Genomic DNA, 280,736 nt, shown 5'->3' with positions numbered 1-280,736 from the left:
ACAGTGTGTGTGTGTGTGTGCTAATCTGAGCTGTGTTTTGCAGTGTACGAAAAACCCAAAAGGACCAGTGCAGGAAATGAAATGCGGTAATCTATATGAATTGAAACATTTAATGGTTGGACGCTTTATGGTGCTCGCATGCTGTGACCTAGAGATTAACTGGAAATGAGTCCTGGACTGAACGAAATGCATCCAAGCCATGTCCTGTGAAACACGGCCCTTTTCAACGGGGAGGCTGTGGCTTGCAAATAACCAACACATTTCAATCTCCTGCCTTGCTCTACCCCACTCATTCCAAGTCTACTCAAATGCAACCTTCTCTCATTCCCTCTTTCATTAACTGCTTGTCCGTATCAGGGTCGCGACACTCGGGATTCCCTGGGCACAAGGTCAGCGGGGGGTATCCTGTGGATGGGACACCGGTCCGCCACAGAGTACACCCACACACGCAACTGGGCATCATCAATTCATCTGAAAGGCATCTTGGACTGTGGGAGGAAGCCCACGCAGACATTGCACTAGAGTCCATTCGAAGTGTGAAAAATAACCAACCAGCAGGACAATATTCAAAAGTCAGTAGGATTTTATCCTTGTGAGAATTGAGGTGAGCGCGGCGTCTGTCCGAGGCATCCGCGACGGTACACAGGCTCAGCACCGAAGCAAAACCAGCGAGCAGCAGGAAAGTAATCCTCAACCAAGTGTTGCCCACGTTGTTACCGATCCTCAAAATAAAACGAAGCCAGCCCTGCAAAAGACCCCCCCCGAATCTGAAATTTTCCTGTTCTTCCCAGCTGCCAACCCACATGCAAAGACCCTTCGATCAAGATACGTAATCTGTGTAAGCAGCTTTTTTTAACTGACGGACCTCTATTTGCACCAAGATTAATGTGCAAGTTAGAATAATAGGAGTAATAGGATACAAGCTCTTAGTAATTTTTCCACCATTTAACCCCATAGCAAGGCCTTTCCTTCGAGAATCGTTTTGAGGTTCACCGAGTCCGTTAATGAGTTTGGTATTTTGGTGGTTATTTTTAATTAGCACAGCGAGCAGTGAGCGGAACAGTAAACCAATTCCCCACGCGCTCCTGACGTGGTGAAAAATCTACTTAAAAAAGCTCCGTGAAGTTGGCCCCCCTACAGACAGCGCAAATGAAATAAACCTTATGATTCGTTAGCGTTACGTCCGTGCTGTAAAGATGAGAATTTGCGCCGTTGCGGTTTTGGAGATATTGACATTTGTTAATTTCGGAAGCGACGTCACTCCAGCCCCCCTACAATGCTGCGGGAACTCGGATTCGGGCTCGTTCGTTAGTGTTACGTTTGTGCCGATTTGTGCCGTTCGAACCGCGGTCCCGTCTCTTCTACTTTTTTAAATATAAAGGATAGTATTTCACGTGACGTCACCCAGAAAACCCTTTCAAGAGCCACTCAGAGGCTGAATTTTTGAAACACTACACACACACTCTGGCTGAAACCGCTTGTCCTGAGTGGGGTCGCGGTGAACCGGAGCCTAACCCGGCAACACCGGGCGCAGGGCCGGAGGGGGAGGGGACACACCCAGGATGGGACGCCAGTCCATTGCAAGGCACTCCAAGCAGGACTCGAACCCCAGACCCACCACAGAATCAGGCCCTGGCCAAACCCGCTGCATCACTGCACCCCCCAAACACTCCTTGTGTCGTTATAGACGGATGAGCAGATGTCCAGCTGCAGAGATGACATAATAAAGAGGGGTTGACTGAACGTTGTGCACGGAAATGCCTCTTTTAATTAATGCAATCACTTGTTGACGTTAACAAATCCTGACATGCAACAATCGCACAGCTCACAATGCATTTCAGGAGATGGGTGCCTAACGGCCGTGTCAGGAATTAAAAGCAGGGCTCTTGAATCCCGAATGACGGGCACCAGTCAGCACGAGGCCGGACGCAGCGTCTGGAAGTGGAGAGGGAAACGGCAGAGCTCCGGCACTTAACCTGATGGAAGGAGTCTGTCTGTGTTACAGCCATGGCGACCTCCACAAAAGGCCATTGGAACAGCAACCACGACTTAAGTATGAAGGGCTCAGTTATTATTGCATTTCACATATCATATAAAGAAACTATTGCAGTTCTAAAAAGCATGAAAAATCAAAATTACTGTGCAAAAGTAACTATCAATAGACAACACATGCAATCTCTGGTGATTTGGACAAATCATATGTAACCTACGATCATTTTTAAAATTTGATTTTAGTAGAATTTTAATAGCTTTAATTAAAAAAAAAATCTAAATTAAAAACTAAGAAACAAAGAAAAAAAAATTCTGGTACATCAGCAGAAACACTGCCAGTGACAACCTTCATCTTTTCCCGTTTTAAAAGTTAAATTTTTATTAAAATAAAGCTTTAAAGAATACAGCGAAGTTGGCAACAAAGTGAAAATGCATTTCTGAGATGTCAGCGGTTGTTACACCGCAAGTGGAACATTCACAGCATTGTTTTTGGCTTGAAATCACAAATAAAGCATCTCGATAGATGTGTACAATCTGTACGCGTGCAGGAGAACAAACCCTAAAGACGAAGCGAACGACCCCCGCCGTGGTTGCGGCTCTTCTCAGGTAGGTGGGCAACCGCGGCAGTTCAGCACATGCTTGTCTCACAGAAAGAGTTTAACAGTGACAAAGACTGCCGGTGTAGCGCACGATCATTCCCTTTTCAAACCAAGACTAAGCACATGTACATACACTCGCCGGCCACTTTATTAGGCACACCTGTTCAACTGCTCGTTAATGCAAATATCTAATCAGCGAATCGCATGGCAGCATCTCAATGCATTTAGGCATGTAAACATGGTCAAGACGATCTGCTGAAGTTCAAACTGAGCATCAGAATGGGGAAGAAAGCTGATTTAAGTGACTTTGAATGTGGCGTGGTTGTTGGTGCCAGACGGGCTGGGCTGAGTATTTCAGAAACTGCTGATCTACTGGGATTTTAAAGCACAACCATGTCTAGGGTTTACAGAGAATGGTCTATTGGAAACTATCCAGTGAGTGGCAGTTCTGTAGGTGAAAATGCCTTGTTGATGCCAGAGGTCAGAGGAGAATGGCCAGACTGGTTCGAGCTGATAGAAAGGCAACAGTAACTCAAATAACCACTCGTTACAACCGAGGTATGCAGAAGAGCACCTCTGAATGCACAACACATCGAACCTTGAAACAGATGGGCTACAGCAGCAGAAGACCACACTGGGTGCCACTCCTGTCAGCTAAGAACAGGAAACTGAGGCTACAATTCCCACGGACTCACCAAAATTGGGCAATAGAAGGTTGGAAAAACGTTGCCTGGTCTGATGAGTCTCAATTTCTGCTGCGACATTCAGATGGTATGGTCAGAATTTGGCGTAAACAACATGAAAGCATGGATCCATCCTGCCTTGTATCAATGGTTCAGGCTGGTGGTGGTAGTGTAATGGTGTGGGGAACATTTCCTTGGCACACTTTGGGCCCCTTAGTACCAATTGAGCATCATTTAAACACCACAGCCTATCTTAGTATTGTTTCTGACCATGTCCGTCCCTCTATGACCCCAGTGTACCCATCTTCTGATGGCTACTTCCAGCAGGATAACGCGCTATGTCACAAAGCTCAAATCATCTCAAACTGGTTTCTTGAACATGACAATGAGTTCACTATACTCAAATGGCCTCCACAGTCACCAGATCTCAATCCGATAGAGCACCTTTTGGATGTGGTGGAAGGGGAGATTCGCGTCACGGATGTGCAGCCGACAAATCTGCAGCAACTGCGTGATGCTATCATGTCAATATGGACCGAAATCTCTGAGGAATGTTTCCAGCACCTTGTTGAATCTATGCCACAAAGAATTAAGGCAGTTCTGAAGGCAAAAGGGGTTCCAACCGAGCATTAGCAAGGTGTACCCAATAAAGTGGCCGGTGAGTGTAGACACACACACGCACGCACACACACGTATGTATATTCAACCGTACAGCCGATACACCCAGCAATTCATAGTTTCTCGCCCGTTTCATAAACTGACATATGGATGAAATCTGTCCGCTTGGCGAAGTCTCCTCGGTACCTTTTGAGAGGAACGAGAGAATTGCTCCTTTGCCGGGCAAAGAGAAAAGAGCAGGAGGGGCATCCCGGTTGTTTACGCTTCCCTCGTCAGGCTGGATGTGAACTAGACACAGACAGGCTGCTCGTCCACACGGTTTAGCTGGGAGGGATGCGGCGGCCAGGACGCGTTCTCCACGGCATGCTGCTGCCACGGAGCTTCAGCCGGCCTGCGGTTGAGAAACTGCGCTTACATTCACGTCATGTATCAGTGCGGTGGGACATCCACTCTCATGTGTTCATGTCACTTTGCTGCTTTGTGATCTTATTCATTCTGGAATGCTGTAGCAAACACATCATTTCCCTCCTGATCTGGAGGAGTGAGCCACAGAGAAAGGCCTCTTATGACAAGTACCCCTGAGGCTGGTGTGTCTGACACAGTTCTAATTGGAAGGTCCTGGGTTTGAATCACTGCGCTTGTTGTAGTATCTTAGAATAAAGTACTTACTCTGAACTACTTCAGTAAAAATTTACATCCTTTACAATTATGTGAATAATTGGGGTGGCACAGCAAGTAGCACTACTGTATTACAGCGCAAAGTCTGTGAGTCACTCTGTGGCCCAAATGTTGTAGCGGCCATGCCTTCCAAGCCTCCTGGTTCCCTCGCTCTCAAATCTCAGCATCTCCATACCGCAGACTCTGCACTGATCACTTCCCACACTTTGCACTTGTAAGTAAACGTTAAGCTTGCGTCCATTAACACTGATGGCTGAGTGATCATAACAGATGCATTGACAAAAGCATCTCTCCATCAGTCACTTCTTCAGTTCTGCTGCCTGTGCTCCTTAACTCTCTGATAAGCATTAGCAAAGCTACTCATTGCAGCGTAAAGGATTTCAGAATTTGAACCGAAGCTTGCATTTTCAGCCATGCACGGAATTTTAAGTTCCCATTTCTCTGCAGCGTTTCGCTTCGCATCGTACCCCGAAGCCTCGGAACAAAACGCTGCATGCGATATACAACAGCATTTCTTAACCCCTGTGCGGAGTTCCATTTGCGCCATCTCACGAAGGCTAGGTCCACATGAGCTGACCGTGTGTGACGTCCCTATGGTAAGTGTGAAAATGCAGGGCCGAGCGGGGCGCCGAACGCTTGTTCACTGACTGGCTCCCGCAGTTCACTTCAACATATTCACACTCGATTTGCGTTGACAGACTCTTTGTAGCTTCTTTTGCTTTAGAAAAAACCCATATATCCCACGCACACACACACACACATTGTCTTAACCGCTTGTCCCATTCGGGGTCATAGGGAGCCAGAGCCTAACCCGGCAACACAGGAGATAGGGCTGGAGAGGGAGGGGACACACCCAGGACGGGACGCCACTCCATCACAAAGCACCCGAAGCGGGACTCAAACCCTAGACCCACCAGAGAGCAGGACCTGGTCCAACCCACTGCGCCCCTGACCTATATATCTGCATAGTTTAATTCCTAGGGAAAGAAAAAAACTGAGTACTGCAAAGATCACACTATCTATTAGAAAAAAGGTGATTTAGATTTCCTTTAGAGAAGTACGCAGATTACTTCCCTCATAGTGGATGCAACAACTATGTTCATACTTAACATACATTGCTGGTGGCCAATGTGTTTGTGTATGTGTATTATGACACAGATTTTTTGCATAACTTTAGGAGGTATCTGTAAAAGTATGAACTGAAACAACTGATATTGCTGGAAGAAAAAAAAACTGGGAAACACTGTGATGATGCTGTCATATTTCATATTCACTATTACACTAATACATACCTGATCTTCATCAATAATGGGCCAATGGGAGCCTGAAACGAAACGATGGACACACGCTTGGAATTCAGCACCATCATATTATTGCAATTATTTACAATGGGAAAATGTAATAAATCAATAAAATGAGCTCTATGTTACGGCATTGAGTATTTATCCCTGCCGAAGCAGTGTATCTAGGCAGAAATAGCACAGTTTTTACATTTGCATTTGCATTTATTTGTTTAGCCGACGCTTTTCTCCAAAGCTACGTACATCTCATAGAAAATACGAGATGTACCTGCAGATGTGTGACTCAAGTATTATTTTGTTTCCTTTACCATATGTGATGACGTTCATCACACAGTAGCTGCATAAAACCTTACCAAAATACCGCCGATTCCTAATCAATGTCCTGGTAGGTTTTTTTTTTTGAGATACATAGAAACATTTAGGTTACGTTGCAGGAGTGGCTCTATAAAGGATTGATTTGAGCATGATCATGAACATTTGTAACTTACAGAACTTAAGTGATCATGGGTGAAGTGAGTCTGGAAGAGATGAGTTTTAAGACCCCTTTTGAAGGTGGACAGAGATTCAGCAGTCCTGAGTGAGAGGGGGAGATCGTTCCACTGCAACGGAGCCAGAATCGATAGTCTCCATTCTTACCTTTTGTGTGTGGGACCACCAAGCGGACAGATGTGGAAGAGCGTAGGAGTCTGGTTGGCGTGAACCACCGTGGTTTACCTTTTGTGAAGTTTCGTCTTCTCAGTCAACATTTCACCCCAGTGACCAGTTGTGGCCTTCAGTGTCTGTTGTGTATGATGATTTTGCTTTATTTCAGCCCTCAATTCCTTTTTCTAAATAATAATTTGGATAGCAAGTGATCACACCCTAGTGTGCACGAAGCACAAATTCAAACAATGGCAGCAGGTCGTGTGGTAGACACACCACTTTACTCTATAAGAAACCTGACGAAACCCCACATCCTATTGCAGTACCCTTGAGCAAACTTCTTACGAAAAATTACCCAGCTGTATGTAACTGATCATTTTATAATTAAAAGAGAACTACTTGTGCATATATATATACAGTAAAGGTAATTTTTTAAAACAATTAATATGAAATGTCAAAATATTTCCTAATCCTCAAAATTAAGATTTGAAAGTAATTTTCTGCAGGAACATGAAACATACCGACTGGTGTTTCATAATATTGACCTTGATCCGAAAGTGTCGGTTATGAATGAAATAACCAGTCAAATACGTAATCCTCCGTATAGGAGGCCACTCGCCTCCTCTTAAGGGCAAAGCAAACTGAAGCTGCGAGGAGGATCGAGACCAGCAGGATGACGAGAACAATCCCAGAAACCGTTCCCGGGGCCAAGGACTGAGGATTCTCTGTCAACGCAGTAACAAAGGACGCAGCAAAGGTCTCGGTCCACAGAACGGCATGTGTTAACAGGTTCTCGTCTCCCACCGATCCTCTTAATTCATTCGGTCGACATTGAAAAAGTTCAAATGGTGAAAATTTTCAACAAAAATTAATTTAAGGAACAACTTTTTAGGTGTTACAAAACTTTTGCAGGTGTGTTTTGTGGTGTTAAAATATGTTCTCTGGTTATTTGACCATTTGATCAGAACAAATAAGTATTCAAGTGCAGCAGCAACTAACCTCAGTGGGTTAATCCAAATTATGCTTGTGCCATTCATCCATTAAATAACTTCATTAGGGTAACGTAATTGCAAGGTCAGTTTGAACAAGAAGGCAGCGTACACAGGGTCAACACAGTCGGGATCACGATTTCTTTCATCATTTTTTCTTCGTTCATTTGTAAAGTTCTCATATGCACAGATGCGTATGATGTCTTTGTTTTTGCTGGCATGTAAACTCTTGTTAGTGTATTTATTGAGAAGTTTCGAAATATTTTTGGGGATTTTAATAAAATTCAACATATTGATCTTCTATATTAATAGAAAAAATTTAGATTAATAATTTAATTAAAATGACGCATTAAATGCTAGATAATAAATTGTTAAATTAATAATTATTTAATTCTATAAGCAATATCATATATAATACTGTACCTCTTACCCTTTACAATGAGTGTGGTGGCGGTTTTCATGATGCCATTAGGGAAGGTGGTGTACCGACAGGTGAAGTTCCCCTTGTCCGTCAACTTCACTCCTGTTATGTTGATGGACACATGACCCAGGGACTGATTGGTATAGACGACTCTTCCTGAGAAAGTTGAATTAAAGTAATGTGTCCCAAGAGGTGTATTATATATGACAATGTCTTCCTTATTCTTCTCTGATGATTCCCATGTCCACTGAACCTGTGTGATTTTGACTGTAGATTTACTCTGCAATCTACAGTGTAGTGTCACATCACCACCCAGGTAGGCAGCGACCACTGGATCAGCAATGATCTGCTGGCTCTGAGCAGCTGAAAGACAAGGTCAGGAGAGAGGAAAGCAATTTATGTGAAATGTTACAGTCTTACTGCACTCATTCTAGGTCATTCACTGTTGTTATCCGCTTGTCCAAGTCAGGATCGTGATGATCAGAAGCAGAAGGCTGATTGGGGTACACCTTCGATGGGATACCAGTCCACTGCAGGGTGCGCTTATTACTTGTAAATGTAAGTAAGCAATGGCAGCACCATGGCACGGCCGGTAATGCTGCTGTCTCACAGCACCTGGGCTGTTAAGGTGTAGGTTTAAAGGAGTTTCCATGTTCTCCCCTGTTTGTGGGGGCTTTTGCTCGCGCATCATAGTTTCAGGTGGATTGGGGACCTCAGATTGCTTGCATCGCTGGGGTCCGACGTGTGGCCTGCCCTTTCATGTACTGCAGCTCACAAAAACATTTGTAAAAATGTCAGCTACACTAAAAGTTGTAGTTAGGCACAGTCCAAAACACAAAGTACTTCATAAAATATAATAAAACTAAACAATATTTTTTTTTTCATTTAGACATTTAAGATTCGTTATGTCACTTGGAAAGGGGTGCAGCGGTCCAGTGGGTTTGGGCAGCTTCTTCTTCTTTGGCGGTTCTGGGGTTCAAGTCCCACTTGGGGTGCCTTGCTATGGACTGGCATCCCATCCTGGGTGTGTCCCCTCCCCCTCCAGCTTTGTGCCCTGCGTTGCCGGGTTAGGCTTCGGTTTGCCGCGACCCCCCTTGGGATGAGCGGTTTCAGAAAGTGTGTGTGTGTCACTTGCTATTTTAATATATGCAGCCTTGGGACCTGTTCAAAATAACGACTGCAGCCCTTGGCAAAAATAGGTTTGAAACCCGTGCTGTAGCGTGTGTGAGTGAAAATGTACATGTGTGACCACTTTGTGATGGACTAGTGTCCTGCCCGGGGTGTGCCCTGATCAGCCTTGTGTCCTGTGCCTCTAAGATGGGTTCCGGAACACTGTGACCCAGTCTTGGACAACCAGTCGCTGCCAGTGATTGAGTGTAAAGAAACAGTAAATAAAATTACTGAGGGCATAGATTATCCTCCCGAACAGTATAACTCACTGTATCTCACCGCAGAACAATTATAACCTTGAAAACGTGCGCAGATACTGGCATGTTTGTGTGTGATTTCGTGTGAAAGGATGATCGGGAAGAAATTAGGATGACAATGACACAGTCTATCAATCTGAATCAATAGAAGGGTTATAAAAACGGTTATGAGTAGATATTAGATGGTTTGTATTTGTTTTTACTCAGAAGTAGGAAAAAATAAACTGTACCATTACTTTCATTTCTATTTATCAAAGACCTCCTTTTATAAGCAAATCAATAACGTTTTAGAAGGCTCGTTCTTCTAACCACCCATCCATCCATCCATTTTCAGTAACTGCTTATCCAACTAGGCTTGCAGTGATCTGGAAACAATCCCAGGGGCCTTAAGGCATCACACTGAGCAGAGTATTCGCACACATTGACAGTTACGTGCCGTTCAAACCAATGTTAGCGGAGGCGGCACGTAAGAAAAATTACAAACTTGATACTGTCACGTCCATGACCGCAACTCAACTGACAGCACCTGACTCCGCTCCAGCACCTGATTAACTGCTCACCCTTCAAAAGACCCTCCTCAGCTCCAAAACCTTTGCGGAATCTCGTCAGAGACAACCGCCGTTCTTCGAGTTGTCCAGTACACGCTCAACCTTTGCTCTCAGTTCTCGTCCTCCGGTTTTCACCCCTTCGCCTTGTTTCCCGACCACGTCCACGGATCTTCGTTTCAACGCCAACCGCCGATCGACCGACTCTTTGCTTCGTCTCCTGACCTCGCCCGTGGATCCCCGCTTGGACCCCGACCGCCGATCGACCAACCATTCGCCTGTCCCCGACACCGAGAACTTGCCTGATCCCCTGAATCCAAATGAACGACTCCGCACTTGGGTCTTGCCGTCCCGGTTCTCTCGGCCGCCCATGACAGATAGGGCCAACGCATGGGCCAGATTTCACCCACAAAACTACCTACAGACTCATGTTCCACCAGTGCGCATATTGAATGTAAATAATAAAATAATTTAAAAATATGTATCTGATAAACAGCAATAATAGTAGGCTCATTTATCATTATTTCTTTACTTAGCTTAAATTTTTTCCAAACTCACTTGCAGTTTTAACCAGGTGGAAAAGCAATCTTTTTTTTGTGTTATCTGGAACAGCTCAGAGTTTAAACCTGATTCAGTTGCAGTAGAGCTTAAACCAAGAACTTTAAGGTTTCAACTCCCAGTCCTCATCATTTGTGCATCATTATTTACAAACGCAATAAAAAAACCTTCTCGTCTAACTCTGTTGGAATGGAATAAGATGAGGAGACGGATTCGTACCTGTGAAAAGAGTCAAACAAGTCAGCATCAGTGGCTGGGAGAACAAATGTGACTCCATGGAGCAAGACTGCAGATGCTTTAAAAACAGATCAGATATTTTGAGGTCTTCTGCGTCATCAGCTCAGTTTCGGAAAACATGACTGCGGCGAGAAATATGTATGTGAGTAAAAGAGGAAATAATAAAGTGTGAGGAGATATTCTGCAAGCTCAAGTAGTTACTTTTACATTTTACTCATTTGCGTTAAACATACGAGTACAAAATATTGTCAGTTTCTGCTGACGTATAATTTAACATTATTTTAATTTTAATAGGAAAAATAATTTTACTAAACGTGAATGTTAAACACCCGTCCTGGGTGTGTCCCCTCCCCCTCCGGCCTTACGCCCTGTGTTGCCGGGTAGGCTCCGGTTCCCCGTGACCCCGCACGGGACAAGCGGTTCTGAAAATGTGTGTGTGTGTGTGTGTGAATGTTAAACGAGGGGGCACAATGGTGCAGTGGGTTGGACCGGGTCCTGCTCTCTAGTGGGTCTGGGGTTCGTGTCCCGCTTGGGGTGCCTTGCAGTGGACTGGCGTCCCGTCCTGGGTGTGTCCCTTCCCCCTCCGGCCTTACGCCCTGTGTTGCCGGGTTAGGCTCCGGTTCCCCGCGACCCCGTATGGGACAAGCAGTTCAGAAAATGTGTGTGTGAATGTTAAACACTGTGAAACAAATTGTTAAACACAAAATATTACCGGCAATAAATCGTCTGACGGAAGCTCTTCAGGATCTGGGTAGCGCTCTACATGACAAGGGAATAGTTACGTTGACCGAGCCCGCTCGGGACGACCATGCCCCTATGGCATCTGCCCCGCCGCCACCCCCTCCACTTCGGGAGCAAGATTCGCAGCTGGCAACTCCGGCAAAGTATGACGGCACCCCGTCTCGTTGAGTCGGTTTTCTCATGCAGCGTGAGCTCATCTTTGCCAGTCTGCCCCAGGTTTATAACTCCGACCTGAGCTAGATCTCTTACCTAATTTCTCTCCTGACAGGTCGACCACTGGATTGGGCCACAGCTGCATGGGAAAACTGTTCCAAGGGCTCCTACGAGGACTCTAAGAAACACTTTCAAGCAGTGTTTGGGCTCTCTTCCACAGACCTGGTCGCCAGCGAGCGCCCGATGGAGCTCAAACAAGGCGACCGCTGTGTTGCGGACTATGCCGTCGAATTCCGGACCCTAGCTGAGCAGAGCGGTTGGGACAAAACGGCTCTGTTGGCCCGTTTCCGCCAAGCCTTAAACCCCGTGTTATAAAAAAGAACTGACGTTTCAGGGCGAGCACCGGACGCTCGATCGCTTTATTGAGACGGCAGTGACTCTGGACAACCTTGCCCGGGATTGTCAGCCTTGTCCAAGGCAGGCCCTGGAAAGGTTCTCCACTCCCCGGGACGAACCAGAGCCTATGCAGGTTGGGCACGGCCGACTAACCCCAGAGGAACGACAGCGCCGACTCCGGGACCATTTTTGTCTTTATTGTGGCAAAATAAAGACAAATAAAGAGTTTATTGTTGACTCCGGACGTCTCCGAGTCAACTTTTAATGGATTAAAAATTCACTGTTAGACTTTTGCTTATTATTGTATTTTCATCATCCAATGCAGGGTTTCAGTATTTTTTTATCCTGGAAACACAGGTTGTGAGGCAGGGTACCCAACGGATGGAACGGTAGTCCATTGCAGAACTTTTATTTTATCTTTTATTAACTTGAAATAACTTTAAAGTGTATGGATTTTGCAGATGAATGCAATAAAAAATAAGTGATCTTCACACTTAATGTGCTGTTCTGCTTTATTATACATGCCAGACAGTGCCGTGTTCCTCCTGCAAATCAGGTGCCGTAGGTGAAAAACTGGAGCAGAGAACGGAGAGTAAGTTGGAGCGTAACGAAAGGGTACATATCCTTACATATAGGTCTCTGCTCTAATACCCTTAAATCAGATGTTTCACCTGATTTGCTCCAGAGAAACGTTCCGCTTTGCAAATATGGCAAAATTACTTATTTTATACAAAGGGCTTCCTACAAATTTGTAGTTATGGTTTATCAGTGATGTAATATGGAAACAATGTCATCCTCTCTGATAGTTTCATTCTTTCGTGAGTAATATTTCAGACAAGTTGCTTTCCATGTGCCCCATTCGGAGAGCGAGACGGCCCCAGGCTCGTCTCGTGAATTTCTACCGATGTACAGCGGAGAGCGTGTTGATGTACTGCATTACGGCACGGTGCGCCAGTTGCACAGGAGAAGAACAGAAGGCTCTGCAACGGGTCATCAGGACGGCTCAGAACATCATCGGCACACAGATACCGGCAGTCGAGGACATTTATCTGTCCAGATGTCAGAGCAGAGCCTCCGAAATGATGAGGGACTCCACTCACCCTGCTCACCACCTCTTTAAACTGCTCCCCCTCCGCAAAGTGATACAGAGCAATTCACTCACACACCACAAGAATGAAAAACAGCTTCTTCCGCAGAGCTGTGAAGCAGCTGAACACTGATTTTTATTGTATTATACTGTATTATCTATAACGGGGTGCGGTGGCGCAGTGGGTTGGACCACAGCCCTGCTCCCCGGTGGGTCTGAGGTTCGGGTCCTGCTTGGGGTGCCTTGCGATGGACTGGCGTCCCGTCCTGGGTGTGTTCCCTCCCCCTCCGGCCTTACGCCCTGTGTTGCCGGGTAGGCTCCGGTTCCCTGCGACCCCGTATGGGACAAGCGGTTCTGGAAATGTGTGTGTATTATCTATTTATTTACTGTATTGTCTGTTTAAACTTTAATTTTATATTTTTATACTTGTGTTTTATATAGTTGTCTAAAGAACTCGGGAAATACCACTATAATTTCGATGTATTGCACAGCAGTACAATGACAGTCTTCAATTCAGTTTGATTATGGGCTGGTCAAGCTGTTCTCTTTGGATCTGCAATAGCAGCTGTGTCCCTGTCTACGCCGAGAAAAGCAGTGTAGGTAAGATATGAATGTAAGACTCAATTCCGTCAACACCTATACTGAGAACTTCTGCAAATTGATTCACTTTTTCCCAATTTAGTTCTTTGCATGTGAGACAGTGTCCTCTACTAAAAATCTCCCAGCAAAGTGAGCAGCCGCCAACCACTGGCTTAGTTTTCAGTTCTTCGGCTGTGAGTTGCAGTGATTTCAGTCTGTCTGCAAGCACGTTGGAGGCATTCCACTCTGGTCTTCCTAATAGTTACATACTACCTGATGTCAAGCAACGGAATCCGGGCAGCAATGTATGCAGGAAGCAAGGTCGAGTGAGGCACAACACCCTTCTACTTGTCTGTCAAGGCTGAATTTCTTGACATCGCAGAAGCTTAGAGGTAATCCCGACTGGACAATTGGACGAATGTAAGACTATGAGCTGTTTATCACAGAGACAAATCACTGAAACTCACTCCACATGTATTTTGTCCCTATTAATCAGCAAAAACATGTAAAATGTTTATTGTAAGTGACCCTTTCAAAGTAGTAGTGCTGGTAGCAGGCAATTCAGTGAAATGCCAAGGATTATGCATGATTAATGGAGTGGGCAGGAGGAAGAAACACAATTATTTGTGTGAAGCTTTTCAGTGTCATTGCTACTCTGAATTGCAGTATAAGGAAAACAAAAAGGACCAGTCTTTTCTTTGCCAAGGAAATGTAATGTGCTAAACTCTGTGGAATTAAATATTTAGCAGTAGGACACCTTACGGTATCCATATGCCAACATCTAGGGATCAATTTGAGCCTGGGACCGAATGAAATGCACTTGGTCAAACCGACGTCTCCTTGAAAGCAACAAATCAATGAAGAAAATTCCCAACAACTGGCTTCTGGGAACATCTTGTGCTTTTAATCTTTAAAATGAGAGGGCAGCAACCTTGGCTCCTGTCGGTCTATGCAAAAAAATGTTAGGAATGATGGTTTATACATTTTAAAATTTTCTGTTGAAATTTAGGTTTTGTGCTTCCTCGGTAAAGCTATACAAAAATGGAATAAGCGCATCATTGTTAAGTTGAAGTGTGGCATTTGTACTAAGTCAACCACAGACATCCAAAAATAACATCCTGCTTGTCATTTTCTCAACCGGGAGGACAAGCTTTTAAAAGTAAATGGTGTTCTTTCTCGTGAGAAATGAAATTGTCTGACGCATCCACGGTGTAACGGGCAGCTCGGCGCCGAAGCAGAACGACTCGGAGGCAGAAAGTTAATCCTCAAAGAACCGATAACCATATTGTTACTCAGCCATAGAGATGCAGTATTTTAACTTATTTTAAAGGAGTGTGTAAACCAGCTTAAAATGGATTGAAACTAAGCCTGTAGATAAAATAAATCCATCTGATGCGGACATTCAGAATCATCACGAATTTCTTTCTTTTGCTTTCTGGTGTTCCCAGCCCCCAATTCACGCACACTTACGACCAAGGAAAATTGAGGTACTTCATCTGTGCTCCTGTTGCAATAAATTTTTTCCTTACTGACAGATGTCTAATTGCACCAAGATTAATGTGCAGGTTTGAGTAATAGGAGCACTGGTACAAGCTGTCAGAAGCCCAGCCGTGGTCCTTCTAACAGCAACCGAGGAGACTAGACTACCTGGCTTTGCAATAAAGTCGCTATTTTAAGAATCATAAAGTTGACTGTGGCATTTTTTTCCCCCCACCGTGGACCATCCCGAGGAGACCGTGCCAAGGAAAAGGAGCAGAACCCAATGACATTAATCCAAGGGCACTGAAGATGTGATAACAGCGGATAAGCAGTTTTCCAAGCATGAGTTCAACAGAAGCCTGAACCTGGAAGTGGTCCCAGTGATGTGGAAATCATCTTCGGTTCCACTACCCAATAAAGGCAACCGTGAGTTTTAAATGACTATCAGCCAAATGGTCAACCTTCACATATGAAGAAGGGCTTAGAAAGGATGTTGCTGTTATCTACCTGCCTAACAGAGCCTACTCCCAAATGGACAAGGATCACAGCATGGTGAAGATCATGGTTCTTGACTCCTCCACTGCATTCAATAACATACAGCCTGGTGTGCTGGGAAAAGACTTGAACAATGTTGGGAGATGGTGTGTGTGGCTGCAGGGTGTGTGTCAGAGCTGTAAGGAGCAAAGCATTCAAAGGACGGTTTTAGTCAGTCCCTCTTCTCTTTGTTCACCTACGATTTGAGGTGAAACAATCATGCCACCCTCATGTTCTGAGATGATGCAGCAGTACTTGGGTGTATCAAGGATGGACAAGAGGATGAGTACAAAGACTTTGTGAAAGGCTTTGCTGAGCGGTACAAACCAAACAAACTGCTGTTCAACTGACAAGAAAAAAAGGTGGTGATGGACTTTACTACAGGTGACGCAAGCAGATTGAACAAACTAATCGAGAAGTCAGTCCTGGGAGTTCAGCAGCACTCTGGAGGAAGCAGTACATTTATATTCACATTTATTAATTTAGCAGACACTTTTCTCCAGTGACTTACAACTCTGAGTAAACAAAAAATGCATGTCATCAACAGGCAGAGAGACTCAAATGCAGACAGGAGATCCTCAAATTTTAGTCAATTGGTCCAGTACCACCATTTTTGTTAGCTTACGGTACACAAGTAAATGCATACATAATTGATTTAACTTTATTTACACAGGTAATGTAGTTCTAGTTTATGGAGCAGACAGGAGATTGGGAAAAAAGTGATGTCTTCTGAGACTCTTTTTGCATGTTGAGAGAGATTCAGCAGTTCTGTGTGAAAGTGGGAAATCAATCCAACAAACTGGAGCAAGATCAGAGAACATTAAGGCTTTTGATTTTGGACCTCTTGCGCGTGGCACCACCCACCAGCAAGAGGTGGAGATACGTCTGGTTTGGACGTAGTGAGCGACCATCCGGTTCAAGTCCAGCATCAGGGAGCAGATCCATTGTTGGTCTTGAAGGCTGTGACCAGAGTTTTGAACTTTGACACGAGCAACTACAGGGAGCCAACAGAGAAAGGCAAGGAGGGGGGGATACATGGGAATGGTTTCAAAAGTTATGGCTTTGATGTGTTGGGAGAAGCAGAGACTGGAGACTTGTTACTCCCAGAATCTTAACTGATGAAACAGATTAATTTAGCACAGTGTCGTTTGAACGTTGCAGAGGAGGACATTATTCATTTTGGACAATAACTCACCCTCTGCACACCATCCTCGCTAAGATGCTCAGAGAAGCATCTCCAAACATCTGGTCTAGTTGTGCTTTTCCAAGGGACAATCCCTGGGGTCATTTCTGCCAATGGCCAGCAGGCTCTATAAGGAATCCTCTCACTTTCAGGGTGGCATGGAGCTGTCAGTACTCCTTTTTATTTGCGAGCATTTCCACTCATCCTTATGTGATATTTATCTCGGTGTGATTTTTACTCCCTCTACCTACCTACCGAATTAATTAGGCATTTTAACTTTGCGGACAGTAAGGGAAACTGTAAAGTGATACATTGAACACTCTTGGCACAGTCAAAACCACTTAAAAACCCTTGCAGCAGCCATCCAGCCTCCATCTGCTCTCCTCTATTTCCACGTCTGTCCTAAAGGCACTCAGGAGGCCACCTAGAGCACGTGATACACTCCTCAGTTAACACATGCGTGAGCGGAAGTGTAAATGCCAAACCGCAAAGGGAACAGAACAAAGGGGTCACCTGGCATTTGCTCACAAAAATACACCATTTCATTCATCCAGTCACTTGCTGCTGCTTCTGTTGTTCAAGTTAACGAATCCTGACGTGTAACAATCTCATAATTCACGATGCGTTTCGTCACAGAGGTGCCTAATGGCTGTGTCATTAATTAAAAGCAAGGTTCATGCATCCTGGGTGATGTGTCAGAAGGGTCGACGGGAGGTGGGGGGCAGATGGGGGGTGAAGGCGGCTGCGCGCAAGACCCGGAGGAGGACCGACAAACTTGCTATGGCAGAAGCATGTTTGTAATTGTCACGTTATTGCCTTGGGGAACGTCACAAAAAAAGAAAAGTTACTGGAAAATCATCTATTACTTAAGATCGGATGGATGAAATTTTATTGAAGTCAAAAAAAAAAAAAAAAAAAACTAAGAAAAAAGAATAAAAACTCTGGTACCTCAGCAGAACCAACAGTACAGTAACAAACTTAATTTCTTCCTGCATTAAAACCTGAAAAAAGAAATTAAAATAAAGCTACAAAGAATACAGCGAAGTTGGCAACAAAGTGACAATGCATTTCTGAGACGTCAGCGGGGGTTTACACTGCAAGTGGAACATTCACAGCATTGTTTTTGGCTTGAAATCACAAATAAAGCATCTCAATAGATGTGTGCAATCTGTACGCGTGCAGGAGAACAAACCCTAAAGACGAAGCGAACGACCCCCCGCCGTGGTTACGGCTCCTCTTCTCAGGTGGGTGGGCAACCGCGGCAGTTCAGCACATGATTGTCTCACAGAAAGAGTTTAACAGTGACAAAGAGCGCCAGTATAGCACATGATCATTCCTTTTTTAAACCAAGACTAAGCACATGTACATAGACACACACACGTATGTATATTCAACCGTACAGCCGATACACCCAGCAATTCATAGTTTCTCGCCCGTTTCATAAACTGACATATGGATGAAATCTGTCCGCTTGGCAAAGTCTCCTCGGTATCTTTTGAGAGGAACGAGAGAATTGCTCCTTTGCCGGGCAAAGAGAAAAGAGCAGGAGGGGCATCCCGGTTGTTTACGCTTCCCTCGTCAGGCTGGATGTGAACTAGACACAGACAGGCTGCTCGTCCACACGGTTTAGCTGGGAGGGATGCGGCGGCCAGGACGCGTTCTCCACGGCATGCTGCTGCCACGGAGCTTCAGCCGGCCTGCGGTTGAGAAACTGCGTCGCGGTCTCCAAAACGCCCTGGGACCGGTACGGGTGCCGCTCGGCCTTAACCACATTCTCATCATCCTCGCTGTTCCAGAGAAGCTGCGCTCACATTCACATCATGCACAGTGTGGTGGCACTTACACTCTCACGTATTCATGACAATTCGGCGTCTCGCGCTGCTTTAGAGTCTCCCAACCTTACAGAATCAGTACATCAATGACAGGATACCAATAACATCTGGAGATGCTTAGAACTTGTCTGTAAACACATCTGTTTACACACAGCGCATTAAGACCTTCAGAATACACAGGACTGTCAAACGCTTCCTGCTCAGTGCACTGCACACTTAATTACGGTATGTGGGTACCCCATGGGCTGCTCGTAAACTAACAAATGGGTTCTACAAATTATGGCAAATCTTTTCGCGGCACGTACCGCCACAGGTTGTGCAGAATACTTCTGTGTCGGCATTGCCGCTCTCAGGAAAACAGAATAGTTTGGCTAGTGTGCAAATCCACGCCACTCCACGCCCCTTATCCCGCCGCACCCACCTCTCATTTCTACATTTCTATACAATCATGGCAGGAGAGACGAAGCTGCCCCCCTGAGAGGGCTGGGACGGTGGCGCAGACTCCGCCGTAGAGTTGCGAAGAGAGGGGTTCCGATCGTTTTCACAGTCCTCGCTGTGCCCGTTCTTCCTGCCTTCGCATTCTGTGTCGTCCAGGTTCTGCTCACGAGAAGCACAAGGGAGATTCTGTAAGAAGCCTTAGTGGAGAAGGCGAATGCTCAGACGAGCACGGAAGCTGTTGTAGGAGGTTCCGCCGCTACACCCTCGAACACGGAGTAAACTGACGGTCGAAGAATGGAATAACAGTGGAGACGGAAATAATAAGAATGCCAATAATGAAGAAAGGCCCCACGTACCGTCACCGGCTCTGTGGCGCTGTAGTTATTCCGGTCCAGCGGTTGGGTCTCCGACTCCGCGGCTTGGCTGACGCTCTGCGAAACCACAGGAGGCGAGCGTTAGGAGTCAGCGGGACAGAGGAGAGAAACGAAGGGCTAAAATCTTCCAGCATCACAGCCCGCGTCTAATCTCAGCGCTCGAACGCCACTAACGAGATCCCGTTTGAGGCCGACGTGAACTTTGAGACGCGGAGAATCGCCGTGAGTCGCCGGGCAAGGAATTATATTTGAACTCGATCCCCCGTAGAAACAACTTTCATTCGAGATTTTGCTGCTCTTACATGTGCGTAGGGACCAGAGGATAGAGCGCTTGCAACCGACCGGGCGTTTCCAACGGTAAGTCACCGCATACTGGACCAGAGCGCAGGAGCGGCGTTGGACGGGAGATCCGGGAACCTCCGAGGCCAGCGGCCGCGTGACTTTTGCGCAGGGAACCGTTAGCGTCGCCACCACACTTCTGCTGTCTCTCGCAGCCAAGGCCGGGATCGCAAGCGGAGAGCGAGAGACGAAAGGGTCGGTTGGCAACAGGGGAGGCCCGCAGGGGTCAGGGGGCCACCGCACTACCGTAGAAGTGCAATTCCCGTGCGTTGCACTTTCGCTCGGAAATTCTACGCAGAGCTTCTGGGAGCCATTCCAAGTCATTGCATGCTCATCGTTATTTATTGCAACATTGGGTCACGGTGACATACAAAAACAAACAAAGGGAAGAGCGCAGAGCAATATTAGAAACAGCCGCGGTTATAAATCAAGGAGCGCAAATGACAGTGTTTCTCAGAAGTGATCGACTTTGTTGTTTATGGTGATAACACTGATATACAGATGTGCGCATAACAACTTGCGAGCACTTTAAAGCCCTCGGTGAATAAATCCAGTACCGTACTGCCTCTGCTGGAAAAACCATCGCGGAATAAATACCGTACGGATCGCGACCCAGCTCGGGACAATCGGTTTCGGTCAGCGTGTGTGCGTGTGTGTGTGCGCGTGTCATATGGTGTTAAAACATTTCCTGCAGTTCACACAGGAAGGGCACTGAACAAATGCCACAGATAGAAATCTTGAAGTTATCAGTACAAACAACCGCATAACTAACCAACGCCGTGCAAGAAATTTAATACGCCAATACCCACAGTCCCACCCAAGTGAGTTTCTCATTTCTGTGCTGCCGAGGGCAGGCACTGACATTAATAACTCACCCTTTCACTGCAGCACTGACACTATTATTACTATTATTATAATCATCATCATCATTATTATTAACACCTTGTTGACACCTTTGTCTAAGGTGATTTACAATGTCAGGTTTGTATACTTACAATTCTTCTATTTGCCCAGTTACAGAGCAGGGTTATTTATACTAGAGTACTTTAGGGTAAGTACCTTGCTCAAGGGGCACTACAGCAGATGCAGGGATTCGAACCCAGGTCTGTTGAGCGGAAGGCAAGTGCTGCAACCGCTATGGTACCCCAGTGTTAACTCACCCTGCCACTGGAGCCTGCTGTCTTCTTGGGAGGAGGGGGCTTGTATTTGGGGGGGCCACTGAAAGAAAGAGGGCAGAAATCATTTTGTTTTTCCTGATGAACACAGACACCGTCCAAGTGTCATCGAGAAAACAGCCCGGGGACGATGCGGGACGGGCCGTCGCCGGCCGTACGAGGGGGGCGCGTCCCACACTCACTCTGCATCCTCAGCGTTCAGCCGACGTTTCCGGACGGTCCACGCCACGAAGCCGATGAAGACCAGGACCAGGATGACGGCAATGATCCCTCCAATGATGCCACCGGTCACCGGACCAGGGCTCGGCACCGCCGTGTCTGGAGAAGACCGAAGGAAAAGAACACCCAAATAACCATTTGGCACAACAGTGACCAAACGATCGCCATTAACGAGCAGCTCCGCTGAGTTTTACGTATAGGACAAACCGCACAGACAGTAATCGGGGGAGGGCAATTATTGAAGCACGCGATAAATATGGGTTATTCAATAAAACATCAAAACGATCCAAAGAAAGTCCATGTCATTCAGCCTTTGCAAGAGAAGAGAATGGAATTAAAGAGTAATCTCGACTGGCATGCATATGCACGTCAAACTAATTCACTAAAATATAATCGCTAAATATTTTCAAGCTGTCACCCAGGCGATCGAGCCATGCGTCTTCTGCACGGACCGTTGTTATTACCGCAGCGTCACTCGGCGTCACTAAGGTTGCAGTTCGACCCACGGGCACAGGTGGCGCTCTGCACACCAGTCACACCGTCACTGTGCAACACTGAAACAACATAGTGCAATATTCATTTCGTCCACGCCGAGGCGCTCTGGTAACGCAACCCGGGAACGTGGCATACGGGATACTGACTGAAGAGCGAGACATCGGTATTCCCGGTACTAATGCGGTCGTGCGCCGGAGAGCCGACTTTGAGGTCTGCCACGGGCCGGCTGCACCGCGCCGCGGCGAGGAGCCTCCGGCAAACGAGCCGACGTGCTGTCCCACACCCAGCCCGGACCCCCTCGATAGCGAGGGGCCAACGTAGCGCTAAAGATTGAGACGGAGGGCTGGCAGAAACGTGTGGCGCGTCATTCCCTCGGACGCGCCGACTCGGAACTGCAACAAAAACACACGATGCCCTCAAACGGTAACACCCAGCCGGCAGTTGCGAGCGGTCATTAATACCCATCGGAGCCGCTCGCAGTGACCAGCGGTGCGTTCAGCTGTGCGCCGATTCGGCCCGCAGGAAGACAAGGGGCATTCCAGCGGATCGGAGCGGGAGAGGGAGGCGGGAGCGTTCCGCCGGGCCTTCCGCAGAGATCAATGGGGCTGCGGTGAGATGTGCACGCATGGGGCAGCCTCCGCTCTGCCTCCGCTTTGCCTCCGCTCTGCCCGCTCACCCGGAACGTCCAAACAGACAGCTCTGCCTTTTATCGGCGCACCAGCGACGGCCTCCGCCGAAGGGCGGGGGCTGCAAAGCGGGGCAGCAGCACCCACCGCCTTCAACATGGACGGTATGGGTGGCGCCGCCAACGGTCGAGCGAACGCCACGCCGGCTCGTCTCAGGAGGCCGCGGAGGGAGCGGGGGCTGCGGTTCACGTCAGGGCTGCGAAAGAAGCGGCAGGTAAAGGGGGAAGAACAGCGATGCACGGAGAGCTGGGCGACCGACAGGAGAGGGCCGCGACGGCCCGATGTAAACGGCCTCCCCCGTCGTAAAGGTCTTTTCTCTCCGGAAGGTACGACGGGGTGACGGCCAAGGCTAAATAAATAAATAAAGTTCCACCTTTGTTAGCATGACATTTCCCAGCATTCAGCTCGACCTCGCTCACTCACAGCCTGTCCGCAGCATCTGAACTGAGAAGGGGGAGGGACAAGAGGAAAGATGAAGAGGCAGAAAGGACGGGGGGGGGGGGGGAGTAGTGTGAAAAAACAGCTCCGAAGGATAATTAAGACGGGCACGATCGCGGCTGTAAAACGGGAAACCGTCTAACGCGGGTTCGGCGTTTCTCCTTCCGAGAGCTTAGTGTCCCAAAGAGGATTAGGCTCAACTTCAACAGCCATCTATACGTTCTGCTCGCCTCCCCCGCTGCCCTCCTGGTTCTTACGGACTTTGCTCAACCCCCCCTCCCCCCACGAACCCCCAACTAAGTCACTTTGATGGTTACGAGATGGTCGATCGGGCTTCGTCTTGAGATCGCACACCACTTAAAGAGAGCTTTGCGCGCACACAACTTCGCTGTCGGCAGACACAAAGGCTTGTGTTCACACACGCGGGCCGAGAAAAACCAAAAAAAGTGACATTTCTCATCGATCACACCAAGCAGCAGCAATTTGGAACCGAATGCATCTCCCCCCCGACATTTTGCGATAACGTATCTCCCAGCATCAGCCGGCAACAGCAGTGCTGACCGGATAGGAGCTACAAACTCGTCCGTTTGTTTCGGCTGCAGCCATACAGGACAAGGTTTTGGGCTATTGTGATTTTTTAAAACATCAAAGAGGATTGACCAAGATGAAAAACAAATCCCATCGAGAAAAGAGCGCAGGATCAGACGCGCTGTGCGGTCCAGTTTCCCCCGATGCTCCGGCGCATCTCGGTCGGCAGGCGCCGTGCGCGAAGCCCTCCTCCCTGGTGGCTCCGTATCCTGGTAACCGGGCGAACGAACGAAGCAGGCGGAGGAGCCGGAGGGCCGCGGGGCGGGAGGGAGAGGAGGCGAGAGCGCGCCGGCGGACCCGCTCGCGTTCCCGCGCTCCTCGGCTCGGCCGCGGTTCAGAAGGGAGCTTGACGACAGGGGGCGGCGAGAGCGGAGACCCGTTGGCGTTTCACGTCAAACCGGGGATGACGGAAGGCCACGGAGGCCCCGACGCCGGACCGGACGGACGTCGGCCCCGAGATGCCGAAGACCACGGAAGTAGCGGGGCTCGAAGGCGTTCGGGAGCGCAGCAAGGTCAAGGCCCGGCGGTCTCCGTCTTGGCCCTGGCCCATTCCCCCCATCCGTGCCTCCTGGTGGATCAGCCCAGACCCGCATTAATATGCTGTGACTCCAGCGCCGGCCCGGTGCATTTACACTGTCTGGGGATTAAGCTGCTGTCAGCGACGTTGTGCGCGGATGTGTGTCCGAGTGTGCGATGCCAGCCAACAGTGTGCTGGCTGCCACAGCACATTAGACGGCAGGGCACCGCGGCGTGAGGTAGCAGGGTCGAGGTCTCCTCCGGAGGGCTCCGCGTCCCCCCCCGCCCCTTTCAAACGAGAGCGTGCGTACGCGTGCGACGGCTGGTCTGAAATAACCGTAACCGCGCAACCGCAAAGCGCCCCAGGGCCGCGCGGCCGTCGGGGACACGGTCGTGTCCCGCAACCGTCTGACATTGTTTCTGTTCAACAGGGTGCTTTATTATAGCGCCGGAGAACACGGCGGAGTAGAAAGCGCTTACGTGCGAGACGGTCAGACAGAGACAGGAAAAAAAGGGGGGAAAAAAAAAAAACACTGTTTGCCGGTATTGTTTACGCAAAGCGGTCACAAACGCAGGGAGTGCTCCTTCACATCCCTTGAACCTAGAGGCCTTTGCTTGCTGCCAGACACTGATTCTGGATTATTTATTATCCTCTGTGGTGTTTCTTGCAGCTAGAGAGGCTCACGCTGAACTTTCCGTACCCGCCCCCTCCGACTTGAGCCATATCGTCCGTTTGTTTGTTTGTTTTTGTTTGCCTGCCGACCGCCCGGAAATCCCCGGCTAGAGCCGACGGTTTAATTACTGCGGCTCATCCATCCTCATCCCATGAGCCCACCCTCATCCCCACCCCCCGTGCCCCCCGTGCAGCATTCCTCCGGAGCTCTCCGAGGCCAGGCGGCGAGCACGCCGACGCCACACGGCATGCGGCAACACTCTAAACGAGGCGTCGTCTCCTTCGTCTCTGCCAAAGAACAGCGGCGAGCGCGTGTCTCCGAACGACAGGGCAAATGCACGACAGGCTCGGTCAGGCAGCGCAATTCGGGCTTTCGGAGGGAACGCCGTTTCGCACGGGGCCGATCGGCACCGCGGCGAGCGCCAATCGCCTCTCGGCATTTCCGTGCCTCACCTTCAGGGATACTGTAATTAAACAGGAGGCCATCTCCTAGGAGCTTTCGCTGAAATTCTCTCGTTTCGCCGGTGTGGTTTGACAACAGTAAAACTCCGCCAGAGGCAAAGAGCCTTGTGAAACACGAGAGAAACATGAGAGGAAAATTACTCATCCGGTATGCCAGAGTAACGTGTCATGTTGCAACAAAACCCTTTTTGCGCCTATCCTGCCCAACTCGAAACTCCCCGAGATCCTCTCTGCACAACATTATTCTCTGGACAGATATAATAAAGGAAGTTTAGAAGAACTACAAATCATGTTTTCCAGCTCAAAACGGCCCTTGCTTTGTTTTCTAACTTTGCCGAGGGGGGGAATCTCTGCGGAGGCGCCGTTCTCCTTGGGACGCTACGACCCACTTTGTCGGCCGACGACGCGGCCGCTTCCGGAACGGTGCCGCGGCCTCTTGGTCCGGAGAGACCCGTGCGAAAGCCCGTCGGGGCGCAGCGCAATCACGGCAGCGCCCCGTCCCCGCGTTACCGTAAACTCGCACGCGTCCTTCGCGCCCAGACGCACCGAAGTGTCAACGGGACCGACTCGCCACGCGCTCGAGCGTCAACGTCGAGATAGCCGTGTCGGCGCAGCCGCGTTCGGGCGCTCGGCTCGGGCGAAGCGCCGGCCCCTGCTTTCGGGCGCCTCCATCGGCTCGGAATAAAAGGGGAAGAAACTCGATATGCTGATCCAAGAGCAGCGGAGTCCTCAACGTCCACATTTACTCGTTGAGTTGACGCTTTTATCCAAAGCCATTTATTACGTTAATCTACTTACCGTTATTTAGCCATTTAAACAGCTGGACAGCTTTTACCGGAGCCATTTCAGGGCGAGTGCCGCGGTCAAGGAAGATGGACGCGAAGCTCGGTCCAAAGAGAGCGGTTCGGACGGCTACGCTACCTTCTGCCCTCGTACCTACAGGTACACACATGCTCTGCGCTGAAGTTTAATGACATTTTACTTCCCCCTCATGCTTATGGAGACAGTTTTGCGTTTGCTGCTGGCCGTATATATAATTTATAGGCAATATTTTCAGAGCGGCATTAAAATAGCAGTTTCGCAGCAGGGGCATGTGTACACAGTGCCGCTCTGCCCTGTGACTCCTGTACCGCTTTCCATCTCACGCGCACACACACACACTCGGTGCATTTTACCCCTGGTGCGAGGTGGATTAACAGAGATCAAACAGCGAGCAATCGGTCTGGCTGCACATGATCCGAGTCGTTTAGACTCGTCTCCAGAGGAAGCTTAAGAGCGCACAGGAATCCCCTCCGGAAATATGAAACCCTATCAACATCTCAAAAAGGATCCTCGCTTGCTTTCAAAGACATATCGCAGGGCTCAATTTTTAATAATTTTTTAAAAATACGGGGGCAGCTGGTAGCGCGCTGGTTAGAGCTGCCGCCTTTGGATCCAAAGGTCACGGGTTCCATCCCCACCTCCAACCGCAGTACCCTCGAGCAAGGTACTTAGCCTACATTGCTCCAGTAAAATTACCCAGCTGTGTAAATGGGGAAAAAAAAAAAAATTATGTAATTTAACATTGTAAGTCACTTTGGAGAAAAGTGTCAGCTGAACGAATAAATGTAACGGCCAAAATTGAGAAGACGGGGGAGAGAAAAAAAAAAAAAGAAAGAAGGCTGCGCTCACGTTGCGGCAAGTTTTGGACCAGTCTGCGGCTGGGATTTATCTGACGGGTGTGTCGTTTTGGGTCGGGTGGGCATGCTGGGTTTTAACGCCGCCTGACAACTCCGCAGAGAAACCAAGAGCGAAAAACAGGTACGTTCAAAGCGAAAGCAGGTGAGCGCGTGACGGTTTCCGTGCCGACTCTAGTCAAACATCGACTCCGGTGGCACCTTGTTTACTTTGGAATTCCGAGACTTGTCATCACAATGTCCGCTGGTGCCGTTCAGAGGTCCCGCACACCGGCACTTGCGCAACCTACTTCCGCAGCATAAGCTGACTTGGGAGTTCTGGTAGCCGCCGTTTTCGTCACCTTTCGGGGGAGGCGGCAGAGTATCCGTTCATTTGCGACGATGTCATTTCGGCGCTTTCCGTTCGACCGCGTACGGAGCGTCTCACTCGCACATGATCACCTTCAAACAATTTCTGGTCGATGCCAGACAGGAAGGGACTGACTCACCAAACAAGGGATAGTTCCACTTCCTCATGCAAATAATGAGCATTGTCTCTCACACACACACTCTCATACGCCCACTTAGAAACGCAGCTCGGGAATCGAGCAACACGCCCAGAAACTCGACGCTCTAGAATATCGCTGTCCCCGAAACTCAGCTGCATTCATTCCTTTCACTTTCACCCTCACCCGGTGACTTATTAACATCCCAAAAGGCCGGTCTGAAAACAAAACGGTCACGGTGCCGCTTCTCGCTACCGACGGGCAAACTAGCCGGGGCGCAAGTTTTGTGGATTTCTTCAAAAGGGCTCGACGGCGATCGCGCCAACAGATAGATGCGAAACCCAACGAAACAAATCGCAGTCTATAACTTATCACGGTACCACCGCTAAACGACAGACAGACAGATCCCACCAGGAAATTGCTGGGGGCGACGGCTGCAGGCGTACGACAGTTTCCGACAAAACGTAGACGCCGTCGCAGGAGGATGCTCTTCTTCATAAGCCACGAAATAACTTGGATGATAAAGACGGTAGAAATTAGGTATTAAAAAAAAAAAAAAAAAACAGAGCAAGGAAAAAGAACGTAGAATGGCTGGATCTTATTCTCAACCGCGGCGAAGGAACGTCTTAATAAATTACTCGGACGCGTTTGTGAACGTACAGACGTGCAGGAAAGCGACAGGAAACACGTCAAAAGCGATGACGATGAACGGAAAACGTCAGTTAACGGCACCGTTTGTTTTGACCCCAGGCGCCCGTACGATTAGCGCTAAAGCGGGAAGGGTCACGGCTGCGATGCGCGGAACGACGTCGCGCCGCTGCGGCCGATCACCCGGGCGACGCGCAGCCAGATGGCGGAGCCCCCCGACAGGAGCTTGGGAATCCTCTCCGCTCGGCACCGCGCGAATCGCGGCATCGGCATTCAGGTGAGGTAGCGAAGGCGGTCCCGGGAGGACGGGCCGAGGCTGCCGTTACATAAACTATCTGTGCTCGAAAATCACATCAAAGCCAGTGACCTTTCAAGGTGGAGGGAGGGGCGATGCGAGGAAGGGCGATGCGATGCGGAGGAGGAGGAGGAGGAGGACACGGAGCGAAGGACATGGCGAGCGGGAGGGTGCCGGCGCTGCCTCCTCTGGCTCGACCAGCTGTCGCCGTCCCTCTCCTCGGCCACGCCGTCTCTTCCTCGACCGCGCCGACACGCACGCACACCATCGTGCTCCTCTCCGCCTGGGCAGGAATGACTCAGGGAAGCAGGTCAAGTGTAACAAAAGCGGCCCCGGAGCTCAACCTGCCTGCCGGGAGGCCGACTTCGCAGCGACGGGACAGGCAGAGCGCAGAGCGCGCAGGCAGAGCGCAGGCTGCATGCGGGAACCAGCCCGCCAAGAACACACCCCCGCCGCAAACGGCATCGGAGCAACATCGTGTTCATCGCAGCCCCTTCAGGCGTTACATAAAACGCATACCGCTGCCTCCCGGGAGGCAGTAACCACGGAAGAGGCAGGAGACACTAAGTATAGGGCTCCGCGTCGTGAATAACAGCCTGGTGTCACAGCACGGGCACGAAAACCGCAGGCTGCACTTGTCTCTCAGCGTGGCGCACGGTCTCGGGAGCCACAGGGCACCGCAGCGGAATCCAGCTCCCCGCGGTGTGCTTCCCCTACGGAAAGGTGTCTCACGGTACACCAGAGGAAGGACATCGAGCTACCCACACCGCGCTGCCCCTGCGGGAAGGCCTCTCGCAGGGCGCGCACGCCGCAGAGGCTCCGGCTACCCACAATGCACCACCGCTTATTCTTTCTCGGATGCATAGAGGCACGCGCCCCTCGAACCCTGGAATTTGAGGCGCCGGCACACCTCAGCTGGTACCTGGAGCGCGGTTTAGTATCGGCGCTCACCTTGGCGCGTGGAAAATGAGCGCACGGCACAGCAGAGCGGCGGCAGATCCTCTCCGCCCGCAGTAAGCCGCGCGCTGCTCTGTCAGATGGATTATTTCAGCCATCCTACATCCATCTTCTCTAATCATCACAACTGCCGCGAAGGGGCGGCAGAGTAGTTGGGGGGGGCAGGGGGGAGAAGGAAGAGCAAAAGAATGAGGCGGGGGGCTGGGAAGAGGCAACAGACAGGAACGCAGGGAGGAGGGAAGGAGAGGGGCTCCAAGGCCTCCATTTGCACGTCAGAGGAAAGCTGGAGAAACAGCAACTCGCCCTTCGACTGCCTCGTAGGATCCGGGAGGCGGATCCGGCAGCGCACGGGAGACACGAGGAAGGCACGAGGAGCAGGTGGAACAAAGGTGGAACAAAGGTGGAACGGAGCCCACCGGCCTGTAGCAGGGAGACGGGGACTGCGACGAACACGGCCCACTCAGAACTTCTGCCGAGTAGAGCGGGAAGACAAAGGGGGCGGGGGATGGACTCCCTGCAGGCAGGAAAAGCGAGTTTGGCCAGTTGGTGCGAGAAAACGTAGGATAACACAAGCACACACAGACGCACGTACGGGTTAAGTAGTTGAACCGGCCGCTCCACCTTTCGCAGCAACGAGATTTTTTTTTTTTTAAAAATCCCGGTCGGAAAAGCAGACGATCCGAACCCAGGGAGGATTGAAGTGTGTATCCGGTGCGGAGGGCGCAGGAGCGCCCTGCCTGCTGAGAGATGGTGAATTAAACAGAGCGTGTGTGATCTGCGGACCGCCCGCGGCCGCACGCGCGCAAGCTCGCCCACCATGCCTCATCGCAGTCGCTTCCGTCTCGGAAGCCTATTCATAGGAGCGCGCACGCACGCGAACAGAAGGAATAGCGTCAGTGGTGCCCAGCGACTTCCTACACCACTGACGCTCGTAAGAACTAACCCATCTACGCGCCACGTGGCCCGAGAGCAGGCGGCCGCTTTTCACCTTGACGAAGGGAGCGGGCGGGCAAGGCTAGGCCCGGCCAACCGAGGCGTCCGCGAGCGGCCCGCCCGGCCCCCTGCCCAGCGACCGTCGCGCTTCTGCGCTCGAGTTCCAGCTCCGCTTCCTGGGCGCCGTGCCCTTCCCCCACCCGTGCGCCGCGTCACAGCCCCCGTCAGCTGCCCAGGAGGAACTTGAGGTTCTCGTGGAAATATGTAAACAACAGACCCGCTGAGGACTGGAAAAGCTTGAGCTGCACCATTTCAACCCTGCCTTGCATTCCAGCTTCTGTACGTTTGCGTGGTGAAAATTAAAAACCGATTTCGGCAAGCTCTGCTCGCTCTCCTATAGTTCCCCACCCCCAATTCTGTATATTTATTTCAACTGTCAGAACTTACCCTAAGAGCTTTAATTTGTTATTGCTTTTATCCCACCGCTTCTAGGCTTCTCGCACAAGGTAGCGATTTAGTCTCCGGCCGAACCGCCGGCAGCAGGAGCGGGAGGGAGGGAGGAGGGTGCGGCGGAGCGGTTGAGCTTCTGCAGGTCCAAATACCTCATGGGGTTCCGCGCTTATAAACCTTCGGAGAAGTATTTAGCCGCAATTACGAACACGAGTTCAGAAAGGTCGAGCACTATTCCCGGATGTCGTTCCGTGGGTGCGCGGGAAATCCAAGAAGCCGGCCAACAAACACGTTTATTTTAGAAAGACGTGTGTCATTTCCACGTATTATCCCACCGTTAAAAGGCAGCTCTACGGCATGTGGGACGGCGTTAGAGCGGCAGTTTTTCCAGCTCGCTTCTAGCTACCGTTGAAGGATTGTTTAGAGCACAACTAAGGAAAAGGCAGATGCCTAGACCAGATATTGGGCTGGCCAGCAAACGACTAAATGCAACCGTGGTTATGCAATAAACATTTATAAAGGGGGATACGTGCAATGGGACCATATTATCGCCGAGCAGAATCGTGGACAAGTCATCCGTCTCCATGCATGAGGCTTGTTAGGAATACAGCTTTTAAGTTCACGCGTGACCTCCGAAGACGGCACACGGCAGGACCCAGCTTTGCAAATACAAACAATCTCTTGGCTCTGTTAATATTCCACCTGCTGAGCGCCTTGGTTATTTATTTATTTATTTATTTTTTTTAAACAATGCAGCCTTTGAGCGAGCAGAACACTCCCTAAACAACGCATTCCGCCGCACCGCCCCCATCCCTGCCCCCGCACCGATAAGCCAGTCTCGCTCAGCGTGGCGTCAGGGGGTGGTGGCACCAGGGAGGCGGGCCCGCATTCCTCTTCTGACGGAAACCAGAGCTCCCAGCGATTTCCCCAGACAGGCATTAACTGGTGAGGAGCAGCAGACTTCAGCCCCGAAAACCGGACGGACACAAACCATTCTCCCCTCTCCGGTGGGGAACGTGCAGTAACCGTGGATGGCCCCTTCGGGATTCCGTGTTGCTGCAGATGCCCTTAACCCATCTGGTCATTGTACACATGTATGTGTCTAAAGGGTACTATTAAATAACACAAACAAGGCTTTGATGGAAACCAGAGCCCATGCAGAGGTGGAAGATGTTGCCATATATGTAATAAAAATGCCATGTCAAACAACAAATCCAGTACAGCAGGATTGTTAAAATTCCAAAACACTTTAATTCCAACCAAACACAATAAAGCGACATGACAAACGGGGACCACAGGTCTGACTGCCGAAAGAGATCATTTAATTAAAAAGAGGGAAGAAAAAAAAAGAAAAAAAAAGGTTACACAGTGATTAAGGATACACATTGCAGCAGAAGCTTGAGTGTGCAACTTTTTTCATTCATTTTTTTTTTAAAACAGTAGGAGCACTATTTCATATTTAACAGGAAAATAATTGTAGAGAAGCAGCTGTTATAGCACTCAACCATATAAATTATAAAAACACTAAAAAGGAAAAAAAAGTGGAAAGGAACTGACAAATTAGAAAAATCCTTCATGCTTGCAGCTGGAAGATACACACAAACATGTGACACCATAAATTAGTCATGTTGTTTAATATATATATACACAGTATTTATATTATGTACACGGGAAGTAACTGCGAAGACGACCGTGGTATTAAGGCTTTGCTCAGGGGAACCAAAACCAAAAACTGTAGAAGGGGATTGTGGGTCGGGGATGGGGCCGGGTGGGGGTTGGGGGCAGGAAGCAGAGGTGTGGAAGGGAAGGTGAGGACAGGGGTTTGGCAAATCTCGTGTTCTTTTGAAGAGGCACTACACAAAGTGAGCTACTGCGACGAGGGGCCGGGCGGCCGCGACAAGAACGTCAGCAGCGCGGTCGCGAGTCCGGCAGACCGAAGGCGTCGGCGCAAAAACGGGATCGAGCGTTCGAACTCGAGCGCGGAGGGGTGGGAGCGGACTGCTTACGGACCTCTCGGATCCAGTTGTTCTCGCAGCTAAGAGTTACCGCGAAACCCCGAGTACGTCTCGTAATCGGCCGCTTCGTAAAACGAGAGCGTTCATCTTGTGGGTTTGGCGCGTTTCGAATGGAAACAGCTGGAGCTGATCAAAAACACTCACCGCAGCTGCAAAACTACAATATTTAATCTATAAATCTGTTACTTACACACAATATTTAACCTCTCAAATTAATTGCCGAAGATTAATTATGCTAAGTACACTGTATATGAATACCTTACGCTAAGATATACATATAACTGTCACTGAAGAATATCATTAGCATTTCTTTAAAAGAAGTCTTTCACACAGTGTTTAAGAAAAAAATGATCTTTGTTGAACAGCAATGTGCAAATCCGTGACATGCTTATGCGGCAGTGGTGACAAGATCACGGGACGTGCTATATACAGTACAGAACGCTTGACGATTGAGCGGCGCCCGTCCGCGCTACCGTAACACACGTGGGACGCACGTCACGGACGCGATCCGGGGCCGAAACGCCCCTCACGGACGCGGCCTCGAGCGAACGGACGAACAAACTCCATGCTCCACGTGGAGTCGGGGAAGGAGGAGAAACGCCAGTAGCCCCTGTGGTCACTGGCGTCGCACCGTCTACAGCAAAGGAGCTACGTGGGTCACGGCTCAGAGTAAAAGTCGAGCCACTGCGCGAATGCAGATTTTACCCTCTAAACCATTCACTTCAAGGAAAAAGAAAAAAATAAAAAACATAAAAAAAACTGCAAATCACCGAACGCTTGGAAGAACATGACTAGCAAACACCTCCAAATAATCACAAGTATCCCTAATTGCGCTGAGCGATAGCTAATGGGCAGCCGTACGGAAAACGGCTTCAGATGAACACGCGTCACCGGGTAAAACAGGTCTGAGATGGACAGTCTCAAGCTGTGTTAGAAAGGACAAAACCAATTTCCTGCACAAGCGAAGGACGTGTGGCGAGGCTAACCGTTTCCTAACTTGATCCGGCGCCGCTATAAATACGCTGACATGGGCGCATAAACCCGCGTGCCTCGGTGTATCCCTGAAATCTGACAGACAAAAATAAATCACGGCAATAAACGGATTCAGCCCACCGTCGTGTCGCGACCGATCAGCGGAGACAATCTGTTCGCCTTTGAAAACTCGAACGATTTCACGCCTCATTACAGATCAAATTCCATGTTACATCATTCGGGAGGAACAGATTTTGAGCTCAGACAAGGATCGCCCTTCTCCATCACTCCTCGCCACTTTAACCTTTGCCGCATTTCCCACTTTCTCACCTCGCAGGCGGAGAAAACCAGCACAGTGCATTCCGCGTCTCCTCTAAACTACGACGACATACAATGTACACGGAACAAAATCCGTTCCTACCCCTTACAACAAGTGGCCAGAAATATTCTATTTGCTTAGTGTGATCTCTGAAAGCAGTGTGTTTAATGATGGGCCGTCTCCCTGACGATAACTTCTACAACCATCTGTCCTATTTCCAGTAGTGTCAAAGATTTAAGTCGCACCAAGTTAATTAAACACAAAAGGAAGAAACAAGCAGCTTGAGCAAGACTCTACTTTTTGGTAGAGACAAAGTGTTCCAGGTATTTGCATCCCAAGATGTCACACACTCCGTCCAATCTGTTAATCCATCTCTCTTCCGGGGTGCGTTCGACTCCTCCATTTTTAAAACTACTAAAAAATAAAAGGTGATATTTCGTTTTCTAAAAGGGGGGGGTGGGGGGAAGGAGTTTGCAAGTCACAGAAATGCTCTGGAAGAATGCTAGTCGACCTCTTCCACGTCCTCTTCCTTTTCCTCTTTCCCTTCTTCGATGCGTCGTGGCCTCTAGACGTAGACAGCAGTCCGCGAGATGACCGAGCCATCTCTTTGCGACTCCATGCCGTCGTCAAGGTAGCCACCCATCTCTTCGTCATGGGGGCGGATCTGGAGTACCGGCGGCGTGGTGTTGAAATGGACGTACCGGTCGTCCTCCTCGCCGTCCTCCAGCTCATCGAACTTCCTCCTCTCTGCCTCATCCATCTCTCCGCTCAGCAGGATGTCATGTGCGGTGGGAGTGGTGGTAATGATGCCATCATTGCGGTTGATGTGGTTGGACTTCTCTGTCAGGGTCTCCGAGTCACTCTCCCGATAAGTGTAGATGGGCCCGTTGTTGTTACCCCCCGTGCCATTCTTACTGGTCTTCTTGCTCCCGAAGATGCGGGTCTTGATGTCGTAGGTACCCTGGTTGGCATTGCCCCGGTAGCCCTGCTGTTGCCGGCGGTTACGGCTCACCAGCACGCCAATCAGAACCCCTACCAACAGGAGGGCCAGAAGAACGCCGATGATGGCACCTGCCACGACACCCGCATTCGAAGGGCCTGACTGGGCTTCTGCAACGAGGGAGGGGGCACAAGGGGAGAGACAGAGACAGGGGGGTTGGTTGATTTCTGTGAAGCGTCAGATTCCTCAGTGTGCCGCCTGCTGGTGAAACCTACACCCTACGGAGTTAAACCACTGGCTACTCTAAGGACCACAGAGACCCTTCTTGTACGGCACGAGTCCAAACGGCAGGATTTGTCCGGTTTCGCGTCACATTGGCAGGACAAAAAGCTTCCCGGCCCCGCGGCCCTTCGGAACGGGAGGCCTGACCCAGGGCGCAATGGACAACATGGGAGTGGAGGGGTGGGTGAGGAACAGAGTGGGGGCAGAAGCCAAGGAACGAAGGAAGATGACTGAAGGGGCGAGGCACCACAGAAACAACTCATTCTTGAAGGCACAAATTCAGAACAGTGCACAGATTGTCCCCTTGTGCTCTCCTAATTTTTCATCTGTCATTTTGCCCTGGGCAGCCGGTGCGTGACCAGCAGCCCGTGCTTTCTGCACAGCGCAAGGATACCAAGGCTGGTGACGCGGCGAGCAGGAACACAGCCTCCCATCGCTCACTTTGATCCATCCAAGGTCCCGCCCCCCACAGGTTGCGGGGGCCCGTGGTGACGAGGCAGAGCCCTCGGGGGATGTGCCGTGATGTCTAAATCAAGGCTCTAACGCACTTCGCTCACCACCTCCACGGAGCGCCTCTACGCACACCCCCCCCCCCATGCGCACACATGCACAGACAAGGTCTCCCTGTGCCTCGTGCAAAGAGCCCTTAAGTCCCCCTCTTGAGCTAATTCTGGCCGTTTCCATGGCGATTTCAATGGTTAAAGCTTCCAACAGCTCGTGAAAGCAAGGCAAGGCGACTCCTATTTCTTCCTCTGAACCACCCCCTCCCCTCGCATGCCGGCTGCCTGCCACCCATTTCAAATCGCTCCTCCGGAGAAATGAGGAGGTGGAGGTGCTAAAAGGTAGCTCTGAGATCTCACCGCCATCCCTTGTATTGCCCAGCCATTACAAGCCTAGCCAGAGATGCTCCGCTAAGCACTCAGAGATCCGAAGCACGATCTACTTTAATGGTGAGGAAAAACAAAAAGGTGGTAAAGCCCTGGCAGCTGCCGCAGGTCAAGCTAGTTTTTTCACTGTGCTTTCAGGTCACGCGGGAGCATGTGCACGACAGCCTGTGAAAAACAACATTCTTCCTGGTGCCGAGACTTACAGTTTACCATGTGTTCAGGAAGAAGGCGTGGTAGGATATCCGGTAGTTCAGCGTGAGACACCTGAACCACGTGTGGATGTGAAATAGAACACGAGGCGAGCGAGACGAAGAGCAGCAGAGTAGCGCTGCGTGAGCCTGAGAAGATCGCCAGGGAGCAGAAGCGGTGGGGGACCCGTCCCATCTCTCAGCGTCAACAGAACCTCAACGCCAAGAGCACCAACGAAGAGGAGGCTCGCTGGTGGACGGCGCGTGGTAACAGGGCTGTGCCAAAGGCCCCGCCACATGAGGATGCGCCCACACTCAGCCAGCTGTGATCTCCCGGGCCTTTGCAAAGTGTGGGACAGAGCAGCAGCACAGAACGAGCATTTGGTGGACACCCGTACACAGATGTGGGTCTCAGAGAACGCCCGGAGCTCTCAAAGCACCATGGCAGAAACAAAAACAGCAGAGCACAAGGCCAGAGGCAGAGCGGGTTATGCTCAAGACCCGAGAGCCGATCGCATGCGGATCCCACACGGAGCCCGCCCACTTCTTCGGGACCATGTGGGTCCATCCATTTCTTCAGGACCATCTGAGTCCATCCGTTCATTTCGGGTTTTTCTCCCATGGGGGGCCCCATTTAAAAGTTTTACTTAGAACAACCATTCCGCCCCTTCAACAAGACAAACTCTTAATACCAGGAGGAGCTGCGACATCCTTCATGGTCCAAAGCGCAGATGTGAAGCGGAGCGACCCGTCCTAAGCCACACCAGGGCCATTTGGAGGTGGTGAGTGGGGGCGTGGGGGGCTTTTAAACTGTAGTCGCCAGGGAGATGCTGTATTTCCATTACTTTAACAATTTCCAACTCAGCAGAAAAATTACTTTCAGACAAGTGCAGAGGATACATTTTGCATGAGGAAGGGGCCAACTGAAATGCCACAGAGGAGCAAGCAAACCCTGAGAGAGAAGGCAAGAAAAACGCAGACAGCAGCACACACCAGGGGACTGACTGCCGTTTTCAGCACATGCTCTTCAGTCGGTCATTCGGCCCAGTGCACCGCGCACGGGAGGACGGAGAACTGATGGTTTTGATTAAAGTCGACCACCGATCGCAACTGGATCAATATATGTGCTAAAGCTATACCGAGCCCTATTGTAGCAGTAGGGTTCCCATGACTGCTGTGTTAAGTACAGCGGCATCGTCACGCTAAGGGACTCGAGGACAGACCGAACAAGAGAGCAATTTGTTGCTTTTCCGCAGCGCTTTTAAACTGGGGAGGAGGAGAAGAAAGAAAAAAAAAAAAAAAAAACTGAAGAAAGTGAAAAATAATGAAATTTGTTTTCTTCAAACACACAAGACACGGTAACTTGTTACCTCGCTGAATCTACAGCCCCCTCATAACAAGAGATGAGAAGTTTGCTACTCACCAGTGATTGCAACCATACAAAAGAAAACTTCAAGAAGAACACTGACAACGGTACCGTGCATGATATTTCAAAGCGCTACGATATGCAAAAACGTACTCGTGAAAAGAGCGAGCCTCAGAGACATCGTCGTACGCGTCAACTGACAATTTACAACTGTCTTGATGTTGGGCAAATTTACGCACAAACGGAACCTCAACATCACAGAAAACTTGGGGGGCACAAAGCAAAGAGGATGCAGAGGATGAAGATGGGAGACGGGTCTTATTAGCGGGGCACCTTCTTTGAGAGGAAGGAGAGAGGCTACACCTAAACGGCGTCTGAAGAAACCAAGCACAAGGACGTCATACCACCAACTAACGGTATCTTCTGGAAAGACCTCCCAGAAGAAGGTATGAAACCTACTTGCCACTTAGCAAGTAAAACATACCTGAAATTACCGTGTGTGTGCGCGTGTCCACATGTGCATTACTGCTCAGAAATCAACTACGCAGACAGCGCTTCAGGGTCGGCTCCTTTGACAACCTCCCTTGGGCTCAGCGGAGTGTGTGTGTATGTGTTCTGGAGGAGAACGCGGCGGTCTGTGATGATGCAGCCTTCGCGAAAGGCTTACCTCTGACCACAGGTATGAGCTGGTGGCTTCCTACCCCCAGGTGGTTCGTTGCCTCGCATACAAAGGTGACGTTCACCTTTTCATCCACCTTCTGCACGATTAGAACGTTGTCCTTGACCTGCACGGTTTCTGGCATCGGGCCCGAGAGCCTGGAGGAGGGAGACAAATTCATGTTGCCAGCTGCAACTTAGCGTCAGAGAACAAAATGCTGATCTGATCTGCACACAAAGGCCCGCCGACTCAGGTTACTTACGTTTTCCACTTCACGGAGGGGGGAGAAGGGTTCCCATCGGCGCGGCAGGTGAGCTTGGCGTAAGAGCGCCCCATGTACCAGTTGTCATCGTAACCCACAATCGTCAACACCGGGGGATCTGAGCCACAGAAGAACACCAGTGAATAGTGGGAGTTTAACAGTGTACAACATACTGGCAGTGAGGACTGTCATGCTACTGTATCCGGCAGAACACTTACACTCAACGGAGAGTTTAAAATTAAAGATCTCAGGGTAGTCTTGAGTGCGGTGGTTCACGATACAACTGATATCCTTGCCGTTGTCCGCAGGCGTCGGTGCGAGCCAGTACTGGCCGACTACAGTCACCGTGTTGTCTGTACCCGGACTCGTCACCTGGGTCCCATTGCCATTGACGTCTGCCGTCCAGGAGATCTGCGCTGCTGGCCTGCCGTTGGTCGAGTTGCACTGAGCGACCACAACAGGTTTGTCACCTGCTGCTACTGTGACCGCGGAAGCAAAGTTTTTGGGCTTGGCTGCAGCGGAGGAGGAAGAAGAGAGTGATTCAAATTGAAAGCTGCTGCACGTAACCAATTTGTTCATAGTGCGAGAGTTGCAATCGTTTCCTGCCGACTGGACAACGGATGAACAGGGTAAAAAGTGACAGGATGTGACAACGCGCACAATAGTCAGGGTTATTGACAAAAACCCACAAGCCAGGGTCAGACAGGGTGAGCCAAAAAGGTCCTTTGCGCTAACATTTCACCAGTGTGATACTACTGTTGATTTTGCTAGGAATGCCGCTCTTGTAATGAATAATCTGCCTAAAAAAATAAACACGGACAGCTGAGCAAGCAGACACTGACCAAGCATGACGAGGGAGGTGGTGCCCTGCTCGTTTCCAGTGGGGTAGGTAGCGTATTCACAGATGTACCGGCCCTCATCCGTCATCTTCACATTTGCGATGCTGATGGAAGGGTTGTCCAGGGAAGGGTTTATGAAGGAAACCCTTCCTTTCAAGGGGGAAGTAGGATAACTGGCTCCGTACGAAGGGTGGAAGACAGCAATGTTCTCTCTCTTTCCTTCCGTTGGTTCCCAAATCCACGACACCTACAAGAGACGTGTTGTAAAACTGAAGGCCTTCTTTCTAAGGGTCGTCTGCCGGGCGGCATTTAGCGCAGCTGTGCCGACATACCTGCGTAAGCTCCGTCCCTTTGTCACCGGCAAACTGACATCGCAAATTGACAGTTTGACCTGGGTACGACACAACTTCCTGGTCCACCTTCACCCGCTGACCTAGGGCACCTGGAGGGAACAGCGGAAAACGGGTTAAATTTACGCACCGTCCGACTCCCTCCCCTCAGCGTGTGAGGTCTGCTCAAACCCACATATCCCCAGCTGCCTCCTCGGGGCCCGAGGCACCAAGAACACGCAGGCTTGTGGCTCGCAGCGACAAACGAGGTCCGCGAGGAAATTCCTTGTAGAGCAATGTACCTGCTTAAGTAGGCCAAGCTCCCCAAAGTCCGCGGGATTCTAGCATTTTCAGGATGAGCCATGGAATTGGGGACATGTCAGAGAAAGAAAAAACCCAACTGCTAGTGAAGAGGGTCATTTATCCACTTTGGAATGTGCGAGCAGCCAGTGCGCACGTGCGTTGACGTGGCGGGCGCATTCGGATTAAAACGGCAAACGCTCTTCAGAAGCACGATGGGCCATCGGACCAGTTTCGGAAGGAACCGCCGAGAAATGAGGAAGCTGGCGGGCAAAACGAGCACCACCCCCACGCCACAGTCGGCGGAGACGGACGACTCGAAACGCTCATCGCGGCTCGACAATCAGCCACACAATCAACGAGATTCATCACTGCAGCAAATATCTGTCAGGGCCAGTTCAAGTGGTTTCTTCCTCTGTGTGGTTCAAGCTGTGTGTGTGTGTGTGTGTGTGGGGTAATCAACCCAATTACGATCGTACACAGGCAGTTGTGCTGTAACTTCAAGGCTTTCCGAGTGCTGGAGGGCCATGCCTGAGGTCTACAGTCTGTTACTAGGACTGTTAAGCTGTGTACTGAACTCCAACAACACACAAGGGCTTTGGGGGCACAACGGGGAGGTGTCAAGGAGACTAGGCTTGCATTTCGTCCCAGTATGCTTGCGACGGCTAGCTACACATTGCCATAGGTACCGCGTTGACACAGTCAACCTCTCACTGAAGCTGCGGACAGTTCCAGAAAGAGAGGGAAAAGGAAAAAAAAAAAAGGTGATGGAGAAGGTCACATGTGCAGGGCCACACAAACAAATGTAAGGAGAGCAGGAGGGAGCAGTGAGTAATAAAGGAGGATTTCTACATGAACAGATGGACAAGAGGTAAGAAGAGAGAATGAGGTAAGAGCCAAGACATACGTATGTGTAAAGTCCTACATGATTTACCTGCATGTGGGCCGTGTTCGCCAACACACGCGTACAAAAAGCCATCGGTAAAGCAGGCATCACCGTTCCTACCCGTCTCTAATTATTATAGATGTCTCCTGTACTCAGCCGTGAGCGGCGACACCTTCACCATACTAAACCTGTCCTTGAGTCGGAGGGGGAACGTGCACGTCACCACCAGCGAGCGACAACCTCAATGAGACACGCGTAGGGCAGATCCGTGATTCGTCTGAAAGAGCACAGTGGGGTTATGCACGCACGCGCACACACACACACACACACACACACACACACACACACAAAGGCTAGAGGAAAAGAGGAGGGAGAAAGAAAAAAATATCAGGAAAAAAAAATTAGTAGCGCTGGGTCTGAGAGAGGAAAACATGACAATGTCAAACCAAGTGAGAAAAGAACAGAGAGAGAGAGGGGACTTCGGAAGAAGGGTAATAATAAATAAAGCTGAGGGAGACAGCTGAGGGACAGACAAGAGGGAGATTTAGAAGACGAGTGAGAGGCACGGTGCACCTGACCTTGGGCGAAGATGAAGGAGCTGAGTAAACCATGACAGGCAAAGAGAAGCTTGTCAAGTAAGAAAAGCAGAGAAGAGAAGAAAAGGAATCTCTGGAAGGATGAATACAATCATACAGCGGGACCTTTGAAAAATTAAAAATCGGATATTTAAGAGCCGTCGCAAAGGATCTGCAATCGTGTGCCGAGTGGCCGACGCTCTTCCGCCCTCCGAGTACACAGAGGACCACATTACACACCAGCTGGTGCCTTTTCCCCATGCAGCTCAGTCACCCTTAACAGACACACTGCAGTGTTTACCGTCGCTATGGAAGCCTGCCGCAAAAATGCGCTTTTGACGTTCATCGCTACGTCGCAACTTAATACGGATAAGTAAGAAGCTTCAAGAGAAACACGGGGCCGCTCTGTTTTCTTGCCATAGTACTCATAACCCTAACTTTTAAAAGAAGCCATAGCTAGATATGATAGATATGAATCACCGCACGCGTTCGAAGTTACAACGTGGCTCAGGGCGGACAAGAAGTTCCGCTCGCTGCAAGGCTGGACTGCGTAGACTGGAGGTGAGCTGTTGTCCACAGAGGCGAGAATTCTCGGGAGGGGACAGGTGAGGCAAACTGGATGAGACGGGTCAGGTGACGAGCCGACCGCGGGGCAAGCTGGGAACGAGCCGGGCTGCGGCGAACGTCGGCGGCGGCCAGCACCGAGGGGCCCCGGCGTGCACGCACGCACGCACACACAGGAGGTGTGGCTCACCAGGAACAGCTGGAGGACTCCACAGGGACAGAGACGCGTGCGTGTGCACCAGCGGGATGGAAAGACTGGGAGAAGCTGAGAGAAGATCCCCATCAGCCTCCATTACACTGTCATACAATTTGCTATAAACAATAGAGGCAAAAAAAAAAAAAAATTACTCCAATTATGCTGCAGAAAAAGGAGCGCGGAATGAGCCGACGGGCCATTTTCAATCGCGACACGCTGGTGCGAGCTGCCGAGCCGATGGTCAACAACATAAACATCATTTCCATGGTTTGCACAAGGTCTTGTGAGGGGCTCCGATAGGGATCTCTGTGGTGACCTGATCCAGCTTCCACACCTTTTCCTCCAGACACGGCGTCCTTCATTAAACAAGGATGTCGCTGTACTATCACATAAGTCAACAACAAAACCATCTACATCTTTCTCCTTCCCCCTCCCCCGCCGTGGGTACCGAAACTTCTCAAGGTCCAGTTCGACCAGTGCATTTCTACACCAACGTCGCACGACGACTTACAAGGTTCGCTCGCCAAAGACGGCTCGCCTCCGAAGGGCCAAGGAGTCATTTCGCTGACCGGTAAGCGACGAATGAGGAACCACCTGTGAAAGTCGTCTATCGGGTCAGACACACGATCCTACAAACCATCCTGGCTGAGATCCAAGGCAAGAAGGAAGGGGGGGGGGGGGGGAAAAGAAGACGCCGTGTAAACTCATTTCCAAAGTAATGCAGTGTTTGGATTTTAAGTTCCTGCTGGCTTTAGCGCCATAGTAAATAAGGTCTGATCTTCAGTCTGTCGTTGTGGGCTTGCTGATAGTAGTATAATTATAGCAGTATATTAAATGTGTATTTCCCGCACCGGCTGCCTGCGACGGCGCCAGCGAGCATCAGCGCCGTAAGCCCAGCTGTCGTGGCCACGTGCTTCGGGAAGAAGGACGCGCACTTCAAAGATCGCATCTGTGCGAAGCTCCCCTTTCACCCCGCGCCCACGAAACGCCAGGCTCGCAAAGTGCAATTAGGCTCGAGTGCATCGTTAAAGCAGACATCAGTATCCCTTGGACCGGAGGAGGACGAACGAGTGGTCGACCCTCCGATGCACCAAGCGCAAACAGAATCTTGGTATTTCACCAGTGTTATGAAGACACCCCACTCCACACACACACACACACACAGCACTGCCGGCGACTGAATAATTCACTCCCCTCGTTAGGCAGAGCGCTCTCCGTCTCATTCAATTATTGATAAGGAGCAACATCCACCCGGCACCTGACCCGAAGCAGGCAGCTGGGGGGGGTGCGAGTCACAGCCTGTGGGGGACGACTAGGGGGAATTATTTGCACAGTCACTCCGAATGATATCACAGGACAAAGAGAGAGAGAAGGCGGCAGAGAGAATTAGATTCCCACTGTGCCCATGCCAGTCCCCGGAGAGGCGGGGAGGAGGATCGGACCCCCTGGGTCCATAGCGCCGCACTACACTCTGGAGCTGAGCTCACGCGAGTTAAATACCCCCTTTTATAATCCCAGATACTTCTACAAGCGACTTTAAGGCAGTGGGAAGAAAGCTTTACTTGTGGTAGTGTGTAAAAGCGATCCGGGTCACGCGCCTCGTTGAAACACGTCCAGTTGCGAAAACGGTACTCGACGCCAGACGCATTCCACAGCCACATACCTGGTGACCCCGAAGCCCGACGACAGCTGCGCAGCCGCGTTCTCCGGCACCCTCACAGCCTTCCTTTCTGCCACATTGGTCCATTGTGGCTCTGACCCCACCCACCACGAGCTTGATTCGCACCCGTTTCGCGCCAGGCCACGCCCACCGGTAGCACAGTTGCGGGGCGAACGTTCCGGTCCCGCGTCGGAGCCGTCCGTTGCGGAACGCAAGAACGTATCGCGTTATCCCTTTGAACTACACAATAACATCTGAAGCCTCAAACCAACCCATCAAATCCAATTACTGTACATTTTATATTTCTCATTATCTAGAACAGCCATTTGGAGAAAGGCTCACTTTATGTCCGGGGGATCAGGAAGGCCGGAATGGGGAAGCGGCGAATTGATCATTTTCTAGGAATCCGTGGATAATCCCATCATTTACAAATCTGGCAAAGTACAGTAGAGGCCCCAAGCGAGGGCTGCGAGTGCGAGGAAGCGAAGCAGGAGCGGAACCTGCTGCAAGAGCAGCTCGGTGCTCCTTTGTGCTCCTTCGTGCTCCTTCCTACCTTTGCACTCGCTACACAACTATGGTTTTCCCCTCTCCCATTGTTCTCGCTGTGAATGGTAGGCACGTCCCGTTCCGCTTCAGCCTCACGATAGCCTACTTATTAATTGTCTTCTGGTATTTCAGCTCAACATTAGGGCTGCGAGCGGAGGCTATTTTTGTCGAGCGGCAAACGTATGCATGCATCGCAGAGAAGATCGTGACGGGGCAAAAAGCAGCAAAGTCTTCATCGCGGGCCTGAAGAATGCACTCAGTCTTCCGCTTCCTCTCCCTCATCAAACACACAGTCTTCTATGATCTTCCACCTCTAAATTTAACTCTCGACCTTAAGGGATGCCAGTTCTGCCTCTCGCCTACAAGTGGTGCTCTGTCAGGCCCCCGCGCACCTGCACGCGTTCGGCAGCACCGAGACTTCGGGAGAGGGGACTCACCAGCCACGAGTGAACAAACAGCCTTTGACGGTAGACACCTTGTGAAGTGCCCCGTGATAATAGGTCCACTTATCCCGCGTGCCGAGCCGAGGAGCGCCGAGTCGCCCAGTAAGGGGAACCGAGAGACAGGGCGGCCATTGAAGGAGCTGCCAGGGAGCAGAGAGCGCCTGCAGCTGGCTCGTCTCCTGCTCGCTCCTTCACCATACAGCCACTGTCACGCCGTCACCTGCCAGAGCATGAGCAAGACGCACGAGGACCCGATCACGAATTTCTGGACGTGCCCCCACCGCAGCGCTTCCAGAACAGGGAGTTTCGCGGCAGGTCTGCTCGCCTCTCAGGCCGCAAACCACAGCGGCGTGTGAACCACACAGCTGCGAACAGAAAGAGACCGTTAGGAAGTGCACTACGTATATCAGTAATATCCACCACACCTCAATTTGGGTGGGGATCCAGCCAGTTACAAAGTAAAAAAAAAAAAAGTAAAGCTTTGACTGCACACGAAGAAATGACTCAACAGGTTGCTGCCGTAGACAGAACTTCAGCGCTGCTCTTGGCAGAATGACTGCATACCAATGAATGTCATGAAGGAGATCACCTGCTTATTTCTTGTGCTGGACCCCCTCCACTTCTCCATCTGCACCTTTTCCCTCGCCTCCGTCATCTCCTCCCGCTATTAGTCCAACAGCGCTCGGCTCTTCCTCTTTTCCACCCTGGAGCTACAGATGTTTCCTCATCTATTGCTGCCTGACTCTCAAACATTTCTGCACCGATGCAGATCGCCACTTGCAACCCAATCTCTTTGAAACAGAGCTCCATCTCCTCCTAGCTGGTCCATCCTCCTATCAAAAACTCTATCAAGCTGAGCTGCTCGCCGTTTTGTCTACCTCATTGGTTAAGAGCCTAGGAGTAATGATTGACAAGTCTGTCCTATCAAAGCCACAACCTGGTCCTTCAGGTACATCTTGTTTAACACCTGCAGGATCTGCCTCCATTTCATAAACTTTATGCAACTCCTGGTCCAGGCCATGGTGGTATCCCACCTGGACTACTGCAACTCTCCTGTCTGGTCTTCTGAGCTCTACCATCAAACCTCTCCAGCTGACATAGAATACCACAGAACAGATTGTGTTTCACCTACCAAAGTGTTCCAGTGCACCTCCCCTCCTCTCCTCCTTCCACTGGCTTCCTGTACGAAACCCGTAAGCCTTTACTGTGTTACATGATTCCTAGTCCCTCCTTCACCAGAACCACTGAAGTCAGTGACAGGGACAAAGAGCCAGTCTTCTACAACTGAGCCTGAGAGGAAGTACGGACACGTGAAGCACAAAGTCATCGACACACCTGTACACGTGCACACACACACTATGCTGAAGACCCTTAAAGACCACACGGTCTTTGCTGAATCATCTGAACGCGGGACAACACACAGGTTCCTTTCGGCTTTACTCGAGCGACCTTTGATGCCCCGCAAGCGTAAAGGCTTTTTAACGTATAGGTCTTTACAGCTAAAGATGTTTTATCTTTTTAGAGCCCTTGGTGCCTGAAGGCATGACTTGTTAGGGTAATGAACAGAGACTTGCAAAGGCCGGTTCTGAACCTAACTGCTTGGACTAATTACAGCTGAACACACCTCGTGGGGAAGGCGAAGAATCCCATCAGCGTTTGGGGTGACGTTAACATTGTTCAGACCTCCTGCGACAAGACATCTAGGAGGACCGCTGCCCGCCTGGGTCCGGAGACGCTCGCCAGGTTCTGCCTGCCGCCTCCCTACCTCAGCAAGGCATGCTCACACACACTGGCTTTATCTGTAAGTCCTCAAATTAGATGGCTTGCTGTACTTCCCATTAAAGGATCGGCGGCGATTAAAAAAGCCAGCTCTCGAAATCTCTGGCTCAGGAAGGCAGGCGGACGGGCGGACGGCTCAGTTTATTACGCGCGTATCTGCCTGGGTGATCCAGGATTTCCAGGATCACGGCGCAATCCGTCGCGATGGAGGGGTGGCCAGCCTAATTACGACCGGGCGCACGGACAGATATTTGATTGGTGCTCTTCACGTTAGGTACCTTGCCCAAGAACACAACAGCAGGGCCCCTCATTAAAACGCCACCCTTCCAGTTTCCAGCCGCCGGCTCTCATCGCTGCCACGGCCGCAGTCCTGGAGCGGAGCAGTCGCTTCCATTTTGCCTTTGAACCGGACACTGTCGGCATGTAAAGCCACCCGCTGTGGACGTCATGCGGATAAGTCACACACGGTGCAAGCCGTCTCGCCCTCTCCCCAGCACACTTTGTCAAAGCCGTGCTTCGGACGGCAAGCGATCCAAGCCTCAGACACGAGGCAGGATGAGAACACGCGTGGCATTGGGTAGGAAAGCCCGTCTCCCTGCCTGCAGCGCGCACTTGTGTCCTGAAGACATAATCAGCAGAATTAGAGCGAAACAAAGCGGCTGTGGAGTCAAGCAACAGCTGCTAGGGTTCACATCTGGGCAGAGACAGCTCATCGCTGCGCAGACGGGCCGGAATCCGCAGGGAACGGGTGGGGGATGGGAGGGGGATAACATCTACGGTGGCAACCTGTTTGTCACGCACCGAGAGAAAACGCAACTCTGAGTGAGCTCGCTGTACCCAGCCCCACCTCACTCTGACCCCTGTGCTACATTCCCCACCCGCGAGTCTCGGGGGGGCTGCCGCTCCCTCAATAACCCCCTGCAATAACCCCCCCAAGGTCCAGCTGCCTCCCTTTGTGCTCCACAATCACGCAATGCCAAAACACACAGGACATAGAGAGGTCATCAGCATACAGAGGGAGCCAGGGCCCCACTCAGGGAACGTGTGTAAACACTCCTATGGCGGGGGGGTGTTTGGGACTGGAAAACATTTCACAGCACAGTGGGCACCGAGTGGCCCAGAGGCCACCGTACCCACAATTTCACAAATCGATGTAAACCGGAAAACAAACCGCACTGCCCGTTTTACCGTCTCTCCTGGCAGCGCTCGGCATGACCCGAACACTCGCAGCACTTTCTGCGCGGTTACGTAAGATGCAAAGCGCCTCTGTTGCTATGAACCCTCTCCCAGGCGCATTTCTGTTGCTCTTATCTGAGCGTTCCTCCTTTGAGAACAATTGAGGCATCGCGGGCTCATACTGCAGCTCGTACCCTAGCACGAGCTACCAAAGACACTCAGCGTGCAACGAATACAATGGGCGACGCGCCGCCTCCCGTCTCCGCCGCAGCCCCTACCGAAGCACTTTAAACCGAAACCGGTCACACCTGTTAATTATTACTCAGTCATTCCCACCCATTCACGCGCAGCCTCATCGCCAGGGCTCGGGGACAAGTGCGGCACAGCCACCGTGCTCACCGTCACTCGCGTTGCTCCAGCCACCCCCGCATCTGCCGGCCTACAAGCCCCTTCTCATTTTTGCTTAATGAACCCCAGTACTAATAATCCTACACTTTTGTCTGCCTTTCATCTCCCCACCACCTGCCCCTACTTTACCGCACCTGAGTCTCTTCGCGCCCCCTGGCAGGAACACAAGCTCGGAAACGTCGTGGCACCGTCACCACCGGTGCGCGGAGCACGCGCGGGTGTCCCTCGGCCCTGCCGGACCACCAGCCGTCACCCGCCGTGATGAAGGAGAGTATGTCCGACGGTCACCGCCGGGGTCAACCGCCGTCGCACAACCCCACATTAAGGTCATTAAGTAACGAGCCACGTTCGGTCTGCGGGTGTCACGCCTCGTATATCACCGCCCCGTTACCGCCGCAGGGCCGCTGCCGAGGGGCCGGACACGGGGGATTTGAGGGCGCGCCGCTGAGCTCCTGCGCTCCTCTCAGACATCAATTAGCTCTTTTTTTAGATGTGCAATTGGGTTTCATTTTATAAACCCACAATTACATCACATGCTGACACACTGGGACCTTGAAGCATATATGTGCTGCGAGACCCTTTCCAAAGCATTTCTGCCTGGCTTCCTGTCGGAGGTAATGAAGGTGGTGTCAAAAGGACGTGCTGTCGACGCACGCCGATGGAAAAGCAAGAGCCGCCCCCCACCACCACCACCGCCGCCCCCGCCACTCCCAGCCTCCCTGTGCACGTGAATAAATAAACATGAGGAAGTAGGACACTCCAACCTGAGACGCACAGGGGAGGAAGAGTAGTGCAGGAGGAGAGGAAACAGCCCAAGAGCTGTGAGGGGAGCAGGAAGAAAGCGGGGCGAGGTGCACGGCAGGGCTCCAGGTGCAAGCACAGAGAGGGAAGGTGCACATCCAGGGAAGAACATCAATAATCTAAGCCGGATAAAGCATTTCAGTGTCAGTGGAAGCAGGTTTGGGGAGGTGAGGTGAGGTGGGGTGGGGGGGATGTGTGTGTGAAAAAGCTCGTGTGGATTTAGGGAGCTGCGCCGTCTTCCCTGACACCCCTCGCACCCCTCCCACCCTGCTCCGCTCTGCTCCGCTCCCCAGGCAGGGTCTATTTAAATGTGTGTTCAACAGCAGAGTGTTACAGCTCTAATCATGGCTGGCGTCTCCCGGCCCCGTCTGCAGGAGAGGAGAGGAGAGGAAGAGCCCAGCGGGCCCGGCTGGTCCGCTGCCACCAGCTAACGCAGGACGGAAGCGACATTTCTTTCAGGGCAACGGAGTTCCTCCAAGCAGCCAAAGGCAGAGCACGGGACGGCAGCAGTGCCGGTCGCGTCCGCGAGCGCGCTAACCGGAAAACGTGCGCAGAGCTCCGCGGCCACACAATTCACCGGCTGACACGCAGTAGGCCAGGAAACAATGCGGGCCTCGTTCACGCCACGGTGGCTTTCAATGGCCAGCTCTGTCCATTCATCAGGCAGCCGGTTGGGAACGCACCGGCGATACAGTTCCCGCTCAGAAATAACGCCTCTCGCTCCCGTCCGCGAGCGAGCGAAGAAAAGGCATCTCTGTAACCGAAAACAGCCCCGGCAGGTAGGGACCCTCCCGCAGCTCAGGTTGCACAAAGAGAGCCCTGTGCCCCTAGCGGCCGTGTTCGACAGCCTCGAACCAGCAGCTGAGCCTCGCGGCTTGAGCGCGCAGGACATCTCGCCTCAGCAGGACAGGACAGCCCTGATAAACGGTGCATCTGTTTCTCCTCTCCCCAGTTAGTCAGCATTTCAATCCTGTCGCCGGCCTCACCCCCACAGCGGGTCTCGAGCGGCTGGCGACAGAGCACGCGGCGGGGCCGTGACGCCACGGCGACGGAGGCAACGGGGGCTGGGCTCACGGGGTGGGTTGCGCACACTGTTGTGCTGCTGCTGAGGCTTAACCTTCACTGTGGGGAGAACAAAGGAAGAGACACACACCAAGGTAGGGCCAGAGGTGCAAGGACCGCTGCGTAGGAGTACGAAGGGAGAGGGATGAGGAGTCAAATTACAGTGGCTATGAAGTGGCTACATAACCAGGAAAGACACGGGGGGGGGGGGGGATTAATGCACACCATGCGGCGGAGACAGAACGGGGGTGGGGGGGAGCAGCAGCGGGCAGGCAGCGTGAAAGGATGTGGACAGAATCACAAAGGGAGGCGCAGAGACGGGCGGGAGGGGATGCGCAGGAAGATGTACGGCACTGAAAACGCGGCAGTTTAACCTTCAGTCTGGCAGCCAAGCGCGGTGCGCTGCCGGAAGGAGGATGCTGCGGCCGAAGCCGCGAAGAAATGGGACACGTTTGCTGAGAAAATCGCCTATAAGAACACGCGAGCGAGAGGCTGCGTAAAAGCGACGCGTACCTGCCGCTGCACTCTCTTTCAAAGTGAGGGTGGCGCGCTCTCTACGACAGAGTCACGCAGGCGACGGCTCGGCCCAGACTTCGCAGTAACGAGCCGTTACACGCCGGGATATTGTGCAGTTAACGATCGATACGCCATCGATGAGCCAACGCAAGCCACGCTGCGCGCTGGAAGAGCGCGGCTACAAACGGGGCCGCCGATAACTAGAGGTCAGCCAGGGATGGACACGTAAGCAGGAAGGGACACTAAAGCGGGGTCGCTGCCTGCGGACAATACAGGTGAGAACTGAGGTAGATTCCTCCGGTCGAGCTTGCTACCCACCCCACCGAAACGCACACTCATGCGCTGCCCTTATATGGTTAAGGAATGCAAGAGGTCACCTGAAACCCCACGTGAGACGCAGAGCCACAGAAACCAACCAAAACTGAGGACTAGGACATGAGAGAGAGAGAGAAGGGGGGAGGGGGGAAAAAAAAAACCCAGAGAGGAGCCGAGATGTGTGATGCAGACACAAACGGTGGAAAGGAAGGGCCCCCGCTTGGGGGGCGGGTCTGAATCAACACACACGGGAAAGAGCACTTCTCGCTAAATTCGTATTTTTCGCTGAACTAACGAACGTCAGCTGATGAACGACGTGCGAGGTCAGCAGATCCCAGCAAGTATGGAACAGGCAGAGCGAAAGGCGCAGCAGCGACACGGAGAGGAACTCCGTTCCCTTGGGGACTAACTGCACTCGGACTCACGGAGGTTCAGCTGAGCACAGCCGTGAAACCGAAAGTCAAGTAACGCCGATGGTACGAAACTCGGGGGGGGGCGTGTGACGCACCCTCCAAGAAGCTGGCTGCCGCACTCCCACATCAAGAAAAAAAACAGGCCTCCAACCCAGGCGCCTCGGGCACGCGGCGTGGCTGCAGGGCATGATGAGCTTGTGTTTTGCTCCCAAGGTTCTTCAAGTGGTGGAACACCGGATGGGGGGGGGGGAGTTCGATGAGCCTAGAGCGCGTCTCCAATTCACGGATGCTTCCTCCAAAGAACGTGGCCTTAGATCAGAACACACAAATGGGACCTCAAGTTCACACATTCATTTATCTGACGCTTTTCTCCAAAGTGACTTACAGTGTTAAGCTACTTATAATTATTTACCCATTTATACAGCTGGGTAACTTTACTAGAGCAGTTTTAAGGTAAGTCCCTTGCTCAAGGGCACTACAGCCAGATTTGGGATTTGAACCTGTGACCGCTGGGTCCGAACACAGCACCTCTATCCACTACGCTACCAGCTACCGTCTGTTAAGGGACATTAGCTAAAAACATGGCATGTGGGGTCATGAGAATCATTCCATGGATTTTTTTTTTTTTTTTAAAAAAAAAAAAAAAAAAAAAAAAAGCTCGACCCTGTTCAAAGTACATAACCAGAAGATCAGAGTCCAAGCAGCTCCAGAGGAGCCACCGCTTCACAGGTCTCGTAACACACACAAAGAGCGGTTTGTACGTTTGACTGCCCGTCTACCCGTCATCCACCAGTCTACGCGTCAAGGGGAGAGGAGCGTCCCGAGTTTCTCTCGAGGAACGTACATCTTCATACCAAAAACGCCAAAGCTCCATTGCAGGGCAATAAACCCGGAGCAATAACGCTTTTCCCGTAAACAGCGGATCTGATGCTAGTCTCTCGGAAATGCCCTCGCGAAAGAATGTGCTGTTACCCACAGTCAAATTCCCCTGCCGTTTGAGGTCTATCGCATTCCTTGATCTTGGCTTTACCCCAGCTCCAGTACTACAGCATCCTCCCTGCTAATGAATAAAACCCAAAACAGGGTAAATACAGCAGAGTCAACAGGCCACCAGTTCCAGTCTAGGACGAAGTGGTGAACATAATGTACGTTCATAGAAGGGGGGGGGGGGGGGGGGAGTTTAAAAACCATGTCAAATGTAAGGTAACATCACAAACGTTGCCTTAAGTGCACGCACACGCGCACACACACACGACCACACGCCAAACGCAAACACCGACGACCTATTCAAATCCCACTGACATTTCCTATTCTGCTGCGTCAAACACTTCTAACGCAACCGAGCTATCCATTAGCGGATGAATAAAAGATAGCTTTACAACAGCCGCGTTTTCTTGCTTGAAAACACGGCTATGGCTACATCGCGGTCTCTCTCCCGCAGAAAGGAGGACGGACTCGAGAGGGGTAATCCGGGGACAGGCGGGGCCTTCTCTGCGCACCTTTCAAATGCCCGCCGATTTATTTGTCCTGATTTTTGCACGGAGGCTGCCTCGCAGACGCGCACACACTCGTAAACAGCGTAGCCTTGAGCTCTGGAGGTGCGGGGGGGGGGCGGCGGCAAAAGTGGGGGCCGTTTGGCGAATTCAATGACTAACGCCACTCAAACAAAAGAGCAGGACAGGAGCGGGAAGAATGGCAGCGTATAAAAGATTCTGAGAACAAGGGTCCTGTATTTGCTGGGCATGCAGGAGGTCCGGGGGGGGGGTATCTGCTGCGTGACATACCCGTTCCATGCTGAAACACACTTACTCCCACAGACAGACAACACACATTGAGATCAGACACATTCTTCCTCTACATGAGCAGCCTGTAAACACGGTAAACTACTTGCATCGCATTTTCGGAGGCAGAAGGAAAGAAGCGAAGACCAAGGACACGTCACGCGTACGTTAATGCGTTCGCTCTCTACAGGTATAGGGTCACGAAGACGCCGAATAAAAGAAGAGGGCGGGTGGCGCAGTGCTGAGAGCAGTCACCTTCCAGCTGAGGGACCCGGGTTCGAATCATCTTCCTGCTGCAGCAGCACCTTCATCGAGGCACAGAGCGGAATCCATACGGCAAAAATTACGTGGCTGTATAAAAGGGTAAATAAATGCAAATGGCTTAGAGTACAAATCGCAACCTTGTAGCCCGCTTTGGACAAATTTTTCCGCTACACTAATTACATTTAGTGGATGCTTTTCTCCAAAGTGACTTGCAACTTAAGCTATTTACAGTTATTTACCCATTTATACAGCTGGGTACTTTGTACTGTACCCTTCAGCAAGGTACTACAGCCAGAGGTGGGGACCGACCCTGCGACCTTTGGATCCAAAGGCAGCAACTGTAACCACTACTAAATAAAAGGTACAAGAAAAATGCAGACAGTTCTTTACTGTTCTCGTTCACCGCATTCATCTTACCAGATAAATTACCACAAACGTCAGTGCCATTAAGTCGTACGTTCTGAATTTTTGAGCACGAAACAGCAGGCCGCCGGGACCCGCGGACCCCGCTCCGGGCTCCCACTCCCCTCAAACCAGCGTAACACCGAGCCTTGAGCGGTACTGCTGCCTTAAGATATATTCATAGCTGGATTTGTTATAGCGGATAATAACCGAGGTGCACTTTAAAAAAAAAAAAAAAAAAAAGTGACATCATGTGAAAGGAATGCGACCAGAGTTTCCGGGTGTGGCGAAGAGCACTGCCAACCCAGTGGTCCAGGCCAGGAGGAGCCTTGATATTTACACCAACCGCTGCGGCGAAGCACCGTGTTATTTGTCCTCGTTTATCTTGTTGTTAAAACTTTAAAAGGTATTTAGTCGTCGCCATTTCCTGCTTCCGCCGGCTTCATGAATAAACCAGGAGCTGTTTTTTTTTCGCCGCTGCCCCGCAGTGCTGCGAAATGGGCCGTCATGAATAAATCACTACGCGGAGAGCGGCTCTGGACCCACCTCGACACCGTCACCATTGTGTCATTAATAACGATAACTGCCAACCTTTATCTACCTGAAACCTTTACCCAAGGTGACTCGGAGTGATGGGTAGTCTACTTTTACACTGATTTACTCAATTACACAGAAACGTATTCTCACTGTATCAACTCAAGGCATGTAACTTGATCAAGGTACTACAGCAGGAACGGGATTCGAACCCAGAGCCAGAAACAGGATGCCACCTGTTGTAATACCATACAGGGCAGGGATGTGGTAGCTGGTTATCTCAGTAACAGCCTTCAGTTACTGCTCTCTCTGTGTGTGTGTGTGTGTCTCGCAAATACCAGCAGCTGAGGACACCTGGACGTCCACAACCTCGTCCGGTGTGTCACGCCAGTGGCAAGAAGAGGACTAAAGAAGGGTAAGTAGAGGGCCCTAGGGCCAAGGGCTTGTTCCTGGATCCTACGAGGAGTGTGTGGCGTTCTGATCCAACACCACTGAGCTGCAGGGTGTGTGTGTGTCTGCTCGGAGCCCTTTCTGTGCCTTCCGTGTGTGTATTTTTGGTCGCCCTTCACACAATAAATAACCCTTTACTAGGAGCATCTAAACAGCAGGGCTGACTAGAGCTGGCACTAGCGCAGTGGTAAGAAGGTCGCAGGTTCGAATCCCACCCTCCAGCTGTAGCACTAACTTACTAACCCAGCTGGATTAATTAAATGGGTAAATAAGGGGCTTCGGGGGAAAATCGTCAGCGACACGAACACATCATGTCATGACGGCCCGGCCGGAGCGAACACACACACACACAAACACACACCCTGCCTGTTGCTTTCAGCGGGCTGCTCGGTTACGAAAGACAAGGGCAGGTATAGAGAGGAGCGCGTGCGTGCGCGCGCGCGAGAGAATGAGAGCGCGGCTGGCGCGCGGCGGTGCCCGCGGAACGGCGCGCGAGCAGCTCTGGTTCAAAAGCACAGTGACACCTGCTGCGACCGGAGGAAAAACCCCGGAGAGACCACACCTTGACTAAACATGGCGCGGCGGCGGCCACGACGGGGGATTATCGGGACAAAAGTACGGAGGAACAGGTTTACAGCACACAGGTCGCCGCCTCGAACGCCATTAAAGTGTGTTAACCCCCCTCCCGAGAGAAGGTAACCCTTCGACAAAGTGACTCAGTGAATACAATGTGAGTGTATTCGTGTTTCGGCCCCACGGATCAGTCCTTACCGAGAAGGGCGGAAAAGAGCAGGAGCACTTGAAAGAGCGTCTGAGAAGTGGCTGCATTTCGAGCGCAGTTTCGCCCCATGTTGTCGACGACGACGTCCCTCCGCCGGGCGGGTGTGAAGGATGGTGGGGAAAAGAATGAAAAAATCCCACCAAAAACTAAGGTAACACCAGGGACTGTACAATAAGGGAAGAATTTAAAAGCGCTTCTCGTGCGGCCGGTCACTGTCCTTCTTTCGAAAATGTCTTTTGTCTTCGTTATTCCCCTGCTCGGGACGCGCTGGTGACAGAGGCGACGCCAGAAGCGCACAGGTAGGCGCGCACACCAGACACGCAAAGCGCGAAGTGCCCTAACACCGTGAGGCGTTGGGCTTGTGTGCAGCCCTCGCCCTCTGATTGGGTAGGGCGTGGTGACGACGTCATTCTTACGTCACCACCCGGACTTTCTGGAATACACTACGGCGGGGAAAGTTCGGAACTCCCGACCGAACTTAACGTCCCATTGGGTTTGCTGCAGTAGATGCAGTGCACGATCCTCATAGCTGAATGAAAATAAAGAACAATCTAAGAAACGTTAACTCGAAACTAGCTGTACAAACAGTATCCACCTCAAAGCAAGCAGTTTCGGTTTCAGTCTAAACACTTCGCCCCCCCGCCGATTTACGAGCTGTCGAAATACAGATTTTCTTCGCGACTCTACTTTCTGAAATTTCTGTATGTAATCGAGCGAACATAACGTGCGTTTACGTCACCGTTCGACAGGTGTCAGTGAAACCCGCGCGTGGAGAACAGGAGAGCGGGCCCAAATTGGGGGGGGGGGGTTTTATACTGTAACTGTAAGTGAAAGCTGAAATACTAAATAGGCAAAAAAATAAATAACATTACACACGAATCAGCCCTCATCTGGGGCTGAGTGGGGGGAGCGAGTATTTTTTTTTTTCAGTGTAACGCCGCTTGAAGTTAAGTTTTACACAGAAATTTTTATCCTACATGATCTAAACCCAGTTTGGTTATTTAGGGGTTTCCCATGTTCTTCAGGGATTTTTTTTTTTTTTTTTTAAATCGCTTGAGGAAATTTACGGAAATGAGAACATATACATGTTTCCAGTAAATAATTAAATTAATCCGTCCATTATTAGTAATCCCAGCTCCAATGGGGGAAGCGGGTGCATCTGGACCCCCCATACACACACACACACACACACACACACACACACACACACACGCGCACGCACGCACGCACGCACTGCACTCACTGCACTGCACTGCACTGCACTGCACCGCCAATCAAACAATGCACCGGCTTCTCCTGGTCTTCATCTCATAAATCATCTCATAAATTTGTCGCCTTAGAAAGATTTACAAGAATGCGTCCCTGAGTTTGAGGGGTGTGATTAAGTAGGTTTTGTAAAGCTTTCATTTTAAGATATCGGCAAATCAATAAAAGCAATAAAACATTTAAATATAAGCAGGACACAACAGCAGAATTCGGTTATTAAAAAAAGTTTATTTCGCTCAGTCCGATCTTTAAATAAAACATGGTTTTATGAAAAGTTTGCCTGAGTAAGTGGAAATTACACACACGGTGTAAAATATTTCTAGAAGTAATTAAGAAGGATGCCTGGATTTTGGAGAAGGAATGTACTGTACCGATAGGATATTCTCCAAATGGCATCGTTTCAGACGTAGTTTTTAACACGTGGTCTGCACAATACTGTCAAACTGGCCAACCGTTTTAACAAGGAATTTTTATTCTTACGGGTGATAAAACTTAACATGACGAAATCAATGTCTCTCGCAGGTTAAAGTTTGCAATCAAATTTTAAAGCTATTTCAGCCTAATATATATATACCGTGTAAAAAAAAATGAAGTATTGGAGTGATGTATTATTAAATTCGTATTTTGTCCATAGGCAGCTTTCAAAATATGTGTTTTTTTTTTTTTTTTTTTTTTGATTTTCTGAACAGCTTCTTCGTACGATCAGCTTGATCCCGCCACGTGTTTGTCGAAGTGTCCCAGCGAACTGAGCTCGTCTCAATCGCGCCACCCCACTGCGCCCCCTGCCGTCGAGACCCCGGAACTACCGACCGCTTATTAATACCGTCCTCGAACTCGAACTGCCACTGGTCGTGGTCGCGAACGTGCGTCCGTTTCGATAGTATTTGGAAGGGACGCTTTGCATTTCCAGCATCATCGAACAGGGCTTCGTGTCCTACGAAGTGTATGGCTGGGAAACCGGGGCTTTCCTTCTCAAATACCCCCGTGCCCCCCATCCATGCATGTGGTTGGAAATGCCCGGGTTCTCCGGCGTGTTCGGAGCTGGACACCCCCCCTCGTCGGCACCCACAGCCACGCACCATGACCATTCAGTTCAGATTCCGATTGAGCCCCAGTGTCTATACACGGGGGAATACGACAGGGCGGCTAGTTACAGAATGGTTAAGGCATTTGCTGTGTAAGTCAGCACACGATCCCTGGAAGTAGGCGGTACGAGCGTGTGTGTGTGACAAGCGAAAGCAGAACCAACATCTCTTGACGACGGATAATTTTTTTTGATTCTGTTAGTAAACGCCATTCTCCAAAACGACTCTCACAGCCGAGTCCTTTCCATGGGACAATTCAGGTAAAATACCCCGATCTAGAGTGTGACGGCGCGGGACTCGAACCCGCGTTTTTCACTACAAGGGGAGTAGCTAGAGCAGCTGCAGCCACCGCGCTTCCTCCCTGCTGTCCCTCGTTTAACCCACTCCATTGTGGTAAAACAACAAGTCCTTTTCACCAAAGTTCCCAAACTTTTAACTGCTTCCCTATATTACGAAATTCTCCCCAGTGCTTGTGAAAATTCTGCTCTTATTTTAATGACCTCGGAATTATTATCAAGCTTTCCTCTCCTTTTTGAAGATCCTTAAAAGAGCCGTTGAATTTCACTACTGCATTTTTTTTTTCTTTTTCTTTAGCTGTGCTAGATGGTCATCTTGTTAATTCATTCTGACTTCAGCTGGATCCTGTGGGCTCAGCAACCTGCTATATGTTCCAGCTTCCCCTCCACGGTCTGCACTTTCCTCCCTGCACCACATCATATTATACTGTATATACAATATATTATGTCACATTGCTTATTTGACAGGGGGGGGTGCGGTGGCACAGTGGGTTGGACCTCAGTCCTGCTCTCCGGTGGGTCTGGGGTTCGAGTCCTGCTTGGGGTGCCTTGCAATAGACTGGCATCCCATCCTGGGTGTGTCCCCTCCCCCTCCAGCCTTGTATCCTGTGTTGCCAGGTTAGGCTCCGGTTCCCCGTGACCCTGTATGGGACAAGCGGTTCTGAAAATGTGTGTGTGTGTGTGTAACACAAAAGTCCAGGTTGTTGGCTCATGATTTTTATTATAAGAGGACAGAACCTCTGAAGTGTGGCATCACAGTAGATGAGCAGCTACAGCACCGCTCCTGGGGTTCAGATGGGATCGAATCTTGCTTTGTGTGCAGTTTGCACATTTGCTCTGGGTTTCCTTCCAAAAGCACGGGCCAAATTGGAAATTACAGGTGAATTATCGACTGTAAATTGACTGTACAGCGTGTGATAGCCCTCTGATGGAGTGGCTTCCTCTCCAGGGTGTACCCTGCTTCACAAGCTATAGGAACAGGCTCCAGTCTAGCGGTTAGCAATAATGAATGAATGAATGACCTGTGAAATGGAAAATTAAATGATCGGTTTTACATCCCGTGCCCTTACGTGTGTATATGGTGTTTGGTGAGCAGTTGTGTACTTAACTGTAAAAACCGTTTTCCTGCTATTTAAAAGAGACCGAGAACAGTCCCAAAGCGGAGCTCAATGCACACCTCTTGTGTATGCCATCCCGCTGGGAAGAGCCTGCGCAAGAGACTCTCGATAAATAACCCCCAGCACAGTACAAACGAGCGGGTGGAAGAACTAGGCTTGCAACTGCAGCAACTCCTATTGTTGCGCTGATGATTCAGCTTTAGTATAAATCAATGGCAGCCCCGGCGCCTCTTCACCAGCTCACCAGACGGCCTTGCCGGCACATCCGGTTCTTCACCGAGGTGTTTTCACGGTCACGCTTGGTTACAGTCACGGCCATCTTCAGACGTGGATAATTGGGGGGGCCCGAGCGACGAAGCAGGCAGGTGAGTAATGGGATTATAATTCTGGAGAAGGTGACACGTTCAGCGGCGTAATTCCGATGATGGCCCACTTTGCGCTTTGCCGTCCCGCTCTCCCGTCTCCGTCGAGCCGTTCCTCTTTCTCCCCCCTTTTTCTTTCCACTCCATCAGCGCTCACCCCCACTTTCTCCTTCCCCCATTAACACAGCAGTAATTAAGTGATGATCTGCTAATAGCACTCCGAGGGGACGATAATACCGTTAGCTTTAATTAAAGATATTCAAGGGATGTAAAGACATGGAGCCCAGAGGGTGTGAGCGTTCTCACTGTTAATGCATGTTCACATGCACGCAATTTTTAGTCTCGCTTCATCTTGGCAGACAGTTCACGTATGTCTGTACATGTGCATGCAGCTTCACTGCTGGGTTTTCTATCCGTGCTCTTATGCTTGCCCCCCCCGCTATTATTTTGTTTATCAGCAGACATGCACATAGGCACTCGATGTCAACATCTTCCTGCAGCTGTCACTTTCTGCTCCCCTCATGTCCCACAACAGCTTTTCCTCTGTGGGTTTGTGTCCAAAATAGAGGAAAATGTAGAGGAGAGAGATGAGGAGATACAGGGCAGCTTATGCAAAGTCGCAGGAACAACATTTAAGAGCCGACGTCGACGTGTCCGATTGTCTCTCGCGTGATCCGCCACCAACTTTTGTGCGATGAATGCTTCTTTGTTCTCCTCTCCCACTGCCGCGGTGCTCCTCTTCACTGGATTAGTTTTGACTGAAGGTACAGGTTCAACAAAAATGAAGAGACAGTATAGATTGTTTGTTTGTGTGTGTGTATGAGGATTTCCTCTTTTTCTTCCTCTTTTCTTAATATTTTTATTATAGCTATTACAAACTACAGAGCACACGAGATCCTGGGGACTTATTTTACTAGGTCTTGTTTATAGTACGATGTGCACTTCTTAAATAACTATCTCATATCATCTGAAAAATAGCCAGTTTGAAGTGTGGTTTTGCACAGTACAGTGCTTAACTGACAATGCAATAACATTTCTTCTTGTAAATGACATATTTAGTAGTGACTTAGTAGCTATATATACTGTGTATATTCATTTACGCTGATGTTTGGGGAAAATGAATGTAAATTTTGCTGTTTTTGTAAACATCTGTAATTTTTTTTTATGTATATTCGTCAGCCGGGGACTGGCATGATGTTGTTGTGGCTACAGAGGGGGCACCCGTGCTCTTAGCTTGTTCTCAGCGGCCACCGAAGGACACGATGGAGGTACACTGGCAGTGGAAACCGCATGGCGGGGACACCGTGAGCCTGGTTCTCTCGGCCAACGAAAGGCAGGAATTCCTGGGTGAGGCATTAAAGACAGATGTGCGTCTGGCTGATTCGGTTTCCTGGAAGTCGGGAAATTTCTCTCTGTTCTTCAGGCCCCGTTCTGTGGACGGGGGACACTACATGTGTCTGATCAAGCAAGGGCAGAAGAAGTTGAAAGAGGAAGTCACAGTGCTGGTCATTCTCACAGGTGCATACCGCTTTGGTGACTAGTTCTTCTGACCGTCTCCCTCGTCTTTAATCGTGAACATAGGAGCTGTAATGTTTTTTTTCTATATTATCCTTATAAATCAGCGTTAATCTTGACCCCGTCTGTCATCAACATGACATTATTTCTCTGAATCGCACAAATGTTTTTCCAGACCTGTGCCGAAACTGGAGTTTTAGCCACTGCCATTAATTATTATTTCTTCTCTCTTCCAGTTTCTCTTGGTCCCCGTCTGCCTGTCTCAGAACAGAGCACCTTGCGCTTGCAGGCAGAGGCGTCCAGCCGGGACGCCGTCTCTGAAATGTCCTGGCTCTCTCCCCATGGGCTCCCGCTGCGATGTGAGACACTTCCCTCCGGGGCTGTGATTGCCAAGCTGCCCCTTGTCACCGTTGCTGACCGAGGGAATTACACCTGTCGGATTCGGCCGCGGGGAAACTGCAGCAGGCCCGCGTTCTTCTTCCTGTACCCAGTCACAGTTGATGGTAAGCGAGGAAAACGGCTACGAGAATAGGAGACCGCAGGTGTGTGAGGGTTAAGGGGATGAGCCCACAGAGGTAAGAAGGAAAGGTGAGGAAGTGAAAAGGTTGTAGGTCACTGAGAAAGGAGAAGGGAAATACATTGAAGCTGCGTCATCGGGTTCAATACAGCAAGAACGTTAAATGTGATTAAGGTTTCTAACGGACATACAAGGAAAAACGAGAAAGATTATTCCGGGCCGAATTATACGCATCAGACTCACATAAAGGAATGGCTCTCGTAATTTTACAGATCACAACAGTATCAGTCCAGGGAATAATTCTGGTGTCAACAAGAACCCTGTATGTATCACTTTACATGTTTCATTTCCTAACGATTTCTATACTGAAATGTCTTTTCTCCCTGTGACTTTGCCTTACAGTTTCCAGGGTTGTCCAATTCAACCTAAGTTTCAGTAAGTAAATCTGCATGATCAAACAGCAAAATAAGCGACGCTTTATGGTTAAGATAAGGGACGGAATTATGCCTAGCAAGACTTCAACTCTTATTTTTCTCTCATATTTATTGTCTTATTGTCTTTGATCCGCATTGTCCTCATGTCCCTCCTACCTCCTCCTTGTCCCTCAGACACCCAGCTGTCAAAAGCATGTCTCGCACACACACCAGTGGTATTATCGTGTGCCCCTGTCCGTGGAGACTATGTTCTTCTCTACTGGCAGCACCCAGACTCCAGGCAGAAGGTATAGCAGGCCACATTTACCTTCAGAATCCCTTCCTGAAAAGCATTAATCACAATTACATATTTGATACCAGCAATTAATTGTCGACTTGTTCCATACACAGTTTATAATAGAAGTATTTGCACTATGACATGGAGCAATTTCATTTCGATTAGTCTTTCTTGTTTGCACAAAGTCTTGAAATATTTTTTCTGTTACTATTCAATCCCTCGGTGCTGACAAATGAAATCCAAATGGGCTGAAATGAAATTTCCAATATCGAGAGTTTTAACAATTATAACTTGTTAAATTACCAGCAGACTGGATGTCTGAAGATGTTCAGCATGGAGTTGTAACTTGCCAGAGTAGAAATTGCAGAATTAGAGAGAAATAAAGCGAAAAGTTTTGTAGAAATTGCAAAAAAATAAAAATAAAGGTTGATACACAGAATTCACATGCTTACTGGTTATAATTATAGCATATGATAACACGAACTGCAATTACAATTTTCTAAAGTTGATTTATTTTTTTGAGGGAGTGCGGTGGCACAGTGGGTTGGACTGCAGTCCTGCTCTCCGGTGGGTCTGGGGTTCGAGTCCCACTTGGGGTGCCTTGTGATGGACTGGCGTCCCGTCCTGGGTGTGTCCCCTCCCCCTCCGGCCTTACGCCCTGTGTTACCGGGTAGGCTCCGGTTCCCCGTGACCCCGTATGGGACAAGCGGTTCTGAAAATGTGTGTGTGTGTGTGTGTGTGATTTATTTTTTTCCTTGCAGCTCAAGTCACCAAATCGGTAATTTATTGTATTAACACGATAAGGAAATCATATGTGTGTTTTAATTGTGGCACGTCACACAGATTGAGAAAATCTTCACCTATGACCGGTGGCGGCAGCGCTTTCGAAACTTGACCAAGTCCCGCCTCCACCTCAAAAGCTCCGCCTCTTTGGGTGACTTCTCCTTTGAGCTCACACCTCAGCCCGAAGAAGGGGGCGTGTACATCTGTGAGGTCTTCCTCAACGACAGCGTCTTCAGCCAAGGCACCAGAATCAGCGTGCTGCATGGTACGGACTGTGGATGAGACCACATCCAGAGGGGCGTATGTTCGCCTTTCTGCGCGCAGTGATACACCACTGTGGTCTGCCACACATTTAATAACTTGATCCTCCCACAACACCCATCACTGCCAAAAGCACAGTGCTTTGCTTAATCTGTCTTTGTCCAGTAACACGTTAGTCATCAAACTCCTCAAGTGCCAAACGCATATTAATAATAACATACTAGGAATAAGATTATGTAAAATAACACCTGATACATATTTCTAGGGCACAATAAGCCTCTATGGATGGTTACAATGAGTTGTAATATTCCTAACCTGTTGAACCACATTACCTCATACTTATTCCAATTGGCCCTTGGTGTCTCTTTCAGCAATGGACACTGCGTGGACTGTCGACATGAAGAAGCCGTAACAATAATCGTTGTTTGGGCCCTTTTTTTCTCGTCCTTCCCTCTTCTTTAAGTCTCTGTTTCCTCCAGACCCTCTGCACTGACTCTCACCTGCCGGTATTCGGAGCGCTCGCAGGTGAAGACGGTCACCTGGACTCACGAGAACCGCAGCCGCAGGCTGGATTGGAGCTCTTTGGAGCCGGGCAGCCTCAAAATCAAAGTTGAAACGCCACCCGGCCCTGAAACTGCTGGGAATTACACCTGCACGCTGGAGCTGAATAATGGGAAGAAACTGGAAGCCGTGCACGTGATAAGTCTGCCTCGTGACGGTGAGTGAAACGAATGTCCCCATTGCGGAGAACTCTGGTATTTTTCCTGCTACGTTCCATCTCCAGCTCCTGCATTATGATCAGTTTGGTCTATTATTGAACCAGATGTGTTCACGTGTTCAGATGCAAATTTTCACATTTTGTTTTGATTGGAGAGTCCACACAACAGATACAGATAGGCACTAACCCTTGTCAGGTTTGTGGGGTGGATGTGAGGCGGCAGCCCGGATCGTCTGTAGGGTGGATTCTGTTACTAGATCGATGATATTTCAGATGCCACGCAAATATAACACAGTGTTTTACCAGGATATTATTCAGTTTCCTCAGCGCTGTTTTGCTTGGCACTTGTTTCAGTAGACAGGTATTTGAAACCCTCGCAATCAGATTCTTCGGTTAGTATTGAAGTTGCGTAGCTTCGGCCGAGGAGCTCCGTTTAGCCCATGTGAAGAGCAGCACCAAGCCCATTACCGTGCAAACAGCATGAGGCTCTTGACCTTGAGACAGAAAGCAGATGCAATTTTGTCCCAGGTGCATGATGCTGAGCCTGTTTGCTTCCCAGGTTTGCTTGCTCTCAGGGGGGCAAGGTGGAGATCTCGATGACCCTCGGTGGTGGTTGTCGGTACGTGTAAGGTAGACGTCAAGTGAGGGGAATAAGGGGCTAGTTGAGCTGCAGTAAGGCAGAGCACTTAAGTACCACCACAACAGTGAGCAGCAGAGCACCGGGCCTCAGGGAACAGTGGTAGTGGTGTTAAGAGCTGCAGGAGACTGACCTTTAAGCGCAACAACAGAAATGTGTTGATCGAGAGTAGCATCTAAGATAACGACACGCTGAGACCCAGAAATGTCATAAACCTTCGGTGATGCATCACTCGCTTGCTGGGTCTCGTACTTCACTGAATACCAGGGAAACTTCTGCGACAGCAAGCGTGTCTTTTGCTCAGAGCCCAACTAACGTTCAAGACGAGGGGCGGATCATAGTCTATCGATCAAGAGTGCAGGAATGCAGTGGTCCTCCACATTGTTCACTCGCTCCTGCTTTGCAACGAATCCCAACAAAAGGCCGGCAATAATATGGAAAACCGCATTGTTTATGAATTTCAGCATATCTGCAATGATTCAGAGATTTCTAATTTATTTAGATAATCCAATTTAGTCTTTTTATCTCAAAAAATAATACAGATATCAAAATGCATTGGATGAAATGTAAGATGATTACATCTGAATTAAAGGTATTATCAAAGTAACCTGCAGAATCGCTTCCCTGATCTTTTCGAACGCATCTTCAGATAACTTATACTGTAACACCCCCAGGCACATCCGATGAGCCAGCTTGTATACTTACAGAGACATAAAGAAGGCTTTAAGATATCCCGAGATCATTTAAAAAGATCATAAATTGAGCAAAGTAGCTTAAAATGACTGACCTATGTTGAAATGGTTTGTAGCTGTGTGAAGAAACTCAAGACGACTTGAATGAGAATGATTTAGAATTATCTGAAAAGGGCAGCTTAGCTTGCTGTGACATACTAATAACATCCTAATCTGATTAGGTCTTTTTTGGGCTTTTTTTTTCCAAATATATGAACCTGGTTTTCTTTCTGCATATAAAATGACATAGTATAATTGAAAGATAACATGCGACTATTATTCTTTCTTTTTTGTTATTCCTTAAGTCGTGCTTTAAAGGCAGCGGAGGACACAGCTTGGGGCTTTAAAAGCTATTTTAAAACAACGGGTTCTTGACTGGACTATAGAACAAATTTAATCTCAGACCTACGAATATATCGCTGTTAACAGTTCTGTTTATGCATGTTTCTGGAATTTTAAGCACGGCCAGAACTGTTACCATTTTTGTATCTGTTTCCATGGTTACATGCATTCCACAGATAAGGTGAGCCGTATGTCATGGGAAAACCTTTGCGTGAGGGAGAAAAATCAGATTTAAGCCGAGAATGGTGACTCCTGGTTATTTTTGAGCAGTGTCTCTGTTTGACGGTCCGGCCTCATCACGTCGAGTTCTCGATTTTTTTAATGGTGCGTGTAAATGTGTTTTTTGTGTACCGCTTGCTCTCTTCAGCTCACTTTGCATGATCATCATGACTGACTGTCCTGCAAATTCAAATGACCCCACTGCTATTACATGACGGGTAAGGTGTGACAGCATGTGCGCTGCACTTTAGTGCTTTCAGGATGAAGTAGCACCCATGCTGATGTCGGTTCTACAGCATTTGTGGCCCCATCAGCCAGATGCCCTCCTTTCAGCTTAGTCACAAGCTGTAAGCACCGAGGAGAGAAAATGCAGGTTTCGAGTGGTTATTTAAAGAATTTTATTTTTATCTAGATCCTGACAGCTGAGGAAGGTGAGAGAAATCGGGGTTCTCCGTTGATCATCTTCACAGCCCTTCCCTGTTTTTATCATTCTCACACTCGCACCTTCCCATCCATATGTGAGAAAACCCAGCTCCGTTTCTGTTTTGTGAACCTTGACAAGCTGCGTCTTTTGCAGTGGCAGATTTAAAAGGTTAACACCCCGTTTAGAAGGTACATGGTAATTTTGAGCACATTCGATAAGAATGCTCCCGAAACTCGCCTCGAGCCCCGATAGCATCCTGTCTTACCTCATATTTTGATTTGCATGTATGATGTCACCCTTTCCAAGCAAACCTGAATAGCAGAGAAGCCAGAAAAGCAAACGGTTGTCTTCTGTTCACGTTTACATTAGACAACGGTGTAATAGCTTGATTCTTTCAAGCCACTTACAGTTCATTGTATGCATAAGTGCTTTGTGTGATTGTTCGTAGGGTCCCAGGGTCCCTGTGCCGAAAGGGTGTCAGTGCCATCGCGCCTGTGCCTGCGGTGTCATTGGCCGCAGCTGTAATCTGAAGCATGACGCTGCCCCCTCATGGCAACGCATTCCTACTGCAACCCTGCTGCTTTACCGTGTTTACCAGTTGACTGTGTTATTTGTTCTCTCTCTTTGCCACTTCCAAATAGAACTCCCCAGTTCTTCCTTTCCCTCCCCCTCCTCGCTCCCTTTTTTGGGATTCCTGCTTCCTGTGATTACTGTGGCTGCAGGTGTGTTGCTATGGAAACTCAGAGCTCACAACGCTCGCCGCGGTGAGTCTACAAGCATTCCTATTCAGAGTCTATCGTAGTCTGTCAGTCTGCATTAATGATTGAAGCGGCTCTAACTGATGCAGACTGAGAGTTGGATATAATGAATGTGGTGTCCAGGTTTGCTGTCTGTCTGTGTGATTTGTTTATCAACTTCACCCCAGGTGTTTTCTTTCAAGGTATTGAGCAGTCTCTGTCATATCACACCGGAGAGGTGGAGAACATCTATGAAAACCCTGAAGATCTGAGACAGGTTTGGAAAATATTACTTTTGTATCTGTGCAAACCCATCTGCATGTTATTTTCTGCTCCTTCGCACACATTCATGGCGAAGAACAACCTGCCCTTTTTTCTCTTTCCCCATGATGCCTGCAGACACAGAGTTCGGTGTACATGGTGAGTAACTGGTCTCCCAGCTCTGCACACACTGACAGGAACGTGCCAGCTTGTACGCAGACAGGTCCAGTGCCTGCTGCAGTCAGCGATGTGGCCCTGTACGCCATCCGTCACCCGTTTTATTGCCAGGACCGCATTAGCTGTATTAGCAAGTCCACCGCACTGTGGCCCGCTGAGACATAAATCACATCTTAACAGCGTGAATCTCCCTGTCCACAGGACTTGAAACCCACCAGTGACAATGATGTATATAAGGAGCTCGATAGGTAAGAATCAAAATCATCATGGGTCACAAGTGGCCACAGCACTGAGACTTCATGTCACCATCTCTTATCTCACAGGCTCAGTGATGTGACATAATGCCATCCAATTACCGTCTATGCTGTGTTGTGCTGTGCTGCAGAAGTGAAGTGTGTGTCCTTGTTTCAGATATGAACATTGCCCTTGCTGACACCTGACTGGTAGCCAGTGATTTTGAAGACTGGAAAACAAAGACTCTGTTTACTGAGAAATGCTGTTTTCATCATTACTTGCAATCCACCACCTTTTGTGTCACTTTGAATTGCCTTTAGATGGTAAAGTCCCGTGGAAGGACCAAGCCCCCCTACGTCCTAGAACATTCATTCAATCATTCATTCATTCATTTTCGCAAACCGCTTCTCCTGGTCAGGGTCGCAGAGGCCCGGAGCCTATCCCGGAATCACTGGGCACAAGGCTGGGGGATACATGCTGCAAGGGATGCCAGTTCATTGTAGGGTTCGCTGGAACATTCAAGGAAAAAAATCAAACCTTCATGACTCATAGGTCTCTACAAAGAAATTTCTCTGAACAGTTAAGCATTTAAATCAATATAAATTGCCTCAATGAAAACACACATTTTGCCTCTGATATTTGGTTTCTGTTTCAGCAATATTTACTGTATGTTATCATGCATTAAGATGAAAAGTGTTCTCATTTTTTTTCCTTTCTAAATGTATTGTTCCGTGACCAAACTGAATGCATTCGTGGACAAAACATGTCATCGTTTGATCCTTATGCAGTTGAACAAAACAGCTTTCATTAAGTAAATGAGATTGCTTTGCTACTGCCCTTAATTAAAATGTAATCTGTCCATTTATTTTGTTTCTGTTTCTCTGTCCTTTGTTATTATATTTATGTATTCTATCTATGATAGGCAGAACTTTGTAATCACTGTTTGAAGCAATAAATAAATGTTTATTGTCTGCCAAGCTATTGAAGTGTAGTGAAATGTTTCAATGCTTACATAACACATTTGAATAAAACAGGAGAAAGAGCACCAGTGCACATGATATTCAGATAATGAAAGCTAGGATGTTCCCGCATTCAGTGTAAAAGGCATGGTAATGCCAATATTTAGCTGTTCTGAGTGATCTTCTCTATCTGGCTGTCATATTTCTTTTCATGTTTTCTTTTCTCTTAGGGTGATAATGCCCATCCACAAAGCATAGCAGTCTGATGGACATTATACTGATGTTATGCCTTTACCAAGGATCTCTCGTGCAGGAATGTCCCCCACACTGCTGGAGTCCATCTCCTGGCTCATACAGGTGTCCCAGCACCTTTTCACCCTCCACCCCTGAACAACACAGCCATGGACCACCACAAGGATACATCCCCCTTTATAGAAACATTGGCTTCAGACATTTTCACTTTTAGAAACAATTGTAACTTATATGAATTTGCCCCTTTCACATGCCACATTTAAACTTTGACAATGGACTTGTTCCAAGTCCAAAAAAGTGCGACGGTAAAATGATGTACAGCTCTTCCTGTGTTTGTGCAGTTTGCTGTTGTATTTCACTATGACAAAGTTTGGAATTCAGCAGCATACAGCAACAAAAAAGTTCTGTACCTAGGCCTGCTACTGTTCACACTTTGCACCTTTTTCTTCACACACACACACTCCGACCCCACATCCTCCTCCTCTCGGAGCATCTCACACTGACTAGCGATCCCTTCCCCCTGACCAGCAGTACCATGTGATCCAAGATACAATTTTCTAATATTCTACACATTGCACCGAATTGTTTTGACTTACAATATAAATTTGTCACCGGATGAGTGGGAAGTGTGCACCTTTGAATGAGCCTCTTGCTAAGGCTCCCATGTGAGGCTTTGCTGCATTGGTTTTACTTTATGTACCAGAGTTTGACATGCATGTGTGACAGACCTATAGGTTGTGTAAGGGTCATATTCTGTTTTTCACAAGTGTCCACCTCAGTCTGTCCAAGCTGTATGATTCCCCATAGCTCAGTAGGAGGGAAACTAAACAGGACACAGGGGGGAGGATGAGGGGGAACCAACACTCCATTGTCAGACAGCTGCTGTAAGACAGGAGGTTGCCGCCCACTCCTGCACATCCAGTCATCTTGCTTGTTGTGTCCTCTGAATAAATCATAATAAACAGCTTGTAGAGTAGTGGTTAGAACAACTGCCTTTAGACTCAAAGGTTGCAGGTTTGAGCCTCATCTCTGGCTGTAGTACTCTTAAGCAAGCTACTTATCCTGAATTGCTCCAGTAAAAATTACCTTGCTGTATAAATGGGTAAATAATTGTAACCTTAACAGTGTAAGTTGCTTTGGGGGAAAAAAAAAAGCATCAGCTAAATTAATAAAGGTAAACAGATGGCATACAAATATACTTGTACCTCAATACACACAAAAACAGTAAGTCAAGAAAAAGAGGTATAGTGCAATATATAACATTGCCCTCAGTGTGATGAGTTTGGATAGGCAATAAAGGACACAAAGACAGCATACATCTTAAACATTCTTATGAAAATCAACACATACGGAAATAATACTCAGTTTCTTCTCAGACTTACACCACAATCCAACCTTACTAACATACTTAGTATCCCCAAGTTTTCTGACAAACAATCACCCATCATTTCCCCCAGAAGTGCCACCACTGGTTGCACACGCTATTTACAAGTTACCCACAATGCAACTACTTCCATTATGCAAATCTTCCCGCCTAAACACAGTAACGCGGGCCGTTACAATAAGGCAAAACTGCATTGGGTTATACCCACTACAACTATATAACTACTAGAACAAAAAAATAAAAAAATACACAATTTCTAATACTTTTATGGGAAAATTGGGTAACTTTCTGTCCTTACGAATTACGTAATCATGCTAATGTATTTTTTAAATTAATGGAAGCTCAGTGTTCACCTTACGCATATTAGCTTTACTGACACATATCAAAGGACAAATTACCTTCATAAATGGAAGAATGGTTGTAATTCATTCTATCATGAGCTTGATTTGAGCACGACTGGAACTCCTAAAAGCGAAGGTGGATAATGCTACATATTTAATAACAGTAAAAAGGTTTCGGGGGTAAAGCGGGTAGCGGACTGTTGTTTTTAAAGTTCCTGGTTCGAATCTCGCTCCTCTCGCTAATATCCACGATCAAGATACCTAAGACGAGTTAAAAAATAAACTGGTGTATTAAAAAAGGTAATATTTCAAAGCTGGTTATCTAACATTGCAAGGCAGCTTAGGGAAAAAAAGCGATCACCACATAAATGTTAATAATAATAATAATAATAATAATAATAATAATAATAATAAGTTTAAGAAGAACCTCGTTTAAAATGATTAAGTTGAGAACGGTTAACCGCGATGACGAGGCCTTCCGAAGGCAGGACGCGCGCGACTCGCGTTGCTGAATTAGTCATTTGTGGCCAACTGGGCTTCCGTAGCAGTGCAGCCGACGAGAATGGCAGCTTGGATATGGCTTCGTTGTCTTTTTGGGCCCAGTCTACACAGAATTCATCGCACGCCGGATTTGAACAGACCAGAAAGTAGGGCCAGCAGGAGGGTAAGAGCAGCGATAAAGAAATTGGGCAGTGTCTGACAGTTTGCGGAGAAGGGAGGGTGAATTCTCGGATTAGCTAAGCTAGCATGCAGCACTGCAGTCTCTCAGTCAGTCAGTGTTACTTACAGCTCATGGGTTGCACTACCTGATAGACTGCATATTTTATTAATTTAACGTCAGTGATCCTGCTGCAGTGAATTGTGCAATGAATGAAAAGGATTGCTCGGCATTCCCTCTGCTCTGTTTGTGTTTGCAAAGCTCTTTAATTCCTCTGTCACCCTCCCCCCCCCAGGGATGGACCTACCAGCCCAGGAGTCTGGAGAAACACACTGACAGCATCCTCAGCTGGGTCAGCAGTGCAGCGGGTCACACAGCAACTGTTCTTACACCACATCCTCTTCATGAGTATCCAGCCTCAACAGACTCAGTGCTCTTATGTAGCCTGCACCTGTATGTCAGTGTGACTTGTAGACACTTACTGTAGAGCAGGGTGACTGTTACATACCTATACACCACTGGGACTGTCATATACACACCTGGGGCTGGTATACACCTATACACCAGGGTGACTGTTATATTCATATACATCACTGGGGCTGTTGTGTACACCACTGGGGCTGGTATACACCTATACACCAGGGTGACTGTTATATTCATATACATCACTGGGGCTGTTGTGTACACCACTGGGGCCGGTATATACCTATACACCAGGGTGACTGTTATATTCATATACATCACTGGGGCTGTTGTGTACACCACTGGGGCTGGTATACACCTATACACCAGGGTGACTGTTATATTCATATACATCACTGGGGCTGTTGTGTACACCACTGGGGCCGGTATATACCTATACACCACTGGAACTGTCAGTTATACACAAGGATGACTGTTATATTCATATGCACCACTGGGACTGTCAGTTGTACACCACTGGGGCCGTTATATTCATATACACCACTGGGACTGTCAGTTGTACACCACTGGGGCCGTTATATACATACACACCACTGGGACTGTTATATTCATATACACCATGGGGACTGTCAGTTATACATGAGGGTGACTCTTATATACATATACATTACTGTTATATAATTATACACCTCTTTGACTGCTATATACACCACTGGGACTCTTGTATTCACCAGTATGACTGTTAGTTATATAGCAGGGTGACTGTTAAGTGCACATACACCATTGGGACAACAGCATATACAGATATACACCTTGTTGCCATTAGGTGCATAGATGCAGGTGCCATTGTTAACTTATACCTCTACTGCCATGTAGAAATATTGAATGTGGGCTATAGGTTTAAATCAGGCAGTGGCAAGATTATATAAAATCATTGTTTTGGTTCTTCTCTAGGCGTCTGCTATCTGGTCTCTGTCCTATTACAGCTCCCCGCTGCTCCTTTGCTACCTCTACAGGAAAGGTATGTTCATTCAGTCAGTTTCTGCATTTTCCACTGGTTTGTTCTGTTATGTGCGCAATGGCTGTATAATAGGAAAAACTATGTAATGGCATTGAAAGTAACATTTGAGAGTAATGGGATGGTGCGGTGGGTAGCATTGGCACATTGACATTTACATTTATTTATTTAGCAGACTCTTTTCTCCAAAGCAACTTCCAATAGATACTATGTAGTGTTATCAGCCCACACACCTTATTCACCAAGGTGACTTACACTGCTAGACACACTATTTACACTGGGTCACTCACCCATACAGTGGAACACACTCTCTCTGTCACTCACACACTATGGGTGAACCTGAACAGCATGTCTTTGGAGTGTGGGAGGAAACCAGAGCACTCAGACTTACACTGCTAGATACACTACTTACACTGGGTCACTCATCCATACATCAGTGGAAAACACTTTCAGTATCTCACAGTTCCTAAGCTGTCGGTCCAAGGCCAGCAAAGTCTGTCTGCATTTGCATGTTGTCCACTTGATAATGTGGCTTTCCTCCCATAGTCCAAATACAGGTGAATGTTTTACTTGAGCATTAACTGGGGATTGTGAATAGTTTAATGTGGTTGACTTTTTTTCAGGGGGTTAAAGTGTAAGAACTGATATCACAGTTGTGCTTTACAGGGTACCTGTGCACCTCGAAGTTAGTCCCAGTTAGTCAGTACTTGGGCACAGTGCTGGTATGTCTGTTTGGAGTGGCCTGTCTGAGAGGTGAGTTTTTTTTTTTTTTACGTTATTTCTGGACTTCTTTATCGTATATTGACATGATGCATCTGTCCGGCATCCTCGGTGACAGACCTGCATCGGCCTACTTGCCTGACTCTGTCGGTCTGTTTTTGTTTGTTTTATGACCTCCCAACGGAGCGTGTGCGTTTTGTACCCTGTAGCTGTGCCTCAGGTACGGCCTGTGGCGTGAAGGCCAGAGTCACCTGCTGTGCGACGCATGTGTTGTCCCCTGTTAGGTCTGGGTCGCTGGAGGAACCCTGAGTACTTGCAGTTCATCACCATCCTGGATGAAACCAGAAGAAACCACAACCCCAGCAACAAGGTGAGTCCAGCAGTCGCAATCCCAGTCCCAGTCCCTGCATCCTCATCTGTTATGGCGTTAACCACCAGGGTGACGCTCTGCTCTTTTTCCACGCTGTAGAGAAAGCTGGCGTGCTATGACTTTGATTTCTCTTACTGGCCTGTGGACTTCAGCTGGAAAGAAGTCAGCAACCCGTGAGTACTGGGTGACTGGGTGCAGGCCTCTGCTCGTGTGTGTGTGTTTATATGTTGTATGTGGAACGTTGCGTTTTTTTTTTTTTTTTAACAGCAAATGGTCACTATGTCCTGTCAGGGAGAATGTTAAAAACCCACCTGATTCGTAGGAGGTGCATTGTTAGTAACGTGATTTCAAACACTGTACGGTTGTGTAGGTTTCACGAATTCACCTGCCAGCTCCAAAATGTAGCCACTTGATGCTGATTTCTTATCCCGTGCATGACGCAGGAAGTTTTCCAAGGCCGGTGTGTCTTTGCTGAAGCCGGAGCCGAAACACAGGGGCTCGGCAGACGGCATGCTCAACTCGGTGCGCACGCTGCCGTGCCACATCGTCAGGTAGCCCTCCGGCCTTCCTCTGTGTCACATGCTGTCCGCTCCGCCCGTGTATTCACGCCCTCTCTCGTGATCTCTGCTAGCTACTTGATCGCTCACTCATTTGGGAGGAGAATGCTGTATCCCGGCTCCGTGGGTCTGCTGCAGAAGGCCATGAGGCCCATGCTGCAACAGGGCCAGGCTAGACTTATCGAGGAGGTAAGTCCTGCTCCCGGCATTGCCCGAACCGGGTCCTATCCCAAAGGGGTTTTTCATTGCGTGGGACAAGCTTGGACTTAACTGTCTTATGCACAAGACAGTTAGTGTCCTACACTTTACCGGAAGCTTGAGAACTATTGTAATTTGATCATAGTTTTTAGTTGCTGTATCAATGGGTAAGTAATTGTAAGAAGCTTAACGTAGGTCACTTTGGAGAAAAGTGTCACTTGAATAAATGCATATAATATTCTTTCTGTTTCTGGAATAATACTAAATTACTTCCGTCAATTTCACAGGAGTATTCTTTAAAAGGTGAAGTCACTTAGTGTGTTGCAGAAGACACCCTCTGTTGCACATGGCCCAGTGTGACCCCCCCCCCATGTTCCCGGCAGTTCAATGGCCAGAGGAACAAGCTGTTGGCGTGTGACGGGAACGAGATCGACACCATGTTTGTGGACCGGCGAGGGGATGCAAGCGAGAGGGGGAAGACGCTGGTGAGAGATGCGGAATGGGTGTAAGGCGCAAGATCACTGGAGGTGCTGAGTCCCAGGGTGACTCATTCACAAGGAAATCCTATATGAAGGTTCAAGCAATATGAGTCACCCTGAATGTGTACGAAAATAGATTTGTTCTCTAGCAAATCCAGGATCCAGATCCCAGCCAGTACCTTAAGGTTACCAAAGGATTATACACCATCTTCCTGTTAGTGACACTCTGGTTATTTATTCAAAACATCTCCACCTAACTCTTTAACAACTTCTACATAACTTCTCTTATAAGCTCTAAACCCAATCCAAGAGCTTGTTTTCCGTAGATCATATACACACACGGTCTGAAACCGCTTGTCCCGAGCGGGGTCGCGGAGACCCGGAGCCGAACCCTGCAACACAGGTCGCGAGGCTGGAGGGGGAGGGGACACACCCAGGACGGGATGCCAGTCCATAGCAAGGCACCCCAAGGAGGACTCGAACTCCAGACCCGCCAGAGAGCAGGACCCGGCCAAACCCGCTGTGCCACTGTGCCGCCTGTTTTCCGTAGATAAGATACAGACATAATTACAATATTTCTGTCAATTCTTATACAAGTACTCATCATATAGTGACAAATGCCTCTTGACAGCATCGCTCTATTTTTCCTCTATTACATTTTCCAATTTTTAGACTGGCATTTGGGTTTGCTGTGCTGAATCCTTTTACCTAAAAACATTTAGGTTTGCAGAACTGCTTTTGCTGTCTCACTTCTTCCTCATTTGTACTAAACTTGAGTGGTAGCCTTTACAGCTGTTTTTAAATTGTCAAGTGCCTTTAACTGAGCAACTGTACAGCATATGTTAAATGTGTCACGTACACAATTTTACACAAAGGTTTCATTTATAAATGTTATGTTTGTTTGTTCTGTTTTCTTACTTTACTACAGTTGTATTCCTTTTTATGTGGAGACTTTGCCGCCCCGGTCTCACACTCAGTTCTTGGCAGGATATGGGTCTGCTGGTTTTCGTGTTACATCAAAAATGACAATCTTCAAATACACTTAATATTCATGAATAATGAAGGATAGTAACTGGAGGGGGGGAAAAAAATCCATGTAAACACCGTCAGCCAGGAAGCAAATTCTGTTCAATTTATTTTATTTTTAAATGCGTGTGAGCACCCTCAATAAGGTAAAAATTAGTCACATACGTTATACATTTTTAAAAGTTGCTTGAACTCCGCATGATGCAAATGTCCTTGTTGAGACAGAAGGTAAACATCAGATCTCTGTGATCTGGGTGGTGTGTGTTTCAGGTGATCTGTTGTGAAGGGAATGCAGGCTTCTATGAGGTGGGCTGTATGAACACTCCGCTAGAAGGTGAGTGTGTGTTATAGGTGACTAATCTAATACAAGTCTTATTATTCTGTCATAGACAGGGTGTCTATACAATATCGCCATACTGTGTGCTTTAATGACGTTATACCTTTTTAAGCAGCACGTAGGAAAGGTGTTGGTTCACTTTACACTGGAAGCAAGTTTGTAATGTAGTGTATGGCATGCCTAGGGGGGTGTATGTGCCGCTAACATGTTCCAGTGGTGTGCAGGAATGTTGTCATTGTTTTCTGTGTGTCGCTGGCAGGGGGGTACTCGGTCCTGGGCTGGAATCACCCTGGGTTCGGAGGAAGTACAGTAAGCAGCAGCAGCTTTATCGTCTTTCATGCCAGTTGCTGTAAAGAATCACTGCCACGCCAGTGTGTTTTAGTGTTTGTTATACCAGGTTTAATTCCAAGGACATTGACTTCCCAGGCCCTGGATAGTCAGCAGAGTCTGGTTGTCACTGTGGTATTTTATTGTAGGTAATATAGTAATCGCCACCGTGGACATATTCTAATGATGTTTTCAGCAATCATATCAGCAAAACTTCTGTCATGAGTAGTGCAGACAGGAATGATCTGGCGGTGCAGGAAATTCTGGTTTGGAATCAAAAGAACGTGATACAAAGTAGACTTAGATCTCCACATAAGGTCTGAACCTGTGTCTGAAACATTGCTGTGTGTGTCACGTGGCCATCCGCACCCGTGACACGTCTGCCTGTTTCTCTCCCGCTCTCCTCTCTAGGGAGTGCCGTTCCCGCAGAACGAGGCCAACGCCATGGACGTCGTCGTGCAGTTTGCAGTTCACAAGCTCGGCTTCCAGCTTTCTGACATCGTTGTCTACGCCTGGTCCATCGGGGGTTTCACTGGTATCTTGCATGCAAAACCTGCCCTTTGAGACCTTGCAGCCAGCAGCAAGCAGCTTTTCCCTTTCTGTTAACGTCTCCCTACCTTTGTCGTCCCACCTCTCTTAGCCTCGTGGGCCGCCATGACCTACCCAGAGATCAGAGCCCTTGTTTTGGATGCATCCTTCGATGACCTTCTGCCCTTGGCGCTGAAGGTCATGCCTGACAGTTGGAGTGAGTTTGGGGGAGAAGTAGAACTGCTTTTGCTGCTTGCTTTGTTTTTTTTAACATTTACATTAACTCATTCAGCTGATGCTTTTCTCCAAAGCAACTTACAATGTTAAGGTTACAGTTATTACAAGCTTACAATTATTTACATAAATTTTACTGGAGCAATGCAGGGTAAGTACCTTGCTCAAGGGTACTACAGCTGGAGAGGGGATTGAACCTGTGACCTTTGGATCCTAAGGCAGTAGCTCTAACCACTACGCTACCAGCTGTCCCCACATTTCTATGTTGCTCCTTTCCCCTCAATCCTCTCATCTGAACTTGTCTGCCCCTCATCTTCCAGGGCCTCTGGTGAAGCACACAGTGAGGCAGTACATGAACCTGAACAATGCCGATCAGCTCTGCAAGTGAGTCGCGCACACACACGTCCGATCACACGTCGTCGAGGACACATCCTATAGATTATGGCAAAAGCTCAGTGCAGTAACATACCAGATTCCTGAAATCAATATTTTAGTGTTCATACTGCTAGACCGTTGGCGTGTTTGACACGGCAATATTGTATATTAAAGGTATCAGGGTCCAGTATTGTTGATCAGAAGAACCAAAGATGAGATCATCACAACCACGTGAGTCCATATTTTAAAAAAAAGGATTTGCAAGGGTATTTGTGTCATATGTTAATGTCATATTGTGGGCAGTGGCAATCAGCCGTGTGTTGTCTTTTCAGTCAAGCAGGTTTGTACTGCGCTGTATCAGTTTGTGGGCTGAGGGGTTAAAAAAAAAAAAAAAAACTGAGGTTCTTCTGTAGGATAAAAGTGAGATGCCAGAAAAGAACCTGTTATACATCTGTGAATTTTTCCCTTCTGGATGTCACCACATGCAGTGTGAGCAGCTGGAGCTGCTCTGGCCATAAACATGTTGCTTTGCTATTTCCTCACCTTCAGAGGCCCAGAGGACATCATGTCCAACAGGGGCAATGACTTGCTGCTGAAGCTGCTCCAGTTTAGGTGTGTGTCGCCCACCTCTCACACGCAACCCACAACACTGTGAATACACAGGCAAGGCAGTAGCACAGTGTGTGAGCCTGCTTCTCGCATTCTCCTAGGTACCCTAAGGTTATGACAGAAGAGGGTGTCAGAGCAGTTAGACAGTGGCTGGGGGCAACAAGCTCAGTGGAAGAAGGTAAGAGGATATTCACAGCATTATGGGTTCCTTATAGCAGTGGGGTGATTCTTTCTCTTTGTGCGTGCGTGCATCCGTGTGCATTCGCAATAATCTTTAAGGAAGGTGCTGTGAGTATGTTTGCATTTGATGAATGCTTTGTCCCTGTAATGGACTGGCATTCTGTCATCCCTCCTAGATTTTTGGCTTCCACGACCCTAACGAGGACAAACCGATACAGAAAATTAATTTTTTTTTTCTTTTATTTTAATCTCTCGCTCTCCAGCCTCAGTGTACAGCAGTTACGAAGTAGATGACGACTGGTGTGTGTCGGTGCTGCAGTCCTACCAGACAGACAGGGAGACCCTATTCCCGTGGAGCGTAGGTGAGAAGCTTGTCCATTATAACCTTGTGTCACCTCTGATGGACAGAGCCCGTGTGTGGTGTCATTGCTGTGTCTTTGTGCCGCACAGGTGAAGATATGGCGCTCGAAGGAAGACGGCAGTTAGCACTCTTTCTGGTGAGCGTGGTCATTGTCGCACTTCTCGTGGACTGATGTGATGCACTGCACAGCCACTCACTCTCCCCCTCCCATCGTCACTCTCAGGCTCGGAAGTACATGCGGAACTTTGAGACGACTCACTGCACTCCACTTCCGCATTCCGAGTTCTACCCCCCATGGAGACTGTAGGGGCCAGAGATGGGAGTGGGTGGTAAAGAGAGGAATCATATCCTGGGTAATTCAAGTGGGCAAGGAACCAGTGCAGAATGAAAAGGCATGATAACCAATGTATATTTGGAGCACTTTTAAAAACTATGTATATAATATATATATATATATGCCGAAAGGAGAAAATGGTTTGTATAATATGTGCCTCTTTCTGTTGGTTGTTTACAGGTGTTTAGTCTGCCACTGTTTCACCTTATTTGGCTTTTCCCTTTTTTAAAAAAAAAAAAAACCTACCAAAGGTTTGACACTCAAACTAAACCTTTTCAAGAACATTTCAATGTATACATACACCCTGTGTATGTTAACTCATATATCCTTTCACACCTAACTACAGGAAGTAGACTATATTTCTTCATCAGTGCTCCAGACAAACAAGGCCCTGGTTGATGGTTTAAATATTAGTAATGCAGTTATGCTCCCTGGGACAGGAGTTGACTCTGCTCTGTAAAAGGTTCTGCAGGTGGAACACTGATTGTACAGGTTTCTTAGCTGCCACCCACTATCTCCTCTGTCAAGCCCTTATTCCATCTCTCCTAGTTTTTCACATTTTCTCTAGTATGTGATTGTCATTATGAACAAACTTTATTCTAAGCTGAAATTATAAATGTTATGTAATGTAAAATTAAATATGATTGGAAAATGTTTTTCTCTTTTTTCTAAATATGGTGGAAACCTCTTAGAGAACTTGGTTCATTAGTTTGATCACCCTGCCCAGGCTTTAAGATCGTCTTATTTTTCTACACTTTTATATTAGTGCAGTTATGTGCAAGTCAAAATAATATTTTACAGAACAAGATACCAGCATTGATTTTGACAGTTGCTACCAGGCAATGAACTTGGGAAACATTTACTACAGTGAACCAGTAAATGTGGTGATGCTGTCACAGGGCAATAGTTTCGTGTTAAGTAACAATCCAGCTTTTAAAGCAACTCTTCATTAGTACAGTGTGTAAAAACTGACAAATGCATTAAAGAAAGAAAAGCAAAAACAGTGCAACTGCTTTGTAAAAGCAAGGCTGTGTATGTGTAGTGGTACAACTGTGCACAACAGGAGATGGCTCAGACCACAGTGCACAAGTCCCACATCAAACTCTGCTACAGCAGCTTGCTATGCTTGGCTACTCCTGTTACCTAAGTAAAAAGTGTTTTTAGCAACTGAATCAAAGTGATACAACAATTTAAAATTCCCTTTTTAAATAAGAAGTCGTACTATTAAATAAGGAACTGAGTTAAAAGGCAAACAAGTACAGAGACAGACTGATTTTATGAAGTTGTTCCATGAGAGCAACATTCCTCATTAACAGCAAACAAAGTGAAACTAGACAAGGTATTATAGGGATGAAAAGGAACTCTGGCTCACAGTAGATGAGTGATAGGTGGTTACATCATTTTCTTGAAGTTGTCTATGGCTTCCTTCACTTTATGCAACTCAATCTGGCTCTGACGCAGCTGCGAGAGAAAGACACGCTTCAGTTCCGGTTTGTCCTTTTGCTGTTACACCAGACATCCCCAGCCATTATTGTTGTTGCCATGCAAACTACCACCTGACCAATAATGTGCTCAATACTTAACCCAAGGCATGTGGCCGAAATAGCGATGACCATGACTGGGAATCACTGAAACCAATGCATTTCAGAACTAAACTTCATTAAAACACAAAGAGCAGTAATGCAGGCAAATTGATCTAACTGGTCAAAAATAAACTGGCTCACCTTGTCAGCATCCTGCTCCTGCACCTTAGCAGGGACCTTCTCTTTATAGTCAGTCTTCTGCATTTTCTCCGTCAGTCTCTCCATCTGCTTTTCCAGCTCGGCCTGCTTGGAGGTCAGTTTGGCCACCTCCTTCTCCGTGTCAATGAGACCCTGGTACAGTGGGAAAGAGCAGGAGAGTGAGGGAAACATTTGGAGATAGAACAACATTGCCCATAATGCACAGCGACCAAGTTGCCTGGGTGGTCTGTGAGCCTCACTTTAAGCAGCAGGTGGACGGTACACCGGTCTGAGGCAATGGCAACGGCGCAGCCCTCTGGAATAGCTCCCTTCTCACCACCCTCCCCGGTGACGGCATGAATGGACTTGGAGTAAGACAGGGTCTGGAGCTGGAGGCTGTACTTCTCCACCAGGGCAGCAGTGTCCGAATCGATACACTGAAGGTAACCTGTGAGTTGAAGAGGGAATCTGCCTGTCAGTGAGGGAAAGGTGTGGAATGTTCTACTTGGGCTACCAAGGTAAATGCAGCCAGGAAGGAAATCAGGGTGGTCCAGGCTGTGGCGATATCCCACCTGGACTACTGCAACTCTTTCCTGTGTGGTCTTCCGGCCTCTGCCATCAAACCTCTCCAGCCAATACAGAACGCGGCTATACAAGCTGTGTTTGACCTTTCAAAGCATCCCCATGTATCTCCTCAACTCTCTCCACTGACTTCCTGTAGCTGCTTATATCAACTTCAAGACTGATTACAGCCTGAAAACCATCATACCTACAGGACCTGATCGTTCGCAACACCGCAACCAGACGCTACACTGCACCTCTGACTGTTTGGTGGCCCAACGCACAAAAGGTCCAAAATCAAAAGCCTGAAGGTTCTCGGTTCTGTCTCCACTGTGGTAGAATGAGCTCCCCTCCTCACTCAGAACTGCTGACTCCCTGTTAATGTTTAAGAAGCGTCTTAAAACATCTTTCAGACCTCCTTTCTTCTCCATGAACGTACATCATTTGTCACAAATACCTTTGAATTTCCTATCCTTTCTATATTCTGCTTCTCATGTAATGTTACTGTCAGTGTTATTGTTCTACCAATTCTATACGCAGCCACCCATGTAATGTACTCCAGTTTAAATGGTGACAAACTGTACTTCGAGAATCACATGTCTGTTATCTATAACCACCTTCACCAACCATTGGTGAAGTGCACTTCTGTTTTTGAGTTTGTCACTTTGAAGGAAAAGTGATAAATGAATAAATGTACATGAAAACTGTGGGATTCTGTGCTCATTTACTGTTATGAGTTCTACCATGGTCAGTTAGACCTCACCCTTTCTTTGCCAGCTGCATTTAAGTTTATACTTGTTCCGTTAAATGACACTTTGCACCAAAGCAACTTGCCGTTATAAGCTAGTTATTATTTTACCCATTTATACAGATAGGTAATTTTTACTGGACCAATTAACAGATTTGGTCAAGAGTATCACAGCAGGAGATGGGTTTTGAACCTGCAACTTCCAACTCCAAAGGTGGTGCCTCTAATCACTATGCTTACTTGTTCCATACATAAGGTTACGCAAAAGCACTTTGTTTAAAAAAAACTGAGCACTATTTTTACATTTATTTCTGCATGAGTAACATTTGTAGTACTCAGAAAACCGATGCTCTGACTTGAGTGTTTATTTTGGCCAAGCTGCAACGCACCATATCCTGTGACCGCCCTGCAATCGCTCACACTCACAGTCGGCACGTGTCTTGGTCAGGTTGTAGTCGGCTCTCAGGGAGCGAATTGTCCGGACCACCGTCATCACAAACTCCATCTGCCTGTCCACCTCCACACTGTGCCAGCAAAACTGGAAAAAAGTAAAATCAGGGTTACATTCTGAAAGATTCCAAAGACATACAGGGTCTTCAGGAGAAATACGTCACTGTTTCAGTCTAACAAAAAAAACACTCATAATGCAATGATATAGGTCACAACTTTATACCGAGTTAATGATTTCCAGTGTGGTAAATCAGTATTGTTCAATACTGAGTAAATGTACTGCAATGTCTTAGATAATGATCATCGAACAGAAGTCCTCCCCGATCCCTCTCTCACCTCAGAGGTTTCTGGGTACGGCGTCACAGAGATGCTAGGTGGGCTGTTGTAGGGTTGTCGTCGGGGGAGGCGTTGGAAGAGCTCTTCTGTTACAAAGGGCATAATGGGAGAGAGGAGCCGGAGCCCCACCTCCAGGCAGGTGTACAGCGTCTGTCTGCAGATGCTGGCTTCTTGATGCATCGCACTCTCTCCATCTAGCTGACTCAACACAGGCTTCACACTTTCCTGGCAGGGGGAAAAACCTGTGTTGACACAGGACCCTGAAGGTGCAAATCAGAGCCCCTTGGTCTTCATGATTTATTTTCCAACTGTCTCACGTGACAGCAACTCTTCAGCGTCACTCAAATTTAAACGCAAACTACAACTGAATCACAAAACCTTTATTAGACTGGTTTGCATTTAGTCACTTTTCCGCAAATAAAATGAGCATGGCTACAATGCAGCTGATTGTCACTGACTAGCCCATACCATGCAGTTACACTGTTTGACACCGCAAATACCCAACCAGCCACTTAAGTGCATTAACAAATAGAAAACACCAACCTATGAAACCAAATGGCTTGATCAACAAACCAAAATGGAACGGATGACAAGAGATTGTTACCAAGTAGACATCACAGAGTTCGTAGAGCCAGAAGTTGTAGATGGCTGTGGTGATGGAGGGGAAGTCGTAGGCCTCGAACCCAGTGCCACACGAGCTGACTGCGGCACACAATCTGGAAAGAATCCACCTGTCTGCTACGCTCTCTTCACCCGACAGCTGAGAAAGGCAGAGACAGAATAAGACATTTAAGAGGATGCCTTTTGGCTGAACTAATACTAAACTGAAGACTGATAGAAATTGCTTGAATCAGGAGTTTAATACTTTTTTAGGAGGGAACGCACACACATTTAACTGGTTTTTGGATGTGCACTGCCTCCAACGTCCTCCTGCTACCCACCTGTGTCTTCTCTGCCGGCACAAATTTGTCCCCCAGAGCTTTCATGGCAAATTTCACCGCATTCCACAGCTTGTTGCAAAAGTGCCTGTAGCCGAGGATGCGGTTCACATCTAGGTTAATATCTCTGCCTGGGGGGGGTTAGTGAGGGAGACATGGAATTACATCTCAGGCTGATTTTGTGCTGGTACAATAAAGTGCGGGAAGGGGTTCTGGGTGAGAAGACCCAGAGAGAATGCCTGCAGTACCTTGACTGGTGTAGGCGCAGAGGGCAAACCGAAGAGCATCAGTCCCACACTCGGGGATGCCGTTAGGGTAGTCCGATTTCTGCAAGGACAGCATATCACACACATTCAGGGCTGTGGCAGTCACTACTGCACTAATTCAGAGCACAGCTACAGAGAGGCACATACCTGACCCTGTTCGGCCCTCTCAGTCTCCACTGGGTCCAAATTGCTGTCTTTCAGTTGCGCATGTAGACCCTTTGGGCAAAGTGAAAATAAAGTGCAGATCAAAGCATTTATTCTGAAAAGTTTTTAAAAAAACTGGAGTTACACAACCACATGCATGGAACCAATACCTCCAGAGATATCCCGGTGATAACATCCAAGGGATCAATAACGTTTCCCAGGGACTTGCTCATCTTCCTCCCATGAGCATCTCTCACAACAGCATGCAGGTATACCTGAAGTTAAGTGTCAACATGTACCAAAAACACCAGTTACAAACTAAGGTCCCACATGAAATTATTAAAAGACATCACTATAAACAGATGCTGGAAAAGCTGATCACACACACAAGCTGGCAAGGCACAGTGCCTTGTATGATGTACTCAAATGTAAGAAATGATGCAAGACATGCCTCATGTTGGCAAAAGAATCGTACTCTAGAACTTCAGCTAGCTGTAGGCTTTTTCGAAACATTTTATGATGCAGCTCTGTGAAACATCACCTCTACATAACAGCCATCAAGACTGCAACATGTGTTCCATTTATTCTCTATCCTTTAAATTTATTCTTTATCAAGGGCACTGCTTCATTCTGTTCTCCATTTGACTCAGTGGCTATAACACTGTCAGTGCAGCAATGCCGGTCAATCTTGCTCATCATTTGCATGCTACAGTGTACCGGCGAAGGGCCGCTGGGTTCTGAAAAGACAAATCCTGGGTATCATTACCTCTTTAAAGGGAAGTTGCCCAGTCAGCTTGATGCCCATCATCACCATTCTGGCTACCCAGAAGAACAGAATGTCGTATCCTGTCTCCAACAGGGTGCCAGGGTAAAACACTCGCAGGTCCTCAGACTAGGATAGATCAAAAAGAGCATACAGTAGCACACAGCATGTTTTATTAGAAAGTATATTAGTATAAACATATAGTATTATGTACTAAGGGAGAATGACTACAGCTGCAGCACAACAGTGAGTAAAGATACACAACAGCATCAGAATATTTCAGGAGATTATGAAGTTGCTGTGTGACAAGGGAACATCGATGCAACACCATCACAGATATTGTACCTCATTAGGCCAGCCAAAAATAGAGAAGGGGAAGATGCCAGAGGAAAACCAGGTGTCCAACACATCCTCATCTGAACGAGACATAAAAGAAAGAGTGACAGATTCAGAGAAACAACTTTTTTCCTATTAGTGCAGTCAGGTTATATTTGAATATCAAAAACAGAATCCAATGTGCTATGATTATTAAAACACCAACAATAATGGATGAAGCCGTAGCAGGTGCTCCTTGAAAGCTTATTTACTAGTTCTGTGTAGTATGTCACTCTTAAAACAGTAAGTGACTCACAAGGTTCAATCAAGACAATTCTTCAAAAGCAATACTTCCAACATGTACAGGTAGCTCAGGGTACTGTACTTAATATATTATAAATCTGTACTTTTTGATTGTGTTCCTGTTTTCCTTTTTTTAAGGTTATAGTCAATGTACAGATGCATTGTAAATAAAACTAATATGTCTAACTAGATATGATTTGATTACATGAAGGCTTTACATTTATCCATTTAGTTGACACTTTTCTCCAAAGCAACTTATAATGTTAAGGTACCTACAATTATTTACGCAATTACACAGTGCAGTAATTTTTACTGGACCAATTTTTTTTTTTTTTTTTAAGAAAATACCTTGCTCAAGGGTACTACAGCTGGAGGTGAGATTCAAACCTGCGCCCTTTGGCTCCAAAGGCAACAGCTCTAACCACTGAACTAAAAGCTGTCCCTTCATATCAGAAAATGCTAACATCTTCAGTCAGTACTCCAGTCAACCAACAGTACCTTTTTCATAGGTACCGTAAACATTATGAAGGAACAACTAGCTACTGTTGACATCCTGTTTTTCATGTTAAAAGTGCCACCAAACTGGACACAGGCTGCATGCCTGCACCTGTTTGTGTTTCAAACGGGAAGACTTATGATGAGACTATTGGATTCTTACGCAGCCAGCCATGAATACCAATAATGAAATTTCTGCCAGGGTGACGCTGCCATTTTGAATGCAATGAGCCTGAACTGGGGAAAGAAATGAACACTCACCCTGTCTGAGAGAAATTTTCTCAGCTGAAACACCAAAACGTTTGGCTGCTTTGTCCCTGGCCTCTTCCTCAGTCCTGCCGCTCACCCAGTACTTGTCGTCTGTGTCCTGTTAACAGGTTAAATCAGGTTATAAACATCTAAATGCTAATTCAAAGGAGTGTGTATTAAGCACATGTGGGGGTGCGGTGGCGCAGTGGGTTGGACCACAGTCCTGCTCTCCGGTGGGTCTGGGGTTCAAGTCCTGCTCGGGGTGTCTCGGGACAGACTGGTGTCCCATCCTGGGTGTCCCCCCTACCCCTCCAGCCTTGCACCGCCTGGTGAGGCTCCAGCTCACCGCGGCCCCGCTCGGGACAAGCAGTTTCAGACAATGTGTGTGTGGGCTACACTCGGCACCCAATCACCAATGAGTGGGAAAAATGTGCCCTGGACTGTTAAACTTCAATTTCCGTTTGAGATTCTGATATAGTAAGGTGAGGACTTGGTGTTAACAGCATGAATGCATAAAATCAACTCTGCCTTGTGTCAAAGGTACAGGTTGGTGGTGGTTATGACGACACTATTGGATTCTTACGCAGCCAGCGTAAGAATACTTCTAGCAACATAATGCACCACATTACAAAGCACACATCACCTCAGTGTGGTTTCTGTAACAAAGTTAATTTGTTTATTCCAGTGGCCTGCGTAGCACCCACATCTAAACCCAAGAGTGCCTTTAGGACGAGGTGGAACTAGAGGTTTGCACAATGAACGTGTGGGAAAAAATCCGCAGGAACTGCATGACGCTATCAAATCAGCAGAGACAAAAACATTTTTTCCAGCATCTTGTCAAATCCATGCTTTGAAGAATTCAGACTGTTCTGGGGCAAGACAGGATCTACCCAGTACCAGATAGGAGGACCTAGTAAAGTGGCTAGAAAGTGTACATGTACTACAAGACAGGTATGAGGGCTAAAAGCTTCTATGTGATTTAAAAAGATCCAAACTAGCAAAGACATACAACAGTATATGGAGTGCTGACAATTGCTGAAACCCTAAAAGATGTGACCGTACCTCCCCAGGTTTGACAGAGGGGTCATTCACTGTAATGAAGTATGCTGGGATTCTGTGACCCCACCACAGCTGGCGAGAGATACACCAGTCCCTGGGAGACACATGGAGGTTAGGGCATTATGCAGATACTTGGCCAGGATATGCACAGAAGAGAGAAAGAACAATGAACCAGTAGTGTGAGTAAAGATCCACCTGATGTTGTCCATCCAGTTAAACCAGGTCTTGAGGTGGTGATCAGGAATGATCTTGAGCCTGCCCTCCCGGACTGCATCAGCTGCCTGGCGAGCCATGTCTGTGCAGTCCACATACCACTGAGGCTTCAGCAATGGCTCCACAATGTCCTTTGAGCGACTGCAGGAGACAATGCATGGGTATACATACACCTGAACTGTTAAGACGTCACGGTTTACACATACAAAAGAAAAAAGAAAGCACACAATATGTAGTGCAATAAACAGTAAACTGCACACAGTGAAAAGCTTACACACACACACACACACACACAGTCTGAAACTGCTTGTCCCGAGTGGGGTCACAGCAAACCGGAGCCTAGCCCAGCAACAGCAACATAGGCCACAATGCTGGTGGAGTAGGGGACACACCCAGGATGGGACGCCAGTCCGTCGCAAGGCACCCCATTCATTTGTGATACATTGCTGAGACTTATGACTTGGAAAATGTATCAGAGGCAAGTTATAGCCCAATCCCAGGCCTTGATCAAGGACAGTGGGTCTCACCTGCATACAGGTACCACCATAGGGTTGTCCTTCACTTCCTTGAACAGGCCCTTGTCCTTCAGAGCCTGTAGAACAGCGTTCCTGGCCTCAAACCTCTTCGTCCCCTGAGATGTGGGACATCACATAATAAACACACTTGGAATACCACCACAAACACCAGAGGTTCATATATACAGAAGAGGTTTCAATTTCACCAGAAAGGGAGGTGGAACATTGATGAGGTAGCCATTTTCATCCAAGATATTTATGAAGGCCAGATTGTGTCTCACTCCAACTTCATAATCATTGTGATCATGGGCTGGAGTAATCTTCACAGCACCTAAAATACACAGAACCCCAGAGAGTGTTGGTCAGGGGTTAAAGTACCACTGAAACAGACAGAAAAAGATACTGCCTTGTGGTTCTTCTCACCTGTTCCAAAGTTCATGTCAACAAACTCGTCAAAGACGATGGGCATCGTCCTATCACAGAATGGGTGAACCACTTTCTTCTCTTTGAGGTGCTGAAGAAGACAGTGAATGAAACCATTAACACAACGATGGTATCAGTATTTCCAAACACAAAGGACTAAAAGGGGTTGCAGTACCTGGTATCTGGGGTCCAAGGGATGGACAGCTACAGCAGTGTCTCCCAACATCGTTTCGATACGAGTGGTTGCCACTATTACTTCCTCATCTGAGTGAGAGAGACATGCCTCCTCAGCATCACCATTGAATACAACTGAAGCAGGATCAGATTTTTTTTCCCTTACTCACCTGTCCCCTCGATTTTGTATGCAAAAGAGACTAGCACTCCAAACTCTACTTTCTCTTTGTACCCTGGAACCGGCATCAGAGTTCTTCCAATCAGCTCCTTCTTATCCACCTGTAAAAGGCAAGTCGGCGATGAACACAAAATCTCAGTCCATTCCTGTTTTTACCAAGTTTGCTGTGCACTTGGCACATTCCATTCCTGACTGTTCAGTTTCAGTCAGGACTTGCTGCAAAGACCTGAACAGCAAAGCTGCACCTCAAAGTCTCCCTCACCTCTATGTCCGAGATGGCAGAGTTAAGGGTACAGGACCAGTTGACCAGCCTCTTGCTCCTGTAGATCACCCCTTCTTCATGCAACCTGATGAAGGCTTCTTGGACTGCATAGGATAGTTTCTGTACATGCATATCACACACATACACAGAGTTATGGACAGACACACAGCTCACAGTCCAATACACCTTTACATATATTCCAATTGGGATATTTTGTTTTAAAACAAACATGGACTAAGATATACAGTGAAAATAGTGTAAAGAGACACGCACAGGATCCATGGTGAAACAAGCTCTGTCCCAGTCCAGTGAAGAGCCAAGCTTCTTCAGCTGGTGATAGATACGGTCACCCTTTCTGTAAAGAATCACAAAAAAAAAAAAAAAATACATCATACCACTTCTTTTTTTCTCTGCCTCTCCACCATGGTCAAACATTTACACTCACTCATTCTTCCATTTCCACACTTCCTGGATGAAGTTCGCCCTGCCGAGATCATGACGGCTCAGGCCTCGCTCCCTCATCAGCTTCTTCTCCACCACCACCTGGGTGGCGATACCTGCATGGTCACAGCCAGGGTTCCACAGGGTGGTTTCACCACGCATTCTGTGCCTGGAAAGAGCATGACAGTTCAGATCAGAGCCACATTTCTGAAACCATCTCACCACAACAAAATTCAAACTGAAAAAGCCGGTCATACAGCATAACAAAAGCAACTTTTCAGCTACTCGTGCCAAAATTACCTACGAACAGTGGCAGCCAAAGCACTGACAACAGTTATAGACATTTAGGTTATTCTACACAGACAAATCCTGCACAACTTCCAAGGAAAGCCAAAGCTCTGTGGTTTTTACCTCTGACACAGACCAACAGAAAGAGGAACACAGAGGTTCTCTGAACATTACCATCTAGTCAGACAGTCTTGGATGGCATTGGTGAGTGCATGGCCTAAGTGAAGAGATCCAGTCACATTGGGAGGAGGGATGCACATCATGAAGATTCCACGGGGGTTTGGCTCACTCACACTATGGTGCTAAAAAGGCAGCAACGGAGGTTAAAAGAAAAAACACCAACAAAAATAAATCATAACATTTGTCAAGATGTACTGAATGGCTATATGCACAAAGGCTTAGAGTGCCAATCTGGAAAAATTAAACCATTTCCTCACCCCATATTCAGGCTTGAAGAACCCCTGCTTTTCCCACCATGAATACCAGGCAGCCTCCACATACTGGGGACTGTAGGAATCTGGCAAAGGGCTCAGGACATCTGAAACACCGAGAGAGCAATGTTAATGCCAGACACATACTCATAGGCACACACAAAGTTGGAGTTTGTCTCTCTGAGAGTCATACCAGTAAGGGCTAACACCTGAGAAAAGGGGGAAAATATAAAAACAGCAGGTCTGCCAACAAACACAAACACTAAAAACTACTTTCACAAAGAACACAGAGTGAACAGCTGAAAGCAAACATCCAACAGACAACTCATTACCTTTTTTCTCCCCAGGGAGAGTGGGGATGTTGTATGTGATGACTCCTAGATCTTTCTTCTCTGGCTTGGTCTTTTTCTAAAAATGGAAACAGGCGAGATTCAGTGTTCACATGAAATTCAGCTCAACACTTGTTATCAGGAATACTATCAGATTGTAGATCAGAAAACAGAAGAATAAAATGAGATTACATGGGTGTTACAGTGCTGGTCAAACCTGATGCAACCATCCAGTTCAGCACATTAAGTAAAATGACAGAATTTGAGAAAAATAACAAGTCATCTGAGCTGCAAAGAACGGGGATGGAATCTCCACTCCTGTTGCATTACCCCTGAGCAAAGGCTCAGAACTGATAAAGTTAAAGTTACTCAGCTGTATAAATGTATACATCTAAATGGATTAGTAACTTAATGTAAGCAACATTAGGCAAAAGCTACACAAACAAAAACGTTGCTCTTAAATTATATATTTTTAAGAGTGGGCGTTAAACATACTCCTGTCAACAGACAGAAGCATTCCATTTTGCACATTTTTATACAATATTTTCACAACTTTCTTCACCTGTCCAGGAGACCATCACACCAGAGCCCACTCTCCTACCTCTGTTTTTGGCTCCTGCTTCTTCTTCTCCTCCATCTCTTTTTTCAGCTGGAACTTCTCCATCTTCTCTCGCTTCTTTGCCTCTTTCTTTAGCTGGGCTTCTGTCTTGGGCTTATCTGAATGGTATTAAGGTACATAAATGTACTGTATGTCTGAATGCACATACTTGTGGGTATTCTACAGTCATATACCTTTCTCAGTAGGTTTTACACATAAGAGTGAATCACAAGAGAAGCACAAAAATTAAGCATTTTTTTTCCTGAAAGCTTTGTCACTTTTAAAAGGAGAACTGTATTCAGCCTGGATTCTCATACAGTAAAGCACAATCATAACTGGCCTTACCATCCACAGCTTTGCCATTCATTGCTGTGTCATTAATGGCTGTGCCATTGACAGTGGGGCTGGAGGTAGAGTTTGCAATAGTGGAAATTGGAACCATTTTCTCACAGAGCGTGACTTTACCAAGAACCTTTGCAAACTGCGGCTGGTTAATGCAGGTAAGGAACCACCTGGTTACATTAACAAAAGATTTTCTGTCTGACTGCTCCAAGGCCTACAAGACAAGAGAAAACACCAATTTTAACTGAGGAACATGACATGTAAAAGACAAATTATCACAAATAATCACAGTTCTGATTTTTAAATGTTGCAGTTTCCCTTAGCGCTCTAAATGTAGCACTGAACAAAGTCTCAGCCAGACAAGTGAATCTCACAAACATTCTGTTATCCCCTTTGGTTACTATTACTTGTTTTTGTCGTTAAAGTGAATGAACAAAATAAGGTAAAACCAACAGAATTTCACAACAGACCTTTCTAAAGAAACTGCACAGTTCATGTTGGCTTGGTGGGGGACAGTGAGTTAACAGGAAGCAAAAGGAACAGAAAAATGCAGAGAATGATAGAGAACTCACGTATTTAAAAGGCAGGAGAACGGCCATAGCGACTGCAATGTCAGCCAGAGAGATTTTTTCTCCCACAAGATATGTTCTGGGCTTCAGTGTTTGGTCCAAGGCACCCAGGACGCGCTTAAGCTGCATCCACAAGTTCTGCTGAACCTTCAGCCACAACATAAAACAGATCTGAGACCTGAACTAACAGAGGTCTGTGGTCCACCATCCTGTCCAGCCTGGAAAGCTCTCCAAAATTGCAAAGCATCCAGTGCAGTGATATCCATATGAAAAAGCAATAAATGTTAGAGTATAATCATGTATATTACAATTTAATCGAAAAAAACCACAGACACATAATGCCAAACTGACACACCTGCTTGTCCACTGCCATCGCACCCAGCAGTGGGAAGACAATCCCACAAGCCACAGGAGTCAACTCGTTCTCAGCAAAGCTCAGCCACTGCCACACTTGGCTGTCAGCCTTTGCATCACTGTCCTTCCCCCTGTGGGAGAGGTACCAGCTGACAGCACTGACCTCAGTCAGAACAGAGCCACTACTGCCTACAACCAGCGCAGGCCGAGACTTGGTCTCAGGGTGGTCCCCATGGACAATATGTGGACGCGAGGGGCTGTACTCCGCAGCGATCAGAGCCTGGAGACTCCTGAAGTCATCAGGGTGCGGGGAGACATACAGCGTGTCCATCTCTGAGAAAACAGAGAGCAGAATATGCTCAAGCGGACTGCACTTCACACTTTTGACAAAGATAACTCAATATTCTGACAGAAAGGTATACATCCAAGCCGGATTCTGGTTGTGGGTTTTCTGTCAGTCATTTGGCAACATTGATTGGACAGGACAGGGTTTGAGTAACCAAAGTAGGAATTTTGATACAACAGATATTGAAAAGGCAGAATGAAATAACATTTAGATTTAAATATACTTTCTGATCCATATCCATTTAAAGGTATAAATGATGCTGCAATTTCAAAACATAAAATACATTTGGACATTCAGGTTACAAGCAAGTACTAAACACTTAAGAAGTACACACATGATGATCATGAGCCTCTGGGTCCTGTCAACGGCCACAAACCCACAACGTGTCTGCCTAGTTACCCAGTGTAAAATTTCGCACTCATGACATTACATTTACCAAAGTGTGACTACAGTGAGTAAGTTACTAGAATGTCAGTAACGTCGAATCATATATTTAGTCGTATTGAGTATCAAGCGTGAAAGAAACATTTAGGAAAACACTCAAACACACCATACTGCATACTGTAGCCAGAATGGATTAGGCCCATCACATAGGGAAAACTGGTAATTCTCATCTGAGATGCTTAAATTGCATGGATTTATTTTCATTTCTCAGAAATGTATAAATACATTCCATTTCTGAGATGAGAAAACAGTCAACAAGCAAAAAACTTTTGTTACTACTTGGTAGTACTACTTTGACTGTGTTGAACTTGGTGGTTAATATAACTGTCATTAACTAGAGCTGTAAGTTTTTTGCTTGTTGACTGTTTTCTGTGTTTTCTGTTTCTGTTTCTGTGTTTTCTGTTTCTGTTTTCAATCAATGTAATGTCAAAGGTGCAAAAGATTTTCAAAAACATTTAACCAACACTATTTGAATTATCGATGTATTTATTTACCCACAGATAACCTATAACAGTTAAATCATTGATTCAGATCTGATTATTTTGGAGGGTGAATTCAAGAATGTCAGAAATAAAAAAAATAAAAAAAAAAAAACCATACACCTTGATTCTGTTAATGCAGAGAGAGAGATAGTTAAAAAGGCTAATTATAGGCTTAGAGTTAATATTAAAACTGCATAAATATTATATAGAGAAGTGCATTACAATATCTTTGAGAATTAATATAAGCAACCACCTCTTATTGATTGCTGTGACAGACAGAATTACCGGCTTTTTTGACCAGCCAGCGTCGAGAGCCAGGAGTCAGTTAGTTAACTTAGGTGCCACAAAAACCTCTGTTTGTTTCAATTACGTTTCATAAATACCGAGCTTTTTCTGCACACGTTAAATGTATATACAGACAACAAAAAAATTAAGAAACTCGCCTTAAGGTTAGAGAAGAGACGACAGTTTCAGATAACGACTTCCTCGCCGCTCAGTTCGCCAGGACTTACCACAGCGCTCTGACGTACGCACGTGCCGCCATCTGATGCAACGCTCTGCGCGTGCTCCTCCAGCGGCGTGAGGACCCCACCATGTGGTGGCCAGCCGAGTGCCGGTTCAGATTTGTTTTTGTTTCACGTTTAATGATTACTTATTAAGCTCTTTATCCAAGGACTGAAAAAAAGACATTGACGCTAGGCCCTAGGTGCTCATTTTGCGAAGGTCCTTCAGAAACAGCTCCCCATCTATTTTGGTTCTGTCGATACACACAAAAATTTTGGTCGGACGACAATGCAGTGGAAACTTGGTTTTCCTCTGATTTCTCCTTGACTTTTAAACATGTTTTGCGTGGATTTTTTTACAACAAATGTGACACAGCTGACAATGGGTACTATATATAATATTTCACTTTGCGTTTTTACTAGCCAAATATTATATACAGAAGTAAATTTAGTAACTCAAAGCCTTCCTTTCCCGTTTGTAAAAGAAGTTAAACATTATAAGAACACTATTATACTATTCAACTTTCTAAAAACCCCAGCTGTGAAAACTGTTTCTACTGACATCATCTTACCCCATTTGTGATGAATGAGTCTTTTATTTACTTCTTCTATAAATAAATATAGGCCTATGTATATTTCTTTTGTAATTAATTTCTTTCTTTAATGAATGTTTGTTTAAAATTTTTCTTTTCTCTGTTTATTTCCTCTGGCATTGTTTGTTGTACTATTTGGATCTGGATCTGTGTTTTTTTTTTAATGGTGCTGACTTTTGTAATTACTGCTTTTTGTCAAAAAAGTTAGTTTTTTTTAAAAAAAAGTACGATTACTTAGCAGTAACGGTGCACGCAGGCACTGAAGCTTTTTATGTGGTGCAGAGGCTAGTTTTTTGTGTCAGACAAAGCGAGAGCAGTACAGGGGTGGGCAAAATAATGGAAACAATGCAGAAAAAATGAGTTTAACGTTGACGTAACAACCACAGATAGAAACGCAGCTGCAAACCCGAGTCATATTATGTTGATTGCCAGCTATCAATATGTATTAGCTGTGAAAGAGGTCTGACAGTTAGGACTTTGATGAGTTCCAAAGAAGCCAAACAGTCCACGTCCCAATTGCAAGTGCATCAGTCACAAAAACTGCAAAGTTATTTAATATGTCAAGCGGAACTGCCTCAAAAATGACGACGGTGTAGGCCAAATACGAACAAATTATCGCCAAGGAGAGAGAATGTTCGCGAATCAGAGCTCACCTACAGGGAGAGAATGACACTTGATGGGATAGTTGCTAAATGCAGTCCAAAAGATGGACATGGAATTCAACTGGCACCTCTGAGACCCAGTATTAACAAGAACTTTACATCACAAGCTTCACAAAGCTGGAATTTATGGTTCAGCTGCCACTTGGAAAGCACTTTTATTCAAGGCCAAGCCATCTTTCACCGTATTTCCTGCATCTCGATGGGTTTACATTTGAAGAAAGCCAAAGGATTTAACCCACAATGTCTTTAGCTAACTGTTAAACACAGTGGGGCACCCATAATGATCAGGCAGCGATCTTGTGGAAGTCATTAGGTCCAACAGTTGCTGTGCATGGTTGTGTAATCAAGGAATACGATGCTACTATACAGGACTAGGTGCACCATAGTGCAAACTCTGTTTTCTCATAATATTTTCATCACCGTCACTTCCTAAACTCCAAGGACACAAAGCACCTGTGGCAAGGTATTCGGGCCATCACAGACTACAAAGCTACACCACTTGTCTGTGAGGGTGACGGCTCATTCCCAGATGCGTTGAACAATTTCTATGCACGGATCGAAGCACAGAACAACATGCCAGCAGGGAAGACCACCCCAAATCTCACCAACCAGGTACTTTGTCTGTCTGCAGTAGATGTCAGGAAGGCTCTATCCAAAGTTAACCCACAGAAAGCTGCAGGTCTTTACAACATACTTAGCCGGGTGCTCAGGGAATGTGCTGTTCAGGTTGCAGATGTCTTCACGGACATCTTCAACATTTTCCTGAGGCAAGCAGTTGTCCCTGTGTGCTTCAAGACGACCGCCATCATCCCTGTGCCAACAAAATAATTTGTATCTTGCCTGAATGACTACCGGCCGATTGCACTCACACCTATCATTATGAAGCGCTTTGAGCAGCTAGTCATGAAACGCATAAAGAGCAGTCTTCCCACCCACTGTGGAAAGAGTCAAAAATTCCAAGTTTCTTGGTGTGCACATGACGGAAGACCTCTACTGGACTCTCAACACCACCTGCCTAGCCAAGAAGCCCCAGCAGCACCTCCACTTCCTCCGGAGGCTGAAGACAGCCAAACTGCCCCCTCCCATCCTCACCACCTTCTACAAAGGGACAATAGAGAGCATCCTGACCAGCTGTCTCACCATGTTGTATGGGACCTGCACAGCCTGCAAGACCCTACAGCAAATTGTGAGAACAGCTGAAAAGATCATCAGAGTCTCTCTACCCACCATCGACACCTCATACAACAACCACTGCATCCGCAAAGCCACCAGTATTGCAGATGACCCTCTTACCCCTGTCATGGGCTCTTTACCCTCTTACCATCTGGCAGAAGGTACAGGAGCATCTGTGCCACCACCAGCAGACTCCACAACAGCTTCTTCCCTGAGGCAGTCAGATTGCTGTCTTGTACTTCTGTTCTGTGTTGCACCACGGTCCTGGAGAAATGATATTTCGTTCCACTGTATACGAACTATATAGAAGAATGACAATAATAACAACTTGAACTTACTCAATACCCTACTGCCTCCCAATGCCCACCTGGCAAAGTCAAACAGCTAACCCAGCATGACTTGATACACTTTAAAACAGTTCACAGCCCATGTCCTGCCAAATGTATGAGTGGGTGAATGAGTGTGTTTGACTACCCAGCAAAGGACTGGTATCCTGTCCAGGGTGTACTCCCCCAGCCTTGTGCCCAGTGATTCTGGGATAGGCTCCAGACTGCAGGCACTTTCACCAAGGCAAATGGTTAGCACAAGTGAGTAATGCTCTCCTGCACAGTGCTAAAGAATTGGAGTGGTTTCATCAAATACCTTCCATGGCCTCACAAACCACCAGAAGTAATCTTTATTAAACCTTCATGGGAAGATCTGGGGCACAGAATGTGAAGTAGATGTAGAGTACATGGAAATATTCTATATGACTTTCAGCATGGAGTAGAGGTTCAAGGAGCTCTAACCTCTGTTTTTTGTGTAACTGCCATTGAACCCATTTCACAGCTTTTTTTTCTTATTTCTACAATTTTTGGAATGATGTGTGGCTCTCTTATATTTCTGTAACAAACTGGTACAGATGAGAAGTGTACATTGGCACGGCACATCCAACACATATCCATATATCCCACAGAAGGCTGGAGTAATGCGATGTAAGCTCCCGTATAAATGTCCTCCACCCAACACTGATTTTACAGAATGGATTAGGCCTATCACATAGGGAAAACTGGTAATTCTCATCTGAGATGCTTAAATTGCATGGATTTATTTTAATTTCTCAGAAATGTATAAATACATTCTGTTTCTGATAGGAGAAAACAGTCAACAAGCAAAAAACTTACACCTCTAGTTAATGACAGTTATATTAACCACCAAGTTCAACACAGTCAAAGTAGTAAAGGTGCAAAAGATTTTCAAAAACATTTAACCAGCACTATTTGAATTATTGATGTATTTATTTACCCACAGATAACCTATAACAGTTAAATCATTGATTCAGATCTGATTATTTTGGAGGGTGAATTCAAGAATGTCAGAATAAAAAAAAAAAAAAAAAAAACCATACACCTTTGATTCTGTTCATAGTCTTAATGCAGAGAGAGAGAGAGATAGTTAAAAAAGGCAAATTATAGGCTTAGAGTTAATATTAAAACAACTGCATAAATATTACATAGAGAAGTGCATTACAATATCTTTGAGAATTAAATAGTGGGACTATTAACCATTCCTGTCCGTTAGGAAGGAGGAGGCTCTTGTCAGTGCTCAAATTCAGAACTACAGAACATAAATTCATTGGGGTGATTAAGTGAATTCACAGTTTTCATACCTTGCTTGTGGTCCTGCGACATTATCAGGAAAGAGCTAACCAAATGTTATGAAATTTGAGGACACACCTTTCCAGTAAAATTACCTTATATCTTTTTACTTGTGGGAATATACATTTCTTTGACATCAAATATTTTTAAACAAAACTGACCTTGGGCACTATACGCATTCATGTGTAAAAAGCATATTCCTCACAATACTGTTTAATAAGGTGAAGGTATACCAATATTGTCAACATTATAGCACACAACAGAAAAGGCTACAAAATACTGGAATTACAGAGTACTGTATAAACCCTCAGTAACATCAACCATTACAGTTAAGCAATTCAAATAAATTGTGTCAACCTAAATTTATTTACAGCAGCCCTGCATTCTGTGCGTCACACTGGGTCACTCAGTCTCTTAGACACGGTCAGTCATTTGGCATACATGGCAGCAAAGACGTCCCTACACCTCAGTCCTCATACCCCAAATGATCCTCTCGGCAGTCTCATCGACAGCCACAGTGAAAGTCCGCGCTGGTGTCCAGAGCAAAAGCACCCGTGTCCAGCTGAACGCAGTCGATGTGGTACCATGCATCACAGTCGTCACATTGGATCCACTGTACTGTGTCCTGCTGGGGCAGGCGGCAGCTTGTTGATGCACAGGGTTCCTCCACTCGGGCCCGTTCCCCCTCCACAGCACCAGACAAGGAGTGGAAAGGTGAGCCCAATGGTGGCTGAGGGATGATAGGATGCTTTCTTGGCCTTCCTCGACGTTTGCTAAAGGAAAAAAAAAAATATATTTATAAATTTTAAGTCAACACAGTGCAGCCTCCTGCCTGCTTGCAACGGTGGAGACACCAAGTGGTTTTAAGAGTAAGTCAGAAATGGTCCAGAAACACTCACCCACTACTGACATGAACACCTGGAAATTCCCTGTCTCCGTCAGACAGTCTTGATGGTTGAGAAACCAGGTTGCTACTCTGCCCTCTGACCACGAGCGAGGAATAAGCAGGAGAACTGAGGGCCCTCCTCCTTCCTCGGGAGGAAGGAGATGAAGCAAACGCTTCTTTGCGGAGACCATAAGCTGAAATACCATCATTTGGATCCATTCTCAGACTCAAACTTAAGCCTTGTCTTTGGCCTGAAACGGCAAATAGCTGCGTCAGCTTTCCTCTGGAGTGCGGCGAAAGGCTGTATCCATTTGGATTCCTGGATTCAGATCTAAATTCAAGGCGTTCACTGCTACACTGCTCTTCCTGGTACGCAGGGGGGTGAAACACTTCACATTCTGACTTGCAAAGCCTCCTCCTCTTACTCCCATTCTTTCTTCTTCCGTCACCTGTCCCGCCAACATCCGTCATTTCGTCTGAACTGTCATCCTCCAGTAACACAGTGTGCGCAGATTTGCGCCTGCTTTTGGAGGAGGGGGGCACAGACTTGGAGGTCGAAACAGTGGCCGGGGGAACGGATGGTGGAGTAGAAGGAGAAACCAAGAAAGGGGGAGTCAGGGAGCCAGATTGAGGATGCAAATCATCATCAGTCCTCTTGAAGGTCCAGCAACTCCCATTCATTTTGCTTATACTCCCAATGGAATTGAGAATTACAGTTGCTCTTTTTATTGACATTGATGAAAGGCCTAATTTTGGTTGAGGTTTAGCGTCCAGGCTGGTTCTGATTCGATCCTGAATGTCAGAAGTGAAGGAGCTGGCCTTTGGCACAGTAATAGCATCAAATTCAGAAGGAGGAAGCATTACTTTCTGAAAGAGGAAGTAGAACTCAGGGCTTCCAGAGTCCGATTGACCTCCAAAAGTCAGGGTGTCGCCATCCGACAACTCCCACTGGACACCCGCCTGTAGCCGAAGTTCGTTCACCCAGGTGCCTAAGACATGAAGGAGTTCGAGAAGTTAAAAGCCTACAGAATTATATCTGGGTGCAAAACAGTTCTGCAAGTCTTCGAGAGCTGACAACCACATGCACAGAGGTGTGAGAATAATATCAACCACAACAACCATGAGAAGAACAGATTAAAAAAAAAAAAAAAAAAAAAATTTACCATAAGTGCTGCGGTCCTTAATGTGGACCCTCCATCCCTCCTCATCCCCACCATCTTCCCTCTCTGCGAGAAGCTCAGCGTGGACCCTGGAGATGACCGTAGACTCCAGCGTCACGTCGCAGAGCTCGGGCTTCCGCCCCAAGCGGAATACCGAGCGGGGCAGGGCAGGCCTGAACGTGTACAGATCTTGGGCAGGGTCAGCGGCAGTCGACAAGGAGGAGGAGCCTATCCTCAGAAGCTGGAAGCAAGGTTGTACTTTTGACAGCATGGTGGCACCTAAACCGTGTGAACCAGCCCAAGCGATTCAACTGACAGACTGAGAGCAGCTGTTCAACACTCCTGCGCAGTATATACGACCTGGGAAAATAGCTTTTTATGGAAAAATCTGCTGTATTATATTCTTCCCTTAAATATATTTGGATTCTTTCATCTTAAATTGCACTACAACGAAGTGCAGTACGTGCTGTTGAAAGCATCCAAACAGGATGATAACGCAGATTTTACGTTCAACTTTAAAATATGTCTAAAGCATACCCCGAGCAGTACAGAATAAATAAGAAAAATCAGTGGAAACGCCCTGCACGTGTTTCTAAAAGAAGTACAACCACAGTGTGGTTTAATCCAAGGGCCACTTCAAAGGTGTGAGTTTCCTGTGAGGGGGAAAAAAAAAAAAAAAAAAATTACAAATATTTCAATAAATTGTACGTACATTTTTCAACTTTGAGGCATTACTGAAAACCGCAACTTTTTTTCTACTTTACTGAGTGAACTCTGCGACAGTTGTGGAGAAAATCGCCCACTTTCATAAGGGTTTATTAGAGAGTTGGTCAGGTGCACGGTGTGGACACATAGTCATAATGGAAATGTGTGTATTTGTGTGGCTTCCCAGCCGTTTATTACTGCATCCCCAACATAAACTCGTCACAGTCACATCGGCGCTCGGCCACCAGTTTTGTACACAAGGAAGCTCAGCTGCCGTCGAGACCAGGTTGACACTGGCTGACAGATGCGGCAGAGATCATGAACACCGGCGTCCGTGTCAAAACGTACAACTAACGGCAGCCATTACACTGACTGGAAGACGTGGCCGCGCCACGTACAGCCTGTATCGCAGTATCCTCATACCGTGTCGTGTCCGCGCGCCGATCACTCGGTCTCCGCCGCGCGCTCCCAATCGCTTCACCGCAGCCTGAGCCTGACTCGCTGAAGAGGAATTAAAAAAAAAACACCGGGTTCTGACGGAAACCCCACAAACAAACGGTCGCTACACACACACGCAGTCACTCTTTGAGGGGTGACACACTGTGTCCGTCGGCTCTGTTGGACGGCAATTATTTTTCCATATTTTTTTTAAAACTCGATTGGCAGTCGTTCTTTCTTCCCCAGGAAGTTCTTTGAAATTTGGCGCGCCGCGCGGGCTTCCTTGCGCGAAATTAAATTCTACTTCCTGTGCTGTTGTCACGGCAACAGGCACAAACTTTCAGTCCGCCATTTTACCGAGTAGGTTTCGCTGTGTTGCCGTGTGCAGAATCGCAGGGAGCCGAGTATTGGACTGTTTCGGCGGTGAAACAGTTTGCTTTGCATCGAGGGGACCACAGATATTATCAAGAGTACGCAGCGGAGTTAATGTGTACACAAATATCGGGGAGACACCTTAGTTTGCTTGTACGTTGGACGTCCCCATTGGTTTTCTTTTGACGACTATATATATATTATAAAGCATTTCTGTGTACGTACGTCAGGAAGAGTAAGACGACACATGATCCACTGTTCATTTTCAGTGTCATGTGTAGTACATTCAGTTAATGCATGAATGTTTAATAAAATAATCCAAACCATTCAGCAGAGACTACTACTTACTCTGACCACATTTCTTCAGTTTTGCCAGAATTAAGTCAGGATATTCCACACATCTTCAGATTTTAATGTCATTTTAATATATTCAAATAAAAGTACAATGCAATCGACAATTTCCTTAAATACTGCTGGTTGACTGAAAACATGACGACTTATTTTTTATATATACTATATATAACGTATATAGTCTATAAGACGTTAAATGACAGACCTTTAAGTGAACAAGAAGTCCAAATCACTCTTTTCCAAAGGCCTCCATCATGGCCTGCACTACCATATCTACACTCCCCGCCATCACCATTCCCACTATTTTCACCACGTTGCTTACCCCTCTGCCCCCTTTCATGACTAGTTTCCCCAGCCCACCACCCACCCCTTGCATCTGAGAGCCCAATTCTGAGAACACTGCACACAGATAGCCTTCACTGTGTTCCCACGCTGTACCAGTAATAAATTTGGAAACTGACCATGCATTCGCCGCTATTCCCTGAAAAATGCCTACCCCATCTCCAGCCAGGGTACCCACCCCGGTTACCCCCTCCACGAAGGTGTTGAGAAGAGTGTCCACCAGAGATGCCGTGCAGCAGTATACGTAAGAAATACACTGTTCCCCTGCTGCACCTAGCAGCCCCCCTGCAGACATGACTCCGCTTGTCGCATCTGAGACGATGCTGTAAAAGACTGAGAAGGTGTCAGACGGCAGGGCCGAAAGTATGCCCACATCTTCTTGGATTACGTCAGATACCTGCCTAGGGATGTGGGTAATGGTGGAGACAATGGGGCGAAAGGGGACGGCGAGCAGAGAGAACGATGAGGAGATGAGGGATACAAGGATGCTCTCTGTCTGTTCTTCTGCTGCGGTCGGTGGTTCTTTCGCAGTGCTTTGCACATCTGCAGCAGTGCTTTCAGGACCCAGACCGTGCGATTGTGTGTCAGTGCTCAACTCTGCTGTTATTGTATTAAAGAAAGCCTGCATATCACTTTTGTCCTCCCCTGGTCCACCGCTCTCATCACACCTACCGGGAAACAGGTCACTTACTCCAAGCACTTCCTCCAGAGCTCCCACGCTCAGTAACTTAACCCCTCCATCAGCAGTTCTTAATACCCCAAAACTGTGTTTCCTCTTCTCGTCGGCCACGGAACAGCACAAAGCAGACCAGAACAGACAAAGCTCGTCTCCCTTTTCGGATTCAGCAATATGCTGCTTGCCAGTTAACACATACAGATCGCCTTCCATAGAGTGACACCAAGGAAGGGTCTTGTTATGAACAAACTTGAGCATCATGATGTCCCATATGTGAGTATGTGTGTTGGTGGAGGTATAGACTCCATCCCCAAGAAGTGCTAGTGGCAAGCTTGGTAGACCCACCGCACCCTCTTTCTGGGACTTCCCATCTCCATCTTCTTGCTCCTGGAAAGGGTTGGCATGACAAGAAAGAAGAGGGAAAAATACAACAAAGACGTTTAGCCTGTTCATCGGCTTTTGCAGGCGAACGTTCATATGTCTATGTGGCCATATTTTTCAACACGCGTAACAAATTATACTCCAACTTAATGTCATCTTTGTCACAGCATGACAAATATTAAATTAGCTTGTGATATCCTAAAATATACGGTACTAGAGGTACAAGATTATGACAAACGTGTTTCGTTTTCAATTGCTCTATGTGAACGGGTTGTGACGAACTGGCAACATAGACAAGGGAAAGTATTTCACCGTTAAATAATGTTCTAAAATTTGTTCTAACCAGATAATAGGTTATAACGGATGTGGCAGATACTTGTATAATAATGTGAAAAAAACTGCTTTACCCTGCTTCCTTCAGCGCGTGTTTCATCCAACTCAACATCCAAGCCCTCATCATCCTGAGCACAGAAATAAAGCCTGTAATTAGATCCCTTCAGAAATCGAATGAAGGCAGAAACAAAGCAGAATGTGAACAAAGAAACAGCATTACCTGTCTGGTTTCAACGTGTGATAACTTGTCTTTCTCGTGGATTTGCGCGAACAATGACGGCAACTTACCAGCATGCCTAACAATGACAGAAGTGAGGCAAGCTGAACTTACCTTGTGGTCTCCCTCACTCCCCTTGTGTCTCCATCCTTTGCCGATACAAAGTGCAGAGAAGACTGTAGCATCGCGGGAAGCACTGTACAAGCTAGCGAAGGACTGTCCGTTCCCCAGGTTGTGACAGAGCTGCTGTAGATGGTCTCCGCTGAAGCCCCGAGGGGGCATCTGCTTGTAAAAGCTCTGGTAACATTGCGAAAAATGTGTCTCTCCCTCTCCCCACACGGAGATGGAAAAACAAAGTCCCACCAAAATCCAGCTTGGGAACCTAGCAGCTGTAGAAGGCATAGCTATCACATCTAGCATTAATAGCTGCGGAGTATGAGGGAAGTATGAAACCATGAAAGTACTCAGTGACAGTCTTGTCCTTTCTCCTGCTGCCCATACCTATCAGTTTTCTCCCATGTCTTCTTTACACTCCACCCATGTTTGTCCCACCTTGTATGAACTTACACCAAGGGCCTGTAGTATACTGTATCTCTGCTCCTCCCTAACCTGTCCCTCCCCCTGGCTGCAGTTCACCACATTGTACCTCTAAGTACACAAACACAATCTGGTCTCCACACCTATGGCCATGACTTGAAAATCAGCATTCCCATATGTTTCTCTGGGCAATTTTGCTTTGGGGGGGTAACTGACTGTTCTGTTGCTGTTCAAATACACACACACACCCAAACAAAATCTGAGTGAAGCCAATAAATGCTGTGGATACTATCTTTCCATAATATGAAACTGCATTAAAATGTTTAAAATGTATTTATATTCTTTGGATACACAAGGCACGGCACAATACTGCGAAATGCTCTATAGTAAAACAACGTGACCCAGTGCAGCAGATGAGACACAGATGGTCATGTCTGGATTTCATTCAGCTGGAGATGGTGTACGCTAACTTTAAGTGACAGGAGAATAATGTGAATCACATTTTTCCCCAGGAGATTCATCCCAAATAGCGACTACGTATAGATACAGAAAACAGAACACAATCTTTTGAGAAGTTTAACATGTTTTATTAACTTAAAAAACAAACAAACAAAAAAAACTGCAAAACTGTTCCTGCAGCCTGTGTGAAAAGAGTAAAAGAAAGAATCAGGGAAGGTCTATTTACTCAGAACGACACACATGTACTAACAGTGTGAAAAACTGAAAACAGTAACAATTTATTCATTGATTCTAAAACTGAATTAAACTGCATGTCTAAGTCATATGTCATCATTATAGGAGATGTGGCACTTATTTTTAAATTACGTCACTGTGTATCGCATATCAAACTATGCCAAAAGATACACCAGATGCATTGCAGTTGCTTTTATATCATATGATCATTCAGTAAATGACTTCTATCCCTACTGTGTGTTTGTTTACAGAATTTAACATTAAAAACATGCTCTAATCATAACAGTGGGGGGCACAGGCTAATTTCTTCCGCAGTAAGAAAAAATACATATGAAAATAAAAAATATGGAATCACCTGGGAGTGGACCCGCGCTACCTTGATATGATCTTGTCCGTGTATGCATGCGTTTCCTTTTTTAATGTACTATGCAATATGCTGTTTTTGCTGTGCATCTTTGCATTCATTTTACAATTAATTAAACAGTGGGGTAGTGCATTCCAAATTTTTCCTAATATATAACTTACAAACTGTCAAACACCAAATATCCACAGTACTATAGGGTCCCTTCCTGAATTTTTGCCTTGACATCTAGTGCATCTTCATGTCACTGGAGATACCAGATAGGAATACTCCTACTCATCCCCCTTTGAATGACAGTATGTAGTGTTTGTACCTCATGCATGGTGCCCTCCTGCCTTCAAGTCACTGCCACTAAGAAAGCCCTGAACTTAGACTGGGACATTGCCTCCAGGAGTCTTGAATACAACTGAATGTAAATAAGTAATGAGTTCCATCTGTAGTTTTGCAAGCATTGAATATTGCTGAGTGCACAGTGAAAACTGCAAGGTAAGACTAACCCCCATGGGGTGTGGCCACGGGAGGCACACACCCTCACTCGTTAGGAATGTCAATGACCAACTCAGCCTCCTCCCCCTCGCCTCGCTCCTCCTCGCCTCTGTCGCTATCACCTTCGCTGTCACCCTCTTCCTCTGCTGCATCTCCGCTCAGCATCTGTCGTGGCACCCAACTGAAAGGAGTACCAGGGGTAGCAGAAGGCGCTGTGGCAGAGGGGTAGTTAGAAGCTGTAGGGGCCACAACCTATAAGTGTGGGCAGAAATGGGGGTAATGGTGGTAGAAGAGGTAAGAAAAACATGAAAGGTAAAAAGGAAGGATGAGAAGGGCAGGAATAAATAAGAAACATTTAACATAGAGAAAAACCAAAGAAGGGCCAGGGAAAAACTGGAGGGGGGTTGAGTACAGTTCTGAGAGAAAGGAATTTTTCTGGTACATTTTTTAAATGTTTGAATCTCTGACCAAAGCTCATTTTATATTATAAAAAATATATACTGCACCACCATGGCATATAACCTTTTATGGATACACGCGACCCAACTGATGTCAACTTTAATTCAGCAGATTGAGCTGTGTAGCTTTAACTAAAAGTGAACCATTTCTAGCTCCTGTAACTATACCGTCAAAATGTACATGTGTATCTAACAACAGTAACTTGAGACTTTAAATGCCCATTAAATGTGCAGCCAATTAATGATGATGTCTGCTGAGCTGCCTGTTATGTAGTGTGCACACCACTATCATCTTCTCCTCTCTCACCTTCCCCGCAGAGTCTTTCTTGTGTTTGGTCGTCTTTGTCTTTCTCTCTTTCTTCCCTCGATCAGAGGAAGGAGCCAAATACTCTGGGGGGAAGGGCAACTACCCACCATACACACAGAACACCCTCATGAACCAATTTTTAACAAAAACACATACAGGCGTGCACACATACATCCCACAAAATGAGTGAAATACAGAAAAAATGAAAGAAGAAAATGCAAAAAGAATACATTCATATATATGAATAAAATGGTAAAAAAACTAAATATAACACACAATACTGATAAAGACCAAGTAACTTATTTGATAAAAATTTGAAAACGAGTAATGCCAGTGGATGCCGACAATAATTAATTAGAAAGGTATGGATGACAAATAGCGAGACCAATGATGCTGACTTGTTCGTACACACACAGCACGGGTGTAAACTCACAGTGTTGAGGTAAGGGGTGGATGCTGCAGACTGAAGGGGTGTCACCCCAGGGCGAGACAACAGGGACATATGGGAGGCAGAGGATGAGACATGCCCAGGGAGACCAGGGCTGCTCCTCCTCCTGGGAGGGATGGGAGAACACAGACAGCTTTTTAACATGTACAAAATATAAACATACCTTTTACTAGATTCTGATAAAGTGATTAAGGACATGGTCTTGTACAGGTAGCTGGCCCTGTTGTGGCAGTCTCAAGAGAGGTAATCAAGATAGTTCAGGCACAGAACCTAAACTGCTCCAATGAATTGCCCAACAGTGTAAATGCTGCTGATCAATAACATTATGCGCACAATGTATGACACATATAAAACACTGACTCTGCTCAGGTCTGGTGTGTTGCCCTCATACTCACTTTTTAACACATTCCCTCTCTCTGTCCCTCAGTCCTTCTCCTTCACTGTTGTCGGAGGAAACCGTGGCATCGGAGTCTGACACAAACACAATACACCACCAAGCGTAAGCAACGGAATACCTAAATTTTAATATTGTGAATTAACAAAGTTTATGCACCGAGACGTACCGGAAGAATCTTCATCAACTCTCTCGTACTGCAACAGTCTGTCCAGGAGGAAGCTGATTTGAAACAGAAGGCAAAAGCAGGATAAGCAGCGCTATAACTGCCTCCTCCAACAACTCCAATCTCACAGTCCTTCCCTTAGCCCTTGTAGACCTTCAGCATTCACTTTAGGCGACTTAGGTTTCATGAACCATAGAAGATGATCCTTCAACCCTAACCCAGGGCTGCTGGTTTGAATCCAGTCTCACTCCTGCTGTAGCACTCCATGATGATACTTAGCCTGAACTGATCATTAGAATACCCAGCCAGATTAAGCTGCATATACTGTACATTTACATGCATTTATTTAGCAGACGCTTTTTTCTAAAGCAACTTCCAATAAATTCTATGTAGTGTTATCAGCCCACACACCTTATTCACCAAGGTGACTTACACTGCTAGATAACACTGCTTACAGTGGGTCACTCATCCATACATCAGTGGAACACACTCTCTCTGTCACTCACACACTATGGGTGAACCTGAACAGCATGTCTTTGGAGTGTGGGAGGAAACCAGAGCACCCGAAGACCTACACTGGGTCACTCATCCATACCATATCCAGATACACTAAAGGACAGCAGGTAGTGCAGTGGTTAGAACTGCTGGCTTTGGACCCAAAGGTCACAGGGTCAGATCCCAACTCTGGCTGTAGTACCCTTGAGCAAGGTACTTTCTCCAGTAAAATTACCCAATGGGTAAATAACCAAGTACCTTAACATTTTAAGTGGCTTCGAAGAAAAGCATCAGCTAAATGGATAAAAGTAAATGTAGTGTAAAATGCTGAAGTGATGAACTATGAGACATAATAATAACGATAATAATGATGATGATCATTGATGATGATAATATAATAATAATAGAGTCCCGCCGACCTCTTGTCCCTGGAGACCTTGAGCAACTTCCTCTGAGCTTTCCTCAGCTCCTCCTGAAAACATTCCTGCTCCTGCGGGACACAAGTGAAGTACGAGGGAGATGAATGAGCCAAAGGCAAAGCTGGATGCGTAGAAACAGAAACAAGACACAGACACAGCACTGCACAGGGGCGCTGGACACGGAGACTCACATAAACCAGGAATTTCAGTTTGCGCTTCAGGTTCTTGTACTTGCGCTTGTAGTCCACGTCCGTGTCAACCTGGCCGTTCATTCTTCCCAAAACAGAAATAACACTGTGTGACTGTCAACTACACACACATGATTCCGTGAGTAATTCGGAAACGACCCGCAGCATACGAAAGAAAATATTCGATACGTATTACAAAAAAACGCATGACTGCTTGCCAGTCAGGATGCTCTTTTAATGACATAAATATTTATTACTATATCTCACTTCCAGCAAGCGTTCCCGTTACCTGAAACTTCCCAAACTGCCAGACTCTGTCGCTTTATTTTTTGTTTATTTCTCGCACACATTTCGTTGAAAGGAAATTGACGCGTCTCTTCCTCCCCAGTAGCGGCAACTTCCGGTTTCCGGAAGGCACTGTTAGAACTCTACTGCCCCCTGCCGACTGGGCATATTTCCTTCTTCGCCTAACTTGGACGGAAGGACTTCCGTTTACATTTATTCATGTAACAGACTGTCATCCAAAGGGACCTATTGTACATCTCAGGGGAAACAAAATGCATTTCGCCAACAAACGGAAGGCATAAAAACACAGAACCGCAATTCTCGAAGTACATCCAGTTTGTCCCATGTCACTGCTGCGTATGGAATGTGTAGCTACCATTTTTGGAGCACGTGATGTTAACAGTAGTATTACATGAGTAGCAGCATACACCAACCCATAGAACATGATGTATCAGCTAAATTCCTGTAGAGATATACTATAATCACAGGTGGGTAGGAGTGAGAAAAATTTACGCTTAGTTACTGAGTTCAGTTTCTTCCTGCTTGTCCTGGAAAGAGCTGCACTGGTAGGAGGCTGAGCATCCAGGCCCAAGAATTCCTTTCGACCTTGAGAATCCCCAGGTGTTCCCAGGCCTGCCAAGAAATATACTGTAATCCCTCTCATGTCTCACAGTGCCTGGGTGGTGCGAGAGGACGTGGGTTCGATCCCCGCTCAGCCTGTGTGGAGTTTGCATGTTCTCCCCGTGTCTGTGTGGGTTTCCTCTGGGTGCTCTGGTTTCCTCCCACAGTCCAAAGACATGCTGTTCAGGTTCCCCCATAGTGTGTGAGTGACAGAGTGAGTGTGTTCCACTGATGTATGGATGAGTGACCCAGTGTAAGTAGTGTATCTAGCAGTGTAAGTCACCGCGGTGAATAAAGTGTGTGGGCTGATAACACTACATAGAGTTCATTGAGGGGGTGCAGTGGCGCAGTGGGTTGGACCGCAGTCCTGCTCTCCGGTGGGTCTGGGGTTCAAGTCCCGCTTGGGGTGCCTTGCGGCGGACTGGCGTCCCGTCCTGGGTGTGTCCCCTTCCCCCTCCGGCCTTACGCCCTGTGTTGCCGGGTGGGCTCCGTGACCCCGTAAGGGACAAGCGGTTCTGAAAATGTGTGTGTGTGTGTGTGTGAGTTCATTGAAAGTTGCTTTGGAGAAAAATGTCTGATAAGTAAATGTCTTGGGTCTGTCCTGGGGTCTCCACCAGGACGGTATTCTTACAACATGCCCAAACCACCTTACATTTACTTATTTAGCAGATGCTTTTCTGCAAAGTGACGTACATCTCATAGAAAATAAAATGTGTTCATTACATTAGCAGAAAGAGAGACTTAGATGCAGGCACATGATTCTTAAGTGGAGTTTGTTTCTTTCCACCATATGAACCAATGTTCATCGCACAAATACTGCAGCTGCATAAAAGTACAAAAAAGTACATTTATGTTACTTTACAGCAGTAGCTGTGTAAAGGTTTATCTGGGCATTATCGTAAAGTTATGGTGCAAGAACATTTACACGTTACGTGAACTTAAGAGATCACAGGTGAAATGAGTCTGGAAGAGATGAGTTTTAAGACCCGTTTTAAATGTGGACGGAGATTCAGCAGTTCTGAGTGAGAGGGGGAGGTCGTTCCACCACAGCAGAGCCAGAGCTGAGAACCTCCATGCTTTACCTTTTGTGCGTTGGACCATCAGGTGGGCAGGTGTGGAAGAGCGAAGCAGTCTGGTTGGGGTGTTCTGGATGATCACCTTGGAAAACTCATCCTCATTTGGGAAGGTAGTGACTCTGAGGCTCTACTGGATCACTGAGCTCTTCACCCAGTCATGGGGAGTGAGCCCTGCTAAGAATCTTTATGGTCACTTGTGTCCAAAATCTTGCTTTTTTGGTCATTATCCAAAGCCAATGAGCACTGGAATGCATCTCAGTAACCTTAACCTGGAGAGTGCACATTTGGATGTTACTTGTATTCCCACAGGGGTTTTTGGACTCTTCTTTATTTAGCTTCTTCCCTCAGTGCTATTTACCATGGTACTGTAGACCCTACCAGAGGTGTAAAGCTCCAGGTGACACAGGTCTGAGGTCGCTTGATACCCTGTTTCTCGTACACAAGTACATTTCTGGAGAAATTGTCATTTTCGAGAACAATTTTTGGCATTGAGATTTTTTTACTTGAGCACAAATGTAAAGAGAAAACACACTTTGGCTCCTTTACATGTCTGGCATCCTCTTCATGAAATCTTTATGTCTCCAAACTTCGGAAAGCAGCACTGCTAACAAACGCATCAGAGGCGCCTTTTTTCCTTCGCTGGGTCCGCGTTCCAGTTATCCGAAGTGAAAGCTAAACTGAAGTGCTCCACTTTTGAAAGCACAGTCCAAACACAGTACATTATTGTACATTTAGATGTATAGTATACATTCAGGGGGTGCAGTAATGCATCGGGTTTGACTGGGTCCTGCTCTTCGGTGGGTCTGGGGTTCAAGTCCTGCTTGGGGTGCCTTGCAATGGACGGGCGTCCCATCCGGGGTGTGTCCCCGCCCCTTCCAGCCTTGTGCCCTGTGTTGCTGGGTTAGGTTCTGGTTTCCCATGACCCCACTTGTGTGTGTGTGAGAGTATACATTCAGCAGACCATGTGTTGGTCCAAATCACCATTTAAGATACGCACTTGCAAGAAAGACTGTTTGGTATATATTTTCATCCCATATTGCAATGCATTACTTATGCATTCGCATGCAAGTCAGATTGCTTCTTTCATTCTTCTTAATCAGTGTTTTAAATCCATTTGCCTTAGAAGTTATTAAATATCCTTTAGATTCTATTCACCAAACTCTAGATATATATTTTCTTTCCATGTGTACTTGATATAGGCAAACATTTGCTTTTTAAGCATCCTCCTAATTCTAAAACGAACTGAGATATGATTATGGAAACAAACATGCACCATGTTCAAGCTTTATGGTGTTCAGCCCATTTAGACCCCCCCCCACACACACACACACACACACATCACTCTTTAATGGACCGAGTTACTTCCCTCCCTCTCTCGCTGCACTTCATTTCCAGAAGCACTCACTTGCTGACGGAAATAGAAGTGTTTCTCAACGCCATATCTCCACTACGCTGCCCCCCGGAACAGGTGTGGGCTATACGCACCCTCCCATACTTTTGGCCTCTGGGAGCCATTCTCTCTTGCAGTCTTTGGATGTGATTTATTTCTCTGCCCTTTGTGTCATCTTCAGTTCACCTGCTCTCTTTCCCTTCACACACATATTATTTCCTCATATACATTATTCACTAGTCTGCATCAAGAGAGACGTTTTATAGTATCATCATCTTGTTTCTCCGTGCCTTTTGTCTTTGGATCTGTCACTTTTCAATTATTTTTGTCACTATTCCGCCCCCCCCCAACACACACACACCTCCCCCACTCTGTCCCCTTTTTTTAACCTCCCTGCTCTTGGTTTCCAGTTCATTCCGACTTGCTCTTGTCTGTCCGACCTCAGAAATATTGGAATGTCAAACAATTACATGAAAGACAACTGCTTCGATAAAAATCTCCTCGCTGATCATAAGGTAAGATTGACTCATATGAGACGAACGCAGCAAAAAGCAACGCGTGGTACATTCGCATTATTTTTTGACAGCATGGCATAGTTTGACCTTGCAAAATATTTTAATAAGGCCTTTTCTTTAGAAGTAATATGGAAACATGTACCAAAAATGTGTAATGTATAACTTATATTGCTATTTAAGTGTAAAGAAACTAGAGGAATGAGTGTTTAATAAAATCAGTTGGTTTTGTATATCTTTTTTTTACCTTCCTTTCCCACTGTGTGTATATGTGACCTTTTCAGGAGAAGCTGATAAAGGCAATTAAACGGATAAAACATGAAATAGATGAATGCTGGGAGGAAGAACGAGAAACATACGCACAGATAGTTGAACTTGAGGTACCGCTGTTTATTTTTCCTTACACCTGGTGTCTCAGAAGAAGCACTGATTGTGGAATATACTAAAATGTGGGATTAACGCGACACTTTATGTTTAATAAACTGCGTCGTCCTTACGCAAAGGAACGAGACATAGCTACTATTTCGTTGCAATGGTAGCGAGTTATTCTTAGTGAAACAAATTTAAGGGCAACAGTCAAACGACGTATTTTTGCTGAGATGTGCGTCGCTTTGGAGAAAAGCGTCTGCAAAATGAATAAATGTGAATGTAACTTTCCAAGAAATTTTGAGGCTTTTTCGGAATATACCGAAGATTTCAACAATAAACACGTACTTTTAATAGATTACATTAGCGAATGCTTAAAATATAAAAATACAACCCCTTTATAGTGGAATGATGGTGCCAGCTGATTCGAATGTACGAGATAAACGCAAGACATAGATTTTCGTATGTTTCTGAAATTTGAGAGATTTATAGAGTGCGGGTGTGTAGAGTAGTGGTTAGTGCTGCTGCCTTTGGCCTCAAAGGTTGGAGGTTTGATCTCCAGCTCTAGTACCCTTGAGCAAGGTACTTACCCTGAATTACTCCAGTAAAATTAGCCAGCTATATAAATGGGTAAGTGATTGTGACCTTAACATTGTAAGTTGCTTTGGAGGAAAGCATCAGCTAAATGTATAATGTGCCAAAGGGTTCCTTCTGATGCTAGGTGAACTAAAATGCTTATATTAAATGCAGCCAACATATGGAACATGTGTGTTTCTCACATCCAAAGCCACACAGCTGCACTCTCCCCACCGGGGCTATTCTATTTAAATTGCGTAAACTGTCAACCGAGACAAACTTATATTGCACACTAACACAATCCATTGCCTCTTACCTCACAAATCTTCAGAACAACTTCGATGACTTAGAAAGGGAACTGAAAGCAGAATACCAGAACCTCCACCGTTTCCTGGAGATGGAGGAGGACATGGACATGGAGCGACTGCGGAAGGAGAGGGAGAAGAGGGTAAAGGTGTTGAGAGAGAGGGAGAAAAAGGTTGCAGAGCAAGGGAAGGACCTCGAAAGAGCAATTGAGACGTTGAACAGCAAGCTGAAGGAAGAAGACAGCCTTAAACTGCTAAAAGTGAGTGAGTGTTGAAGAGACAAAAAGATTCTGGGGTTGTTGGTCGATCCAAAGCAAGGTATTTGCCTTGAATTGCTCCATTGAAATCACCCATCTGTAGAAATGGGCTAAATAATTGTATGTTAGTGTAATAAATAACTGGGGTTGGGGGTGTTAGGAGGTTTTAGGTTACAGACAAGGGTTTTTTGGTCTAAGTCATGTGTGCAGTTAATGCTTTTGTTTTGCATTAAAAATACTGATTTATTTTCCCTCCATTTCAGGATATCAAGGATCTTTTGAAAAGGCAAGTATGGAGCTGATCTCATGTGATGAATCGTTTCTCATTCCCGCTGCGTATTTTCACGAGGTGCAGACCACTCCTGACAGTCTGTCCCCTCTCCTTGTACCGCTGTCATTTTATGCCTCCATCTGTCTCTCTGCCTTTTTGAAGGACATAAGAAATTGTCATTCGGTTCACCTCAGTCTCAGTCTTTCCCCCATAATTCACCCATCCCCATTATCTCTCTCTATACCCCCCCTTCCCCCCCACCCACCTTTCTCTGGGCAGGTGCCAGGTGAATTTTATCCCCCCCGCTGCTGAGAGCTGTGAGGTGCAGTCTGGACAGTTTATTGGGCCGCTGCAGTACCGAATATGGAAACACATGAAGAAATTCCTTTACCCTAGTCAGTTTCATTGTTTTTCACATATACACACATGCTGGCTGTAACCGCTTGTCCTAAGCGGGGTTGCAGTGAGCCGGAGCCTAACCAGGCAATACACGACGCAAGGCTGGAGGTGTAGGGGACACACCCAGGGCGGGACGCCAGTCCATCGCAAGGCACCCCAAGCAGGACTCGAACCCCCGAACAATCAGAGAGCAGGACCCTGTCAAACCCGCTGAGCTGCCGCACCCCCCCCTTTGTTTTTCAGATTATTATAATGCGTTATAATGAATTATAATGTAAAGTTTACATTTACATATTTCTCCAAAGCGACATACACACACACATTTTCAGAACCGCTTGTCCCATACAGGGTCGCGGGGAACCGGAGCCTAACTCAGCAACGCAGGGCGTAAGGCTGGAGGGGGAGGGGACACACCCAGGACAGGATGCCAGTCCGTCGCAAGGCACCCCAAGCGGGACTCGAACCCCAGACCCACCAGAGGGCAGGACCTGGTCCAACCCACTGCGCCACTGCACCCCCGCCCCCAAGCGACATACATCTCATAGAAAACACAACTTGTGCCTTACATTGGAGGGTGTGGTGGCACAGCGGGTGGTTTGGTCTGTGCCTGCTCTCTGGTGGGTCTGGGGTTCGAGTCCTGCTTGGGGTACCTTGTGACAGTCTGGTGTCCCACCCTGGGTGTGTCCCCTTCCTCTCCAGCCTTACACCCTGTGTTTCCAGGTTTGGCTCCAGGTTGTCCCAACCACGCTCGGGACAAGCGGTTTCAGATGGAGTGTGTGTGTGTGTGTGTGTACATTACATCAGGAGGAAGAGACATAGACGCAAATGTGTGAATCTTAAGTACAGTTAGTTTGCACCAATGTTCATCACACAAGTAGCAGCATAAAACTTTACGAGAATATTGATTTCTAATCACCTTCCTCGTAGTTCTTTTGAGATACATATAAACATTTACGTTACAGACAGTTCTAACACATTGTTACTGACATCACATTAAGTGGTATTTTCACTTAAAGATAACCGTGGCATTTATCATCAACAGTACAATATTTGTAAAAATAATGCTTCTTTTGTTCATACAATGGAGTGATTTTCTATATTTTCATGCTTGCTGCAGATATTTCATCTCTCATGTTTGACCCTGACACTGCTCACCCCCTCCTTCATCTCTCGCCATCCTGCTCATCTGTTTGGTTTGAGGAGAGCAAGGAGGACACGCCGGCAGCGGCCAAGGCGGACAGCCCACGCCGTTTCAACTACTACTACTGCTTGATGGGGAACAAGGGCTTCACCCACGGGAGGCACTACTGGGAGGTAGAGGTGGGCCAGAAGACCGCCTGGAGGGTTGGCGTGGCAAGAGAAGATGTGCACCGTGGCGAGATGGACTTCTGCACTACGGCCAATGGGCTTTGGACCCTGGCATTTCGGAAAGGCAACATCCAGGCCTGCACCCACCCATGCCCCACCACGGTCAGAGTGTCCTTACGCCCCACTCGGATTGGTGTGTTCCTAGACTGTGAGAAGGAAGAGGTGTCTTTCTACAATGCCCTCAACATGACTTGGCTTTTTTCCTTCTCCATGGGCACCCTCTTATTACCCCTCTTTCCATTCTTCAACCCATGTGATACAGACGAGGGCAAAAACAGTGACCCCCTCACCCTGTTCAGTCCATCTCTGTGACGCCGGACCAGAACAGGCAGATTTGCTTAATCTTCGGCGAATATATAATTTTCTGGGGTAGAATTTGTGCGGGAAGCATTTCAGAGTAATTTACAGTCATTTCCACAGACATGATTGTTCTCTCATTCATAGTCCGCTGAAGTTGTGACAGTAACAGCTTTTGGTTTTGTTAGTGACTGCTTTTCATTATTTATTCGTTGGTTTCTAAAGTTCTGTATAACATGTTTTTTAAATTCATCTTGGTTTACTGTTTTGTTTCATGTATTTCCACTGTGGCCCTCATCCATATAAATATTTGAGAAGCTGAGATGTATTTACTTTCATGGAGCCAAAATCCACTAGGTTCGTAGTGCATTTTGAAATCTTCTGTACGTTTTTATTTCATTAACCTCCCCGCATCAGGAGCGATGGTTATCACGTGGTTCTGGCAGACGCTGGAGGAAAACTCAATGTATGCAGGAAAAAATACTTCCATTTCTCAATGCCAGTGTCAAACAGGTTGATGCAGTGTGGTTTTTCATAACTCGAGCATGTCATTGTTCTGTTGCAAAACATAATGCATTTCAAAGTTCTCTACTGGGAGATATACTGTTATGCGTATAACGCACAGTTACATAACACGAATTCAAATAAATTAAGGAAGCAAATTGGAGCAGATACTGAACAGTGGTGCAGAGGAAAAGCAATAAATAAAGGGGTCACCTTTGCGAGGTTTAAAAATACTTGGATGACAGGAAGACTCTCTGGAATGACCATGAGAGTTAGAGAGGGAGAGCGTGAGAGGCGCTACTTGTGTGAAATGGGGAGCTGGGTTCTGGAAAACTGATGCAAACTGACATCGACTTCCAACACCACGTCCATCTCGCATCTAATAACAAGCTTACTGCTCTTTTGCTCGGTACTCAGCACTGTAAGATTTGCGGGTCCTTTTTTTAAATGCACAGTTTTTATTTCCTTTGTTGACAAATTACATCTCTTTATTGGTCACAGAGATATATGGGAAATTACACACACAAACACATCATCTGAAACCGCCTGTCCCATACGGGGTCATGGTGAACCGGAACCTAACCTGGCAACACAGGACATAAGGACAGGCTGGAGGGGGAGGGGACACACCCAGGATGGGACGCCAGTCCATCGCAAGGCACCCCAAGCAGGACTCGAACCCCAGACCCACTGAAGAGCAGGACCCAGTCAAACCCACTGCACCACTACACCTCCCTGCTATGGAAAATTAATACATTCTATTATTTCAGGAACTTCAGATTCTACTTTATATACGGTTTGGGTATGTTTGTCTTTTTTACATGTACCTAAAAGGAAATTCTTAACTGTGTTTACAAAATCAGTGCCACAGTATGACCAGCTTCGATGAGACAACATCTCAAGCTAACGTAGTCATTGACTTGAAGCCCTGTGGAGGATAACAGAAAATGAAGGGTAACTGCAACTCCACCATTCGCAGGAAAATTCAGAAATTGTTCAAAATTGTTCACCCAGCAAGCATGGAGCCAAAAACCTGTAGCCGCACACACTTACATTTACATTTATTCATATTTCTACTGCTGATCCGGAATAGTTTAATAAAAAAAAAAAACACACACACACACACACGGCATATATTCTTGTGTATTTTTCAAAATCCTTTATTATATTTTGTCATTCAATCAAGAAAAAGTACTTTACAGAAGTCTGCGAACTGTGCAAAAACCCGGTATTAAGATTAGTACAGTGTAAGTACAGTGTAACAGTGCACAGAAAAAGTACCAGAAAGGAAGGTCATAATTTGTACGTCAGCGAAGATCAGCAATAATCAATAGTAATACAGCTATGGTAAATACAGGGCGCAAGCCAAATATACTGACCCTGGCTCAGCAGGGTCAGGTATGACAGCAGGTGTGTGGGATAAACAGAACCCTGCTGTAGGTTTTGGCTGCGCTAACAAGCTCCCTGTGTAAAACACCGGAGGCCAGAGGAGCAGTTCACGACTAATCGAATTCACTTCCGAAATCCAGTACAGCGTGAACAAGCGCACGTTAGCGGGGAAGGCAAGCGAGGCCTACTAGATCGTAGTAAGCATACACCAGCATCCTGTAGGTCAGATGTGAAGCTTCCCAAGGTGGTGTGTTCACAGAACATGACTTACACTACTTGGACTGTGTTTGCTGATACACAGGTTGAGCTAGGATGGGCCTGGTTGATGAAACCTACAGCAGTGAGAGTACTGTGATTTGTGCAACACTTAAATCAACAACTATGAGTGTATCTGTCAAGTACACACAATGGCTGAAAGCACTTGTCCCAAGTGGGGTCATGGCAAGCCAGACCCTAACTTGGCAACACAGGGCATGAGGCTGGAGGGGGAGGGGACACACCCAGGACAGGACGCCAGTCCATCGCAAGGCACCCCAAGTGGGACTCGAACCCCAGACCCGCCAGAAAGCAGGACCCGGTCGAACCCGCTGCGCCACCATGTCCCCCGACCTGTCAAGTAGGGAGTGCAATTTATACTCAACCACCCACATATATGTGTCCCTTTCCAACCAACACGACAGCATTTTGGGATGTTATTCAGCACGCATCTAATAATTTTATTCCTACACTGCAGTATAATGTGAATTTCAATTACGTTTACATCTCAGCCAACGCAGTCAAGGTGTGAGCTTGAGTTTTAATAAATTCCACACAACCCAGCGTAAATAACGTACTAACAAGGTTAACCTTTTTCCTTGCAACACTCATGCATTTGTATGGATATCCATGCACACATTGGCTGCGTTTCAGAGACACCTTCATAGCTGTATTAATACAGATACTGCGGCCGCTTCCCTGAGCCCATCGACAGACGCTGACTGGTTTCACACAGTAATGCAAACATAGGCAATAATGTCTTCCAGGCAAACTTTCAGCATGCTGCAGTTGATTTTTTTCGTTGTGCGCTTATGTAAATATGAGAGCCGATATAATAAGTCATTATATAATTACATCAGTGATAGTAGCAGATAGTAGTATTAGCGTTAGTAAAATATTACTTGTTCTACAGTATCTAAGGTTAGCATTATCAAAATAACATTCTCGTGAGATGGGATTATTGGGTCAGGGGACAGCAATGCAGGGTTTCAATGGTGTCAGCAGAAAGGAGAGAAAGGCAGATATTTCTTCACTACCTTTGTCGCACACATCCGGTACACTTCAACGAGAAATACCAGGTGGAGGCACGAATCTACCGATTTTCAGGCAGGAGTCCTTTTTTCGCAAACGAAAGACATATTAAAAATATTGTGCTTAAAAATGATGGGGTGACAGTGAATTTATGCATGCAGTATATACAGAATAACTCTATTAAGGGGCCAGAGGGAGGGCAAGGGGCAATGCGAGGGGCAGGTTGAAGGGCCGGGTGAGGGGGCAGTGCAGGGTAAGGGGTGGGACAAAGGGCGGAGCATGCACAAGGTGTGCCCCTGCGAGGAGAACCAGAGCACCGGTATTGCTATTCTGGATCTTGCCAGATGTGGGAATCCTCCCTGGTTCCTAGAAATGAGAGGAGGCCCAATGTCTCGGATGTAGGCATGGTCACCAGGAGGCAGTGTCACCTGACATGAAGATGCCTTTTTAACAAAGGAAATGATTAAAGGGCCTTTGCAGTGAGCCATGGATCCTGTCAATCCAACGTACACCTACTGATGCGATGATCTAGAGAAATGGCATACCTGAGCACCTAAATCACTGAATTATTTAATTACTGAATTATTGTTATTAAACATGGACTATTCGCCTAATTTGCGGTGATTTTCACTCTTTCGCTTACTTCACGCTTTCGTTTTATTAGCACGTAATCATCGCACAGCTGGGTTTGAAAATCTATTTTTACAAAGAGAAATAAGTGACTGCTTCTGATTTCGGTAAAAGGGATATATTTACAAAGTATTTACTGAGTTTTGTCACATTTTCATAAACTTGTGAAAAACATCTGAAAAAGTATCAAGGTTAAATTTTACACGTTGTGCTTTCATTTAGAAAAACTAACCTATTTGCTTCGATACTGTAAACCGGAGATGCCGTTGGCGGACATTTGGGGTTTGCTAAAGCATGAGGTAGATTCAGGGAATATTACCTTTGTCTAGCATGATCTACCAGCAAACCTTGTCCTGAAGAACTCATAAGAGTTAAAGCTCAGAAGCTTAAAATGAACAATCCCCCCCACAGTGCATTAAGCATCTCTGTCTAAAACCTTTCAAAGCTTCTAACAAGGAAGACTTAACCAAAGGGAAAAATGAACGCCTGAACTGGTGAAATATCAGGTGATGTCTGTAGCGCCCTTGCACTATGTCTTCTACTTGCTCTGGATGGTCTACTTGAAGGACACGTGAAAAAAATGGTCCTCTTGCCCTGTTTCTCCATGGTCAAAGGGACAAATAAAAGAGGTGGCTCAGTTTAATCTCGATGCTTTTGAAAACACTTGTATATCATTTGTTTTCTAATTATGACGGATTCACGTGAGTTGCATTCACCGCATTTCGTGCCTTCGGCAGCGTGCAAAAAACTGGGATTAATAATTTATTTCTTTGTATGTTCTGAATGAACTCAACCTGAAAAGTTTTCCTTTCTCTCTGAAATTTTTATACTGGTGCTGTCAATTTATAGCTCCATGTGATTGCATGCATTTGATGGGACCTTATTTAATATCTCAAGGCCTTGAGTAGGGGTTACAGGGCAGTCTTTTAGTGTCTAAAACAGGCAAATTCATGTATGATGCAGGTGAAAAAACCCTCCTAAGGAAGGAGAGAAAGAAAGCATGAGTCATGCCAGCGTTTCAACGTGCCGCAGCCTTTCACGCGTTCACTCTCGCAGATCTGCAGAGGTCCTCTGTCATTTGAGTAGGAGCTCTTAGGTTCTCTCCCAGGTGTCCCCCGCATCACGACTGTCATTATTAAAACGCATTATTAAAAGGCAGGAAGATTCCAGTCTGGCTCGCTGTCTTTTCTTTAGTGGATTAGGAACTGTCATAGGGATGGCAACTCAAATTTATATTCAGGTATCCATCCAGCGTCAGAAAAATTGAGAGAAATGCTCATGTTCTATGTCCAGTTCACTGGGCACATGTCCTAGGCAAATGGGCAATCCGTGAAAGAACACTGAGCAAATAGATGGCGGCTCCTTTCAGGCTGATTTCACAGTTTTCATTTGGTGTTCAATTTGGCCGAAAAGTCCATTTAACGGAGGGATTACTGCCGTTGCATCCCAGTGTTCACGAATAGATAAATCTCAAGCGATGCTGTACCGTCCTGCATCACATATGCAGGAAAGAGGGTGTCAGATCCCGCCACTTGTGTATCATCTCAATCAGGTAATTCGGAAACATTTTCGTTGTGGTGCATAGGGATTCAAGACTGAAGCCATATGTGTTGGCTACAGAAAAACCGAGATATCCAAGCAGCGGGGATCAATTTGCTGAAATGCTCTTGATTGTAGATGTGTAATGGTGAGGAGTTCGAAAGAGGAACATTAAGCGCTCTGTAATGGGTGTGTGTTTCTCATGTGTTACGGTTGAATTAGATATTTATCCTTCGCACAGCAACAAATGGACCCTGGACTATTTCTCTAATATATACAGTACATGCAAAAATGTATTTCTTTTAAATTTCAAAATTGTATTATTTTGGCAACATATCAAGCATGTACAGTAGCGTGCAGTCATATTTTTATACCAGAGAACAAGAAAAATGGTCAGCCAAAGACTAACTGTAGACTTGATTGGTAAATTGAAATTTTGCCAATGTTTATAATGTCTCAGCATCAACCTGACATGAATGTCCAAAGAAAACAGTAAATAACTGAATAACCCCAATCAGACCTAAATGTGACAAATGTTACAGATATGAGCCTTCGGCTGTGTCAGTGCTTGATGAGTGTGCAGATTTGTATGTGAAGATCCATTCTGAGCATTTTATGATGAATATATGAATGCATCAGGATTATTTAACGTTTGGATGTAAGATTGTGTATGTGTAAGATGGCAGGGGGTTTGCCTTTAGAAGGCTCCAGATCACTGGATGTTTGCTCAGGTGGCACTGTTCTCTGCCGTATCACCCTGGTCAGGTGTTACAGTCTTGTCATTTGGCACAACGGCATCCTGACCGACGTCAGGGACAAGACAAGTGCTGGGGGTCACTTCAGAGGCAGGTGCTGAGTCTCCATTGTGGACAGCAGCGGGTGAAGCGATTGGACTGGGGTCTGCGACTCTTGGGGCAGGCTCGGGGACCGTGTGACTCATCAGGTCCCCATCCGGCGTGGTGCCTCCAAGAAGCTCAGGGGTCACGTTGCCACTTAGCTTGGAGTCGGGGGTTGGATTAGTGCTCTGCTTGGAATCGGGGGTTTGGCCTGCCGTTATAACCTCAGGACCCGTGGTGCTGTTCAGGAAGTCTGAATCCAGAAGGAACTTGTGGGAGGCATACGTCGGGGGCATGTCTGTGTCGCTGTCCAGCGGCAGGCCTGCAGTGTTGAACTCCACTCCCGAGTCACTCGTCTCCATGTTGTTCTTATCGGGGGAGAGAGGTTTGTACTGTCCTGCTCTGGAGATCTCGAGACCCTAAATAAATAAAGGCAGAATATGAAAATCATGATGGAATTGAAAAGAAGCACGAGGACACGAGAGGGAAACTGAAGAAAGAATGACACCGAGAAAGAAAAGGCTTGTCATATTCTTAGTGTCCCAGTCATTCCGTTTTCTTTCTTGGCCTGCGTACCTTAATGTTCACCTCCGTTTTCTGAGTGATGCTGTCCCACTGAGACTGCAAAGAAGACTCTTCAGTAAACCTAGCGTAAGCCTCATGAACCACCTGCGGAGGACACACAAAGGCATATTACAAAAACAAAAAAAATCATATTCATAATTCAAAAAAGATATTTTACAAAATGCACACAGCAGCATATTAGCAATACAGAAAAATACACATACAGTGCATTCAGAAAGTATTGAGACCCCTTCACTTTGTCACATTTTTTATGTTGCAGCCTTATGCTAAAATCATTTAAATTAACTTCTAACCACATAAATCTACATTCAATACCCCATAATGACAAAGTTAAAACAAGAGTTTAGAAATTTTTGCAAATTTATTAGGGATTAAAAACTGAAATATTACATTGACATAAATATTCAGACCTTTTGCTATGACACTTGAGATTTACCTCGGGTGCATCCCATTTCTACTGATCATCTTTGAGATGTTTTTACACCTTGTTTGGAGTCCACTTGTGGTAAATTCAACTGACTGTACATGATTTGGAAAGGCACAAACCTGTCTATGCAAGGTCCCACAGTTGACAATGTGTATCGGAGCAAAAGCCATACCATGAAGTCAAAGGAATTGCCTGCAGAGCTTAGAGAAAGGATTGTGTTGAGACACAGGTCTGGGGAAGTCTACAAAAAATTTCTGCAGCACTGAAAGTTCCCAAGAGCACAATGGCCTTCATAATTCTTAAACGGAAGAAGTTTGGAACAACCACAACTCTTCCTAGAGCTAGGCGCCAGGTCAAACTGAGCAATTTGAGGAGAATGTACTTGGTAAGAGAGGTGACCAAAAATCCAGTTGTCACTCTGGCTGAGCTCCAGAGATCCTGTGTGGAGATGGGAGACACTTCAAGAAGGAAAACTATCACGTCAACATTGCACAGATCTGGGCTTTATGGCAGAGTGGCCAGACAGAAGCCTCTCCTCAGCAAAAAATATAAAAAGGCACCTAAAGGTCCTAAAGGAAACGAAATTCTGTGTTCTGATGAAACCAAGACAAAACAGTTTGGCCTCAACTAAGAACTATGTCTGGAGTAAACCAGGCACTGCTCATCACCTTACAATACCATCCCAACGGTGAAGTATGGTGGTGGTAGCATCATAATGTGGGGTTGTTTTTCAGCAGCAGGGACTGGGAGACCAGTCAGGATCAATGGAAAGCTGACTGGAGCAAAGTCCTTAATGAAAACTTGCTCCAGAGCACTGTAAACCTCAGACTGGGCCAAAGGTTCAACTTCCAACAGGACAATGACTCTAAGCACAAAGACAAAGACAAGAGTGGCTTAGGGACAATCCTGTGAATGTCCTTGAGTGGCCCAGCCAGAGCCCGGATTTGAATCCAATCAAACATCTGTCACGTCCCACAGGGTCACTGCCCCTCCTGGTCAGAGGCGGCGCCACTCAGTGCCGCTAGTTAATGCGTACGTATCACCTCACAGTCTCGTAAGACACGGAGGTATAAAAGGAGCCAGCGGAGCAGAACTATTCGCGGATTCTTAATTAGCGGTTCTATGGTGCTCCCTTGGCGATTCGTAGTTTTTTTTTTTTTTTTGGTTCCCCTCAGTCTGTTTCCTAGGTGTTCATGTTCCAGTCCCAAGTGCCCGTCCCGTCAGTCCCTGCCTCTTGTTCTCCAGTCCTGGTCCATCGTTCCTGTCCGGTATTTCGTCACGTCTCGGGGTTGTGGTCAAACTCACTGAATAGCGTTTCACTGTTCGCCGTAGTTCAAACATCGTGTGTGTTTCCTGGTCTCGTGTTTCCTGTTTCGCTTCCACCGAGTGTCTTACAATACGCACAGTGCACTTCTAACATCACACTGCACGTGAGGTCATTTTGTACTTCGTCCGTGTCTGGACGTAATAGCAACGAGCGTCCGTGTCGGACTCCCGTCCGGACGCTACAACATCTCCGGAGAGACCTGAAAATAGCTGTCCGCCGACAGTCCCCATCCAATCTTACAGAGCTGAAAAGGATCTATTGTGTAGAATGGCAGAAAATCCCCAAATCTAGGTATGCAAAGCTTGTCGCATGATCATACCCAAGAAAACTCAAAGCTGTAATCGCTGCCAAAGGGGCTTCAAATAAGTACTAAGTGAAGGGTGTGAATACTTATGTCAATGTGATATTTAAGTTCTTTATTTTTAATAAACCTGCAAAATTTTCTAAAATCATGTTTTCCCTTCGTCATTATGGGATATTACAGGTAGACTGATGAAGGAACAAATTAATTTAAATGATTTTAGCATAAGCCTGCAACATGAAAAAGTGAAGGGGTCTGAATACTTTCTGAACACACTGAACATTACATTAAATTTATGCGATAGAATGTGAGGAATCACAAACAAGATGAGACGTGGATAGAGGATATATATTGTAGCACTGTGACAAACTGCCGGTTAAATAAAACTGTTAAAATAAAACGGGAAAATAGGAGAACGGCTAAGGTCATTCTGGAAGGAGCAGCACTTTGTGCCTTAGAGGTGGGACAGAGGGGAAGGATTAATACAGTGCTTTACAGGTCTTATGGGGAAGATCAGAGAATGCTGAATAAAGCAGACAAGCCAATCACTTGGACAGCTGCGTGAGAGTCACTATCCTGACATACACATTTATATACGCATATATAAAGTAGTCTAGAGCCAAGGATAACAAGAGACGGGCAATTCGTAAAATGTTACACTGTAAATCAGACGAGTTATTGACCAGTTGTCTAGACCTGTGTGCAGGAGTTTTATCTCAAGCCATTAGTCACACAACTTTAGGAGAACAGAGTAAAACCTGGTACAATATATATTATAACCTAGAGACACTATTGGACAATGCACACATTTTGCAAGTAAATGTGGTATTCAAAGAAGTACATGGAACCTTTTCACAAAGAGACATTAACATTTGGTGGAGATAAAATTCAATGCTGCGGTTTTTGCTACGCAAGATGATACTTTGCCTGCAACTTACAATGTAGTCAAAGGTACCATTTAAATGTGTTTCGCCGACACTTTCCTCTAAAGCAACTTAATATGTTTCATCCATCTATACACATGGGTAATTTTTACTGGAGTGGTTCAGAGTAAGTACTCTGCTCAAGGGTACTAGGAGGTGTGAAATTCAAACCTGGGTCCTTTGAGTTAAAAGGTGATACCTCTAACCACTATGCCACCTGCAACCAACCAGAATTGAATCAAATCTCCAGTCCAGAAATATTTATAATCCTCTGGTAAAAACAGTTTAACTTATTTTTTTATTATTCAGACACCTCAGATTATTTAGAATTATTAAAATTATTGTGAAAGGTCATTTTTATGAAGTCAATGCTAAAGATGACCATAAAAAAAATCTCTGCCTCGGCCACATAGAGAACGCTCTTTGTCATCACTTTCGTGGTAAGGAGAAATCTGTCACCAGGTGGCAGTTGTTCGGTGTCAGTGCTCAACAACCTCCACAACACGACATTCAAAAATATGTCTGGACTTTTATTATGATGGCAAAACAATTAACACAGATATAACAATACACATTAGTGAAAACTGAGATCACGTACTTACTTACACACTCACATAAAATGTGTGTGTAAGGAATCTTGTCTCATTTACATGGAATTATGTACTTATGTTGCCATTGTTACCAAAGGCACAGCTACTTCTATCAAACAGAACTACCACAGCAATAATTCCATCTTCCATCATTCCATTTTATAACTAGCACAAGATGATACCACTCGGGGCACAGAAAAATCTGCTAGACCGCCAAAGACAATGAACAAAATAGCAATTTTCTCTACACTTTTGGCAAAGCAAAACTATTTCACATCAAAGAAACAATGCATAGCTCTACAGTCATTCTAGTGTGTTAGTACCAACACAAGCACACTTAATACATAGTATAGTCATTAAATTCTAAGACTGGCCACTGTGTGGTGCTGCAGAGTTCTTATTACTGATAGCTTGCAAGTACAGCAGCACCACATGGTAGCCAGTCTGGTAACTTACTGACTGTACCAAGTCTTATCACTTGTAAATAGGACTGAATCACAGTGTCTCACCGAGCAGAGGCTTCTTGCACAGCTCCTTTCAGAGGAAGAAATGCAATGCAGATCAATTGTTATCTAACTTCCCCAAGAGGCTGCTGTACCAGGAAATGTAACACATTGCCAAATTCATCCTAATTACCAGCTGTGTGACAGTGTATATTGGTCGCATCAAACTACTGATGAACAAGAGGGGCAATGTTTCATAACTCAACAGAGGATCACAACTAGGTTCCTTTGTCAAATTAAAAGGTCCATCTGTTGGGTAAGATGAGAATTTTCTCATGATTAACTACAAAGCAGGCTAAAAGATATCAAAATAACATGAAAAAATAACAGTGGAATAAAGCGTAATTAATTTGACTAATATTGACAAATAGTTCTTAAAAAGACATCTAGTAAATCATGGTTATATGGTTAAGTTTTTTAAGGGACTAACTGAAAAGAAATTTGGTGATGCAGATGACAGACAGACGTACAAATGCACAGATGAGTTTTTCCCTTGCTTACTGTACTGCAGAACCAAGAACATCAATTGATTTTTGTAGTTTCTTCTACAGCTTCACTCCACCACCCATGATGAATCGGGCTCAGAGCCACGGGGCCTACCTGTCGGAAGGCATCACCCTCCTCTTTGCCAGCATTCCGAGCAATTTTCGCAATGGTCCTGGCCTTCTCAGCCCGGCGGCGCACCTTCACCATGCAGGACACAAGGCACACACAAAACAGGAAGGCCAGAAGCGAGAGCAGGGAGATGATCGCCACATAGAGAGAGGGAAACTTGTAAGCTGTCAGAATTTTGACAAAGAAGGGGAGAACATGCAAAACAGGGAGAAAGAGAGAAAGGTAAGGAAGGAAGGTGAGAGATAGAAATATCCACACAGACCATTCTCTGTAGAGCCCATCTCCCCATCCCAATTTCCTACCACCACCACTACCACCTCTGCTTACGCTGAACTTTCAGGTACACGTTGGACACAGGAAAACCTTCCAGGTCGGTCACTCTGAAGACGCCTTTGTCACTGACTCGGACACGTTCTAGGATGCACACTGAACCTTCAACAGAGAGCCTCCCATCTATACTGGGATCCATGGGCACGACCAGCTCTCCATGGTCCAGAATCAAGCGGGGCTTAGGGTCATTATCTGGTGTGTAGAAGATGTTGACTTTGGTGCGGTTCAGGTATAGGTTAATCTTCAATGTCTTGCCGTACTCAAGGTCGGGAAAGTGCTGGTGCTCTGGGAGAAACAAGAATAGAGCTGTCTGAGAAAGACCAGGAAAAAGGGCATGTAGGAGATGAAAGTGAAGGTAGACGTGAAATAGTGTGAAAAAGAAAGTGAAAGGTTAAGGTGGGGCAATGCTTGAGATTCATAAGCAAAATGATAGAAATACAGTCACTGTTCTTCATCTGCTTGCCCTTGGCTCCAATTTCAGCTGTGTATTTTTTTGCAATACATTTTGCAATTCCACCAATGATGATTTCTATCAAAAAGTATGTAAATGCAAAAAGTGTACATTTTAAAAGTAAATGTAAAAGATAAGGCAAAATCACTTGAAAGGTTAGAAACTGGAAAACAATAAAAATCTGCAGACCCTGTAGACTCTGTAGGGTACAGTCACCCATTCATGTTCAAATCATTGCCTTTGTCTGACACCCTCTCACCTCTCACATTGAGGCACATCTTCTTCTTCAACTTCTTCTCTGAATCATACACGGCATAGCTGCCCTCATCTGATCTGCTGACGCCATGCAGGCTAACCCTACGCTCTGATGCACTCAGACGAGCCTTATATTCGCCCACTGGCGTCCAGGACCGGTTCAAGAGCACCACCATCTGCCCAGCACTTGCATTCATCTCCATGATACTGGGCCTGAACTCCAAGGTGATTGGACCAGAGACATCATGTACGGGAATGTTAAACGTTTCTCCGTACTTCACATGGTGTTCATTGGGACAATCTGCGGGTGGGACAGAAAAAGCAGCGCTAAGGCTTTACATTTACTCAACCTCTGTGATCCACAGCCCTCCATCCAAACTATCGCAAGCATACCAATGTCTTCACAGTTTAAAACTGCATTCTTATAAAAATATTACAAGGCATCATTAAAATATGATACATATTGAACACAGTTTGAGAGTCGGCGGTTAGGAAATGTTCAGTATGTTTTAATAATCTCAAAAACAAACCTCTGCTTGAGGAGTGATTATGATTGCGTACTGCTTGCCTATTTGGAAGATTAAAATGTTTTTTAATAACGTTAAAGCAAAGTTTAAACTCTCCTCATTGTTACCGTACCTCTGACAATGAGATTGAGGTGTCTGACGTGCTTTGGGTCATCAGTGTACTTAATGATGTACAAGCCCTCGTCCTCCTCTCCCACATTCTCTAGGATGAGGTGGCTTCGGCTGTCCACCATGGCTCTGGTACTGTTTAATTTGCCATTTTTCATCAGCACCACCTCAGAAGCAGCCGGAGGCGAGCTGGGTTTGAACAGCACCACTGCCGCGGACAGGGACGAGGTGAGGATCTCTACGTCTTCCCCGAAAAATGCAGTTCGGTTCTCTGCTCTGACGGGTGCAGAGCTGGAGGAGTGATGAGCTAAGGGAAGTAATGAAGAGAAAAGGTCGGATTGATGCGTTACTGAGATGAGAAGGTGTTACTGAAAGTGTCGCTGAGTCTTTCATCAGAGCGGCAGTGGCGGTAAGGGAACATTGTTCGGAAGGTCAAAACTTAGCACGGACGCTCACCTTTTGGCTTTGCGCTGACAGCTAAACAAAAACAAAAGCAGTTACAAAGTGTGTTAAGATGAAATTCAACATTTTTCAAACTGTAGCAACTCCCCAACCCCATTCAACACAGAAACATAATCCTACCAGCTATAATGTGTATGTATTATGTAAAATATACATCATTTAAAACCGGAGAAGGTCTTCATAAAACAAAATTATTATGATAACTGAGTCTGTTTGGACAAAAAATAATTTATCTCTATACATTCATTGAAATCTAATCAGATGCGAGTTTAAGCACTGAAATTACTGCAGCAAGTAGTTGCAGCCTACAGTCAACTACAGCCATTCACTAAGAGTCTGCTCATGTGGACCCTCCCATCACGTTGTGCAGAGTGCCACAAAATCCTTGCGTATGCTTTGCGTTTCATTTGTTTCACGGAAGATGTCCAGAAGAACGTGGGAAAAGATTACGATTTGTGCAGAGAATGGAGGGGAACATATAGACAGATTCTAACGAAATTTAATTAGCATACATAAGGATTTTGTGGTCACCGTATACTTTATATTTTATGAGTAAAATTATTGTGTCAGCAAGGTCAATTTAGATTATTACCTTTCTCAGTACTGGGCAGTATCATTAATGTACAGTAATTACAATCAGTAATGTCAGTACGCATATTCCAGTTAATATGATGTGCATCTAAAAAATGCTGTCTAACACGAAATTAGCATAAGTGCTCAACTGCATTGGCATCCTTACCTGAGCACAGCAGAATGGTGAACACAACCACTTTCATCAGCTTCATTTTGGCTGGATCTGTGTGAGAAAGCAGACCAGCGTGTGCGTTAATTCATAGAGGGGGGCACACGAGCCGTGCCTGTGGACCGGCTGAGCCCCGCGCTGCATCTTGCTCATGTCGGTGCTGACGTTCTCGGAATCGGATCCATGGTTCCTTGATCGCTGTGTAAGGAATGTCCCATGAAAAAATCAGAGGACACCAGCCATGAGTAGACAGTTGGGTGTCAGTGGACCTTCTATCCAGAATCAAACCAGGCTGATTTTTGCGCAACTCACTTTCATTTTAACAGATAGACTTTCCATGTGGTTGACAAGTCAGGGCCAGAGGTGTGGAGTAAACTGACTCACAGTGGGGGTACTGCTTTCAAAACACACCTTCTAGCAGACAGCCTTGGATGCCCATGTGGAGAGCAGCAACGAACTGCAAAACATTTGCTGGCTCACTGCCCCACGTACAAGCCCACACCAGTGGATTTGACGAACATCGACGATACAGATGTTAAACTTTGGCTACATGAAGCCAATTTAACAGCTTAAAGCTTGCCCTCCGTCTCCTAAATCTTAGACAGCAAGACTGACTATCCCAAAATTACGGTAAGTAGAATGCAAAACTTGGGTCATATTACAAATTTAATTTGTTTCAATAGGAATTTTGTAAACATTACATTTCCAGACAGAGGTATGTGACTAAACCCCTTGCCTAGGTCCACTGGTGAATCATAAAATGGGTATAAAACCCCAACAAGCCTTAAAACGCTCGTTTATGCTGTTTCCGGCCTCCTTGGTGCCCAAAACAGGGGGCTCAACAACCCCCTCGGCAGCAGGTGAGTCTCACAGCAGGCTCTACACCAGGATGGAAAATATACCACAGCATTCGGCAAAACCAATTCCTAAAACACTGTATGGATTGTACGGTTACGTTCCGACTAGCATTTTAATAGATACATCCTATAATCAGATTGGCATCTGCCTTTTCATTCAGTTGTTCAGATTACTAATACCTTATCCTCATCCGCATGTCACTAAGAGCTTTCCCAGTAAGGACTGCGATGGACCAAAGCCTATCCTGAGAAAAAATAGGATGTGAGGAAGTCTGCATCCGGTGGGGGGGTGCGGCGGTGCAGCAGGTTTGGCCGGGTCCTGCTCTCTGGTGGGTCTGGGGTTCGAGTACCGCTTGGGGTGCCTTGCGACAGACTGGCGTGTCATCCTGGGTGTGTCCCCTTGTGCCCTGTGTTGCTGAGTTAGGTTCCGGTTTGCCATGACCCTGTTCGGGACAAGCGGTTTCAGCCAGTGTGCGTGAGTGTGTGAAGTCTACATCCTAGATGGAACACATACACACCTCACTCAGCACTTGATGTCAGATTAGGTGAAGTGGTTCTTTGTAGCAGGGGAGTGTGGTGGCACAGCAGGTTTGGCCAGTGCCTGCTGTGTGGGGGATCTGAGGTTCGAGTTCTGCTTGGGGTGCCTTTGCGATGGACCGGTGCCCTGTCCTGGGTGTGTCCCCTCCCGCTTTGGCCTTGTGCCCTGTGTTTCTCTGGCTCGCCGTGACCCCGCTCAGGACAAAGCAGTTGTAGACATTGGTTGGTTGGCTATTTGTAGCGACAGTGAACATCTCCCATCCATATGGCCCATGTACGCTTGCGTGAGCACAGTACAGAGGATGCAAAAAAGACGCGCATCATTGTGTCCACTCTGCAGCTCTTGCACAGAAATCTTGTAAGATGCAAATCCTTCACAAGCTGTGCTTCGATCACTGCGTGGGGAAGGTGCGATCGTCACATGGGATGGCGGAGTCCGAAGGAAGTTGTCACCAGTCTCACTTGTGCGCGACTGCTGCGCGAGGACGAAGACGCCCCTCACTTTCTTTCTCACTTTGTCTGCCATCATCAGTTCACTCTCTCCTCCAAGAGAAGGCAGCACTGCTGTCCTCCCAGAAGGGCTGCCTCTCCTTGCCAAGCTGCCACCCCAACAGTCAGTGCGACATGAGGATGAAACAAAGAGGAGGAAGAAAGAGGGAGCCCCTCCCTGCGCATCATTGCACACGAGGAGCAGAGAGAGGAGCCTCTAGTTTCACGCACAACACATCTAACAATCAGCCCTCCATCCACACCTAGAGACGGGGTTCTGTGCATGATGATTTATGATTTATGATGTATTCTTAACGCGCTCCCTGGTCACTCTGGTCACTGCGCTAAACTCCATTCACGGCTTCGGAGCGCAAATCAATCAGCGACCATCTGTTCTCTGCGCCTTTGATCTTCCGTCTATAGCTTTGATCTTCCGTCCACAGCTGCGCTGCAGAATGACTCTTGAGCACAGTGACAGGTCCCCCCAGACGGCACCGAGACAGGGATCCACGCCCCGTACAGGACATCTTGCTCGAGACACGATTAAAAAATTATGAAGAAGCGCAAAAAAAAAAAAAAAAAAAAAAAAAAAAAGTCCTCGCGCCGCGGGATATGGACGCAGAGAGCGCGTGTCGACATATCCGTGTAAACGTGGCTCACACACATCATCAGCGTGTGTTACTGTAACGGTATAGGCTACTACATATTACATACTCATGTATTCTATGTCGATCTGCTGTCTAAGGAAATGTTTGCCGATTCCCTTGCTCCACTGTCCCTCGCACACACGCATTTCCCCCCCCCCCCCCAAAAAAAATAACCGGAAAATCAGTTGTTCAAGTAATACATTATTTTCCAGTTAAGAACAGTTAACATCATGCGCAAAAAAAATGTCAAAAAATAAATTCCCCAACAATATTAACAAAAATATACGGCACCTTGAACGCATGCAATGCATCCTCGTCCTGCTGTAATAAATAAATATAATAATTACACAGTTTTTAAATGATCGCGCTTGTGCTGCCCTGTTGTAACACGCAGTACATTAAGACGAGGAAAAAACCCAAAGTGAGCCCACGGAACTATGAAGAATTGATAAGAAAAGGGAAAAGCTGCAGAATTTAACCCGTCATCTCCCAGTCCATATTAAATTTTTATCAGATCCCGCTAACACGACAGAAGAAGAAAAACAGCACAGAAAATCAGAAACGTGGCAACCAGTTTATTTACCTGGATAACGGTGTCCTCTAGAAATGTGGGAATATGCAGTGGATGAAGACAGGAGTGATCCGTGAGAGTTTTTCTCTCACGATCTCCTCGCCCCCAAAGATAAGCTCCCCGACAGAGATTCACACATCGGCGACCGCTGGCATGTTCGTCGGCTCTCGGTTTACTGGAGGCGTCGGGAAAACTCGGCTCCTTTCGGCCCTTATCGGCACCCGTCGTCTCCATTCGGCTCCTGTCGCTTCCTGTCGGTTGCTATCGGCTGCTATACTATAGGTCCCTGTCTGTTCCTGTTGAGTACTTTATTGGTCCCTCTCGGTTCCTGTTGAGTTCTATTGATCCATCTCGGTTCCTGTTGAGTACTATTGGTCCATCTGTTCCTGTCGAGTACTATTTTGGTTCCTGTTGGTACCTGGCAACTACCATTGTTTTGGCCTCTTTTTAGTTCTTGTCGAGTACTCTTGGTTCCAGTCGGTTCCTGTTGAGAACTATTGTTTCCTGTCAGTTCCTGTTGAGTACTATTGGTCCTTCACGGTTCCTTTGGGTGCTATTGGTGCCTCTTGGTTCATGTCGAGTACTATTGGTTCCAGTCAATTCCTGCTGAGTACTATTGGTTCCAGTCGGTTCCTCTTGAGAACTATTGTTTCCTGTCGGTTCCTGTCGAGTACTACTGGTTCCTGTCTGTTCCTGTTGAGTACTATTGCTTCCTGTCGGCTCCTGTTGAGTATTCTTGGTTCCTGTCTGTTCCTGTTGAGTACTTTATTGGTCCCTCTCGGTTCTTATTGAGTTCTATTGATCCTTCTCGGTTCGTGATGAGTACTATTGGTCCGTCTGTTCCTGTCGAGTACTATTTTGGTTCCTGTCGGTTCCTGTCGAGAGCTATTGATCCCTGACTGCTCCTGTTGAGTACTATTGGTCCCTCTCGGTTCCTGTTGAGAACTTTTGGTCCCTGTAGGTTCCTGTCAGGTACTATTGGTTCCTATCAGTTCCTGTTGAGTATCATTTGTTCCTGTCGGTTCCTGTTGAGTATTATTGGTTCCAGTCGGTTCCTGCTGAGTACTATTGCTTCCTGTCAGTTCCTGTCGAGATCTATTGTTTCCCGTCGAGTACTACTGATTCCAGTCATTTCCTTTCAGTTTCAGTCGAGAGCTGTTGGTGCTTCTCAGCACCCGTTGACTCCTTGTACATCAGACCCAATTTCACTTTAACAACAGAGCACAGCTGGATCATAACAGCAGTCAGGTTTTTTGCAAATCACCACAGATCAAAATTTGGCGTAACAGAGAGATCAAGTTCAAGTGATTTTTATTGTCATTCCTCTATAAAGCTTGTATACGGTGGAACGAAATGTCGTTTCTCCGGGGGACTATGGTGCAACACAGAATAGTACGCAGGACTACATACAGTGCAAATACACAACAGTGCGAGACGAGTACGGTGCAACAAATACAGGACATGAACTGTGAACTGTATTCTGTTTGTAGCGTATGGAGTCATGCTGGGCACAACTTTACACCGAATTGTACGGTCAAATAGGCCTATGCTGCTGTTTTGCGGAGCTTCACTTTTAAAAAGCTGCGTTCAATTAATTTCTGGTGACATTTTTCATGCTGAAAATGTTATTTCCCTGAAGTATTTTCCCCATTTTCTTAATTAAAAGGCATTATTGTGTAGCTGAAAATTTGTCTATGGGCTGCATCCCTGGCAGGAACACACATCAATAGTTCAGCCTGCCCCCAACTAAGAGGTCCACTTATGTGTTTTGATAGCGCTGAAGGCCCACGCAAAGCAAGCAACTAATCTTTCAACTGCAGCTTTTGTGACCGTTAGATTTGACATTGACTTGACGGCAGCTAAAAAGAAATGTGTTTTCCTTCCAGCCTCTTGCCATCAAGCTCACCAGTTGTTACAGAATGCTATAGTCCAAGTTGTGTTTGACCTCTCAGAGTGTTCACATGTATGTCCCACTCCTCATGTGGCTTAGCTCCACTAGCTGTACTGTATACTAATACTGTACCATGTATAACGTAGCAGCATCCGAAACAATTTCAATAAATTTTTCAGCACACAAGCAAGCTTTCAATGCTCACCCAAAGGTTTTAGTACAAAAAAGTTTATTCATTTACGATTCGGGCAGAAATTACAGTTGTATCTCAGAGGGGGTCCTTGATCTTTCCTCCAATGGAACAGTGGAAACATAGGGAAGAAAGCCTTATTTAATACGATCTTCACAATCAGTTAGCAATGATTACAGTTTAGGACCAGCCACAATGTTTTTGTGCAAGTTTGTCATTATAAAACATTAAATATCTAGTATGTATGGAAAAAAATAATGGTAAAAAGCTAAGGTAAAATTTGCATAATCTATTTCACAAAGGGCCCATCTGTATCATTCAGTCATTTACTTCCGGTTTCTTCCCCTAGGAGCTGACTTTGCTTCGAAGCAAGGGCCAGTGAGGGCATGTGTAACAAGGTCCACCTTCTGCTGAAGGATCCCGGAGAGCAGGAACTCGGCACTAAGAACGGGGAGAGAGGCGGACAGGGCCGGTCCGCAGAGAGAGGCATCCTCCTCACAGGAAATCACCACCGTCTTTAGCTGGGAAGAGAAGGAAAACATTAATACACAGTTTATAGAGCGGTTGGCCTGTGTACATCAGTTGGGAAGGCCTTTTGTCACCTCTAACCAACACACACGCACTTGCTGAAGCCACCTGTCCCAAGCCGGGTCACGGCGAACTGAAACCTAACCCAGCAACACAGGGCATAAGGCTAGAGGGGGAGGGGATACACCCAGGACTGGACGCCAGTCCATCACAAGGCACCCCAAGCGGGACTTGAACCCCGGACCTGCCAGAGAGCAGGACCTGGTCAAGCCCGCTACGCCACCATGCCCCTTCTAACCAACATTTTACTGTAATTAATGCGATTCCTAAGGAAATACTGACACTGTTAAAGAAACAGTAGTCCGTTAGAAACAGACTGTACTAGACTACAAGGAAAGGATATTTTGAACTATTGATACAATACATTTTTAAGATCCCTTCTGCAAGTTGAACAATATACTCACAGTTACAGTAAATTTGAATTCCTCACTTGGGAAATAGACTGATTGGAAAAAAATGTATATCTAACAAGGTTAAGGAGGTTTCGTATAAATTGTTTCATTGAATTTACCCAATAAAGACTTATCACGCAACAATTTAAGATTAATATAACTGATAATCACTTTTTCTGAAAGCAGCCCTGAAACTGTTCCAACATTTATTTAGCCTCTGCTCCACAGTAAAATCTTTTTAAATTGAACTGCAAACATATTAAAAATAGGCCAATAGTGAAATTAGATTTAAAGAACCCAATGTCATGATGATTATCTGCAATGAAAATAATTTAAAAATCTTTTTTAATTCACAATTATTATACTGGCATAGATATATATACACGAAGTAAAATGGTCAGGGAAGAGTCCTACATTTGAACACTATCAAATATTTAAAGGCTTATTTACAAGCTATTTCAAAATGTAAAAATATGAAAGCGACACACACACACACAAACACATCTTTGTTAAATCTTTTTTTCATAAAGTGTATTTATATTGTGACATACTCTGGAGATGTTTTTTGGATATGCTCTATGTACTTGTTTGTATTGTTTTCTGTGCTGCTGTTCTAGTTTAAATAAATACTATGAATATAAGAACTTAAAAATTAATGTAAGTTAACAAGTCAACCAAGCAAGAAGTAGTTTTACAAAACCTGGAACAGGGAGAGGAAAAAAAAAAAACCTAAACTCTTCACCCACGTTTCCTATAAATCCATGACAAGAAGTCCACCGAAACAGTTCATATTCATGGTAAATAAATCCGCAAACTCAATTCTAACAAAATAATAAAGCAGGAAACCATTCCCAGACAGGGAATGTTACCTTTTGAACAGTGGGCATCTTGGGCAGGTATCGAGCTCCACTGCAGGAGATGATGTCCTTCATCTGGGATGGCTCCGGTTTCACAGAGCGGGTCACGTGGATCTCATAGCCCTGACAGAAAGTCGAGGTCATGGTGGGGCTAATCACAGAGCACACCTATCCTGCAACCTCTACCTCTACCTCCATGCAGGGACAGTTGTTACATTTCAGTTGTTATGAAGAACGAAATGTGGAAACAAGTATATGTCACATTTTCTCAGTTGGAATAGCTAAGACACGAAAAACGAAGTCCCAGTCCAAATAAAACACTCTCCTGACAACATACAGCTGGGTATGACAGAGCAAGAACCATACAGTATTAATATTTTATTGATTAGAGTACAGGAGAAAGGTACAAATCAAGCAAGAAGCAGGACAAACTGACACATTGATAAGGACGCAGACGAAGATGGGGAGCAGAAGTACCTGCAGGAGCGGCTGGGCACGGGCCACGCGCAGGGATTCCTCTAAGCAGAAATTGAACTTCTTTTCCTGCTCAACATCTTTTACCAGGAAGGCACTTGGTGAAAGGAAAGCAGCACTCTTGCCACACTGAGAAAAACGCAAGGAAAGCAGGCACTAAAGTTGATGATCATCCAACGCAATTCTTAGTTCTGAACAGGACTACTAATAGCAGCATCAGCAGACTCTTCTTTCCCTGGAAATCTAAAAACCTTAATTTTACAGATTATCTATTGACACAACTGATCGTGTTCACTGAAGCATTTCAAAACATCACTTGCCTCCCCACAGAACATTTATAGTTATGTTTGAACTTAATCTCCATTCTTTGTCCACAAAGGAAGATGCAGAGTAGGAGCTGTGACTCTACAGGTAGCCTGCCATTTCACGCCACGAACACACCTGACTGATGAATCAGTGCGACAGCACGGCCAAGCTCACCTTCTCTAACCAAGCAGTGGTGACCACAGGTATCCCACGGGCCACAGCACACAGGAATTTCACTGTACGTCGCACCTTGTCTGTAACCAGGTGGGTCATGTCACTCACGCCCTTCGCCATGCTACCCCCCAGGCGCAACACAGTCGTTTCTCCCTGATCATCCGTCAAACCGGTGAATAAAACCTGACAGGGCGAAAGAAGAGGGACATTTCATTATTCATGCACTTCAAATCACTTGGTGCAGTTACCTGAAAGACCACGTCTTCCCTGTGCCAACAGATATCTCATACTACACACACATTCGCCGAAGCCGCTTGTCCCAAGCCGGGTCGCGACGAGCCGGAGCCTAGCCCAGCAACACAGGGCGTAAGACTGGAGGGGACACACCCAGGATGGGACGCCAGTCCATCGCAAGGCACTCCAAGCGGGACTCGAAACCCAGACCCACCAGAGAGCAGGACCTGGCCAAACCCACTGCGCCACCGCGCCCCCCCACATCTCATACTCAGAAAGACCAAATACTGTTAGCAGAAGGCAGAACATCTAAAACAACTCTATCATCACATCTGCACTGGCTTCACATCCAGGGCGTACACCGCTTCACGTCCTACGCTTTTCAGGAAAGCTTCACACTACTGTGACCGTGCACTGGACAAGCAGTTATTGCTAATGGTTGGAAGAATGATAGATGGATGGATCTCATAGTTGCCACTTGTTTTGTAAACATGGGGTTAAAGCATCATTAAACAGCCCACCTTATAAGTATTTTGGTCCACAGTACCAAGAGTGGAAACAGCATGTCCAGGGCTGCGGCGAGCCATCTTCGGTGTTGCAGGGGACTCGTTGGCCGACGTGCGTTTTCGCGAATTCCTAGTTGGGGGAGTTTGTGGAACCTCAAAGCAACGAGGACAGAGAGGTGTTAATAAAGAATACACAACCCAAGTCACTCAGAACCTTGCAGCTACTAATGTACTGATTTATTTAATGGAAGAAGACCGAGTACTTTAAAGCCAAACTCTACTTTAATCCCATTCCAGGGTTCCTGCATTTCTCCTCCCTGCAACCAAGTTTGTCAATTTCACTCTATGACACTATGGTCCACTGAGCAGCAAGCAATTGGTATTGACACGCAAGCACTGTTCAGGGATAATAAAATAAGAAAACAACATTTAACATTTCAACAGCAGAGGAACGGAGAGGGTGATTAATTACCTCCGTCTTTTCGCAATTCTTGACCACATCTTCTGAACTTGTGCCCAGAGCAGTTTCCTTGTTCTGTTCTTCCTCCAGGGCCCTTTTCTCCCCACTCTCATTCTTCTCTCGAGTAGGTCTGTGCCACTCTCGGACCTTCCGTTGCAAAGAAACCATACCGGTCTCCTCTTCTTTTGTCTCATCCCGAGCCTCCACCCCCGGTTGGACCTTTTTCGCAATGGAAGGTCTTCCTTTCCTAAGTGATGTAGAAGGCCGGCCTTTCTCTCTTTCACTTTCTTCAGTCTTCTCAATCTCCTCAGCCTTCTCACCTAGCATTTTACCAGGTTTCTGGGATATCCTTCTGGCCCTGACCATTCTGGAAGGGGCATCCTCTTCTTTCTCCTCTGTGTCTTCTTCTAAACCCCTCTTTCTGCATCTTTGTCTACCAGTGGGTTTAGAACCCTCCACCTTGCTGCTCTGAGCAGTTTGGTCTGGCTCAGAGGCTGCGCTCTCCAAATCACTCAACTTCTCACTCTTGTTTCCCCCTCTGCTTCGTTTTACCAGCACAGGGGTGCTTGCTGGGTCCACCGCAGCCGCTGTAACGGGATCACAACCTTTGTGGTCCCTGTTTACACCCTTGCTGGTGCTTGCTTTCGAATGCTGTGCTGCTTTCCCATCCTGCACTACCATCATTTCAGTCTCGCTTCTCATCGGCTCAGAATCAGTGACTGTTTGGCTCCTGCTTCCCCTACCGCCCTGCGCACGATCTGCGCTCACATCCACTTTGTCAGGATCAAGCTCTGATCTCCCTTGGCTCTTCTTCGCTCTTCCTCTCTTCTGCATCCCAGTGCTGAAGTTGCATATCGTGGAGCTGGCAGATGCGATGGAGCTGGTCCTGTCTGTTTTGGGCTCAAGCTCAATGGCGACCATGTCCTTGCCAGAACCTGTGGTTTCCTTAACTGCAGTGGTGGAGGATGCAGCAGCCCTGGATTTTCTTCTGCCCCGGGTAGAAGCTTTTAGCTCTTTCTCACTCTCCCGTTTCACCGTTTCCTCACTGGCTCCCTCATCTTTCCTTTTCTGTTTTTCACTCTCCAACATTCTGTCGGTCTCCTGCTTTGCTTCCTTTTCCTTATGCTTCTCTGATCCTTCCTTATTCTTTTCCTTCTCCAGTTTCTGATTCTTTTCTTGTTTATTTTCATGCTGCAGTCTTTTGTCTTCTTTTGTCTCTTTTTCCAGTTTTTCTTTTCCTTGTCCAACTTTTGCCTCCTTGTCAATCCCTCCTCCACTGTCTTTCCCAGGATTTTCTTCTCTTTCCAGCCCTTCGTTTCCTTCCCGTTTCTCTCCTTCCCTCTCCAGTTTACCTCGTTCTTCTTTTTTAGCTTCTTCCAGCAGTTCTTTTTCTTCTCTTTCGTTGCCTTCCTTTTGTCCCCTTTCCTTCTCTTCCCCTTTCAGCTGTTTGTTCTCTTCCCCCTCCTGTCTCTCCAGCACTTCTTGATCCTTTTTCTCTGTCTCCAGACTTTCCCTTTCCTGTTCTTCTGTTTGCTCCTCTCTCTCCATAGTTTCATTCTCTCTCTCCACTTTCTGTAGTCTGTCTTTTTCTTCTTTTTCTTTCCTCTCACTGTCCAGTCTCTTCTTTTCTTCCCTTTCCATCCCTTCAACTGATTCTGCTCCACTGTCATTGTTTTCTTTCTCCTGTAGCAGATTTATTGTGTTTCTTCTTCTTTTCCTCTTCTCAGTTACATTGCACTGGTCCTGAAAAGCCTCATCTTCCTCTTTGTTGCTCCTTGTACCTTCCTCTGACTCCTTCCCTCTCCTTGGATGTTCTTGCTTTGTTTCAGCTCTTGAGCTCCTTCGTGTCACTCTCTTTGCAGGCTGTATCCTTTTCCCTTGTCCTTCCTCCTCTTCACCTCTTCTCCCCCTCCTGCTTCTGCTCGGCTGAACATCTTCCTCGTTTTCTCTTACCTCCCCCCTAAGGTTCTGAGGTGGAGGCTCTGTTACTCCCTCCTGTGCCTCTTCTTCCTCGAACTGTAGCCCTCTATCTCTTGTTTCAAAAGCAGAGACAGGCTGAGTGTCAGCAGTGGAGAGATGGGAGTCTGCATGGAAATGTATTGCCTGGGTCTCTTCTCCACCTTCCTCGTCTTTCACTTGCTGTGGATCCCCAGAGTGAAACCCCAGCTCCATACCTCCCTCAGGTTGCCCCCTATCAACTCTTCCAGGAGAGTTTAACACAAGGAGAGGAAGCCCCCCATATGCCTGGGTGGCCTCTAGGTCCCCATCTGTCTCCACAAAGCCTGTTCTTTCAGAGGCAGGAGCATCTCTGTGTATCTGGACAGCCTCCAAATCCTCCACTTCCTTCTCCTCCTCCTGCTCCTCCATGGAGGCCAAAGTATGGCTCAACCTGGTGGACATACTCAGCTTGTGACTGCTATTAGACAGACCCATCTGGAAGGAGAAGGTCTGTGTGGCTTGGTCCTCCACAGCTTCACCTGCAGAGGTTTCTACAGCCTGGGGACTGTCCTGGACGTACAGCTGGGTGGCATCAAGCACAGGATCTGTCTCATGTCTACTTTCAGCTGGAGCATCAGACAGAAATGCTTGGGTTTCAGCAACAACGAAGTCATCATCTTTGTCCTCATCCTGGTCATCTGTGAAACGCTTGGGGTTCAGCAAAGATGGCAGAGCAGAATCTGTGTAAAGGACAGACATTGGTTAAAATGCTCCTCGTTAAAAGTAGAGACCGTAAAAGTCTGCTGGTTCCCTGACCATACCGACAGAGTAAACTGTATACACACCTGTGACAGAAAACAAAGAGAAGCAGTTATCATGTCAGTAAAAAGGTCTGAAATGCTAAGAAAAGGCCCGTTACCTCCCCATTCTTCATTTCGACACTAAGGCAGCATTATAATAAGGGAACATAAGGGCCGTTGTAAGATATAACCTTAGATTATCTTTAGATCTGTGTTTGCGAAAACAAAAGAAAAGATTTCTGTAAAATATTTTGAAATCTAATGTTTATACTGGCATAATACGCATAGTGTCATTTTTGTTTCTTCCGGTGTTTCACTTTTATAGCCAAAAAAAATATATAGCACTAAATATACAATGTTGTTCATTTCAGATATACTCTGAAGCATTCAAGCTATCTAAAGCTATAGACAGTCATCAAATATTAATAGTGACAGATGTATAACAGACCAGATTTGTCAAGGGAGACACCATGCACGTACATGACCCAGTTTGCTTTCCACTATGTGCCCCCTGAAAGGTCAAACGGTAGAATTTATTATACTGTAGCTCAGCACATTTTGTATGATTTATCAGGAGTGGAAACCTCACTTTTACCACCCTCCCTAAAAATCCCTGTTTATTTAAAAAAAAAAAAAAAAAAAAAAAAAAAAAAAAGTCAGCTTCTGCAGATGTAATGGTCAGATAATCACAAAAATAAACCTTAAATACACGACTCTGACCAGCACTGAATAAATTTGTGAGTAGAGCATCAACAGACAAGGCACTATATCTGACAAGTTTCCAGTCTAACAGAACAGCACTGTACACGACCAAATATTAGTGTTTCAGAGACGGCGAACAGCAGGGGAGTAGGCGTTTATACTTGGTGCACCAATTAAAAGCTTTATATATATGGGTTTTGTCAGCTGAGCATACAACAATACACATTTCACTGGTTTTAAAAAAGCATGCAATAAAATGAAACATCCAAGGGAACACACTAATACCAGTTAAAGTCAGAGGATTTTACAATGAGGACTTCCATTTAAATCAAAAATTTTTTTTTTTTACACAAATAATATCTGATGCCTAAAGCAATGAGTCTGCAAAGGAGAAAGGTGGGCTGAAATGAACAGCGAATACATGTGGAAGTCAGATATCGGTAATAAAGAACATACCTGAACTGAGAGGTGTAGAGCAGTTCTGTACCCTCAGGATCTTGGGTGTGACATTGGCCTCCTGTACCCCCTGAACAGCTTGGTCTTCTTCGTCCTCCACATCTGTATCACTGTCAAGGTTACAGTCTATGGGGTTCGCAGCACTTTTGGGAAGAAGCTGCGTTTCTGGGCATGGCTTCACAGAACCCTGGTCCTCCACACTAGTATCAGCACTTGGCCCCGATCTTGGCCCAAGTGTCACGGCTGCGGCAACAGATGAGGCCAACTCGGGGTTTGTCTGAGCCAGCGGGTTTAGCTTGGCGGTAGCCAGGGGGGTAAACATGTGGGTTGAGTCCTCCTCTGCTTCGCTGTCACTGTCAGACTGGATCTCCAAGCCCAGCTGCTGTTTGGTTGCAGCTCCGTGGCCTTCAGGAACTACCAGGGGGCTACTCTGCGACTTCACCAGCGGATGACCATCCACGTCCTCAGCATCTGTGTCACTGCCCAAATCCAGCTCTTGGGGTTTCAAAAGCAAGGCTCCGGATGGTGTGGATTTGTTGTGTGCTACCGGCTCTGACTTTGTAGGACATTCTGTAACTCCTTCAGAGTCTGTATTGCTGTCCAAATGGAGCACAGCTGCTATTACTTGGGGGGCAGATACCCCCTTTGCACTTGAGTCCAACACGTGCGCGGGTGTGGGAAAGCTGCCCTCGTTGTCCTCTACATCGGTGTCACTGTCCAAGCGAATCTCATCAGGTTGCGTAACAAGAACTTTAGGAGCTATGAGGTCAGTTGGGGTTGAGGGTGTTACACTGGTGGCTGCAGCATTCCTCAAAGTCCCAGAAACATCCCCCACTTCCTGCTCTCCCTCTATGTCAGTATCACTGTCCATATGGAAAGCAGGCATGTCCCCAGTTGATTTGCAATGACCATCTTGTACTGGCTCATGTTGAGAAGTGTTCTTTTCTTTCTCTCCTTTACCTTCTACTGCAGGACCAGCATCATGTGCAAGAGCAGGGACATTGGCGGTCAAACTGGTTCCGCAGTCGTTCGTTTCCGAACCTCCCTCTACTTTAATGTTTCCGCACTGGTGGCCATTAACGGCGTTTTCTTCCATATGCGTGTCATTTTCATTGGCTTTCTTCTCCATTGTGTGAATCAAGCTCTCCTGCACCTCAGAGTCACTGCCACCCATCGGCATGCGTGTTCTTTTTGATCCAGCTGGGTTCTTCTCCTCCGTTTTCCCACTGTTTTGGGTTCGCCCAGTTCTGACATTCTTTACAGCGGGGGTTACGGGATTTTCATCCTCACTGTGAAAACAGAACTTTGTTCAGCTATCTCAGGTACCAGTGTCTGAAAGCAATTACATTATACCACTGAACACCACAAAGTACACGTGAATACGTTAAAATCTATTCACATCAAAGACATTCAAGTCACCAACATGAGACGTTACCTCTCGGGCACAACGTTGTTGGCGGGAGACAAGAAAGTAGAGCATGTGGGACCAGAGGGTTGTGGAGAATCTGAATCAGTTTCTGCAACAATGATGGAAAAAGAAAAGCTGACATGAATGGGCAGGGGTCTGAGTTAGGGAGGTGAAAACCACGTTTATAGACATGGAGGATTACGTGAGAGATGTCTTACCTAAGACCTGCCGCCTGTCGTCTCTCCTTCCTTTGCCGTCATCGTCCGTGTCGGACTCCGATGCAAGTTCAATCAGCTTTTGTGGCTGTGCTGGAGTTTGTTCCAGTGCCAGAGCTGTGGTTCTGGCTGGGTTTGGTGTAGTGGCTTCACTTCTTCGCTGCTCTTCCTGCGTCCCATCTTGTGCACTTGTGTTCTTTTCACCATCACTTCTGCCTTTTTCCTGGCCCTTTCTCTCAGCGCCTCGTCGCCGACCCCTGCCTCTCAGTTTGCCTCTTCCTCTGAGGCCTCCTGCCACTACTGCAGCGTCCTTCTCACCACTCGGAGTGACCTCGCCTACAAGAACGTACTGGCAGGGCACATCAGCCAACACCACGTACTCCCCCTCGCTCAGGGCATACCTGACATTGGGGGTCAGGCGGAATCGACCTTTCCGTGTTCCATTCAGGCTTCCCAGGTCCCAGAGCAGGGCCTCCGTGAATGGGCCACTGCAGAATTTGTCTCCGGGAAACACAGAGAGAGAAATGACAGCATGGCATTTGGACACAGAAGAGGCACTGAGGACCAGAGAGCAGGAGGTGGGGTCACGACCCAGCACATTATTTCCAAGGTAAAGAGGGAGCTCTGAAACAGAGACAATAAGAGGAATGAAAGGTAATGATCAAACTAATCTAGCTCAGTTTTACAAAGGTGTTCATCATTGTATAATGTAGTAGGACCATTTATCAGCCAAAAGCAGAGCACAGCAATTACAGGCCACACATATAAACATAAATTATATACTGTAGAAATATGGTTGTCAGATACTGCGCTTCTTCCTAGGTCAAAAGTCAATGTACAGCCTTTGGGCAAAATGGCAACTTTTTGTAAGGCAAGAAGTTTGACCCTTACTTGATAAGTGCGCTCAACTGCAAGTATTAGATAATCAATATCCTACACTATTTCAGCTAAACGAAATCAGCACGAATACAAAAACGAGCCGCAAGTAGTTTTACTGTCGCTTCAGAAGGCGCTTGCACTGCTAACCATTGCATTTGTCACGCGTTTTCATAGCGATCCTCACAACATCACTACCGATCAAGAAGTCATATCGCCGCTGACCGGAAACGAGGAAGACCCGGCTGAATCGGTCACAAAAGCGTTACGGAAAAAGAAGATCCTCGCAGATCATTCTTACAATAACGTATGCTTAACGGAGACCTTCACCTATTTGAAATGTCACCGGTTTATAAGGTATAAATTCAAAAAGCTGAATAGCTAAGGCAACAATTAGGCCATTTAGAACTGCAGGCTTGTAGTTGGTAGAGCGTTCCAACTACCCACTGCACTTTAAACCTTTACGATTGGCAGGTTCATAGATTTAGCCTATGTGGGGGGCACGAGGGCACAGTGGGTTTGGACGGGTCCTGCTCTCTGAGGGGTCTGGGGTTCGAGTTCCGCTTGGGGTGCCTTGCGATGGACTGGCGTCCCGTCCTGGGTGGCCCTTCCTTCCTCTCCAACCTTGCACCCTGTGTTGCTGGGTTAGGCTCCAGCTCGCTGGTACCCCGCTTGGGACAAGCAGTTTCAGGCAATGTGCGTGTGTGTAAGCGTACTAATTACGTAACAAGATCTGTCCTCCGTTTACCGAGACTACGTGACGGGCAGGTCTATAAGCGGACTCCTCACCGGTCTCGGGGCAGTAATCGTTCTTGAACACCCTCAGTTTTGCCAGAGGCTCTCCCCTCTCCTTGGCATCGTTCTTCTCAGGTTCATGTTTTTCGAGAGAACGGTCTTCCAGCGGCTGGGTCTCATCCATCCTCTCTCAGCCTGCGGACCCCGACAACGCGGCAAGAAGAAGGCGTTTCGGTTCGGATCCCACCTCCAGCTCTAGCACCAGCATCCAGGGTACCGTAAAACAACGTGTATGAATAAGTCCACGAGCGCACAACCCGATGCTGATAGTTTGGATAAGGAGAAAAGTAAAGTGTGAGGGAACTGAATAAATAACTTGTTCGGTTACATTACAAATCAACTTAAATTAACTTTAAAGCTCTCATGACATGTTTGCATGCTTATCAAGCCCCATGCTTGTTACACTAACTGAGAAGCTACTGCATAACTCTTAAACACTCCAGTGAAAACACTGATAGCTAAGCTACTCTCTGGCAACCAACCACGTGCTGCCATTTTGTGCCATGATCATAAATTTATGATTATGTTATTATTGCTACTACTTACATGTTGGCATTCATTGTTTGTTTCTATCTAGACTGCATTTTCAAGAGTGCAGCCCGTTGGAAAACCTACACAAACAATTCTCTAGTCAACGACTAGTTAACAAATAACCAGTTTGTCGGACAGAGATAAACCCTCGCAACTCAATTTTTTATTAACTAAGCAAGCGGCCCCAACTTGGCAAAGTGATGGTTGCTCCAGAGAGCACCAAATGCAATGGTGTATTTTATTCATTGGAAAAATCACGGCTTGTTCTAACGTTTCTGATCGAGGGTGAGATTGGATGCAACAGAACTTACCGCCACTGCACGTCTTTTAGTTTATACAGCTAAACAAACGTGCACCATTCCTCCATTTCCTGATCGAAAGACGCCTTCCTCCAGTAGGCGAGCGTCTATTGGTCGCAATGTCAGTTTGTTCGCACGTTTCTGCGGGTAATTGGTCAGCGGTCCAGTCTATATCCGTATTCTGAGTTCTGATTGGCCGATCGCGAGTGACGAACGTTTCACACAAAGTTATTTCTCGCCTGGTTGGTGACAAATTGCAGCGCTTGTGACGTAGCGCGTGTGACGTAACGCAGGTGACGTAACGCGTGTATTGTTTCAAATCTTGCCTTGTGCGTTTTCGCAAAATTTTAAAATGCTTTTCAGTTTCGTGGTATTTTCACAGCTCGGCTAAAATGTGCTTTTGCTTCCGACATTTTCGGTTTCACTTAAATACATACATAAACTGGAATAACTTAAAACTTTTTTTAGAATTTTAATATTTATAAAGTAACATTTAAGCAGCTTTACTGTCATCTTATTATTACTACTTTACAAAATTGTTTCTTTCTTTAAATAAGACAGTACCTGAAATGTCATATTACACTCAGTTACATTTCCTGTTGGTTCTGGTGTCCAAAAACAGGGGGCGCCAGAGGTGTCGTTAATCTTCCACTTACCGACTTCCTGTATGTTATTGATTTGTTATGACTTATTAGTTATGATTAGTATGAAACAAGAATAGTGCCACTCACACACAGCATAATACTCTAAGGTACTAAGATTTGCTAAATTCAGGAATATAAATATACAAATCAGCAAAGAACCAATTTCAGGTGAAAGTGAAAAGTGAAACCGGTTCTCTTAAGTAGTTCTTGATAATTGACATGTACATTTTCTCCAAAGTGACATGCGACTTTGCATTCCAAAGTACATTCAACAACAACAAGCTTTATACATAGACACACAATTATCTAGAACAGCGGGTTTGTACGATGCTGCTATTTTGCTGTGGTTTGTTTTGGGTATCGGATGCTTCCAGAATGCTGGGAGGGGCTGAGCAGTTCCGAGGGAAAGTGGCAGCTCATTCCACCAAATCGGGGCCAGACTAGACAAGCATGCTGCTAGAGGTAGATAAGTGCAGCGCTCCTGCTCTGGTGTACAGATTGAACGGGTCCTATATGTAGGGGTGCGTCTCTTTGACCGTCTTGTAGGTTATTATCAGAGTGTTGAACTTGATATTGGGAGCCATATGAAACCAGTGGAGAGAGATTAGGAGGGGAAGCACATGCAATTGCTTTGGCAAGTCAAACACAGCTTGTGTGACATTCCGGACCAGCTGGACAGGCTTGTGGTGAGCGGTATGGGTGGATTCTGCAAATGTTGTAGAGGAGTTATCTCCAAGATGGGGTTATAACTTATAACAGTGCCCTGAGAGAAGCAGAGACTCGAGTCAGTTGTTTCTCCCAAACTCTTGATTGTTGAACTGGATGAGATGAGCGAGTTGTCTAGTTCGATCGAGTTTGCAACAGGTGGATGGACCACCAGAGAGATGGAAAATCTCAATCTTAGGCAGGTGGAATAGTAGATTGTGATAGGTCATCTGGATGGAAATGTCACAAAAACATGCCATAATGCAAGAGAATACAGTATATCGGTATAGGTTGATGGAAAAGAGTTTTGTGTTGTCTGGATAGTCATGGTAGAAGGACCTGTGAGAGACGATGACTAAGCCAGGGGAGTAAGTATGGATGAAGAAGAGTGAGGGTTCCGGCACCAAGCTCTGTGGAACACCTGATTAGGGAAGGGGCAATAAAGTGATTTTCTGTGGTATTAGCTGAGTCAGAACAAAAGCAAAACTTTACTCACAAAACTAAATAATTAAACATTTCTCATGATGTATTATGGCTTTGAAACCCATGTATTCCTTTAAGTTATACTTATAAATTTAAGTTCCCCTCATAACAAAAAAAACTTCTGAATTGTGTAGACTAGTTTGACTATGGAATGTTGGAGAAACCCAAATATTTTTCAGATTCATCTTGTGCTGAATTAATCATAGTCACAGTTCTGTGCCGTAATAATGCTGAATTATGGGTCTTAATGACCTTAAATACGACGCAGAAGATTGTCATCATGTTTCGTTTTGTACGTGTAAAATACTCTCCCAAATGTGAATCCAATTACTTCTGTCCCTGAAATGTCTCACTCAAATGTGATCTGGTATTCGGAAGCTTGGGGACCATAATTTGGTCGTCATAATAAAATAATGCAGCAAAAGAACTTTTCAGTTTCTGGGAAAAAAATAGTACAATTTGTGGTTCAAAAAGTCAAATTTTCTTGTATTTCAATGCTCCTGTAACATGTATAGTGCTGACATTAATTCTAACATGTCATCCATTCAAAAAGCTCATGCTTTCATATTACAAAAGTGTTTCCTTTTCAGCTGTTTGGTGGTCTGGGGTCTCACAACAACCTCACCCAATAGCAGGTGCAAGCCAAGGCACAAGTACTCCAAGCATTGCTCTATACTCACATTCATGATCTAATACTGTACTTCTAACTAATGCGCATTTGAGTGAAACTTTCTCAGAAATGTCAGGTTCAGATGTGGTCTAGTGGGGAATCTCGAAGACCATAATTTGGCTTCTGTTCGCCACTTTCAATGGTAAGGTGAACAGAAATACACACACACACATTTTCAGAACCGCTTGTCCCTCACGGGGTCACGGGAAACCGGAGCCCACCCGGCAACACAGGGCGTAAGGCCGGAGGGGGAGGGGACACACCCAGGACGGGACGCCAGTCCATCGCAAGGCACCCCAAGCGGGACTCGAACCCCAGACCCACCGGAAAGCAGGACTGCGGTCCAACCCACTGCGCCACCGCACCCCCTTGAACAGAAATATCAAACACAAAATAATAAAAGAAGCTTTAGGAAGACAGAAAAAAAAATCTTCTTTGGAGACACAGAGGCATAGCTTTTCTTCCAGGTCAGCTGTCTTTTAAAGTTCTGGTTGTTTGCACCTGTTCGCACAGCTGAGTCCACATGAGGAAAAGTGCAGGTGGAAACATCACCCATACTTTCCACATTCCTGTCCGCTCACGATGTTTCCACGTCGAATGTACCTCTCGCCTGAGGCTTTGATAGACTGAGTGATCCAGTCAAGGGAATCCAGTGGTCCTCAAACCAGCGAGCAGCACCCACTGGTAGTACAGTCCATCCTCAGAACAATGGACTATATGGCAGAAGGAGTGTCTATTGCTCTGAAAATCCATTGTTCATGGCATTTTGTATTTTTGTCTAATAATATACTATGTAAGTGATTGTGTATTTATACATTTTTTGTTTTAATGCCTTTTTAGCATGTTTTATTGATTTTTGAAAAATTTTCTCTTTTATATTTCGTTAATTTTTAATTTTTCTCTCGATAAAAAAAAAACAAATTCAGCTGCTTTCCACTGTTCCAGAAATCCGTTGCTCCAGTGTCCGTTATTCCACAGATGGGCTGTACCTGTAACTTCTCTTTCAGTCCAGGAGCTGGCAAGAGAGGACAGCTGAACAGACACCTTGGGATCCCATCGCTGGGAATCCCGTTCTATTAGTGAAGGCAGGATCTCATGTAAGGTTTCCAGGGTGGGTGGAGATAACAGCTCCAAGAGTTAGAAGTCAGGTGGTGATGGCAGTCAATTCTTCAACCAGTTTGTAAACCTGTGTGTCCTTTGAGAATTTTGGGGAAAGTGAAGGCTGAAGACCCCATAAGAACCCATCCTCCAGGGTATCTCGCTATTCCAGATCCTCATTGCCGCAGTGTCATTATGGCCACCCTGCCTCATCTCTTCACAGGTCCCCTTGATGCCTCTTCACTCCTGCTCTTCCTCTCAGACCATCTGCCATCCCAGCCTCTGGTACCATCCACAGTGTTTGTACTGTACTATGAATGGAGTTGGTTGCTCTGTGATGCCTTTCTTTAAGTCACATGTGGCCTTGACATATGAGAAACCGAAGGCTGATCTTCAGCATTTCCATTCACAATCATAATACGTACAACAAAAGATCAAAAGCAAACTACAAAAGTCAGCTAATACAAATGACAAAGAATAATACAGTCTAGTACTTTGCTTCTCCTCTCTTCATTCTTCCTAAAACCTCTCCCCTCTCGCTCATAATTCTCCTGTTATTGATCCAGCTGTATCTCTACACTTGAGCACAGCTCCATCTAATCTCTCTAAAAATGGGTGGTTCTCCAGTACTCAGATAAAAGTACTGCTACATTACGAAGTATTCAAGTAGAACTAGTCTGCCAAAAACTTGATTGAGAAAACTGAGAAAGTATTAGCTCAAAAACTACTCAGGCACTAAAGTCACTTTAATTTAAATTAGAATTTTTTTATTAGTAATGTTAACATCTTCACTATACACGTTCAACTCAGAGAACATGGCTAAACTTCTTTTTATGTTTTTTTGAACGGACTAAAATTTCCATGCCAATAAAAGTGTAAAGTCAATTAGACTGTTCATATAAATGCAAAACAAAAAGGACTACAGTCTGCTAAGTATCATAAATCATTACTTAGCTAATGCCTTTGTTCAAGACACTGAAGTTGGGGTGTTAGATTTCTACAATAAGCCACCTACAATTATTCACCCATTTATACACGTGGATAATTTATACTGGAGTATTTCAGGGTAAGTACCTTCATGAATAGTACTACATGTCTCAGATGAAGTTATTCATTTGCCACTTAGCTGATGCAGCCAAAGCAATTAACAACTGTTTATCCATTTATATAGCTGGTGATTTATACTGTAAACACATTGATCAACGACAACATATCAGCTGCAAGAGATGGATTCAAACAGAAGGCCTTTGGGTGACAAGATATTATCTGTAACCACTACTGACTGTCCCATAATAAGACATCCTAGGCGTAAAAGCATCACTGTCCAATTAGCAAATACATGAAAAAGTCGATAAATTCAGATGCTCAAAAGCCAAAGAAAAACATAAATATATGATTAGTTACATTCAATGAAGCTGCTTAATCAGTCTAGCTGAAGTTATCGGGCAAGGTAATGGTTCATTTAGGACATCGGCATTGAATGTAGCCAGCATCACCTTGAATGCAAGTTATTTTGCATTTATACAGATTTATAAATTTGTCATAATGTTGTTATGGGTGAGTATTTGTCATAACTGCAGCCTGATGCAGCCTTTTTGGCAAAGGAAAAAGCTTCATTATGAATTGATGTTAACCTTCACAAAATAAAATGCTTGTATCTTAACCCATTCCTCACACAACAGAGTTTATATGTTCCGTGAAATCACCCTGTTTTGCTAATTCCGATTCTGAGGGTGTCAAATTACTATTTTTTCTTATGGGAAAAATAACTTAATTTTCTTATACTTGGATACTGACAATAAAGGTGAACTGAACCGCACTGATTGTTTGCAGATGAAAAATATGGCACCTTATTCAATAAAATACCACAGTAAAAATTTTTCACATGCATGAAAATGAAAACACCAGCATATTAAGTGTTATATTTTAATTAAAATTTAATTGAAGTAATTATTTATTTAATTCATTATCAAGAACAACTTGTCCTATGCATTTTTGCAGTGGTCTGGAGTCAGTCTCACTAGCATGGGGTATGAGGCAGGGTACACTCTGGACAGAGACATTTTGATAATTTACTTATTAATATTTATGATGTAAAGAAATAAAGTTCTTAAGATTACCCAGTGCATAATTCCATAAGTCAATAATAAACTGTGACTGGCCAATACTGAGTCGATTGGTCTTGCTGGAACTGGGGCCGATGAAATGCACAGAAGATGTGACGGGACAACGAGGATCTATCGCTAATAGTTTGCAGTAAACCTGACCGTTACTTTAAAAAGACTAAATGTGAAAAATTCAAAAGCAACGAAAAGTGGATGACAGAAATACATGGAGTAAAAGTGCCCTCTCTTCTTTAGAAATATTCTTGAGCAAAAGCAAAAGGTACTAATGCCAAAAATGACTTTGAGATGTACAATCTCTCAAGGAATTCACAAGAAATAGACTGAGCGTAATGCATTGCTACACACTTTTATTATAACGGTGACCGTACTCAAGCAAGAGTTTGAATTTCAGAAAGCTATACACGTTTTATAATGAATAATAATTCCAGGCACCTGAGCACCATTGTTTACCTACCCTGCTGTTTTAACGAATTCTAATTTCATAAACAGTATGTATAAGCTAAGGGGGAGGAATTGGATCCTCATTTCCGCATAGTACTTATTCTACGCTGAATATTTATGTTTTATGCGTATCCATACACACATACTGACTGAAACCGCTTGTCCCGAGCGGGGTTGCGGCGAGCCGGAGCAAAACCTGGCAACACAGGGTGCAAGGTAGAAGGAGAGGGGACACACCCAGGGCGGGACGCCAGTCCATCGCAAGGCACCCTAAGCAGGACTCGAACCCCAGACCCCCCCAGAGAGTAGGACCCGGCCAAACCCGCTGCACCACCGCATCCCTCATACTGTTTTATGCATACAAAAATTAAAAATAATGCATTATATAAAGAAGGAAAAACACAAAGGTTTTGTTTTATAAAAATGCCCTTTATTTCCTCCATAGGCCGCTTTCTTTCCAGTAACATGACTACACATGGAAATTAAAAAAAAAAAAAAGGACAAAATAATTAATTAATTGACAAAAGAAATCTAAGCTTCTCCTTAATGTTTTGAATTTTAATTTTTAATAAGATGCAAAAGTTCAATTACTACAACTGGCCATCTTTAAGCAAAGGCTCAAACAGGGTTCCTTGTTCCTTTCACTCCCGGTGAAAATGTTTTCCATCCATATAAGAGATTTATGCAAGTAACAGAAGAACTTGTTTTCTTTGACATTCAGGTATGTAAATGTAGCTCCTTTGGTGTCTTGTAGTGTACGTGCACTGCCTCCGAGACGTTGGTTGGCGTCCGGATGCAATTTTCTTTAAGAACGAGCACCTAAAACCTATCAAAAGAACTAAGGCTAGTTTATAACTTTCCCAAAGTACAGATACATTGTTAGAAACTTAAGACTTTTGTGCTTTTAGTTATGTGTGTGTAATACACAAGATCTGTTTGGGGGATCCTTCTCTGTACTATTAATCATACTCTAGTGCTACTCGTTGATGTCTGGTCCTTCTTGCTCTTGGTATATTTTTTTTATTTTCTGTGTGGTGTTTTAACTGACAAACAGTTTTGCATCTCTTCTCACTAAAGAAATAAGAAATTCAGCTGATGGTCAGAATTTGATCTAGGGCAGGAAGAAGCCAATTTGTCATCGGAAAAGCAGGAAATTATAAATACGTCTTAAAACAAATCTATAAATGGACCAAATAACCCCCTTTTCCTTGCTGAGAAGTTTCCCTCTTTTTTTCCAGATTCACTCCCTACCAGCCACCTACATGCTTCTTCATCACAATCTTCCTATCGAAGGCTTAGTTTTAATTAGAGATGAATTCATTCTACATCCATGTGTTTGTTCTCTGTCACTGTTGAGCACAATTAGTTGTTTGGGTTGATTTATTGTGTTATTTCTGCTTTGCTGACGGTCTGCTTCCTATATATCTTTATTGGGTGCTTTCAGTCCCTATTCCTGCTGGACTTGTGGGAAGAACATTCATTCCAAGCAGAAGAACAAAACGCACTGGACCGCCTAAGCAGAACGATGTTCGTTTTTGTGGCTCGGACTTGGTGGTTAGTTTGCAAAGTGCTATTCTTTTCTCCTTTGTTCTCTTCAGCTGACTCTACATTCATTTATCCATTTTCCGCTCACAGTTTTTCTTGCTTCCACCGGTTTCTTTCGTGGACCTTTTCTTTAACGTCATTCTTTTGCTACAGATCATAAGTTGCTGGGTTGGTTGGGTATCTCTTTTCAATTAATTTCGCCATCAAACTTCAATCAAAACATACTTGTACTTCTCTCCGGTTCCCTAAATTGGTTTGCTCATCTTCTCTCCATTTTGTAGTGTTTTACTTAAATCCCTGCCCCCCTTTCCTACTACACTCTCATTCTCCTTTCATCTTATGCATCTTCTTCAGCTTCTTCCTCAAACTCTCCCTCTTCCTCAGCAGTGGCATCCTGGTACTGCTGGTACTCAGACACCAGGTCATTCATGTTGCTCTCAGCTTCCGTAAACTCCATCTCATCCATACCCTCTCCTGTGTACCAGTGCAAGAAAGCCTTACGGCGGAACATGGCGGTGAACTGCTCCGAGATGCGTTTGAACAACTCCTGGATGGCGGTGCTGTTGCCGATGAAAGTGACAGCCATTTTGAGGCCTCTTGGAGGGATGTCACAGACGGCAGTCTTGACATTGTTGGGGATCCATTCGACGAAGTAGCTACTATTCTTGTTCTGGACATTCAGCATCTGCTCATCAACCTCCTTCATAGACATTCTTCCTCGGAAGACAGCTGCCACGGTCAAATAGCGTCCATGGCGCGGGTCACAGGCAGCCATCATGTTCTTGGCATCGAAAACTTGCTGCGTGAGCTCGGGCACGGTGAGGGCGCGGTATTGCTGGCTGCCTCGGCTAGTGAGAGGGGCGAATCCCGGCATGAAGAAATGCAAGCGGGGGAAGGGCACCATGTTCACCGCCAGCTTGCGCAGGTCTGCATTGAGCTGCCCGGGGAAACGCAGACAAGTGGTGACTCCGCTCATGGTGGCTGACACCAGGTGGTTGAGGTCTCCGTAAGTAGGGGTGGTGAGTTTCAGGGTGCGGAAGCAGATGTCATAAAGGGCCTCATTATCGATGCAGTAGGTCTCATCCGTGTTCTCCACGAGCTGGTGCACAGAGAGCGTAGCATTGTAGGGCTCAACCACAGTGTCCGACACCTTGGGGGAAGGCACTACGCTAAACGTGTTCATGATACGGTCAGGGTACTCCTCCCGAATCTTGCTGATGAGCAAGGTGCCCATACCGGAGCCAGTGCCTCCACCTAGGGAGTGGGTGAGCTGGAAGCCCTGGAGACAATCGCAGCTTTCAGCTTCTTTACGGACCACATCCAAGACCGAGTCCACCAGTTCAGCCCCTTCCGTGTAGTGGCCCTTTGCCCAGTTGTTGCCAGCCCCACTCTGACCTAAAAGAGTGATGGTAGAGGAGGGAGGCAGTGATGCAGAGAAGCGAGTGGAGACCATTAATTTAGGGGACAAACCACTCAGTACAAGCTACTACTCTAATCTATTCAGACATCTAACACTAAAAAAAGGAAGAAAAAAAAAAAAAACACTTTAGCATTTTCTGATTTTAATTACATTTTGATTACTTTCCCCCCTCATTTTAATTACATTTAAGTACTTTTTAACCTCTAAAAATCATCTCAAATGGCCCTATATCTAATACTCACCAAACACAAAGTTATCTGGTCTGAAGATTTGTCCAAAAGGTCCAGACCTCACAGAGTCCATCGTACCAGGTTCCAGGTCCACAAGGATGGCTCTAGGCACATACTTGCCACCTTCATGAGAAACGGAGACAAACACACACACACACACACACACACACACCAGCTCAACATTGCAGGGAAACACAGGCAGTAATCTATCATAATTCCACAATAAATATACAGAGAACCAAAAAACTGCTACATACACACACAGACCACAGTACTTCAGAGTGTGATCAGCACTACAGTTCCGTTCATGTTATCGTTTTAAAATTGCGGTATACATTATCTTACTTATAAACACGAAAACGATACAAATTTCGCTCTTTTTTCCCCCTCAACGTCCCGTAACTAAAAATGTCCTACCTGTAGCCTCGTTGTAATAGACACTGATTCTGTCCAACTGCAGGTCGCTGTCTCCATGGTAAGTGCCGGTCGGGTCAATTCCATGTTCATCGCTAATCACCTCCCAGAACTGAAAGTCAGCAAGAATGACGTGGAAACAGAAGCATTTACACTATGTATACGGTGTAGTGTGCTGATGCAAAAGAGAAGAAATGGGAAAATACTAGAATGTCATATTGCCATCAGATAGGAACATTAATGTATGCAAATGATAAAAAAAGGTAAAATTTTGTTTTCTGATGCTTAGAGCTGGTTAATCCCTGTACCACTCTAACTTCGTTACTGGATATGAATACTGTGTTCATACAAAATAGCTTCAGTTCTTTCCTAATTAAATCCAGAGGTGGAACATTCTTGAAGTTGAACGCTGGCAAGTTGTCTAAAATTTAGTTGGAAAAACAGCCACATTTTTTGAATACCCGTGCAATAGTGTAGTAAGTTCTGTGCACATATCCAACACACGTTAGTCCATTTGTATCAGCTCACAATGAATCTTTGTTAGTTTAACAAATATATGCATATTCATCTGGTAGGTGAAACTCAAAGTGTGCAGTTTTTGTCTCGGAACCGTTCTAAAATATGCTTGTTTCTTCAAATATAGATTTTAAACAGTACAAAGGGTTACAGGAATGTGGGTAAGCATCTGGTTTTTGACAGAAGTAGGCAAGAAAGATGAGTTGCATGCAAAGCAAAGATGGATTAAGAGTCATCGGGGAATAAGAGGGATATAAAGCAAATGATTGAAAAGACCTAGGGACCGCAAGTCACCAGATTAATCCCCACTCAAGAAGATTTTATCAAGGAGGGGAAAGCCAAAGAAAACAGACAAAGCGGCAACCCATCCCTGAAAATATTTAAAGCTGTTTGAGAAAATGAAGAAAAAAAAAAAAAAAAAAGGGCAGCAATTATTTCCTATTAACGGACATCCTCTTCGAACAGTTTCCTTTAAATGACAGATGAGCATACTTAAAGGTAAATTCCTGCTGAAGCTGGAATATTCTGTTTTAATGCTTTTGTACATTTTAGCTTTTGGAGCAGGTTTGAATTAAAATAAAAACTGATGAAAACTTTTTATTACTGTTTCTCCCCCCAAACCGATTTCTTCACATTGATGTCTCCCTCCCCCATATCTCCCTCCACAGTTGCACTGGCCTCTTTTGTATCCCTCATTCCCTGCCCCCACCGCAGACCCCAAGACAGCCCAGTCTCTTTGCATTTGTCATTCCCCGTTGTGTTGGACATCAATAACGGTGCATTCAGAATGGGCTATAAACACTCTTATTATTTAAAGTTGGTGGAATGTGGATTAGTTCATAAAAGCAGCTATAATAATAATAATAATAATAATAATTTAAAAAAAAAAGGTTGCAACATGCATACATTACCAATTCAAAATTTACAGAATAAACGTTACTCGGCATGTGCGGAACATTCTCATTTGTTTAACAAACATCTGAAAATTGGTTTTCGTCACATTCTTTACCGTAAATATACGGAGAAGGTTTTGTATTCTTTAAGGCGAATTGGTTTGATATATTTTAAGGATAATGATTCATTCAAATTAGCGACACTGATTTTCTGCTTGTAGCGGATCTATCGTCAGGGTGCTTGAAACCCTTTTGATTCAAATTGGGGGAAGATTAATTTTAAGAGAAAACGAGTCTCTCTTTTGTCAGTTATGCACACCCCACCCACCCCCACCTCTCCCTCACGCGACTCCAACAGGGCGCTCTCTGCGCATTCACATCGATACCCACCAATCAATGTATAGATATATATGAAACGTATTCCTATGTCAAAGGGACAGCTCACAAGGTGCTTTTATACCTGCTGTAACTGTCAGAAAAAATGTCACATGTCATTTCCAGCTGCATCAGCCAGCTGTCACACTGGTCTGCTGAGGTGGAGATGAGCTACTGGGGTAAAGATCACACTCATGTGCACAGATTTTATTATAAGAGAGAGAGAGAATTAAACATGTATAAGCACAGAAGACAATGGACAGAGAGATGCTGACATGCACCGACACACACCACACACTACACCACCCCATTCATTGCCGGACAGGTCGAAATCACAGTTATCAAAAACTTCATCGCAATTACAAATAATACAAACACAAAGTTTTTCCAAGTCAACCTTAAAAAAAAAAAGCCATAACATAAAATTATACAAGCAGTACTGTCAGTTTACAGTCTTGGAAGAATAGAATAACAGAAACACATTTTATTGCCGTTCAACACATTTTATTCCAGTAAGTAAATAGTAAAGTATGTAATTATGTTAAGATCCAACAGTTACTGTCAAGGCTTGAATTATTTATGAATTAGACACAATAAATAATTACATATGCATGTTTTTTTCAATTGCATACTCCAAAATAGATTTAAAAAAATGTGTGCTCGAAAGCGATACAGTTTTACCAGATATGTATAAGTGTTGTATAAAATCTCACTCAGTCTTAGTGCATTAGACTTAATGATTAGATTACAAATAATCAAATTATAAGAACGTTAATTAATTAGGAACACCGCTTACCTTGGCACCAATCTGATTACCACACTGGCCTGCCTGAATATGCACGATTTCTCTCATTGTTCTTGAATAGCTAATAAATGTATGAGGGGAAAAATGTATGAAGAACAAATTGTAGTTTCTATAAATTGTAACGTTCCGGCTCCAGAAACAGTACAGCGTAGCTGACTGAGCACTTAGGCGGGACAAAGGCTTTATAGGTCTGGAGTGTATCCAGAACGAGGCTCTGCGTTGTGATTGGCTACTCTGGTAAGAACCCCGGAGATCTGTGCTCTCGGTTGGCTGGGAGTTGCGGCGAAGGGGTTTCTCATCTGCGGAAGGAAGGGCCGGAAGTGGACAGGGAGTGCCGACATCTGTACAGAGGTGCCATTTGTAGTTCATTTCACCCGATGTCGCATGTTTTTTTCCTCTTTTTTTAAATAACATCTTTTCTTTACACATCGTCATTATCTGTGATGGAGAGTAAAGTTATTGAACAGATGCTTTATCCAATAATAACTAATTAAATTATAAAAAAACAGTGATTCTCCAAGCTTGGTGTATATATATTCAATGAAAATGCCAGTAGCATATTATTATATACAGACAGAAAAGTAAAAAAGAACAGCTTACAATTATCCAGTGAAATGTTTTTAAACTACTTTCAAATTAATTGAAATTAATGATTTTCTTTCAAATGACTGGTCAGATTGTTCATATTGACTGCACATTAAATTAGGTACTATAATGTGAGATATGAGGTAGCCTTACATACAAAAATACAGACTTGTCCTTTTCTATTGTCATATTAATATTTAGAGTATTGAATTATTAACGATGCCATTTAGAACTAGAAATATACAGGCTTTGTAAGTGGCACAAGTGGTACAAGGAAGTCAGGGTCAGCAGAATGCGTACAAACTGGAATAAAAACATTTAAAGCACATTAATTGATAACATGGGCAGTTATACATCATTCCACAAATCAAAACAATGCACTGCTGATGTTTTACAGTGGAATTCTAATTTCAAAGAAAAGCCTTGCAGTCATGCAGTTGCCAAGACAACGCAACGAGAGCGAGACATATTGTCAGTCAGATTGTTTTTTAATAAAAAAAAAAGTATGTTGTTTTAAAATTACACGTGTACACATTGTTGATTAAGTGGTATGTAAAGGCTAATGATTAGGCCAATGCATCCAGTAGCTCCCAAAAATTTTGATGATGCTTATGCGTTAAAATTTTTTACATCTCCAGCCTTCTTGGTTTTTAACCACACCCTGCTTCAGCAGTAAGTTTTTGATAGGGATTGTATTGAGGTTATTAATCTGTATCAGAAAGATAAATGCCGTTATTAGATACTGTGGAATCTGCTTCATTCCTGTCGCCCGCGTCACGTCCACCGTACGGAGCCCGCGGTGAAGAGCTGAAGTTTTTTGTATTGTTTTTACATCGACTGTTTTGATTACGGTACATGTCATGTACAAAAGCAAGGACTCGTGGCGGCTTTACCAGCAGGGCTCCATTTACATAAGGAGGAGTTTGAAACGTTCATGTTTCATGTTAAGCACCGATGCGCTTTCACTGTGTAACCTGGGACTGCAGTGCCTGCTCGCCTGCCACCCAACACGTTTAGCGTGACGAGTGAAGCTCCTCACTGAGGCTCCTTTTCTCTGCATTTCCGCTGCGTTCCCTACAGAGCGCTGGGGCACGAGATGTGTGTCGCTCCGCAAACTCTTTCGACTTTACTCTAGTTGATATAAGAGCGAAAGAAAACGAGCAGGGGAAAGCGCAGACGACAGAGCGCAGAGCGCGCCGGCCGAGGCACATTTAAAGCGACAGGCCCGGGGAGGGTGTGGCCCGGCGCTCGCGTGACGGAGGCTTGTTGTTGTAGCACCGTCAGCGCTCATCGGACCGCGCGGCGCCCTTTGCTCGGAAGCTAAGTGATCCTCTCTGTACGCTTATTGACTCAACCCTGCGATCGGTAAGTCGGCGCGAGGCGCTCCACGTACAGTACGTCGTACTCTCTACTGTGTACTTCCTGTGGTATTACACTCGTGTGCGCCTTGTGTTACACTCATTGTCGCTCGCTGCTTCACCGCTGTGCTCGTAGTACAGCTACTAGCTAACAGCTAAACACAACACGGCTAAAGACTACAACACTGGCTTTGCTGCGTTGTAGTTGCCCCTTAGGCTAGCTGCGTTGTAGTTTTCAGCTGTGTTGTAGTTTAGCTGTGTTGTAGCAGTCCCTTAGCTGTGTTGTAGTCCTAGCGACTGACTACACAGCGCAGCTGCGCAGCTGAGAGGCGACTGACTACGCTGCGCAGCTGAGGGGCGACTGACTACGCTGCGCAGCTGAGGGGCGACTGACTACGCTGCGCAGCTGAGGGGCGACTGACTACAGAACACACAGCTGTATGTGTGACTTCGTGTATCTGAGAGACGCATCGATAAGCTAATGGTGTGTAAAGAGAGGCAGAGCAGCAGGGGGGCGAGTTGAGATACTGACTCTTTCCACAGTCTGAGATACTGACCTGGTACCTCACTTACTGGGGGGGGAAGGGACACAGTGTGACACTAGCAGCACAGTGAGTAAGTACACACACATCATCATCATGAGAAGAGGACTGCACTCTCCCTCTCAGTCACTTTCTCACACACACACACTTTTGAGGGACGCTAAACTGAAATTGAAATTGAGAGAGGAAGAGGGGGTCAGTGGCAGTGGGAATGAGCGCAGTCCGCACACCTGCGAACGGCAGCATCCTTCTGCAGGCAGATATTATAACGCCTTTCTTCAGAAACTGAAGAAATGAGGTATTTCTGTTCTGATCAGTTTTCTCTAGATGCTTAACGTCAACGACAAAAGCTGCGTGGGTAGTTATGGGCGCTGACACGTCACTCTTAGGGGGGTAAGTTGTCGAAGCTGTGTTAGAATCACTGATTCTGAGCGTACAGCGGTCCGTGTTTCCTCTCCCTGCTTCTCCCCGTTTCCTTTATCGCTAACAAGTAGGTGACCTTTAACACAGCGACCCCTGAAACGCATAGATTTTTCAAAGAAAAAGTCAAACCTCATCCTCAACATTCAGCGCTCGAGGACTACGTGCGGTCCCGCAGTGGATTTACCCGCAGTTTTTGTAATTATTAATATGTCCTTGCCGTTATTAGGCCCATTTATGCCGCAGGGTATTTGGTGTAACTTGGGATAAGTACCTTGATCAGGTGTGCCGCGACAGGAGTGGGATTCAAACCTTCCACCTTCAGGTCACCACTCCGTGTCGTTAACCGCAGTGTGTCTGGCTGCAGTAAAGAGAACAGGTGTGAATAAGAGTCACCTAAAGGTTCATGTTGAGTAACGTGACCTAGAGTACAAGCGGACACAATTTGTGATACCGATGAGGGACGTTAAACTGAACTTGAAATTGAGAGAGGAAGAGGGGGTCATCGGTCATCTCTCGACTGAAGTACCGTGTTCAAACCCCAACTCCCTTGATCTCGGTATGTACCCCAAAGTTTTTTTTTTTTTTTCGGAACCGCTCGTCCCATATGGGGTCACGGAGAACCGGAGCCTAACCCAGCAACTCAGGGCGTAAGGCTGGAGGGGGAGGGGACACACCCGGGACGGGATGCCAGTCCGTCGCAAGGCACCCCAAGCGGGACTCGAACCCCAGACCCACTGGAGAGCAGGACCCGGTCCAACCCACTGCGCCACCGCGCCCCCTGTACCCCCAAAGTACTAGAGTAAAAATGACTCGGCTATATAAAAGAATAAATGGTTTGTAAGTAAATTGGTACACAAGGCTAACATCATAAGTCATCTTGGTGTGGCCTAAATTGCATAATGGATTTTAAATGAAGTTTTAAAAATGATGTTTTCTTTGCAGTTAAGTGACCAGCCTTGAGATGTTCTACACTTGTGGTCCCAATGAGGCGATGGTGGTATCAGGTAGGACGTTTTCTTGATATTACGATATTAACTGTCTTTTTTTTGACACGCTCAACTGAGGACGCGTGAGTCGGAATATTTGTGTTTATGAGAAATCCCGTAATTACCAGGGTGATATTTTGCTTGTTGATCGTCGGAACTGTGCAGTAGCAAAAGTTGGAGTGACGGATTTGAACTCAAACTGGAACCTTCTCGCTGTGTCTCGCTCAGGTTTCTGCCGCTCCCCTCCCGTCATGATTGCTGGAGGGAGAGTGTTTGTCATCCCATGTGTTCAGAACATCCAAAGGTATCCATCCGAGATCAGCGTTAGTCCGCAGTCTCGTCTCACCTGTCTGCCTTCGCTTGGATTTTTTTTTTTGTTTGTTTTTTTTCCAATGTTTTTCCGAGTCACTTTGTGTGTGTGTGTATTTATGCAGATTTCTCATTTTCTACAAGATTTCTGAACTGACCTGCCTTCCTGCATGAAGCAGGAATGACTGTCCTTGTTAGTCAGTGTGTCCTCTAAGGCCCTGTGTGTGTGTCGTGTCAGTGAGTGTAATGTTTGGACCTGTCTCTGGACGTCTGTTGCTTAGTCTGTCCTTTGCAATCTGTCTCCGGCTGCCTGTCAATGATGTTGTAGTGTGGTATTTTAGATATTTCGATAGTTCAAGTTTTATTTCTCATGCACACAACCATACTAAGTACGACGTGCAGCGAAATGCTTTTCTGACTGTCCGTAGTATAGATGAATAAGGCAATACAAATAAAGTAGAAATTAGAAACATAGTACAGAAATATATAATGATGAAAATAGGATAGAATAAATAATAAGAGAAAAATCTGTGGAGTCCAGTATTAAAGGTTAAATAAAAATAGCAATGTTGTGCGGAGGTAGAATAAAAAATCTGAGCAATATTCGGCTCAGGCTCCTTGTGCATACAGACCAGTCTCTACTCCGTGGCGTTGTCTTGGTTAAGAGTCCGAATGGGCTGCGGGAAGAAGCTCCTCCTCATTCTCTCCGCGTTGGCCTTCGGGGAACGAAAACGCTTCCCCGACCGCCCCCGGGGAGAAAAGTCCGTTGTTCGGGCGGCCGAGGTCTTTCGCCGTCTTCCCGGCCTTGGTCCGGCTCCGCTTGCCGTAAATAGAGTGCGGGTCAGGGATCTCGGTGCGGATGATGCGCTCGGCCGATCGCGCCGCCCTCTGGAGAGCCTGCCTGTCCCGCTTGGTGCTGTTCCCGAACCAGGTCGGGATGCTCTCGATGGTACAGGTGTATAAATTCCTCAGCATCCTAGAGGGCAGTTTGAAGTTTCTTAAGCGTCCAAGATGGTAAAGACGCTGACGGGCCGTCTTAGTCACGGTGTTGATGTGACGCGACCGTGAGAGGTCCTTCGTGATGTGAACACCAAGGTAGAGGAAACTGTCCACCCTCTCCACTGAGGACCTGTTGATTTTAAGGGGATGATATCTCCTGTCCTGCTTCTGGCTGAAGTCCACTTTCAGCTCCTTTGTTTTGCTGATGTTCAGGATGAGGTTGTTCTCCTGGCACCAGTTCTCCAGGTTTCTAATCTCCTCCAGGTAGGCCTTCACATTGTTATCATAGATCAGGCCCACCACGACAGTGTCATCAGCAAACTTAACAATGGTGGTAGAGTTGGAAGTGGCCACACAGTCATAAGTGTACAGTGAATACAGCAGGGGGCTCAGGACCCAACCCTGGGTTCTCCAGTGCTCAGGGTGAGGGGGGGGATGAAATGTCTGCCCACTTGTACTACTTGTGGTCTGTCTGTAAGGAAGTTGGAGATCCTCTGACACAGGGATGGGCAAACTCCCAGGTCTCCAGCTTCATTATGAGTTTGGAGGGAATTAATAGTGTTGAATGCTGAACTGTAATCTACAAACAGCATTTTTATATAATTCCCCCTCCCGGTGTCCAGATGGGTCAAAGCTGTGCAGAGGAGGTATGAGATGTCGTCCTCAGTGGTGCGATGGGATGGTATGCAAACTCTTATGGGTCCGGGGTGTCGGGTAGTGAAGAGGTGATGAAGTGTTTCGAAAGGCCAGTCAGAGACTTCATCGTAACTGAGGTCGGAGCTACTGGACGATAGTCGTTGAGGGAAGCGGGGTGAGGTTTCTTCAGGACAGGAACAATAATGGAGTGTTTGAAGCATGTGGATTACCGACTGTGCAAAGGAGAGATTGAATATCTCCGTGAACGCTGTAGCTGGCTGGTCGGCGTCGGCTCTAAGGACCTGACTGAGATTCCGTCTGGTCCTGCAGCCTTCCTGGTGCTCGCTCTCCCGAAGGCTTTCCTCGCGTCGTGCTCCGAGACGGCGAAAGCGTTTACCGGTAAATTTCTCCGCAAGCGTGCTGCCGTCAGCCCCGCTGGCGCTGTTAGCGCTCTTGGCTGCAGCCTCGGAGCGAGCGTTCGGCTCGTCCGCCAGAGACGCGTTCGCGTTCGTCATTCCGGAGGGTGGCGTTTTATAGTCCGTAATCGTTCTCGGGCCCTGCCACAGGCTCCTGGAGCCACCTTGTTGGAACTGTGACTCCAGTCGTAGTTATGTTATAACCTCTTTGTCTCCTGCAGGATCTCTCTGAACACTCTAACACTGAATGTTAAGAGTGACAAAGTGTACACCCGTCATGGAGTTCCCATCTCTGTCACTGGCATCGCCCAGGTACCTCCTTTTTGTTAAATAGTAGCAGGGTGTAAGCTTTACTGGACATCTAAATTAGAGAACTGTCTGGTTAGGTTTTGTTCTGATCACCAGAACACAGTATGCTCATAAATCTGTGCTGGTATATATTTACCATGTTCTTATGAGTTTTCAGCGTTTTGCCCTTTTTAAACGTCTTGGTATCGGTGTGTGTGTGTGTATTCAGTGCTAATTTTAAACTTGAGGTAAACCTGTGGTTGGTAGTTTTGTTTAAGGACACAACCATCCTTATTCTCAAGTTTTATTTCATATAGGTTAGGATCCAGGGTCAAAATAAGGAGATGCTGGCTGCAGCTTGCCAGATGTTCATGGGCAAATCGGAGAGCGAGATTGCCCAGATCGCCCTGGAGACGCTGGAGGGCCATCAGAGAGCCATCATTGCTCACCTGACAGTGGAGGTGTGGAAGCCGTTAACGTGCTGTTCGAGAAGAACAATAACTACCTTTCTCTGTGTTCTAACCGTTTGTCCCTCCCCATCTACAGGAAATATATCAGGACCGTAAGAAGTTCTCCGAGCAGGTGTTTAAGGTTGCGTCTTCGGACTTGGTCAACATGGGCATCAGTGTTGTCAGCTACACCCTCAAGGATGTTCACGATGACCAGGTGCGCTCTCCCTCCACCCTCCTTTGTGTGGTGTTGAGTGGTGTAACCACGGTACCGAGGGTCACCAGAGTACTGAGAGCGTTCCATCTGCCTTCCATCTTTTCTATTGTCCCATGTTCAGGAGTACCTGCACTCCCTGGGCAAGGCTCGAACTGCTCAGGTCCAGAAAGATGCCCGAATCGGAGAGGCACAGTACAAACGTGATGCAGTCATAAAGGTGAGACGGCTGTCCTTTGTCGCCCTCCCTTCCTTTGCGCGTCCAGTTTGTCGGAAGCCAGTACTTGCGTAATGAGCTGTGCTGTCAAAATATTTATACAACTAATATATCCCAGTAAGAATTGTGAATGTACGCTCCTATCGGTCATGTTTTGGAACAAAAATGATGTCAAGGAAAATTTCATTTAATATTTATATAAGGGTAGTTTTGGAGTCTTTTTTTTTTTTTTTTTTTTTAAACACTTAAGATGACAGAATGACAGCCTAACTCTTTTAGTCCTAGTCTGATAATTATATAGTGGTATAATTATGATATTTATGTGATAATGATTTAAATGAATGATGATTATATTTGTAAGAACAGTTATAATTATCTGTTGTGGAGACGAATCACTTGTTGTTCTCTGTCCCTTGGATCTTTGCAGGAGGCCCTTGCCATGCAGGTGAAGGTCTCTGCTCAGTATCTCAATGAGATTGAAATGGCCAAAGCTCAGAGGGATTTTGAGCTTAAGAAAGCATCGTACGACATGGAAGTGAACACCAAGAAGGCAGAATCGGAGATGGCCTACCAGCTGCAGGTATTATTTTAACCAGACAGGGAAGCAAACGTAGTACTCATTGTACTCGGGGCTCTGTTGACACTAGCTGGCATGTAGAGGTCTAATGCCCTCATCATGTAGGTGGCCAAGACAAAGCAGCGCATCGAAGAGGAGAAGATGCAGGTGCAGGTGGTGGAAAGGACCCAGCAGATCATGCTGCAGGAACAGGAGATCACCAGGAAGGAGAAGGAGCTGGAGGCCAAGGTGAAGAAGCCTGCCGAGGCAGAGAAGTACAAGCTGGAGAAGCTGGCTGAGGCAGAGCGGTGAGTATCCCCGAGTATCTTTTTGTAGTTAATGCCCTGGTGGTCCGAAGCCCAGCTTTATGCCTCCTCCTTTCTGCGCTCTCTCTCTCTCTCTCTCTCGTCCATCTTCACAGGCTCCAACTCATCATGGAAGCAGAGGCTGAGGCTGAGGCTATCAGAGTGAGTGTCCCGGTGTTCACTCTCCCTCAGCCATGTTTTCCACGTCCTCTCCGACCATGTTTCCAGGACCCCCCCCCCCGTGTTCCATATGCGTTCCTGTTAACTGTCTTTTTCCTTGCTCTACTCTGCTGCTGTTATGCCTTCAGTGTGCTGACATAAGCGCAATTTTAACACTTGACCCTCTTTTCCAGTGCCTCTGTGTCTATTGTAGCATCTGTCTCTTGTCACTTTGTTGCTGTGTGTGTGCGTGTATATGAAGGACTAACCCTTCCTCTCTGTGTCCTTGCATGCATTATTATAGTTGACGACACCCATTTCTTGTCTTGTTTCGTACTTTTGTGCGTTGAGCTACCCTAATGCTCGTCCTCTGCTCTCCTCCAGATGAAAGGTGAGGCAGAGGCTTTTGCTTTGGAGGCCAAGGGTAGGGCAGAGGCAGAGCAGATGTCCAAGAAAGCCGAAGCCTTCAAGCTGTACAAGGAGGGCGCCATGGTGGACATGCTGCTCGAGAAGCTACCTCTGGTGAGATTCTGTTGATGTGAAGAAGCGGTGGGACAGTGTGAGCAAACTGGGAGCTGGGTCAGCGAGCGGAAGGCGATGGAATGATGATCGGTGGCGAATGGGCAGAAATGAGATGGCTGTGTCTGGGTCTCCTCCCCGTTCCCTGTAGATGGCGGAAGAGATCAGCAAGCCCCTCTCGGCTGCTCAGAAAGTAACGATGGTGTCCAACGGAGGTTCTGAGGTGGGAGCGGCCAAGCTGACCGGAGAGGTGCTGGATATCATGACCAGGCTACCGCAGGCCGTGGAGAAGCTGACTGGTGTCAGCATTTCACAGGTGGGTGAGCAGCCATTGTGGCCTCCTCCTCATTTCCTTTGTCCGCTTCACATTGTCTCCCTTCTTCTTCGTCCGTTTTTACATTTTCTTTGCGTGCTCCTTTGTTTCTCTAACCGCTTGTCTGCTCCTCTTCGCAGGTGCCAGGAAAGCCGTCACGCATGGGCTGAAGCCAGGGACAGAGCACTGGCATTCAAGTGAAAAATGCGTACCTCCTGCCTTCTACGTATCATCATCATCATCATCATCGTCCTTTGAGTGCTTCTCTTCGTCTCGGTTCATCTGCCTGCCTGCCTGTTTGTGTTGGAGCTGAATGGTCTTCATTAATTCCGTGATACTGAGACACCGGTTTAACGTTTCATGGTCTTGTTGTCTTGTATTAAGTTACCTTATTGTTCCCCTATTAGTCTATGGTATACATTAGCTTGCCAAGCAATCTAGTCACATTACCACCTCTATCCCCAGGCTTCTCATCACTTCTTAAAACCAATAAAACAATCAGGTCAATCTCACATTCTTACTGTTACCAGCCTTTCCCAAAAAGGGTAGGCAGCTTTTGCTTTTTAATCTTTTTCCCATTACTTGACAAATTTCATATGCAAACTAGATACTTAAAAATGTCTAGTTCTGTAATAGTTAAATTTAGTGCAGAGCTTGTTCATTATTTAAGGCAAAAACAAAAAATTCTACTGTTGAGTGATTTAAAAAGCTATAATTGTGTGTTAGAAGGAGTGTAGCTACATATTCAGTGGAGGTGGATGCTGTTTGTGCGCTTTGTCCCATCTTCACGGGTTGCGTGTCATCTAGATCCTTACACTGTGTTCCACTGCAGTGCAAACGCAAGGGTGGGCCTCTTGTAAACACTGCACCAAGGCTTACCAAAGACAAAATTATGCAGTTGGAAACAGTGTCATTAACATATGTCAGTTATTTTTCTTATATTCCAGGCTGTCCTGTCTAATTAGTAGCTGCTAAGTTTGCTTATAAGATTTCTACTTGTCGGGAATGTGTACTGGTGGTCTGCTTTACTGTGAGCAAAGATTTTCTGCAAGTCAAATGTGGCATGAAAGAGGAAGCTTGTGGCTCACAGAAAACTTGTGAAAGGAAGTTTTTCCCCATGGTGTGTGAAGATGAACAAAAAGTTTGCTTGTAGGCTGAAAACTGATGTCTAAAATGTAGGTCAACCAGCCAATGAACTGTTCTAGTTTATAGGGAAGAGGTTTGAAACACCAGTGGTTCTGCGAGAAGGTTGTCTGTAAATATGATTTTTCTAAACTCTGTTTAGTGCAGACTGATTTCCCCTTTGCTGGGTGGTAGCGCTCAGGTTCAAGTGAATGCATTCATAAAGTTGACATACCTACTGTGAAGTGCCTAAACAAAAGTTGCCTCCCTTGACAGTTAGTGGCCCTCCTGTGCCACAAGTGTTTCTTGGGGATTTGCCATTTTGCTGCAACTGTAAGTCATTTATTATACAGTATAAACTGCTGTATCCAGTATATGTAATGTAGAAAATGTTGCATGTGTATAATCAAATATACTATATATTCAATGTCTGAAGTGGGTCCCAGTCCCCTTGTGTTGTGTCAGAGGTGATGGGGAAGAGACGATCAGAAGTGACACTAAGCATTGGAGGGGGGGAAAAAACAGATTATGTTATCTAAAAAGGTTACTTTATTAAAACATCTACAAAAATACACAAATGAGGAAATAAAACTGCAAGAATGTGGCAAGCTTCCTACAAAGAATCCCAAAATATCAAAGTTCATATATTACTGAAATCTGTTCTTTGGAGTATTTACACAGTTTAAAGACAAAGATCAACAATACATGTCTTATAAAAATAAAAGTTTAGCTGGGAAGTACAGTGTATCAAGAAGTCCACATGAACAAGAGGCACTAGCCGCTACTGTCTGCTTCCCGCTGATGGTCACATGTTCAATGTTCACCGCACTCCCGTGTGATTAGTTCAGGACTTTGTCACGCTTGGGCCACACATCTCACTTCCAGTGGAGCTACTTTACATGGGAAAACATGGTGCTTATAGTGCTGTCTGCCTACCCATTAATCTATCCACATTTCAAAAGCCAGGTCTGCAATAATAAAGTGCAGCTTTAATTTATGTACACTTGTATTTTTGTGTCTCGTACAGATAATCATCTGAAAGAGGGCTAAGTCGTTCGTATCCTAACATGGGAAACTAACACAGAAATGGGTCCTGTACACCAGCTCCTGTTTTGTCTCCTCCAATAAAGGGAACAGCAGAGGAGCTGTGGCCTCAGTTTTAAAAAAAAAAAAAAAAAAAAAAAAAAAAAAATTCACTCCTTTTCTACAGCACAGTCCCATCCCCATAGAGAACCCAGAACCCAGAACCCTTGGTTCTACATCATCGCACTCGGGCAAATATACAGCAGTCCGGTCCGGGTGGTGGACTACAGGAGCAATCATCCCTAAGAAGTGAACAAAACACTAACTGCCAGGGGGCAAGTGGTGCTTTAAATAGATATTTGTGTGTGTATATGCAGGTGTGCAGCTTTATGTGATGAAATTTCTACACAGGAAAATTGAAACAGCACATAACCATTCTTTATCTAGCAGCAAGAAACTAATTTTTCACCATTGAAGATGACAAGAAGCTTTCTTGTACTTACGGGCAGCTATAACATGATTAGGGAAAGTTCAGGGAGAGCTGATCAGACTGTTCAAATTAATTACACAAGATGTTAAAAATGAAGTTATTTGTATACATTCAATATTTCAGCTACAGCTTAATGTTAACAGCTGATTTAACTTATTTAGTATGTCTTCTGATTAGTCTTAATGTGTTATTACAAATATATTGTTCAGTTTCTTTAAACACATAGTTTATTGTAGCTGGATGAAGACCACATACAGTACATGTTTACAAAGAAACATTCACAACCCTATATGCCCTACACAGACAGAAATAGAGTCCAAATACCCATCACCAAATATCCCGATTACATTCAAATTATCTACTCTTTAGGGGTTAATGAAAGGAGGAGAGTAATAATATACCGAGCCAGCGGTATCTCAGCCTCACCCTCTAAAATATAAATTATACAGCCTACCCATTCTCTCCACCCCGACCTGCTGTGCTTGCATCCTCTCCCAAGCATCCAGCAGCCATTGAGGTTTTTTCTCTCTATAAAAGAAAAAACTCAATCCACGCCCTCTCGGTCTGTCTTTCTGGGAGCGATGTGTGTAGAAGCCTCCACTTCTAGACCATGTTCATGGCGTCCTCTGTGAGGAAGGAGTGAATATGGGCAAAGGAGGGCCGCAGTTTGCAGTCCCGGTTCCAGCAGCTCAGCATGAGCTCATAGAGACCCTGAGGACACACAGCAGGCCGGCACAGGTATACCTGGGTAGGGACAACAAGGGGTGGGTAATGTACCGAGCACGGCAACAATTTAAGTTACTCCCAAAGTGAGAAAAAAAAGCCAGAATCTGTGTTTACCTGTCTGCCGTGGTCCCTGAAGAATTCCCCCGCATTGTCAATGACCTGTTCATCAGTTAGGGACGAGTAGGGCTGCTCCTGGCACATGCTCAGCATCTCCCACAGCGTCACACCAAACGCCCACACATCGCTGGCTGTCGTGAACTTGCCCTGGGATGCAAGTACAGAGAGAGCAACAGCATCAGACAGGATCTGACACCTCGTGTACATTCTGGAAGGATCTGAATGGACCCATCTCTCACCATGAGGATACACTCCCAGGCCATCCAGCGAATGGGCAATACAGCCCGGCCCTGGATCCTGTAGTAGTCCCCAGCGTACAGGTTCCTGCTCATGCCAAAGTCTGCAATCTTTATCTCGCGCTCGCCGCTGGCCGCGTCCAGCTCGCCGCTCACCAGACAGTTTCTGGTGGCAAGATCCCGGTGCACAAAGTTCAGGGAGGATAGGAACTTCATTCCAGAGGCTATCTGACTGGCCATGGAGATGAGAGCAGGGTAACTGCAGCACAAACAGAGAGAAAGACTTATTTTCACTAAATGTCTTCTGCTCGCAGCACATTTCCAGGTGTTTAATTAGAAAACTGCTAAAATGGCCACTAATTATTTTGGTAGTTTTCAGGGTTTGGGCTGTACAAAATGCTGACATGGTGTCTAATGTGAAAACAGGCCCTTGTGTGGCGTGTAGCATTTGACACAGGAACATGGGACCAGATTCCACGCAAGGCACACAGTACCTGACGGTGGGAGTGCTGTGTGAGGGTCCAGCCTTGTCCAGCAGCACTCTTTGACAGAGGTACTGGTTCAGGTCGCCGCTCTCCATGTACTCCGTCACCATGCACAGTGGGTCGCTGCTCACGCACACGCCCAGCAGACGGATGATGTTGGGGTCCTTCAGACGAGACAGGATCTTCACCTCCTTCAGAAAGTCATTTCTAGGAGACAAAGTCATGAAAACTTGTAAACAATGGAAAGAGGCTCCAAAAGGATTGAGAAGACGCTAACGTTACACTGATGGGCTCAGGTTGCTGAATGCTGCAGATGTGCTCTGTGGGTGTGTGTTTCTCCAAAACAAGCTCTCCACACAAACAAGGTCACTTGGGAAGAGCTACTACCTGGGGGGGGGGTATCATTTCTGCCAGATCTCTGGCATCTTTATCCCAAGGAACCTGCAGTCGGGCTCCTCTGGTGGTAGACGGCCATGTGGTGGCAGGGCACACAGGAGTGAGACACTCAGTCATTTGCTGCCTACAGCTCTTAAATGCTCTGCACACAAACCTGGCGTTCTTGGAAGCATCGGGCCGCAGTATCTTCACTGCCACCAGAAGAGGTCGTCCTTTCCTCACGTTGAAGGGAAACTCCAGACTGGGCAGCTCTTGGGGGTTTTCAATCTCACACAGGTGTACCTGCAGAGCACAGACACTGCCTAACCCCAGTCTTATGAAGGAGCACCAGTACATCATAGCCTTTCACACACTCCTACACACAGCACTTGGTTCTATACCTCTCCAAACTGCCCCTCTCCCAGCTTCTCTTTGAAGAGCAGACATTGGCGGGGCAGCTCTGGGAGCGTGGGACAGTCCGTGGGCGCAGACAAGGCAGGCACAGCATACGTGTTGTTACCGCTGACCCCCTGCAGGCTGATGATGTCAGCTTCTGCATAGTGGGGCACGCTGGCAGCGCCAGGGGGCACCGAGAGAGGTGGGAGCATAGAAGGTAACTGTGGGAAGGGTGGTGCCCCAGGATAAGGGGGTGGCTCATCCTGTGTGGGAAGGGCTTTCTCATCCAGGTCAAATCCACAGGCTGGAGTGCAGGGGGGGGGGGGGGGGGGTAAACATGTGCACCAGCAGAGCAGAGAGAGACAAACAGAAGGGCAAAGGGACACAAAGAGCTCTGTAAGAACACCGTGGGGCAAATGAGATTGCTGCAAACCTGTGCAAGCACGCACGCGCACACCACCTATAGAGGAACAATGTGAGCAGGAGGCAGCAGGATTCATGTCAATGGGGGCCTCTTACCCTGGACCACATTGTGTGTCTTTTCCTGCGCACTCGTGCACTTGCGCAGCCAGTCGGGGGCATGCCTCTGGTCAGACAGTAGGACGTGATAGGCTGGGTTGTTTAACAGCAAGGCTGGGGGACATGACCATGCAGTTGTCAACACAGCGCAACACAACCATTACACACACACACACACACACACACACACACACACACACACACACACACACACACACACACACGGGTAGTGTGGAGGCCACCAGCATAGTGAACACAAAGCAGGCATTAACCATTCCCTGTAGAAACTCCAGGGAGCGATGAACTGATACGCATACCTTTGTGTTAGGAACACGTATACAAAATATGCAGGCTTTTTAAGTAATGTTTTAGTATCCACTCCTTACCAAGCTACAAGACAACAGGATTCACTGCGCTTTATTGCGATGCAGTATCACAGCTCTCACCAGTGCTGTCTCGCTCCTCTCTGGGCCTGAGCAGCGCACTGGGCTCCTGGTACTCCACACCCTCCTCCCCATCCCGGTCTCGGTCATCAGGGAAGGTGTGGATGCGCTGGTACCGGCTGGAATAGCTGTGTGTGTTGTTGATGACCACATTGTCGGAGGGGACGGACAGGTGGACCCGCAGCTCATCGCTGGACAGGCTGCCCTGGGCCTGTGAGAAAAGGAAGCTCACAGTTTAATCCAGTTAAAGCAGAGGACAAACTCTGGGCACCTGTTTATCAGTGCTTAACATCCTGGTGTTACAAACTGCCCACTTCAAAGTGTTTTTGAAAACACTACAAATTTTACATTATTCTTGTATTTTCTTCATAGTTTTATAAAACTCGTTTGTGTAGCGGAGCGAACGTGACCAGGTCCAGCAAAAGGTGTCAGTAAAAGGCACCCAAACAGAAGAGGACTGTGGGGCCAACTTAGCTGAGCTCACCTGCACAGTGTTTATAGCGTTTGTCTGGTGTTTATCAGTATTCGTGACAAATGCTACACATTTTCAGTTGATGAATCAGAAACCGGGAGCTCGTTGAGACTATTTTCAGTACTTTTACATTTTTCATTAAAAAATTGTTTCAATTTTAATATAGCTAGCACATTGAAAAGTATTTCTATTCACTACAGCTATATTTGAAACAGAGATTGTACCCCATACTTGAGAAATGTCCATTATTACATCGATTGTAACTTCGTGGTAAAGGTGACTTCGGATTTACAAACACCTCGAGTTACGACCAGACTTCTTGTGCCAGTTAAGTGCAGAAGGTGAACAGCCAGTGTACAATAATTCATTCATTAAGGACCGTTTTGTTTTTGCAGTCCATCAAATTAAAAAAAGTCTAAGCTTCTCTGGTCTAGTTTCTCCTACCATGCATCCTACCTTGCCCAGTATCTTCTTCCAGTATTGCCTCCAGAGAATGACAGCAATGACAGCCAGTAACAGCAAGATTATTCCCACCAGGCAGCCAATAAGGATGGAGGTGTTGCTGCTGTCATCCTTGGCAACAGGCTGGCCTGGTCTTGGGGTTTTAGCTCCAACCTCATCCTCTGTAAGAAGCAAAAGTGAGTGTGTCGAACACATTAGTCACTGCATTTCTGAGTCACTGCTCACCACTGACAATACACCAGTGACCTTATTCGCACAGCACACCCAGTCATGGCATCACCAGTCAGACAGTACACCAACAACTGTATATTGTGATAATACAGATCATGCTGGCATTCTCTGAAAGAGCTAAAGTGTGCAACCATGAAACAATGTTGCTCAGCACCATGCACTACCAAGCACAGACACTTTATGTACAAAATCAGCCTAAAACAAACTGTACAGTTTAACAGAAACTCAAGAATCCTTCACCATCTGCTGTAGGAGGTGCGCACGCACGCACACACATACACACACACACACACACACACACACACACACACACACACTCCCCCATGGGCCTCTCCATGCAGCTGTACATATCCACATGCAGCTGTTCTGTAGTCATGGCATGCAGAACCAGCCTACCCTTGTCTCCCCCACCCTCTGTCTCTCACCTGCCATTGTGAGGTTGTCTGTGGTGCTGCTCACATGGTGTGTAGTGAAGGGGTCTAAAGGGAGGAGGGCGCAGAGAGATTGAAAGGGGGCAGGTATAGGAGAGGGCCAGAGTTGTGAAATGAATGGGTAAATATACAGATCCGGGGGGGACAGAGGGTCATAGGATGTGTTGGGTCGCAAAGATGTTGATGCTTTAAGAAACGCTACTCAAGCCACACAAACACACAGAGATCCTCAACTGTGAAACTTTTTCACCTGCTTTGCAAACTTCTGAGGGCCTGCAGGAGGGACAAGGGGACTCACCCGTGAGAATGCTGGTGCGATTAGGTGCGCTAGTTGAGAGTGCGCTAGTAGGCCTAGGGGTAGTGGGCACAGGATGGGAGGTACGAAAAACAGGGGGGTCCCTGGGAAAAGCTGTGATCATCTCTGGAAGATCATCATAAGGCTCTGGGGAAAAGAAAGTGATCAACATTTACATTTTAAGCAATTAGATGTTTTTTCCAAAGCAACATGCAACTTAGTATTTGAGGCCTTTGTTCAAGGGAAATTACAATGTTAAACATTTACAATACAACAGAGGTATTTGTACTGAAGAAATTCAAAGTCCCTCAAGGTTACCACAGCAGGAAGGGGCTTTGAACCAGGAACCTTCAGACTGCAATGACCCTCACTCTGCTATCACTGTCCCTTTTCATTTTAAATTACAAACATTTCAAGAAAGACTGCTACAAACACCAAAGGATCACTTATAAAATACACACTACAGCTAAAGCCAAGTGCCAGGGATTTAATGCCAACACTTAGTGCCCACATAGAGGGCCTTCAGAAACTTGTTCTCCACTCATGTCCCTAGCATTTTAAAAAGGTGTCTCCATTGATGCCATAATTGAGTTCATCCCTCTGGCTGCTGGTCCTCCTCTTTTTCTCCCCTTTGTGTAAAGACCGGAAATATCTGGCAATGTATGCAAAGTACAATAACTTGAATTTTGTTGTTAGCTTCTAATGAGATATTGAGCCTTATTAGAGCCAATATGCTGTATGTTTGCTTTGCTGGTTGCCCATGGTCTCCTCTGCTGTTAGTACTGTCTCATCTGCATACAGACTTTTGATGGTTTTTCCGCCAATTTTCAATCTACTATTCTAATCCAGCTTCCCTTATAATGTGTTCAGTGTGGAAAGGTTAGGAAAAGTATGCAGCCTTGTCCAACTCCTTTGCCAATACAAAACCATGCGGTTTCCCCCCCGATCCGTTACACTGGTGTCTCGTGAGGTGTGCGCAAGTTCTTCAGCAGGGCAACGAGAAGTTCTGATGTTCTATTCCACCCCACCCCCCCGAATCACACAAAAACAGGATTTGAATTTTGATTGAAATCATTAGAAAGACAGCTACATGGCTGTCATATTGAGTGGAATAATATTTACATACAGGTGAGATGAGCCCTAAAGAAAATATGCATGTTTTGAAAAAAGATATGTAACACCAGAGACAAAGAGGTCAGTGCCAAATTGAAGGGGGTTTAGTCACAAAACCTGCAAAATTTAATTTAGTGAGCATAACATTTTTATATTTGGACATATTTATATTTTCAGAAAGCAAAATTCTCTCACAATGTTCTCTGAACTATGAATGATATCATCCCCATAAACACAAAAAAGATTCAAGGGTGGTTTCGCTGAGCCAAAAATGCTAAACAGATACCTTTCAAGGTCTCATAAAATCACCTGCTCTAAAAATTTAATATATAAATATTTTTTTAAATTCACTGAAAATGTGCTGGCGCACAGAGTCCTGAGTAGTTTCACCTCCTTCGTCCTTCAAAGGACTGTAGACAATACAAGACTGGCATTCCAAGGGCTGAAGCTGCTCTGAAGGCACCTGGTGACCTTATCAGCCACAGGATATTAATACTGCTCCATTTCAATTATGCTGTTGACGTAGAAAGGATGAATGTATGCAGTACATACATGCTGTATAGCTGTGTTGGAAACTGGTCAAAATCAATACGTGAATGAAATGTACTGATTATCCAAGAGGGCCGACAGTACGTGTGCGTGTGTGCGCGCACTTTTGCTTGGCTGTTCACTTACCTCCTGCTCCCCAGTGACAGCTTGGTAATATACTGCAACAGTATGAATCACAGCTAATTAACCGTTAACACAGCTGTCCCTTTGGCTGTTTCACCAGCTTGTTTTAAGCAAGATGTGTTTCTCATATGCTCTCCCTCTCAACAGACAGACACACTGGAGCTACAACTGAAAACACACCGGAGTGAAAGGAGATCTCGCTGATAAGCAGCCAACGGTCCGCGAAGGCAAAATGGCAGCGCAGGATCTGAGCACGGCGACCGCCCAAAGGCAAAGAGATGGTTCTCGAGGAGGGATCTTTCAGGTCTGACAGGGGCACCGGGAGGGACAGGAACGGGTTTGACCACGGGAGCAACAGCCCAGGCTTGAACTGACAATCCACCTTGCTGAAGACACGCACCCCCTGGGTGTGGCGGTTGTTACTGTGCACCTGGGGAAGGTGAAAGAGGGCAGGGGAGGGAGAGATGTTTGAACAGTGGGGGCAGGGAAGAAAAGAAAAGCCTTCAGGCACATAGATGCTGTGAGCTCAGAAGCAATAAATATGACTTCAAATAGGCTTACAAGGAAGTTTTATTATATGCAGGACCCAGGGAACTAAATGTTGATCCACAGAACCTCCTCTGTGCCTGGATGCTGAATGTGCAGACACTGCTGTTGCAACATGTGGGAAAGGGTGAGCCCGTAATTGTCCTGGGCGACAGCGATGGCAGGAAACACCCTTCAGACCTGTAATATCCCTCATTATGGCTGGTAAGGGTAATTAGTTAAGCTGAATTACCATTGGCAAGAAAAATAAGGCAGTTAAAACCCACAGTCCAAAAACAGTCCAGCTAGACAAAGGCAACAAACAATGTGGACAACTTTTAAACTTTCATTTCACCACTGACAGGGGGGGGGGAACGACGACAAAAAAAGAAAAGAAAAGAAATAAACCCACATATGAAAGACAGTGGTGCTAAAAAGAAATTCCAAGAAAATCCAGTGTTTACCTACTTATTAAAAAACCCTCAGTGAACAATATTCTAAAGACTACTTATTTCCCACATGACAAATGAATGTCATTTCCTTTGTCTGCAGTCGGATTATCTACTTGTGGGGGAAAACAATACCATAATTCAATGTGCCTTTCAAAACAAGCTCTCATGACACGCAGAGGTTTCCTGCAATCTGGACTTTTCTCCTCTTGTTTTAAGTACCAGAGTTCTGTGTTCTCGCTTCAAATTAACTTCCTCTCACTAACTGTACATTTTCAAACTTAAGACAGCACATAAGCAGGGAACAGCTGGTAGGGTAGTGGTTACACTTACTGCTTTTTGATCCAAAGGTTGTAGGTTCGATCCACATCTCTGGTTGTAGAAAGCTTGAGCAAGGTACCCACCCTAAATTGCTCCAGTAAGTTACCCCGCAATATAAATAGGTAAATAATAAGCTACTACAACTGTAATGAATAAACAAATGTAAACATAATCCTGTCTAGCTGTTGAACTAAGAGGGCCAGGAGACAGCCTACTTGCCCCAGTGCTGCAACAACCTCCCGCACGTGGAGACAGTGTTTGTGATGTGAGTGTGCCTATCGGAATCAGAAGTCTGTTCAAAACACAGAAATCCCCTGTACCATGTTGCAATCAACAAATAAAATTGAACACTGACTGTACATCTGTTTTACACTGGTAAGATTCTGTAAAAACCTCAGACAAAGCAATAATAATACTGAAAACCACTTCCAGATGGCCCTTATCAAAAACCTCTTGTGCAATTCAGTGTTGGGTCCACAGCCTATTGCAGAAACAGAACAGGATACACTCCCTGACCTAATGCCACTACATCGCAGTGTACCACTTCTATAGGCTATGGTTCTTTAAAATATTAAGTACATGAAAATTCATTTACTGACAACAACAGTACATCACTTCAATCTCCAATTCAATGCCAGTGACCTCACATAAACACGTGTTCATCGACTATGGGATATTTGCAACTTTATCATCTGCACACCCAATAAAAGTTTAACAGATTTACTTACAGGTAAGCTTCTGTAAACTGCTTGAATACAGTCATAGAAAATAAAAATATTCTGAGATTAATACTTTTAAGCAAACTACAATAAAAGTATTTAAAATATATGTTTTCTCCACAAACTGCTGCATTCAATGATGACTATTAACTGATACATTTCAAGGAAGTGCAGCTTTCCGTATCTTATTGACCAGCAGACAGCAGCTGTAAATACTGCACAGAATACCATTCCTGCAAGTGTACACAACGACACGATGGGTACAAAAATGGAAACATGAAAACATGAAAACAAATGAGTAGCGAGGGCCAAACAACCTCCTTTTAAGCGTTGTGTGAGTTTGTGCGTAAAAATGCAGTTAAACCACAGTAGAAGGAGATGAGACAACACACTGACCTGCATGCTGTGGAAGATGCGGGGCTTCTCAAAGTGGAACTCGATGTCCACACTGGGTCGACCCAGAGCCTCGCGGCTCCAACCCACGTAGTCGTACCCAGGCCATACGCGGAGCTCTTTGCTCTCTGTGAAGTCGTCACCGCCGAGCACCCCATCACACAGCTGTCCCAATCCACCAAACTGCATGCTGACCAAAGTAAACACCCCAAGGCTAGCAACAGTTACACATGACCTCCGTTTCTTATTATGACTATTCTGCAGCAGAACTTCTATCTGGCAATCAACAAAAAGTACTTTCTCAAAATAGCTTACTGATTTTTGTGCACTTTTATCCCTTACATGTTGAAAGAAAGCTACAGTAATGGGCAAAATAGTTTGTGTAGTGCTTCCTGGGGTTGAGAATGAGGGCTGATTACCCTGCTTCAGTACTTCCATCATAGGTAGAGTCATTCAGGTAGACTGGAGACCCAGAGAGGTGCATGACATTTCCCACAGGAGCTGTGTATGCCTTCAGTCCATCTGCATAGGCAAGACACAAAACAATTCAACATCTTACTTACCCCAAGTGAAGCAAAAGAAAACAGTCAAAACAGGTATAGGTCTCACAGACTGTACGACAAACTGTAACTGACAGCAGAGGAACCTTTAACTGTGTCAAGGCTCCATGCAACTTTCAGCCCCGTTTCTTTACTGGCCAGCCTTTGCTATGGACCATGTGCACCGCCACCTGCAAGCCTCACCATTCCACAAGCAGCCATAGAGCTCCACTCGCAGACAGACGCTCATCACTCGGTCAGCTAAGGGGTAGAAGCGAACCATCCGCGCCACGATGGGTGGACCCAGATCCTTCAGAACCACGTCATAGGTGTTCTCATTACCTGACACCACCTGAAACACACAAGAGTTTTCATTTCCTAAACATGTTATATCACTGAAACTGAATTTAATCACTGAATTAAATTGAGAGCAAGGTAATTTTTGCATAACCCTAGCATGGATGTTATTACAAACTCACTATGTGAGTAACTGCCAGTAAGATGTCAAACAAATAAAAACTTATCTGACAACTTAAATACACAAAATTGTCAGTGATGAGGAAAAAAGGATTATTGCTTCCATTTTTTTTTTTTAAGCAAGGGAGATTTACAGCACTTTAACTGTTGAACCACAAAAAGACATTTCAAAATTAAACTTCATCCACAGAAATTTCAAAAATGGACATTTTACAAGTAAATCTCCTATACTAAAAAAAAGGAGTTCCGCCATCACCGTTCCAGTCCTCTTTGCACATTAGCACTCATTTGTTCAGGGTAATGTACAGGTTAACACGTTAGCAAGAAAAGTCAGACTGACACTTTAGAGAGACAAAAAAATCCTTTTGGTTTTAAGATAAGTGTGTATAATGTTTTGGGACAGAGATACAAGGGATTGTACAGAACAAAATACCTGCTGTCAAAGTAAAATGACAATTTTGCATAATAGGCAAAAATGACATTGTACTGAACAAGTCAGTTTAATTAGAAAAGGGTGTATCTTTTCATATGCGCAGTGACATATGAAAATAGTGGATACCAGCTATATACAGCAGGGATGCCTTTCCACCAATGTATATGGTATTAATTCTATTTTGGAATTGCAGAGGTTCAGAGTCTATCCCAGAATCAGCTGGTAGCATAATGGTTAGAGCTGCGGCCTTTGGACCTAAAGATTGCAGGTTTGAATCTTACCTCTGACTGTAGTACCCTTGAACAAGATACTTACTGTAAATTGCTCCAATAAAATTACTCAGCTGTATAAATGGGTCAGTAATTGTAAACAGGTTAACACTGCAGGTTGCTTTGGCGAAAAGCACCAGCTAAATGAATAAATAATGTAAGCAGTGGGTCAAGGCTGGGAGGTATACCCTGTATGAGACGCCAGACTACTGGACCGACACTCGCACACAAAATACCTCCTGTCCCCAGCGGTCCTTCCAAGTGATCCACTGACGACTGTCGCGTGAGTAGCGAAGGCGGTAGCTGCGGGCAAACTCACGCCCATGTCCATCAGCATGGCGGCCCTGCGTTCCCACCAGAGAGAGGAAGTGCAAGGAGCGCAGGTCAACCTGAAGGTACTCAGACCCACTGGGGTAGACCGGTCCAGCAGGACACCATGCCCCATCCCCTTCACCCGTGCTCAGCCTGACACAGAGGGTCAGAGACAGAAAGAGAAAATACTAAGGATGAAGCAGTTTTGCCTAAACAACTAATAAACACTAGTGAAAGCTGGTGTATCTACATTTTATATGCACGGGACATTTTCACAAACAAATGGCATCCCATTTTCATTTAAACAGCCTTGGCAAGTTAAGTCTTTTCTTCCTGAAAAACAGATGAGGAGCCACACTCAGTGACATAACTGGAGAAAAACAATGCACCCATGTTCCTCTCTGTCAGTGCAGTGCTGCCAACAGTCAGACATGTGATAGTCGAGACAGATGGATTCCGACTCACAGGCAAGACTCTCCTCCCACCAGTGCCTGTGTTTAGGGACCCCTCCCCCAAACCACTAGATGCGAAGGCTGGAGCACCCAATAAGTTAATGTCACACCTCGTCCTGTTCATTCTATTCACCCCATCCAAAACAGTGTCTGACTCTCCCATCATGCTCCGTTGTCCTCCTCTGCAATAATGACCCTATGAGGTGCCCTATGTGATCACATGCTCACTACTCCCCTGCATGTCTCTGAGCCAGGGGCCAATCATCAACTACCTAACTCTGCACAACCCCTTTGGAGTCACTTTAGAGGGAGTGTCTGACTGCCTCTACATGACCTGGTCTGCAGCGCTGTCCAAAAACAAGGTACTAGCAATGCTTCAGCAGTCAACCTTTAGACCCCTGGTCTGCTCCTCTCCCTTCACCCGAGGACCACTAGCATGAACGTGGTCTGGCCTTGCAGTTTTCCACTGACCAAGCAAGGTGGTAATTTCATTTTGCAGCATGTTATAAAAGGAAACAGGTCAGTGCCCTGTATTGTAATCTAATAGTTCCTAGCATGTGATCAAAGGGGTACTCTGTGAACCTAAGTAATACACAGCAGGGGCTCGTAAAGACGCAGATCAACTGGGATTACACAACGAGGAGACAACCACCTTCCGTGTTTGGCCTCTGTAGAATCAGACCAAGCGCTGGACGCAGTGATGTCGGAGTCAGGAATGGTTCCATCCTCCATCCCGAGGGCATAACGGCACTGAGCTATTTAAAATAAGAGGGGAAAAAAAAAGGGGGAGGAAGGGAGGTGAACATTGTGTCAGTGAAATTTTTAAAAAAAAAAAAAAAAAAAAAAAAAACCCACCACACGAGCGACACCCTGGAGAACAATTACATGCAAAGTCTCCTTGATGAAACAGTGGGACAGATTACAGTCATTTTCATGTATTACTTCAGAGTTCATACACTGGTTCCTCATGCTGCAAACATATGAGCCAAGAATTTTTGAAGATATGAGTACTTTCCAGTACATTTTTAATTGATTTTCTTCATTCTTTTTTAAATTTGTCAGACCACTTGTATTTTTTGCATGCAGACATTGGGTAGCATAATGTACCTTAACAGAATGAGTATGGGACCACCTTCCCACGGTCTACTCACTTTCACAGTGTATACAGCTCGTTTGATATTCAGTGCGATATAAACATTGGATTCATCTCAGATGCACGCAATCTGCTCCGAATAAGAGTTTGCTGAGATTTTATCTGAGAAAGATCTCCATGTCCTGTGATTCACTAGCTGTTTTGTTACACCAAGCAAAGGTCTAGGCAATGCTCTCAGAACACAAAATGGATAGAATCTCCTTTTTTGGATGTAGACTTGTGTCATTTTTTTTTTTTTTTTTTTTTTAACTCTTTCAGACAACTCACTTCTGGTCCCTAAGGACAGCCACCTCTCAGATTCTTATTCATACTCCACAAAGCCTTAGTTGCCATGACAGCCACAGCAATCCCACCCAGCTTTCACAAAATGAGAACTAAGGAGGAAGAGAAGTGTAAATGATGGGCACAGCAAATGCAGAGAGTGTAACACTACTGAAATATCAAATGCTGGTTCAGACACTAGCAGACAGTACAGAAACCTAACAAATCTTCTCATAAAGCTTGTTGGGGTGAAGGGAGGGCAGGGGGTGTTTCATTTGCTGTCTGAGTCAACAGAGAGGAATGTGTCGCTGGAAAACAAACCCTCAGCCCCCTCCCTTTACCCACCGCTCTCCTCTCTTTCATGGACAGGTGCCTGTTTCATTACATCATCAGTCCAGGGGCACCATATCCATCCCAATCCCTCTCTGGATTGAAACTTCCCTTCTTCCTTGCTGTTGTCTGTGCTCTGACTACTGTGCTACAGCACTTAAAACCTTTGCAGTCCCGATGTTGATGCCCCATGTTGACCCTACAGTGTGATTATTGTGGGATTTCACTTGATAGGAAAATGCTGACTACTTATTGCTGCTCTGGTGCAGCTCTTTGTTCAGCTCAACTGGGTCTGGCTGATGGCCACCACCCTCATTAAAGCTGCTCTGCAATTGGGGCTTTCAAGGACTTTTTTTTTTAGTTAAAAGGACATTACTTTATTACATCAACTTCGTAATCTAAGCGACCCATGGAATTCATTGATTAATGTTGATCTTAAAAACCACTGGCATACAGCTAAAACTAATTGTGATCAAGAAGATACAAAGAGAAACAAACAGCACTGGATAAAGAACCTGTGACAACAAGATAACGTAGTGATGGGGAGGGGGCAAAAAACAGTCATCCGCACTTACCGGAGTTAAAGTGCCAATCGTGATCTTGTCCGAAGGACCCAGCAACCAGGAGCACAGAAACAATGGACAACAGCAGCTTCACCACCTTTACCATTGCCATGGCAGAAGAAACACACCTGGTTACCGGTCTGGGCACACAACAACCACTACAGACATACCTGGTAGAAAGAAGAGAGAAGAAGAAGGGGGGGGGGGGACAACATCTTTAATTCAAAGTCAGCTGTATTACAGGAATGTTTCCTGAAGTCAGGTAGAGCCATTTAGTTAGTCATTGCAGTACTGCTAAATGTCTACAAAGAGTTCTTAGCAAGTGTTTAAAGAAAGCCATCTTTTGAAAGAACTAGGCAGTGTCAAATGACTTCATGTTCAGGATGGAAAAACAAAGTGAAAACAAAGGGATGAAGCCAAACACCAATGCTAAAAGTTGAGCCTGGCAGTGACCGTTAACTCAGTAAGACGGGGAAGGGCTCACAAGGGTGTGGGCACAAAGGGCTCTGTTTTCTGGGGCCTGCATCTATGGTGGGGGAGAAGGCAGGGTGTGTGACAGCTGTAGAGCAAGAGCCACACTCACTATGGTTCTCACAGGTCACACACAGCTGGGGCGGTACAAAATGTTGATATAGAGGGAACCCAGTGTGGAGGTGAGTGGGAAGGACAACAAAGCAAATGACAGCCTGGCTGGACACTGGTGTGGGGGTGTGTGTGTGTGTGTGTGTGTGTGTATACAGAGCCTGTCATCCAGCACAGCTGTCTGAAACAAGAGAGACAGTTAAGAGACAGACACTGACACACAGGCTGCAAGTGTGTGTTAGAAGACTGCTGCCTTGTTTTGAGAAAACAGCTAAAGCTTCGAGGTCCCACTAACCAAGGACTGGATAATGATCCAAAGATGAAATCTGAGCAGCTCATTTCACTAATGAGAACATCCCTGAAAGACTGGCAGTCAATTCAAGACCCTCTGTGGGCCTGCTGTCTGCAACAAGAAAACAACTGCTATGGTCACAGATTAAATAATGTCCATGGCTGATCCTGAATCAACATCTATCATAATGTCTACAAAAGCCCAATAAATACCCAGAGGCTGCTTTAAAAAAAAGGATCTGAATCATAACACCGGATTTAAAGAAGGAAAAAAAAAAAAAAAAAAAAAAAAGGCATGAGTAAGGGAGATTAAAAAAGTGTGAACATCTCCGCTCAATATTGCCCATTGGCAATAATCCAAGGACTTATTAGAAGCAGAACTGAAACACAAACTGAGCACTGAGATTTGCACTCCCTCAGCTGAATGTCTTTATTAGTTCTCACTACCACAAATGACTACGGACAAACACTCAAAGACGACATAAATAACAGCAGCTGGAGGCAGACTGGAGAGCTCCTTTGGATCTTCTCTGGCCCGAATATCTCGCATCACCCAGCACATGCTTGGCTGTACAGGTGCTAATGAGCTTTTCAAAATGGTCACCATGGATACAGAGCATTGTGATACAGCATAAGTTTACGGGAACTGCACTGAACTCTGCAAAGGCCTGAATCAGAGCCGGTTCCTCGTCCAGGATACTGAGTCAAGGCTAAGCGCCGTTCCTGCAGGACATTCCACACCGTTAAGGGGGCTCAGAGGGAAGCATCAGTGAGTCACTGCACAACTGCGTGTCAGTTTCTCCAGAAGCCGTAGTGTCAGTCAGCATTTCAGAATGTAACGTTAAGACAGGGGAGTGAGCCAAATAATGGAAGGAAGCAATTATCAGAGAAGTCTTGGATAGGGGGAAAAAAAGGGGGGGGGGGGCATGTTTCCTGAAACTGGTCAGCATGAATATGACTGGTCTGACTCATCGTGACTCTCCTCCTAATAATTCAACACTCAAGACGATCACGCTGGCACGGCAGTCATGCAATCTTTCTGAAACAATGGCACAAATCCGCGACTCACATCTGCGTTGCGGAAGTTCTCTTTTAAACTGGACCCCCAACTGAGCAAAAGATGAGATTTACACAAACGAATTAAGTAACTATTTGATGTTAGCAAACATCAGCCCTCAAACAAAACAATTCATCATAATGAAAACAAACTTTCCAGACCAACAGTAATGCAATTATATGCTATTGTAATCACTAAGAGCAAGTACACCCCTCCCAAAACCACGTATTTGGATCTGTTGGGATCCGGGGGCTCTGTGTACTTTGCACACAGACACCAGGACTGAACATTCCTCATGAGATGCCAAGATGATAGAGCATGGGGTAAAACTAGATTAATTGGTGTACGCTGAATGAGCCTCAGGCATCTTTTAGCCACAAGCTGGAAGAACATGGAATTAATCAACTAAGAAGTGCAGCTCTGCTTTTTTGTCCCATCATGCTTTAAACACACAGAGTTAACAGAAATGACCATTACTGAACTAGGGCACAAACATATGTTCAGTTTCCACTGGTCCTCTACTTGTAATCAAATTCTCATCTGTTTTCAGCCCTGAAAAGTCTACAGCCAACCAGAGTAGTATCCAGTAATTCCCTTATCTAGCCACAGTAGGTAGGGTATAGGCAAAAGACATCAACTAGTCCAAGTCCCAGAGGTCCTTCTGTAGTACCCTTAAGTAAAAGAACATTGTAGAGATATGATAAAACATTAGATGAAATTAGCATGATCATGCTACGCACTGTAAATGGAGTCATAAGCGTGTGTTCTCCATGAAGGAATGCCGACCTACTCTGCAGCAAAGGGGCCACCTTGCTTCATCTGCATGACACACACCGTTTTCCAACAATATGCAAGTTTCATTTTACACTTCATGCTCTAATCCCTCTCCACTAGAATCTCTCAGTCTACACTTGTTCAAGATCTGCCTTAATTGTGCCCCTTCGGCAGTTTTACTATGGTGCACCTAGGCATGAGCAGCATGTGCATTTTTGTCAGGTCTAGCACTTTGGCCAGTTTCATCTAGACAACCTAACCTGAGGGTGTGAAGGTAAAGAGAAGGCAAGTCACAGTGTAATGACTTCGACAGCCAATCGCAAACATCTGAGAAGGGGGGGGGTAGAAAAATGTGACAGCCCAGTGTAACTGAAAAACATCAGTGTGAGAATTAGCAGAAATGTTGTGGGTTGGAGCAAAGAGTGAAACTGCTGCATTTAGCACCTTCAGAGACCTAGGAGAAATGCTAGGGGGGGGAAAGAAAGGAAAAAAAAAAAAAAAAAAAAAAAAAAGAAGGATTATGTGAAGGAGGGAGTGAGAGCTTTTAGTGTGACTCAGCATGTGGATTGGGAAATTGGGGAAAGCATCCTGGAAAAGCTGGGACACGTCACGCCAAGCTCAGCTTGATGCACAGAAAGAGAAATCGGGAACTCTTTTGTCCAGATTCAGAAAGATCAACAAATAAAAGAATGAAAACTTGGCCAGCAAGTGCACATACAAATGGAAGTAGGCAGAAAATATGAAGTACCTGCAATACCTACCCCGAGGGCCTCAACGGTTCAAGAAACACAATCTGACTCCAACAAACCTGCTGTCACGCATACACTCTCAAAGTTCAAGAAAAAAAAAAAAAAAAAAAAAAGGATTAATTTTAAAATAGACCTTTTTCCTTGTGCTCTTCTGACCAAAATGACAGAATTATGCATCTGTTCCTGTTTGCCAGAAAACCTGGGTAATTATTTGTGGGTATACCACACACAGCCAGAAAAGCACTATAAACACACAGCAAGCTGTGAAAATTATAGTTTGTATGCTCATTGCAGGTTTCTCACATGAAAATCACAGTCTGTCCCGCACAATTCACTGCTGACAAAAAGGGCGAGGACAGTGTAGACCAATTACAGACTGCTGCTTAAATCAAGAGAAATGTCCTTAGAAAACAAAACCTACTGTACTTGACACACAAAAAAAAAATGGCCCAGTGTGGTTCTAATTTGACCAGTCAGTTGTCTGGAAGGGATTCAAATACCATTCACCTGTTCTTCTCTCGGACAACACAGTAATTATTCCAGAAAAACCACATTAATTATTTGCTGGCTGGGCAGACATCTAGATCTGAAGAAAACGAACAAGCTTTCCTTCCTACATACTTGTGGAGTTAAATATTTACCCATCAACTACCTTTCCCTCTAATACCTTCTCATCACAAGTTCAGGTTCTGCTGGTGGCCACTACTTCACTTCATTATGCACAGGAGCAACTAACAGCTTACTATTCATGTCAGAAAACACCAAAAAGTTCAGTAACTTGTATCATAAACAGCCTGTTATGTAAGGAAATGTGATCACTGAAGATGTAAGCAAAGAGCATGTCTTCAAGGGGCTTGCAGAAAATCAAACTGTGCTCACATCTCTCAAACAGCACTTATTTTCTCAATTGAGTGGATTCTGGATCGAGGGATGGGGGGGGCGAGAAGTGACAGATCGATGTCGGCTTCAAAGCAGAGCAAGGAAGACAAGTGGAAGTGCCAATAATGTGTACAAAAACACACAGGATAGGGAGGAAGGGAGAGAAACACTGAATACAGCAGCATAAGACAACTAAGGAAAACAGAAGCCAAGACAGAAGGAAGAGAGACCAAGCAGGGTAATTTTGCAATATGCACCTGCACACAAAAGACCTGTCTGGTGTCACTTCTCTTCAAGGAACAAAGCTCTCTTTCTCCTCTCAGACACTAACTGGGAACATAGGAAAAGACAATATTGAACTGATGTGCTTTTACAGTCTAGACCAAGCAGGAAATTAGTTTAGGGCCAAAGATAAAGCCCTTAAGAACCCAAGACTTTGAGTACTTAAAGATGCTGTCATTCAGTTCATGCTTAGCTCATGCTTTTATCTAAAGTGACTTAGACCGTTTTACCCATTTACTGTATTTCACTGGTCATTTTACTGAAGCAACTCAGGATGTGCATCTTACTCAAGGTTACAGCAGCAGTATCTAGGGCCTGGCCTGCAATATTCACGGTATAAATCCAGGTCATTCTTAACCTGCTGTCCTACTTTAATTGTTCTCGCACAACATGTACAAATAGCTGGTGATCTCCTTAAAGAACACAACATAAACTAAGATGGCACAATGATAAGAAAATACCACCAACTCATCCTTAGAAAAAACACCATCTGACCGTATGCTGGAAGTAAACAAAAGCATTCTTTGCCTGCAAGTCCTCAGGATAAACAAATCTAGAACAAAACATAGTACAGAAAACCTTGATAACTCATGCTCTGTTACATAAGTGCATCAAACTATCATGTAGCTCTTATGTTCGTACAACAAGAAACACCACAACTGGCATCTAAGATTGAAACGGACACGTTCGGCGCTCTCATTCATATTCCTGGTTTTGTCGAAGTGTGAGCTTCACTTGCCCATTTTTATATCATTCCCACCCACACACACACCAAACGGAAACAGTTTGTTAAGCCAACCAGTAAATTACCAGAGAAAGCAGTGCAAAACAAGGCCAAGCCCGCCCGTATTACAGGGTGGACGGTGGGTGATAGCTTGCTGGTGAGATGTTCGTTGAAATCGAGGGACAAAAGTACTCTCAAATTCTGGACTGCATTAGGTCTGCCTGCCCTTCCTCAAGATAATACACTTAGATGGATTACAAAGTTTTTCTTAAAATTTACATTTCGATGTAATCTTTACTCTGCGAGCGGGACTAGAGCATTGTTCCTGGTTGGTTTGCAGCCCACCGCCACAGAGACCACCCTCGCATTTCTCGGCAACCTTGGCGATTCGGTGTCGCCAAACCACCATCCTTTCCAGAGCAACTGCACTTTTCACTGCTTGCCACTGATTTGCTGTTCACTCGAAACAAGAAAAATAATTGTTATACGACAAAACCAAGAGAAGGATCAAACATATTTTGATATAAAAGACACGATACATTGTCCCCGCCATCCATCCCCTCTGCACATTCAAAATGTTGCAGGACATGCGTTTTGATTCTAACAACACTCATCTTCACCTACTGCAGTAACATCCCCTAATCTGAGAGCCTACAACTAAACACTGCAGTCACTTAGATTTCCTCAAAACTGACAATAAACACTCAGATCCTTGTTATAGTTTGTAACACTGCAGTTACACCAGGACTCCTCTTTACTGTTACACACCTTTGTTTGTGTGTCTTTCTAACCAAGGAGCAGTAATACGCCGCTAAATTCTTGTATAGAGGAGCAGGACAAGGTGGGTCGCTGTGCAAACTCTCACCCGACATTGTGTGTGTGTGTGTGTGTGTGTTTTGGGGGGGTCCACCGCCTCAGCCAACTCTCCCTAGAGCTGCAGACGAGCCGACGCCAGTGACACTCGGAATGGACTAATTTAATATAACATTAAATATAAACTTGAATGTTTGTTTGTGTGTGTCTGTGTGTTGGGCGGGGGGAGGGCCGGGGGGTTACTCTGGACCGGCAACGCGAAGTGACATTTTGAACTTGCAGTGATACAACTCGGACCCGTTCCCTAAGACACGCCACCGGCGGCGGGAGCCTTACCGAAAAAGTCACGGAGAATCGCAGAGCTCCTTCTCCCCTCTCGTCCAGGTCCCGACACGCCTGCCAACACAGTAAACACAGTAAAGAGTGGAAGAGCGGATGCTCCTTTCCAGCGATCCCGGCGGCTTGGCCCGCGCGCGCGCTCCGTCAGCTTCCCCGAGTGTGTAATCCGAGCGCGTGCGGCTCAGTTTTTAATTCTCGCGTCCGACCTTCGCGAGCGCCGCGGAACCGCAAAACAAACTCACGTCAGTCTCTAACACAGAAAAATCTTTCTCAAAAGCCACATTCCTGTGTGGACAAGTTAAAAGAATGGTTTGAAATTGATAATAAAAGCTTTCACACAATCTGGACAATTTCGAAAATTCATGAACGTATTGTTTTCCAACTTTTTTTTTTTTTTTTTTTGCCTTATTCTTTTCATCAGAGCCCAGCACCAGCCTGCGCTCGAGAGCAGCGCTCAAAACCCCAGCTCCCCGCGAGGCCAGCAACCACCACCAGGTGCTCATTTACATGACTGCACCGGCAATAACCAATCACAGAACGGAATCAGGTGCTTATTTGCATATTCTACCAGGCAACCCGCCAATCAAGATTCCGTCTGGGCGGGACTCTGTGAACCAACAAGAGTCCTGAACTCTGCGTGCGCTGAAGAGATTAATAGTTTTTTTGTTTTTTTTTTTTAAAAACCACTCCGATTTAAATGTATATTAAAGCATATAAAATAAAGCGGGTTAACAGTTTCGTAATATAGGTATAAACCACCTGCTCTATATTTAAAAATAATAAAAGTTAGTCACACGCCCCTATATAAATATTTGTATATGTACTATTATCTTCAGATTAACCCCAACATTATACTGTTATGAAGCTGCCACAAAACAAAACAAATTTATAAGGTTAAACATTAAACCTATGAACCAATGACTGTTACTGGAAGCTTCTTCATAAAAGAGTAAGTTTGAAAATGGAACTGGAAGGGAAGAGCAAGCGAAAGCAAAAGATGGACAAGAAGAGAAAGAGGACACGAGGAAAGGGTGCAAGAGAAGCGATGAGGGATAGAAGAAGGGGAAAGGAGGGGTAGCGATAGTGGAGTGACACGAGGATGAGAATGGAGGAGAAAACTTGATATGGAGAGCTTCCAGCAGTAATGTGCTAATACTTGTCCATCTCCTGCCGCAAGAAAAAAAAATCAGGAGGCTCAGGCTTTTTAGTCGCACGGAAAGGCCGTTAATAACATACGGCACCGCTAGCTTGAGAAATGGACCTGTAGGCCGAGCGCAGTGCGCCTGAGCGACTGGGCCTCTGCCATCAGGCCTCGACTTTTCAGCACAGAAGGCACCGATCGGATGCGCCAGGTTGGCGCGGACGGGTCTCGCAACGAAGAGAATCGAACTAGAGGCAGTCGAGGCAGAGAGATGAAGAAGAACGCGCATACAGGGCCGTGTCCTCGTTTCCTCCGCCTTCCCTCTGCTCCTTTGTTCCCGTGAATAGGGGCTCCCGAGTTGCATTTGGCTCTGCCGTCCTCTGCATATCATTAACATTCTCTCACCAGCTTCCAATTTATCCTCAATCCAAACTTGGCCAAATGCATCGCATTGATTTTTTTTTGAAAACTACAAGTATGATTTCTATCTAATACATACACCAGATTGAGCTCCAACATGTTCAAAAGCCATTCCAAGACTCTCAACCATACTGCGGAGCCTGCTGGCTTTGTAACTGCTCTCTTCAGATGTATACGGCGAAGCACTTGTGAGACAAGGATATTTTACAACAACGAAGGAGATGTAAAATATCTGTTGCAAAATTACTGTATGCTAAACATACTGAAACATCTGCAATCTTTTCAATTTGCCATAGGCTTTCTTGTTTCTGCTGGTGATGGTCACGCTTTGCAGGTTGTCAAGGCAACAGCAAATCCCCCCTCTTAATGCTCCCAGGACCTTTGGACATTATTTAATTATTCTCCCTCTCTTCAGTTATTTTCTTTGTTCTGTATTTCTCTTTTCTGTTTCTCTTCCCCTCATTACTCTTCTCCCTTTAGTAACTTTCCTTCTTTTGGAAGCTTTTTCTTCTTCACTTTCCCCCCTTCCAAGTTTCTCCCTCTAGCTGTGCTTCTTTCTTTCTGAGGGAAAGGCAGTGAAGCGTTATAGAGCAGGTCTGATCCTGTGAGGAATTCAAAGAGAGAGCAAGATTGACAGTGTGTGTGTGTGTGTGTGTCTGAGAGAGGGAGAAAGAGGGAGAGAGCAAAACAGTTGGGTAGTGTCCATGCTCGCTATTCTTCCTACAGGCTTTGAGGATACAGCAGAAGTTTTTCATGCCAGTACACACTACAACTTCTATGTTTCATTGAGAAACTGCAGAAAATTATGAGAAATGGACGTAACTAATCCTGGCGCTGATCCACGCTGTCTGGCTCAACTTCTGCCTTTGTTGGTCGGCTGTTAACGGAAACAGAGGACCACACACGTGTACTGCAGCTGAGATCATTTAAGTTGGCGGGCTCACCATCTAGAATTGAATAAAGTCCAATTCAGATGTGGCCATCTGAAAGGGAGTGTACGTTGGTGTATGTTTCAGGTATTACAAAACCAGCATGAATTTATAAAAACCAAGAGATGGTAGAAGAAAATAGGCAGAAGAGATAGTGAGGCACTTAACTCTACACACACTTACTGACGCCCTACACCGCACCCCAAAGGGGTAGACAGCTGTGGAGGGTGCAGAGGATTCTGACAACACAGATCAGCTTGAGAATGTCAGGACCGCAGAACGTGGGGAACTGACCCAAACTCACATTCCCAGCATTCTCCAGCTGAAACATTTAATCTGTCCCCGTCTGCTGCGCTCTATCCTATCTATCCAGACTGCTGACATTTTTCACATTCTCAAAAAGAAACATAAGCAGCAGCCTAATGTCTTGCACTGCTTTCAAGCATCACTCAGTCTCTCCGCACCTCATTTTTCTAATGCATCTCCAGTATCATAATCTGGGCTGCTGTCTCACAGCACCTGGGAGGTGTGAGAGGATGTGGGTTCAATCCCTGCTCAGCCTGTGTGGAGTTTGCATGTTCAGGTAAGCCCATAGTGTATGAGTAACAGAGAGAGTGTGTTGCACTGTTGTATGGATGAGTGACCCCGTATAAGTAGTGTATCTACCAGTGTAAGTCACCTTGGTGAATAAGGTGTGTGGGCTGGTAACACTATATAGAGTTCGTTGGAAGTCACTTTGGGTGGTGCAGTGGGTTTGGCCAGGGCCTGCTCTCTGGCCGGTCTGGGGTTCAAGTCCTGCTTGGGGTGTCTTGTGGCGGACTGGCGTCCTGTCCTGGGTGTGTCCCCTCCCCCTCCAGCCTTGTGTCCTGTATTGCTGGGTTAGGCTCCAGCTCACCCCCATCCCACTTAGGACAAGCAGCTTCAGAAAATGTGTGTATGTAAATAATATAATGGTAGTCATTTCAATTTAACAAAAAAATTAATAAAAATCTGCAGAACTAATCACTAAAAAGTTGACCACTAAGTTAGAAATGATGGGGAACTGCGCATCAGCTATGGGCAGGACTTGTTGACGGGTAAGGAGAAAGTATGTCAAGAGAAGACCCTTTGATTTGCATACTGGCAAAGGTATTATAGGTCCACAACTGGAATATAGCGTACTGTTAAGTGAAGCATGGTCAGTGTCCCAGGCTTGAGTGGGTCTCTTTAGAAGGAAGGGTGATCATAGGAGTTAGCGCACCAGGGTCTTTGTAAGAGTCAGTATGGGGCCCATATATTTTTCTTTAGGTTTTATCCATGTTCTTCAACCAAACATTTCCTGACTAACTCTGTTTTCACTCTACATGACCTGTTTTTCTTCATCAGAGTCCTAATGCAGGTTCCACAGTCCTATCCTATCACAGTTTTATATCTCATGCTTTGCCTGTAGAATTTACTGGGCTGGAAGGTGCACATAAACCTGTAGAAATTCTCCAGAACAAACACTAATAACAGACCGTCGATACAACTGTCTTGCAATAATACTCCAAGGCCACTTCTCTAGAAATAACAGATACTCACAAAAACAAATATTTGAATAATGAAAGATGCCTCCGGAAGACTTGTCGGCTCTCCCATTTACTGCTCTTGGCTTGAAACCCCGGTGTTTGTTGACTGAATTTCAGCAAACGTTTCCATGAGCTCAACCACGTCTGTCCATAGCAAGGAAAAATGAACCGTCCCAAAAAGAAAACGTCTTTATTATCAGAGCTAAAAATGTGAAAAGGGATTTACAGCTGTCCTGCACTGAGGGATTACATGCTACTACAACTGCCTTGTTGCTACACTTCCACACGCGTTGCTGAGACTCAGTTTATTGACTCTGGGGGCGGTTTCTCGTTCAGACAGTGGCCAAAGGGTGTGCAGACATAGGTTGGCCTGCAGTGCTCACTGTGTTTCTGAGGGACTGTCCCAGCTGCACTAGACCCTTGTGCGGCAACTTCCTCTGACTGGAGTGCACTTTGCCTAGGTGTCTGGTTTCTGCAGCCCGCTGTGCCCTGGGTGACTGCTGTTGTCTCCGTGACAGTTGCGCTAGTCCCCAACTGTTGCCCTGTTCGTCCATCACACCAGTTCCGCTTTCCATTTCTTCTCCTCCACAACAGAAAACACTTTTTGTTCAATCATCTCCCCATCTTTTGCTCCAGCTGAACACACCTTGATTTTTGCCTATGAATTCTCCCCGTAAAACTTTTTTTTTTGCTCATGACAAAAAATTGTGTTACGAAATCAAATTATTTCTAAATGTTGAGTAACCAGTTTACAAATATATACAATACAGACCCATATTTATCCTCCTTAATTTTTAAACTGTCATGCTGTTGGTAACATTATTAAATGTGCTGCTCCCTTCTCTGTGGAGTGAATGAGGGGTAAGGGTGTGGGGGTTGGGGGAGGTCAGTAAAATGAGTGCCATTGCAAAGCAGTGAGACAGCCTGCTAAAAATACATATTGACACATAGAGTGTAGAGCTCAACCCAGACAAATGCATGTAAATAATTCACAGAGGAGCAAATTCAACCCCTGCTCATACGCATTAAAGTAAAAGAACCAGCCCACCCAGGTAGACAAAAAACGCTTTGTGTGAATGCATATACAGAAGCACCTACGGACATTTCTCAGACATCAGCACTGAAAATGGCAGCAAAAGCCATTTTTAACCTTCTAATAAACATGACACCTTTAAATGACACCCTCTGCAGTCTAACAGTTTGCTTACTACTGTTTTTCAGTGCCACGCTTGGGATGCCGGCCTCCTTCAGGCCTGTCCTGTGGTTTCCAGGTCGTACACCAGTACCCAGTAAGTTACTCTTATGCCCGCTTCTTAACTCTGTTCAGAAGTACTGCTGCACATTTTATAGGAGAGCAAATCGCAGTCTGAAAATTTTCGAAGATGTATATTCTGAGTTAAGTGGAAAAATCCCAAAGAATAAAAAAAAGAGAGATTAAAGTAATTTGTATTGCCACTTCAACAGCATATATGTGTGCGCGCACGCACACCATCTGAAGCCGCTTGTCCCATACGGGGTCGTGGGGAGCCGGAGCCTAACCTGGCAACACAGGCCACAAGGCTGGAGGGGGACACACCCAGGACGGGACGCCAGTCCATCGCAAGGCACCCTAAGCGGGACTTAAACCCCAGACCCACTGGAGAGCAGGACCCGGTCCAACCCACCGTGCCACCACGTCTCCCAGCATATATGCAATACTGTGCAAATTTATATTAGAATATTCTTGTTCAGGACTTACAGGAACAGAACAAGTTTCAGAGGCTGTAAAGGTGTCTTGGAGGCCTAAAAACTGAACTTAGTTTAACTAATAATTGAGTGTTTCCAGTGTCGTCTTGTTTAATATCCCAAACACATTATTCTGCTTAAATTGTCTTGTTGAAAGAAGCAGTTACCCAAACCATGCATCCATTTAGAACACAACTGAATCTGACTAAAGAAACAGTTTCCAGATTCATTACATTTCTGGTCCTCAGATGAAACTAATTGGTTACAAACAGGGCTTGTGCTCATGTGGAGTATGAGACGCTGGGGTCTTACCTCATAAGAAAAGCACTCGTCTTTCTCCTCACTCAGTCTAATGTGAACCACATGCACATCATTGGCTGGCCCAAAGCATGCAGTAAAAAGGCTTGACACTCCAGTAATTAATTGGTACAATTTATGAAGCTGAACGCCCGTAAATCTGAAACTTGTGTTTTTGAAAGATTTAAACATCCTGCTTTAAAAACTATGTCGCATATTCAATAATTTAGGGAACCTAAGGGATGATATTTAACAAAGACCAAAACAAAGGACAGCACACTCACTTCATCTGAAATGTTCTAAGGCCCTAAACTTTTCTTAAAGCTCATACTAATATTGTGATGTAATATCACAAAATCCTATCCCAAGTCTATTCAGGATTGGATACCAAATTAATCAAATCCATCTGTTTAAGTCACAACATTAATCCCTTGGGGTCCTGACTAAATTAAACTGCTGCTGACCAGCTGAACTGGTTTTTGGAAAGAAAAATACCATTCACTCTTCATTAACTTAATTTGTATAAAATTTTCAAAGGTTAAATGAGTACATGATTAGTTGCTAAGTTTCAAGAAGCTCACCAAATTCAGTCATCTCCGAAGCTAACAAACTACAGTGATTTACAAGTCGAAGACAAGTCACTTACAAGTCAATTTTTAATGTCATAGCATTATATTTCATTGCAAAAAAGGTCCAACAGAGTTGGGTAAATTAGGAATGAAATCAGGAATGCTGAACACGCACCTAGATTGGTACACACGTAATGACAAGAGCTGTTAGTTTCACCCTGATGGTAGAGTGTTACTAAAGAGCAAGTCTTTTAGATCTGAATGTCTAATGGTGCACTGCAATGCTACTTGTCTTACAGCACAGAACAATTTCTTATAATACAGTACTACAGTATTGCAATATAGTACTGCGTTGCAGTAAAATTTATGAAGCACTACAGAACTTTGTCAAGGAACTGTAGAATTTCATACAATAATCTGACAGCCTTGCATTACGTAACAAGCACATCTGTGTAATGTAGTACTGTAGGTCACGAAACTGTAGTATCAGTAGTTACAACACTACTTCACTGTTTAGAGTACAGGACTACAAGCCCTCAAACCACCATAGTATGCAGCGGATTAGCACACTAATAACTCCCTGGGAATCAACGCACCTTTGGCATCACAGCTGTTAGGTTACTGATCAATAAGTGACCGATAAACAAATGATTGCATTATCAGTGGCTCTGTGAATTGTCTTATGAAATATATGGTCGAAGTAACTTGAGTTAATACTGCAAAAAAGGAAACCAAAATCATTATTGGATGGAAAATAGTGATGTGGATGTCCAACACAAAAGGAGAAATAAGGGCTTGACCTGCAGATTAAAAGCTGTGTAACAGAAATGTCCGTATGCAAAATAGATTGGCGGGGTTGGCAATAAGGGAATATCAAAATAGGAGGGAGGTTGGATCTCTTAAAACGCAGGTAGAGAAAAGGCAATTTTACTGAGAAGATTTCAGATGTCTGGAAGACTATAAAGAGAAGAAGAAGAAACAACAGAATAACTCAGACCACAGGCAGCCAGAGCCAGAGAGTGGGGCAAAGCAGGAATAATCTCTGGATGACAGGAAAGTGTGAGAAATAAATGGAATGAGGTAAGAAAGGGGGTGACCAGCATAAATTGTGGGAAAGAAAAAATAACCCCTTTTTCTTCACCGCCTATTCACACTCATTCTCTCCAAGGACACTGAACATGTTGACCATCATCTTGGGCCTGAGACCCTCCCTTTGCCCTGGCTTCAAGAAGCCACCACCACCATCATCATCATCTTCTTCCCCTTCCTCATCATCGCCATCAGCGTCCCGGTCCTCCTCCTCTTCTGGCTCTGAGCTAGATTCTCCTTCCTCCTCATCTCTCTCTCCTGCTCCATCTTCTTCACGCTTTCCTTGCAGAGCAATGATTTCAGTAACTTCTGGGTGGATTTCCCACTTATCTGGAGTACAAAGAAGGAACAGGTCTTTTAACCAACATGACATTCAATTGTTAAAATAGAAGGGTTGCAAAATACTGGAAAAAAATATACTACAAGATTTTGTAACTGGTGAAGAGGAGTAGATACAAGGAGACAAACTGACCAGAGGGATGAATTATTTATTCAGTATGAGGGTGAAACACAAATGGCTTAAATATGGGCAAATCCATGAATAGAGGGACACAAAAAGAGGTTTTTGGAAATTAACTGGCATTTTAAGAAGACCTGAGTGCTATTGGAAATAATAGACTTATCTATTGATGGTGATGTCTGTCACCTGCTATGTGTTGTCAAATATACCCAAGTTAACTGTCACCACACAGTGAAATTTTCTTATATTTGAAAGATCCTTGGCAACACACATTAAAGATAATTTAGTAATTTGCAAAATGTTAAACTTTGAAGAAAGTCTGTACTTTCTCTCCATATATAGCTCCAAAGATAGTTCTAGCACACATGTAACATCAGTCACAAAATGGCCAGTTCAGTTTTCTGTTAAGCCTTTGATTTAAATACTAACCTATTCATGGAAAGGAAAACTGAAGTTCAACTATTTGTGCTCACAGGGCAGGGTATGAAATCTAACATCGGTCACATCTGTAACGTCAGTCAGTTTTGTTTTACAGTTAATTTGCATCCTAAACAATGGGTGGCAGCATATACGCATTCATATTTGTACAATAAATAGCAGTACAAATTACCCACAATCCTCTATACTTCATGCATTTTTTATGGTCATTGATGTGTGAAAGTTTTGTCCAAGTTTTTCCATCAGCTGCAACTCATCAGGTAAAAAAATGTAATACTAAAAAATCTGTGAATTTTAGTAATACAGAAATAGAATAAAAATGAATCAAAGCAAACACATTTACACTTAAATTCAAAGACAAAAGTAGACGAATACTTGATAACATGTTAACTGTACTATAGGTTAAAAAAATGCCAATGATTGCTGCTGTACATCAGGGTAAATGTGGATTGAACTTAAAGGAGAGCAGGGAGAAATATAATGAATGTAAGAAGAAGAATATTCAGTACAAAATGAAGAGCAGGAAGAAAATAAGAGAGAGAGAAAAAGCTTCAACAAAAGCTGAACTGGGACCAAAATCAAGAAGTAACCTGAAAGTGAGTAGCAAAGTGGCATGCTGCGTCGATGTGACAGATGAAGCTGAAGAAAAAGAAAAATGAACATGACAATGAACTCTTTCCTGGTAAGGTCACATCAAAGATGGGAGAACAGTATGAAGTGTCTGTCATGGTGAAAACTGGCAGATTCTAAAAACGGCCTGTAAAGGAAGACAAAATCTACACCAGCGACAAAATTAAGATGCACCTTGAGTCACCTGCTCGTGTACACAGATGAGGATTGTTTAAATTCAACTTTGACTTTTAAAATGATGTTTCGTAAGACATTATAATCAGTACTGAATTGAAGAATTGTGTCAAGTGTCTCTTTTGGTACCTTTTACAAACTGCAACATGCACTAAAAACGTTTTACTATTTTACATGCCATAATTAGATGATAAAATTGTTATCCTAGATGAGATGTCTTATTTGGACAATTCAGTTTTTATTTATGGTATATTAACATTTACTTTAAGAAGGCTGGATATTACGCTACATAACCAAATTGGTATAGGTGACTGCTTACTATAACTGGACAAATTGTAACGTCAGTCATGGTAATGCAAGTCATACCACATTATGCATATTACAAAAAAATAAGATGTATTTTTCTTGTGGTTATTACTCTGTGTATATTATTGGGATAAGTTCTTGGAATAGAATAAATAGATATTTTCTACTTCAAATAGATTTCAGAAAATTTTAAATCATAGGAAATTTTTTGCTTGTCCATTTCTTGTAACAGCAGTTACATTTCAAATTTTAATCTCAGTAGAAAAAAAAAATAGCTAATGATGAATTAACACCACTTCCATGTCAAGCAAGCGTCAAGTACAGCTACTCAGCAAACAACTAAATGCATTGACTGGGGGACAATAAATCTCTTTCACATAACCCTGTTATTTGCAATGTCAAAAACGATGGATTTGCCCATGTGTCTTATAAAACATGTAAAAATGGGAGTGAGGAACCCTTGTCTTTGTGGTTTTTTTTTTTTTTTTTTTTTCCCTTCAGATTACATGCCAGTATTGACCTGTACCACTTTTCACTTGAACACTGAATGCAATGCTTGGTTTAAATCCTGTTAAATCAAAAGCATTCCCCAAGAATTCACTGTAATTTTTCAACTCAACTAAACTGAACTAGTTTCTAAAATTCATTGATCTTAATTCTTTTACAAGACTTAAGATAAAGCTTTAATTTTATTTGAATTAATGCAACTTAATCAAGGCAACTGTGACAGGGTGGCATCCTATTTTGGGTGTTCCCTGAGTAGCCTAGTACCCTGTGCTGTTGGGACGAGCTCCGGACCACCATGACCCTGACTGACATGCACTTAAAATTAGTGAATGAGTTAACAGAGTTAAAAGTGATTTGATCTGTGCAATACATTCAATCAAAGTGGCAGTCAAGATATATAATTAAGCATCATTATAACCAGTGGCCTAATAAAACTATGCTTTCCACTTGTGACAAAAAAGACCTCAAATCGCATGCCTCTGTAAACATGAACTGGGCCAACTGTGATACAAGATGACCACAATTCTGAAATTTAACAAAAAAAAGTGACGCTGTTGAAGAACTTTAAACAATATGAACGTCGATTTAAAAAATTTTTTTTGTTCTATGTGTGTAGGCTTAATTTAACCATTTAAACAACCTACAAACAGGGGGCATTAATGCATCGTTTGATATGATCACAAAACTAGTTTGAGCATGTGAGCTAGATGATAGAAGTGTCAATATTGCAAAACTGTAGGTGTTCACAATATGAATACACTGGATCTTCAACTTATGAACCCAAATGGGACTAGAAGGCTAATTTGATTTGCGCGTTAATACAAATTCACACATATCAAGTCATATCATATAAGCTTGTAACTGTAATAATTGTAGCCTTAAAATTGTAAATTGCTTTGGAGAAAAGCGTCAGCTAAATGAATAAATGTAAATGTCACAGTATAAACCAAGGACATTAGTGATCTGGAAAAGTTTTACAAGACCCCACCCAATGTGTTTTGTTTTTTTTTTTAATCACTGGAAAATCCTAGACTTTGTGCTGTAATCCATGGCAGAGGAGACTGCACAAAGTACTAGAAATAGGATCTAGTAAATTTTTAAACCTATATTGGTCAAACTGTATCGTTCATGATGAATATCTGTTTTGAAATAAGTATATGAATAAAAGCCAGAGGTTTTCCTTCATTTTTTGGTGATGACAGGTGTTCATCTGTGCTTTTTTATTTAACACTGCTTTTTTGGGTCATGGTGCCAATAATTTTAGAGACATCTGTATCACAACATGGAGTAAGGGAATTAGCATACACCTCTACCCGCTATCATTATAATACAAGAATTGTGATTACTATTACTGATATCAAATGGAGCCTTGTGCAGTCATGGAAATCCATGTAAATTCCACCCAAAGTAATCAATCGGTAAAGTACCAGTTTCGTCAATACAAGTTTAAAATATTGCAAAACAGCATGAACCAGCAGAATTAATATAGTACACAATCAAAGCACTGTACAAAGCTATGCAAGTGTGTCAGTGCACTGCAGTAAGCAAATATGAACTGTACTAACCTCTTTGGGGTGTGTACCCAGGTGGTCTCAAACAAAGACAGATTCGCCCATCAACAGCCAGTCGCAGTAGACTGTTGGCAGCTCTGTACACATCATTCCTGGCTGCTTTAGCAGTTTTGTACCCTCTTCTCTCAGCCCAAGCTAAAATGAATACATAATAAAGTGTGATACAAATTCCTTATCACAGCACTGCACAAAACAACTACAATTAAATAACTGCATAAGTACTGGAAAGCACAATTAAGTTTATCAAACGTCATCATGGCAAAATTGGCAAAAGTACCTTCACATATGTCCCATGCTGTCCACTTTGCTTCTCCATCCTCTCCTTCGCCGTTGGGGTGTTTGAGCCTGAGAATGGCGTGGAAGGGCATCCTCTCATAGAGATACCCTACAGAGCTGTAGGGCTCCTGGAGCTGGGCAATTGGATATATACCAGCCAAGATCTAGAACAGAGCAGAATTATGGGTGCAAATAGGAGATTTTTATACATATCATTGTTAGGACCCACTCTTCAATATCAATAATAAAAATTTATGAAAGTTTCATATTTCTACACTTCTTTTAAAATAGCTGACTATCCTAAACGAAAGCTATTTTGTCAAGACATTCCCACAAACACACACCTGCAGCTGTTTGTCCACACGTGAAGGAAATACCAGCCCAGGACAGTCACAAAGCTTAACGGTGGGGGTCAGGTAGTAGGTCTGGAAGTACTTGGTATGTCCTGGTGTCCGAGACACACTCACCACCTTCTTTCCAACAAGGCTGTTAAGCACAGAAGATTTCCCCACGTTTGGGAAGCCTGGGGAATCAGAGCAATGAAACATTCATTTACCATCTGACTGCTTCTTCCAATTTTTACTTTGCTTCTGTGCAGCAAAGGAGAGCATTTATTTATCTTGCAGAGTGACAGGGACATGAAAAACTGTCTTACCAATACAACCCAGGGTGAGGACCCCATCCTTGTAAAGCTCCTGCGAAGAGTTGACCATCTCCATGGCAACATCACTGTAGTGTTCCACCAACACAGACTCTCCCTCTTCCAACAACTCCCCTTCCTGGCAGTCATTAGCAGCATCTCTTTGGATCTTCTGCTCCCAGCTGCTGAGGTCCACTGAGGAAATACAAACACTACTGAAGAGACAACCCAAAGAATATGCTAATTTCTGTGTTCAGAAAAAAGGCATTACTTGGAGGAAAGAAGAGATATCCAGGGTTTAACATTCAAGCAAAACCACTGGAAATATGTTGCAGAGTGATCAAGTATTTGATTTTTACCAATACCCCTTTTCCAAATCTAGAGTAACTAACTCACCTCTACCAGCAACAATGTCCTGACATGCCCTTAGTATCTGTACAGGACCTCCTGCCTGACACCAGCCCACTTTCCTTCGTATCCTCTTCTTCTGGAGTACTAAACAAAGCAGAATTATAACCAATAGACAACTTCTGCCATGAAAGTGAAAATGTGCATCTAGTTTAGGTTTGATTAATTTTGTTCTAAGCTTTTGATAATTTTCAGCATGGGAGCTTTAGGTTGTGCAAACACTTCCATGAGCTCACCTGTGCTGTACGGCTGCCCTGGGTGAGAAGTAAAGCAAACACAGTGCAAATGGGGGAACAGACTGGAGAGATAGTGTTTCCAGGCCAGTACCAGAGCTGCAGGACAAAGGTCCACTTTGTTCAGAACCAGGATAACCTGCTTATGGAGCTCATTGGTGACATAATGATACAGAGCTGCTGGGAACTGAAGAACCTGGAAAAACAGCAAGAAGATATTTATGCTCTGGTATCAACAGAGTAAAAACACTACATCTAGTCCCATCTGGTGGATATTTCAGGCAACAGTTTCTTAAAGAAGCATGGTGAACAATAGCTGCATAGGGGATACTCAACTGGGTGCCTGATGTCTACAATGAGAAGAACCACATCAGACATTTCCAACACTCTCCACAGCTGTCGCCAAGTCTGAGAGAGACAGAAAGACACAATGTTTTTCTGCCAGCCAGCCACATAACCAAAAAAAACTACTATTCTAATGCATAACAATCCCATCGCCTTCACAGATTTACTCATGGTGCAGCTCTGACTGGACAGGTCATATCAGTCTGTCTCTCTCACCTCAAGGTTGTGTTCAAAGTGGCTTAGGGAGCCAGGTGGGTTTTTAGAGTGCAGGGTTTCCAGAAACTCTCCAAATAATTTTTCTTCCTTTCTAAGTAGCTGTTCTCTTGTCATCTCATAATGCCAGGAGGGTCTACGTGGGAAATCCAACCCTTCAAGATATTCAAATCAAAGTGTTATTCTGACACCATTATTATTTTGTTGGATAAAAGTGTCAGGTATGGAAACCAACAATTTATTTATACTGCTGCAAATTTTACTAGTGCAATACATTGGAAGTTTTCTCAGTGGTACAACCAAAGAATCTTTCCAAGAATTAAACAACAATATTAATACAATTCTGTGTCCTGCCCCACGTATGAATGGGGCAGAAGGTGGCACAATGGTTGGAGCTGCTGCTTTTAGATTCATTTACATTATTCATTTAGCAGACCGTTTTCTTCAAAGTGACAGCAACAACAACAGAAATAGCTTCAAAACTGCAACCTTTGGGTCCAAAAGCAGCAGCTCTAACCACCACTCTACCAGCTGTCCCAGGTATTTAACCATCATTACTTCAGTAAAAATTACCCGGTCATATGAATGGGTAAATTAATATAGGTAGCTTAACACTGTAAGTCACTTTGGAGCATAAACTAATTAAATAAACATAAATGAATACTGCAGTACAGTAGGCATAGAAGTCCATCCATTAACACATTAAAATGACCCAGCAAGACAGCTTGAAGACATAGCTCTGACCTTTCTCTGGAGGATAGATGTCATTGATGTCAATCTCAAGATCTGCCTCTGCTGCCGGCTCAAGAATTTTCTCCCGTGCCCTTTTCTTCCTCCTCTCCACCTCCTCCCGACTCTCCTTCTCAAAGTGCAGGCGGTACCTACACAGATGGAGAGAATGATTAAACATCATGCTCCCAACATTTTCGTTTTTGTGTCACCTACCTTAATTTTTCTCAAAACCCACCGTCTTGTGTTTACCGCAGGTATTTTGGTTTTCACCAATGACAACAACTGAATTCTGACTGAACTTGCTAAGTTTCTATCACAGGTACTACAGCAACTATAGCCTGTGTTGCTGGGTCATGTGGACTTTTTGCAGGGAGGTGTGTGGCACCTGTTAGGGTCATGTCTCCCTTCCCTGTGGGAAGGCTGCTGATTGATCTTCCTCACATCCGTTGTCTCGCTGTCCGAGGTGTCGGACTGGGGCTCCCTCTCCTTTCCCCGTTCCGTACTTGCATTGCGACTGTTGGGACCAGAACCGGTGTCCCCTGGGAGACACATGTTATGGGCTGAGACACAGACTCAACGCACGTGCATCTACATAATGTCACACTAGACAAACAGGCAGTCACTTCAACAGACATGACCATAAGTGCACAGCTGTCTTGGATACTTTTTACAGGCTTCAGTAAAACTCGATTACTCTTTATGAACTGGAAAAGAATTTAAATTTTTGATTACTTTTCGACCTGCTTTATTCGATCTACACACTCGACACGCTGTTTCTCGCGCGCATGCGCAGAACACGAACACAAGACCGCTAATCATTACGAACATCACATTTAAACGTTAGATTAAAAAAAAAAAAAAAATGTTTACATATTCGGTCGTTTGAGAAGCGTTTGTACTACAATTGCTGCGTATTTTATTTACAGACGACATTAGCTCCGTGGTTCCAGAAGCAAAGCCATTGAATTAGTTAGCTACTGCAGTTGAGTTGAGGAGAAATCGAAAGTGTTAAACCTTCGGCCCTGCCCCTGGCCCCTCACTTTTGTAGCGAGTCAAAACTCTTCAGTTTTTTTCTTTTTAATGTAAAGTGAACAAAAGAAAAGTACGAACCGCGAACATTAAGTGTTAGCATAGTCCCAGCGGGGCATCGCGAAATGCGCAGTTTGTTTGTCCACTGTCTCTCCACCACACACAGCACATCATCGTTAGCTATTGTGAACTTAGCAACACTGCAGTGCACGATATATAACTAATTAATGTGAGAATACATTTTTTAAAAAGCAACACGCACTGCATTACCAAGTCCAAATCACCTCAAAAGTTGGCCAAATTCAGGCCAACACGTCGACAGCTAGTAGCTACGCGGTTGAGCTGTCAGTGTGTGGTACTTCCAGAAGTAAAAAGCTAATGAAACCTAATGAAATTATTTAATTTAAAATCGAAAGTATCAAACTGTAATGATAAATACACGCAGAGAACATTGTTTTGTTAATAATTTGCATGATGATGAAGCTAACAAGCCAAGGAGCGCGGCTTGGCTCTAGCTAAAACTTATATAATCGGCGTGAATTAAAATTTAAATTCACGTTAGTTTTCAACCCACTCAGTGCTTACAAACTTCAGTTCATTTAAAAGTATAAATAGGCACCATCTTTTTTTATTCGTGTTCTGCTGCAAAATTGCAGTAGTTGCGTTGTTGCGAATGTGCCGTTATAGTACCTCTCTTCCTCTCCCGTTTCACCTGAAGTTGCTTCTTCTTCTGTTTGTTACTGAACGGCTTTTTTCTCGGCATGTCTTTGACATGAATTAAAGATAACGTGTAAAAGCGCTAAGTTTTCATTCGAAACCTACGTTCGCGAAGTTTCTCCACTTGTCCCACTCTCCAGCGCTGCCGCATCAGCTGGTGGCAAACCCGGACTATACCATTGGGTGTTCCTATGTCCTGCCTCGTAATATGCGTACAAAAATATGGCACAGATTAAAAACGAAATTTTTTGCCTCTTTTTATTAGTTTGGTCAACTGTGGAGGGTTTCCAGTTTTCAGCCAGTATGTCAAATCCCGGCACAGGAGCACCCCTGTATGAGTGGTACAGTCCACAGGGTGACAGGCCGCCATTACGGAACTGCCACAGCTCAACAATTTCAAAGAACGCATTGTTATCGTCGCCCGGAGTGCTGCACCTAGTTATTCGTTATTATTTAGTTGTTGCTTTTGTCTGCGACTACTTGCAGTGTTAAATTAACAACTTTATTTATACAGCATGGTATTCCGGACTTATTTACCGTACTAACAAGAGTGGGATTCGAACAGACCACATTCAGGCTACACAGCGCGAGCAGCGCTAACTACTCGCCTGCCGCAGCTCCGCCTCTCCGAACAGGCGCGACGCTCGTAATGTCGCCTTTCCCTCCGTGATTCTGCAGCGTTTAAACTGAGGGGTAAGGGGGGAAATGCTGCATAATTAATTTCTGTTTTGACGTTGCGTGTCACTGAAGCTTAAGCTTAACAGACGTTCCTCAGTTTATAGTTAGGTTCTCAAACCCCTTAATCACACTGTTTAAAAATCATCCGTTATAAATAATTTTTATTAAAATGACTGGAAAAAAAAAAACATGATCTTCCACAACCTCCAAATTTTGTCCTGTGTTTTCAGTGTTTGTGAGCCTCAGGATACGTTCACCTTTTTTATTGAATCAAAAAAGTTATTAGAGGAATCCCTTGATTGATTTATCTTCAAGTCTCAGATAAATTTTCTTTTTAAGTGTTTACATTTATTCACTGAACAGAGGCTTTTCTCCAAAGTGACTTCCAATGAACTCTATGTTAGTGTCATCAGCCCACACATCTTATTCACCAAGGTGACTTACACTGCTATATACACTACTTACACTGGGTCACTCATCCATACCTCAGTAGAACACACACACTCTCTCTGTCACTCACACATACTATGGGGGAGCCTAAACAGCATATCTTTGGAATGTGAGAGGAAACCAGAGCACCCAAAGACTTACACTGCTAGATACACTACTTACACTGGGTCACCCATCCATACATCAGTGAAACACACACCCTCTCTGCATCACTCACACACTATGGGCAAACCTGAACAGTATGTCTTTGGACTGTGGGAGGAAACCAGAGCACCCAGAAGAAACCCACGCAGACACGGGGAGAACGTGCAAACTCCACACAGACTAAGCGGGGATCGAACCCACGTTCTCTTGCACTGCCCAGGGGCTGCGAGACAGCAGCGCTACTCGCTGTGTCACCGTGCTGCCCCGTATTAACAACCTACATTGAAATTAAAGCTAATTTAAAATGTCTGAAAATAAAACTGTTGTTTCCACAAATTGCCACTTCATCATGCCGATTGTTGACCAATTAATTCCACAGAGGTGTGTGTGTGTCAGTCAGTCAGTCATGTTGTCCTGATTCCAGACAGGATCTGCAACACTGTGGAACCATTTGACACTCCTAACTGGTTTGGTGCATTTTACTGCCAACTACTGACTAGGTGTGGAATTGGAAATCACTTTTTTCCCAGGACAAATTGTACAGAGTGGCTAAACGAAGGAAAAAAAAGCCACGAGAATGTTCATACCTTTGTACCTGAAACACTCAGAAGACCAGGAGCCATTTATTTTCATGAAGTGTCTTTTAAGCAAAAAAGTTGCCACCACAGAAAAAGTGAAATGTGAAAACTGGACTATCAATGAAGTGAGCGGTAATGTGCTCGCACAAGCCAACTCGCAGTCCACAGAATACTTGAAGATCAAGACCATGTGTTTCTGGGGATGGAAAAATGTAATGGTAAAACATCGATAAATATAGGTTATTAACTCTGTGACTTTTATTGGTTTGTAAAGGGAAACAGTCAATTGAGATGCATCAGGCTATACAGTATGGAGCATCAATTTCATAACTGTAGTTAATTGTAGTAGAAGTAGTGAGCAGTAATAATAATAGTAATAATAATTTTCAAAACCATGTTATTGTAGACACATAATGAAATACTACAAGGATTACACATAACAAGAACCAGCCAATTTCCAAACAGACAACCATTCTCAAAAAGAAAAGTGGACTGAATTTAGGCTGTGTCTGGCTGATGTCAAGATACATGTCAATGATTTTTTTATGCATGAATTTTTAACACGTTGATATATATATCTATATTTTATAACTTGTTAAGCATAAACAGCCTTCCCTTTTATCAATGAACTTTTTTGCCAGCATATCTTACATATTACAGTAACTCTTCTGACAGATATTGAAAATAACAATAACAACAATTATAGAAATAATGTCTACGGCTATCTTTATGAAAGTATAAAAATGACTTTCACAGAGTGCTTGGCAACTGTTATCAATACTATTGATGTGATTACCATCAATGTTTTAGCCACCTTCGCCATTGTAGTTTCCTAGGGAAGAGCAGGAAGATACAAAATGACAAAATAAAAAAAGAAAGAAATCTTTCTTTTAAAGTCCTTTCGCAGCCTTTCACACAATGTTCTCACACTGAATCACCCAAGAGGCTGACTCAAACCCACATCTGTTACCGAACGATCCCCATCTGGCAAGGAAATGAAGTAAAATTAAACTAGAAATAATAAAAAGTGAGAAACTGTTAAAAAAATATCTAGGTCCCTCTCTTGCATATTCTCTTCCTTGTTCTTTTCCTTCTTTGTCATTCTGCCATGTTTCTGACCGAATTCTCCATTCCACTTGTTAAAATGTCCTTCCTCCAAAGTTTAGAATTTGTCTTATTCCTTTCAGTCTTCCTTCAGATAAATATGACCTTCTGCTTTTATGCTAACCTTCTTGTACAGTTTCTGGATTTCCTCTGTTTTGATAGAGGGGGCAGGGGTATTACCATTGCTCCTCCAAGCCTAAGGTCTATGAGTTGAGATGTTCCACTTGAATCGCAGATGTGGACACGGTGAGGCAGAGGTCCTTATGTGCTGTCAGGTCTGTAACGCTGACTGGCTTATACTGGATATCCCCAGCTGACACGGTCTTGTACTGATGCAGGTCAAAAGGGCAGGGCACTCCTTCCGTCTGTGGGTAGCTGCTAGGGTTCTGACTCTGCCCACTACTTGCCCCTCCACCTCCACCCGTTGCGGATCCACTTTCTCTTTCTCCTCGGCTCTGGCCCCCTGCTGTACCCGCCTGGCTCTGGTTCTGTTGCGACTGTTGAGCAGCAACAACTGTGGCGGCAGTAAGAGGGTCGGGATTGTGCTTCCTCATGTGTTTCATAAGATACGTCTCCTAAGGTTGAGAGGAGCAGAATTTTTTCAAAATGCATCCAAACCACGACACTGTTACAGTAAATCAATAAAAGCAGTTTCTGGAGTAATGAGTTGATGGAAATTAAAAATCAAATCATACTTCACTCTTAACATCCACATTTCATGAGGATGACATGACATTAGTTTACAAATAAAGCTTTCATTTCAGTCCTATGAAAGGGTAGGAACAGAGCTAACCCAGGCCTTTGCCAAACTGGCAAACCTGCTCAAGTTCAGGCTAACACAATTAGGTTACCAAGCTGTAACTGTCAAGGATCTGGCATACCTCATTTTACAAAACAAAGCTTCCCGGTTCAGGCGAGAACATTAAAATGGCAAGGGAGCAAGAAGCCACATAAAAAATGGATGTGCATTGGTGGCTTTTGTGACTGAAGTGTAAGCCAATAGGAGGATGATGCATACCGAAGTATAAGTGCGGTTGCACAGACCACAGGAGAACAGCTTGGCATGCTTGACCGTGTGGGTAGACAGGTGAACCTCCAAGCTGGCTGAATCTGTGTAACCTCGGTTGCAGTTGTGACACTTGAACGGCTTGTCTTTGTTATGCTGCCTCCGGTGAGACTGACAAAAAAAAGTTTCAAATACATATATAACCACATGGATGTTGGGGACCGTATTATGACAACGCTTTAGTCAGGTTAACTATCTCAAAATTCACAAGCACAGGTACAGGATGGTCATTTTCCGATATGCTGTGTTAGAATAAATGAGATATGATGACTAGACTCATTACCTGCAGATTTGAGAGCTGGGTGAACGCTTTCTCGCAGCCTGGATGGACACATTTGTAAGGCCGGTCTCCAGTGTGGATCCTATAAACAGAGACTTATTCACAACCTTTTTCATATGTAGTACATATTTGCAAATTACACAAAGCAGAAAGAAAAAAGTGTCCCCTCATTATTACAGAATTAAATTTAACAGTGAAAGCTTTTGAGAGGGCACAGTAAAATATCAGAAAACATCATTACTGTGCAGACAGAATCAGGTGAACATGAAAGATCAGAAAGACGAAAAAAAAAAAAAAAAAAAGAGAGAAGAATGGCAATGAGCAGTGAGCAACCAATAAGCCCATCATGTCCATTACCTGTTGTGTTGCTGTAGGTGACTCAGCTGTCTGAATGATTTCTGGCAGTAGGAGCAGGTATAGGGCTTGACTCCAGTATGGATGCGGATGTGCTGCGCCAGGTAGCTGGAGTTGGCGAACGACTTGGAGCAGTGGGGGCACTTGTGCGGTTTGGCCTCTGTGTGGTTGCTGTCCAGGGAAAGAAAAAGATTCACAGTAAGAGGAAAGGAAATGTGCCTGTTACCTAAATAGAATCAAATCAAATAACCAAATGGCTCAGGTGTGTGCTGAGACCCAGTGAGAACAAGGCTTCTCTCCGATCTTATAAGCACAAGACACGAGCACACACCAGGCACAATCACCCCCTCCTCTCTTTATCTCCCACTCTCTCAGCAATCTCTAAAGGTAGCAGTTAATACTTCTAGAAGGCCATTTACAGAAAAATATGTTTATTTCAAAGCAGTTACTCCTCATTCTCTTCAAATGCAAAAAACTGAAAACATGAAGGTGCAAGGAGTGAAAATAGTAAAAATATCTGAGTGACACATCAACATGTAGTACAATTTTTAGTAGTTTAACAGGAAAAATACCATTAATACTGCAAAATAAGGAGAGAGTGACTAAATTCCTACATTACACATTTTGCCTTAGTGAAACCAAGGAAACTGAAATGCTCATAGAAACAGAGGGAAACTGGGAGTGATGAAGAACTCTAGAAGGGGTAGAAACTGCAAGAAAAAAACTCCCATTGCAACACCGCAATTTCTATTATTTCCAACCCCTCTTCCTATCTGCCTTCCTATCAGTGGTACCCATGTGTGTATTTTGTTTGTGTGTGAATATGTCAAGCGTGGGAAAAGGAGTAAGGGAGGGAGAGAGAAGGTAGAAGACATATATAGGATTAAAACAAAAAAGATTAAATCAAGAAAACGGGAAAATGTAGAGACAGACATGGAGAAAAAAGATACAGATAGACATTCCATGAAACAACTATTCAAGACAGCACACACTGATCACAACTGAGTTGAAAATTCAGTCAGGATGACTAAGAAAATAACTATAACAAGCTTATTAAGATAATTCGATATTATCAATTACACCTCATAGATTTACGCATGAAACAAATTAAAATTAACAAAGAAATTAAATTCCACATAAACAGAGTATAACAGTAACCAATACACATACTCCAAAGAACTGCATTTGCAACATTGCTCATTTCTGGCCAGCCCTCCACAGGTTGTCACACAACCAGACAATAAGCACCACACACCCTAACACCAAAGGCACCACACGCAGTGCAAAGCCACACACAGAGCACAGCCGCCCGCTCCACACACCAGCCCATCCACAGGGGGCATGCCTCTTTGCATACAGTCCACACCACATCCACACCCCACCAGACAGAGCCTGGGGGAACTGCAGTACCGTGTGTGCTGCTGTAAGTGACTGAGTTGCCTGAATGATTTCTGGCAGTAGGAGCAGGTGTAGGGCTTGGCCCCGCTGTGGATGCGGATGTGCTGCGCCAGGTAGCTGGAGTTGGCGAACGACTTGGAGCAGTGGGGGCACTTGTGCGGTTTGGCCTCTGTGTGCGACTTGGCGTGGATCTGCATGTCAGACTTACTGAAGAAGGTCACCGCACACATCCGGCACCTACAGGCAGAGAGACACAGAGACAGGAAGGCAAAGAGGGAGGGTTGGGGTGTGGGAAGAGAGAGAGGGAGGGAGGGAGAGAGAGCGAGAGAGAGCGAGAGAGAGACAGCGAGGGGAGAAAGAAAGGACAGTGGAGACAGGCCAGGGAGGTAAACAGAAAGGGTTGGGGGATAGGTGAGCAGAGACACACAGAGAGGATCACAAACAGAAAAGGGAGCCAAGTAAGAACAGCAAAGGTGGTCAGGGAATAATGATAAATACCCATTGGGGAATGGGTGCAAATGGGGCAAGAAGTTTTAGGACAAATGAAAACAGGGGAAGTTGAGGATAAGGTAGTTGTAGAATAGAAAAAAGATCACATGGTGCATGATGGGGGGGACAGAATGAATCAAGAGAGAAATAGCAGAACAGGGTAAAATGGAGACAGCACAGAGAAAGAGAGAGTAGTATAGAGCAGGCGTTCAGTGTGTGTAGCGCGTGACTGTGAAGCAGTGTGTGTATATATGTCAATGCAGCAGCATATACAAAGGTCACACACATGCTCCAGTGAACAGGCATAAACAGGGCGTGACATACTATTTTGCCTGTGAGATGTGCTTGCTTTGCCTGCATGCATTGCAGTGTTTAGTGTGTAAGGCCATGCTTCTTAATTACAGGTGTGCCAACTGCCAAGATACAATTCAGGAATGTAATCTAATATCCTCACTAATTAAACTCTCTGACCTTTTCCCCTTATGGAATAATATACAGCTGTTACTACATCGCACAGATACAAAGTAAAAGGATACACAGCAATATGAACCCTTTTCTCCCTACCGGTAAGACTTGCTCCCATCTTTGTTGCCATGGTCCTCCTCATCATTTGAAAGGTCATAGGGGTCAGCGGTATGGTGCTGCAAGAAGAAAAGTGCTACACTCAGTAATGCTACATTTATCCATTTAGCTGATGCTTTTCTCCAAAACAACTTACAATGTTAATCTCACGCACACACACACACACAATCATCTGAAACTGCTTGTCCCATGCGGGGTCGCGGGGAGCCAGAGCCTAATCCGGCAACACAGGGCGTAAGGCTGGAGGGGGAGGGGCCACACCCAGGACGGGACGCCAGTCCATTGCAAGGCACCCCAAGCGAGACTCGAACCCCAGACCCACCGGAGAGCAGGACCCGGTCCAACCCACTGCATCACCGCACCCCCCCACAATGTTAATCTATTTACAAATATTTACTGATTTCTACTGCCTGGTAATTTATTTATTTTTGACGGGAGCAATTTTTGGGCAAGTACCTTGCTCAAGAGAACTACAGGCAAAAGTGAGATTTGAACCTGCGACCTTTGGGTTCAAAGACAGCAACTCTCACCCCTACACTACAAGCTACCAAATGATTTTGTAAGTTCAACTGCATCAACTATAGGTGGTGTCAGCACTGAAGAATAATTAATACAACAGTAACCGTTTCTGTTAAAGATGCTTTTGAGATATTTCAGCAAACAATGTTACTTTTGGCAAACTTACTAGATTCAAATACATTAGCGGGCATGCGAAATATAGAATTATTTTGCATCTGCATTTATGGAGATTCCAGTACAACAAACTCAGCGTCACCTGCCCTCCTGCAGCAAGGTGAGCCAGGATTAGTGCGTCACTTCCTGTGGAAAGGGGATGACCACCGGCGGCAGGGCCTGCCCGTGGGAGCACGGACTTCTTCTTCCTGCCCCGTTTTGATGGTGTCGGCATGACAACCGCTGGGGAAATGCTGACCTCCTCTTTTTTATCTGAAGAACAATGGGAAAGAAGTCACATTAGGAACAGAAGAGGGCTAAAACCAATCCAATGTAAGTGCACAGGTCTAGACAGGCAATCAGCTGGAGAACACAATCAACTACATTCCAGTTAGAGGCTGAGACTGCTGCAGCATACTGCCTCGTGTAGCAATACACATAGGTCACTAAGTGTTACTCCTTCTAAACACCACAAACACTGAACTAGAGTTATAATATATTAGGGACACTTACTACAACTGTGCAAGTAGTGGAGGGGTACACTATCTGACAATTTTTGAGAATGATGACAATTTATTCTGCAGAGAGCTATAGAAGGGGAGTTGTTCTGTGTATTATAGGGGATTATTGTGTAGTAATATTGCTTTTGCACATTTTCCTTTTGTTTAATTAGTGAGGGTTAACATCACAGTGCTTTACAATTATGTTGTGGGATGTTTGTGGAAATTGATCATATAAAATTAAAATGAATATACTATTAATGAAAATTAATTACTGGTATTACGATTAAAAACAAACCTGTGCACTTAAATTTTAGATGCCTGACTAAGCACAGTTTTCTGCACTATTCACCTTTGCTGATTTACTACATTGTGTAACTCAGATGCTGTAATAATCCACTATAACGTGAAGGAAGTTTCTATTAAATCGAAGTGACGGATACAACTAACATTTAAAGTACAACTTCAAGGATTACAGCTCGCCAAGTGTTGTACAAAAATCATATTCTTGGACACCACTCCAATGTAGATATTGGGGTAAACCTCTTTCACAAATTAATGTTACCTTTCAGTTTAATAAAGTCATTATAACTTGGGTCAAGTTATTATACCTTAGAGAATAAAAATGTCCATAATAATTGTTAAACAAAACTTTGCATGCTGTGATGTTTATGATGCTACTAATATGCATATTAATATAACGTAAGTGTTGTTAGTATGAAGTTAGTAGTTATCGGAGGCTAATGTTTTGAAACTAATACGTTTTTTCCCACTAAGTTAATGTTTTGGGATGAATGTAATGACAACAGTTCCACAAGTTTCCATTGCAAGTTCAATTCATTTGTAGTACTCTAACCTTGCTGATGTATACTGGACTTATGCAACACACAACAATCAATGTTGCCGATTTTTGCGGTTTCATCACCATATCTCTTTACACAGATACATGAGATACATCAGGGTTTGATGACAGGGAATAACCATGACAGAAATTTTAGCACATTTTTTTGTCTGATATATATGCAGACAAAATGACCATTAGATTTTGTTACTACTTATGTGGCTGAATTAATATAATACAAAAAAACTTGTTTGAAAACCAGGATTTTCCGACGCTGTGGACTGTTTTCCGACGCTGTGGACTGTTCTGATGACTGAGCGTTCAGTAATCCAGTGGTTATCAACCCTGGTCGCTACATATCATCATGTACAGCGGTTTTTGTTGCTACTAAACTCGTAATTAACTGCTGAAACACCAAGTACGAAATCTTAACATCTATTTAAATAATGAATATTACATTTAAGAGTGAAAAAAATACATTTCTGATTTGTCTGCATTTGGCAAACATAAATTCTACATAACAAAAATGCAGTGAGTCCTCAGCTCATATGTTTAGTTTAAAATTCTTTTAACAAAAGCTTAAATTTTAATGCAGTTTAATTAAACTCTGTTTAGATTTTTTTTCTTTATTTATTGTGGCTTCTACCTTTGGAATGTGGAAAAATCAGTCGTCTCCAGTAACATTTTGTGGAAGAACTATTTTTCCCCATCAGGCTTGTTATTCTCCGTTAGATGGCCAAATGAAAATCATTACATAGACGGTCCTTCCACTTACTTTTCTGGTGGACTTTTGCCTGGTTTTTCCTCATTCTTCTGATTAAAGGAGAATTTCCCCGCATCCATCAAGGCCTTTTCCTCCTTGTCCTTTCATAAATGTATGCTTCATGTCATTTTCTCTTGATACTGGCCTGGTTTTCGTCAGAGGCATAGCTTGCCTCTATTTATTGTAGCGTACATAAAGGGTTTTTCCTCAGTTAAGCCTATTTATAAACGTAAAATAGCAGCTAACGAACAAAAGTTTTTGTGACCTGAACATTTTGTAGAGGATCGCAAGTAGTAATGTATAAAGTTTCATTCATTTTTTTGCTGTCTTCAAATCCCAATGCTTCAAACACTAAAAGCCACAGAGGGTGTCAGCCACCAGCTTGAGCGCTGTGACCACTGTGCTGTACAATCCGTTACCTGAGTTTGGGGCATGTAGAGTTGATACTATCATGGTGGTGGTTGGGTGTGCAGAGACAAAAGACTGCGATGAGGAGGGAGGAGAGACCAGGGTGCCCTGGGGAGTGGTGATAACTAGACCGGCTGCAAAAGAAGGGGCAAACAGGTTCAAGTAACTTGTACATTCACACTAGCCCAATGACCAGGTCAAATAGTGCTTGGTCTACTGACAAAAGAGCATCAAAAGCTTTAGAAAAATAATGTACTCGTAATCCTTACATTAGGTAGTATAAAATGAGAAGTAATGTTTTGTTTTTACAATTTTATCTTGAAGAGCTGCAACAAAACAGGTGCAAATCAAGTGGTAAATGAGGGACTGGAAAAGGCAGAAAATACAAACTAAAATAAAGAAACAGCAGGCTGGGGCCAGACACATACCTGCTGCCATGATACCAGTGGAGGGCACTGGCACCACAGTGATGTTCTGGGTGGTATGCGGAGGGTGAAGGTGGCTTCCCACGGCCAGTGAGGTTCCTCCACCCCCTTCTTGCTTAGGTGCCCGGCCTCCTGCATCCATGGCAACTGGGCCCGGTACAGTGAGCACAGCAGTGGGGTAGTGAGAAGAAGAGTGAGGGAAGGATGGGTTCTTCTCAGGACCCAGCTGCTCCTTCATCTTGTTCAGAAACATGGCGTTCTCAATCTGCCATGACATTAACAGAGTATAATAGAAAGAAAAAAATTAAGACAGAGGAGGTTCCACAGAAATACACCGGTAGGGCATGATGGAGATGGGAGAAGGAGGGACAAACCAAAAAGAGAGGAAAAGTTAACAGACTTTGTAATTAGACTGCTATTCGTTAAGTAATGACATCTGGGGGAAAATAAAGTTTAATAATCTTTGAACAGTTTTCCAACACAATCACGTTTTCTTCCTTATTTTAGATTACGGTAGTCAAAATAAAACACTAATCATTTCATTTTCAAAGGAGTTTAAGGCCACTGTAACTGTCCACATTCTAGTAATGATGATAAGAGTTACCTGTCCTTGTACTGTAGGAACTGGAGACCAAAAGTATGATGAGTTAAAATGGGAATCTTCCATCATTCCTACAAAGAATTTAAAAAAAATAAATAAATAAACAAATAAATGCACAAATTCATTGCCAAAATATGTCATTAGTCAAACTGTGGTCATCCTGGTGAACCAAGTGAGAACATGGAAGTAAATGACAAATTATCATGTTCATATGCAAAAACACAAGGGACTAAATCAGTAAATGTGTTCGCATTCAGATTATTAATTCATTAAATAGTGTTCAAACTAAACGCATTCACGTTAAACACTCCAACAAAAGCTGCACAAATAAATGTTCAAGAGCATCCCGACTTTAACAGACATTATTTATTTATTTATTTTTTTTAATCATGCCACAGTGACGCAATTTCAGCTAATTATGCAGTTATACATTTATTTTTCATGGCAGCGGTGAGAGTGAGCGCGTGCAGGAGAGACAAACCAGCCTGCAACACCGCCGGTCTCTCTCTCTCTCTCTCTCTCTCTCTCTCTCTCTCTCTCTCTCTCTCTCACACACACACACACACACACACACTCACACACTGATGAAGGACATCTAGTACTAGTAACGAATAAATTGTCTCATACTTCACACTATCTACAAGACAAGTGGGACTGTAAAATTTCTTAACGTATTATTAAATAAGTACGTATAGGTGTGAATATATATACACATATATTCATCATAAAAACAATAGCTATTATTATTATTATTATTACTGAGTGAGTGTGTAGGTCCAGCTGTTACTGTACAGCTGTAATAAAAACGCTCAGCGAGACACAGATGAGATGAGCCGTAGTTGTTACCTTCTGCTAACAGCTTAGCAAATTCAGCACACGACGCGGCGACCTGCTGCTATCTGGCTACCAACAGCTACATGATCATGTTCATTATTTATAAGCAATAACAGCTATCTGGCCGTGATAAAACCATATTCAAATTCAATTGCTTGGAAAATATCATGCTCATCACGGGCCGTTCGTAGTTTTTTTTTTTCCCGAAATCTGCATACATGAAATTACAGTGAATTTATCTGTGTTCTGCTTAACTCTTCTTTCCCGGGGAGGGAGGATGCGTTACAAAACAATCTTTTTTTTCTTAAAAAAAATTTTTTTTCTGACAATTCACTAAAGCTAAAAGAAAAACACTCGATTTCAAACACAGGGTTAGCTAAGCTTGTGGGCTGCAAACGATTATTTTTTACTACAAAAAGGCGCGTGCGCTTGCGCTGGAAAACAATATTATCCGCGCCCGTCCGTCGTTGTTCGCCTCCGCGAAAATAAAAAAAAAAAAAAAGCAAGAAAAAAAAAAAAAAAAAAAAAAAAAAACGAGGATAAAAAAAAAAGAAGAAGAGAGGGGGGAAAAAAAAACCGTCGACGCCGAAGCCCCAGTGCGAGGCAGCCTCACGCAGACTTCCGGCTGTCGAGACAGCGAGGAGAAGCGGCTCGCGCGACTCACAGAAATTAACAGAATATAATTAATAATTATGCGGGAAATTTGTTATAATTACCGGTGCTGACGACTCTCCTCCCTCCCCGGGACTCCCTCGGGCCGGGACAGTTCGGAAACTAAGTCCAAATCCGTCCGAACCCACAAATTCTCCGAGTTTTTTTTCTTCCTCGATTTTTTTTCTATTTTTTTTCTCCTTGCAGGGCTGCCCAACTCATTTGTGCCCCACTTCCGGAGAATAAGGTCAAAAAACAAAGGCGGTTTCAGTTAGTAGTATGTCACTTCCGGCAAAGAAGGTCTAACGTTTAAAGCCGTTAGTACTGCAGAGGGGAAAATGGCTGGTGTAAATGTAAAAACATTGAAAATCTCTCGCGGCACCAAGAAAATTTATTTAATACAGTAAACGGATAACACGCAAAACGAATAGCTCGTATTGTTGAGGGGAAAAAAAAAATCTCAATTTCTAAATCTAGATGATTGTGGAAGTGCATCGTTTTGTTGCGTTTGTGCAGACAAAACCGTTTTGTCTGAGTTGCTGGTTATTACTTTGGCAGTGTGGCTTATATGGAGTACTACATAATTTATTTAATGGCTTTTTATTTAAAGTAGCTTTCATTAGATGGAGAAAAAACACGCCTGCTACCAGACTTTCACGTAATCGCCGGTTACCACAAACACAGAGCCAGTGTCAGTGCACGCGCGTCCTCACTGCGCTTAGGCGCGAATGAAATGGAGTAGCTTCCGGTGCGCGAGGTCATCAGAACACGTGATAGTACCGCGAGGTCTCGACACGTCTGAGGAAACGGCACGAGCGAATCGGAAGAGCGGTGAAATAAAAAGAAAGAGGCGCCGGAGCCGAAGGTCTCGGGGCGGACAGGGCACGCGGGCCGCTCTCGGCGAAATGACAAGGGCACTGGCCGGGCGCGCGATCAGAAAAAATTGTTAAGAACTTGGATGTGCAAATGATAAGGAGCTATAAACAGGGAGGCAAATGGGGGAAGTGAGGAAAGTGCAGAAGAAGTTGAGGCAGATTGAAAATCTGGAGATCAAAGCCTCTCTCACGAAAGAGGAGAGAGATAAGGTAGAAAAATGGCATTTTGAACTTTCAGCCACACGATGGCGCTGTAGGGGCGTGGTCTCAATGTTCATATTTCCAGTGTTAGAATTATCACAAGGACACTGGGGACTTACTAGATTTACAACGTTAAGAAGGATTTAAAAAAAAAAAAAAAGTTTCCAACATTACCTGAACCCTGGTTGCTATGGGTAACACTGACTGTTTTTTGATAGATGACTATAGAAAATGCATTTTTCTGAATATCAGCAATTTTGGAACCAGAAACATAATAATAATAATTACAAATGAATAATGACATGTTCACACAGGGCAGTTGTCACTGTGTTGTTAAGGGCATTTAACTGGTGGAGCCTTCATGGCAGTGTGGCGGGTATGATCAGGCTCCCTCCACGGAGTGATACCCAACAATGTTTGTAGTGAGAAAAAAAGAGAAGAAAGTAATTTGCAGCGCATCCTTGTTTCAGGTACTGTTAGTAAGAGTGAGCAAAGGTGTAGTAGGATTAATACACTTTGTATCCCCTACCAGATCTCCAGGAAGGAGGAGCTTCGTTCCAGATTGGCTGAGTTGCTGCTGCAGCTTTCTGCCCCCCAGCGAGACCAAGGAATTGTGGGGGATGAAAAAGAGAAAATGAAAAGACGAGTGTAAGAATGAGACAGGAGTGGGAAGAGGGAAATTAATAAAAAATGTTCATCAGGAGGTGTAATGATATACATGTGCAGTACTGCAAAACCCTCTATTAAAATGCAGTATTTTATTGGTATTATACACTTTTTCATAGAGGACTTACTGTTGTCTGGTTGTCATTTAGGCAGTTAAGTAGTCTGATTATATTGAAATTCCTCAAGAGGTTGTGGACATTGGTGTTCACTGCATTGTATGTCTGCTTGTTGAATTCCGTTGGCCTTGATGTTACTTTTACAAGGTAGGATTGGATGAGATGCGTAATTTGGGCACCTAGTGGCATGGATGTGGGTGGCACGGTGGCGCAGCGAGTAGCGCTGCTGTATCACAGCACCTGGGTGGTGCGAGAGGACGTGGTTTCAGTCCCCGCTCAATCTCAGGGGAGTTTGCATGTTGTCTGTGTGGCTTTCCTCAGAGTGCTCTGGTTTCCTCCCACATTCCAAAGACATGCTGTTCAGCTTCACCCACAATGTGTGAGTGACGGAGGGTATGTGTGTGTTCCACTGGTATGGATGAGTGACCCATTGTAAGTAGTGTATCTAGCAGTGTAAGTCACCTTGGTGGATAAGGTGTGGGCTGGTAACACTACATAGAATTCATTAGAAGTTGCTTTGGAGAAAAAGTGTCTGCTGAATGAAGTAATGTAAATTAATACTCTTCCTTTACAGAGTTCTGTGACATTAACTATTGATAATGCTGCCTAGGAAACTCCACACTATCACAATTATTGTGTGCAATTACATCCTGATGTTTTTGTTGCGCTTATTTTTTTGTTGCAGAAAGGACGATTCGGAGATACTCGTCTCACGGCCACCCCCTACAAAAGTTCTTAAAGAAGGATCCGAGAAACGTACTGGGCAGGAGAAAGAAGACACACATGAAACCGAGACACAAGACTATCCTTCCAGGGTTCAAATAGGTGCGAATGAAGTGGTAGAAGGTAACGTACCCAACCGTATTAAAGTAATGTGTGTGTTTTGTACCAACATTAACACATACAGCTTCAAGTGGTGGAATAAAACTTGCTAACATAAGGTAGTGATCTCTGCTAAAATAAAACTGTCATATCAGCACACTAGCATTTCTGTTTTGCCTCTCTCTTTATTACAGACACTAGACTGAAATCTCTGAGGGCATCGTGGGAAGGGTCAAAGTTTCGGCTAAGGCTGCTAGAAGGTCACAATGACCTCGTCACCTGTGTGGTTGCTGTGGATAACATGGTTGTCTCTGGCAGGTACCTGCGTTATTCTCACTGCCGCTTTCCCTTATGAAGTGGCATTCCATCTGCATTGATTTGATTAAAGCTGATTATTAACTCGTTCACCTTGATTTGCATGATTGAAATACATTGGTAAGTACCTTCTCGAAACCTCCGGTTTCCATGACGTTCCTTTATTTCTTATTCGTAGTGTTAACCGATTGCCATGCCTTTCTTGACATTTTAGCTGCCATTGAGCTACTGTGCCACCTTCCCATGTGTGATGCAGCTGTCCTTATGTCCTTTCCTCGTGCTTCTTCTCTCCCCACCTCTTAAACAGTCGCGATACAACGGTAAAGGTGTGGCACGTTCCCACGGCAACAGAACAGCGGAATCTTGGGGGGCACAGTGGGGGTGTCACCTGTCTTTTTGCACCTCTTCCTGAGTACTGCAGAAGGCTGGGTAACTCATATCCGTCATAGCTGCTATGGCAGTTTTTCTTAACAACTCATTGTATAACAAGGTCCATAATATAATTTCCATAACATGTGGATTAATAGGCTGTGCTTTACATTCCCTACAATACAGGTGAAAAAGATGTTACAGCATGTATATCAGAACATGTCACAGTTCTAGGTGGAAGCTAAAACGCCGTTTGTTCAACGGTCACATGTTCTTTGTGAGTCTCCTTCGTGTTACTCATATAGTGCCGAACTCCATGTTGATGGAGGAGGTAACTTGAGGGGGAGGCTGTGTTTCTTAGCTCATACATTTCACAGCCAGTCAGGGAAGCCGTACTGCTTGATCAATACTATATATAACGTTCGGAGCTATACATTTTGTGGCTGTTACATTTCACTTGGTTTTTTACATTCGCTTTCCTTTTATGTATGGTTGTGTCATGGTGTGGAGAGCACTTGCATGCATCTGGAAGAGGGATGGGCACTGAAATAATCCCTTTTTGTATTTTAAAAGTCATGCAGTTTGAAGTCGGGGTCTCGGTTGCAGCAAATGGTCTTTTTCGTTACCGCTTAAAGGTGGCACATTGCCGTCTGATCCCATTACTCTCTCTGTCTCCAGCTCGTTCCCTCTCTCTGAATGAGAAGGAGAGGTTTGTGATCAGTGGTTCGGTAGACTGCACTGTCAGAATCTGGGCCCTTAGTACTGGTGAGCTTCACACACACGCACATCAATCAGTGTATACCCTCTTGGGCTATATATCAGTCACATCAGTGGCATGCCAGGCCTAACACCTTTGAATTTTTTTGTGCAACTTTGATTCGATGAAAAAACCCGAACGCCATCATAACGCTTGAACTCGTAGCCCTTCTCTTTGTTTTAGGACTCTGTGTGAAGTCAATCTACACATTCAATGCAGTCTCAACGCTCTGCTTTGTCCCTGAGGGAGAAGGATTCATTGTTACAGGATCAGGTGAGTTGGGGTGGACTGTTAGAGGGAGTTTGTGTGTTAGGGATCCTCGGTATAGTGCTGTCTGTCATAAAAAATGTCTGAAAAAAATCTCTTTTTAAATGAATGAAAGAAACTTTACTACTCTATTTGGTTGAAGTAGCATACTATAGAACACATGTATACACACACGTATTTATTTAGATTTCGGTCATACAAGTATACTTTTGTTTTGCGTGCATCACTGTACGTGTTGCTTGGGTGTTAATGTCAGGATATATAACTTTTTTTTTTTTTTCCCCCCAAGATGGTGGTAAAGTAGAAGTTTGGAGCTGGGATTCCATGCAGAATTGTCAGTCAGTCAAAGCGCACGAGGACAGCGTGACCACACTGCAAGTGAGAGCCATTATGTGAGTGTGTAGAGTTACATTGCTGTAGTTGTCAGTCCACCGAATCGCTGTGCATGCTGTTTTCATGTCCAGTCCCAGGGTCCTCTTGTCTTCAGTGGCTCAGCAGATGGAGGTGTGTCTGTGTGGGAGGTGCATCACTCCAGCCCTGCCCCTTTGCAAATACTACATCGCTGGAGCTCATGTGTGACTGGCTGTGGCAGTCCGAATGAAGCCCACGTTGGCCAGCTGGCCCTCAGCCCCCGTGGAGACCGTGTGTTCCTTGCAGATGGGAAAGCCAATCTGAAGATACTGAACTGGAGGACAGGTGGGGGAATTAAAAATGATAAAATATTTATCACATGTAATACATGTTTGTTTAGGATTTAGGATAACAATTCCAGTGAGCATCAGAGGTCTTTTTAAATAGGGTGTTTGTTTGGGTCTACAACCCAAGCTTGTAAAATAAGAATGATCATAGCCTTCTTTCACAGAATTTAGTTTAAAAAGGCAATCCAAAACCAGACTCGTAAATTGCTGGGTAATTAATTTCTCACTCACTGATGACCAAACAGTAAATCATAGTTCTGTGATCCCAGGAACAGTGACTAAGTGAGTTTTCTCACTTTGTTTAAATTTTACTTTAATTTTTTTTAAACTCTAAATTTATTACATAAAATATTACGATACCGATACCACGGTCAACTAGGAGCCAGTTTTTATTAGTGAAAGATTAACTTAATTGCCGGTGGGCTACTCTAGAGCAAAAGAATAAGATTTTCAATAGGGTTTCTAACCCTAATAGGCTCTAGGAGGATTGAAATTTTAATTTCTCATTTTACTCAGAAAGACTGGTGAAACTGAGTAAAGGGTGGGTAGGAAGAGTAAACATCACCCTTTGAAAAGATCCATACTTTTCCAGGTCTCCCCAAGTTGTTACTCCCTGTGATCCCTAGTCAGTACGGTGAGCACCCACCAGTTTCCAGTTTCTTTTTCAGCTCATCCTTCCAGTGGTCCACACAACTTCTACATGTGTGTCTGGATCCATTTCCAAAGGGCAAAGAAACCTAGATGTGCTATAAAAAAAAAAAAAAAAAAAAGGCTTAAAGGTTCTCAAGTTGATATGGCTGTGTGTGGCTTGTCGTACTGCCCAGGGAGTTAGTGCAGAGAAGGGTTTGTGTGGGTGTGAAGGGCCTCTATGGTTAGTTGGCATGGAAATGATGTAGTACTGATGTATTTTCAGACTACTGTTACAGTTTTGAATTTTATTTGTAGATTTTGCAGTTGGTAGACAGCAGAGGAGCACCCAAAGGGTGCCACAGAGACTTAAGAGGAGGTTCTGGCTCAGGTGGATGGTCTCTCATGTCGCAGGGAGCCTTAGAAGGAAGCAACTTGACCAGAGGCACAAATGTGCCACGTCGTCCATGACGGTGACGCTACGGGACGTTATCGGAAGGAGCTATTAAAGGCGTCGGAGTGATATCAGCGCGGCAAAGATATCACTATAATCATGTCTGCAGAGGATCAAATACTGATTGCTGGGGAGCTCGGTTATTCGCAGTGTGGAGCTCTGAGCAACTTATGCAGGTGACCTGGCAGGCATTGTCAGACAGAATGAAAGACCACATCCATCCAGGAGTATCTTGTATTTGACTGCGGTATTCTGCCAAACATGTTAGGTATAATCTGGTTTTTGGTTTGGGGCAAAGGTGGAAAGAAATGACCACCTGTGTCATTTTTAACCGCTCTGTATGATCTTCACATCACTATAGGTCTTTTCCTCTTTATTTCTGTTGCCTTTTCACTCATCCAGGCTCAGTGTCCAGACTGGCAAATCACAGTACCGTCGCTGGGGTGACAGATTGTGTCAGCCAGACAGCCGGAATTCTGATTGGCTCTTGCTTTGACCTTGCGACTGGAGACAGTACCCTTAACCGTTAGTATGACGATAATTCTAACTTAAAAAATGCGATTTGTTTAACTGTCATGGCCACGTTTGTTTATAAACAGTCAACTTTACTTGTTTTTCTTTTTCAGTATTTTCTCTCCCGCAGTGCGAGTACCTCGTGTCTCTAACATGTCACGAATACCCCAGAATCCTGTGCTTTGCAGCATGGCTTACACCCAGTGGGGGCCATCGCTGGGTCACAGGGGGCCGTGTCCTTACGGTCTGGGAGCAGCTTCCAACAAGCACTAAACAAAGGTGAGCTATCTGTTAACCCGAAACATCACCAAGAATACTGGCAGTCTTGAATAACAGAGATTATCCGTGCTAATATCAAAATTCATAAATTTAAATAACAAATAGTCTTCCGTATTTGCTGAATTTTATCATCAGCGTTTTAAAATATTAATTTTGCTTATTTACTCATTAAAACACACAGGATTAGAGTATAAATAAAATTATAAATAAACTGAATGTGTGTAGAACTAGGTAAATAGTGGATGCAGTTTCCCGTCTGCTTTACTTCAGTGTTGTTCTATGGAAATGAGTCATGTTGTGGTGATGTCATACATCTAACAGAGGTGATGTCACAGCAAAGAGAAACATCCAGTTGGAAGCCTGTTCTGTAGAATCTGATCCAGGTTCAGAAGAGGACGATGGTAAAACTTGTTCATGTTCATTATTATTGTCCGACTCAAGTTATTGGTGTTAATTCAAGTTAAATAATAGGCTTCATGGTGTGAGCATCAGAGCAGTAAAATGCATTTTTTCTCTCTCTCTCTCTCTCTCTCTCTCTCAGATGACGATATGGACAACTACATATCCCAGGATGCCCCTGCAAACGATGAGGAACCCAACTCGTCGTGGCTCCGCTGCGCTCTTCAGTGACAGGACAATCGATCACACAGCTGCCCGCTGAAATATAGCATGTTTGAGCGACAACAAGAGGGGAGGGGATGCGAGAGCGTGATAGATTGTCTTTGCCTGCCTCTCCCCTCTCTCAGGCTGAGAGATTGTTATACAATGTAAATGTTGCTCCGCATATATGAAATAAACCTGTCATGTTTCAATCTATAGCCCCAGTTGTTTGTCATTCTTAGCATGTCTGTCTATAAATATCTGCTCATCCATCTGTTATGAATCCATGAAGTTCAGCCTGTCTGCAAGGTAAATTAATGTGTATTGATCTTCTCTCCCTCTCTCTTTCTGATCTGCTAAAAATAATTTAATTGTCTTCTTCCCTCCCCCCAAAATTAGAATATTAATAAGCCCTTCTTAGCTTCCTTCTATTTCGGTCCTTAAATCCATTTCTTTCCTTTTTTCCCTCTGTCCATCTAATTGAACCTGTTAAAAAGCATAATTAGCATTTAAATCTCACCCACACTGTCTCCCTCCCTCTCTCTCCCTCAGTCTCTACATGTCTCTGTCGCTAAGGCAACCAATGCTTTTCCCACTCCCTCTCTACATCTCCCCTTCTCTCTCTGCCTCTTTCCCTCACTCCCTCCTTTTGCAGCGAGAGGTAGGCATGTTAACCGATATCTGTGTGTGTGTGCGTTTCGTGCGCTTGCTGGCGTGTGGCGACACTCGAAAGTGTGGGAAAAGCTTGGCAAACGTAAGGTTCTCGACGTGGAACAAGTCGTACGTGCGTGTCCGCCGAAACTGTTAACATCCGCACGCGTGCACGTACGAGCGCGCGCGTTCGCTTCGGCGTCGGGTTCGAGTAAGTGTACCCTGTGCAATTCCGTGTGTGTGTGTGCCTGAACATTCCTTTACTCCAGCTGACAGAGGTTCTGTTTACATTTCTGATAGTGGTCCTTCTCTAAGAGTAAAGCCCTCACCATCCTCCCTTTTCTGCTTTTAAGAGAGATGATTGGAGAAGAGGGGGGTCTGTGAACTGCTGAAGCGATGGAGAGATGGTAAGACACGCCAAGAAGGACGGAGCAGGCAAACCGACACGCTGACTGACTTGAGATGAACCGCTGAACCGACTGCACTCCGGCACCCAGTCTGGTCATTCGTTGTGTGTATGCGGGTCTATGCGCTGTACTATATTAACCCCTCTCTGGCTGTCTCAGCTCCATCTCTCCTGTCACCCGTTTGGCCGCCCTCTGTTGTCTCCTGGTTGCATCGGCAACTCGCCACGCATCATGTGACGGGGGTGCGAGGAAAGAAGGGAGACGAGAGGGGGAAAGGGAGCCAACGGAGGAGATGCAGATAGGCACGTTCCCACCTCAGCTGTCTGTCACCACCCAGGCCACGCCTACGCCGCTCTGGGCGGTGGTCTGGGGACCGACCCACCCCATCGAAGACGAGACGCCCCATTTCCCATCCGCCTATGAGATGAGCAGCCGTCACCCCCTGACCGAAGGTTGGGAGCATCGTCAGGGCCCGCCGACGACTCAAACGCAGCAGCTCCTGCAGGCTGAAAGAGAGGAGGACGGATGGGTGGAAGGAGGCACGGAGACGGACAGAGAGGTGGAGGAAGGTAGGCGGGCCCACGAGCGACGTCTTGTGGTCACCTGGGCGCACCTGAGAACTTCGGCAGAGGGCCGCGCTGTAGTTGACACCCCGTTGACGGTGATCTTCTGTTGTCCTTCTCGCTCCCTCCAGTTGATCCACAGTTCTACGTTACTGTGACCATCTCCTCTCTCTTGATTCTGACAGCTGTCATTATAACCGCCAAACTCTGGTAAGAGCTGTTCGAACGTCTCGTTTGTCCACTGAGCGTATTGGGGGTGTTGGAAACAGCTTCCTCTCTCTTCACCTGCTCTTTCAACGTAGATGAGAAAATGCGTTTGTGAGGATCGGTGCAAAACGCAACTTTTCCTCACTGTCAGCGAACAGGAAAAATTTACTGGAGCCGATTCCTTTCCCCAGTCAGTAGATGGAAAGGGCGTCGTGTTGAGCTGGTAAAAGAAGGCAGCTGCTACCGTAGTGGTTGGAGCTGCTGTCTTTGAACCCAAAGGTCGCAGGTTCGAGTCTCAACTCCAGCTGTAATACCCTTGAGCAAGGTACTTTTACCATAAAAATCGCTCCAGTAAAAAAAAAAAAACACCCAGCTGTATAAATGGGTAAACGACTGTAAGCGGATTAACGCTGTAAGTCGTGTCGGAGAAAAGTGTCGGCTAAGTGAAGCGATGTAAAATGCACGTCCGGTTCTCCATCCCTCAGGACGCGACCGTAATGCAGGCAGAGGGCTTCTCTCAGTCTGGGGGGGAGTTTTCCCAGGGTACCTGCCCTTCCCAGTTACCTTTTCTCCCATCCCCTCTCCCTTCAGCTATGACCGCAGTTGCTCCCGGCACCCGCCCCCCCTCTCCCGTGGCACGGCCCCCCCGCTCTCCCTCTCCATCCCCAGGTCCCTCACCCCGGAGGAGGGCAGGCGGACACTGCACGGGCTCCCTTCCTTCACCGACAGGGAGAGGTGAGAGATGTGTCGGGGCGCGGTGCCGGTCGCTGCCTGAAGAGCACTCGCAGCGCACCACTCCATTTAAAGGACTCTCTGGGGCTTTAAGGGACGGCTTCACGAGGCACTTAAGCCTGGCCGTATTAAGGGATTTTCGACCCCCTAATTAATTCAGCGCACGAAACAGGAACGTTGCTATACATGCAAGCTTTTCTATAGAAATCGGAACTGAATAATTTTCCGTTGTGCAAAGAACAAAGTGTAATATTGCCCGAAATAACGCGCTAGGGTCAAGTTAGACTCAGGTGGCGAATGAGACGACGAAAGACGACTCCAATTTGTTTTTCTCTCTTTTTCCCTAGAATTCCTGTGGTGAACCTCTAATGCGACTGTTGATCATATTTCTACCGGGGATGAATTTGAGATGTCGAAGGTGTAACTATTTTTTAACCGTCGAACACCGAGCTCCGATATTTAGCCATTTATAACCCATCATAAGGATGTGTAGGAGTAGAGATGCAAGCTGTCATCCTCCTGCTGCTGACCTTGGCGTGCGTGTATCACACCTGTCTTCTACGGCTCTGTAGTGCAGTGTCTTGTACTGTTAGAAATACGCTGTTTTATTCTGCAGTTTAGATTGTTGCAGCTACAACAAATTCAGCTCGAGCTCCAGACTGCGCAGGGCTAACCAGTGACTCCACCAGGGAGAAGCCATTAACCTCTCATAATCTATTATTCAGCACAGCTTCCACAAGCTGTAGGGGGATAAGGTCGACACTGTAGCACAATGGAAATCTACCCAGAAGTAACCGCAGAAATCAGATAATCCGCAAGTAAACGGTTACGCATAACCGCCCGTAGACCACTTTCAGTGCACGTAGTGCTGTTCGGTGTCGAGTTCAACCTGTCTCATAAATGTCATGTGAATTCAGCAACTGTGTGGTACAGTGACTCCCTAAAAGACAATAAAAGGCGATCCTTGTGTTTTAAAGCTGCGCGTGTGTGTGTGTGTGTGTGTGTGTGTCTGGCGTTTACTGTGGTGAGGTGAGGCTGCGCAGGCAAGACAGAAAACAGGCAGGAGTTCACAGCTCCCATCTGTTCAGAGGAGAAGCTGTAAAACGCCGACGCTGAATCACAGCGAAAGCACATTACATATGCAGAAAGACGGAGAAGAGAGGAAAGTCAATTCCCTTCCTTGTAGCCTCCTTCTCCTGCCTCCACCTCTAACTGGGATCAAGAAGACTTAATTGCTACTATTAACGCCATGGTGGAGACACTTACAGAGATGGACAGGATGAGCCAGAGAAAGAAAATTAAGGGATGTACAGCGAGCGGCAACAGATAATTAAGGCTGTGGAAGTGCTTTCGCGGAGAGGCAGAAAAATATAACAGCATGCCACGAATAAGAAAGATTACCGAGTCGCTGTACGGGCTGAACGAGTACAATTCCGGCGAGAGACGCTGTGCTCCTCCGCTCTCGCACGTCCTGATTACTGGCCTCGAATCAAACAGGTGCCAAACGCCTTGCCCTGTGTCTGAGGAGCTAACAAGCTGGCTTCCATGAACATGTGTGAACAAAAGGCGCAAACAGCTGAGAAGTGTGAGGTACAAGGAAGTATTTATTGTCAATAGTATATATTCTTATTTTCCTCACACTTTAACACTCAAAAGAAATTAAAATTAAAACAATAAGTGTGCGCACATACATGCCTTTAGTTTTGATCACTGCTTACCTATTGACCTTACGTAATCCGACATACGCACGCACATGCACACACATGCCGCCCTGCTCTTTAAGCGCTCGCACAGAATGCGAACGCTTGCACTACATGTTAATCATATTCTTTATGTACACCGGTCAGTCTGTCTGTCCGTCCGTCAGTCCGTCCGTCCGTCGACCTGTACATCTGTGAGAGGGCTAATTAAAAGCTATCTCGCCCCTCCTTCCTCAGCATCTCTTAGTTTGACTTTGACCAGATCTTCCCGCTTCCACGGAGTCTGCAAAGAAAAGCGGAAATTTCATCGCTGGAGAACTTAAAATAACCAGCTGAAGTTAGAAAAAGCACGCTGGCAGCTGCCAAGAACAATCCTGAATCATTTAGTGTAACTCTGACCCCTTACTTACCGACTTGTCAGAGCATTTGCACGCTATAAACTTTTTGCACATAATTTCAAGTTAGAAGGGTGAACAACTAACAATGCAATGTATGGGGAGTAATACAAGGTGTAAATGGTGATGGGTTCAGTTAGTCTACAAGCAAAGTTTAACTCCATACCCTTTAACTTTGGAACTCTTCTTGCCCGGTTGCCGTGCTTCCTGTGAGGAAGCAGGATCTCGAGGCTCAGCTGGTTGATCAGCATCTTGATTGGATGCTGCACCAGCAGGGGCTGGACCTGATGACGGCGAGGCAGAACTGGCCTTGAGTGTTTTCTGCAGATTTGAAACCTGTATGAGAGACAGCAGAAGGCAATGCAAAGTTCTGTTATCACAACATACAATGTGACATGAATGAGACAAAGTTCCCAGGTGTGGTGCACAGTCTCCCCATATAGGCTGGATTTTATTCTAAACAATTATTCGGCAAAGTCTGCGCTGTTAGAAAATACTGATCCAACATCCAAAATCTTTTTCAAAAGTAAATGTTACAAGTACTTCAGCAGATGTGTTACCAATATATTCCTGATACGTAAGGTTACAAGAGCTGCCTTATCTGATTTAGGACCAGATGAGCAATCAATCATTCAGCTACATGAGGGGTTATCCATTCTGGGCATATCACTGCACCAGGGCACCGGGGCAATGGGGGAAGTGACTCACTTCTGTCTCCACCTGCACCTTGACCTTCAACTGACTCTCTCTGTACTGATTAGCCCTGGAAACCTGCTCCTCGATCCCACACAGCACGGCTTCGCAACCCAAACACCTGATAGGGAGAGGGAGAGAGACAGACGTTGAGGGAGACGTGAGTGAAATTCTCATGGTGTTTGACAGAAGGCTTTGACAAACCCCAAGGGCACTGGTTTTGACTGATAATAGCTCTGTCACACCGTACACCCCAATTTAACCGAGCAAAGAGGGCAGTGTACCACTCCTGCAGCGTGTTGGCAATGTTGGGGAGCTCATTGGGTCCCAGGTCTCGGCCCACGCTGCAGTCCACCTCCACCTGCTGATTGCGCTGGTCCAACTTGCCCTGGATGATATCGCAGTACACTGCCTCGATGAGCAAGTCTTCCAGCTCTCGCACGTTCTTCAGCTCCAGCTGCTGCAGAAGTAGGGAGTAGGGCAGGCACTGGGAGGGAAAGGCGGCACACTTTACTTAACAGCAGCTCACCCCCGTTGAACACACCAAAGAATCATATGTTGTTGCATTTCATTTAATGTCATCTGAAATCGAGTAAAGCGTAACCTTCAAAGTCATTCTCAAAATAACTGAGATAACCTATCATAAGGTATGATTTTAAAAACAGGTCATGTTACTAATTTAGTGCTGCACTGTTGAAAAGCATATCTAATGATATCTTCTGTGAGCTCTCTGAGAAAACGCTATTGTCTCAATCACAATGCGATTTTACCTGTCCAAAACTGCTACAGAAGCTTTTAAATATCACTCATATCCATAAGTGCAAAATGGTTTTAAATACCATCCGCTGACAATTACTTTCAGAAGAATAACAAAAATTGGAAAAAGCACAAAACCCCTATCACCTTTTTGAACAATCTGCAGAAAACGGTCTCCCCACAATTTATTACAAGTTATTTCAAGGTGTTGTACCTTTAGACTGGAAGCCATGCTGATGATTGACAGATGGCGGAGCTTGTTCTTTTGTGCAGGGGTTAGCTCTGGCAGAGAGGCTGCTCTCTCTGAAAGAAAGACAGCAAAGCGTTACAACAGGAAGCGCTAAATTCACAGCAAAAGGACAATGCAGACACTAATAAGCAATTATGCAGTTTTACACTGATTACCTTTGTAGTCACAATAGGTTCCATAGGCAAAAAGATTGAGCAGCTGATACACTGGTGCGTGAGGACCCGTCTCCAACTAAGAGATTTACGAAGCAGTCAGTATACACAACATGTGCATCAACATGCCTGACACATTACTACACTAAGGGTTGCTATAATAAGCACTAAACGTGTTAATATTAAAATACATTTACATTTTACAACTGTCTCAGTGTCTCATACATCAAACAAGTATAAGCGGTACGCAGGAAACAGGAATGCATCCAGTAAAGTAATGATAAAGTGTAAAAATTATTTAAAAAAAAAAAAAAAAAACAATACGATACACTAGTTTCGGCCAGGACTTTTAAATTTTAGGGTAAAAATAAGTTGGCTTTACTTAGGGTTTATTATTCCGAGGTCCATTTTATACCTACGGTTCCAAAGAGATTTTTCCTTACATATAAATCACATCCTTGACTTAAACGGCAGTCAGTGCAAACTGTCTGTGGCAAAAAAAAACAGGTACATTCTGACTATTCAGTTACAACTGCCTTTGTACTCAGATGAAGCAAATTGTCCAAAAGAAGAAAATAAGAAAATTTAATGTGAAATTTGACAATTTCACCAACTGATGATTCTTTTGACAAACTGCAGAAATGTTGGCTGAATATTTGAACTCCGTGGACATCTCAGCTCCATCTCTCAAGTGACATCAAAAATTTGAGATGTATATTCTGACTTAATTCCACCATAGAGAAAATTGATTCACACCCCCACATGAATACCTGATTTCAAAATTGAGAGCTAAAATATGAAGAAGTAAAAAAAAAAACAAATTTATCCAACTTTCTTGACCAATTCACCACTTATGGCAACTAGTGACAGGGTCGGTGATTCACGATGTCGAATCAACTTATACATTTCTTGGTACAACTAAACAGAAGAATATTATGGTATCATGTGTCACCTGTGCAAAATGTAGCTTTTCTACAAAAAATCCTGGATAAAAAAAAAGGTGAGCTCAAACCAGGTCACTGAATCACTAACATTTCTCCAGATTCATATCCTGGGAATCACTCACATCATGAAAAACAGATGCCAACTTAAATACTCCTTACAACTGCAGATTAGTAACCGAAACTGAACAGTGTACCAATGTACCAGTAGTAACTAAAACTGACCCCAGACTTGAAATCTTTAATAGTTATATGATTTTTTTTTTCTTGAATCTCTAAGAGTATGAGCCTTACACATTAATACAAAAAAAAAAAAAAAAGTCTTAATAAACATTTATTTTTATGAATTCCCAAAGTGGAAAGTGCCACTATAAATGAGCTATTAAACAATACATCATTCTAGCTTCCCTGAAATTCTACATTTACTTCAGTATCACTTTTGGTTTTGTCCTCTTTTGATTTTGCAAGAAGGTGACACAGCGGTTATAGCTGCTGCCTTGGAGTCATTAAGTCACAGGTTTCAATTCCACTCCTGCTGCAGTTCCGCTGATTACCCTGAATTGATAACAGTAAAAATTACTCAGCTGTATAAAAGGATGCAGCTTAACTTTTTAAGTTGAGAAAAGTGCCAGCTAAATAAATAGATGCACATTTTCTTATGATGCACATTTTGATGTTTCTCCTCATTTTCTGTTATAATAATGCTGTAATTATTTTCTGCTGCACAATACTGGAGATGTCTCTTACAAGGAGAAAATCAAAAATATGGAGTAATATTTTTAAAGTGTCCCAGATGCATTTGCCTGTGAAAACAACGCAAAATATTTTCATGCTTGGAAGAAATTCCTCACAATTATCCATCTTCCTCCGCTTTTATTCCTCACAATTAAGTTGTTAATTTTCAGAGAGACAGCCCACTTTATTTTTAATACAATTTTATTCACTTTTCTATTTTCTAAAATTTCTGTCTTGAGCGGAATGATCATAACCCTGTATTTACGTGGCCAGACAACAGATGCCTGTCGAATGCACAAAAACGCAATAGGTGTCTCGGGACCAAATTAATTCAACTGGTTTCCACAGTTTCCACAGCTCTTGACCAGTGTTTGTGGGTACTGGTGATCATTTTAAATTAGTTTTAAACTTACTGTAGCCAAACTTTAAAATAAAAAGTCTTTCAAAGTAATCATTTATTATAATGTTATCCCAGCATTTCTGCAGAATCTAACCTAAAAATAAAACTGAGCTGTTGGTATTATTATGGCTAATTGATCGTGACTTAGAGGTAGAAGTGAATTTGGAGTTATAAACATAAAGAGTTACTAACAGCCTCAGCCTCAATTGTGTAAGTTCGGAAGACAGTATATTAATGTAAAGCAAATCAAATGCACTTGCAATAATTTTATTTATTGCAATTAATTGTATTTATTACAGCAGTTTGGGAAATGTTAAGGTAGATCCTAAGTGAGCGTGTATGAGAACGGCAACAGGTCAGCACATTACGTCTGCGTAGGAGAGAGGATTTAAAATATCCTGCATGAACTTAGTATTCGTGAATGGTACGGAAATGTGACAGTCAGTTTGTGAGATATGTAAGTGTTCATGCACACCAGGTCACGGTACCCTTTCCTTACTACAAAACAAGCTTTCTCTACCACCACCTGGTGGATGATTGACCACCGTTAGGCTGCACAAAACTGTAAACGCAAAACGAAACCAAAACATTAAAACGATCCAAAGCGAATGAACTGCGATAAATGTTCTGACACACTTTGGCCACAAAGATTGGAAGAAGCTCGACTGTTTGCATACCTCCCTGACGTTGGGTAACTCCAGAATATCCGAGAACACATAGAGGCCTGGAGTCTCCAGCAGGGCGCTGATGGCCTGAGCCAGAGCTGAGCCCGAGAGAGAGAGAAGCTGCTCTACCTCCATCTGACAAGAGAGTGAAGACACAAATGAAAGGATCAGTACAGAAATGCAAACCATTTAGTCACTTTACCACATTATCAGTTTCAAATAGTCATTGACATTAGTGACTATTTGAGGATTTACTTTGTTGTATTAAGAATCATTAGACTAACATTCTAGTCTAATATGTTACAGTACCTGTCATTCTTAAATCAACTGCATTAAGGTGCGAGAATTCATAAGTGAGGCTTATGAGTGTAGGCCTAACTTCCAACTCGATCTAATTTCTACAAAGATGAAATTATGGAAGACAGAACTTCTAATCTGCATAATGATTTTTACTTTACTCCAGAGCGCTCTGGATTCCTGTATCCGCTACACTGAAACAGGGTCAACAAGAGGCACACTGTTTCAGCGTCATTTTAGAGACCTTTTTTTATCATTTACACATTTATTTTAAATCAAAGGCCAGTATGACGTTTAGTTCATATCAATTAAAATCAACAGAAAAAAACTTTTATAATTATTCTTAGTGGGGTGGCACGGTGGCACAGCGAGTAGTGCTGCTGTCTCACAGCACCTGGGTGGCGCGAGAGGACGTGGGTTTGATCCCCGCTCAGTCTGCGTGGAGTTTGCATGTTCTCCCTGTGTCTGCGTGGGTTTCTGCTGAGTGCTCTGGTTTCCTCCCACCCTCCAAAGACATCATGTTCAGGTTCACCCACAATGTGTGAGTGACAGAGAGAATGTGTGTGTTCCACTGATGTATGGATGAGTGACCCAGTGTAAGTAGTGTATCTAGCAGTGTAAGTCACCTTGGTGAATAAGGCGTGTGGGCTGATAACACTACATAGAGTTGATTGGAAGTTGCTTTGGAGAAAAGTGTCAACTAAAGAAATGTGTACAGCAGTACAGGCTAGTAACCAAATCTGAAGAGCAAGATCGGAGGCAATTTGTGCTTAACAGAGTGAAAAAGCTGATGTCTTTGTCGCCTTCTGAGTGCAACTGCCAAAGAATCACTTCTAAGTCCATCGGTCCATCTTGGAGAAACATGTAGAGCAGGAGCACATGATGCTGGAGGCACAGGACAGCATCCAGCCCGGATGGGACACCAGTCCATCTCAATGAATCACACATATTGACTGAGCCACACACTGATTCTCTGTCTGAGAGCATTTCAGTGACCAGCTCTCCTGAAACACAGAAAACCCAGAGCAGAGAGAAAATTCCAGAATGAGCCGGACCCACGTCCAACCCCACTGCCCAGGAGAGCTGAGACACCAGTGCGACCGTCCCAGGCCAGTCCCTGCAAAATCACAATAATTCTGGTAATAAGTGTGATGTGTGTGGACTTAAGTTTACCTGCAGTCAAGTTGCCTCTGACCATTTTATGTGTTTGTCGCCTTTTGAGTCAATCTCAGTGTCAAGGAATCATTATTAAGCTCACTTGTAATGTACCGATAGTAGTTTAAAGAGCCTGGGCTCCATGTGCAGTGACCCGCTACGGCCCCCACCCACTCCGGGCCGCTGTGCCACTCGAGACCGAGGCTTCACCGGGGAAGCGCAGCGGCCTTCAACTACAGTTTCCACATTCTCACATAACCGGACTCATCAGAAAGAAGAAGTAGTTCGCACAGCGGGAAACTAACCCTAGGCTACCTGCTCACATTACATTCGCATACACGCATTAATTACCTTCTTTTGATGTTATAATATTTATATTTCCAGGCAGTCCCGCTGCGTCCAGGAAGTCCGCGCACGCCTCTCGATAACAAATCTACGGCAGACCCTATTGGACGAGGCGTGAAAATGGGCGGGAACTGTGCTGAGACTGACAGTGAAAAGATGCTTGCAGAACGTACGTTGCCCTCTGCTGGCGAACATACGGGTAACAGTGTAGTTGAACGAGAACGCGCACGGGTAGGACTTGATCTCGCGTAGCCTTTGGTCGCAGGTGACGAGATGTGCGGCGCGTGTGGTTCTAAGATCTCTTTGCAATAGGTGACGGTTCGCACGTGTGCATATAAAGTTCATTTCGTTATACATTCATAACCAATAAGTCAGCTTCTGCATCACAGAAATGTGTTGAGAAATATAGCCTTTAGTTATTGTCCGGTGCTTTGTGTGTTTTGATAGGAGAGAGTGAGAGTGTCAAGACTGAGGGTTCAATGACAAATCAATGCACTCCTGGAAAAAAAAAACTATATATAAATTAAATATAGTTTAGTATATTTTAGTTTAATATGTTTAATATATTAATATATAGTTTATATATATATTTCCCCTCAAGTATTATATATATATATATATTATTATTATTATTATATATATATATATTTACCCCCCAAGTATTATATTATATAGTGGGCATGGTGGCACAATGGGTTTGACTGGGTCCTGCTCTCCGGTGGGTCTGGGGTTTGATTCCCGCTTCGGGTGCCTTGTGATGGCATGGCGTCCCATCCTGAGTGTGTCCCCTCTCCCTCCAGCCTTACGCCCTGTGTTGCCGAGTTGGGCTCTGGCTTGCCGTGACCCTGCTTGGGACAAGTGGTTTCAGACAGTGTGTGTATTTTATATATATATATAATATATACATACATATATGTATACATATATAACCCAGCCGTGTCATTGGCAATAGCGACACGCCAGTCCCAAGCCCAGATAAATGGGGAGGGGTGGAGAAAGCAATGGCAAAACTACTATCTTTGCCAAAATACTTTATGGATCACAACCAAACGTCTTCATGATCCATAAAGTGACCAAAGGTTGGCCTCGACCGAACGGTTAAATCATCATCGTTATCATATATATATATGGGGTTTACTTTCAGTATGATTTTATTTTGCAAATAAACCACGGTACTAATAAGATGGTCTTTTTTTTTTGGTCTGAGTTGTTCTTATCCTGAAGGGGTGCAGTGGTGCAGTGGGTTGGACCACAGTCCTGCTCTCCAGTGGGTCTGGGGTTCGAGTCCTGCTTGGGGTGCCTTGCGATGGACTGGCGTCCCGTCCTGGGTGTGTCCCCTCCCCTTCCGCCCTGTGTTGCCGGGTAGGCTCTGGTTCCCCGTGACCCTGTATGGGACAAGCGGTTCTGAAAATGTGTGTGTTCTTATCCTTGGCACTAGGTTTGCAGGAGTGGGAACTGTAAACAAACGTGACTCATGTTTTTCCGACATCTTGCATTACACGTTAACCTTTTTCTTATTTTCACAGTTTAAATGAGGTGTTTTTTAGTGTGTCACTGTTCCAGTATTATCGCAGCACTCCAGCTCAAGAGGGCTTGGCAATTATTAATTTGACTGAATCATGTCGGCTATTGTAAGAGTAAGAAATAGGAATCACTTGTGCTGACATGTGCAACACATACAAAAGACATTGGAATTTAAAAAAAAAATTCTTTAAGAAAACATATAGATATGCAGGGTGGAGATGATTGTGTCGATCTGTAAGAAAAAGGTTTTGCTTTGTGTTAGCCGGGTAATCATAACTATCATGTTACAAGCCCACTATAAGAACTGAAATTTTGTTGTTATGTTCAGTAGTCAGAAGCCTTAAAGAAACAACTGATTATAGTCTTCGCTTCTTCCAGAACATTGCAGCTGTAACCCAACAGCATATCATTTTCAGCATCTATTTAACGGATCAGTACCTCACACCACAATCCATACAGCTCCTGGTAGTGTTCATGGTGACTTACATTTACATTTACATTTATTTATTTATTTATCAGATGATTTTCTCCAAAGCGACTTCCAATGAACGCTATGTAGTGTTATCAGCCCACACGCCTTATTCACCGCGGTGACTTACACTGCTAGATACACCACTTACAATGGGTCACTCATCCTTACATCAGTGGAACACACTCTCTCTGTCACTCACACACTATGGGTGAACCTGAACAGCTATGTCTTTGGAGTGTGGGAGGAAACCAGAGCACCCAAAGACATTCACTGCTAGATACACACTTACAATGAGTCACTCATCCATACACCAGTGGAACACACTCTCTCTGTCACTCACACATTATGGGGGGAACCAGACTTTGTGCCTAGGCCACTGAAATTCCCTCTTGTTTGGTGTTCCAGCCTTAGTCATCATGGTTCTTTAGCTGCTACAGAATGTGCCGCAGCACAAGTTGTGTCTGAATTGGCAAAATGCTCCCATGCGTCTCCCCTCCTCATCTTTCTCCACTGGCTTCCTATAGTTGCATGTACCAAATTCAAGACTATGGTTACTCCCAACAAAGCAGTGAAAGGATCTACACCCCTATACCTGCAGAAGTTGAGGTACCTTGTCACCCCAACAAGAGGACTGCAGTCCCCACCTCCGACTTCCTGCACACTCAACATCTAAAACCTGTCAGTTCCTGATCCTGGACCTGATGTATTGGAATTACCTGCCTCTATTCCTATGATCTGCTGAATCCCTTGCAATATTCAAAAAGGGACTTGTAACTCATTCATTAAACATTCGAAACACTCATCAATTAATCCTTCACCACTTGTGTGTCAAGAAAATTCATATAGTAAATGTTATGGTTTCATGTTATTTTGTTAACTTCCGTAATTTTCCATGTTGATCGCATTTTAGTCCCAGCTGGTTGATTTTTAAAGTTTAATCTCTTCTCCTCTAGCTATATTTTACCTCATACTTATCTCTTACAATGTCTTGGTGACCCTGGGACTAGTATCAACAGAACAAGCATGCAAATCCCAAAGGATAAACTCACTTATACTCTTATTCATGTGATTTATGTTTTATGCAGTCTCAGACCTGCTCTTGTATTTATAATAATCTTTCATGGAGATTAACATGTGCAGTGACATTCGTACATTATGTAGGCGTTACTTAATGCAGATCTCATCAAGAGACCTTTCCTAGAATTCATCCTTACATGCAACACCCATCACAAATTTAACAGATTGCTCGTGGTCACTTGTTGATCCTCCACAAGGGATTACGCTAACAATGAAGGGAAGGGATAGTCTATTTCCATCATTCGCAATTGGAATACTTTGTGGAAGTAACGTCTTCCATGTCAAGTAACGGAAACCCCTTCCTTTCACCGGTGATGGCTGGTTTGATATTTTTAGATTATATATTGCGGCGGGGGGGGGGTGTGGTAGTGCAGCGAGTTTGACCAGGTCCTGCTCTCTGGTGGGTCTGGGGTTCGAGTCCCGCTCGAGGTGCCTTGTGATGGACTGGCGTCCCATCCTGGGTGTGTCCCCTCCTCCTCCAGCCTTGCGCCCTGCGTTGCCAGGTTAGGCTCTGGCTTCCCGCGACCCCCCATGGAGCAAGCGGTTTCCAGCAATGTGTGTGTCTGTGTATATATATATATATATATATATATATATATATATATATATATATTACTGTATATGTATTATATATACTGTATATATATAGTGTTTATGAATGAATCATCTGAGACAACAGATCCTCACGACACAAATTATTGTCAGGATAAATCTGGTTGTGTTCTCTGTTGGTTGCCCACCCCTCAGCCCAGTTTCCACCCGAGAGTCCTGCTTATTATGATCCACAGGAGAATTTAGAATCGACAGCTTGCCCTCGCTGCTATACGTCACCCTCTGATGAAGTCAACAAAACAGTTGTAGTCCTACTTCTGGATTTATACCGTACTGAAAAGAGACTGAAGTATTGCATCTGTATTAATTTCCAGACGGTTTGCTTTTATTCTGTTGTGAATGAACATTTATTATTTTGCCAGATTATTATTATTTCACTGATGCTGCACTAGGGTACCCCAGCTTATTTGGCTTGCTTCATGAACCTTTTCACCACCAAGGCCCTCAGACCTCCAGGTTGCAATTCTGCGTCCTTCGCTCCACGCGCTTTGTTTGAATATCATTACTCATGGAAAGACAGTCTATGCAAGGCCTTTTCTCTTGAGATCATTTATTTCAGCAGGAAACCTTCACCGACTGACCCTTACTCTTGTAGAGGGTCTTCCGAGCCAATATTCTTGGTGTTGAAATTTCACGGAGGGTTGTGGGAAATCTTTCCAAAATTAATTCTAAATTATTTGGAAGCCAGGAGGTGCAGTAGCGCAGTGGGTTGGACCACAGTCCTGTTCTTCGGTGGGTCTGGGGTTCGAGTCCCGCTGGGGGTGCCTTGCAATGGACTGGCGTCCCGTCCTGGGTGTGTCCCCTCCGGCCTTATGCCCTGTGTTACCGGGTAAGCTCCGGTTCCTTGCGACCCCGTATGGGACAAGCGGTTCTGAAAATGTGTGTGTGTATTTGGAAGCCACAAAAATTGTAATACCTGTGAAGAAATGCGATTGGCAGTGACAAATGAAACAGAAAAACTTTTATTTGCGGCTTGATTGCGGTGAAATCCCTTGGATGGTCGCTCACTCAGTCTTCAAGGCGTTCATTTCACAGATGCGTTTGTACTCAAATTCACACGGAACGTCGTACCAAATCTTCGAACGCGAATTCAGCACCGCACAGTCCTCCCCGTGAAGACCACCTGACAAGTGGTTATCCGGCTCTGATATTTCCCAGAACCTGAAAACAGAGAGGGCAGTAGGTGGAGTCAAACATGTGGTTCAGAACATCTCTCTGTCAGACTCACTTCCCCCCACATCTCCGACCTTCATAAAGTGACATCAAGTCAAGTGTTACGAATATTTTGTATTTCCCAGCAGCTCTGAGGGGGTGCGGCGGTGCAGTGGGTTGGACCGGGTCCTGCTCTTCGGTGGGTCTTGGGTTCGAGTCCCGCTTGGGGTGCCTTGCGATGGACTGGCGTCCCGTCCTGGTGTGTCCCCTCCCCCTCCAGCCTTTTGTCCTGTGTTGCTGGGTTTGGCTCCGGCTCCCCACGACCCCATATGGGACAAGCGGTTCAGACAATGTGTGTGTGTGTGTGTGTGTGTGTGTGTGTGTGTGTGTATCAGCTCTGTACTATTCATGCAGTGCCACTGTCAACATTACCTGTTTCTATAAATGATGTTGATGGTGTCAGTTCTGTACCCGATGACCCATGTAATGTATACTGGTTTAGACGATGACATCACATAACCTGCCTATAGATTGAGAGTTGTGTGTCTGTATCTACATCCTTCCATCTGTTGGTGGAATGCATTTTTGTTTCCTCCGAGGTGTACGTTGATCTGGATAACTGTGTCTGCTAAATGAATAAATGTGAATATAGTTTGAGTAGCGCTGCTGTCTCACAGCGCCTGGGTGGTGCGAGAGAACGGGGTTCGATCCCTGCTCAGTCTGTGGGGAGTGTGTATATTCTCCCCCCTGTTGCGTGGGCTTCCTCCGGGGGCTCTGGATTCCTCCCACAGTCCAAAGACATACTGTTCAGGTTCGCCCATAGTGTATGAGTGACGCAGAGAGAGTGTGTTCCACTGATGTATGGATGAGTGACCCAGTGTAAGTAGTGTATCTAGCAGTGTAAGTCTTTGGGTGCTCTGGTTTCCTCCCACACTCCAAAGACAAGCTGTTCAGGTTCGCCCATAGTGTCTGAGTGACACAGAGGGAGTGTGTGTTTCACTGATGTATGGATGAGTGACCCAGTGTAAGTAGTATATCTAGCAGTGTAAGTCTTCGGGTGCTCTGGTTTCCTCCCACACTCCATACACAAGCTGTTCAGGTTCCCCCATAGTGTGTGAGTGCCAGTGCGTGTGTGTTCCACTGATGTATGGATAGTGACCCAGTGTAAGTAGTGTATCTAGCAGTGTAAGTCACCGCGGTGAATAAGGTTTGTGGGCTGATGACACTACATAGAGTTCATTGGAAGTCGCTTTGGACAAAAGCATGTGATAAATAAATAAATGTAAATGTTGCGGTAGGCGGAGTCAAACGGGTCCAGCCCAGAGCCGGAGCTGCGCACAAAAGCCATCGTTCCGGAGCAGAACTGGCAGACAGAGGAACATTCTCTGACCACCCCAGCAGGAACATGGAGTGGTCCAAAGGCCCTAAGAATGCTTAAGGAGGAATAAAGAGGAAGTGCTATGAAGTGCTTACGTTGTGTTGAGTTTTGAGTTGTCCACCCATCTCCAGTCCCCCTCTACCTCCTTGTCGGACAGGCCGATCCAGAAGAAGTACTCTTGGCCCGCTGTCTTCCTAGCTTCCTCCTCCAGGACATCCTGCTCGGAGACAGAGTCACGGAGTCAGCCTGCAGCTGTCGCAGATCACGGATCAAGCACGCGACGCGCGGTGTCGCCGACAGGCCGGGCGCGATCCGCGGAACCGGCGCGCTCAAAGAACTAGCTCTCCTCGCTTCGCGTAGCCCGCGAGCGGCCGCGTGGGCCTGCGGGGGGGGGGGGGCGCTCACACGCCGCCGTAACCTGGCGCTGGGGCAGCGTGAAAGGGGCTCACATGCTGCTTGTGGGTGTGCAGGATGACCAGGCGGCTGCCCATGCTCTCGCAGCTGGCTTTGCTGTCGTCAAAGTTCATCTTGTCCTTGCTGAAGTAATAACACGTGTCCTCAAACTGGAGCCAGGAGCTGGGGCACGGGCTGCATTCTCTCACTGTGGGGGGGCAGCGGAGAGAGGAGGGAGAGGGCAGGAGGCACCGTTACGTATCGGGTGAGAACCGATGCAATAATAATGAAAGGGATTAGTCTGTGTTACGGAAAATCCTGGAGCAGTGACCCAGCCCGAGTTACCGTCTATTGGACCGGTGCGAAGGGGGGGGTCATTTGTATTGAGGGGGGTCTATCGCTGGGCATCACCTGTTTTTACCGCCGCTCTAAGCGCGGATGCACAGCACGGACAGAGCAGGGAGAGAAGCGCGTGAGGAGGGGATCTGGGGTTTTAACTAGACCGTTCGCTGCGGCGAAAGAGAGAAGCGGGAGGAGGCGCGCCGAGCACGGCCCCCTCACCCTCGACTCCGGGATCCATGCAGTTGTCAGCCAGTTTCCTGTAGTCCTTGCAGAGCGAGGCGTAGCGCAGGCTCAGGGCGCGGAAGCTGTCCCCGGTCTCGGCTGCTTTCCTCAGCTTACCTGCCGGCGGGCAGGGGTTGACGGAGGGCTTGTTGTACACTGGAAGAGAGAGAGGGGCGCCGGGGAGAGCGCGTTACCGTGGACGGTCTTCTCGGACGCTCGGCGGGTACGTACGGGGGCGCTGAGACGGAGGGCGGGTGGAGGTCTGTTCCGGTCACTTTATTTTCATGTGGAACTCTTTTCACTAATAGCAATTTACACACACTGGCTGAAACCGCTTGTCCCAAGCGGGGTTGCAGTGAACCGGAGCCTAACCCGGCAACACAGGGCGGTAGGCTGGATGGGGAGGGGACACACCCAGGACGGGACGCCAGTCCGTCGCAAGGCACCCCAAGCGGGGCTCGAACCCCGGACCCGGCCAAACCCGCTGCGCCACCATGCCCCCCCCCCAAAAGCGATTAAACAATTAGTAATTCACACACACATTTTCAGAACCGCTTGTCCCTTACGGGGTCACGGGGAACCGGAGCCTACCCGGTAACACAGGGCGTAGGGCCAGAAGGGGAGGGGACACACCCAGGACGGGACGCCAGTCCGTCGCAAGGCACCCCAAGCGGGGCTCGAACCCCGGACCCGGCCAAACCCGCTGCGCCACCATGCCCCCCCCCCAAAAGCGATTAAACAATTAGTAATTCACACACACATTTTCAGAACCGCTTGTCCCTTATGGGGTCACGGGGAACCGGAGCCTACCCGGTAACACAGGGCGTAGGGCCAGAAGGGGAGGGGACACACCCAGGACGGGACGCCAGTCCACCGCAAGGCACCCCAAGCGGGACTTGAACCCCAGACCCACCGGAGAGCAGAACTGCGGTCCAACCCACTGCGCCACCGCACCCCCAATTAGTAATTCATTTAACGTTAAATAATTGAATCAATGATTGAGTTTTGCAGCAATGTGAAAAAAAATAGCCCTCCGACTGTGCCTCGCCTAAGCTCATTGCGCTTTCTCGTGAAAAAAAGTTGCCTGAAAGGTGGAAGTCGCTCAAAAATGTCTTCAAGGTTTTTAAGGTAAACGCAAAGCAAGAGTGTCCAGAGTTTTTGTAAGTGCAATTAACTGATGCTGAACACACACACACACACACACACACAACCACTTGTCCCGATTGGGGTCGCGGCGAACCGGAGCCTAACCCAACAACACAGGGCACAAGGCCGGAGGGGGAGGGGACACACCCAGGGCGGGACGCCAGTCCATCGCAAGGCACCCCAACGGGACTCGAACCCCAGACCCCTGGTGCCGAATAGTCAGATGCAATCATACGAAGTACCGAAATGTTGTCTAGGAACACACCCCTTTTATTTTATGCTCGGTGAAATTCAGTTATGCTCAAGTGAATAATGGCTTCCCGGCAAAAAAAAAAAAAAAAAAACATAGCGGCATGTTCCTTGACAACAGTGTTAAGTAGACGCTGGCGATCGCGGGCCCCTCCGAGGCAAGGTCGGCGGCGCGCAACTGTTATTTCCACCCCGCGTTCGCTGCCAAAGAGGACAGCAGGCAGAGCGAGCGAAGAGCAGACAGACAATGTTTACTCACAGAGGACGCCCAGAGCGATGTTGGCGCAGATCGAGGCCAGCAGGACCGTAATGAGGATGGTGGTCGTCTGATTCCTCACGTACTCCACCCCCAGCTTCATCCCCTGCTTGCCTGGGAGGACACAAACACACACGCATGCAAAACAAAATAGAGTTTCTCCCCGGAACGCGGCCGCCGGGTGACCGATACACGCGGTCCGACCAGTTGACCCCGACCGTGACGCTGTGTTGACTCGCTGGCACGGTGCCAAATGCAACAGCAGATGAGCAAGAAGGTTGGGCGGTGAACGAATGAGCTCATCGACTGAACGGAGATCTTTCCGCACCAAGACTCTTCCCGCCTAGTTCTCTGGCGGCCGATTGCAGTTTTCAGCGCCGGAGCTTCGTAAAGGTTACTCTAAGGTCCAAGGGTTGCTCCGTTAAGTTATGTGTGCAGTTGGTCCCCGGTTTATGAACATTTGAGTAACGAGGGTTTCGCCGCCTGGTTTTTTCGGTGACACTGTGCGGTAACTGCCCCCCGTCGTGGGCTGGCGCCTTCTAAAGGTGTCCCAGCTCGCCAGAGCGAGGAGCCGTCCACCCACGCAGTGTCTGCAGGCGTACGTCGAACGTACGGACTTTTCGGATAACGAACCGACTGTAGGTGAAAAATTACGTTCGCTGAGCGACCCACCATCTGAAGGTCACTGACACTAGAGGGGTTCACGGTTACACTGCGCGGTGTTGCGAACGTAACAGGCAGCGAAACTACTGAGCCGTTACACTGTCTGTCGTGTCAGTGAAAATTAAGACGAGACTCCCTCAAACCTGTCATCTCAGGGTTAGGGAGACACACACATGCGTAAACACACACGTACAGAGAGAGGCTTGAAGCGCTAGCGCGTGGGTGGTTCGGGAGGACGTGGGTTCGATACCCGCTCAGTCTGTGTGGAGTTTGCGTGTTCTCCCCGTGTCTGCGTGGGTTTCCTCTAGGTGCTCTGGTTTCCTCCCACACTCCTGACATGCTGTTCAGGTTCCCCATAGTGTGTGAGTGACAGAGAAAGTGTGTGTGTTTCACTGATGTATGGATGAATGACCCAGTGTAAGTAGTGTATCTAGCAGTGTAAGTCTTTGGGTGCTCTGGTTTCCTCCCACACTCCTGACATGCTGTTCAGGTTTCCCATAGTGTGTGAGTGACAGAGAGAGTGTCTAGCAGTGTAAGTCACTACAGTGAATAAGGTGTGTGGGCTCATAACACTACACAGAGTTCACTGGAAGTCGCTTTGGAGAAACGCGTCTGCTAAATAAATGTAAATGTAGTTGAATGAACCATGGGTGCTGATTACCTGATCCTCTCTGTTTTCCAAGGAGGGTTGGCTTTCCCGTGGATGCCATATCCTCGGTGAACTCCTGCAGGGATGTGTAGTTCTCTGCGGTCTCCATACCCAATCGCCAAGGTCTCCGGACGCCTTGTATACCTTTACGCTGCTGCTAAGTCGCTTCTGCCTTACTATGTTTACTTTGCCCCGATCCCAGATATTTCTGTCTCAGCCTGACGGCTCCCTGCTTCACACTCTCTGAAGTGCGTTAGCGGCTGGGTCAAGGTAGTTTGTACTTCAGGCACTCGGACAAATAAGCTCCCTACTGCAGCATGGATGCTTGCGCTCCGGCTGCCTTTGCTTCCGATCCCGTTTTCTCGAACACTTTCTTTCGCGGTTCTGTTTTGCCCCCCGGACCTCGGCGTCCCATGCGCTCCTCTTTCTCCCTTTCCCGCACTGTTATGTACTTTTCTGGAAAAGGGGCCAAGGATGGGGGCGGATGGGGGCGGATGGGGAGGGGCCGCACCGGCGATCTGCATACTCAACCTGGGACGGGGCTGGAGCGGGTGGGAGTAAGTGGGCGGGGCTTTATGCCCCCCACCGCGATGGGCTGGTAGGACGCCGGTGAGGCAGAGCAGTAAAACACCAGTATTACCACATCCGCGAGCTTCCCCGCACCGGTGCCAAAGTCCAGAGGAACACGGTGTAGCTCATTTTTGTGAACAGATTGCACAGTGCTCCAACCCATGCCTGACAGCGGTGTCACGTACCGTCTTCCTGTAATTTTACCGCAGTTCCTGCCCCCCCCCAAGCCCTTCTCCTGGTCCTCCTTCACTCCCGCTCCACAAGCAACGCACGTAACCAGCAGCTGGATCGCCACTTAAGACAGGATGTGCCGGAACGTGCGAGAGCGTGGGCCAGCGGTGCGGACGAGGAAGTTCGCGGCTTAATGAACAAGCTGAATTATTGATCAGTTTTGTTCCCCTGTTGTCGAAAAACACAGACCCGAGATGCCGGCCAAATTGGCAGCGCCAGAAAGACAGATCACGGGTAAACAGAGACTTTTTAGGCGGATAAAAGTCTTTATTCACAGCGGTCAAAAACATTAACACGCAAAATGCTACAAAATATACAATGATGTCATTTAAATGTATTGAGAAGTAAATAATATAATACATGATCATCGGGCCGTTTATGTACATGAACGCAAGAGGATGGCGACCGAAACGGAGGGGATGGCCTTTGATGAAGAGACACGCATCCAGGGACCTCTCCGTCGCTCAGGTCTTGTAGAAACCCTTCGGCTGAGGACTGCAAGAGACGGAGAAACAACTTGAGAGGGAGCGAGGAGGGGAAGAGGGAATGTATTTATAAACTGGCTTTAGTCCATCTGGACTCGTCATCCTCAGAGTATCGTGGTCAACCAGGGTCGCACGCAAAGGGCGTTCGGGGACCGAAGCGACGGGGGGAACAATGCAAAGGGAAGAGGAATGGAACCTTTAGCAATGGTGACATAGGAAAGAAAGGAGTTCTTGAGAGAAGAGCTAAGCCAAAAAAAGAGACCTCAGGACATTCTGTAAATAAGCGAAGAAAAGCAGGAACGTTTCTCCATCGGAGTTTCTCCACAACGTTTTCAGGAAGCGATAACTGACAAAGCAAATATTGGTTCGCGATGGCCTGGCATCCCAGGACGTACCCCTCCGGGATAGGTCCCGACCACCGCGACCCTGCTCAGGACAAGCAGTCGGCGGGAAAAAAAAAAAAAAATTGGTGTGAATTACGGAGAAGCAATCTGCAAAGCGTGCCCAGCGAGACGACAGGGAGGTCAGCGAGGAGAAAAGGGTTATTGAGAGGCTCGCAGAGGATGTGAACATAGAGGGCGGCGGGGGGAGGGGTGCAGATACTCACTGTTTGCAGCAGCAATATTTCATCTTCCGCCGTCTCCTCCTGAGCCTGACCCTCTGCAGAACAACACACACGTGGGCAAAGCGTTGAAACAACGCTCGGCAGCTAGAGCACCTCGGCTGTATCCAGCACGTGCAGAAGAGCACCTGCCTTCCAGTTATGCCCACGCAGTAACGACAGAACGACGGGAAGCACCCTTGCATCCTTTACCTGTTTGTATTGTCGGATGAGCATCATGATGAGGAAAGAGAGGAGGAGAAAGGCAACCACCGCCCCGCAGATGGACACCAAGAGCCACATGTTCACCGGGACTTTCTCTGCATGCCAAGGCAGTGGAGAGTGTTTGTGTTACTGCACGATGCTGAACCTCCGGTCCGAGGTCCTGCCATTCCGCACGGTGCTTCACCCCCCCCCCGACACCTGCTCACCTATCTTCAACAGCAGCTCCACCGAGGTGACCAAAGCCGTGCCCCTTTTCAGCTCGCACTTCCACTTGCCCTGGTCCCCTGTTGTCGGCCTATGGATGGTCAGGTGGGCCTGCTGGAGTCGTGTGGGCAGATTCTTGAGTGAGGACTTGGATGGTGGTATCCATTCCACATGCAGGTCTGCGCTCAAAGGGTTGCTCAGGGTACAGGTCAGGTTCACTTCTTGGCCCTCTGGTACACTGAGGCCGCGGGAGGACGAAGCTAATATGAAGAGAAACAAAGAAAGAAACACTACGGGGTTAAAAGACCACATGGACAGAATCTGAATGTAGCGTCAGAGAAATCATGTACATTTTGAAAAATCTTGCTGGTTTTCAACAGAGGGTGCGGTGGCACAGTGGCTCAGTGGGTTGGACCGGGTCCCGCTCTCTGGTGGGTCGGGGGTTTGAGTCCCGCTTGGGGTGCCTTGTGATGGACTGGCGTCCCGTCCTGGATGTGTCCCCTCTCCCTCTGGCCTTTCGCCCTCTGTTGCAGCGTTAGGCTCTGGCTCCCCGTGACCCCGTATGGGACAAGCAGTTTCAGATGATGTGTGTGTACTAGTTTTCATTCTTCTTTAATGAAAATGTAAATTTAAGTATATCTAAAATGAATCAGTACAGAAATGTGTAACTCCATCTATCCATTGTCAACAGCCGCTTGTCCCGAGCGGGGTCGCAATGAACCGGAGTCGAACCCGACAACACAGGGCGCAAGGTCAAAGGGACGCACCCTGGACGGGACGCCAGTCCATCACAAGGCACCCCAAGCAGAGCTCGAACCCCAGACCCACCAGAGAGCAGGGACCGGCTGCGCGCTCCCCAATGTGTAACTAAATTAATAAAATATAATTACATTTTTCACAGTTATAATACAAGTAAATCATAATGAACATACTAAAAATAAAACCTACTTTGAAAACTTTGGAAAAAGGGAGTTTGTTAGGACTGAACAAGGTTTTAGAAATCCTGGCAAAGCCTTGCGCCCTCCCTAGAGCACAGTCAAGTCGACTGCAAGAAACAGAAAAAATTGGCACGGTGCACACATGTTGCACCAAATACACAACTTGTTTAGGGCCAAGACGTCAGCTTTAAAGCCTTCAGGCTTCAACATCATCTCCCGGGCGATCTCACAGTCTGTCACATGGTTTAATGTTGGCCTTTTGCAAAGAGTGGTTTCTATGAAGGCCACTCTGTGGAAAAGGGCAGATCTGTGCTGGAGGGTTTGATTTCAGGGCAATGACTTCCATCTGTGGCCGGGCTGTAGCCGTCCTCTTGATCCCTACATTAATATTCTCATCCTGTCACTCCGTTTGCTATAATGGCCATAACATAGTGTTGTCTGGTATGGGAGGGGATGCGGTGGCGCAGTGGGTTGGACCGCAGTCCTGCTCTTTGGTGGGTCTGGGGTTCGAGTCCCGCTTGGGGTGCCTTGCGACGGACTGGCGTCCCGTTCTGGGTGTGTCCCCTCCGGCCTTACGCCCTGTGTGGCCGGGTAGGCTCCGGTTTCCCGTGACCCCGTGAGGGACAAGCGGTTCTGAAAATGTGTGTGTGTCTGGTATGGGTTTAAATTTCAATCTGAATTAACCTTTTTCCGTATGGGGAAAAATATAATTGGTCAAGCGTCGCCTAAAATTAATTGAAAAACCAAAATAAATAGTATTCCTCAATGATAACAACAGTGTATTTAGTAAGATTTGTAGTGAAAATATTATTCCATGTTTTTCAATGACTGCTTACTCTGTACAGTGTTGGAGTGATCCAGAGTCTACTGCACAAGTACAGGGTTAGGAAATATTTCAGTAATTCGGCACATGGGCGTTTATTGGGCTCTGATGAAGATCTCTGCCTAAGTTGCTCTGAAGAGCATGCAAACAGAAAGTTGATAGAGGAGATACACAGCATTGCGATCAAATTTTTGATCCTTAATGATCCTTAATGATTTTCATTAGATTCCGAGATGTAGGCTTTGCTTACACTACTGTCAAGGTATTGATGCTATTACAGCTGTTTAGATCACGAAGAAGAAGAAGAAGAAGAAGAAGAAGAACAGCAAGAACAAGAAGAAGAAGAACAAGAACAAGAAGGAGAAGAAGAAGAACAACAACAGCAAGAAGAAGAAGAAGAAGAAGAACAACAAGAACAAGAAGAAAAAGAAGGAAAAGAAGAAGAAGAAGAAGAAGAAGAAGAAGAAGAAGAAGAAGAAGAAGAAGAAGAAGAAGAAGAAGAAGAACAACAACAACAGCAAGAACAAGAAGGAGAAGAAGAAGAAGAAGAAGAAGAAGGAAGAAGAAGAAGAAGAAGAAGAAGAAGAACAGCAAGAACAAGAAGGAGAAGAAGAAGAAGAAGAAGAACAAGAACAACAACAACAACAACAAGAAGAAGAAGAAGGAGAAGAAGAAGGAGAAGAACAAGGAGAAGAACAAGAAGAAGAAGAAGAAGAACAAGAAGAAAAAGGAGAAGAAGAAGAAGAAGAACAACAACAACAACAACAACGAGAACAAAAAGAAGAAGAAGAAGAAGAAGAAGAACAACAACAACAACAACAAGAGGAAGAAGAAGAAGAAGAAGAAGAAGAAGGAGAAGAAGGAGAAGAAGAAGAAGAGCAACAACAACAAGAACAAGAAGAAGAAGAACAACAGCAAGAACAAGAAGAAGAAGAAGAAGGAGAAGAAGAAGAACAACAACAACAACAAGAAGAAGAAGAAACAGAAGAAGAACAAGAACAAGAAGAAGAAGGAGAAGGAGAAGAAGAAGAAGAAGAAGAAGAACAACAAGAACAAGAAGTACAAGAACAAGAAGTACAAGAACAAGAAGAAGAAGAACAAGAAGAAGAAGAACAACAACAACAAGAAGAACAACAAGAACAAGAAGAAGAAGAACAAGAAGCAGAATACGGTTGTGATATCAGACAGACATTAATCAATAGTTGTGATTGGTTGAGATTTTAAGTGTTGTTCTCCCTGGTTTCCTTATGCCAAGCATAATATTAGTGTGAACAGTTAAAATATTTTATTGTGTCACATAATTTTCTTAAATTTTCCGTGGGTTTTTATTCCACGTTTCCGTTGTTGCTGTTGTATTGATTGCTCTAAACTGATAAGTATGTATGAGAGTTGCGCTATGTGGAAGCATCTATGTTATATGAGGCTTACTGGAGAACTATGCACCTGATCTATGTGTTACATGTTTGTCACGACTGTGCCGTGAAATAAAATGACTGCATGACGGGTATAAATGCCACTGCACTGAAGTTACTGGCCTGCTGTGAGAAGAAGGGAGTGTACGTGATCGCATGCCATTGAACCAGGTTTTCATTACCCAGGCCCATTCTGCAAGGGTTATACTGTGGTATGAGAGAAATGCAGAAAAACACAGATGCATCAGTATACCCAGACAAGCGTAAGAGTGTGTGTATAGACAGTGTGCAAATATAGGCAAAGCAACACTGACATCTATTGCCAAGACCCAGGGGAAGGATTTAGATGTAGAAAGAGAACAGGGTGGAGGGCTCACCTCTCAGCACCTCCACTTGTACTGTCCGTTTTCTGATGATGTCATTTTTGAATTTCAGGGCGCAGGTGTAGAGCCCTGCGTCCTCCTCAAGAACCACCTTTCTCGCGATGGACAGGTTCTTTTGGAGGAGGTTCTGGCTTATGATCCAGTTCTTGTTCTGCTGCTCCTCCCAGGAAGGCTTCAGAAGATCTTCTGAGAGCGAAATGATCTTCTGCGAATCCCGCTCGCGAAGAAATGACCGAAAGCTCCAGTGACCCTCCTGTAGTCCAACGGACGAAAGTTGAGACAGATCCAAGGAGACGAAACAGCGGAGGGGGAGGGTGGTTGAGGAGACCGAGGTGTAGATGATTTCATGATGAGGGTGGTTGATGTCTGCAAGAGAAATGGAAAGGGTACAAAAGTGCTCACTAAGTGTGTACACGGTGTGGTACCATTAACTCATCGCCATTCATTGCCAAATAAATAGCAGGGAAAAATAATAAAAATACATTCTTTATTAAACTCTGATGTTTTGACATTATCCTTAAGCAAATGCTTTTTTTTCCAGAACCACTATTTTAAGTTTGTATACAAAGTTATTCATTTTTTGTCCCATTTATACATGCGAGTAAATTATTCCATCTTAGTTAAGGCAAGAAAATTTTGCAAGAGGACTATAGCAGGAGGTTGGAATTGAACCTGTTCCATTCTATGGTAAGGTGACACACTCACACACACTCAGAGAGACTGAAAACCGCTTATCCCAAGTAGGGTCGTGGTGAGCCTGAGCCTAATCCGGCAACACGGGACGCAAGGCTGGAAGGGGAGGGGACACACCCAGGACGGGACGCCAGTCCATCACAAGGCACCCCAAGCGGTACCTGAACCCCAGACCCACCAGAAAGCAGGACCCGGCCAAACCCCCCTGCACCACCGTGCCCCTCATCATTAAACAACCTGCAGACCCAACGGGAAACAAAACATTTTATGATGCTCTGAGCTCTCATGCTTTCACCATGTTTCACGTAGTAACCACCCAGTCGCTCTAGATGTCGATCCAGAGATACAATGTTGTTAGAGGACCTCTCTTCTACCATCGCAACACATTTTCAGGTGGCTGTTCCTATCTGTTTTCCCATCCATAATGTATCTTACTACGGTGCCGCAGCGCACACCTTACAGCTCCTGGGCTGTGATTTCATGTGTGGGACTGAATCCAGCTCGGTGTGTGTAGAGTTTGCGTGTTTTCCCCACATTTGCGTTGCTTTCCTCCCAAACGCAAAGATACGTGACATGTGGATTGGTGACTCAAAATTGCCCTGAGTGCATCTGTGTGTGAGTGAATGAGTGTGTGCATATACACGTGTGTGTGTGTGTCTGTTGCTGACATGCCATGGGCTGCCATCCAGTCCTAGATAGGCTGTGGGCCACCATGACTTTGTACTGGATGGGCAATTATTGATGCGCACTGATTATGGATGGATTATGCTATTATTCTTGTCATTTTTAAGGTACTGATCTTTATTGTAATATACTTTACAGTTGTAATGCATAGATCCTTCTTTATTGTAAATCGTTTTGAGAAGCTGCTTTTAAATGTCCAGAGTAAAATAGTTATTATTATTATTATTATTATTATTATTATGTTAAACCAGTAAACCCTCATAATTACTGTAACAACCAAAACGCTTACTTGCTCAGTTACTTGCAAGGAATTTTAATTAATTAGTAACAATTATTAAACAAATAATAATAATAAAAAAAAATTACTAAAAGAATTAATACATTAATATTAAACTAATTAATATTCACATTCGAATTCTAGTAAATAAAATCACACAAAGTAATTTGTTTCGATTCCGCATTTCGGGAGAATTCTTTTTGTTTTATCATTTCAAATTTTAATAGGAATAAAGCTCTCCTTTGTGTTTTCCAATTTTTGCACATCTTTGAAAACTGTTTGCTTTGGGCCTCATTGTTCTTATAGATGATAAAGAGCGGCGAGATTCGGATAGGCACGCCCCACACGGTGGGGACGCCGCTCGCCTCGCCTGGTGCGATGTCGTCGAGGCACATATTCTTTTTTTTGAAATGCCTCTTCTTGCAAGGCATTTCCTGTAAGTACATGTTCTAGCAATTTTATGATACTGAAATGACATCGACACCTATATCTGAATTCACGTAAAAGAAGATTTTGTTGTACAGCGGAAACATGTACTATTCATTCAAATACGCGCACGTTTTTTTTTGTGCGCCAAACTACGTTTGTCTCGTCAGTTGTTCTTGTATTATTTTGCAGTTACGTTCGATCGCGCGGATGAATAAGCCTTGAAATTCGAGCAGAGTGTTGTAGACGTGTTCGCTACGTCAACAGAAAACAGCCAACGAACGTCACGGCGGGGCCCGTGCCTGCAGTTCACCTAAGCTACCTAATGAAACCATCCACACACACACACACACGCACACTGAAGCTGCTTGTCCCAAGCGGGATCTGGGCAAACTGGAGCATAACCCGGCAACACAGGGCATAAGACTGGAGGGGGAGGGGACACACCCAGGACGGGACGCCAGTCCATCACAAGGCACCCTAAGAGGGACTCAAACCCCAGACCCACCAGAGAGCAGGACCTGGCCAAGCCTGCTGTGTTACCGTGTCCCCCAGTGTACCCCCGTAAACGTCTGTTCTTCCTCTCAAGGGAGACAAAGCAATCTGCTATCAGCTGTAAGACAGTAACATATGGCAAGGTCTGATTTACAGTGTGGAATCGCTGTATAATTTATTTGGATTTTTTTTTCCACTCTATCCCAAATAGATACAAGAATAAAAATTCTATTTCCCTGTTGCCACCCTTTTCAAGAACAATCAAACAAAATAAAAATCAACGGCGGATTTTTCGTTCCAGGTCAGAGCAAATGTGAAATTTAAAAATAAAGCTAAATTTCAGGTTTGCATTCCGATACCAGCAAAATTTCCAATTTTCCGATTTTCTAAAGTTTCCAGCTACTAAAGTAACTGGTTTGCCAAAAAAGAAAAATAGTTTAAATTCAATTTAGCGTATTCTACGATGACAGCAAATCTGAGGATTTCGACAACACCAATGTTAGACTCTTTAACGTGTCCCATGTGCACTCAATTTGCCTTTAGTGGCATCGTGCAACTGTTAGCATCTGTGCCACTGGTGTATAGGTTTGAGTCCCACTCAGTTTATGTGGAGTTTGCACATTTTCCACCACCTCTACGACTTTTGGACGCAAAAGTCACAGGTTCAATCCCCACCTCTGGCTGTAGTACCCTTGAACACGGTACTTACTCTAAAAATTGCCGTGCCAACATTACCCAGCTTTATAAATGGGCCGATAACTCTTGGTAGACTAACATTCTAAGTTGCTTTAGAGAAAAGTCTCAGCTAAATGAATAAATGTAATGTGCTTTCAGGGTGCTCTTGTTTCCTTCCACAGCCAAAAGACCTTTTCAGGTGAACTTGTGAATCTAAATAACCCCTAGAGTGTATGTGTGGCTTCCCTGCAATGGACTGGCGTCCTGCCCAGGCTGTACCCTGTCTAGATTAATGCCTCGTGTTTCGGGAATAGGCTCTGGACTTTCGCAACTCTGGCTTCTCTACCTGCTGCTGTGTGAAGAAAATTGCAGTCCTTCCGTTAAGAGCTAATGCAATGCCTCCAATAGCACCGTTTCCAGAGCCACAATTCACACGCTCTTACCGGCTACGCTGACTGAGACAAAGATGTTTGCCTTTCTCCCATTTAGTGAAATGACACAAGTCCAGGAGCCACTGTGATCCAGTGTGACGCTGGGCACTGTCAGCGTGTTCGACGTCTCCGAAATCCTCTGGTTCTGAGGGCTCAGCCACTCGAAGGTGGGCTTGAGAGACGAGTCCACTTCACACCTCAAAGAGAGTGACTGAGAAGCTAGGACAGTAGAGCCTGGAGTAGAAACAACTAACGGGATAAAACCCAGAGAAGGGAGACAGAAAGAGAGGGAGAAGGAAGGACGGAAGTGGACAAAAATTATGCAACCTTCACATTGCCTGAAAATATTTTGCATAAATTTGCCAGTTTAAGTGACAGAAAAGGTTTCTGCTGTACTGCTTTTAAGTAGGGTACTTAAACTATGCAGAAGTAGCAAAATATCCATCTAAAGAAAGGGTTAAACATGGACAAACGGTGGCACAGTGAGTAGCGCTGCTGTCTCACAGCGCCTGGGTGGTGCGAGAGGATGTGGGTTTGATGCCTGTTCAGTCTGTGTGGCGCTTGCATGTTCTCCCCGTGTCTGCATGGGTTTCCTCTGGGTGCTCTGGTTTCCTCCCACAGTCCAAAGACATGCTGTTCAGGTTCACCCATAGTGTGTGAGTGACAGAGAGAGTGTGTTCCACTGATGTATGACGAGTGTAAGTAGTGTATCTAGCAGTGTAAGTCACCGCGGTGAATAAGGTGTGTGGGCTGATAACACTACATAGAGTTCATTGGAAGTCGCTTCGGAGAAAAGTGTCTGCGAAATAAATGATGCAAATGTGTCATGTTGGTATTTTGAGGATAAGATGAAGAACAGTATTAATGCAATGAATTACTCCGCTTTCCAGACACTTTGCTGCTCTTTGGCAGGTTTGAATGCATAAATGTGTTTTTCAGAAACTTCAGCAAGCATTAAGAAATGCCCCGAAACACCGACTTGACGAGAAAAGCCACACGGCTGTGAAATGATTTGTGTCACATTAGTGAGACAAGGGAAGTCTGGAGCAGTGAACATCAACATTGAGACTATCGCTTCTGGAGACGGCACCCGTCTGCATTGTAGGGCCACTCTGGTGGCTTTCTTCCGGATTCACCTGTCCTGCTAACCTGTGGCGCTGTAGAGTCTGTAGACAGTTTCCTTTCCGCTCTTTGTCTTACACCTGAAGAAGGCAAAATCCTCTTTTTTCAGGTTTTTGATGATGAGAGACACGTTGGCAGAGGCCATAGAAACCCTCTCCTTCCAGCCATCCCCTGGAACAAGAGTGTAGAAAAACCACAACAAAATTATAACAAAAAAAAAAAGAGTAAAGAACGACCACAAAGCTCACAAGGACTGTCAAAGCCTCCCGATTTGCAACGTTTGCTGTTGACATGTTTACAGCCGCATTCGATCGCGCATGTGAACGCGCGGTCCTTCCGCAGCTCTCTTACCGGATCTCCGGACGCTAGACGTCGCCGAGATCACCACTTGATACTCGCTTTTCTCGTCGTTTCTAAAACTCCAGGTCACTTCAGATGTTTTTTCTCCGTTGTCGAGTGTGACGGAGTGTCCCTCCTGACCAATCACATCCACCGCGGCATGGGTCCCTGGTAGGACACGTGGAAAGGCATTGTCTCAGAAAGCAGCAGCCAAGGAAGCGGCGACACCGTCAGCTCCGTACGGTGAAACTAGGGTAGATTTCCGTAGGGAGACGATGAAGACGGTTTAACTCTTACATGCTGTAGAGGTCACAATGGTCACCAAGACAATGAGTCCTCCTGAAGTTTTCATTTTGTCTTCTGGCCTGATGGAACAATCACAGAAAAAGGATTAGAAAGACGTGAGCAATGCGACACGCCAGCCTGTCGTATTAACTATATGTTCTCCACCTTAAGGAACCACTCGTAGTCCAACCATCTAGCCATTCTCAATAGGCACCTGTCCTGGTCACCCTGGACAGGACAGCAGTCCATCACAAGGTGGCCACACGCACACATCACGGGCAATTTAATGCGACCGGTTCACCTGAACTACATGTCTTTAGACTACGAGAAGAAACCCACGCAGACACGTAAACTCCACGCAAACCGAGCCAGATTGGAACCCCCGTCCGAACAGTTTTCGGAGTATTACTCCAAAAAAGAGAACATACTAAAAGCGGAGACTGTAAAAATGAAATTTCAGAAGAGAAGTATTAGACTAAACTCCTGGAAACACCCAGCTGTGAATCATGCAAAGGTTATATAAATACCCACCAGTAACCACCGCCCTACCTTCTGTCCACTTCCACCTCTTCGCACAATTTCTCCTAAATCGGGGGGGCTCAACAACCTTGCTCCACAGCAGGTACAAACCTTGCAGGAGACTTTAAGCCCACATGGAAAGTACACCAAGAAACCGCTGAAACGCACGCACAAGCACTGATACCTCAAACTCCTGAAAGAAAGAAATGTTTCGGAGGTAAATCTTACATACAGAAGACCAGTTGTGTCCGCTCTAAAAATACCGTACTCTGGCAGTACGAGGTTTTATTTCCACACTGATGATACCGAGCTTTTCCTCTCCTTTCCCCTGTAGTTACAGGCATTTCCTCAGGCATCACCGCCTGCCTCTCACACAACCCTCCCGGGATGTCTGATCACCACCTACAACTCAATCTTTCCAAAACAGAGATCCTTCGCCTACCAACTGGTCTGTTCTCCTGTTGAGAACTCTCTATCAAACTGAATAACTCACTTATTTTGTCCACCTCATCGGTTAAGAGCCGGGGAGTAATGATCAACTCAAGTCTGTCTTTTTCTCAACGTATCGAAGCCACAACCTGGTCCTGCAGATACATCCTGGAGAACACCTGCAGGATCCACCTTATTTCATACCAAACTCTACACAACTCCTGGTCCAGGCCATGCTGATATCCCACCTGGACTACCGCAACTCTCTCTTGTCTGGTCTTCCAGCCTCTGCCATCAAATGCCTCCAGCTGATACAGAACACTCTTGCACAGGTTGTTTTTGCCCTACCAAAGCGTTCTCATGTATCTCAATTCCTCGTCTCTGAACACTGACTTCCTATTGCTGCTCGGATCACATTCAAGACTCCGCTTACTGCCTACAAAACCCTCAACGGATCTTCTCCCCGATATCTGCAAGACTTGATCGCTCGCTACACCCGAACCAGACTGCTGCTCCTCCACCTCTGCCGGCTCGGTGGTTCCACACGCAAAAGGTTCAAAATCAAAAACACAAAAGTTTTGTCATGGAATGACCTCCCCCTCTCACTCAGAACTGCTTAATCTCTCCGTACATTTAAGAAGAGTCTCAAAACTCACCTGTTTCAGACTCAATTCTCCCCATATCTCGTAAATGCTTCATAAACGTGTAAATATTTAATAATTTTGTGATCGGAAATTGTTGAATAGTAAACCTTAAAACAGCTACAGTGATGTATACTAGTTCATACGGTGGTATGTGGCAAATTAACTGTACTCTAGAATAACATGTCTACATCCTAATCTTTCCTTCTGTCGATGTAATTCACTCTTTGTATTTTTCTCTGAAATGTATGCCGTTTCGGGGGGTACGGTGGTGCAGTGAGTTGGACCGGGTCCTGCTCTCCAGGGGGTCTGGGGTTCAAGTCCCACTTGGGGTGCCTTGCAACGGACTGGCATCCCGTCCTGGGTGTGTCCCCTCCCCCTCCGGCCTTACGCCCTGTGTTACCGGGTAGGCTCCGGTTCCCCGAGACCCCGTATGGGACAAAGCGGTTCCGAAAATGTGTGTATGTCGTTTCAGTGAACAGCATCTCCTAAATGAAAACATAAGTATTTTGGTCAATTGAGGTCACTTTTGGGATCAAATAAAACCTACAAAATGAATGCGGCATAGTCCAGTGCAAGGATGTACGATCTTTTTGGCCGAGGGCCGTAATCATCGTCGCGACGCGGTTTTGAAGGCTGAATGTACAGCATAAAAATCAGAGTAAGCGACGTTGTGAATCTTAAATGTCTAAAATGAAAAGCAATTTTTTTAAAGGAATTATTAATTTATTTATTAAATTGTATATATTTATTTAGCTGTTCTGAGTGTTCAGGTGTGTCTGTAGCGGTACTATAATGTGACTCAATTTAATTCGTAGTATTTATGGTAGGTGGAGTCTATATCAATAATTTTAGAAATTATTGCTGCTCATATTACGTGAAGCAGAAGACCACATGTTTCACGCCCCTGGGCTAACGAAACCGTTGCCAAGGATTCAAAAAACACGACCCGGATCTGTGTTTGCGCAGCAATTTAAAAAGTATTCACGTGAACGGGTCTGAGTAAATGAGTCGAGAAACAGAGCGCAACAGACGAGGTGGGCAAGGGGAAAAGAAAGAGGAGGAGGCCTCTGAGTGAAGGAGGCACTGATTTCGAGCACGATAAGAAACAGAAGGAGGAAGGGGTCTGTGGTGGGCTCTGATTTCGAGACAGGAGGAAAACAGCGGAGAAGAACGCGCACGGGCACGGCGAGCTTTGAGGTGGGCCCGGATTTCATGGGGTGTAGATTCTTATCCGGCTCATCACCTCTTAACCTCCCCCTCCGTCTCACGCCCCCCTCTTCCTCCCTCGTTCCACGAAAGGCGGATTTCTTACAGCTTGAAAAGAGAAAAAAAAAAAAGACACCCACGGTGGCGACAGCACACACTGCACTTACAGTGACATGGTGAGGTGCCACTTCTCCCCGTGCATCTCTGTGCGTCTGTCTGAACGCTTCAACACACATCACACACTCACACATCATCTGAAACCGCTCGTCCCGCAGGGGGTTGCGGGGAGCTGGGGCCAAACCCAAACCTGGCAACACGGGGCATAAGGCCGGAGGGGGAGGGGACGCACCCCGGACGGGACGCCAGGCCATCGCAAGGCACCCCAAGCGGGAGTCGAACCCCAGACCCACCAAAAAGCTGGCACAGGCCAAACCTGCTGCACCACTGCATCCCCTGCTTCATCAGTTCAACAAATCCCTATTTATCTAATAAAAGTATGGATAACCAAATTTTCATTCCGGTGATGAACGCGGTGTACCATGACTAGCGTAGTGCCCTGTCGCTCCAGACCTCGCAGTATCGGTACTAAGCGAGTGAGTTCTTTTTCCTCGCTCTTCATAAACATACAGTTTTGCATCAGTTATACATCAGACGTCGAAGCCAAATTTTAACTGCGTGCACGCAAGTCCAACCACATATAAGAGAGGTAAGAGTATTATATTAAAAAATATACTTTTTGTGATTCTTTTTTTGGGCGACGTGCAGATTTTTTGCCGCTTTTAAAATTTTATACTATTTAGAAAATATAGAAAAAATGCAGTAAAAGTCGATAGAAATATATTCTCTCTAGGTATTTGCGTTCATAGATTGTTCTTAAATTTTAAATTGATGAAAGGAAATTTAACTATTCGCTACTCCTGCGCAGCGTTTAGTGATGTGTTTGTGAAACATTGAGGAAGTACATATTTGGATGTAATAGTTGATTTTTTTACGGTGCAAATCTAATTTTTCCTCTCCTTATGTGGGCTTGGTGTGGCAGTGGGTTGGGCCAGGTCCTGGTCTATGGGGGGTCTTGGGTTTGAGTCCTGCTTGGGGTGCCTTGCAATGGACTGGCGTCCCGTCCTGGGTGTATCCCCTCCCCCTCCAGGCTTACGCCCTGTGTTGCTGGGTTAGGCTCCGGCTCCCCGCGACCCCGTATGGGACAAGCGGTTCAGACAATTACATTGGCTCCATACTATAAACACGTCTGTTCCAATCCATATAAAGGAATGGTGTGAAGTTCTGAAGTTTCATGGAAGCAACTTTTTCTGCCCGCTGGCATTTATTCCGGTTAATGTGTCCTCTTTCTTTTTTTCCCAAGAAAAAAATCCTTCGTGCAAAGGTTTACGCCAAGTATTCCTTTCGCATTTGATACTGCGGAATAAGAAGCGATGGAGAGGAACGCAAAGAGAGGAGAGGAAGCGAGACGGAGGAAGGCAGAGAAAGAGAACAGACGGAGAGATGTGGAGATAGAGCAGACGAGAGATCGCACCTGAATCGCTAACCCAGAAAGGCAGATGATCATGCTTGTGGTTAGAGTGGAGGTTAAACAGAAAACAGAGAGTGACAGAAAGAATTGGGTGAGCAACTGGTACGTGACAGTCACTTCATACGTAACGCTGGCTGTTTGGCTGACTAAGTGAACCAATCACTTATACTATTTTAACAGTAAAAACATGGTAACAGCTGCCCGTGCCAAGGCTTGTGCAACTCAGTGCTCCTTTCTTGTAGACATTGTATATTTTTTTATGTTTCGAAATTTTGCTCCTAACACCTGTAAGGCTCAACTAAGCAGAGCAGCCGGTAGCATAGCGAATAGGGTCGCTGCCATAGGCCCCAGCGGTCACAGGTTTGAATCCCATCTCCAGCTGTAGTACCCTTGAGCAAGGTACTTACCCTGAAACTGCTCTAGTAGAATTACGGAGGTGTATAAACACCACACTGGTGGGAGCTGCTTGTCCTGAGCGGGGTTGCGGCAACCTGGAGCTGAACCCGGCAACACAGGGCGGAAGGCTGGAGGGGGAGGGGACACACCCAGGGCAGGACGCCAGTCCATCACAAGGCACCCCAAGCAGGGCTCGAACCCCAGACTCACCGGAGAGCAGGACCCGGCCAAACCCGCTGCGCCACCGCAGTATAAATAGCTAAATAATTTCGAGTCGCTTTGGAGGAGAACATCCACTAAGAATAAATTTAAATGTAAAAATTCATAATCATCAGAAACTAAATAATCAATATAGTACAAAGTGAATCAGTAGATTTATGTGACCTCAGGAGCTGCAGATAATGAGAAGGTTCAGTTAAAGTCACCCAGTGAGAATTGTCTGTTCACCTAAATTTATTTTTGCTCTGCCCTTTCCAACAAGGTGTCTCAGAACAATCTATTCATATTTATTTTGTTATTCTTTCATATTCTCCATATGACCAATGGTCCGTTATGTTGCTTAGCACTGAAGTGTCATATGGAAAATATGTTTCCCATTGCTGCTCAGTTTAGCCCAGTAGTCAGCAATGCCGAGAGATTGGATGCTTAAAAATGAAATAGAAATGAAAAAAATTAAAGTTGATTAATACCTAAATAACTGATTTTGGTGCAAATGAGACCTGAGGTAGAGCAAAGACCAGTACACCCAGGGACTCTCAAGGGCGGGAACGGTCACCTTCGATCTGGCCGGACAACATGGGCCAGGATGACTGGAGATCACCTAGTCACCGTTACGGGTCATCGTTGCATAAAGAAATGAGAAGTGATGTGAGATAAATACAGCAGGTCCTCAAAACCTGTCACATATATTTTTACATTATTACAGCACTTTTTCCATAATCTGTGTGGGTGTGATCTCTGTTCTACATGTTTTGCTTATTATGTAAACTTTTAAAAAATAAAATTCGGCAAATTAAGTAAATTACCAATTATTAAATAAAATCTAGTTGTAAACAGATGAGCGATACGTTATTCCAAGAAGTCTGTTGAAAATGACTTGCAACGTTTGCAGGGCTACAACGCCACAGTCGCGCTCTCTCTGAACCGCGGCCTTGCCCGTTACGATAGGCGATTTGCCGAATTACGGGCAAGAAGGACAAGTTTTTGTTCTAAGTGAGACAAAATTCTGAGACATTTCTGATAAAGTGTGATTTAAACCTGCTCTAAATTGTTAACTTAATTGCATGCCATAGATGTCTGATTCCTTTGCTACACTGCTATAGCCACGATGTTTCCTCGCGGATCTGCAAAGAACATTGAACCGTTGAAAAGGTGACAATAACAAATGCAAAAACACAATTCTGGGAGTAACAAGCATTGTGTAGGTATACTCACTTCCTATAACGTAGATCAGTACTGTATTGCACCGGTGTACCTCAGCAAGGTCTGAACGATGAACGGATATTTCCACCGGATCAAGAAATACGGTCTATTTAAACCCTGCTAACACCTCCCCTCTCCCTGATAGGCCTGAGAGTAACGCAGCGATGATTTTCGATTGGCTATTTCCTTTTGGACAAAACCCACTGGCACGTTATTGGAGGACACTCAGGTTGTACCCCTTTCTGATTGGCTGAAAACAAGGGGAAAATTTTTCGTGGTTCCAGTGCATTTAACACAGATCGATATTTCAAATGTGCGTCTCACCGCTCTATTAGTCCGAACCACATTTTACCTATACGTTAGCTTATCAATACAGGCTATTAGATGTATCCATTCTTTTTCTTATAGCACGTTATTAGTACAACATATAACGTATATACTATTTATACGTAATTTTTTCTCCGTAGCTTCTACAAATAGAAACTGCAAAATTACATGTCAATAATGTCTTTTATTTATGAATAATAGTTATATATTGATATTGTGAGCCCACAACCAAAGCTTTTATATTTGGTCACTAGGCCCGTGAAAATGCGAACCGCTACTTTCCGTCGGATACCAGTGTGTACAGTGGAAAACCTTGAAACAGATATTACTGGAAGTTAGATTATCATTTTATGTAATCATTATTGGATTAAATTCAGTCACCGCTGACAGGTGCATGCGCACCTTGTTACGAATAAAGATTTATAATAGTACACTTGTTACTATTTCACGTATTCCTCTCTTTCCTTGAAACTGGAGTCTTGAGCAGCTACCGAACATGACAGACAATGAGAGTATGTTGGGCATTGGAGAAGTCAAGGCTTTTTGCCGTGATGGACCTCTTGTTTCGGTGTTTTCGAGGATATTTCCTTTTTCATGAACAGAAACAGACCATGAGTTGAAGAGTACGACTGATTCAGTTGCCTAATTCTGAACGCTAGCCTCTCCTGGCCAAAAGTGTATTTTATTCCCGAAAAATGCTCAAAACCTCCATTTTTCTACCCAGCAATGTCATTCAAAATTCCCGTAAGCCTAAAACTGTGTATTTTTTCATTTTAAATGTTCTAAATATGAACGTGGTTGACATTACAGCACAAACTAACATTTAGCACAGGCTTCCCTCATTCTGGTCCCAGCTCCAGGTACATGTGCAAGTCTTAATTCTTTCTAAGCCCGTAACTGGCATGACAATGAAACGTGATGCTTAACTATTTTGGACGGAAAAAGAAAGGGTTCAGTTGAGTCCATAACAGCAATCATATATCAGCCTGCCAGCACCACAAGTGAAAATAATAATAATAATAATAATGATAATAATAATAATGATTCCTGATTACGAGCTTTAGACTTGTGTTGTTTCAATGACGGAACAGGACTACTAACTTTTAAACATTTAAATTTCATTCCACTCAGTTTTTAAATTTTTGTTTAGAAAAAACATTTTTTCACCAACTCTTGTCATCAACACGGCAGTGTTCTCCTCTCTTTTAAGGTGTTTGCAGTAAAGAACTGCGCAAAGTAAGATAATGATTAAAAGATTTTGCTGAAAGTGGAATGAAAATCAATCCAATCCTCATCTAGCCAACCCATGGAAGGCGACAGCAAAGAACTTTGTTTTTCGTATGTGTCGCATCCAGCTTTTTATTGCCTAGACCAATATTTATACATGACAAGATTCGTACAACTGAATGTTTCCATCCCAGCTACTTGTTCTCAGGATTAAAAGAAAAAAGTTTGTGGCCTTATAATATGCTATAATTTTAAGTTTGGTTATGGCTTTTCATGGTTATACAGTATATGTGACTATAGTGTTGTGGGAAAACAGCTTCAATGCGCCATTCAGTTCTTAGAAACTCTTTCGACACTATGGGCAACACCGTTTCAAAGCACACCTTTACATTATCTTCATCTGTAGTATCTTGATAGCAAATTTTGATAACAGTCATTATTTGTTATTACCAGGATTTAGCTGGACAGTATCAGACATGTAGAGTTAGCGACAAAGGCAAATTCTGCACAAACCTCGCAACGTACGTATATTAACCCGATGTATTTTGCTTTAAATGACGTTAAAGGCCTACATTTATTGAGAAATAGACCGCGAACGTGAGTGGATTTATGCCCAATATAAAAATGCGTCGCAATGCGTGTTTCAAAAAGACGTGCAAGAACGAACTAAAGCGATTCATTTGAATTCTAGTTCCGCAGGTCACGCGCCCTTCGATAAGCGCATGTGACGACGCGTTTATTTCACCTTCGCCATCGAGAAAAAGCAAATCGAAATGAGCGCCTCGGCCAAAGCCGAGCGTCGGTGCGATTCCAGCGCTGCTCTTCTCACTTGAAGCAAAGTGTTGAACCGAGGCTCAAAATGCGCGTTTCCGAAGCATTTGGGTTCAAGGGAACGGACATGGGGGGAAACAGCAATCCGAGGCCCCAAAACGAGACGACGCGGCGCCCGCATCGACAACACGGTCGACGTCTGTCCCCGACGGGCCCCTGCGAACACGCCGAGTCCCGGGCGACGGAGGCCGGCCGACGCTCTGCGCACCTGTCCCCGCTCCCGCTCCGAACGCACCTGCGCCCCCCACGCTCTCCCAGCTCTGCCCCCACCCTTGCTGCGCTCAGCCAGCTGGTCCTGCACGTGTGTGTGTGTGTGCGCGTGCACCCGATACACATCTCCGCACCGCACGACGACTGGAGGCTACGGGGGCTCGCCCAATCGCCCGATCCTCAGTGCCCTGCCTCCCAGTCAGTGCTCCGTAAGGTGAGCGCGGAGACGCCACCGGGCGATCGGGAAGGTTCCCGAAGGGCAGCCGAGCGCACAACCTCCTACAAGACCCAACCGCCTTCGCCAAACACACCATTTACTGAAAGAGAGCCCTTTCTTAGCACAAAGCGTTCGCCTCCCACGTCCCAGTCTCGTCTTCCCGACGCTTTATATTTAGCTCTCTTGGCGCTGACCGGACGTTTCTCCGCGTCGGCGCCGCGCGCCTCTCCTCCATATGTTCGACGGCAGCTCCGTGACTGAAAAAGAGCCAAGAGCTAAAACGGAGCGACGCTCTGGACTCCGGCGAACATCGCCCCTGGGAGAAGCAGAGCGTGGTGTTATGGGGGGGGGGGGGGAGTTGGTGTGGGTTGCAGGGCCAGACCACATGAAGGTCCACACACACCTGTCACTCCCTTCACATCTTGTACCCTGAGGTTTCCCCTCTTTCATGCTCCGCTTCTCTGCCTTGCTTTCTTCTCCGCCTTGAAAAGAGCAGAAACCTCGCTTCCCGTTTGAAGGGCCGCGCCGCGCTCTGCGACGTGAGTCCGGGCTTGGCGTGGCCTCGGCGCTTAGCGAGAGTGTCGGGACACGAGGAGGAAAGCACCCGGACGGCACCGCTCTCCCGTCCGCTGCCCCCGGCCGAGGGAAAGGCCCCCGGGCAGAGGAATCCCTGGTTAGTCACAACCCTGGCAAGGCACGCAGATACCACGCAGAGCGAGCCCTGAGAGAGAAACCTGGCGAGGCGGTGGAAAGCATTGAGGGGGAGCCATGTGAGACATCCCCGGCTTTCACTGCGTCCTCCCCCTCTCCCCAGCTCCCTCCCCTCCCACACGTCCTCTTCGGCAGCTTTCGAAACAGCTCGATGGCTGCCGGCAACTCGGATGCTCTCGCAAGCCGCTGTGCCGCTGTTACCCAGCGATTCACAGGCCCGAGACACGAGGAGGATGAACGCGATGGAGATGCGAGGAACGGAGAGGGCCGTGCTGCTCCAGCTCGTTCGACATGACATCTCTTCTCGCCGTAAATCCCCCGTGCTGCCCTTTACGCTTGCATGAAACGCGCAGAAAAACTGTTAAATGTCAGTGGAAAGAGACGAACTCAGACTCGCTGCTTGTGTTTTTTTTTTTTTTTTTTTTTTTTTTTTTGGCGTCGCGGACGGGACCAACTTGCACAAGACCGCTTTCGAAAGAGCGGCGTTTTGTAATCCCACCATCCCTTTACCTCCCACCTCCGAAACACGTGTAAACACTCCGGTGTGCAAGATAATCTGTTTACGTAGAGCGGCTGTCATGCGCTCTACCTCTGTGTGTGTGTGTGTGTGTGTGTGTGTGTGCGTGCAGCTGTTTCTGCCAGTTACCACATATCTGCATCTGTTATTGAGAAACGAGGTGCCGGTGATGACGATTTAGTGATGCTTGCTTACATAACATGGAAAAAAATTGTCCTGGAACTTATGATGACTAGAATTTGATGGCATCATTGTGACCTAACATGCGCCCAACATGTGCCGTTTCTTAGAATCTGCTCTTAAATTACGTGTGAGAGCTTTGTGTTTAGTCTTTCAATAGACGAATACGGTTGAAGTGTCCAGTGTTGGGTCAGAATGGGGCAGAGCGATCAGTGGGTAACCAGGCTCAGCTCAGTTTACCGCATTATGCAGACACCCTGGATGATGGGTTATCTTCCCAATTTCCGGATAATGAAAATAATGACAGTATTTCCAATACTAGAAATAGCATTTATATCTTGTTTTATACAATCAGTTTCTTTAAAAAAGCGCAGAGAAATGACCTGGAAAATAAGGGAAAAAATCCATCACAATAGCGACGTAACCAAACGTACGTAGAATTTACATTTTGCCGTGAAAGGAGACGGTCGTTTGCTGCTTCTGCACCTTTTTCGCACCTTTTAAAGGAAGAAATGAGTAAAAAAAAAAAAAAAAAAAAAAATCGAATCAAGTTTTCTGTCTCAGCTGAAGATCAGTTCTTGTTTTTATAGGTTTTATTTCACTTGGTCCTCGCAGGACCTGAGTGGTGCACATGGATCCCTTGGTGTTGTGTGTGTGTGTGTACAATAGCTCACTGGCAGGAGCTGTTTGTCGGTGCCGTGTGGGACGCACGGTGGAAATACAAGAGGGAGGATCTGGCGTTAGAAAACCTCTCGGTTTCTCTCTCGGGGCAGAAAACAAGACAGAACGAGAAATATATTTGTTTCTTTCTGTCCGAAAGTAAGTAGCAGGGAATCCTTGTCTCTCGTTTTGAAAAATACTCCCTCGCCGAACAACTGAAACGAGACTGTCTTTCTCGTATCAGGGAGGAAACACCTCGCTCGGTTCGGGGACATTTTTATTAAGTTTATCTCAAAGGAAGGCTTCGCTTTTTCACTGCGCTGGAAAATACTTCTCACAGCAGCCGTGCCCTCCGAAGCAAAGAGAAAGGCCCTACGTGAAACATAGGCCTCGTTTGAAAATAACCGAGAGCGTTCAGACGAAAAGCTACGTTGGGGCCGCACTCTTCTCGAAATGAAGCGTTCGTCGGAAGCCAGACCTCCGCCGAACTCGAGGCCGAGGGGAACTCCGGGCCTCGCTGCGTTCGGTCGTGCGCTCGTGGCCGTGATTGGAAGTCAACAGTTCGTCGATGGCAACGAACGATGCTGTCGATCGAGCTTCGGTGTAGCCGGAACTCACAGCACTAGGGTACCAGCACTCCTCACCTTCACCTTTTAAATCAATTTATTTATCCGACCCTTTTTTCCCCAAAGCAACTTATACTGTTGAGGTTACAATTATCTACTCATTTATACAGCTGGGTAATTTTACTGGAGTAATTTAGGGTAAGGACCTTGCTCAAGGGTACCCCTACGACCTTTGGATTCAATGGCGGCAGCTATAACCGCTACACTACCGACTGTCCGTTTTACTGTATCGATACCCCATGGATGATCATACCAGCAAAGGCACTTTTTCCTCTGCAGCACAAACACTGTATTGGCCTCAGGGATGTTTGCACGAAAACATATTTTTCAGCGGAGGAGACGCACGTTCCTAGAATAAGCTTGAAATTCCATAAACGAGACGATGTAGAGACTCGGAAGTGAGAGAACGTCTCTTTGCTGTTGTAAACGGAAATAAAAACGATTGAGATGAATTTTTCTTCTGCGATGCACGTTGCCATACGTTGCCACAGCAGGCGAAAGGATAACAAAAACGACCCTAGTGCTCGGGTGTATTTGTTGTGCGTTATATAAGGTATGCACCCGGCTTGACCATCTGCATGATGTGATGTATTTGACACGTGTTGATCAGAAACTACAAACAAGGTCGCGTTGTGGCGTAGTTACTGTGAAACCCAGGGTATCTGCTGTGGGAGGGAAAAAACTCCCAAATTTGCATCGATATACAAGATAAAATTACATTTAAAGTTTAAAAGCAACGGGTGAAAACATGTTTTTTCTTACAAAAGCATTCCGTATCACAAGAGCGACCGTAAAACATTGTCATCCACACAGTGAAACACGCAAACGTCACAAAGGCCCCCGAAAGTCAGCGCTTGAGCTCCTAAAACTTCACAGTTTGAAAATAATTGTGTTTTATCGCTGTGGATCTTGAAAAAAGCAAAACGTTCATTCCAGACCACGTTTAAAGCTCTGCGTTTCCGTCCTTCCCGAGCCATTTTGTTTCAGCGTGAATATTGGCAAAAAGAGTCGCAACGGTCAAAAAAAGCGGAGAAGAATTGAAATTTCCCGGGAATTAAAGCTATGGTTTAATTACTGCGAGTTTTGAAAGAGTTCATTGCAAATGTTCATGTTTATCGTCACATATCTGATTGACGTAGCAAACGTGTTCCAGACCCGTATGGATGCGGATGTAGTTTGCCCTCAATGATCCATTATTCCCGCATTAAACTCTTTAAATCCTGTTACCTGTTGAACCGCTGCATTTGAACCTGGACAAAATAATACAGAAGCGCCCATGTGCATTTTCAAATATTTAAAGGCCGCAAAACGTCACTTTTAACGTTACAGTCGGCGGTCCAAGCGGGAAGTGTTTTGCAGGGATGCTGGTGCTGTGTGGTAATAACGTGGTAACTTGGGGGGGGCGGCACTGCGCACCGGTGCTCCTCCAAGTCCTGCACATTTGCCGTTTTTTCCGTCGCTAAAATTGCTTTCCCCGATATTTCAAAAAATCTCTTTGACGGCACTTCTGAAAATAAACGATAAAGGTCTTGTATCCAAAACATAAAATCACAATAATTCTGATTATATTTATAATATATACAGTGTGCTTATATATGGTTTTCCAAAAACGTAAATTATATTAATCTACCAAAGCCAGTTGGTAGGAGCGGTGTGCAGGGCCAGCTGGTTGCGTAGTGTTAAAAATACTGCCTTCGAACACAAGGTTACGGGTTTGAATCCCACCTCCAGCTCTCGTACCCTTGAGTGAGGAACTTACCCTACACTGCTCCCCTAAAATTACCCAGCTGGAGAAACAGATAAATGATTGTAAGCGGCCTAAAGCTGTAAGTTTCAGTGGCGAAAAGTGTCAAACCTGATGAACAAATTTTAATGCATGTGACTGCAAATATTACTTCTCCTTCTTCACCCTTTCCAAGTGGTTTGGTCGCAGTGGCGAAGAGCGAGAGATTTTTCAAGGAGAGAGGGAACTGATGGCGAAGTCGCATGAGCCCAAGAGGAAGAGAAACTAGGTGGGAATGAGAAGAACTGGAAAGATGTGTGGGGTGTCATTGAGCTCTAATGAGACCCCTCAGGATGCACTGCTACCTAAAACATAGTATCGTGTCCCGGACAAGGAAGCCCTGAGATGTGCGGTTGATGGATTAAAATTTTCCTTGCAGTAACATGTCAATGTGCACAAAGACATCACGGATGAAATGAATGTGTCCATAACACACGTACTGATATGCTGCAGCACATGTTGCGTTTGTCCCGAGGAACGTTCCCACGTGTCCCCCCTCCTCGTCTCTGTCCACTCTGACTTCCTGTATCCGCCCGAATCAAGTTCAAGACTCTGGTTACGGTCTATAAGACCGTCAACGGACGTCTTTCCCGATACCTACAGGACCCGATCGCTGGTTGCACTCCCACCTCTGCCTGCTTGGTGGTCCCATACACAAGAGGGCCAAAATTAAAAAGCCAAAGGTTCCCGAAGTCGGCTCTGATGTGGTGGAACGATCTCCCTCTTTCACTCAGAAATGCTGAGTCCCATTTAACATTCGAGAAAGGCTTGAAAACAGATCACTTTGAGACTCAACTCATGTCACTTTCAGACTCGTCTCCTGTCTGATCCATACGTTTCACTGCACTATCTGTTATGAAAAAGTTATTCCCTATCAGTTCTATATGCAGCAACCCATGTAATCTATGCTGGCAGAAACGGCGGTTTCGGACTAATTGACTCTACTTCAAGAATCGCGCGTCTGACTCTGTTTAACTCAGTGTGCAGGAGAAATGTAGTCTGAGTTGTACTTTGCTTTGGAGAGGGGCGTCTGCTAAATGAATAAATGTAAATGTATTGTTTAATAAAGAAGAGAAGTACTGGATGTGGATGTGATACCATAGTGGTTAGTGCTCCTACGTTTGGACTTAAAGGGCCAGCACTTGAATCCATCCTTTGACTGCAGTCCTTAACAACAAGCTACTTAACCTAAACTAAGTGAATGACCGTGAAGGGCTTCTCATGCCTAGAAATTTCTTATTATTAGCCACCAAATGAGTTCTACATCAAACTATCCCATCATGAAATCCATTGCATATGGAAATGTGTATTAGCTCAAGGACAGCGGGTAGTGTGGTGGTTAGCGTTGCTGGACCCAATGTTTGCAGGTTCAATCCCCACCAGGGTTTACCCTTAAGCGCTCCAGTAAAAATGATCCACCTGTACAAATTGGTAAATAATCATAAGTTGCTTTGGAGAAAAGCATCATCTAAATGAATAAATTTTGATGGCGCCATGCGTGATTTCATTCCTGTCGTGGTTAATGCGTGATGACAGGGGTCACGATGTCGGTCATATTTATAACATTCAACATACGCAGGATAAGATGTTATATTCCATGCGTTTAATGGGATGTAATATTTACTACGTACGACATTTACAATGTGTAAAATTCACTTAATTGAATGAAATCATATGTTTCCATTTTCAGCTGGCTCTAAAACCTAAGTGTAACAGATATAATTTAGGATTCATCGCTGAGCACCTTACTAATCTCCTTGACTAGTATGAGCAAATTGCACTAAATTGCAATTAAATTGCATTAAATTGCACAATTAATGAATCCGTTACTAATGCTTCTTGGGAGTGCAAGTGAAATGTCTCAATTTTTCAGAGCATAATTGTGAGATGTATAATTTATAAGGTATGAATCAATAAGAAAAATAAATAGCATAACAATGGTTGGCGCAATACGTATTCCAGAGTTACGTAACTTTACAACAAAACATTTCCATACGTGCAGCATAGAAACGGCAGATCAAACTGCTGTTAAAACACAAAGTACAACTTGAAACATTGGCAATGATGCAAAACACAAAAAATACACATACATATAATTTAACACAAACATCACGGGTAGAAACGACATCGGTACCACTGATTCCAATCAAAACACTGATTTCCAGCAAAAAAAAAAAAAAAATCGACTTTAGGTAATTTTTTAAAAATATTTTTCAGCTTGCCCACAAATGTACACCCAACCAAGACCATAAAAATGAGCAATATTGGTAAAGCGATGTGTTCATCGCTGCGTACGTAAATATATGTGCCTAATCTCCGGCCTGGTCGCTCCGCAATGGTAATAAATAGTTTTTTAAAGCGTTTCAAAATTAAGTGCGAAAATATATGATTTGTGAAATAATAAGACTGCTTGGCCTCATCGCTGCTCTCAAGAAATATGAAATTATATCCATGCACGTTTGTGTCTCCCTTACTGTACAAAGGCACATTTCTCTAGATGTTCAGATCTTGTACTACTTTGCACTGAGCGCTTCACGTAAAATTATTTATATAAAATAAGTACCTCCATGAATATTCATGTTAACCGGTTGTGCTTTGTATTATAACGCCTGGCGTGTTTCGACGACCGAAAAACGTCAGCGGAGCCGTTTGGATGGCAAACCTCATACCGAATAAAACCGTAAGATTTCTCTGCATCGACTAACATTAATACGAATCCAGCATACTTTCACCAGGGATTTTGATTTTGTTCCTATGAAATGAACATGTGTCTTGAAATTCCTGTTTGCCGAAAAGCGAAATGTTCAGTTGGAACTTGGAACGAACCCTGTTTTACCCTTCAGAAACGTACAGCTACAGATGTTTCTAGAAGGCATCACTCAGACAGCCCTAAATGTCACTAATTCTCCTATTTATGCCGACTGAGCATCATGCATCTTTGGGAGATGAACACAACCAGAGACCTTTTCAGGGTAACCCTGGGTGGCCCATGGCCTGCACTGCAATTACCCATCTCTGCCAACATCTGTCTGTTCTTCTCTAAAACTAACACTGCGGATATATAAACACACTGCCACATATATCTCCTCCTGCTCTTTTTCATTTTTCTAACTGTTACCCATTGCCATAATCACCACTTTCAGCAAAACATGTGAAAAACCCATTAAAAACGTATTGAAGTGTTTCATCGACGAACCGCTTTAGCTGATCAAGCTGTTCAGACGACTTATCGATCGCAATGCTTCGTTTTAATACTCGGACCAGTGCTCACGGAAATATTTCGCCTTGCAATCGTTGTGTTTCGAGCACGACGGCGCGTGGTGTTGTTTTCAGCCTAGTGCTGCGCCGCATATACCATCATTTACGCTGCGCGCCTTAACCGCATTCACTAAAAGGTCAGTTTCCCCCCATCCTATAAATAAATGGACATGTCATTTCTCTTTTAATTCTCCACTCCCTTTTAAACGAACATGCTTAGGGGAAGGTTACAAAAAATGGTCAGAATCTGTCATTAATGAAGGCAAAACTGCCCTATAATAAGGTGAGCACTAAAAATCCCATAGTGCTTTGCCCAGATTGTCAGGCGCATCGTTTGCCCTTTTTTCATTATCTTCGACACTCTTAACGTCTTCCCTGCGTAGTGTTGCCGTGCGACACTTGTGTCTCTCATTCTTTTATTTCATTAGTCCTCCCTTCGTGCTCGTCGGCCGCGTCCACCGTCCCGTCAACTCTCGCGTCTACTCCCTCGGCGCAGTGCCGGCCGCAGTTCTTTCTAACGGGTTACTCCGTTTCTCACAAATCTCAGCGAGTTAGGAAAGAATGAGACAAGAAGAGCAGAGCTGTACTCACCTAGCAAGATGTGCTCTGCGCAACGTGGAGCTCTGAAGTGACATCACCCTGACACCGCACACACTAGTATGTACTCACAGGAAACCATTTTATTTCTCTCTCTCTTTCGCTCCCCTCCTCCCGTAGTTCATAGGCAAGCAGCTCAGATCAGCTGGAGGCTCCAGATTGCCTGTAGTGTGTGTGGCTATACCCTGCAGTGGGCTAGGGTCCCCTCCAGGGTGTACCCTCCAAGCCTTGCGCCCCGTGTCTATGGGATGGGCTCCAGACTCCTGCAACCCTGCCAACGAGAAGCAGTTAAGAGAAGCGAGCGAGACCCGCGTGACACCGTGAGCTTCATTTAGCCGACACTTTCCCGTAAGTCGGCTCACGGCGTTGTGCCGCTTACAACGATTTACCCATTTGTACTGCAAG

At 45.5% G+C, this 280,736-nt stretch overlaps 19 protein-coding genes across 41 annotated transcripts; 5 read left to right on the top strand and 14 right to left on the bottom strand.

The window, feature by feature from the left end:
• Window positions 1-31,752: 31,752 nt before the first annotated feature.
• Window positions 31,753-55,800, bottom strand: LOC108922111 (poliovirus receptor-like). Its single transcript, XM_018732014.2, has 7 exons — window positions 55,421-55,800; window positions 39,582-39,691; window positions 39,253-39,496; window positions 38,629-38,922; window positions 38,411-38,528; window positions 38,158-38,306; window positions 31,753-34,937 (listed from the first exon to the last, which is right to left on the bottom strand). The coding sequence occupies exons 1-7, from the start codon at window positions 55,497-55,499 to the stop codon at window positions 34,393-34,395; spliced, it is 1,539 nt and encodes a 512-aa protein (XP_018587530.1). The 5' UTR covers window positions 55,500-55,800; the 3' UTR covers window positions 31,753-34,392.
• A 2,918-nt stretch (window positions 55,801-58,718) lies between these two features.
• Window positions 58,719-68,236, top strand: g6fl (g6f-like). Its single transcript, XM_018732013.2, has 12 exons — window positions 58,719-60,321; window positions 60,737-61,075; window positions 61,309-61,575; window positions 61,992-62,024; window positions 62,198-62,310; window positions 63,144-63,348; window positions 63,808-64,062; window positions 67,057-67,179; window positions 67,356-67,429; window positions 67,552-67,572; window positions 67,792-67,838; window positions 68,002-68,236. The coding sequence occupies exons 1-12, from the start codon at window positions 60,252-60,254 to the stop codon at window positions 68,021-68,023; spliced, it is 1,569 nt and encodes a 522-aa protein (XP_018587529.1). The 5' UTR covers window positions 58,719-60,251; the 3' UTR covers window positions 68,024-68,236.
• Window positions 68,237-71,310: 3,074 nt separating this feature from the next.
• On the top strand, window positions 71,311-80,146 carry abhd16a (abhydrolase domain containing 16A, phospholipase). The gene is made up of 20 exons (XM_018732040.2): window positions 71,311-71,424; window positions 71,714-71,770; window positions 72,796-72,862; window positions 73,526-73,612; window positions 73,864-73,949; window positions 74,049-74,122; window positions 74,393-74,500; window positions 74,581-74,695; window positions 75,088-75,189; window positions 76,480-76,543; window positions 76,806-76,855; window positions 77,285-77,408; window positions 77,514-77,618; window positions 77,956-78,019; window positions 78,185-78,241; window positions 78,560-78,622; window positions 78,721-78,797; window positions 79,063-79,161; window positions 79,250-79,296; window positions 79,384-80,146. The coding sequence occupies exons 1-20, from the start codon at window positions 71,323-71,325 to the stop codon at window positions 79,465-79,467; spliced, it is 1,632 nt and encodes a 543-aa protein (XP_018587556.1). The 5' UTR covers window positions 71,311-71,322; the 3' UTR covers window positions 79,468-80,146.
• A 91-nt stretch (window positions 80,147-80,237) lies between these two features.
• vars1 (valyl-tRNA synthetase 1) lies at window positions 80,238-94,812 on the bottom strand. Of its 2 annotated transcripts, none has more exons than XM_029260140.1 (31): window positions 94,744-94,812; window positions 92,961-93,292; window positions 92,609-92,752; window positions 92,040-92,250; window positions 91,698-91,813; window positions 91,100-91,175; window positions 90,774-90,874; window positions 90,511-90,638; window positions 90,053-90,217; window positions 89,881-89,962; window positions 89,608-89,727; window positions 89,338-89,446; window positions 89,169-89,257; window positions 88,994-89,084; window positions 88,777-88,901; window positions 88,583-88,686; window positions 88,038-88,196; window positions 87,846-87,936; window positions 86,796-86,901; window positions 85,767-85,837; window positions 85,425-85,550; window positions 84,829-84,933; window positions 84,662-84,730; window positions 84,497-84,575; window positions 84,252-84,379; window positions 83,915-84,070; window positions 83,311-83,535; window positions 82,951-83,062; window positions 81,476-81,663; window positions 81,219-81,368; window positions 80,238-80,955 (listed from the first exon to the last, which is right to left on the bottom strand). In XM_029260140.1, the coding sequence occupies exons 2-31, from the start codon at window positions 93,288-93,290 to the stop codon at window positions 80,887-80,889; spliced, it is 3,825 nt and encodes a 1,274-aa protein (XP_029115973.1). In that variant the 5' UTR covers window positions 93,291-93,292; window positions 94,744-94,812; the 3' UTR covers window positions 80,238-80,886. The 2 variants fall into 2 exon arrangements, with proteins under 2 accessions (XP_029115973.1, XP_029115972.1); XM_029260139.1 differs by having other exon boundaries at window positions 94,675-94,772.
• A 4,370-nt stretch (window positions 94,813-99,182) lies between these two features.
• On the bottom strand, window positions 99,183-101,466 carry tcf19l (transcription factor 19 (SC1), like). Its single transcript, XM_018732012.2, has 3 exons — window positions 100,849-101,466; window positions 99,699-100,674; window positions 99,183-99,572 (listed from the first exon to the last, which is right to left on the bottom strand). Exons 1-3 carry the CDS (start codon window positions 101,114-101,116, stop codon window positions 99,302-99,304), a joined length of 1,515 nt encoding a protein of 504 aa, XP_018587528.2. The 5' UTR covers window positions 101,117-101,466; the 3' UTR covers window positions 99,183-99,301.
• A 1,347-nt stretch (window positions 101,467-102,813) lies between these two features.
• LOC108922106 (uncharacterized) lies at window positions 102,814-105,200 on the bottom strand. The gene is made up of 3 exons (XM_018732011.1): window positions 104,775-105,200; window positions 104,518-104,571; window positions 102,814-104,116 (listed from the first exon to the last, which is right to left on the bottom strand). The coding sequence occupies exons 1-3, from the start codon at window positions 105,114-105,116 to the stop codon at window positions 102,941-102,943; spliced, it is 1,572 nt and encodes a 523-aa protein (XP_018587527.1). The 5' UTR covers window positions 105,117-105,200; the 3' UTR covers window positions 102,814-102,940.
• Window positions 105,201-105,835: 635 nt separating this feature from the next.
• ino80e (INO80 complex subunit E) lies at window positions 105,836-110,002 on the bottom strand. 2 transcript variants are annotated; one of them, XM_018732000.2, is made up of 8 exons: window positions 109,902-110,002; window positions 109,616-109,697; window positions 109,425-109,495; window positions 108,514-108,566; window positions 108,346-108,421; window positions 107,936-108,056; window positions 107,503-107,601; window positions 105,836-106,989 (listed from the first exon to the last, which is right to left on the bottom strand). In XM_018732000.2, exons 2-8 carry the CDS (start codon window positions 109,694-109,696, stop codon window positions 106,783-106,785), a joined length of 708 nt encoding a protein of 235 aa, XP_018587516.1. In that variant the 5' UTR covers window position 109,697; window positions 109,902-110,002; the 3' UTR covers window positions 105,836-106,782. The 2 variants fall into 2 exon arrangements, with proteins under 2 accessions (XP_018587516.1, XP_018587517.1); XM_018732001.2 differs by lacking the exon at window positions 107,503-107,601.
• A 9,760-nt stretch (window positions 110,003-119,762) lies between these two features.
• Window positions 119,763-135,099, bottom strand: LOC108922132 (uncharacterized). The gene is made up of 9 exons (XM_018732054.2): window positions 134,780-135,099; window positions 131,664-131,720; window positions 130,919-130,939; window positions 130,467-130,769; window positions 129,832-130,128; window positions 129,119-129,406; window positions 128,777-128,955; window positions 124,097-124,189; window positions 119,763-123,939 (listed from the first exon to the last, which is right to left on the bottom strand). The coding sequence occupies exons 2-9, from the start codon at window positions 131,707-131,709 to the stop codon at window positions 123,412-123,414; spliced, it is 1,755 nt and encodes a 584-aa protein (XP_018587570.2). The 5' UTR covers window positions 131,710-131,720; window positions 134,780-135,099; the 3' UTR covers window positions 119,763-123,411.
• A 1,730-nt stretch (window positions 135,100-136,829) lies between these two features.
• mdc1 (mediator of DNA damage checkpoint 1) lies at window positions 136,830-148,950 on the bottom strand. 3 transcript variants are annotated; one of them, XM_018732057.1, is made up of 11 exons: window positions 148,872-148,950; window positions 148,024-148,292; window positions 146,362-146,982; window positions 146,171-146,252; window positions 144,736-146,024; window positions 140,852-143,517; window positions 140,395-140,532; window positions 139,640-139,822; window positions 139,163-139,288; window positions 138,698-138,808; window positions 136,830-137,369 (listed from the first exon to the last, which is right to left on the bottom strand). In XM_018732057.1, the coding sequence occupies exons 2-11, from the start codon at window positions 148,151-148,153 to the stop codon at window positions 137,175-137,177; spliced, it is 5,541 nt and encodes a 1,846-aa protein (XP_018587573.1). In that variant the 5' UTR covers window positions 148,154-148,292; window positions 148,872-148,950; the 3' UTR covers window positions 136,830-137,174. The 3 variants fall into 3 exon arrangements, with proteins under 3 accessions (XP_018587573.1, XP_029115971.1, XP_029115970.1); XM_029260138.1 differs by having other exon boundaries at window positions 148,024-148,164; window positions 148,872-148,946; XM_029260137.1 differs by having other exon boundaries at window positions 148,024-148,224; window positions 148,872-148,933.
• Window positions 148,951-155,434: 6,484 nt separating this feature from the next.
• Window positions 155,435-161,393, bottom strand: tubb5 (tubulin, beta 5). Its single transcript, XM_018732030.2, has 4 exons — window positions 161,216-161,393; window positions 158,639-158,747; window positions 158,234-158,344; window positions 155,435-157,966 (listed from the first exon to the last, which is right to left on the bottom strand). The coding sequence occupies exons 1-4, from the start codon at window positions 161,270-161,272 to the stop codon at window positions 156,909-156,911; spliced, it is 1,335 nt and encodes a 444-aa protein (XP_018587546.1). The 5' UTR covers window positions 161,273-161,393; the 3' UTR covers window positions 155,435-156,908.
• A 1,419-nt stretch (window positions 161,394-162,812) lies between these two features.
• On the top strand, window positions 162,813-172,857 carry flot1b (flotillin 1b). Its single transcript, XM_018732027.2, has 13 exons — window positions 162,813-163,174; window positions 165,075-165,136; window positions 165,347-165,422; window positions 167,700-167,790; window positions 168,084-168,227; window positions 168,313-168,432; window positions 168,554-168,649; window positions 169,074-169,226; window positions 169,329-169,510; window positions 169,624-169,669; window positions 170,051-170,188; window positions 170,337-170,501; window positions 170,639-172,857. Exons 2-13 carry the CDS (start codon window positions 165,094-165,096, stop codon window positions 170,666-170,668), a joined length of 1,284 nt encoding a protein of 427 aa, XP_018587543.1. The 5' UTR covers window positions 162,813-163,174; window positions 165,075-165,093; the 3' UTR covers window positions 170,669-172,857.
• A 5-nt stretch (window positions 172,858-172,862) lies between these two features.
• On the bottom strand, window positions 172,863-194,250 carry ddr1 (discoidin domain receptor tyrosine kinase 1). 3 transcript variants are annotated; one of them, XM_018732023.2, is made up of 19 exons: window positions 193,790-194,250; window positions 187,315-187,472; window positions 185,648-185,750; window positions 184,468-184,696; window positions 183,257-183,404; window positions 182,933-183,035; window positions 182,517-182,703; window positions 180,287-180,536; window positions 178,325-178,468; window positions 178,021-178,074; window positions 177,359-177,525; window positions 176,434-176,641; window positions 175,988-176,101; window positions 175,474-175,772; window positions 175,248-175,375; window positions 174,707-174,904; window positions 174,216-174,471; window positions 173,974-174,123; window positions 172,863-173,877 (listed from the first exon to the last, which is right to left on the bottom strand). In XM_018732023.2, the coding sequence occupies exons 2-19, from the start codon at window positions 187,412-187,414 to the stop codon at window positions 173,737-173,739; spliced, it is 2,979 nt and encodes a 992-aa protein (XP_018587539.2). In that variant the 5' UTR covers window positions 187,415-187,472; window positions 193,790-194,250; the 3' UTR covers window positions 172,863-173,736. The 3 variants fall into 3 exon arrangements, with proteins under 3 accessions (XP_018587539.2, XP_018587542.2, XP_018587540.2); XM_018732026.2 differs by lacking the exon at window positions 175,988-176,101; XM_018732024.2 differs by lacking the exon at window positions 178,021-178,074.
• Window positions 194,251-200,493: 6,243 nt separating this feature from the next.
• gnl1 (guanine nucleotide binding protein-like 1) lies at window positions 200,494-210,372 on the bottom strand. Of its 2 annotated transcripts, none has more exons than XM_018731987.2 (12): window positions 210,294-210,372; window positions 208,828-208,981; window positions 208,455-208,591; window positions 207,714-207,865; window positions 207,489-207,560; window positions 207,156-207,348; window positions 206,908-207,006; window positions 206,527-206,706; window positions 206,216-206,394; window positions 205,873-206,035; window positions 205,590-205,730; window positions 200,494-201,839 (listed from the first exon to the last, which is right to left on the bottom strand). In XM_018731987.2, the coding sequence occupies exons 1-12, from the start codon at window positions 210,337-210,339 to the stop codon at window positions 201,565-201,567; spliced, it is 1,791 nt and encodes a 596-aa protein (XP_018587503.2). In that variant the 5' UTR covers window positions 210,340-210,372; the 3' UTR covers window positions 200,494-201,564. The 2 variants fall into 2 exon arrangements, with proteins under 2 accessions (XP_018587503.2, XP_018587502.2); XM_018731986.2 differs by having other exon boundaries at window positions 210,162-210,348.
• Window positions 210,373-212,283: 1,911 nt separating this feature from the next.
• LOC108922131 (zinc finger protein 384-like) lies at window positions 212,284-223,230 on the bottom strand. 8 transcript variants are annotated; one of them, XM_029260173.1, is made up of 11 exons: window positions 223,072-223,230; window positions 221,525-221,592; window positions 220,924-221,194; window positions 220,507-220,629; window positions 218,087-218,256; window positions 217,294-217,370; window positions 216,342-216,477; window positions 214,846-214,934; window positions 214,492-214,570; window positions 214,161-214,319; window positions 212,284-213,717 (listed from the first exon to the last, which is right to left on the bottom strand). In XM_029260173.1, exons 2-11 carry the CDS (start codon window positions 221,588-221,590, stop codon window positions 213,346-213,348), a joined length of 1,542 nt encoding a protein of 513 aa, XP_029116006.1. In that variant the 5' UTR covers window positions 221,591-221,592; window positions 223,072-223,230; the 3' UTR covers window positions 212,284-213,345. The 8 variants fall into 8 exon arrangements, with proteins under 8 accessions (XP_029116006.1, XP_029116001.1, XP_029116005.1 ...); XM_029260168.1 differs by having other exon boundaries at window positions 214,846-215,013; window positions 216,253-216,477; window positions 223,072-223,229; XM_029260172.1 differs by having other exon boundaries at window positions 214,846-215,000; window positions 216,408-216,477; window positions 223,072-223,229.
• A 554-nt stretch (window positions 223,231-223,784) lies between these two features.
• LOC108922130 (WD repeat-containing protein 5) lies at window positions 223,785-230,777 on the top strand. 2 transcript variants are annotated; one of them, XM_018732049.2, is made up of 13 exons: window positions 223,785-224,091; window positions 224,615-224,730; window positions 225,550-225,689; window positions 225,881-226,004; window positions 226,309-226,430; window positions 227,049-227,135; window positions 227,311-227,400; window positions 227,684-227,772; window positions 227,859-228,090; window positions 229,576-229,698; window positions 229,800-229,965; window positions 230,287-230,366; window positions 230,507-230,777. In XM_018732049.2, exons 1-13 carry the CDS (start codon window positions 224,002-224,004, stop codon window positions 230,593-230,595), a joined length of 1,548 nt encoding a protein of 515 aa, XP_018587565.1. In that variant the 5' UTR covers window positions 223,785-224,001; the 3' UTR covers window positions 230,596-230,777. The 2 variants fall into 2 exon arrangements, with proteins under 2 accessions (XP_018587565.1, XP_018587564.1); XM_018732048.2 differs by having other exon boundaries at window positions 225,550-225,710.
• Window positions 230,778-231,189: 412 nt separating this feature from the next.
• On the top strand, window positions 231,190-234,080 carry pianp (PILR alpha associated neural protein). 4 transcript variants are annotated; one of them, XM_018732046.1, is made up of 6 exons: window positions 231,190-231,226; window positions 231,570-231,623; window positions 231,961-232,192; window positions 232,318-232,396; window positions 232,985-233,128; window positions 233,473-234,080. In XM_018732046.1, exons 2-6 carry the CDS (start codon window positions 231,621-231,623, stop codon window positions 233,492-233,494), a joined length of 480 nt encoding a protein of 159 aa, XP_018587562.1. In that variant the 5' UTR covers window positions 231,190-231,226; window positions 231,570-231,620; the 3' UTR covers window positions 233,495-234,080. The 4 variants fall into 4 exon arrangements, with proteins under 4 accessions (XP_018587562.1, XP_018587560.1, XP_018587561.1 ...); XM_018732044.1 differs by having other exon boundaries at window positions 231,783-232,192; XM_018732045.1 differs by lacking the exon at window positions 231,190-231,226 and adding an exon at window positions 231,357-231,427.
• A 636-nt stretch (window positions 234,081-234,716) lies between these two features.
• Window positions 234,717-241,702, bottom strand: cops7a (COP9 constitutive photomorphogenic homolog subunit 7A). Its single transcript, XM_018732041.2, has 8 exons — window positions 241,616-241,702; window positions 239,825-239,947; window positions 237,075-237,150; window positions 236,884-236,972; window positions 236,198-236,400; window positions 235,929-236,034; window positions 235,387-235,556; window positions 234,717-235,108 (listed from the first exon to the last, which is right to left on the bottom strand). Exons 2-8 carry the CDS (start codon window positions 239,945-239,947, stop codon window positions 235,069-235,071), a joined length of 807 nt encoding a protein of 268 aa, XP_018587557.1. The 5' UTR covers window positions 241,616-241,702; the 3' UTR covers window positions 234,717-235,068.
• A 4,538-nt stretch (window positions 241,703-246,240) lies between these two features.
• cldc1 (C-type lectin domain containing 1) lies at window positions 246,241-252,185 on the bottom strand. Its single transcript, XM_018732042.1, has 6 exons — window positions 251,757-252,185; window positions 250,436-250,546; window positions 248,779-248,937; window positions 248,274-248,425; window positions 247,920-248,041; window positions 246,241-246,455 (listed from the first exon to the last, which is right to left on the bottom strand). The coding sequence occupies exons 1-6, from the start codon at window positions 251,851-251,853 to the stop codon at window positions 246,299-246,301; spliced, it is 798 nt and encodes a 265-aa protein (XP_018587558.1). The 5' UTR covers window positions 251,854-252,185; the 3' UTR covers window positions 246,241-246,298.
• A 394-nt stretch (window positions 252,186-252,579) lies between these two features.
• cd4-1 (CD4-1 molecule) lies at window positions 252,580-280,372 on the bottom strand. Of its 5 annotated transcripts, XM_018731981.2 has the most exons (10): window positions 272,403-273,122; window positions 263,056-263,123; window positions 262,771-262,926; window positions 262,447-262,590; window positions 261,310-261,546; window positions 257,611-257,982; window positions 254,063-254,320; window positions 253,845-253,951; window positions 253,638-253,690; window positions 252,580-253,040 (listed from the first exon to the last, which is right to left on the bottom strand). In XM_018731981.2, exons 1-10 carry the CDS (start codon window positions 272,447-272,449, stop codon window positions 253,010-253,012), a joined length of 1,473 nt encoding a protein of 490 aa, XP_018587497.2. In that variant the 5' UTR covers window positions 272,450-273,122; the 3' UTR covers window positions 252,580-253,009. The 5 variants fall into 5 exon arrangements, 2 of the variants coding, with proteins under 2 accessions (XP_018587497.2, XP_018587496.2); XR_001965106.2 differs by lacking the exon at window positions 272,403-273,122 and adding an exon at window positions 280,326-280,372 and having other exon boundaries at window positions 253,005-253,040; window positions 253,638-253,951; XR_001965105.2 differs by having other exon boundaries at window positions 253,005-253,040; window positions 253,638-253,951.
• Window positions 280,373-280,736: the final 364 nt, after the last annotated feature.

This window comes from Scleropages formosus, chromosome 18 (assembly GCF_900964775.1).
Source record: "Scleropages formosus chromosome 18, fSclFor1.1, whole genome shotgun sequence".
Lineage (NCBI taxonomy): Eukaryota > Metazoa > Chordata > Actinopteri > Osteoglossiformes > Osteoglossidae > Scleropages > Scleropages formosus.
The sequence above is the reverse complement of the archived record's forward strand: the minus strand, read 5'-3'. Positions and strand labels throughout refer to the sequence as shown.

Coding starts and splice junctions, on each gene's coding strand:
- LOC108922111 (XM_018732014.2), bottom strand. CDS start 55,499: ATGGGGCGAAACTGCGCTCGAAATGCAGCCACTTCTCAGACGCTCTTT. Junction 39,692..55,420: donor GCTCTTTTCCGCCCTTCTCG/GTAAGGACTGAT, acceptor TGTTCCCTCCAG/GTGCCCTAGGTCAGCGGGTG. Junction 38,923..39,252: donor CACCTCCCTCGTCATGCTTG/GTCAGTGTCTGC, acceptor CCTCCGCTGCAG/CCAAGCCCAAAAACTTTGCT.
- g6fl (XM_018732013.2), top strand. CDS start 60,252: ATGAATGCTTCTTTGTTCTCCTCTCCCACTGCCGCGGTGCTCCTCTTC. Junction 61,076..61,308: donor AGTGCTGGTCATTCTCACAG/GTGCATACCGCT, acceptor TCTCTCTTCCAG/TTTCTCTTGGTCCCCGTCTG. Junction 67,430..67,551: donor ACCCTGAAGATCTGAGACAG/GTTTGGAAAATA, acceptor TGATGCCTGCAG/ACACAGAGTTCGGTGTACAT.
- abhd16a (XM_018732040.2), top strand. CDS start 71,323: ATGGCAGCTTGGATATGGCTTCGTTGTCTTTTTGGGCCCAGTCTACAC. Junction 73,613..73,863: donor TGGAGTGGCCTGTCTGAGAG/GTGAGTTTTTTT, acceptor GTCCCCTGTTAG/GTCTGGGTCGCTGGAGGAAC. Junction 79,162..79,249: donor CCTATTCCCGTGGAGCGTAG/GTGAGAAGCTTG, acceptor TGTGCCGCACAG/GTGAAGATATGGCGCTCGAA.
- vars1 (XM_029260140.1), bottom strand. CDS start 93,290: ATGGACACGCTGTATGTCTCCCCGCACCCTGATGACTTCAGGAGTCTC. Junction 89,963..90,052: donor GTGTGGAAATGGAAGAATGA/GTGAGTGTAAAT, acceptor GATTCTTTACAG/AAAGGGTGACCGTATCTATC. Junction 89,258..89,337: donor ATACAAAATCGAGGGGACAG/GTGAGTAAGGGA, acceptor TCTCTCACTCAG/ATGAGGAAGTAATAGTGGCA.
- tcf19l (XM_018732012.2), bottom strand. CDS start 101,116: ATGCTGTCAAAAGTACAACCTTGCTTCCAGCTTCTGAGGATAGGCTCC. Junction 100,675..100,848: donor TAAGGACCGCAGCACTTATG/GTAAATTTTTTT, acceptor TTCATGTCTTAG/GCACCTGGGTGAACGAACTT. Junction 99,573..99,698: donor GGTGTTCATGTCAGTAGTGG/GTGAGTGTTTCT, acceptor TTTTTCCTTTAG/CAAACGTCGAGGAAGGCCAA.
- LOC108922106 (XM_018732011.1), bottom strand. CDS start 105,116: ATGGTTTCATACTTCCCTCATACTCCGCAGCTATTAATGCTAGATGTG. Junction 104,572..104,774: donor GGAGTGAGGGAGACCACAAG/GTAAGTTCAGCT, acceptor TTCTGTGCTCAG/GATGATGAGGGCTTGGATGT. Junction 104,117..104,517: donor CACGCGCTGAAGGAAGCAGG/GTAAAGCAGTTT, acceptor AACCCTTTCCAG/GAGCAAGAAGATGGAGATGG.
- ino80e (XM_018732000.2), bottom strand. CDS start 109,696: ATGAACGGCCAGGTTGACACGGACGTGGACTACAAGCGCAAGTACAAG. Junction 109,496..109,615: donor AACTGAAATTCCTGGTTTAT/GTGAGTCTCCGT, acceptor TGTGTCCCGCAG/GAGCAGGAATGTTTTCAGGA. Junction 108,422..108,513: donor AGTTGATGAAGATTCTTCCG/GTACGTCTCGGT, acceptor TGTTTGTGTCAG/ACTCCGATGCCACGGTTTCC.
- LOC108922132 (XM_018732054.2), bottom strand. CDS start 131,709: ATGAAGCTGATGAAAGTGGTTGTGTTCACCATTCTGCTGTGCTCAG. Junction 128,956..129,118: donor CGTGTACCTGAAAGTTCAGC/GTAAGCAGAGGT, acceptor AAATTCTGACAG/CTTACAAGTTTCCCTCTCTC. Junction 124,190..128,776: donor AGGGTGATGCCTTCCGACAG/GTAGGCCCCGTG, acceptor TGTCCTCCGCAG/GTGGTTCATGAGGCTTACGC.
- mdc1 (XM_018732057.1), bottom strand. CDS start 148,153: ATGGATGAGACCCAGCCGCTGGAAGACCGTTCTCTCGAAAAACATGAA. Junction 139,289..139,639: donor CCACTGCTTGGTTAGAGAAG/GTGAGCTTGGCC, acceptor CGTTTTTCTCAG/TGTGGCAAGAGTGCTGCTTT. Junction 137,370..138,697: donor AGATGCCCACTGTTCAAAAG/GTAACATTCCCT, acceptor TTCTCTTCCCAG/CTAAAGACGGTGGTGATTTC.
- tubb5 (XM_018732030.2), bottom strand. CDS start 161,272: ATGAGAGAAATCGTGCATATTCAGGCAGGCCAGTGTGGTAATCAGATT. Junction 158,748..161,215: donor GTAATCAGATTGGTGCCAAG/GTAAGCGGTGTT, acceptor GCTGACTTTCAG/TTCTGGGAGGTGATTAGCGA. Junction 158,345..158,638: donor CTATTACAACGAGGCTACAG/GTAGGACATTTT, acceptor TTTCTCATGAAG/GTGGCAAGTATGTGCCTAGA.
- flot1b (XM_018732027.2), top strand. CDS start 165,094: ATGTTCTACACTTGTGGTCCCAATGAGGCGATGGTGGTATCAG. Junction 169,227..169,328: donor AGATGGCCTACCAGCTGCAG/GTATTATTTTAA, acceptor CTCATCATGTAG/GTGGCCAAGACAAAGCAGCG. Junction 170,189..170,336: donor TGCTCGAGAAGCTACCTCTG/GTGAGATTCTGT, acceptor CGTTCCCTGTAG/ATGGCGGAAGAGATCAGCAA.
- ddr1 (XM_018732023.2), bottom strand. CDS start 187,414: ATGGCAATGGTAAAGGTGGTGAAGCTGCTGTTGTCCATTGTTTCTGTG. Junction 177,526..178,020: donor AGACAACCTCACAATGGCAG/GTGAGAGACAGA, acceptor TGCTTCTTACAG/AGGATGAGGTTGGAGCTAAA. Junction 173,878..173,973: donor TCAGGGACCACGGCAGACAG/GTAAACACAGAT, acceptor GTCCCTACCCAG/GTATACCTGTGCCGGCCTGC.
- gnl1 (XM_018731986.2), bottom strand. CDS start 210,234: ATGCCGAGAAAAAAGCCGTTCAGTAACAAACAGAAGAAGAAGCAACTT. Junction 208,982..210,161: donor GAAACGGGAGAGGAAGAGAG/GTACTATAACGG, acceptor TGTGTCTCCCAG/GGGACACCGGTTCTGGTCCC. Junction 207,866..208,454: donor CATCTATCCTCCAGAGAAAG/GTCAGAGCTATG, acceptor AATATCTTGAAG/GGTTGGATTTCCCACGTAGA.
- LOC108922131 (XM_029260168.1), bottom strand. CDS start 221,590: ATGATGGAAGATTCCCATTTTAACTCATCATACTTTTGGTCTCCAGTT. Junction 218,257..220,506: donor TCTACATGCCCCAAACTCAG/GTAACGGATTGT, acceptor ATTGTTCTTCAG/ATAAAAAAGAGGAGGTCAGC. Junction 213,718..214,160: donor GCAACCGCACTTATACTTCG/GTATGCATCATC, acceptor TCTCAACCTTAG/GAGACGTATCTTATGAAACA.
- LOC108922130 (XM_018732048.2), top strand. CDS start 224,002: ATGGGGGAAGTGAGGAAAGTGCAGAAGAAGTTGAGGCAGATTGAAAAT. Junction 228,091..229,575: donor GATACTGAACTGGAGGACAG/GTGGGGGAATTA, acceptor TCACTCATCCAG/GCTCAGTGTCCAGACTGGCA. Junction 229,699..229,799: donor TGGAGACAGTACCCTTAACC/GTTAGTATGACG, acceptor TTTCTTTTTCAG/TATTTTCTCTCCCGCAGTGC.
- pianp (XM_018732044.1), top strand. Junction 232,397..232,984: donor ATTATAACCGCCAAACTCTG/GTAAGAGCTGTT, acceptor CTCTCCCTTCAG/CTATGACCGCAGTTGCTCCC. Junction 233,129..233,472: donor TCCTTCACCGACAGGGAGAG/GTGAGAGATGTG, acceptor CTTTTTCCCTAG/AATTCCTGTGGTGAACCTCT.
- cops7a (XM_018732041.2), bottom strand. CDS start 239,947: ATGGAGGTAGAGCAGCTTCTCTCTCTCTCGGGCTCAGCTCTGGCTCAG. Junction 236,973..237,074: donor AACCTATTGTGACTACAAAG/GTAATCAGTGTA, acceptor TCTTTCTTTCAG/AGAGAGCAGCCTCTCTGCCA. Junction 235,109..235,386: donor AAGAGTTCCAAAGTTAAAGG/GTATGGAGTTAA, acceptor TTTTCTTTGCAG/ACTCCGTGGAAGCGGGAAGA.
- cldc1 (XM_018732042.1), bottom strand. CDS start 251,853: ATGGAGACCGCAGAGAACTACACATCCCTGCAGGAGTTCACCGAGGAT. Junction 248,938..250,435: donor CATCGCTCTGGGCGTCCTCT/GTGAGTAAACAT, acceptor TCTCTCTTCCAG/TGTACAACAAGCCCTCCGTC. Junction 246,456..247,919: donor AACTCAAAACTCAACACAAC/GTAAGCACTTCA, acceptor CTCTGTTTTCAG/GTTCTGGGAAATATCAGAGC.
- cd4-1 (XM_018731980.2), bottom strand. CDS start 272,449: ATGAAAGAGGGGAAACCTCAGGGTACAAGATGTGAAGGGAGTGACAG. Junction 254,321..257,610: donor ACAAGTGGAGGTGCTGAGAG/GTGAGCCCTCCA, acceptor TCTTCATATTAG/CTTCGTCCTCCCGCGGCCTC. Junction 253,952..254,062: donor GGAGCTGCTGTTGAAGATAG/GTGAGCAGGTGT, acceptor CTTGGCATGCAG/AGAAAGTCCCGGTGAACATG.